A 288,358-nucleotide genomic window follows, 5' to 3' on the forward strand; every position below is an offset into this window, starting at 1 on the left:
TTAGCATTCAGAAAGGCCATTAAGACTTATCTTTTCTCGGCATCTTAGTCCTTGCCTGCTTCTTTTGCTCTGTCAGTCTTTCCTGCAATAGCGCCGGGACGCCCCTTCGCTGGGGCAGCTGTCGCGCTTTGTAAGACACGATAACATAACATAACAGTACAAACACACTAAAGTGGCAGTGTAATACCATATACATTCTTAATCCCACTCAAGCTAGTGATTTCTGATATGTGCTCTACTTGCACAAGAGAATCAATGCTTAGCGGTTCCTTGCTAATGCAATCCGGCCACCTCCCAGATACACCACAAGCAAAGGGACTGATACCCACACTCCCCAGATTAAAGCTCATCCCACCCATGCTGGGAAGTACTCCAACTCTCCTCCAAGAGAGAGCAGCAGTATAGTTCAACAACACAACATTCCCCCCCCCCGGTGGTTTACAAATATAGAGCACTTCCATCCAGGGTAAAAGGTAGTCGCAACATGACTGAAGACACAGAACAGCAAGGTCTTCTACAAGTTAGCAAAAACGGATCCTCTTCAGACAGTGAGGTGCAGACCAATGCTAAGGTGGGTTTGCATTTGGCCAGCAGTTCCCCTGAATCTGGCCAGGCAACTGGGGAGGTAGCTCCTGACGAATTATGGATCACAAGCATGTCCTCACATACACAATGTCCTTTATGAACTAATATTTTCTGCAGGCAAAATTATATGTAACCTATACTGTGCACCCTTTGAAGGACTTTTTGGGCCTCGTTTTGAGTTTGCAAAACAGTCCTACTGTATAGTGGAGCTGCACCTACCAAGAGGCTGCAGAGCCACAGATGAATATGCCTTAATACATCTTTGACGAGTACCCTGTGCAAACAGGACGACCAGTGACTGTACCTCAGGATGCCCGCCCTTAAGGGAAGGGCCACCTGACATACATTTTCCTGCTCGCAACTGCCTGGAAAAGATTTGTGGTCAAAACAGAGTCACACAAATGATCCCTATGCTCTGTAAGAAAACCCCCTCTGCATCATGGCTATTTGTTTTTCTGCATCAAGCTCCCTCGTTGGGATAATAGAAAGTATACTACTATAGGCCAAATAAACATAGTGCCCATATAGCCTACTGCTTTGCCTTCAGTACATCTGTTGCACCAGTGGACCCCTAAACCCACACGATCCTGACCAGGCAGGTGAAATCTCAAAATAGGGCAACTCAAAGTTTCTCATTGAAGTTTTGCAGAATAGTTAGGACCTGGTTTAGTTGCTGTCTCTGATGGAGGAACAGGCCATTTGTTTGTTGGGCATTAAATGTGAGCAACCAAGTCAGGTGCTGGAAGGTGTCATGTTGGGTTGAGAAAAGAAGAAACATGTTGGTTCCCAGACGACCTTCCTCATTGCTTCATTTTGTGGGAGCCACAGTTTGGTCCAAAGTATGAAAACATTTGCTGACGAGTGTAAGACTCCCTACCTTCTTTCAAGATCATCTGAGACCATTCCTTCCCTTGCAACATGTTTAGGGGATAGTCAGCTGGTGCTGTCCAGGCTGCCCATATCGTCAACAGATCAGCCTTGCTTTTTATATATACTACACACCTCCCGCTGCATAAGCATGAATACTCACTTTTCAACAGGAGCTGCCAAATGTCTCCATTTTCATGGAAGATATGTCTGGCCAATGAGTCCTTGAGATTTTGAAGCAAAAGGTTTTTGGCTCTGTCTGTGCAAGATGCCCCATTCTATTGTGAGAAAAAAGGTTTTGCAGGAGGTGGTGCAATTTGTGCTTGACAACAATGCTATCTGGATGGTTTGCAAAAGAGAAGGTGGCCACATTTGTGCCATCCCCACTTATGGCCCAGGAGCTCACTGGTCAATACAGACTTGTCATAGACCTCAAGATGGCCAACAAGCTATTGCTTTATTGCCCCTTCAAAATAATGACTTTGCTGAGCATAATGCCTTTGGTATGCTTGTGAGACAGCTGTGCCCATTGATTAGATGGATGTTTATTTTTCAGGCACACCTCACGACAGCCCCTTGTGTTGCCTGTGCTTAGTGGAGGTGCATCTGCTCTCAGGGTCTTTATGAAAGATTTTACTCCTCTGGTGACACTGTTGCAAGTTGAGCACCGATTTGTTCCCCCAACTGGCTAACTCTGGCCCCTTTTGGAAGATGCAGAGGAGGTTTACCAGCCTATGAAGGCTAACAGATTTCTCATCAACATGGAGAAGACTCAGTTGTTGCATTCTCAAAACTGACTTTCATGTGAGCTTATTGCCACACAGTTTGTTGATTTGGTGCTTTGGCTAGGTAGTAGGTTGCCAATCTCCAGTTGTAGGATCTGTATTTGGGGAATTTCAGCTGCCTCCTCCTACACTTCGACATCTTTGTCTAGCGATTTGGAAGTTGAGCAGATTGGACTCAAACATCTGGGGCGCCTAAGGGAGGTACCTAATCCCATTCATCAAGACTATCAACCTTCTACTCTTTGGGGGAGATTTACTAACATTTTGTGCAGGGTTTGCACAAAAAAGTGACACAAACCTGGACAAAACATTAACTCTGGATTTACTTTCCAGCATAAAAACTAGTTTTGTAATGTAAAGATGGCTGTAAGTAACGCAAAGCAATGCCTTTCATTACTCTGCATTAAGGGGCTGTTACAATGCAACCACACGTGGTTCTTGATGCAAAGTCTTGAGTACTAACCATGGTGAAAAGTGTCCTTACCAAAAAAATAATACCTCCTTGAGGCAGATGTTGAAAAGGAGCAATGTTTTTATTTCTCCAAACTGTCAGACTATGCATGTGTGCCTTATTGTACTGCACACATTCACAGAAGTAAAATATTTAAAGTTTGCTTAGGCATAGTATTTTGTACAGAAGGAAACCCCCCGCGAAACAACATGGTATTAACATCATTTTTCTTTTGCAAGACCCAATAGAATACAACAATACAATGTAGCGTTGCCGATCATGTCACATGGCGAGAGACAAACAGCTACCCCCATTTTTAGGTCTCACCTGAGCCAGCGCTTTAGTGCTGCTCTGGCGAGAGTTTTAGTAAGCGGGTTTTGGAAGTGCAAACTAGTGGCTTTTCAGGCCTCCAGCTACAGTGCATGGGCGCGCGCGCACCATTTGTCACCCTGCGTGATCCCTTTCGCAGCCGCTTTGATGTTCTCAGTGAGCCGCGCGGCCTCTGAGAACATCAAAGCGTCCGCGAAAGTGCACACCATTTGCCAGCCTGCGTGCGCAGCCACTGGTTTTTGCTTGTTTTTTTTTTTTTACTTTCAGCGCGAGGCGCGCGCTGGTTCTTTTTTGCTCCCCCATGTTGCTTCTCACATCCACCCCCTCACCCTTCCCTGTGTTGCTTCAGCACTCACCCTCCCCCCCCCCCCCCGCTTCCATGTTACCCTGTGTGGCTCAATTTCTCTTTCATGGCCGCGCGGCGTTACTTTCACGGCCACGCACCCAATGCTTGTTTACTAAGTTGTGCAAAGTCGGAACCGCCTCCGTATTTCGCCTAAAGGGTCCGTTTGCTGATGTTCACATGTTTGGGTGTTCTCTGCATTGCACAATACACATTCACCCTTTCATTTAAATTGTCTGTCTCATAATGTTAATTTATTCTCTAAACTGTGAAATATACGATCCACACCCCGCCTTAAGCTTGCATGACTTGTTTAATTTTTTCAGCGGTTTAGCTAAATTGTGCAAGGCGGTAAGCACCCCCATGCTTCCATTTTAACGATGTCAGGAGACCTCCATGCGTTTTCAACAAGCACTGCCATCTGTGATGTACCTTCTTTGTTCCTTTTAAAGAGTATGTCTTGAAATGTGTTTGTGTGCTTCAGCTAAACGCTGCAATAGAGACATCACTTCGGCCCCTCTCTGTCCTGTCCAGTGATGTATGTATGTTTTTTAAATGAAAGTGTGCCCTTCGTGAACCATAGTCATGCTTCCTTTTGTAGGGCCTGTTTAGGAGCCATGCATCGAGCATAGACAATCACCCCGTAAAGGGCCTTTGTCATGATGTGTAGCTCAATTATGCAATGCAGCGGCCAAGACTCGCCTTCTCTTTAAATGGAATCTCCAGTGTTGTTGAAGTTTTTATTTAAACCGTGGACTTCAGACACCACACTAGTTAAGATACTTCAAAGTCTCTCAAGTGATGTGGCAAAATGTAGCTCCCCGGCATCCAATCAAAGAGCCGTTACGTGATTTATATGTTTATCTGAGATTCAGGGACCGGCTCCAGCATTCTCTGTTAGGCATAGCCAAAAGGTCTCGCCTTTGGGACCTTATAAGTGTTTAGCCATGCAACAGTTGATGTTGCACCAAGCATATTGTGCTGCATAATTAAATACTTATAAGGTCCCAAAGGTGAAACCTATTGGCTATGCCAATGCTTGTTATGTATGGTGAACCTCCTCAGCTGTGGACAGCTGGTATGTCGTGAGAGGAGCCCAGAAATCCTTGGGGCTTGATGATGTAGGCAGTTCCTCGGCATAACACAACAACTACCAATGCTTGTTATGTATGGTGAACATCCTCAGCTGTGGACAGCAGGTATGTCGTGAGAGGAGCCCAGAAATCCCTGGGCCTTGATGATGTAGGCAGTTCCTCGGCATAACACAACAACTGGTCTCTGCAATAAACTACATCCTTCAACAATCTTTAAATTTAGGTACATTTTTGCTATCCCAGTTTTGCGCTACCTTTCTTTTGGCTGATAGCAATGCCAACAGAACTAAGCGTCTATTCTCGCATTTTAAATGCTTTGCAAGCCCCAGTAGACACACCTGTGGTGTGCATACCACTTCCTCCAGCACCATTACAGTCAGTGCCTGTGTGACAGAAACCCAGAACCCATGCACTCTGTAGCACAGCCAGGCCAAGAGGAGGAAGTCTGCCTCCTGTGCATGGCATCTTTTGCAACTGGTCGACTCTCTCAGCCCATATCTTTGTAACTGTGTGGGTGGAGTAATAGCTGTTGTATATATTTGAAGTGTATTATGCACAAGTTGCAGTTAGCCGTCAGCTGCCGTGTCACAGAACAACTGAAGTCCCAGTCCTCCTCTTTGAGCCTGATCCCCAGTGTAGTTTCCCACCGCCCCCTTGCTTTACTGGATTTGGGTGCCGTTTCTGCTTGCATAACGTTATATAATCGAGTGACTAATTTAGCCCACGAGGGGCCTGCCAATAACATTTGCAGTGGGCTCAGTGGGATAGGCTCCACAGGGTGCCTATCATTAAAGGTTCCGAGTGCTTCCCGTAGCCAGTAGTACTTCAAGACCGATATAGGTGAACTGGGTTGGCGGTCATGTATAGCAGCCATCGTGACAATGGTGCCCTCTGGGTATGCATCAGTCATTGTAACTATACCCATTCCCGCCAGTACCTCCAGAGCTCGTTTATCTTGCGCTACAGAAATACTGGGGTGATATGCTAACGGAAGAGCCGGAGCATATATAGGGGATCTGCCCACCCAGCCATTGCCCGCCATGCCTGTGCCGTGCAATCAGCAGTACACATTTCCCTATGTGGATAGATTGTGTGAGCTTTCAACAGCAGAGCCACCAGTTCATCCGGGAACACATCATCTGCCTCCACCGCTATGTGCGGGATAAAAGGGGGGAGGATAAAACTAATAATGTGCAAACTGTGCCTGTGCACATAAATAATACACACATCGGTCTGGATCTGCAAAGCCACCCTGTGAGTAAGGCCTTGTGATGGTTTCCCAGCTACACCTGAATTTCTTACCTGCCCAGATCAAACGGATTAGTGCTGCACGCAGCCCGGTGAAAAAAGAACCAGATAGCTTAATAGGTACATTAGTGAAAATATACAGAAACCTAGGAAGTATAACCATCTTGATCACTGCGATTCTGTCGGCCAGAGACAACGGCAGTTCAATCCATCTATTCACCTGCTCTTCAGCCACGGCCAATGCTCTCCCAAAGTTTTCCCTCAACACTATCTCTGGATCATTGTGTACCCACACCCCTAAGTATTTGACAGGTTCCTCTGTCCATTCCAGTGGATACTCCAGTGTGAATTGTCTCGTACTAGTGGTTAATGGTTAATGGAAAAGCAGTAGACTTTCCCCAGTTAATTCTGAGCCCGACAACCTTTGATATATAATATATTCATGAATCAATGAGTGTAGCTCCTCCTCTGGGTTGTGTATGTATAACACCATGTTATACTCGATTCGATTCATAAACTTTATTCGATTCAAAAAGAAAGAATCATAAAAGTATACAAAACACCACTAGAAAATCATTCTACAATTTGTACTTTAAAAGAATAAAAAGAAAAATGTGTACAATTTTACATCATTTGTCAGAAAGCAGTTGGAACCATAAAAGGTTTTTAGACCAAACTAGCTATACCGTTTCCTGATCTGGAGAGACAATCTTATAAAGCTTAACATAGCACAACATACTCCAGGAGATGATAATGATAACAGTAGTCATAGCCTTCTTTATAATTACATGGTTGCTGTTCTTTTGGAATAGGCTTAATACCTACTCCTTGGTTCCTTATATAAAGGACAAAAAAGAACAATATGGATAGTACTTTGACTAACTTTGTTAATACAAGGACAAGGGGGCAGCCTCTCACACCAACCCCCTTGTTTTGGAAAGGCAAAAAGAAAATGAAGTGTGTTTAGTCTAAACCTTGTCAGGTAAAAACGCCATTGCACATGAGTGGTAAATGTTAGATAAAATTGGTGCTGTTGTTTGCCCAAGCAGTTTATTGACTGGTCTAGACATGACATGCTTAAACTTTTACGATAACTTGTTAATTTTTATGTCTCCCTGTATTTTTTCGGGGATGTCATAAAAGTGGCCCAGACCTATTCTGTGCAAAGTATCGCTGACGTATGAAAGCCATGGGATCTGCATTGCATGGTCAAGATTTTTGCAGTCTTGGAGGAGAGCTGAAGGTCATATTTTACCCCATAATAATAAGGGCGAAATGCGAATGATGTCAGTCACATATTCTATTCCCATCTCAGTGTGACAGAAACTGTTAGATGATCCTGATGGGATTGACAACAAACGCTTCATAAATTTGTTTTCCATGACCTGGATCATGGCTGGGCTTTCTGTACCCCAGACCCCTGCCCCATAAGTGGCCACAGATAAGCATTTTGCTCTATACAAGTTTTTTAATTGTGCAACCGGTTTTTGCCCTAGTTTACTACAAAAGCGAAAAAGACCCTCTATGGATCGACTAGTACTTTGTACTCGCGCCTTCATCAAGGGGACCCAACTCAATTTACTGTTGAAAAGATTTCCCAAGTAATTAAAATTATCCACTTTTTCAATGGTGTTGTTGGTTACCATAAACTTACGGGTTTTTGTCCCTTTTGGACCACAGACCATTACGAAAGATTTTGCAAAGTTTAAACATGAAGTTATTAAATGCATCCAGACAAGTCTGCATGCTATTTGCTGTGAGGGTCATTAATACCGTATCATCGGCATAAGATAACATAGGTATCTTCTTGCCGTTTACCTTTGGGAAATCAGAACAATGATCCAACAAGTACTTTTCCAAGCCATTTGTATAAACTAGGAACAAAAAAGGCGCTAAAATGCAACCTTGTCGCACACCCTCAGTTGAGGGGATAGATTTAGTTTTTTCCCCCCCTGGCCCCAACCTTATTGCCACGGTTGTAGCTGCATGTAATCTGCGGAGCAGGGTAACCAAGGGTTCCTCAAAACCCATATCCTCCATCATTCGCCATAATTTGTTTCTGCAAACATACTCGTACATGGAGATTATAAGCGCCCGCGCCCTGAATTGTAACGCGGCGTCCGCATGCTTCTGTTGCACCAACGGCTCCATCACAATAGCTCTACCTGGTTCCTTTATGTATTTTTATGAGTCTAGAGTGAGAGTTATTAATCCGCATCCTTGCCGCAGGAGATGTATACAGGATCTCTATCTTGACTACTTCTCATGGACATGTTGAGTGGAGATCATCTAAGGGTACATAAGCCTCCTTGGCAGAGCTGAAGGGAGTTCGCTGGTCGTATCTGCTGCAGTGCTGCATGGGCCATCCCTGATCCTTTTGTTAGCCACTGGTGGGTGGTTCTCTTCGCATCCTTTTGAGTAAGGGGGGGGTGGGGTTAGTGCTCATTAGAGTCCAACAATGAGTATGGGCTTTTTTTTTTTAGGTCTCGGCTAGCGAAGGCTGCGCTTGCGCAGGCTAGCTTGCGAGAGATAATGACTTGGAGAAGAGGGGAATGAACCCGCCCTTCTTCTCCATTGGCTGGCCTCTTGAATGCTGGCCAGCCATTGGAGAAGAGGTTCATCACTCCGAACAGGCCCTGTCCTTTTCGGATTCGGACTCGGCTCCACCGCCCCAGGTCAGTCCGGTCTCCCGAGCTCCCCGTCCTTCGGCCACCTGTGATTAGCATCAGGGTTTGACACACCATAAAGCCTTTTCATCGCACACAAGCCTCCGGCTAATTACTTTCACACCTGATTTTTCCTGCTTTATGGCTTGTTTTATCAACAGGAGGTGCCCGTGTTTATTGGGGTCTGCTGGAATCTGAGGAGGGATCTGAATCTCGCTGGGTAAATAATTGTGGGCTGGCCGAATTGGAATGCGGGATGGCCATCACGACTCTGCCTTTTCGTTTGTAATGAATACATGTGAATGACCATATCGTAAAACGAGGAATGTATGCCTGAAGCATGATATTTTGTATATAAGGAGAAAGCCGTTTCTGTAATTTTAAGCAGTCTCCTGAGAACATACATTGTGTTGTACTTCTCGGATACCTGTAATTGGTCTGCAGCCAATAAACAAGATCTTTGACTTCACCTAGAAGACTCTGTGTTTCTGTGGGTCTGAAACAGGAAGAACTCGAAGTCTTAGGGTGTGTTCCCCTGCACCTCTGGGTTTTAAAAACCCAGTACTTCAGTTGGCGCCCAACTCGGGGCGATTTCAGCGGTACCGGTCCAAGCCAGAGGTTCATGAGGAGCTTCGTGTGGAAATTCCGGAGGAAGGCTGCCACTTCATCGATCCCTGCATGTCGACGTGGTCCGAAAGTCTTTTCTGCGAGGTTCTCCGCGTCCCAACGGCTACGAAGGACTGCTGCCCTGATTAATCGCCCTGTTTTGGACCCTTGATGATTTGGTAGAGCGAAACAATCGAGAGAGTCTTCTGGTGACTCCAAGGATCATCGCTACCCCTCAGTTAAGTATAAGTGGAGCGTCTCCCAGTTTGTTTGGTATCCTTCGGGAATTTGGTATCCTTCGGGATCGCTTTGATTTGGAACTTGCAAGTGCCAAAGCCAGAGGACTCGTGTATTCACGAGGTTATCGTATTCGATAATCCTTTGAAGTTTGAAACTAGACTAGTGAGCGAAGATGCCTGGTTCTAGTGTATTTGGAAATTTGTTTTGTTTGGGTTGTAGAAGGGATTCCCAATTAGAGGATCCGTGTCCGGTTCCTCCAATTGGAACTCCAACTTATGAGCTTTATGTAAAACATGGCGTGGGCCCCATTGCATATAATGAAGTGTGGATACGATACACCAGAAAGGACGGTGTTTTAAAATGGCCCCAAAATGGTAGTTTCGATACAGATATCTTAGATAATTTGGAAGTTAAGTTGTTTAAAAAGAAAGCCCGGCCGGCGATGTTTGATTCTTTCCGCCTATGGCAAAAGGAAGCCAAACAGAAGGAAATTAAGCTAGCGAAAAGGAATAAGAGAGAAAAAGGTATGTCAATGATGCAAGCAGCTGTGCAATTTAAAGATAATGAGGAGGAACAAATGAATGAGCAGTTACATAGACAGCGCAAACTAGGGATCGATAAATGTTACCCAGTTTTGTCACCCCTTGCACAAGATGAGACAAAAGAACAAGAAAAAGATTCCCTAATGTCTCATTTGTTAAGTTCGCCACCCCCGTATGCGCAAAATGCCACAGCGCCTCCACAGCTCGTAAATGTGCAGCCTCCAGTTAATGTGCCGCAAGCCTTCCCACAGCCGCCAGCTCCTCCTCAGCTGGCTCCTATCCCTGCTGTGCAGCCCTCTCAAGGGCCGCCAGTTTTGTTACCTGTTGCCCCTGCGCTTCCTGCGACTTTGCCTAGTACATCAGCTCCTTCCCTTGGTGCTCTTCCTAACACTGCTTCTGTACCTGGCTCTGCATCCGCTTTTCTTCCCTCTGTCTTTCCCCCCGTTTTCGCCTCAACTTCTTCTTCAGCACGACAACGACTAGCTAATGTAGTTACTAGTTTAATGTCTCCTCTCTTTGGGTCATCTAGTATGACCCCTGGTTTACAACGTAAGCAGTTGCGTAGTCAGCTGCCTGATCCTGAAGAAAAAGAGGTATTAGACCATATGGCATGTAGGTGGATTGTTTTTCCTTCACTCTATGATGTGGAGTCAGTTGTTAACGTTTTCCACCAATAGGACGCCCCAAAACAGAGGTATGTGTTTGACAAAATGTGTGAATTCCTCTGTGACGAATTGGAGGATCATGGTTCAAACTCAAACCCGCAGGAGTTGTGTCGAGTGCGATTTGATTTTGGAACAGGTACAACTGTGGGTCCCGCCGTAGATAAAGCAGGTGCGACTTTACTGTCCTTCAGGAATGATGATTGTCAACAATCATTGTTCGAACAGGAATTCCCTGTGGGGAAAAAGGGAAAAGTGCGACAATACCCTATGAGAGAAGTCCCTCCGGTATGGAAGGAGGCCGTTGCGGCAGATGCCGCTCGAGGTATTGCTGCTGCTCCAGCTCATTTTCAGCGTGTTTGGGTACATGTCCCATGGAAGCGTTCTGAAGTGTTAGCGCTTAAACAGACATTGCCTGACCCCTGTAAAAACCCTGCAGGATATTATAAGGAGTTAACACAAACTGCAGAATCGTGTGTCATGAATCTAGCTGATATAGATATGTTGTTCGGGAATGTTGTTCCACAGCCTTTATGGGGATCCATTCGCAATACAGATCATGCTGCAGAACTAGGGGGCACATGGGCTAATATCGTTGCCGCAGACACCAGACAAGATGGTGGTGCCAAGCCTGACCCTCTAGTAGCAGAACTCCCTGGTAGAATTATTACCTACATGAAAACTTTAATGCCCGCGATGCGCGTGAATTGGGATAAACTATCCGCATGCAAGCAGAAGAAAGATGAAATGGTGTCTGATTTCTTCACTAGGTTTGAAGAAACGTTTATCGACCACAGTGGTCAAGACCCGAGTACTGAAGGTGGCCAACGGTTATTTGTTGATAAATTTGTGCAGAATCTACTTCCCGAGTTGTGTAAGAAATTAAAAGATTCGAAGAGTTCTTGGGCTGTTTCCTCTTCAGCGCAAATACTGGCTACTGCACAGTATTACGAAAATAGGGATAAAGACGAGAAGGATAGAACAGACAAGAAAACGAAAGAACTGAAAACGAAGGTCCTTTTACAGCAGGCTTATCCCCCACGTGGAGGTCAGAATAATTATAGGCAAACCCAAGGTATCTATCAGCAACCCCAACAGTTTCAGAATAACCAGCAAATGAATGGGTATTATCAACCACATGTCCCTATAGGTCCCAATCAATGTTTGTATTGCAGAGAGGAAGGTCATTTTAAGTATAGTTGTCCTAAATTGTTGCAGCGTACTAATAATGTGTATGGCGCAAGAGGTAGAGGTGGTCAGCAAGCTCCCAGAGGCAGAGGGCGTGGAAATGTTCCCCAGAACGCGCGTCCTCTTCCGCCTCAAAATACGATAAATAGCTTTGATCAGCAAGGCAATGCAACTGGTAATACAGCTCAGTACTATAATAATGATTATTATGCAGAAGACGACAATGTGGAAGGTAATGATTACTAGGACAGCCATAGACAGAGAGAGGGAGTTGTTTCAGTGCCAGTGGATCAGAGTGGACCGTATGTAAAGGTGACCACAGCGGGTGTAGACCACAGCGGGTGTAACAGAGCCCTTTCTGCTGGACACTGGTGCTGCAAAGAGTTCAATTATGCATTCAAAACTCCCTGGCGCGCCTTTGTCTGGCGAAATGAATGTTTCAGTAGGTTTTTCTGGCGCCCCGGTTAGGAACCCGATTTCTAGTCCTTTGACACTTTCTGTTGGACCTTGTGAGCTAAAAGCACCCCTCATCCTAACAACAGGTTGTGGTGAAAATCTGTTAGGGTTGGATTTGTTAAAAAGATTGCATGCAATGCTGTATTGTTCTCCCTCAGGAGTACAACTTACATTGGGTAAGGAAGTGATTTCCCCGATGTACTTGTCAAAGAATGCATTGCCACCTGAATTGTCATCCCTTCCGGATGTCCTTTGGGCTACTGGTCCCAATGATGTGGGTCTCTTGGAAATACCACCATATGTAGTCACTTTAAAAGCTAATGTCAGATTGCCACGCATTCCCCAGTACAAGATCTCCAACGAAGGTCAGAAAGCGTTGTTAGCAATTATCAGTGATTTGATTAAAAAGGGTGTAATTGAAGAGACAAGAGGCAACGTTTGCAATAGTCCTGTTTTACCGGTCTTAAAACGTACGGACCCTTCACAGCCACCTGTTTACAGATTCGTGATTGATCTTAGAGAGGTAAATAAGATTGTTGTGCCACAGTTTCCAGTTGTCCCCGATATAACTGCCTTGTTAACTATGATTCCAGCCTCCGCTGCATGGTTCTCAGTGATCGATTTAAAGAATGCCTTCTTTAGCATCCCAATTGCAGAAGAGAGCAGGGGCATTTTTGGCTTCAGTTTAGGAGGTCGAAGCTTCCGTTTTAAACGCGCTCCACAGGGCTGTGAAAGTCCATCAATATACAGTCAGGCTTTAAAAGCACAGCTTGATGCACTCGTTTTACCTAGTGGTGCTACCCTCATTCAGTACGTTGACGATTTGCTAATCGCCGCGGATACTGAAAAGATTTGTAAGGAAGCTACATTATCAGTGTTGCACCATTTGTCTGCCTCTCATCATAAAGTGTCTCTCTCCAAACTGCAATATTGTCGACAAGAAGTGACCTACTTAGGTCACCTCTTATCGAAGGAGGGAAGGAAACTGACCCCAGAAAGAATTCAAGCCATTGCACAATTAAGCGTGCCAAGAACACAGAGAGAAGTGTGTGCTTTCTTGGGCATTACTTCATACTGTAGGCACTGGATCCCAAGTTTTTCCTTGCTGGCAAAACCTTTGTTGGCATTAACCTGTAAAAATACACCGAATCCTGTCCCATGGTCTGAAGAGTGTCAGAAAAGTTTTTGGGAATTGCGTAACGCATTATGTTCAGCTCCTGTGTTGGGTACCCCTGACTACAGCAAGCCTTTTACATTGTATGTTCATGAAAAGGACGGTTGCGCATTATCAGTGTTAACACAGCCTTTTGGCGACAGACCGCGTCCATGCACATATTTTTCGTCAACCTTGTGGATCTTAAAGATACTCCCCTAACTGAGTGTGATGGTACCTTATGGGTGGATGGTTCGTGCTTCAAGCTTCCGAATGGTGATACGACTGCTGCATATGCTATCACGACTTTGCATACGATTGTCGAGACTGCACGCATACCACATAATTCGGCTCAAGCAGCAGAATTAATTGCCCTTACGAGAGCATGCGTGTTGTCTGAAGGAATGAAAGTGAACATTTATACTGACAGCCAGTACGCCTTTGGCGTGGCTCATAGTTTTGGGCGATTGTGGAAAGAACGTGGGTTCCTGACTTCGCATGGAGCTAAAATTCAGAATGGCAAGTTGGTGAATGATCTCCTTGAGTCACCGACCTTACCGTTACAAGTTGCAATTATGAAATGCAGTGCGCACAAGAAAGTCACTGATGATGTTGGTCGTGGTAATGCATTTGTTGATGAAATCGCGAAAGAAACAGCAAAAGATGTGAAGACTCGAATGTATGTTGCAGGCCCTGCAAGATGGGTTGGTGATGTTGGAATGTGTGAAGACACGATAGAGAGTGTGAAGTCCCTTCAAGCTGAAGCCACGGAGAAAGAATTGAGCAAGTGGAGAGAAAGTACGGGTAAATTGGATGAGAATGGTTGTTGGGTTGATTTATCAGAACATCGGCGATGGTTGTTACCTGATGCATATGTGCTTCCAGTGGTTACTATGGCACATGGAATGGCACATATCAGTATGAAAGGAATCTGTAAGTTGTTGGCCACAGTATGGCAGAACGCTGGAATTCCCAAGTGTGCAGAGAATGTGGTCAAGAATTGTATGGTATGTTTGAAGTACAATCCTGCTAGGGGAACCCCGACTCCAGCTGGTCATTTTGCATCTCCATCATATCCATTTGAGGTTTTGCAGCTAGATTTTATCCACATGGAAAGGTGCAACAACTTGAAATATGTACTGGTTGTTGTTTGCGCTTTTTCAAAATGGATAGAAGCATATCCCCTAAAAGACAACACTGCTTTATCCACAGCCAAAGCCCTTGTGAGGGAATTTTTCCCTAGGTTTGGAATGCCAATGGTGTGGAGTGATAATGGGAGTGAATTTGTGGGTCGAGTGATGAAGAATGTGTGCGAGGGATTAGGTATAAAGCAGAAATTCCACACTGCAAATCACCCCCAATCAGCTGGATTAGTAGAGTGCTACAATGGCACTCTGAAGCTCAAACTGGCCAAAATCCAGGCGAGCTCCGGTCTTAAATGGCCTGACGCTCTGCCTTTAGCACTCCTATCAACAAGAATGACTGTGCATTCACGAGTGGGACTTAGTCCGTATGAAGTGGTTTTTGGCCGCCCGGCCAATGTATGGGGTGTGCCAAGACCGACAAAATTCAGCGAAATCGAACATCCAGTACTGCTTGACTATCTGTATGAATTGACGGCTAAATTGCGTGTTTTACACCAATAGGTGCATGATACTCTCCCCCAGACCTCTGAAGCTCCAGGACACCCTATCGACCCTGGCTCGTGGGTGCTGGTAAAGAACTTTCAGCGAAAGAACAACGATGAGCCCCGTTGGATCGGCCCTCACCTCGTACTTCTATCGACAAGATCAGCGGTTCGAGTGAAAGGGAAAAAGAATTGGATTCACGGCGCTCACTGCAAACGGATCCCTTTGCCTCTACCATATGACCGGTGGGTCCAGGAGGGTATCGCTGATTCTGAAACTGACACTGTCCCCCGTTTCGTGCCATTTAGTGATGCACGTGTAAAGGGAACGACTTCAGAACAAGAAAACGACGATATTTTGCAGGAAGCTGTGCCACCGTTAATTCGAATAAACACCACAGAGCCTGAACTCTTGTTTCAAGACCAGACAGTACCTGGCAGAAACCGATATAACTTGAGACCATGGCCTATGGACAAATAAAAATTCCCTTACCTTACTATTTTTTGATATTATAGCTCTCCCATCTGAAGGACTTTTTGATTTTTTATTTTTTGAACCACCATCCGGGTTCAGCCGCAGGGTCGCGGTGCCAAGACTTTGGGGTACAGGCCGAAGGCGTTAGGTCAACGGTTCTGGTTGTCCACTAGAAAACAGGGGTACCCCAATTTGGATAATAAGGAGAGCGAAGGGGAAAATAAGCTCATCAACAACTAAAGAAAATAAGCTCTACCTTAACATATATCAATGGATCAAGAAGATCTCTCTGATTCAACAGCTAAATTTGCCACCATAAAAAGAGGAACACACACACATAAATGGCAAAAGGGAATAGATGATGAAATTATGATATTTTTATTATTATTTTTTATTTATAATACAAAAAATTCAATAAGTGAGTTTACAGATAACTCCTAGATAGAAAATGAACAATACAGAAAGTATGATAATTGATAATGAAAAAAACACAAGGTAATCAAAAATGGGCCCCCATCAGGGATTGAAAAGAGTATATGTACAATTAAATGACAATCAAATAATCAGGCATACAAAACGGTTCTGGTTGGTCTGGGGCGTTCCCTGGACTGACAGGCGTACTCCTTAGCAGAAGATACTCACCCGCCGCGAGCGGCACGATTAGAGGATGGAGTTTTTCAAGATGGAGAGACCTTCTGAGGAAATGAACTTTAAGACAAAAATATGTAGAATTATGAAGAGCAAACGTTTTGTATTATTATGTCTGTTTATATTATTTAGTATGATGGTGTCTACTGTAGGCTATGTATTCTTCTCCTCTCAAGAGCCATTTGCACCCACTGAACAGCCTATACCTCCTCCTACTGCCTCTTTACACTCTTTCCACCCTCTGCCTGAACAAGCTAGACGATCTGAGTTCGTAAACAACTCGTTTATTCAGCTCCTGCACCAGCTAGTTATGAATACAACCAATTGCTGGGTGTGTGGTTTAATGCCACATACCATTAATAAGGGTATCCCATATCTAGTACTGCCGTTTAGCTATAATGGATCGTCATGGGCATTCCAGACCATGTTTCTCTTTGCATTAGATGTCTACTCCCCGCGACAACCGCGTTCCATCAGACCTAGCACAAACAATAAGGCCTTAATGAAAGGAGTCGCCGATATGAGCAGAGATATCGACGCATACTCATCTATTCCTAAGGATGAATTGCGAGCCTATGTAGGTTGGAACGCAACGGGGTATAGCATTAGTCTGGGTGAAAGGCAGCGAAAAATCTCATCCCCAATTTGGGTCGTACCCCACATAGGTCGGTTCTGTTTACAAGGTAATGGTCAGAATCCAAGAGCTCAACTGGGGAAAAGTGACTGTACTGAAACATACACTTTTCCATCACAGTTTTCCCCTGCGTTTTTGGCTGCCAAGGGTACATATTTTGTTTGCAATGACCGAGCATATGCATGGCTGCCCCCTGATTTCTCAGGCACATGTTATATTGCAAACTTGCTACCGCCAACATTTACTGCTGCCTCTGATTATCACAAGACCAGAGTTGTGAGAGGCGTGATTAGTCAGGAAGATACTGCCGGTCAGGAAGCAGGAGACTTCTTTTTGGGTTTCCTGCCGTTTAGGGGACCGATGGTCAATAGTAGGAACCTGAGACAACTGACTTGTGTGGTTGAATCCACTGTTAATGTAACGGCTGGTGCCCTTGGTAATTTGACAGCTGAGCTCCAAGCGGATCGCCTCATGACTTTGCAGAACCGCATGGTTCTAGACGTCATACTTGCAGACCGCGGTGGGGTATGTAAGGTCATCCAATCTAGCTGTTGCATTTTCATACCAGATAACGCTCCAACAGTCTATCAAGCTATCTCCAAACTGCATAAAATATCTGAATCTATTCACGTGGATAAAGGAGATTGGTCACTGATGGGGTGGTTCTGGGAACTGATATCTGCCTGCGGTTGGAAGATTCTGATGGTCATTGGAATGATCTTAGCCATCCTTTTCCTGTTCTGTCTGTGTGTACAGTGTGCTCCCGCGATATGTGGCCTCTGTGCTACATTATGCGTGAGGAAACCTGTATCGAGGGACGAGCTAAGTAATAGGATGATGCTACAGCAACATCTCCATGACTTCCTGAATATAGACCTGGACTCGGATTAATATGAGTATAGTTATTGCCTATGTAAGGGCAAAAGGAGGGTCTGTGGTACTTTAAAATTTGGGACCGTGTAGGACCGTGTAGGAGGCAGGGCCCTACCCTGCCTAGTCCGGTATCAGCGAACCGCGAATGGCCAATACAGTATGTACGAGTGTTTTGCATAACGTTTCATCGATAAATGCACTTTGCATACAACATTACACATTGACTTCGTGGGTTCCATTTTGGATCGGTGGCCATCTTATGGTTGCCCTCACATAGGCTACACATCAAGGACAAAAACAGGCCTTCAGATTATATGTGCCTTCCATTGACTTCTCTGTGACCTACGCGACTCGGCACCACTGCCACAGGTCAGTCCAGTCTCACGAGCTCCCCGTCCTTCGGCCACCTGTGATTAGCATCAGGGTTTGACACACCATAAAGCCTTTTCATCGCACACAAGCCTCCGGCTAATTACTTTCACACCTGACTTTTCCTGCTTTCTGGCTTGTTTTATCAACAGGAGGTGCCCGTGTTTATTGGGGTCTGCTGGAATCTGAGGAGGGATCTGAACCTCGCTGGGTAAATAATTGTGGGCTGGCCGAATTGGAATGTGGGATGGTCATCATGACTCTGCCTTTTCGTTTGTAATGAATACATGTGAATGACCATATCGCAAAACGAGGAATGTATGCCTGAAGCATGATATTTTGTATATAAGGAGAAAGCCGTTTCTGTAATTGTAAGCAGTCTCCTGAGAACATACATTGTGTTGTACTTCTCGGATACCTGTAATTGGTCTGCAGCCAATAAACAAGATCTTTGACTTCACCTAGAAGACTCTGTGTTTCTGTGGGTCTGAAACAGGAAGAACTCGAAGTCTTAGGGTGTGTTCCCCTGCACCGCTGGGTTTTAAAAACCCAGTACTTCAGTTAGTGCTCATTAGAGTCCAACAATGAGTAGGGGCTTTTTTTTTTTAGGTCTCGGCTAGCGAGGTTCGTCACTCCGAACAGGCCCCGTCCTTTTCAGATTCGGGGGCGTGTTTTTTTGCAACTTTTCTAATTATCTCCTCCAGCCAATGGCAAGAGGAGAGAAAAGAAAAACACGCCCCCGAATCCGAATCCGACGCTGCCTTTCTCCGAGGCATTTCTGCTTCGCCTCGGAGAAAGGCAGTGGTGTGCTTGTTAACCCTGCCGCCTGTGCTGCGGTCAACGGGCCCTGTGTTGAGCAGGACGTGTTTGTTGCCCACGTGTCGTTCTGCCCCCGCCCTGCGGGCTGGGAGTCGGTGGGGGTCCCCAGGGAGCATGTGTGCAGAGTTCAGCAGTTTAAAGGGGCATTGCTGTGGGGGCGGCCTGCTAGTCTGGGGCTGGAGTGGGACAGTCAGACAGGGGGTCTGTGGAAGAGAGCTGTCTGCGGCTGGGTGTTCAGCCACCACAGAGGAGGAACCCAGACAAGGTAAGTGGGGTCCACGCTGCAGCTTCAAACGCCGCACCAAAATGCCTTTCACATAGCGCCAACATGCCCTCTTTAGGCCGCTCAAGCAGTGAGCAATATGCACTCGCTTATTGCGCCTCTGTTTCCCGATCGGCGCTATAAATGATCTTGGGCAAGCTCCCCCTTTACCGATGTGCACTGTGAGTGATCTTGGGCAATCTCCCTCTTTCCCGATGTGCGCTGCGTGATCTTGGGCAATCTCCCTCTTTCCCGATGTGCGCTGAGTGATTTTGGGCAATCCCCCTCTTTCCGTATGTGCGCTGAGTGATCTTGGGCAATCCCCCTTTCTCTGCCAGGTGTGCTGGGTTGCATTCTGAGGGTCTAGGGAGAGTCGTGGAAGTTACTTCCGTGTTGGGCTGCTGGGGCTGAATTTCTCCAGAGAGGGTTCAGCGGGTAGCATGCCTCTCAGGGGTTGCATTAGAGGTGAACCAGATAGAAATTTGTAGTGCGAGCCGAGCCAGAGTTGGTTCGAAGGGCCAAAGTTCGAACCGAGTCAGAGTTCGTAAAGGGCCAAAGTTCGAGCCGAGCCAGACTTGGTTCTAAGGACCAAAGTTCGAGCCGAGCTTTCAAACGGGTAAAAATAAAAAAATACAGCAAACGAAGAGAAAGGGTCGTTCCTGTCACACAAAGACGATTTCTTGAACGCTTGTGTTTCACGATAGTGAGCTGTGTTGCCATCAGGTGAAAGGACCGTTTCCCACGTGCAATGCCCTGACAGCACTGTCACGAGTAAACCTTGAGATGTCAGTCTGTTCCATGCAGTCTATATGAAAAATAATGTTGTATGTAGATCACATGACCGTCAATTATTCCTTAAGTAAGTGTTGTTTTCATATAGCACACAATTTAAACTGGATATTTTTTAAGTGAACTCATATTTGAGTCTTAGATAAGATTAGGCGCAGAATTAAAGTGGTTTGCCTAGGATCACACAATGTTGTTAAGTGGGAAGCTGGGATCGGAACTCAAGGTTCATGAATACACATTGTATTTTCTCAGCGGATGGGACTTGCCTTCTCTATCCCAATGAAAACCTAAGGTTAATGCAATGGTCTCGGCATTGTTAAAGTTAGAGCTATTGGCATTGCTCATGACATTATTTTTGTTTTTGAAACATGTAAAGAAACGGCATTGTTATTTACAATGTCAATAGCTTAATCAGTGTGTGTGTGTAGGTGGCTCTGTGTGTGGGTGCAAATGCAATAGGTCTCGCATTTGAGAGTGATTAAGCTATTGACATTGTAAATACCAATGCCGTTTCTTTAAATGTTTTAAAAACAAAAACATAAACAAAAATAATGTCATGAGCAATGCCAATAGCTCTAACTTTACCAATGCCGAGACCATTGCATTGTAAATGCTTGTTTATTCTATTCTTGTTGATGCAGGATTTTGTAGTTCATGTGCTTTGTTCTTGTGGGGGGGGTGTACAGGTGGACTGCCAGGTAGGTATTGTTTCACGTGTAAGAACTGTAACAAGCAAGGCAGACATGAGGGTGGTGGCTTTATTACTTGTCAAAAATCTTCAATCCTGGAAATCTTGGCTCCTCCATTAAAGTACTTCCAATGGCTCTTGCATGGAACCCCTCCTGGGTGTCTCAAAGAATTAGCAGCGAGTTATTCACGGGGAAAGCACAATGAGATATATATCGTTTTTTGAAACTTGGGTAAAGTATGGCCTCTTGCAAGTAAATATTATTGCACACCTTGCCCGCCCCACGTCTGAACCTGCCTGTCCCCAAAAACTAATAGTTCGTACGGAGTTGATTATTGTAATTATGTCACACTTGCGCAATGGCATCTTACATTGGGTCACTCTATTTACACCACACATTTGTTTATTTTACTGCTCAAAGGTTTCTTGAATAGTTTTGAGAAAGCGGTGCTGCCGACATGAGACTAGATTTATAAAAAAAATAAAGCAGGAATGCCACAATTCAGAAGAATATTTCATTCATTTATTTAGAATTATTGCTCAGTAAACAAAACCTTCTTCAACAGAAAAATAAGGACACAGTAGAGCTTTGCACGAGTGGCACTGGTTTTACACTAGGCATGAAACTGTGAAAATACGGTGGTTTGGATTGAAGTTTTCCCTTTTCAGTCTTTCAAGGTAAGTATGTTCACTCTTACGGCAATGAGGGGCTGTACGGTAAGTATTGCACCTGTGCTGCGGTATTTAATCCCAGAGGGCTGAACACGCGTGTAGAACACTTCACATAAATACAAAAATAATGATGCAGCATGGTGGGAGCAGACAACGTTTCACACCACCACGGATCTAACTTCGTATTTTACAATTCATTACTTTGATATTTGGAGTGAAGAAAAAAAACATAGAATCCCCTATATCTCTACATCTCAGTTCACCTCCTGATGGTCCTGGGGGGCCGAATCCTCTGGGGTAATCCAGGTGTGCAGTATGAATATTCATGAGAAAGCCTTGCACCCAATGCTATTAAAACTCAAGTTATTTACATGTTCACTGGTTACACCTAAAACCGGACAGTGCTGCTTTCCAGTATAACATTAGGCATGAGTTAACAGGGCAAAGAAATCATTCTTGGGTCTTTAAAGCTTTTCTGTATAATATTTTGACGTCGAAATCAAGATGAGATTCACACAGGGTAAAATCTGTGCCAGGGGCGTGTCTGACATTGCTGCTCTCACAGTTGCCATAAATGGGTATGACGTATGAGGGCCTGGTCACGAATGATAGTACAGTCACAGTCAACACAGAAATCAAGGAACAGCGGCAGGGAGATACTCCTCGTGCATTAAATACGGCACATGACATGGAATGCGCACAACGTGGTGCTGGAGAGGATTCGGGGTGTTTGTTTTTAAAAGGAGTCCGAGTTAGGGCCGAGGGTCGGTTTTCATGTTGACTGTAAAGCACTCACACTCGTTCCATACATCAAACACAGAATCTTCCACAATGACATGGGTGAGGTGCGGCATGTGTCATGACGTCTAAGAGGTAGGCTTTTAAGAGCAGGTGCTTTGGGGCAGCCAGAGCATGGGTGACATGGTGAGCCTGTGTTTATATATGTATAAAGGCCTCAGACTGTGAGGTAACCAGCTCTAAGGCCCGTATATTATGACATCACAGGGATCACAATTTATTAGGTGCGATAAATAGCACCCAATTACGATTATTGACATCAATATGGATCATAATGTGGGTTTTGGTGCTCAGTGCGCTAAAACACAAAGCATTTTTCCGCTGCTGAATTTTAAAACGTTTCATCTGCTGACATTTACCTAGGTAAAATTGCAGTGGGTGCGGCAAAGGTAGAAGAAGGAGATGTTGCACTATGGCATTAAACAAACATTGGCAAATCCAATATGTCTCGGTTTTGGGACCTATTGGCTTTTCCAATGGTTTTAGCCATGCTGTACAGCGTCCCGGATGCTGTGCAGCATGGTCAAAACAGAGAGAACAGCAAGCCTATGATGAGGTCAGCCACGTCATTATGTGGGCGCGTGCAACAAGCATGTGCACCGCTACAAAATGGTGCAAATGCTTTTTCCTCTTTGTTTACTGATAGAAATTTGAAGCTGTAAATAAAAAAAAAACATGTAAAAAGTAAAGTTGTACATAAATTTACAAAAATTGCTAAAAGTAGGGTGAATGGATGGGCTGAGGCGAAGCAGGGAAGAAAGCACTACAGGGAGCGGGCAGAAGCAATACTGAGGCATGACTGGGAGGCAAGCAACATGAGGATGCAAGTGGGGGAAGCAACGCGGAGGCATTGGTGGAAGAAAGCAACATGGGCATGGTTTGGGAAAAAGCATTATGGGGTGCATGTGGGGGAAGCAAACAGAGTAACGTGAAGCAGGGGAAAGCAACATTGAGCAAGGGAGGGTAAAAACAAACCGATTAGAGATCAACTAGGAACTGGGGGGGGGGGGAAGAGGGCGAAGCATACATGCAAGAAAGCAAAGCAGGTGAGGGGGAAGTGCATTGGCAGAGAAATAGTAACACAAGTGTGGTAAAAGTACACAAGGGAGACAGCTGGAAAACACATGCACTCTGGTGGACTGCATAAACAAAAAGGAAAAAAATATAGCTCCTGAAAAAGCAGTGGAAGGACACAAGAAATGCGACAATGCCCCAGGAAATAGACAACCATAAGAAGAGAAAGTAAAGCCCATACAAGCTAATGAAAAAGAGACAACCAAACGAGAGTGACAAAGCCAACCAAAAGTAAGTATGGGGGGTGCTGTTTAGTAGGAAAAGACCTAAAAAAAACTATATCTGAAGTGTTGAAAGTCTCAAGGTGAAAAAAGACCCTAAAGCAGAATGCCTGTGTGAAGCATTAATATGGTAAACCCTTAGTTGACTAATCCAGGACGGTGGGGCATGACTACAATCACTCAACATAGATCTTAAAAGTGAAAGAGAATGCTGACCAAGTAGGAGACAGGACCTACTTCACACGCCTCGGATGATGCTTTTGTGTTCACCTTGACATTATGAATTCATTCAGTGTGTGGAACTCTAGGTACTTGAAACAAAATCTTTCCTGCCAAGTTGCATTTTGTTGATTGGGATGTAAATGCACGAGTTTGCTATGCAATTTCTAATTTTCAATAGTTGTGATGCTCGGAGAACACTAAATAACGTGTTGCTTCAAGAGTACGAGATACTTCAAAGAAACTTTGATCACGTTATTTAAAACAAAAATATCTTTTTGTCAGCAGTTCAGAATTTACAACACTGGTCAAACATGAAATGGAAGAACCTCCACCCCTTAAAAAAAAACAAAAAAACAATATATATATATACATACATACAAATCTTAATGGTATGCAAACAAAAAAAGAAATAAATACAAAATTCAACTGTAATTGCATGGAAATGTAGATTTCCCCTTGCCTGGAACGCTACAGTACTAGGTTTATGCAATAAACGAAGAACAAACAGCAAGTCTAGTAAACAATCATACCAACGTTTTCTCAATTTGTCTCCCAACTTTACAATAATGAGCACCCCAAAGCTGCCTCGAGAGCTTTTTGATGAGTGCACCAATCTATAAATAGAAAGATTAGCTCCTTCAGCCTTCGTATTCCATGAAGTCTACTGCAACTATTAAGATATTGGTGGAAAACCATCATAAAGGCCAACAGTACTTTCACCCGCGACACCTTCTACCTAAGCACCGCCATGACCATTCCCCACCATGTGATAGTCTTTCAAAATATAACAAGCCAGCTCTATGTATGCAAAAACCAAGCGAAAGAATCAGCTGCCCATCAAGCTACCAAATAGTATTATATCAGATTAGCACAGTGAATTAGGTACATTTTCCCCTTTTCCTGCATTCATGACTTCCACTTCCAACAAAATAAACCAAATCACAGAGCTCTACAATTCAACGTATGCGAACATCATCCAAAGGAACACTGGTAAACAACATCGTCCTTGCCAAAGAGATGTGCTCAACGGGAATTGGCCTTCCCTCCCAGCAGTAGGTTAATATGACCAATCGTACACGGCAGGTGAAACCTATCATTGTACAGTTCCCACACCCTTTGTAATTGAGCTCACCACCTGGGTGCCATTTTAATCAATACGGTTTTCCTACCTAATATAAATATGCGAGTGTGTGTTTTCCTAGATGTAAGGGGATATGGGTACATCATGAGAAGGAAAGTCAACAGTAAACATAAGTAAATGCAGGAGTGTAGCAGGGGAAGTGGCGGTGTTGTTTGTTCCTGGGTATGGGAATCAGCTGACTTTGTTTAGGGTGACTGATGTCTTTTCCTTCTTGAGAGACTTATCTTAACTATTTTGTCAAGGTTATTTGTGACATCATTACTATCAACACTCAATTAGGATTGGCAAACGGAGGACCCATGGGTGCTCCAGATGCCCTGGCACGCGTCAGGTCAGAGCAGTCTGGAAGGGGGCAGTGTCCTGACTTTTAAAATGAACATTCTAATGCTGGAAACTTTAAGTTTTACTCCAAGCAGACTACTGTCCGATTATGGATGGCAGGTCAATAGTTTTATATCGATGGATTGTTGTAGTTTAGTTTTTAAAAAAAAGATAATTTTCTGGTCTTCAAATGGCTTAACTTGGTTAGGGTGATTGAGCATGTCTAAACGGAACTACATTTTCTGTCTGTCCATCCAGACGGTATGCTTTCTCCATAAGCCTTGAGAATACATGCATCTGTGCCTCAGTGCATCTATTCAGAAGCGTATGCAGCTTGTTCAAGGTAGCAAAACTTCAATTGTGCTTCCCACTTTTAAGAAAGTTTGCTGTCGTGAACTTCCGCATAAGGTGTGCTGCTACTGCTCCGCTCAAAGGTAAGTGGATGGAGGCTGGTGTTCACCCTGCTGGGACCCGAACCTGTCACAACAGTTTTTAGATAGATTTCTGCAGCGAATGGATCACACTCAGCTAAACAGACTTGAGGCAAGGGCTGTTGAAACGGATGGAAAGTTCTAAATACATGTCCAAGAGTACTTCTCCAAGTCCCAATCATAGGGAACAACACGAATTTACTCAACGAATTAACACTGTGAATAAATCGGATGACATAAAAGTGGCTCCATCAACCAAACCAAAGACGTCAAGGACATTGTGCCCTTTCTACCACATTTAACGCCCGGGTTAGAGCTTTCCTATTTCTCTGCATAAGGACTGAACACAATCTTTGGCTTTCTAATTTTGCACAGTATTTAACCCACATACGTTTCTTAGCATTCTGTGAAAGACTGACAAAAATATGGAAGCTGAACGTTTTTGCAGCTATTACCCACATGGGATGATGTGTTTGTCCTTCCTGCCTTGTGGCACATATGAATTATATATGATGCAACATTTGGGGTGAAGGAGATAACGTCCCATAAGAATTTATGATGCTTTTGTGTTCAGTTGCTTTTCTGTGTTAGGAAACCATAAGACTTTGAGGTTTATTGACATTGAACAGCAACTGCTATAAACCAGTGCATTAATAGGTCACATTTTTGGCATAGAAAATTCACCAACGAGGGGTTAGCATGTACATTTTACTTTGATGCGTTTTGGTATGCGAAAAAAGGCACTTTGGTTCTTGCTACAGAATTCATCCTCCTCACAGTAAATGCACACTGCTTTTAATTTGCACTGTATACTTTGGGGGTGCAATTTACTATGACCAAGAGTAGAGTTCTGAGCTAGTGATGGAGGAGTCTTTGTAAGCTGTTGGGTATATCTTGGAGCACATAGTCTCTGGAGTACCTTGTTAGTATGGTGAATCTGGATACCCATTCCTCACCACCAATCTAATCTAGACTACGCCGCCTGGCTTTGTACTCTTTACTAATAATCTCCAGGTTCAAGCTGGGCTTTAGCACCTTCTTATTTACTGTGGTCTTATCAGCGGATTTCCAAGTGTAGAACTTGTCACCAGCATAAGGTGGAGGAGTTTTGAGTCCACACAAGGAAAAAGAATGCGGACAGTGGGTTTACCTCAGACTATGCCAGGAAAAAGAGGACATTTTCTCCTGGTCCCTTTGTACATAACACATTTCCACTTGCCACAAGCAGTATTTTTGCCTATCGCTCCTGACCACCGTATCACAATGCTCATTTGGTAGTGACAGAAAATCTATCTTTGGTGCGCCCATGGTGTCGGTGGGAAGGAAAGTCTGTGTTGCAGTCCAAACCCAAAGTTCTAACACCATTCAGAATCTTTTCACATTTGCTTCTATTACATAAATATACACAATCCTTGCGTTAATCACAGTAAATTCAGAGAAAACATAGAAATCAATGTGCCAACAGACAAAAAAGAAAGTTATGTTCAAAACACCTACATTTGTCAAATATTTTAGTTTTTTCTTTAAATAATATACTAACTCTGTGAGGTTACGAAGTTCTTCGCTTCAAACTGTTTGTACTTTAAAAGGTCTGACCAAATGACTGTAAAATTTAATAGGCTGCCATCATTTTACACAAGAGATGCATGTTGTTCCACTTTTGGCTCAAATACAGCTGGTCACTTAGTTGTTGGGAATTTTTTGCACACCAAGGTGCTCGAATATCTGCTCATGTATAGCCTGGTGCCTTAAACCCAGAGATAATTTTATTTAACGCCATGTTAAAAATACCGGATTAGTAGCATTTTACACAACCTGGCATAAACAACATATGCAGTAATAGACAGTGTAATTCCACATTATCGCAATAAACTATTCAATAAGAAATGGGGCTGTATAACTCTTGCAAATCGCTCACTAAAGAGTGAAGTACATTGGAAAATAAACTGTATCTCTATATATTCACACACACTAACCCACAACACAAGAGGGAAATATTATAGTCATTTCCCAGGTCATCAAGCTTACATCCGCTCCAGAAATGTAATTCACAATTTTGGGGAATGGATTTAATTCTATTTCTTTCTTTTAAAATAATAGCGAAAAATATATTGCAACTCAGGTCTATAAACATTTTTACAAACAGACTAATTTCTTTCAACGATAGGCAGAACAAAATGTATGCGAAAAAAATCCAGAAAAAATAAAATACAGTTCAAGGCAATGGTTATAGCAATTCAACCCAGTGTGTCCGCAGATGGAACAATACAACAGGCGGTCTACGGCTGAGTCACCTGGATCAGAAACAAGTGGTGATGCCTGCACGCTCTGCTCCCGAGTAGCAAACAATACATTTCCATCTTGGCCAGGGAAAGATCAAAACGTGATTGGTGTTTAAGCTGGAGCACAGGTTCTATTCACAGTAACATAGCCTCACCATGTTGACTACTGGCAAGATACACTTTAGACTTTCACAGCTATTGGGAACGCACTAATGAATGCATATAGTAAACTGTTTACAGTAAATCCTCTGGCTTGTTGGATCCGACTTGCTACAGAAAAGAAACCGAAGACCACAGTGCCAAGGATACAAGAATCACCAACAGCGACAAATGACAGGTCAGGAGGTAGAGCACAACTCATCACGATTTGCAATAAAATAAACACAACTGCATGTTCCTTCTCGTGTGCTTTCAAGTATTCTATCAGGAGGAGAGACCTGTATATGTCTATCGTACAGTAGGGCACAATGCGGGGCCATATGGCCTGTCCAGTCCTCTAATGCTGGCTCCCATGAGACAAAGCTAAGGAGAATCTAGGACAGGCCGGGGTGGGGTGAAGTGATTTTATCCCTATAGTCTGCACTTTGACTGTTTGATGCAAGTAAAACGAGCTCACTCACTAGCATGGTGCGTTTCTTAGGTCAGTGCGATGTGGAAATACATTCAGCAACCAACATCCGCAAAAGAGGGAAACAACTGATTTGAGTAACTAAAACAAATTGTCCAAAACATGGATTCACACAGACATAGTGAGTGGTGAACACATCCTTGCAGGAATCCTAGATTGCAGATTTCAGCAACATCCTTCCTATGAATGGCTGAAGACCGCCTAGGAAAGACAGACTGTGAACAGAAAGCAGGGTCTCAGACTCTCAGTGCATGACTACAAAGACACAGAAACAAGAGGTCAGCAGGAGGGCCTGAGATGACCATCCCACCTTACATCACATCCCCCCGCAGACCAGTGAGACATGGGGCCGTACAACAACCCGCAGGCACCGGCTCTCAAAGCTGTTTATATCCTACATCAACACGATCCAGCTGTCAGCGCTCCAAGGCAGAACCAAGGGGTTCAGTCTACCTTTCACGTATCATTATAATAATCATCCATAATTATGTCTACTGACAGCAAGAAGAATGACAGCTGAACAGCAGCAGGTTTCCTTGACAGCCGAAGTACAAAAAAATGACAGCTATCCATTAATGAGATCGTGCATTTCTCCACGCAGCGCCTCTTCTCCGGGGGATGGTGCCTGGTTTTATGGCTACAGTACATTGTAATAGTTCATTTCTTGCATGCCCTGCTCTGCAATTGTACTGTCGTCTGCACCGTTACCCGCCTCTTCATAACCAAAAGAGTTCTCCTCAAAGTCCTCTGTTTCCTGCTGACTATCCATTTCTGGGGGATCTGCTTCCGGTACCTCCATTGTTTGATCTGTAAGAGAGAGAAAAGGCAATACATGAGGTGGCCTTCGTGTGGTGCTTTACTTAAACAAGAGCCCATCTTTGCAGTGTATTGGAACATTACTGTGCATGTAGGTTTATGACATATTACCCTGTGAGTATGTGATAAGACAAGATTCATCTGTACCTGATAGGAGGGCAAGGGGAGATTCAAAAAAGAAAAGTTCAGCAAGGGATCTGTTGCAGTGCATGCGTATGACATTCTGTAGGTTTGGGCTATGCACAGAAATGCACTTCTGCCAACTCTGTGACCATATAGACGCCCTTGGTTGGCAGAATGAACATTTGAAAACTATATATCTAGAAAAGAAAGTTACTTACCTTCCGTAATGCTCTCGCTGATGGACAATCTATCGAATAAAGATTCCTCACCCACTACATTTTCTCAGGTGCCTCACTGGATCCAGAAACCTTCCCTGCAACAGCTTCGGAGCACCAGTAGGGGGTGTTATCGAGTTCTATGGCAGTCTTGTCCCATCCCCGGAAGTTACAACATGGAGCACCACCCCTGCGTGCAGATGTCAGTTTGTAAGGGCAACAATCTATGCCCATAGACACAGAGCAACTGACGGATCAGTAGTTGGACATTATGCCGAATGTATAATGGGACATTACGACTTTTCAGAAGCTCACCCCACAGAACTAGAAGGAGGATAGGTCAGAAAAGAAGCTGCGGTGAGCTAGAGTATTCATCAGAAAAATATTTACTGAGGACAAGTAACATTGTGTAGGTTTTTCTTCCTACAGATTCATCGGCTTTTGAAAAGATTCAGTGCCCACTCAGAGATGTGTATGAAGAGTGGATATAACATCAGGAAGCCCCCTCAGTGCGGACCCAAGAGTCACTACAGTATTGCCGGTGAAGGTTTGTACAGCCGTCCCATGTATCAGACTGGAATACTCATCGCGGAGGCTGCATTGGCAGCTTTGGCTGTGGAGAAAAGAGTCCAAAGGCGTTCCGGGAGCTGCTTCTCGGCGAGCCGCAGTATGTCTTGATAAAGAGGGCAATGAATCTTGAGGGTCCATTTTTGAGCTGTCGCTTCCCTTCTTCACACCAGTAAATCCCATGAAGAGTTGGTTGTCCAGCTGGTGCTCTTAAGTCCGATCAATATAGAAGCTATGGGCTATCTTGGGGTCCAACCGAAGAAGTCCTTTAGAGGGAGGTCTTGGAGATATGAAAGCGGGAAGTGTAATGGACTGACCCACAGGGAAGGGCAACACCACTTTCAGAAGAAAGGATACCCAAGTCCAAAGTGCCGACTAGTATAAGGAGACTGCACTGACGGAGTCTGTGGCTCACTGACATAACATGAGAAGTGATTGCAAGGATCAAAATGATCTTACGGGTTTACTAATCTCAATTAATAACTGTGCATGGGTTCAAAAGAAGCGTACATTAATGGCGTAAGGACAGAGTTAAGGTACCACTGCACTATAATAAAGGGTGCAGGATGAAACATGTAGGTTATCCCTTTCAAATTCGCACCACAGTAAGTATTTTGAACAAAGAGGGAAAATGCAGGACTGAGAAGTAGTCTTTAACAGTGCCCATAGCAAAACCTTGCTGGACCAAAGACAGAACAAACAGAAGTACATCAGAAAGATTAGCCCGAAGCAGACTGACCCAATGGTCCTCGCACCAGGCCACAGACTCCTCCCAGTGGCCAGAATATGTTGACTCTGTGGATGCCTGGTAAGTGGCCAAAATCACATCTATGAATTCCACTAAGCAACTCTGCTCGTTCTACTCAATCGCCATGCCCGATGGTGTATATTGTGAAGGTTAGGTACAGAAAGCTTTCTTAGTTGTTGAAACAGCAAATTCTTTCCAATGAAAGTAAAAGAAGTGGAGGACAGATGCTTAGACTCAGCAGCTTGGAGTACCAGACCCTACAAGCCCACTCTGTGGATATTAGCAACAGCTGATTCCTGTCCCTCCTGTCTTTCTTCAGAACTCAGGCGCAGCATCATGTAAAGGATACTGAAGTTCCACAAAGGAGGACTGCATCTCCCAGTATCCCTAGAAAGATCTAGCCAATGTGCCTTGGACCACCTGTGTGTGCTGACACCACTCATGGCTGGCTAAGGTCTTTGGAGTTCATCTACCCTGGATTTCAGGGAGCCTGCAACTGGTTGTTGAGCTGGTCCTACATAGGATTTCCCTGCATGTCATTCTCAGCCCCTCCTAGCACAACCCGAGGCTCCATATTGCTATGCTTCTTATAGCACCACATAGAGGTCATGTTGTTGGTCCAAACCTGAATAGGGCAGCCCCAGATGGAATGAAGGAAGGCCTTGTGGGCCAGTTGAATAGCACGCAACTCAAGCTGATTGATGTGGTGCCTCTACCCCATTGGAAGCCAGATGCCTCTGATCTCCACCATGTCTAAGTGGCCTCTCCAGCCCAGAGATGATGTATCCATCATCACCAGGAGCTTGGGAGAGTGCAGGGTGAATGGCCTGCTACAAGTTAGATTGGCATCCTTCATCCACAATGAAAGGGACCAGGCTGCCTCATCTGACACACGGATGTTGTCCAATAGACAACCCCAGTGCTGCCCATTGAGGTTGATGCAGAGCTCACATGTGCCAAAGGGCATGAGCAACCAACCGGATTCACTAGGCCAAGAGACCAAGATGTCTCACTGTCCGGGTCAGAACCAAGGAACAAGCCAGAAACACAGGGATCATAACTTGACCATCTGCAGAGATGAAAAGGATTTGAAAGTTACTGTGTCCAGAATGGCCCCTACAAAAGGAATTCTCTCCACTGCACATAGTCCGCAACTGACTCTAGCAAGCCTGCCATCAGCTAGTTGTTGAGGTAGGCAATATTTGAACCCATGTCCTGCAAAAATGAGCCACAAACTCTGCAATCGTCTTCTTGAAGACCTGCTGGCGGTGGGAAGGAGGAGGGAGGGCACCAATGTGAGACTGATGGGCAGGATGTTGAACAAGAATTATTCCTCCCCCACATTTGAGTGGAAGAAATCCACGTGGGAATGCAGTATGGGCACATGGAAATATGTTCCTGCGAGTCCAAAGACAACATCCAATGTTGAATTTATCTTTCTGAAAGAGGGTATTCAGGAAACAAAGATCTGTCATAGGTTGCAGCCCGCAGTCCATCTTGGGCACCTGAAAGCAACTAAAGTAGTATCCCTACGCCCTGTCTGTCTCTGGGAAAATATTGCCCCTTTGGCAAGCAGTGCCTGTACTTCTTATGAGAAAATGATGGCATGATCCGTCAAAACCAGAGTGAAAACAGAAGTGGGAGATGCGAGGAGCAGGGAGAGCAACATGAATGGTCGTCAATGTAGCTCAAAGATCAGGGCGGGCGCACTGGCAGTCGTCGAGGTAGCACGAAGATCCTGTTGGGCTTCGCCGACGGTTGTTGCTGGAACTTCGAGTTGGCTGTCACCACAAGCTGTCGATGCTGTAGCGCAAAGTACAGGTCTCGTGTTGCCAGGCACAGCTGACAGTCACTTTGGCGTGAAGAGTCAGATTCACAGGAGCCAAGCATTGGTAGCAGCAAGATCTTGGCACAAAGCAGCCCTTTTGTGGATGCAAAGAGCCGAAAACCTCAGGATTTCTCCTTTTCTTGGGGAAAGTGTTCCACTGATGCCACATTAAGAGTCTAGGACATGAGGGGCACCTCTTAGGAATCATGAACTCACTCCAGCAGAGGCCAGCAAGGCTCAGGCAGGTCCAGGTTCAGTTGCAGGTCCAGCTGGCAATTCAGCTGGGTAGATGAGAGAGCCTCTAGAGCTTATGTCTCTGAAGCTCAGTGCAGGAGGTCAGTCAGCTGACCCTTGGAGTCACTTCAGCCTGGGATGAGGGGTGCAGGTCCGGTGTTCCTTCTCAGCAAGCAGAGTAGCAGAGCAGAAAAGTAGCAGTTCTTCTGGCAGCATAAGCAGCACAGCAATCTTTCTTCTGTAGTATCCAAAGGTCAAGAGATGTACAGAAGAGTTAGGTCTGAGGTTCTAATATTTATACCTGGTGCCCTGGTAAAAGTTTTACAAACATTTTCTATCAGTAAGTAGTGGTTCCGTGGACCAGATTTCGGTTGCAAAACATTAATAGGTACTATAAAAAAAAAAATCAGTATTTGCAAGGATCGCCCTTAATATGAACCTCCAAAGTAGCTATCCCTAATCCTAACCTCATTTAACGATTTCAACTAAAAAAAAATAAACAAATCGTTTAATGGGTTTAGAGCATTTAAAAAAAGTTTTTTTAGCAGTTGCAAACCCTTGGATATGCTGAAGCAGTGAGTTTGCAAACACTAAAAGCCTTTGTACATGAGGCCCTATATCCGTTTAGATAGTTGCTGCGCTGTGCCTGCAAGGGCATGGAGTAAACTAGTTACCTCTTAGATTGTGCAGTCCTTCTTTACATTAAATGGTAGAATGCCTGGTTCTTTCATCTGAAGAGTAAGAAAGAGACATATCTGACTGCAAAGTTGGACTGACATGGGCAGCCTCATTTTCTATATTGTTTATCAAGAAAATCATATTTAGAACTCCTTAAACCTTAGGTTGGGTCCTGTGTCTTTGCGTTGCCCTTACCCTCTCCGTGTCATGATGCAATGTTGCAGGGGTTGTGCAGCTTCAGTCCAAATGCTCGGCTGCGACCTTGTATTGCTTTTGATGGGATTTAACCAAAAGATTGCAGCTACTCTTCCCTCCGCCACCTGTAACTATGTGTTAATGAAGGTCTACATTTTCGGTAGCTTCGAGTCTAGTCTCCGCCTTCATATTACACAATTGTACTAATGTTGTCTTACAATACCTTACTAACTTTATCAGTCAGACATTTAATGATCATCCATTGAAGGTCCGGGGTTAACGATCTTTTGTTTAATATACTTAATGGTCTGGCGACTAAGTGCTGATGTGTGCTCCTGTGATGCCCGTGTATTCTCGAATATGCAGTAAAAAAACAAACAAAAAAAATACTTTAGACACTGATGATAACGCTAGCAGGAAACGGAAATTATACTACTTTTTTATATTTTTTTATTTGTGAGGTTTTTTTTGTTGCTATTTCATAGTGTTGCACATAAGAGCTGTTATGATGATCAAACGTAATGTTATTCATTATAATCAACCTGAATCTGCCCGCCAATGTTGGAGGTAGTGCACTTCAGTGCACGCGCACACACGCACTTAATTCACTGAGCAGTCGGACAGTTCCCCCCAACAGGTGTGAAAGTGGATCTGTCAGTTCCTCATGTTTATGCCACTGTACTCTTCAGTGCTGTAAAATGGAGGATGTTGATTTCGCAATAAAAGTTTTTTTTAAACTTTAGTTGCCCGTCATCTATGAAGTGGCCACTTGACGGCACTACAGGACAGTGATGAAAAGGTGGGGCCGGCGATTAGAAGTAACCAGGCAAAGGACCAGAATAGAAGGACACTATGCTAGTTTCTTCTTCCGTGCCATTTCAGGTATGCACAATAAAACATGTTCTAAAACATCCTAAGACCATAAGGTTGTGGCTGAATACAGTATTTCTATACAAATACAAAGATATTCTATCAAAAAAGAAAATAGCCAACGAAAAATAATTGCATCGGGGAATTTGAATTTGGAACTGGACTCTTCCACGGAGTGTTCTAACACATGCCTGTGATGGCTTCTTATATTACAAGGTATTCAGAATTACCTTAGTTGACAATAACATACAAATGACCTAGATTGTACATGCTACAAGTTCACATGGTCTATAGACACACATATGCATTGATTCATTAAATCAAAGACTACATGGGGCACTTCCAGTCCGAAAAGCTGGAACATTTAAGGCCATGATAATTCTTTTACGTCCGAACTCAAGTTTATTCAGGATTCATAACCCACAGCTCAGTAACCTTCGTGTGATCAACCCTCTCTCTCCCCGTAAACTACCTGAAAAATGTTTGACAGACCAGGAACTTCCCGTCTCTGAGCTGAAGTAAGGAAGGTATCAACAAATGAACAAACACAAGCCGTGGGCTATGACGCCTTTCCAGCATCATTCAACGAACTATATAGAAATCAGCTGGCAGACTCAGGAGTCAGAGCCTGCAATTCTTTGATCACTACTGGGCAAGTGAAAAACATGGTTATAGTGTAGACTCTGACCCTACTGGCTAAATCAGGCAAGGATCCCCCATATGTGTACCTTTTAAAGGCCAATAACCCTACTGAAATATAATGTCAATATTTTCTTCACCTCTGGACAGTTGCCTGAAATATGTTCTCTCCTGAATTGATCGACATCACCACAAAGTGTTCATTAGCAATAGAAAGGTGGGGGGAAACATCAACAATAAAAGCATAGCCTATGCACAAAAGAAAAAAAAAAAGTATGTTTGTGTCTTGCCTAGGCAGTGCTTGCATGGTCTTTTCGAGACGTGTTGTATTCAGAATATAAGCTTCAAGTTCTGCCCATTTTCACACCCACTTATTTTATTGGCTCCTTTGACTGTCTTTTGGAAATGGTTTCTTTTCATTGACTAATTTGTTTAGTAGTCCCTCCTTAGTATCTCTTTTTCTGATGTTTTAACCTCCCATAAGGACTGCCCCCGTTACATGTCTTGTTACTCAGTATGTTTTATTTACAGTTTGTGAACACTATTTTCTTAAATGACATTCTCCTAGCTGCTTTTGCAGCCACAACAGGGTCTCCTGCCCTATGTTCCTGACTCAGCGAGGTGCTCGATCATGAACGACGCACTTTATCTTTGGAAGATACTCTCTCCCCTCCTGCTTCAAGGCTGATCGCCGCGCTTTATGCTTGGTAAGACTTTTAAATTAGTTAAGTTTCTCTTTAGGCGACCACGTGCCGTTCCTAAGTTTTGCATGGCAGTCCTGCAGATGCTATGCTGCTTCATGGCGGGCCGCTGCGCTTCATACTTGCTAACACTTTTAAATGAGTTGCTTTAACCGACCGTGCACCTTTGTTTTGCATGGTGTGGCACTCCTGCACGCTAGTGGCGGCTGGCAGGGGGTGGGGTGGCGGGGGGACAAAAAACATTTTAAAAATCCACTTACCTTTTGCTGCTGGCCGTCTCTCCCCTTCAGTCCCATAAGCCGCCCTCTCCTCTGCTTCCGTAGCAGAAAGAAGCAGGAAGCACACATGCTCCCTCCCATTAGGCAATCACAATGCTACAATGAGCGCTGTGAGTGGTCTGAGCCCCGTGGTTTGGTGCTCAGACAGGGACTTTGAGGCGTTGCATGTTCCTCACCAGGCTGTGTAAAGCAAGCCTGGTGGGGAAGATGCAAAGCGTGCAGGACTGTTTGCGCACTTGGAGTGGGGAAACCAGTCCTCTCCCCTAAATCTAGCCCCGCACGAAGTGAAAAATAAAATGATAATAACTATGTTATTATCATCATTTTATTTTTCTGCTGCACTGCTCTTAAAGCAGTGGGGTAATCCTCCTCTGCCTTAGCGGAGGAGCTGCCACTGCTGCACACTATGCTACTTCACAGACGCCGCCCGCTTCATACAATGGTAACACTTTTACATTAGTTGCTTTAAACGACTAAGTGCCTTTGTTTTGCATGCCACTCATGCACCCGCTATGCCCTGGTGAGCACAGCATGCCGTGCGTTATCAACAAAGCATGGCGATAGGATGATTTGGTTTTGTTTGCAGTCACTACAAGCTCTCCCGCTTACCAACCCAGCCTACTTTCCAGACTTAAGCGCGTCACCCAATAATAGATGCCTCGCTTTTGCTTTTTAAGATACTCCCTCCTTGCTTTATGGCCGGCCTCCGCGCTTCATGCTTGGTTAAAGTTTGAAATCAATTGCTTCACCTTTAAGCAACTACATGTCTTAACTTTTAATCACCAGCACGGTCCAAATGCGGGGCGCCACACTCTCTATTTTAAAAGTACTCCCTCCCCATTTAAGCATCCAGGCGCCTTAACCTTTAATTCGCAACACTGTATAAATGCACCAAACACGTTCTCCAGCTTTTCCAAGGTCCTGGGCCCTACTACTCTGCCCATTTCCCTTCATAGAAGGAGGAACCATGGTCTTCATCTATCCTGCAAAGTATTTCCTGCCTGAGGTAAGGCCAGCACCTAACACTAATCCCACAACTCTACTCTAAAGGTGAAACCATCATGATGCTGTGTATCTTTTCTGCTGATTAGGGGGCACAAGGAGTCTCTTTCTACCCCGTCCACTCCATACCATCTCACCTGCTGGGACAAAACAACACTCCTTTTAGCCCACTCGCCTACTTTACAGACCATTTTCTTTCCCTATCCGCCTTCCTAAAGAACGGATTTTGTTTTGCATATATAAACTTTTCAATACGCTGTAATGGTCTTAAGTTAAAAAACATTTACATTGCAAAGCCAATAGCTCTAACTCAAAAAAATGTGAGACCTACTGCATTGCAAATGCTTGTTTAAAGGTGAAAAAGCACTGGCAGAGTTGGTTGGGATTTAATTTTCCTACTCTTCCACACATTTGGTGTGTGTCAAATGTAATAAAATCTACTGTAGCCTATTGTAATCCTCTTAACACAAATCAAAGTTAACACAATATTTCCTGTCACCATTTCTTTGTAGATAGGCGAACAAGAGTTATCCAATACTGGGATTCCTATTTGATGTCACAATGGAACCAATTGCACAAGAAGTCAGACAAAAATACACAGATGAAACAGCTTCTCCCTATGGTTAAAACCCAGACATCTCTTTCAGAATTATCATAAACTAGCATTACAAGGTATATCCCCAATGAAAGACTTAGGGAATGTATGTTAGAAATAAATGGCGAGTAAAAAAGAATTTAGCTTTGTAGCCAGGTTAAAAATTCCATGTTTTGAACTTTGAACATTAGTAAATGTCGAGATGTGATTAGGTCACTAAGTGACACACTTGTATTGGTATCAGAAAGCAATAGAGTCAGATCTCTAGGAATCAATACAACTACAACCAATGTTGCATAACACCATGCATGTACACAGCCAAATTACTTACACTGCTACACAAGAACCCGCATTGGTGGGTAAACTCAAGGTATCATGCTTGCAGGATTATTAAGAGAGGCCCTTCTCACTAGCTCCTAATAAGTAGCGGAATTCCAACCCTTTAAATGAGCACCCTCACTATTCATCCAATAGACGTTAATATATTAAAAATACAATCCACCTTCAAACATTGGGAACGTGGAGAAAGGTTCTATGCACATACATTTTTAAAAGACAGGCTAACCATTCCCGATTCACACACACACAATATAAATGGCTAACTGAAGTCTAACCTGCATCAGTAAGAAGGGTCAAACAAAAAATCATTTAGTACTTGCTTGCACATAAATGTACCAAACCCCAGTTATCACGGATGTCCCAAAAGATAGCCTGGGACTAAACACTGCTGTTCTTCATATCGGCCATGTTATGCTACTGGGACACACAGGGGTAGTTGTGAAGGGAATGTTTTCTCACTACCCTGCACAATGATCCACAACCCTACTTTACCAAACACTTAATAGCACTACATTTTGTAACTGGGAGGTGGTTATTGCCATGCTCTTGCTTAATTTTAGGAGGAAGGAAAACCACTAAACGTCAGAATAGGGGCTTCATAGATGTACCACAGGAAAGTGATGAAGTGGTCAAACTGAGGATTGTTGTGGGTCATGGAAAGAAATCCCATTCAGTGGTACCTGTTAGATAGCGTCCCAAGGAGAATAGAAAAGTGTGCAAAACAGCTCACTTCATGACTAGCCAATAGTAAATAGGTACAGAATGTATGAATATATGTAGGACCATTTCAGCTGTCAGGCAGATAAAGGTTTTCAACACGGAACAGAAGGTTGAAAGCTAGTTGCCACCACTTTGCCATGCATTCGATGATGGAATGGTTACACTTATTTTTGTTAAGTAGTTTAATTGTAGAGCACCTGCTCACCCTAAGGATTTGTGGGTCAAAAGACTGGGATTACAGTCACACTCCCATTCAACCATGGGTAGGAAGTTCCAGAGTGTGACCACTACCACTCTTAAGGCACTGCAGCCCGTCCGAATCTTTGGAAGGGATGCATCTGTAAGGGAGCTAGGCCTGTGGAACAGAAGTTGAGAATCTGGCAACAGCGCGGAAACAGTACTTTGGCCCAGCTGCAGTTGAAAGATGGCCTGCATCTATTCACGCATTGCTTCGAAGCACATTTTCAAATAGGAGCTGTATTGGGCCTCGCATGATCTCAATATACACACAGATCAATGTAACATCTACATATGCATGGAAACTGAGCTCTAAATCAAATATTAGTTTGGCCAAGACGCCCATGTAACTGTTACGTGGTACTGGACTCAGTGCCGAGCCCTGTGGTGCTCTCCAGGCCCCCCTATGAAGGCTGGTGGAACAAAGAGCCTTATTCCGAGTTTGGAGAACGTTCCACTCTATTTAAGATGCATGGATGCCTTAGACACTCTACGGAGGGAAGCCACTATATCTGCTATCATTTGGCGGCTGTCCATCATCTGCTAAGCTCTAAATCAGGCTCTAAGGCTTTATTCAAAGACGCATTAATAAGGGAGTCGCTGCAGTACAATTACATCTTGAAAATGGCTTGGGTCAAGTGGAGAGTCTGAACCCGTTTACAGTTCACGAAGGAGAGGACATGTTTAGTCTACAAGGGGTAAAGCGAGTGAAGGAGATTTTTATCACCAATCTCATTATTTCATGTTAGTGCCTTCTTTACCCTAGAATTAACTGTGGTTTGGCGGGCGAGTTCTTTGAAAATCACAAGCATTCGCAAAGTTCTTGCATGGTTGCTTGTTTGGGAAGCTCTAGGTGAACTAGGCTCTTTCAGGACGCAGAATATTTCTTTACTGGGAATGGCAGCTTCATGCAGTCAAGATGCCTACGTGACTCTCTTTGCTTCTACAATTATAGTTTTTATGTATTTGCAGTCTTATTTTGAACAGGATTATAAAATAATGAAAGCCTCATGTCCCACTCGGAAATCCAAACATGAGAAAAGTACAAAAGATTAGAATTAGTCATAATCTATCTAGGGTGGGTTTGGACGTCAATTTAAGGCATCTGAATAGTGCTTAATTTTTGTCTGTCACAAAAACGACAAGCTGCTGTGACAGCCAGCTTTAGAGGAAGTTGTTGTACCTTGATTTAGGAAACGTTTAGAGAAGACTGGCTTCGAGTAACTCTTTAGACATGCTGTATTTCCCAGAGCACAGTCTAAATTCTTGGAATAGCCACTCAATGACAAATGAACAGACCTGTGCAAACAGTTTGCAGCATACCACAGCAGAAGGGAAGATATTCACAAGGTTCTTGGTGGGCATCAGAAGATGGATTATTGGACACATACCTTGATTATCCAAGTTGACGTCCACAACTCCATGTTTGACCTTCATGTGGCGGCTCAGGTTCCCCTTTAGATTAAATTTGCTTGAACAGTATGGACATTTATAGGGTTTGCTCCCAGCGTGCAGGTGCATGTGACCCAGCAGATTATACATGCGGTTAAAGGACTTCCCACACACCTGAAACAAAAGCCCAGCTGCAATTAACACATAATCGTCACCTTAAAAAAACTGTACAGATGGAAAACACATCTGTTTGGCTAGTGAGTAGTCAAACATTTTACATGGGTGCAGAGGCTATTAAAAAAGGTTCATTGTTTAACTTGTACAGGTCGCTTCTGGCGGAGGGGACCCAGACTTGTGTTAATATCATCAGATTTTTGACCAAGAACAACAAAGAGAAAGGAAGAAAAGAGAGAAAGGAAGAAAAAGATAGAAAAACAGTAATGAATTGAGAAAGCAGGGATGAAAAAGAAATAGAGTGTGATAATGAGGCAGGAACAGTACTGTGTTGGAAGCAAGAGGCCTCAAGTGGAAGAAAGACTCAACACCCTTTGTCATCAGGAGCCATGGCTTTCAGCAGAGCCAGCAGCAGGCTCAAAAGAAAAAAAAAAACACAAGGGGACCCAGAAAAAAAATGTGTTAACAAATTTACACGTCTGATCTCAGTTCATTAATTCGGCCTTGCAACTCAAATAATTTCCACACTAAGATGGCGGAATAACAATTTCACAGCAATTGGTCGAGACTTAATGGAATGTCATAAGAGCATTAATGTACCTTGCATTTGAAAGGCTTGACTGGAGAGTGCACTATCATATGGGTCTTGAGCGTCTGCTTTTGCACAAAGGTCTTAAAGCAGGTGGCGCACTCGTAGGGACGGACACTGGCGTGGATCAGCATATGCCGCTTCATGTTGGCATGTAGGGTGAACTCTCGCCCACACACCTCACATTTGAACTCCTTCACTCCCTAAAGAAACACATAAAACAAGGTTTTTATCAAGACATTTCACCAGCACATGTAACCAGAGACTGTTTATAATGTGTTTGTACAGACAGTAAACACTATATGGTTGGGAAATAAAGAACAGATGGCAAAGGACCGTAGGGTGGCCAGAAATGTGGAGCTTTTACCTGTTAGAATATCCAGCATGACACAATGCCAGCTCTTACAGCAGGGTTCGAGGCCTGTCTGCAAGCTAGGGCCAGAAAAGGAACAGCTCCACAACTTTTGCCCACGACTACCCTACCTAGGTTACCCTGTGGTGTCAATAGGTGACATACACGCGTGTCTACTTTTTAGAAGGGAGTACGAGATTCACAAAGGGCAATATATATATATATTTTTTTTTAATAGTGGTTTTCGTTATTCGTGTCACACTGAATTCTAAATAAACATGCCACACCTTGAGACGGGGAACGCGCAGAACTGTTTTCTGCTTTGATTTTTTCCTTCCCTCAGTTATATCCAGCTGAGGGGAACACTCCCTTGTTAGGCGGAGTAATGAAGGAAAGAGGCCTGCGGATACTCAATTCGATACAATACAGGTTGTGGCACTGACAACAAAGCATGTTAGATCTTTAAAAAAAAATAGCATCAAAGCAACTATATGTGCCCTATGTAAACTGCAGGGTAAATTGTATCGCCCAACGAGAGTACCAATTAGGAAGGTCATCACATCAAAAGTGATACCTACTGTAGGCTATGCGCAACAAGCTTTGCCAGAAAAATGCGATACACTAGAGAAAGTCCAGTGTCAAGGATATAAGAGCATCTTTGAGCTACCAAAATACACACGCAACAGCCTGATGCGACAGGGGTTTGACCTCACACAGCAGAAATATGAATGCCTGAGCACAACTGCAAATGAATATGCTACTTACCAGTATGCATCTGTTCTTGGCATGTAGGGCTGCTGACATTCATATCTGTGCATAGATCACCGCCTAGTGTTGGGTCCGGATGTTTGCACGTTGTTGTCCTGGAAGAGTCTTCGAAGTATCCTGGGATAGGTGACTCCTCCCCTGGACCACAGTGCGCATGGGCATCCTCTCCATCCTCAGATTGTTTTTCGCCATTGTGGCAGTGATGGAGTAGATACAGAAAGTGATGACCATGCTTACAGTAATTCTGAGAGCTGCAGCTGCTACAGGCGCCGGGGAGGAGGGTGGGCGATATGAATGTCAGCAGCCCTACATGCCAAGAACAGATGCATACTGGTAAGTAGCATATTCAGTTTGAGGCATGTGGGCTGCTGAATTCATATCTGTGCATAGAATATATAGTAGTACCCTCTATTAGCGGCGGCCACCAGTGCCAGCTGCAGCAGTCTGAAAAAGAGTTTTGAGAACAGCCTGTCCTACAGCTGCCTGCTGTTTTGATTGCACATCTACACAATAGTGTTTGGTAAATGTATGTGTAGTGGACCAGGTGGCTGCTCTACATATATCATGCAAGGGGATGTTTCCCAGAAAAGCTATGGAGGCCTCTAACTTACGTGTTGAGTGGGCTCGTGGGGGAATCGTTAATGTGCGTTTAGCTTTTTGATAGGAAATTTGAATACATTTAACGATCCATCTGGCTATACCTGCTTTGGAGATGGCGTTACCTTTGTGGTGTGGGGCAAAGGCAACGAAAAGTTGTTTTGTTTTCCTGAAGACTTTAGTCCTGTCTATATAGTACATGAGGGCTCTCTTTACATCCAGTGTATGGAGTGCTCTTTCTGCGACAGTTTGTGGGTTTTGAAAGAAAACAGGCAGTTCAATAGTTTGATTCATGTGGAACTGCGATATCACCTTGGGCATGAATTTGGGGTTGGTACGTAGTACGACCCTGTTGGCGTGAACCTGTATGAATGGCTCTTGAACGGTTAGTGCCTGGAGTTCACTAACTCTCCTCAAAGAGGTGATCGCTACTAGGAAAGCTACTTTCCAGGTGAGGAATTGAATCTTGCATGAGTGCAGAGGTTCGAAGGGTGGACCCATCAGTCTGGTGAGGACTAAGTTGAGGTTCCACATTGGAGCTGGTGGGTGGCTTGGAGGAATTACTCGTTTGAGTCCTTCCAAGAATGCTTTGATGGCAGGCACTCTGAATAAAGAGAGGTGCTGCCTGTTCTGGAGATAGGCTGATATTGCGGTCAAATGGACACGTATTGAGGTGTATGCCAGATTGCATCGGTATAGGTGTAAGAGGTAACAAATTATGTTTTGGATGGATGCGTCTAGCGGGTTAATGTTATTGTTAGTGCAATAAATTAAGAACCTTTTCCATTTGGCTGCATAGCAAGCTCTGGTAGTGGGTCTTCTAGCCTCCTTAATGATGTCCATACAGTCAGGTGGCAGGTTCAGGTAGCCAAACTCTAGGACTTCAGGAGCCAGATTGCCAGGTTCAGCTGTTGCGGATCTGGGTGCTGAATCTCGCCATGGTTCTGCGTCAAATGCGCGGATTTGATCCGCAGCCTTTGATGCGGCACCACGGAAAGTTCGAGAAAGGTGGTGTACCATGGTTGGCGTGCCCATGTTGGAGCAACCAGGATGAGTGTTAGTTAGTGTTGTCTGAGTTTGCGTGCCACCAGCGGTATCAATGGTGCTGGGGGAAAAGCGTACGCAAATCTGCCGGACCAGTTCATCCATATCGCATTGCCCTGCGACTGCGGATGTGGGAACCTGGCGGCAAAGCTTTGGCATTTTGCATTTTCGCTTGTTGCGAATAGGTCTATCTCTGGATGATCCCACTGCTGGAAGTACGGTTGGAGTACTGATGGGTGTAACTCCCACTCATGCATCTGATGGCTGTGTCTGCTGAGCAGATCCGCCATCTGGTTGTCCTTGCCGGGGAGGTGTTCCGCCATGAGGAACATGTTCCTCTGAATGGCCCACTTCCACATGCTCTGAGCCAGATGAGACAACTGTGGAGAGTGTGTTCCTCCCTGCTTTTGTATGTAGTACATGGCGGTTATGTTGTCCATCCGGATCATACCGATCGGGAACAGTACCAACGCGAACTACAGGCCTTTTGGCCTGAAAAAAGTTTTTCCTAACTTGAGTCAAGATAAGCACATCCGAACCCAATGGCGGAAAAAAACAATCTGAGGATGGAGAGGATGCCCATGCGCACTGTGGTCCAGGGGAGGAGTCACCTATCTCAGGATACTTCGAAGACTCTTCCAGGACAACAACGTGCAAACATCCGGACCCAACACTAGGCGGCGATCTATGCACAGATATGAATTCAGCAGCCCACATGCCTCGAACATATTTATATCGAATTTTGAAGGCTCTAGCAGGTTCTCTGAAGGATGTGTTAAAAACAATATACAGTGAGCAGCAGACACCATGGATTACTCACTTAAATAGAGCGATGGGACCTTAAAGCTGGCAATAGAGAATTGATTTATGGAAGCCATAACCTATATGATTGTGAGGAACTCCATAAACAAAACAAATTTGTAAGATATCGTAAGAATCGATACTGCCAGCATTCAGGAAAAACAGTGGCAGTCAGCCTTAATTGCATCCTACGAGTCCCACAAAATACTGCCTTATTTAAGCAAAGCACTGGAGAGGAAATGTTTGAAAGACATTCTTTGGGCCAAACTGGTGCCCCTGCAGATAGAAGAATTAAATCCCACTGGAAAGCATAATCAAATATTACAAGATGCAGATGATGCAGTTATAGAGATGAGTCCTTACTGCATCTGACATGCGTTTGCCCAGCACTGCTACAAACTCGACACAAACTACTAACAAGCATTTACAATGCAACGGTCTCGGCATTGTTAAAGTTAGAGCTATTGGCATTGCTCATGACATTATTTTTATGTTTTTGTTTTTAAAACATTTAACCCCTTCGGTGCTCATGACGGAATGGTTCCGTCATGACCCACGGTTGAGCTGTGCTCATGACGGAACCATTCCGTCATGACCACGCCCGCGCAAGATTCCGCCAGCACAGCGGCGGAATATGAGCAGCATCGAAGGGGTTAAAGAAACGGCATTGTTATTTACAATGTCAATAGCTTAATCAGTGTGTGTGTGTGTGGCTGCAAATGCAATAGGTCTCGCATTTGAGAGTGATTAAGCTATTGACATTGTAAATAACAATGCCGTTTCTTTAAATGTTTTAAAAACAAAAACATAAAAATAATGTCATGAGCAATGCCAATAGCTCTATCTTTACCAATGCCGAGACCATTGCATTGTAAATGCTTGTTTTTTTTAAGAGGTGAATGAGCAACTGAAGCCAGGCTCAGCTCGAGTTCTCTTGCCGCTTCGAGCCCATTGGGAGCCGATCTTGCATGTGGCTTCTGCCTGCCACCCGCCCTGTAACCTCACGTGCCAAGAGATAGGAATTTAGAGGCTGAGTTTCACAATGCGAAATCAGAACGACTGAGATTAATCCCAGCTTCCCCGTTTGACGCAACTGGGTGATCGTGGGTAAATATTTCTCGTCTTTTATTTAATATCTTACGATGTTGCTCGACGTATAAAAAGAGTCTAGTAGCCCACATATAGGGTCCAGATGACAACTAACTTCCCACTTAAATCACTATTGGCATTGGCGCCCGGGACATGAATGTTTTTAACTTGGGGTTTAAAGGCTGTCTCTTTTGTAACTGCCTCTCAATGCAGTGATATGATGTCTCGTACTCATGCGAACCGCGTCGTGATAACGAAATACACGTTTTCGAATTTTAATCAGGCTTTTTCATGTTTTCATGATTTGTGTAGCACGGTTTACATGTGAACGTTTCAGGTCTGGGCTCGTGTGCCGGCTCTCGGAGCCAAGTCAGACGTTTGGCTCGGCTTTGGCTCGACTCTCCCTGTTAGCTTGTTGGCTCCACTCCGCCAACCTCTGTCTTCACCTGAACGTTCCGGGACACCCCGATTTTTGATTTATGGTGAAAAGGACGCATTGTTTTCCATTGCCAAGGCCTATGGCTTCACACCTGAGCGGGAATGTGCGTATGGGAACGAAATGGCACATCTCGAATGACTGACTGGTCGTTGTGCGGGCTGGTTGGCCTACGAACGTATATATGTACGTGTGGACCCGCCCATCCAGGCCCTCGAAGCAAAGTGGGGTGAGCGTCAGATATCTCATTTAATAAGGCAAGGGATCCAGGGGCCCGCCCGGGGCTCTGTATAACTCATAACTGCAGCCAGAAAGGGACGGCGGAGGAGGAAGGAGGGAGGTCGGGGGCGAAGGAAGAGGGGCCCTGCACTATGAATAGTGCTGCAGTGTTATGGCTGTGGATTGTAATGGGATCTCTACTTCTGCTCTATGGGAAAGGAGCTAAAAATAGCGCCGGTCCGTCTCGGAGGGCCGATCAGTCTGTGACAGTAACGAAAAGTTTCTTACCTGTCGGTGTAGTTTTGCAGCTTGAAGATCTTTCTGGATTCACTATGCTGTGCATTATTCCGCGATCTTGTGGTTGGGTCCGGATTAGTAGTCTTTTCTTTGGTTTTTTTTTTTTTTTTTTTGTAGCCCAGGTGGGCGTCGACGTCCACCATTTGGTGCACCTCCCGTGACGTCGTCGTGCTTCCTGCGGAAGTCCCACCTTTGGGGCGCCATCTTCGGGTTCTTTTTTCCCTTTTTTTTTTTTTTTTTTTTAACCCTAGGCGATTGACATATTTCTGTACGTTTCCACTTCTTTGATCCTATCCATTTCACCCCCTCTTCCTCCAGCCTCATCTTCCTGGCGGAGGTGGGTGGGTTCGCTAGTGAATCCAGAAAGATCTTCAAGCTGCAAAACTACACCGACAGGTAAGAAACTTTTCGTTTTGCAGCGTGAATCTTTCTGGATTCACTATGCTGTGCATAGATTTTGTAGCGGTTTTCCTATTTTTGTGGTGGCTGGGTGGAAGATGATCGCTGGTCGTTGAAAATGTGTTGTAGCACCTTCTGTCCGACCTGTGCTTCCTTATTCATTTGAATGTCCACGCAGTAGTGCTTTGTGAACGTGTGCACAGATGCCCAAGTTGCTGCGAGACAAATGTCTTGGATGGGCGTGTTTGCCAGGAAGGCAACTGTGGCCCCCTTCTTCCTTGTGGAGTGAGCTTGGGGCCCCTCCGTTAGCTCCTGTCCAGCCTGTTTGTGACAGAATTGAATAGTGAGGGCAATCCACCTAGCGATGGTGCCCTTGGTCACTGGTCTACCCATGAAGCTAGTAGCAAAGGACACAAACAGCTGCTTCGACTTCCTGAGTTCCTTGGTTCTTTCAATGTAGTGCATCACCGCTCTTCTGGCATCGAGGGTGTGCAGGGCCTTTTCTGCGTTTGTAGTCGGGTTTTGGAAGAAACTCGGTATCTGGATACTCTGATTCATGTGGAACGCCGACACTACCTTGGGCATGAAGTGTGGGTCCGTCCTCAGGACTACCCTGTCTTTGTGAATTTGAATGTAGGGCTCCTGTAGCGTTAGTGCTTGAAGCTCGCTCACCCTGCTTAGTGAGGTTATGGCCACTAGAAAGGCAGTTTTCATCGTCAACATTTGTAGAGTGGCCTTGTGAATGGGTTCAAACGGCGCCTTCATGAGCTCCGTCAGAACCACGTTTAAATTCCATGCCGGCGGCGGCAACCTTTTCGGGGGTGCCATTCTTTTGGCTCCCTCCATGAATCTCTTCACCACCTGCGAGGTGAAGAAGCTTCCACCCTTCTCACCTCTGGTGTAGGCAACGATCGCTGCTAGGTGTACCCTTAGGGAGCTCGAGCAGAGGTTACTCTTTAGAAGGTGTGTGAGGTACCTCAGCACAGTTGAGTCTCTTGTCATTCTGTTTTGCAGGCCCTTTTTCCTGCACCACACCGTGAATCTCTTCCACTTTGCGCTGTAGCACTTTCTTGTAGTAGGTTTCCTTGCCTCCCGTAGCACTCGCATAGTGCTCTGAGGTAACCTTAGGTGTGCGAACTCTAGGTCTTCAGGAGCCATGCTGCTAGGTTGAGTGTCTCTGGCTCTGGGTGCAGGACCTCCCCGTTTTGCATTGAGAGCAGGTCTTTTCTCCTCTCGAACCTGTACGGATTGCCTTGTGCCATTTCTTGAATCTGTGAGAACCATGTCTGCCTCGCCCACTGTGGAGCCACCAGGATCAGAGTCATGTTGCTGGTTCTGCACTTGTCGAGCACTCTGTGCAACAGGGGTATCGGTGGAAAGGCGTAGGCAAATGTCCTCCACCAGCTTATCCATAGGGCATTTCCCTTGGATTGCTGATCTGGTTGCCTGGACGCGAAGCTTTGGCATTTTGCATTGTGGCGTGTTGCAAATAGGTCTATTGTGGGAGTCCCCCATCTCTGGAAGATTTTCTCCGTTTCCTGGCCATTGAGCTCCCACTCGTGTGATGCTGAGGTCTGTCTGCTCAGCCAGTCTGCCTCCACATTGTCCTTCCCTGGTAGGTGAATTGCCAGTAGATCTATCTTGAGAGGTATGGCCCATCTCCAAATCTCCTGAGCTAGGGATGAGAGGGGAAACGACTGTGTCCCCCCTTGTTTGTTGATGTAGAACATCGCCGTGGTGTTGTCTGTCTGTACCAACACCCTCTGGCCGAACAGGTGTCTCTGGAATGCCTTCAGGGCTAACAGTATCGTTTTCAACTCGAGGTAGTTGATGTGGCGGACCGCGTCTGCTGGAGCCCATAGACCCCTCACTCTGAGGTTGTCCATGTGCGCTCCCCATCCCTTCTGCGATGCGTCCGTGGTAATGGTCATTGTTGGGCTTGGTGGTGTCAGGCTTCTCCCCGTTGTTATGTTGTCTCTGTTCCACCAAGTTATCTCCTCCTGCACTGCGTACGTAACAACCACTAGATCCTCCCAACTTCCGTTTGCTTGTGACCATTGCTGTTGCAGCCATTCCTGGAATGGTCTCATGTGCAGGCGTACATTCGGCACCAGCTGGATACAGGACGCCATCATCCCCATCATCTTGCTCACCGCCCTCACTGTCAGAGCTCGCCCCTTCTGGTAGAGCTGCGTCTCCTTCAGTAGAGCATCTGTCCTCCTGTCGCTGGGCACTACTGTACTGTTGAGGGAGTTGATCTTTGCCCCCAGGAAAATCTTTACCTGTTCCGGTTCCAGCGATGATTTTCCCCAGTGGATGGAAAATCCCAGATTTGTGAGGGTGTCTGTTACGCGTTTTGCGTGCCTCTCGCACTTCTCGCGTGAGTTTGCCTTGACCAGCCAGTCGTCCAAGTAGGGGTATACGTGTATTCCCTGCTTTCGTAGGTGTGCCGCTACCGCCGACAGGCATTTCGTAAAGACCCTTGGCGCAGATTTTAATCCGAAGGCCAGGGTTGTGAACTGGTAGTGTTCCTGTTCGATGTTGAATCTTAGAAGGCCCTTGTGTCTTCTGTTTATTGGGATGTGAAGGTAGGCATCCTTGAGGTCCACGGTGACCATGAAGTCCCCTTCTCTTATCTGTGGCAGTACCTCCTGCAGTGAAGTCATTTTGAACCTTTGCGTTCTGATGAACTTGTTTAGGTAACGGAGGTCCAGTATGGGTCTGAGGTCTCCGTCTACCTTCGGCACCACGAAGTAGTTTGAGTAGACCCCTTTGTTGCGTTCCCTGAACGGCACCGTCTCTATGGCTCCCTTTTGTAGGAGTTTCCGCGTTTCTTCTCTGAGCATTGCCAGTTCTTGGGCCGATCTCTGTCTTCCCCTTGGCTTCCTGTTTGGAGGTCTTTTCTCCAAGTCTACGCAGTATCCGTACTGCACGATGTTCCGTATCCACTTGTCTGTGGTTATACGCCGCCACTCCTGAAGGTAGAACCTCAGCCTTCCGCCTACTGGTGACGTATGCTCGTAGGCTCTTGAATCTTCTCTTCCCCCTGATGACACTTTTTTGCGCCTCACCCTTGGGGACCTTACGAGGGTAGGCGTCTTCTTGCGTGCTGAGTCACTTCGAGGAGGGCTGATCGCCCCCTCTCCTCCTTTGGCCACGTCCGTTCCCTCTCCCGCGAAAGGACTGGCCCCGAGGTTGATATTGCCAGCTTTGCTTCTGCTGACTTTGTCCGTGACCTTCGCCCTGCTGACCTTGCTGGAACGCCTGGTGCGACGTCCCCTGTTGGCTTCCACCTCTACCGTAGGGTCTCCTCGAGGGATTTCCTCGTCTCATTCCCCTCAGCTGTAGGGCCCCCATGGACCTCGCTGTCTCGTTTTCCTTCTTGAGCTGGGTGAGCTTTTCGTCCACCGTTGCTCCGAACAGTGTCTCTCCGTTGAAGGGGGTGCCAAGGATGTTGTTCTGCACTTCCGGTTTGAATCCCGAGATTCTTAGCCATGCATGCCTCCTCTCTGTGACCCCTATGGCCATGAGTCTTGCTGAAGTCTCTGCCCCATCCAACGCCGTCTTTATACAGGAGTTGGCGATGTTCTTGCCTTCATCCACCAGGTGAGAGGCTCTCTGGCGGTATTCTTCGGGGAGGTGCTTTACTAGCTCCCCCATCTCATCCCAGTGTTGGTATTGGTGTCTATTGAGGAGTGCATTCGAATTCGCCATGCGCCAGTGCATTGCGGCGTTCCTCTCGACCTTTCTGCCTGTGAGGTCGATCCTCCTGCTCTCCTTATCCGGAGGTGGGCCCGAAGTTGCTGGAACGTTGGCCCTTCTCCTGGCCGTGGAGGCTATGATGGAGTCTGCGGTGACGCTACCCTTGATGTAAGGTGGGTCCAGGGAGGAGTGCTTATATTTCTTCTCTGTCCTGGGCGTGATCGACCGGCAGGTGGCAGGCTCCTTGAAGGCTTCTCTCCCCTGGTTCATCACGCTTTGTAGCATGGGGAGGAACTGACTCCTAGTCTGGATGGGGAGCAGTGTTTCGACGAGAAAATCGGCTTTCGGCCTCTCCTCGTCGAGTTTGACGCCGAAGGCCATTGCTGCGCTCTTCACCACCATATTGTATACCCCGATGTCGTCGGGTGGCGAAGGCCTCGAGGGGTACGTGTCCACGGCCTCCTCCGGGTTTTCGGTGTCGAGATCGTGCCATTCGACGTCGTTGCTGGTAGATGCCGCCGATTCGTAGAACGACTGTTGGTCTTCTTCCTCGGCTTCTTCCTCATAATAGGGCTCCTCTTCTTCCTCGAGATCCCTTGTCAGCCCTTCGGCGTCGAACTCGTCTTCGACCTCGACGACGTCCGCCGATGAAACCGTTGGAATCTTGAATTCCTTCATCCTGGCGTCGAACTCCTTCTTCCTTTGAAGGATGTTCTCCATTTCGGCCTCGAGCCGCCTCTTCTTTTTCTCCATTTCGGAGATGCTTTCGGCGTCGACCGCGGGTCTCTTCGATGAAACTTGCGTCGACGTCGAACGTTCTTTCTGCGTCGATCGACCAGTTTCATGGGATGATTTCGACGACCCTTGCCTTTCGGCGTCTTTCTGCACCAGGGAGTCCTTTTGTAAGGATCCGCTGGGCCTTTTGTCCGAAGTTCCCCCTTTGGACGTCGAAGTTTTCAGCGCCGGGGCTCCCTTCGTGGACCTTGACTCAGTTTTTCTCGAGTCACCCTCGTGTTTTCGAGGTGTTTTTTGATTTGCGCTCGACGATTCTCTTACCTCGTCTTCTTTTTTCTTGTCGGTCTCTACGACCGTGAAGTTTTCGGCTGTCTCGGCGACGTTGTCCTCGTCGTCCGTGTCGAGGCCCAGCTCGTAGAGTGTCGGGGGTTTCCCTTTGCCATCCATGTTGGCGTTGGCTCTTCTCTGCCTCTCTCTCACCCTGAGTGTCTTCGGCGCGAAGGCTGAGCAGGCGTTGCAGTCGATACTCTGGTGATCCACCGGTAGGCAGAGGTTGCAGACCGGATGCTGGTCTTTCTGCGCGAACTTGTGGTGGCAGTTTGGGCAGAACTTGAATGGCGTCTTGTCCATTTCGCTCAGGGTCTCTGAGCGTGCATTCTCCAAGGCTGTCGAAGAAAAAAGGTTCGCTGGTCCTCTTTCTTCGCGCTCCTGATGAAATCTGTTCTATTCCTGATGTCTTCTCTTGATTCTATCGATGAAACTCGCTTTTCTTCCTTCTTCCTCCGAGTGAATTTCTGGAGCTTCCCGATGACGATCCAGACCCAACGGCGGAAAAAAGAATCTGAAGATGGCGCCCCAAAGGTGGGACTTCCGCAGGAAGCACGACGACGTCACGGGAGGTGCACCAAATGGTGGACGTCGACGCCCACCTGGGCTACAAAAAAAAAAAAACAAAGAAAAGACTACTAATCCGGACCCAACCACAAGATCGCGGAATAATGCACAGCATAGTGAATCCAGAAAGATTCACGCTGCAAAACTGGAAGACACCGGAGCTCGGGCACAGCACTGCGGGGCTGCACCAGGGGAAGCACAGCCTGTAGCGCCCGGTTTTTATTCGGTTGGGTATTTTAGCGGCGATACTTTAGCCCTGCTGCAGAGACGCTGGTCTAGGCGCGCGCTTCTATAAATAACGCCGGCGCGAGGCATGCACCATCCGAGGACCTGGAGGCCGGGGATGCGAGAAGATGTAGCCGGGATGAGGTGCTGGTGCATCCCAGCGGGTAACAGAGGGCGGAGGACAGCGGCCAGAAGGTACGGATCGCCGAATCAATGAGCTATGTTAACAAGGCAGAGCAAAAGGCAAGCACACCACTGCCTTTCTCCGAGGCAGAGCAGAAATGCCTCGGAGAAACGCAGTGGCGTTTTCGGATTCGGGGGCGTGTTTTGCTTTTATCTCCTCTTGCCATTGGCTGGAGGAGATAATTAGACTTTCTGAAAAAAACACGCCCCCGATCCGAAAAGGACGGGGCCTGATCGGAATGACGGACCTCTCCTCCAATGGCTGGCCAGCATTCAAGAGGCCAGCCAATGGAGAACAGGGGAGAAGAGGGGCGGGTTCAAGCCCCTCTTCTCCAAGTCATTAAATCTCGGATCGAGACTGCGCAAGCGCAGCCTTCGAGCCGAGACCTAAAAACTATCTGTCAGACAAAGGAAACGCAAGTGTGTGGAAGCACTGGAGCGCTCTTCTTTCATACGGCTCCATCGGAACGGAGAAGATTTGGCAAATTCATGCAGGTGTCAAGAACAGCCCTAAGAAGCAAGGTGCCACTGTGTCAACACAAACTTTGCCACTTAACTTGCTCGATGTCAATGTCATCCAGCTTGTTAGTAACCATGCACATAGGCACTTTATTTGCTCTTTTGTATATCTAATGTCACTCAGTTCAGCTCCCAGAGACGCCGCCTTTGATGGAACAAAACGAAAGCTCCAATGAAATCTTACACTAGTATTGCACTTAATTCCGCTCCTTATTTCGTGGTTTTTGTTTTGCACATGTTGGTTTTACTGATGGTCCTTTAGAACAGATGTCATAATATTATTGCTAAAAAAGCCCCACTCTGCTTTGATAGGTTTAGTGCATAAGGAGATCTCTGGCAGGGTGGGATTATTCTTCCCACTCAGACATCTGTTGACCTTGCACTTACGTTTGCGATTTTTGCACATTTAGGATAGCGAGCGGAACGCTAAGGAGGAAAAGTTCGAATGGAATCCTTCGCCAGTTGAATTTGCAATTTTAAGTACAGATGCTTGCATACACATTGGATATGATCTTTTATTTCTTTTTCCATAGGTTATAGAGGATTTTATTAATATGCAACGTTATGCCTATATATTCTTTTGTAATGGAAACAGAACTTTTATGTATTTACTGCAGCACATTGCTTGCACAACTGGATTCTGTTCACTTTTTATTTAGTAACATGGTATGTATCGAGAAGGAATTGCAATGATTTTAATCAATTGCACAATAAAAATGTATGTATTAACCGGCAGTCAACCTAGGAGATTTGCCAGAGGAAGTGTTCAGAACACGAGACACCTTGAAGGTAATGTGATGGCTAATAGGGAGCTATTGTAGGGTGTTCAGGCTTGGCTTGCCTTGGTGTGGCTAAAGCGAGGAGCAATAGGCCCTAGGCCCTATCTGTGGCGCCTGATGTTGGTTGGATTGGAAGCGCTGCAGTATTGTCATTTTCATGTCCAGATAAAGACTCACAGTAATCCAGACAGATGCAAAGAAGCTCAGCAACACATGCCAGTCTACCTGCACCAGGTAGTAATCAATATTTCGGTTTTGTTTGCTGTTTAAGTTTAGCTTGTGTTGTTGCATCGAGCTCCGTACTGCAGAAAGACACCCTTGCAGTAGGAGGACTTCACTGGTGGCATTGCTGATGTTGAAAAAGATTAGGGTGTCTTCCTTGCAAGAACAGAAGTCTAACCTAAAAACCCAATTATAGTATCCAAAGGCTTCATATAGATATTAAAAAGGTACAAGACAGACTCTTGAGAAATTCCCTAGAGGCAGATGGTAGTAGGGGAAGGCAGATGTCCTAGTCTCAATTCTTGAGTTCTCCCACTTAAGAGAAGAGACACTTGGAGATAAAGGCATAAACCATAAATGCAGAGAACTTAGTATGTAAAGAGAGGGACATTTCAATGTACAGTAAAAATAAATGAATTCTGATTAAATAAAAGAACGTCTATTTCTTACTGAATGACATGGGGTGTAAATTTTATATTTACGCACAACACAATCCTTGTTACAGAACATAAACCTTCTTTCATGCTCTTTTTTTGTTGCCTCAAACGACAACCTGATCTCAGCTTGTACTTAAAAATTATTTTAAAAATTGTTTGCTCTACTTGTGGGCTGTGCTGCCAACCAGAAAATGTTGCCTAGCTGCGAGCTTGGTGACATCTTGCTGTCCTGCAGGGACTCACCCATGCTCAGACCAGCCGGCACCCTGCAGTCTGCAGCACTGAACACTGGACCGAACTCTGCGTGCATGTGTGTGGGGGGCATCTTGGATCTCTTTTCCTTCTGGGTGGAGCCACCGTCGGGTCATTTCTGAAGTGCGGTGACCATGGCTGCTCTTCCTTTTGAGGAACATGTTTGCAGGATAGCAACAGTGGCCTCACAGGGACATGGTGAGATGTGCGCTGCAATCAAGTTACGGTTTTTGCATTTGGTTTATTGATATATATATATATATATATATATATATACCCCGCCAGTAAGTGTGCCGGTATCTGCCCGAAAAAGAACCTTGTTTTGTCGAACGCGGAAAGCAGAGGGCAACGGCACTGCCGAAGCCTGGCTTCGGCATGGTTCTTCACTAGCTCTGAAAGTGGGCTGGTATTAGACGCAACGGACCTTTAATTAATTAATTGTTCAAAAATCGGAACATCATCCACTGGAGGATTGTAATTGAATTGGGACAGAGAGCAACAAGTACCAGAATGCACTTCCCAAACCATCTGGACGCCTACCAGGGGGCGATCATTATAAACAGCTGTGATTCACTTGGTGGTTTTCTCTTGTTCTTTACCGATGTCCACACCGGCTCGCCTCTGAAGAAGGTCAATGGTGACCAAAATATATAAGGACTGCCGCGTTTTAATTAAAGGATTTAAGTTGTTGGAGTGCTGCTTCTCTTTGTTGAAGGAGAGGTTTTCTGATATATATATATATATTTTTTTTTTTTAATGGAATGACCCATTTAAGATAGTGCCTCCTTTCTGTTTTTAGGTTTCCTGTTTTACACCATATAAAAAGCGGAGAAACCTGAACTCGTCGTTGTAGCACTACCCACGTAATTTTTATGGTCTATTGTCCCTAGTTTGCATTTTTGGCACATTCTTTTTTCCCCTCAGTTATTTTTTATAGGTTTGAGGGTTTTGTAGTCAGTTGGGTACCTTTCTGCTGACTAGTTTTTTACTGAAGCACAATCTTGAGTTATAAACTCAAGATCTGGGGTTTTTAGGTCTCGCCTAGTGTTGCAGCGCATGCGCTGCACGCTCAGCGAGACCTAAAGTGAGAGAGGAGATTTTAGATGGGGACTTGAAGCCCCGCCCAACATTTTCATTGGGTCCGTTAGCATTTGTGCTAAACACTGGATTCCCATTGAAAAGGATGCTTTTGGGCCACTGCCCTTTCTCCCTTTTGGACGGCCCATCCGGACTGGGGCGTCTGCCTCACGGCTGTCATGAAGCAGTTCCTTATCTGTATAGGGGGCCATCTGTTTCTAATTAGCGTCAGACAATGGAGTTGCTCGGCCTGCTCTGCTCTCTCCACCCCCCTTCCCTCTCCTCACACTGGCTCTCCTAACCCAGGCTGCTGAAGGCACAGATTTGTTAGAGCCATTCAGTTGAGAATGGATTATGATTATGTCCCTGCACCAACAACCCCGATAACCGTGCTCTTTATTTCTCAATTTTCTAGAAATGCCCTAAAGTGTCCTCTTCTTTTTCTTCAGACGGGTCTATCCCAAACGCCCTCTGTCATTAAATAAAAGTGCTTATTGTATTGTCGCCTGTTTTACCTCGCTGTATTCAAGCTTTACCAGCAACGTATTTTTCTGCTCTTTACATTACTCAGTGCCTAATTTGAAAAAGAATGACATCCGGTGCCCGAGGGTCGGCTCGGAAGACTAAATACCAAGGATGCTTGGTCTTCAGTCTTCTTCAGGTCTCTTTAATCAGTGTCTACTGCTTTTTCTGTAAGTTTGCTGCCTATTGATAACAAGTGCTACGTGATTGTAAAGCGCTTTTTTGCCCATGGTTAGGTGTAGTTCTCACTTTATACACTATAGCTAAAGACGCCGGGGACGGTGCACTGCACCCCTCCATGTATTCCAGTGATCTTCTCCCTACAAGAGAAGGGAACCTTCTCCAGCAAGGACACTCCAGGGGGACATCTTGCCCGGGTACACCCAACGCCATCCCCCACAAACTGCGTTTCTTTTCCTGTAGTTTTACCACAAGATCACCCCCCAATCAGTTTAATAGGTTTAGCCCTCTAAAGCACCGTCACCTTCTCAACCGGATCTCGGTTTCCCCACTGAGCTGTAAATGAGGGGTAGGGTGGCACCCATGACCATTGCTGCTGTGCCGCCACCAGAGGCTTACGCATTCCATTGATAGGTCCTGCAGAAGGGTAAACCTGTTTGACAGTACGTTTTGTATCTGCAAGCACACAGTGACCTTGCCCAGAGAAGTTTGCCGTGAACCGTCTGCCCCCACCCCGCTCCCGTGCTGCACCACCCCCTCTATATCTGCCTCTAAGATGGCACGGCCGGGATCGAAAGCCGTGGATCTTTGCACTATGAAGGAGCCGATTTGCCCGCGGCGGCGGGGAGGAGGAGGGCGAGGAGCCTGGAAAATATTAAGAGCAGCAGCGTGTGACCTCCCGTGAGGCTGGCTGCCATGGCCGGTTCATCCCCGGCAGCAGCTCCTACGAGGAGGGAGGCATGGAGGAAGGGTGGGAAGAGGCAGTGGGCGCCCACTCCCTTTCACCGTACTATGATGAAAGCAGGATGCGCGCATGTGTGGCACACATATCAATGGCTTTTAAGTCTGATCAGTTGTGCGCAGCGGATTTTTAGTCCAGTGCTGCTACGTGTGCACAGTCGATACGTGTGCATTCACGTGCGTGTGCATAATCTCCGATCCCCCTGCTCTCTGGCACGTATCTAGCCTATCTAAATGCTGCACATTCTTTGGATTATTCGTGTCGCTCCTTAATCGCAGCTTGCGGGCCCCTTATCGCCAATGTAGTGTGTAGAGGGCAGCAGCGTGTTCACCTGGACCACGCTAGGGTAACGACCATCACTCTCAGGTTACACTAGTTTTTGGTAACATGTGGATCTAGGTCCGGAAAGTGGTCGAATAAACTGAAGCGGTATGTGCACAATTGAGTGAAAATGGAGTTCTAGGCAAGGAATGGTTTAGACTTCCCAGGGGTGGGTGGTGTTGTGGGTGTACCTGGAATGGTTACACCAGAAGTGCAGTGACTTGCACTTCGGGAAAGGGCATACCTTAGGGCTCTGCGGCCCCATCTCTTCCTGTTAGGCCAGAGAGGTTTAATTTCAGGCGTTCTCCATCTCCTCGTTCTGTGGATGATGATGGGTGGCTGTGGCTGCTGTTGTGACTAGCTGAAAATGGCAGACGTTTGGAGGCTAAAGGCTTGGAGGCGGGTTGGAATTTGAGCTCAGTGGATAACACAGATGCGAGTGGCTCGTCCCCGGAGCTATGACCAGGGAGGATACACAAATTTCCTACCATGCACATTTTCTGGTCCGTTGTCTTCTTATTAAAAATACACAAATAACCTCTGGCCTTCTGCCTACCCAGATTTGGGTACACACTCGCCTTTTGGACACGCATGGGCTATGTACCTCCAGCGGTCTCCTTTCTCGACGCATATGAAAACTCTATGGCTCGAGATGTCTCCTGCCTAGACGCACACAAACTCTCCGTGGCCCGGGCTGCAGCTTGTCACCACAGACCTGCACTCTCGATTGCCCAAGGTGTCTCCTGCCTAGACGCATATGACCCCTCCGTGGCCTGAGATGTCTCCTGCCTATATGCATATGAACTCTCCTTGTACCGAGGTGTGTCTTGCCTAGACATTTATGAACCCTCTGTGGCCCGAGATGTCTCTTGCCTAGACGCATATGAACCCTTCATGGCCAGAGATGTGTCTTGCCTAGACGCATATGAACTCTCCGTGTACCGAGGTGTCTCTTGACTAGACGCATATGAATCCTGCGTGGCCCGAGATGTCTCCTGCCTAGACACATATGAATCCTCCGTGGCCAGAGATGGCTCTTGCCTACTAGACGAATATGAATCCTCCGTGTACCGAGGTGTCTCTTGTCTAGACGTTTATGAATGCTCGGTGGACCGAGATGGCTGCTGCCTAGATGCACATGAACTCTCCGTGTAACGAATGTCTCTTGCCTATACGCATATAAACTCTCCGTGTACCGAGGGGTCTCTTGCCTAGATGCATATGAACTCTTGCATTCAATGTGCTAATATTATGAGAATATACATTTTATTTTAAAATGTAATTTAGAACTGCTGTGAAACTATAGAATTGTTGCAAAATGTTTAAGATGCGATTGTCAATATTCCTTTTTATGACGGGCACATGCTGATGGGCTTTGCGGGGGGTCGACAGGGGGTAAAAGACATTGTCATTTACAACGCCATTACTTGATTAATGTTCACGAAGGGGAAAAAAAAACAATAACGTTTTCAATGCCAATAGCTCAAAACAATGTCATTGCGAGACCTATTGCAATGTAAATGCTTGTTCTTAATGGTGAGAGGCAATCTGAGGTGGCTCTTCTCTGCAGACACCTAGTGCTTAAATGTACATTGTATTGTGTAGGAATATTGTGGCAACCAGGAGGGGTCGCCCGCTACGGCGAGAACCCACTGCATCCAGCCATAGGCAGAAAACCATTTCCTCAACAAAACAACCTTGGCCCGCTGCTGGCCCTTCCTACTCCCCACGAGAGAAAGGGCTTGTTAGTCTTAACAAATGCGAATACACTGCGTGAGCATAGATCCACGTGTTTTAATAAGTGCTCATTTAGTGTCTATGTCTGCTTGAAGCTCACTAAAGCCATAGCAGGATTGCACATTTACATGTATTTTAATCAAACTGTCATTTTGCTATCCTGTGTGTACGTTGTACATTTTAGCCGAACTGTCCTACTAAGCACAGCCCTGTACCGAAGTTGGCACACTGAAGCTAGAATTGCAGAAAGCAGTCGAGTCAGTCTTTTATTCAAGAAATGTGTATCGTTATTCCAAGGTCTCGCATTCTTCCCACGAGAACAGCCTCGGAGCTGCTCTTTAGTGCCCGTGTATAGGTTACTGTCTGGCATGTTTTTCTGCTTCCATTCACTAGCATTCAGAAGAAGTGTATAATGCAAGACCAAAATGTATTTATTTTTACATTACATGCTTTGTTTGCCTTGTTTATTTTAAATGTTTGATGGCTAGTTGTTTGCATTAAACGTGTTCGACTTCGATTTGCTATCCGGAGTGTCAGTTTTCTTTCACAGAACCAATACATTCTCTCCAACAGGATAGGTTTTGAAACAGAGTGCAGTTTCTTCCAAATGCGCTTTGTAAACAGCACTGTGAATCCCACACAGGAACTCCTACCTTTCACTGCTAGTAATGCCCCCGTGCAGTGACTCTGCCGGGGGTCTGCAGCCCTGACACGTTCAACTAAAATTACTAAAATCGGGAGTGACATTAAAGCAAACTGTTTCACCAACATCTTGTCTGATGACATTCACGTAATGATTTCTTAATAGCAAATTTAGGTAATAATCTGTTCAAGCCCACGTAAACGGATGGTTTTCCAAGACTGATTTGTTTCGCATTTGTTTTCCGCTGTGAACTGATGTACGTGTTGACTGATGGAGTATCTTTCTATATTTAAAGGAACAATACTTTCCTAGAGCTCGCCTTCAACTGCTGTCCATAAAAACAATTAACCTTCAAAGAATTCACTTGGATTCCGCCCTGCGTACCTGGACTACAACTTGGGCTCTAGTTCACCTTGTCTGCCCACTAAGCAATGTTCAGGAAGTGGCACTGCATTGACAACAAGTACTTTCAAAATGTTTTTCAAACTTCAAAAGGGACTAAACAAGCATTTGCAATGCAATCGGTCTTGCCTTTGGGGCCTTATATGTATTTAGTCATAGCGTGTCTCTGTGCCGCAGTTCCAATGTAGATGGAGACATGCGTGCCGTTGACAAAACACGCCCCTCCAGTGTAAACAGGCACAATATTTTTTTTAAAACAAACACATAAAACGACATGTAAACACGCACACACTATATAATCATTATAAAAACAATCTTTTTTCAAACACTCAGGAAGAGTGTGTGCACACGCTTTGGAAACTTATTTGGTTCTTTTTCTAAAGCGCACACACACACTTGCCAAAGATAAACACGTCCTCACTCTACCACAGCAATAGAAACAAATCTTTTTTCCTAACGCTTTGGGAAGTGTATGCGCACTTTAAAAAATAACAAAATAAGTTCCCAATGTGAGTACGCACGCATCACGAAGTGACATTGAGTTAGTGCATGCACAGCTGTAGGCATAGCAATCTACTTAAACCATACTTCTGACCTGTGTAGTCAGCCATCTAGAACATGTGATGGCTGACCAGGAGGGACCTGAACGGGTAATGGCCAAAGAGAAGGATCGCTTAGTAAGTTCGCCATGGGAGGGAAATGAACCACACAGAGGAGGGACAATTAAACGTGAAAGGCCAATAAAGAGCAAGCATTTCAGAATGGCACAGAAAACGGCCAGTTGCAATCGATGAGCATGCCAAAAGCCCACAGAAGACATGCAACATGTCTCCCAGGCAGCGCATGCGCTGTCTAGGTTTGACCTTAAAATGTGGAATCTACAGCTTCAGTCATGTCATTGAAAGAGGAATTTTTATGGAAAAAAAAGACTTTGCAGGAGTTTCCATTCATTTTGTAACTGTTTTTTTCTAATATCCTTCCTAATTGCAGCTTTCTGACTGGGATCTGGTCAGCATGACTAGCCGAAGTTTAGTCTATTTTTTATGGGATGTTGTAGCTAAAACAAAAATGCACTTTCTATATAACCCTATCTAAATGGACTTATAGATACGAGAGGACGACATCCATAGGGTCTGCCTGCCCATGCACTGACCCTTGTACAGCCATGGCGGTGATGATGCCATGTGCACACGTTAGCCCAGACGTCTCAAACACTAAGGAGATTCCACTTGAGTGTAGGCTAAATAAGAACAGACAGTGGTTAAATGTACTTTTTTGCATATTTAGAAGAATGTAAAAGCTAATATCTCATTCCTCTTCGGAACGGTGCAGGAGACCCATCTTGGTTTAGTGAAATATCAACAACAAAAATATTACCTTTAAATGCATTATTTGGATCTAAAAGCATACCATCCCAGAGTACGACAACGCCTACACTCCACCCTCTTTTGACATCCACAATGCATTAGCCCCCACTCCATGAAGTGTTAGTTCCAATATCACAGATTAAAGCGCAACTGGGTTTTCAAGATTAGTTGAACAACCATACCTTGTGCGTGAGCAAATGCTGCTTAAGATGGTGGATCTGGCTGAACTCCATGCCACACTCAGTGCAGACAAATGGGCGTACATTCTGATGCTTCAACATGTGATTTTGCAGCTGGCTGCGGTAGTGGAATGTTTTGTTACATTCTAGGCACTCGTACAATGTAGGACCCTGGTGTGAGGATATGTGACGCTTTAGCTGTGTGAGTGTGGCAAAGTCCAGACCACACTCCACACACACATGGCAGCGCCCGTTCTCGTGTTTCACTTCATGAGCTTTCAGTTCACTGGGGTAGGCGAAGCCACGTCCACAGAAGCGGCAGCTGTATGGCTTCACATCAGTGTGCAGTAGCATATGCCTCTTCAGGTGGCTCGTCTGAGTGAACGCCTTACCACACACTTCGCACTTGTGTGGTCGTGTGCCTTGATGAGTTAAAAGATGTGTCTGCAGGTGACTTGGCTGTTTGAAGAGTTTGTTGCAATGTGGGCATGAGTGGGGTTTGATGCCACTGTGGCCAAGGATGTGTGTCACCAAGTTGTACTTTGAGGTGTAGGATTTCTCACACATGCGGCATTGCCACCGTTTCTGCCGGTCACCAGTTTCCACCAAATAGGAATCATCAATCTGGACATTGATGTCAAGACGGTCCAGTTGAGCCTTTTTGTTGCGTTGCATGCTAGAATCATTGGTGTCGAAATCAGGCTCATTTGAGGACTCTTGCCACACATAGTTCTGCCCGTTTTCTCCAGGCAATGTGGGCACATGACCGTCTGTCTCTGTTAAAGAATTTTGGTCCAGATCACACTCCCCCTTTATATTGTCCGATTCTGTGCCTTCAGGGGCTGCATCCATTGTTGACTCAGAGTAGCCATCTTGCGCAATGTCTTGGCGGTCATGAGAATAAGTCTCTGTAGCTCTATCAATTTGTTGGTGTGAGTTCCGGATACGTCGGGGTCTCCTGTGGAACGTACTCAGGTCGATCATTTTCACACTCCTGCTTTGAACAGTGTTTTGCTCCTCTTGGCCTTCCAGAGGGTTACTCTCGGGTTCATGCTTACGGGATGAAGGGGTAGTCACCGGGTACATGTGATCCATTCCATCCTCTTCTTCAACTTTCTCATATTTAATTTTAGGCACAAGCCTTACAGGGGGTCTCTTTTTCCTCCTCGTGTGTTTTTCTGCCTCCTCTTCCTGTGGTTCTGCTGCGACCCGAAAGCCAGCTTCTGAGTAAGTTCCACCCTCTGGTTGCTCTGCTTCAATAGGTCCGCTGTCTAACAGCTCATTCCCAGAGGATGGGAAAAAGCCGCTGGGGCTAATGGTGGCCCCAAGCAGCTCATTGTCCGACACCAGGCCCAGGACTGCTGCCTGGGCCAGGGACAGCACCACCACAGCATCAGTCTGCGTTCCGAAGTCGGTGAAGCGATCCATCTCTCATACCATCTGGCTAGTTTAGCATTTCTGTAAAAAGAAGAGCGAAAACTATTAGCAACTAGACTAGTAAATACTTCAAGCACTGCAATATTTTGAAGTGGGCCGCAGTAAGAAGCATCACAAGACTACCAAATATTCTTCTGACAAAGAACAGTTGTTGCGAGATCTAGCAGCTTTCCCTCGCCTCTGCTCTACCATGCCTGCTAAAGATGAAGTTTTTCATGTAGTTTTGCCTGGTTTTTCTCCCGGTGGTGCCCCAAAGCAAGGAGAAAGGAAAGGAAGAGGCAGAAAGAAAATAGACAGAAAGAAAGGGGCGAGAAAGAAAAGTAATGACACAGAGAGAGAGAGAGAAAGACTTGAGAATGCAAGGTGAGTAGGGGGAACATTACAAATAAGCATTGGTAGCGCCAATCTGTGTCACTTTGCCAGTGCTGTGTGTCTTTGCCAATGTCAGCTGCTTTTAAAATGTCTGGGCATTGCAACCTGCCACCTTTGCTTGAGGCAACGTGGCATGACCCAAAGAAGTGGTCATCATGAAAGCATAGAAAGTAATGATTCCATACTTCCAACATGGTCACCCTTATTGAGTGTGAGATTGATGCACCTTGTGGGCAAGCTTGAAAGTAAGAAAACAAGATACCTGCCACACTGCGTAATGCCACGTTGCTTCACACAACATGAGGGCCATCTTGAAAGCATAAAAAACAAACTTTCGAGATGGACGGTCGACACTGTTGGTTTCACCTAAGGCAACGCATTTTAGAAACATCAAGCACGGACAAAAGTAATAGCGGTGAGAGATGGACAGGGAGAGGAATGCGCAGGAGGAGGGTTAAGCCAATGGAGTGGAGAAAAGTTGCTGCAGACAGCGCCCAAAGGACATGTGAAAAGGCAGAAGACCTGGGATGGTAGATAAACAGAGAGGGGAAGCAGACAGAGTGAGGGAACACACTCTGGTGCAAGCTTAAAATGTGTAATAAAAAAGAAAAAAAGCAAGAGGATATGGATGGGAGAGACAAAAAGAGGTGGGGATTCAGGGGTGAGGGAAAGAGCACACGTGCACTGTAGGAGCAGAGAGCAAGGGGAAAAAAACACACACTCCCAAACCCAGCCAATCACAAGTGAGGGCAAACAAGCAATGCTCCCTGGGTGAGACAACCACAAGAATAGGGATAAAAGCCCCCAAAGATGTCTAATAAAGAGCGTGGAACTGAGCTAGACACAAGGGCCATCCAAACATGAGCAACAGGCAGTCCCATAGCCCACTCTAAGCATCATTGTACGCAATGCTATCTGCGACAGACAGACAGACAGACAGCTGAAGCGAGCTCGTACTGACAAAAGGGACCTGGGAGTGGGACAGCCTGCACATGAATGTAGGTGAAGTCGACAGGGAGAGGAGGTAGACGAGACCTCTCTTGTAAAAGGTGGTGTGATATTTGTGTGGGGTGCAAGTCAGTAAATTTAACGACAGAGGGGAAATGGAACATTCTGAAATGGGGAAGGGGAGAGGAGGTCCTGAAAAGATGAACATGGAGCTAGGGACAAACACCAAAATGTGAGGGGGTGAGGCAGGAGACAAAATTCATAAAAAGGATAAAAGTGAATGACAATGATAAAAATGGAAGAGAAAGAGCAGCCTATTGTTCATTTTTTTTATTATGGAACTCTTAATCAAATTTACAACGCCTTAAACAAAAACATTACATTCACATACTGAAAACAGTTAATGAGAGTGAGACCTGTGACTAGAAATATTGTTTTCCTAGTATTACGGAGGTAGATGGTTACTCTAACAACCCATCCAAAAGACGACACAGATCACTCAGCTCGCAGTGCCTATCGACTTTTGGCATAGCAAGCGTTTAGCGCCACTGCTCTGAATCTACTGCGTTTGCAGTCTAGTCAAGGTGGAGCCTGGGGTGGAAGTGGCAACGCTCTTCAAATAAATGTGAATGAGCGCTTCCATTGGATTTTACCAAATATTTATATTTTGGGTTTTTTATGAGATAACAAAAGGGAGTACTGGTGGGTTCCCCCATTAAACAGAAGAACGTGGCGATGGGACCACAATAGACTAAGCACTACCGTTATTAGACAACTGGCGAAGGCAAAGGAGACATTATCACGATCGCATCTGGTACAACAAAACGAAACATCACAGGATGTAAAACATAGTTAAAGACAAGGCCCCACAGCAATGTTAATAGCTTCAGACAGTCCATAGACTTCCATCCATACACCCCATATTCTTTAGAATTTGCGCGGGCTGACCCTACTGTGGTAGGTTACTCATGCATCTGCCATAAACAGATCCATATCCTTTCTCCATTCAGCCAGAGTAGGAGTTTCTGGGGCACACACGGCTTAGTACAGTCTCGTTTGGCTACTATTAACCCTAAATTATACAACAAGAGTTTCATTCGTGTAACATCAAAATCATTGGGTATCCCCAAAGGGACATATTTAGGCTCTTCTGGTACCTGCACCTCCAGGATTGCGCTAAGTTCTGAGAGCACTCTACCCCATGTGTTTATATGGCTGAGCATGACTATATGGTATGGATGAAGTCGCGCCCCCGCATAGTGAAAAAGCCACTTTTATGCATTCCGACCCTGTAATAATAAATCCTATGTAAAATTGTGTATAGGATAGGACGCAGGCGGGCTCTAATTGCAAATGCTTCTATTGTTGAGCCTTGTACCACTGTGTGAGTTGGCGTAAGCTGGGAGCGCTCATTCTCATGTCTGCAAACTGACAAACCCTCCAACACTGTATCAGTCAGAAGGAGGTAAGGTCATACCCAAGAGGTAACCAATAGACCTCTCTGATTGATTAAGCATTTAGTGGGATGATGGAATACATTGTACTGCCTGGGGTACTGCTTTTCTTATTGCATTAAGTGTATTTGTACACAGGAAAATAACGGACGGGGTCATACCATTAGGAATTTGGTAGCATGCATATGTAGGAGTAGAGTTATATATATTTTGGCATTTACACATATCAATAATATTCTCCAACAGGGTGATTTTAGATACAAGAATTATACTGGGATACTGTTACTCAGACCTTTATACAATTATAGGGGAATCCTTTTGACAATGAATTTTTTGACAAATTGCCTTGTATTATGTGGCGTGGGTTTATGTTAGGCATGGTACGGCTAGTCTGGATTTATAGGTATCGCATACAGGGGGAATACTTTTTGGATCGGGTCTCCGTGGCACTATTAAGACATGGATGGATGGGACCTTCTTGAATGAATATATTGTGGCTGACTACTTGCTTTTAACTTGCTTCAGAAATGGGACATTTTGGACGATTGGTAATTTGGGTCTCTTATGGACTTTGCAGCGTGGCTCTTTTTTGCAGGTTATTATGGATTGTCTCATAATAACTCTATTTTTTCTTTTTACACTTGGTTGTGTGACTCAGAGTTGTTGGGTGCACTTTCTTGGGAATACTACTCTCTTTCACAGTGTTTCTCCAGTTAATTGGCTATGGACTATTATTTTGTCTGATCTAATGGTCACATTATACTGCAAGGATTTTTTTCTTGGTTATGATCCTATCTCTTGGGTGATTCGATTTTTCACTTTCTGCTTGGGATGCACCATCACCTTTCGCAGGTGGTGCTGGTATATCTCTAGCACAACATTATAGTAATTCTTATACAGAGCTTCCTTGATATCTTGTTGCAGCCCTGAGGAAGTCGGCAGGCATATTCGCCATATTACGAAACACGTATTGGTTGTTTGCCCGTGGTTGCTTGTACCTTGTATCAACATAACCTGGACTATCAAATGATTATGAAATAATAATCCCTAAAGAAAAATTGATCTCAACTATGGACATTTTGGAAATTGATGATTTATTCTATTGAGTGCTCAGGACTCTCATTTTGTTTATAATTACATTTATCCAGTCTTGAAGTTGAGGTTGTACGGTAGACAACCTTTGTCCTGTAGCACCATTCTAATAACTGAGTAGCATATTACCTGGTCCCGGACATCCGGTTAGCGCCATTCGTGAGCCTGGCTACCTTTTTTCTCTGATTAATAAAATATTATGTTCCCGCTTTTGCAGAACTATGCTATTCTTCACTGATATGTGATACTGGACTCCCAAGCTCTCATTCCAGTCAAAATGAGGAACATTTTGATTGGCCAGCACTATAATGAGACAGCCAATCTTAGCCCTACTTCTGGGTGGGTGGGTGGTTGGTTCCCTTTGTCCTTCTTTCTTGTAAGCGGCAATGTAAGCTGGTAACCTCATATATCCAGTCCCCTATCCTCATCTCTCCAATGGACTGTAAGGGGTGTACTCCAAACACAGGTGCCTCTCCTAGTGAGACTTTTGTATCCAGTGTATATATGTGGCAAAATGTCAGTGTGAGCAAAAAACACAGCTGCGAGAGGCAGATGCAATATCCCTCAGCTGCATAGGTTTGTGGCTGCTCCCCTCCCTCTAGACACAGGCCTAGATTTACTGAGCATGTGGCAATGTCAACTGTGTAATCCAATTTCATAGAGTCTGCTTTTGTTTAGAACGGTGATCATCTCTATGATGTGCCAACACTACTGGGCGGTACGACGGCTCTCCTTTACACGTGTGCAGTTCATGATACGCAAGTATGTAGCCAGCGGCGGCTCCTCCGATATGGCAGAGGAGAGATGCCACCCCAAAAACGTCAGGAAAGGAAAAACCGAATGACACTTGTTTTATTGCTCATTTCCTGAGGAGTCTTGGGGGGCGGCCTGGGGGGTGACGACCCTGAGGGGAGTGTTCGTGCACTCCCTTCACTGTGTATGAGGGTTTGGCTTACTGTCTCAGGCCGGCCAAACCTTGATGCGGAGTAAAGCGCTCTGCAACCCCAGCTGCATTGCCGGGTTGGAGAGCGCAGGCACAGACTCCTAGTCTATCCATGCGTGCAAATCGAGCGCGCTCGGGCCAATCCTGAAGCAGCTCTCGTGTGAGAGCAGCTTCAGGATTGGCCGCAGGGCAGGTTGGGAGCCTGTGCCTGAAGAAGAGGCGCAGGGGAGCGCGATGCGGCCCGCCGAAGGTACGCTTTTTCATCATTAATATTTTTTATATTGCCCCCCTCCTTGACCCTTATTCCCCACCCGACTGGCCCTCGTCCTAAACACCGGCCACTCCTGTATGTATGTTAAATGAAGACAAGCTGACATCATCAACAGTACCGATTCTGTAGGTTTCAATGTATTCACGGGAGTAGAAGATGCCCGCTCCTGGAAGGCACACAGAGAGGGGGTGCCGAGGCAACCCGTCCTCCCCTCTCTGGGCCTTGAAATAAGAAGAAGGCCTAAAGAACAAAGAGTATCTCAACTATGGACATTTTGGAAATTGATGATTTATTCTATTGAGTGCTCAGTTCTCTTTTTGTTTAGAATTACATGTACCCAGTCTTGAAGTTCTTGTGTTGAGGGTGTATGGTAGACAACCTTTGTCCTGTGGCACCCTTCTAATAATGGAGTAGCATTTCACCAGGTCCCGGACATCCGGTTAGCGCCATTCATGAGCCTGGCTGCTTTTCCCAGCTACTGCCCGTGTAGCACCTCTTGTGTGTGTGTGTGTTGATGGAGCATGAGAAACCCTTTTCACTACTCAGCTGCAGAAACTACTGGCTTTGTCAACGTTTGGCAATATACAGCGATGAGCTCAGGCGCACCTGTGTACTGTCAATCTTTCAAAGCAGGCGAGGGAGCTGCTGTACCAGGCACGCCTCTGGCCCCGCCCTCACCCCACTTCCCGGAAACAGTACATTTATAAACAGCTGGCATGCATCGGCATTGGCAGAAGCGGTTGGCTTCCGTCTGGAACGTTTAAAGTGGCACTACTTTTTACCAGCACTTATGAGCATGGCTGAAAGGCTTTTAAGGTAGACCTGGTCAACAGGCTTGCACTTGCCAACAGGGCTCAAGTGTGTTTTAAACTTCTTGCAACTATAGGGGGTTGGAAACTCAAGTAGCCCGTAGCTGCGCATACGAGCCAGCTGATGAATATTCAATGAGGAGCCAGTGGGGCTGGTACCCCCACCTCCCTTCTACACATAGTTCTGAAAGTACTGTTAGGGGCGATAAGCCGCGAGGCCCCTTGACTTGTGACATGGCTCCCTGTGTCTTGTGGGGACACTCGGTAAAAGTACCTGCCTTTACAAAGATCGACACACTATACAACACACATGAAGCGATCCGATGTTGCCAACCTAGTTTTGCCAATGTTTCTTCTTGAAATATGTAGTAATTCCCACCATTCCAAAGAGATCTCTTGAGTTCAGTGGGGTTTTGTTGAACAGAAACTTGCCTTCTGTTAAAGTATGTTGCAGCCTAGTTTACATTTAGGAACTCTTAAAATATTGCGATTCAAGAGAATTCTGTGCACCTCGACCATGAATCCAAGCACAGACGGAAAGGAATGCGAGTGGTTTTCCATGTTTGTGGCCCTCATTTCGATTCAAACGAATAGAGGGCTCTTCCAGCATTCATTAGGAGAAAGTTGCCTGGCGAATGACAGCACATGTAGTACCGGCGAGGCATGCGAGACTCCGCTGTACTGCACATTTCCTGTGCCGCGTTGCTTCAATAACTGATTATAAGTAATACACTTCTCGGACGTGCCACATGGCGGATTTAGCGGCACGGTGGGTGGAAGTATTGAGCGGTCTGTGGCCTCCCATCAGCGGGCAGTGACAATGGACTCTCTGGTCGCACTAATGCTATTTTGGTGAACCACAGCACATGAAACACGCCCTATGCTGCCTGGCGCTGTCCCTCTTACAATCTGCCCCTGCACTCACCAAGGATTTAATGCAATTTGCACAACTCATTTATATATGGGGGGTAGAAAAAAAACATGAAAAGATGTCAGTGATATAACACCCAGAGTACGTCGCTATCCGCAGTATTGTAAGGTGGGCACTTATTTTCCGAGAGTGTTCAAATGTTTCAGTTCTTTATTTAGTGTTTAAGTATTTCTCTCATGCCTCGTTATTGCTGCTTTAGGGTACTGTCCTTTTGGAAGCAAAGGAGAGAAGCTAGCAGATGCAAAGGAGGGTGCATAGATTTAAGGGTTAAAGCACCTGGGAGATGTTAGCGTCCATGCATGGCCCACAAGAAGTAGATTTTAGGCCCGTTTCCCAAATTTCAGGAAGTCCCTTTCTGGTTGTAAGTGCAATCGACGGGCTGAACGCCTGAACGTCTCTCCGAACCGATCATTCATCTTTCCTTGGTTAATACACAGACGGCCGCAGGGCGCACACCGGAGGTCTGGTGGGCTGATCGGCGCGAACAGCTGCGGGGAGTTGGAAGCGTCGCCTTAGAATCCTCCGCAGTGCTTTAAAGTCGCAACACTGCTTGGCCGAGAGACATTGCAGAGCCCTGAAGGTTTGGCGCAGCCAAGGCAAGGACGTTTCTCACGATCCACATGGGTTGGCACTCTTTGTAGTGGTTGTTTAAAGAGTTTCAGAATCAGGGCCCAGGTAAAAGTGCTTACAGGCATCCACATGGAACCATGGAGCAATATGAACAGTAAAGTAACCGAAGGAACACCTCTCAAAGACGGAGCAGGTTTTATATAATGGGCACTTGAGTAGAATGTTCACAGGAGGTTCAAAGAAGAAGTGGAAAGTGCCTATAAGTTTGAAACTTTCTGGGAGTAGAGGTGGAGTGCCAACAGATGTTGACCAGGGGTAGCCACAGCAGCAGGGTACCTCGGATGAGGTTCTTGCTGCCAGTCCAGTTAGGGCACAGCCTCATGATGACGGCACAACCAGCCCTGCACCAAGTTCGCAGAGGCCAGTTCGCAGTTACAGTGAGATAGTGCGCCTCGGGCATGGTTCTTGTATAGAGTGGCAGCAACCGCTGGCAGCACTTCCCTCCTGGAACTGCTTCGTGTGGATAATCTGCCTCCACACTCCTCATGGCAGGCAGGTTCCTCTCCAAAGCCTTTCTCTGACGGGCGCACACAATACACTGGGGCAGCTGCTGCTGGTGCTCTTGGGACAGTCACATCTCCTGCAGTGCCGGCAGGCTCCTCTAAGCAGACACGGTGGCTTCTAGGTGCTTCAGTTTAGAGGAACAGCTTCTTGCATCGAGGCAAGACTTCAAGTGCTGTTCCCTCATATCTGAGAAGCTGGCTGTGCGGCAGGAACGAGCTCTGGTTGGACAGCAGTCTTCGGAATACTCTGCGGGGCACTTCCTTCCTTGGTCAAAGAGAACTTGGCACAGTGGTTCCCACTTCTATACAGTCAAAGCAGACAGATGTGGATTTCCTGACTGCCTTTTCAGAACCGGTCTGGGGTGTTTCTTCTTTTAATCACTCTTTCTAATCTGTTCCCCAGACACAGTCTTTGTGTACAGTAATGCTCATCACCGTAGGATAGTCTTTACCATGGACTACCCACAACAGAGGCACATAGAGGTGTGAGCTTTCTGTACCCGACTAGAACAGCCACACTGAGCAGAGCTCAAGGAAGAGGCAAAAGGCTGACCTCCCATAATGGGGTCCCTTTCACCTTAACATCAGAGATGCAATCCCACCCTTCACCCCCACCAGCTACCTAATGGGAGTGCTACAGAAAAACTTACCAGCAGTTCCTCTCAGCAAAAGATCTCACTAAATTTTTAAAGGAGTCTTGTTTCCTCGGTCTCCACTTCATTGTCTAGGTCTCCTCCCTCCAACTTCAGGAATGCAGCAGTATACTTACACTGTGTGAGAAAACAACCTCACCTCCATCTTGTGTAGAGGAGAGTCCTGGGCCTTCCAAAATGAAACCCACAGCCTCCATTACTCTGGCTCACCCATACACACCAAGCATGTACCACACAACAGGCTAATACACAAATATGCACACCATACACCTCGAATGTTAGTACTAGGATCGGAGTTAGTACATGGAAGTGGAACTTTACACAAGTGGCCTCCACTCCAGTGACACAGATAAAAAGGTTTGGCTGCAATCACCACTCTTTGTGCTAAACCCAGACATTGACACAACGATTACCAACTGATAAAATCACTCACTAGGACAGCACCAACAAGTAACGTAGATGAACAGCCATCAACTCCAAAGAGACCATACAGTGTACCAACACCACCACAACCATGGAACATCTCAACTTCAAACTCCACATGGACGACAAGACAACCATCAGAGGCATCCTCGCATACCAACTCCGGGCCCACGCTCCAACGTCTGCAAAACCACTGCAGACTTCCTTGCGCCCCTAGCCTTAGACACCAAGGACTACATCTTCCTCAGTGACCTAAATTTCCACATCGATGACCCAAATGACAAAAACACAGCACATTTCCTCGACCGTATAAGCAGTCTCAGATTCACCTAGATCGTCCACGACCCTACACACACCAGAGGACACACGCTGTATCAAATTTGCACCTCTAGCAACCACGTCAAATAAAGCCATGTCACAGAACTCACATTGGACCATTGTCCACTTCAGCATCTCCAGCCCCCACACTGCCATCCAAGATGACCAATGACCCCCACCGGAGGTGGAACAAAATCTCAAGAGACCAGCTGGGCGACCCCCCTCAACACCTCCAACCCTGCTATCACCACCAATGCCTGGATGCCCAATTGTGCCGACAGCATCGTCCCTATCAAGAGCAACATTCAGAGAAAATCCTCCAAAAAGGCCAGCTGGTAAACCCAAGAACTCAGAACAAGAAACAGGGACAGCAAACAATTGGAGAGGAGATGGTGCGCCAGCAAAGACACCTCCGACAGGGCAGCCTTCAAGACCTATCTCAACCTCTACTACCACCACCTGTGGGCAACAAAGAAGACAGTCCTTGCCGCACACATCAAAGCCAGTGCCAACAACACCAAGGAACTTTTCAACATCGTTAAGGAATTCTCCAACCCGGCTGCCAGCGAAAAAAACATCATATACCCTCACAGGAGCTGTGCGACAACTTCGCCCTCTTCTTCCACAACAAGATTACAACCATATACAGACACTTGGAACCGCAACTCACACCTACAGACTTCCTCGACAGATACACCTCCACCACAACCAAAACGAACCACACAATGACCACCTGGAACATAATCTCCACCCAGGACACCATGTCTACCATGAAATCGATAAACTCGGGAGCTCCTACAGACTCATGCCAGTACCACATCTTCAACCTGGGAAACCAAGGGAATGGACAGGAATTCACCACCTCTATCACTACTGCAACATTTCCCAACACCTGGAAACATGCTGAAGTCAGACGACTACTCATAAATCCCTCCACCGACCCCAGCAAACTCAAAAACTCCTGGCCAATCTTCCAGTTCCGATTCCCAGGTAGGTACTGAAAAAGATCTTTAACTATCAACTCATGACACAACTGGAGCAGACCCACCTACTCAACGTCTCCCAGTCCGGCTTCCGCAGCAATCACAGCACCGAAACAGCCCTGATCGCAGCCATAGACGACATCCAAACCCTCCTCAACAGAGGAGAAACAGCAGCTTTGACCATTCTGGACCTCTCTGCAGCCATATCCCACCACACACTGATCGAAAGACTCCACCATATCGGCATCCAAGGGGACGTGCTCAGATGGATCACCTCCTTCCTCACCGGAAGACACCAGAGGATCCACCACCCACCTTCACCTCTGAGCCGAAGATCACCCGCGGTGTCCCTTAGGGCTCATCTCTCAGCCCCATGCGCTTTAACGTATATATGACCTTGCTGGCCAACATGGTCAGATCCCACGGTCTCAACATAATTTCCTACGCAGCCGACACCCAACTCATCCTCTCACTCACCAACGACCCCACCACCACCAGAACCAACTTCAACAGATGTATGACAAACGTCACCCACTGGATGAAGAACAACTGCCTGCAGCTGAACACAGACAAGAGGGAAGTACTGATCTTTGGCAACAGTAGCAACACAGAACGACTCCTGGTGCCCATCAGACCTAGAACTCGCACCCACTCCCTCCGACCATGCCAGAAACCTCGAAATCATCATTGACATGTAGCTCACCATGAAATCACAGAATAACGCGGTCTCCTCTGCCTGCTTCCTCACTCTGCGCATGCCACATAAGATCTTCAAGTGGCTACCCCTACACACTAGATGCACCATGACACAGGCCCTCATCACCAGCCAATTGGACTACGGCAACGCCCTGTATGTAGGAATTGCTGCAACCTCCTACAGAGACTTTAGACCATACAGAACGCCACAGCCAGAATCATCCTCGGCCTTCCTTGATGAACCCACATCACACCCCACCTCAAGCAACTTCACTGGCTCCCTGTACAGAAGAGATGCCAATTCAAACTGCTGACCCACACATGCAAGGCTCTACACAACCAAGGACCTGCATATATTAACCACTACCTGAAATCTCTCTGCCTCCCTTACACTTGTCCATACTCTCTGCATCTACCGAAGCAGAGGTGGAGGACGCTCCTTCTCCCACATCGCAGCAAAGACCTGGAACAGCCTCCCCATGAACCTTCGGACGATCACCTCACTTCCGGAATTCCCGATGGCCCTCAAGACCTGGCTGTTCAAATAAGCCTCCCGGACATGTAAGAGTCTAGATACCCTATCGGGTGATTAGCCGCGCCTTATACATCTGGAATTATTGATTCGGTCCTAAATGGCAGGTGAACTTGAACAGATACGGGAATTGGTTTTAATGCACATCACAAGAAAATGAATTAATATTAAATACAATATAAAATATAATATACACATTGTAAATATGTATTGGCTTTGAAATAGTATCACCTGAATATATCATTTAAACACACAAGGATGAGAAAAAACATTTTTTAAAAGAGAGATACAAATTTAAAAAAGCATTGACAGAGTAGAGTACTGGACCACCAGCCCTGGCACCACTTCTTTTTAGGTGAATGCATGCTTTTGATCAGATCAACACCATCGCTCACAGTGCAAAAGAGCCAACTACTGACGTGGGCTGACCCATTGGCCTATGTTGTATGCTGTGGTGGGCAGAATAACAGCTTAGCAGATGAATAGATGAAGATGGCTGACCCAACATCCATCTATGTGTGCATATATGCTTGTATTTGCATTTACCCTTTTATTAAATGAGGCAGGGGAGACAGCAATCCTGCATTTAAGCACTAGGATCTGGGTTAATACATGGAAGTGGAACTTTACACACGCATCTTAGAAAATTGCATACTAGAAAACTGTGCAGGCTGTAGTGACTTCCAGACTTGACTAATGCCCTCTTTTTTGGACTCCCTGCAAAACTATTAAACAAACTCCAGGTAGCACAAAATGATGCTGCCCGGCTTACTTTTAGTACCCCCAAAAAGATAATTCTAGACCTGGGTTTAAACAGCTTCTCTGGCTACCACTGAACAAGAGGATCATTTTTTTTAAAGCTCTGCTAACCACTTTTGGAGCCATTCATAACAAAGGGAACTCCTTTTCTTCTGCAGAGATTCAGAGAGTATGTGCCGAAAAGATATAATCGCTCCTTCGATCAGGGTCTCCTTGTCATTTCAAGGATAAAGTTAGCTCGGCAAAGGGGGCGGGCCTTCTTATATGTGGTGGTGTAGGAAAGTGGGTTTTTGTTGCTGTAACCCCCCCCCCCACTTTTTGCCAGACTATTGATGCACTTTAACTTGGTGTGCCCTGGGTCCCTGCCAATCAGGTTCCCAGGGCCTGTGTTCTTTCCCCAAAACTAAACCCAATTGGCATCTCTGGCCACAGGTCAGCCTCTGGTAAATGGTACCACAAGTACCCAGGGCACTGTGACCAGAGAAGGCCTCTAAGGGCTGCGCACTTATTGTGCCACCCTTAGAGGCCCTGTACCTTTACACACACACACACAGCCTTTGCAGGCTGCGTATTTTGGTGCAGAACAAAGTGAAGAGTCGACATGGCACATGCCTACAACCCACTGCCCTGGCATAGATCAGTCACCCCTCTAGCTGGGTGCACTATACCAGTGGTGAGGGTACAGGTGCATGAGCCCTGTACCCCTACAGTGTCTAAGTCCATTCTTAGACATTGTAATTGCAGTGCAGTGCTGCCATTAAGTGTATATGGTGCTGGGAGTTTGTCATTACGAACTCCACAGCACCATAATGGCTACACTGAAAACTGAGAAGTTTGGTATCAAACTTCTCAGCACATTAAACCCACACTGATGTCAGTGAGGGATTTAATGAAAAATGCACACAGAGGGTATCTCAGAGATGCCCCCTGAAAACTAACCCACCTCTAGAGTCCCGACTGAGTGTCTGCTTCGGCCGCCATCAACAGACATGTTTCTGGACCCCTGGGTCGAGAGCCTGCTGCTCTCTGGGGCCTGAAACAATGCTTATCCTGGGACAAGGTGTCAAGTCTCCTCCCCCAGGATGGGCAGGGTTCACAAAGGGTAAGCTTCAAAGGCATGCCGCCTTTGTGAACTTCCCCAGACTACTTGCTTCTTTCAGCAACTGGTCCCCACTGGTTCTACCCTCCCACTTTGGGCGGGAGAACCAGCGTCAAAAACAAGTGAGGGAAAGAGGTCTGCCCACCTCGGCCAACTCCACCCCTCAGGTGGGGGAGGCGAGGTGAAGCAAAACTCTGAGTCACCGCCATCTTGAGGATGGAGGGACCCAACCAACCAGGGACAGGCTACTGCCTCCCTCCCACTGGAGGGTGGCACGATAGGGGGTGTACCTACCCCAGGGAAGGGACCCATTGGTCCCTGCCCTTTACCTACCTGTAAAGCCCCTCAATCTAGTATTTAGGGGCACCCTGAGCCTTGCTTCCTCAGATCCAGAAGCGACAAGAAGAAAAGAAGAAGAAGGACCGAACAGCCGTGCAGCCAGCTAACAAGTGGAAGACGCCCACTGACTTGGCCCCAGTCCTACAGGCCTGTCTCCCCTCGAACCTGCTCCTGCAAAATCCCGGTGTGTCCTGTAGCCAGCAACCTCGAAAATCCCGGAGCACCTGCCTTCACTTCCAAAGACTGCTACTCTCGTGAACACCGGATTTGTTCAACTGCAACCTCTGGCAGCAGCCGGAGACCGCAAATCCAGCCTACTCTGCACCTGCAGAACCCGGCCTGAGCTCGAGTAGAAAAAAACCACGAGGTCACCGCGGCGATCCTGACCCGAGATCCGGCGACCACTGACCTACCTCAAGCCTGCAGCCTAAACCCAGAAGGCCCCCCCAAACCGCGACCAGGAGCTGGTAAGAAGATCCGACCCCAAAAGGCACCCCTGCACCCGACGCCCCATGGCCTTGTGTGCCCAAAAAACTGTGCCTAACCAACCCTTAACCTTCCAACTTACCTGTCGAAGTGGTGATCGCACCCATAAGTCCTTAGTCTCCCTGCCTGAAGTGCTTTTGCAAACCGGAGGTTTCTCATAGAAAACAACAGTGCGCCCGACGTCGAAACAGCACTCTACACCCGGCCACCCCAGTGCCGCCGAGGGTGCATCTTTTGTGCTACTTTATTTCCCCATTTGCCCTGACCTAAACCCTAGGAGCTTTGCTCCCACAACCCAGTGGCCTGCTTGCGAGCAGCCACCAACCATAGGCCCCTTTCCCCCCTATTGGATAACATAGGGCCTCAACACAATGCACCCGGCCGCCCTAGTGTCGCTGAGGGTGCATCACTGACCTTGGGGGACCTCTGAGTCTAACCCCAGAACCTTAACTCCCACAGTTGTTAACTTACCTGTGAACCGATAACCTGTTTTTCCTCCATAGAATAACATTGACAATTTTCTTCCAAAAAGTTTCTAAGTGTGGAGTTTTGAAATCTAAAAATATTCTTTGAAAATCACACAAATAACCAAAACGTATTTACTTACCTGTTTACAGGAAATGTCCCAGTGCTGAATCCAGGTACCCAGCAGAGAAAAGTAACGTACAAAGTAACTTACCTGTAATTTACTGAGAAAGCCTATTTATTTCAATGCACTGTTTTTCTTCCAAAAAAACGACCCAAGTGTAGAGTTTTGAAACCTAAAGATATTCTTTAAAAATCATTTGAATAACCAAAACGTATTTACTTACCAGTTCTCAGGAAATGTCCCAGTGCTGAATCTAGGTATCCAGCATGGAGTTAGAAAAGTAACGAGAAAAGTATCTTACCTGCAATTTACTGAAAAAGCCTATTGATTCCAATGTACTGTATTTGCTAAGTTTTGCAACCTACTGCATCCTCTGTAAATTAAACAAAGTACACATTCTATTGCATTTTCAAACTGTTCTATGTTCAGCAACTTACTAATGAAAAGTATTTAATGCTTACCTGTTCCAGGCTCGCTTGGTTCTAAAAATTGAACAGTATCTTTTTTTATACAAAAACAATTGGCCTAGAGTTCAGTTCTTGAGTGTGTGAATTCATTTGCTGACTGAGTGTGTACATCAAATGCTTAACACTGTCCTCTGATATTGCCTTACTGCTCAACCACTCTACCACAAATAGAGAGTAAGGTTCTATCTAACTTTAACCTCTGCCTACCTCTGGGGACACTTGGACTCTACACACTCTACCTCATTTTGGTGAAGTATATAGAGAGCCAGTTTCCTACAGGTGGCCAAAATGTGGAATAGTTTGCCCCTGGAGCTGAGGAAACGTCATATTCTTCACTTCATGTTAAAAAAATATTTGAAGACATTCCTCTTTAGGAAGAACAAGGTGGTGGATAGGTGAGTCCTACTGGCGAACGCCGGGAATATTTGTGGAAGCAGCTGTTTGCACTTAAAAAGTAGTATTTCATTAATTTATTCATTCAAGCCATAACTACAAAAGGAGGATAACAGGGTGAAAAATAGGGCTGAAGGAATACTGGGGAAGGGATATTTACAAGGAAAGTAAAGTATTAGGGAGGATGTAGAGGATGGTACTGAAAAAAGCTACAAACGTGGTGCGTGGTGTAGGAGGAGCACAGCACGGAGCAGCAGAAGGTAAGTGTTGTGTGGGTGGGACACATAAAAAAAATGCAAAACAGCAAATGAAAAGAGAGGAACACAAAAGTAACTGTGCAAGAATGAGAAAGTAGTGAACAAGAGAAGAGGACAGAATAAAAGGCGTTAGTTCTGGTGGACGGGGAAAGAAGGAATGAGACAACGGATGGAACGGAGAACATAGAGAACAGCATGAAGAACAGAGTGAGACAGAATAGCAAACTTTGTGCATAGAGGGGAAAACTACAAAGCCTGTGGAACTAAGAGGCAAGTCCTGTTTATGAAGTGCAGAGAGGAAGGGAGACTTGATGGGCATAGTGCTGAGGCTGACAGAAGAGTGGGGAACATGATGGACAGGGAAAATACTTTTTGTTCAGTATTCCCAGCAGCAAACGAGGAGGAAGGCCACAGATGAGCTGTGGAAGAATGAATTGAGGAGGATGTTGCTGCTATGGCACGGACACAAAAAACTCCTGATGGAGGTAGCAAAAACGCAAGCTGGATATGGACGTGGGACTCCATGAAAAGCATCTTGGGTTGCGTCTCAGTAATTGGTAGACACCACATGAAAGATAGTTCTATTAGTCACTAGAGCCAGGAAAGATACCAGTCAGTCTGATATAAATGCTGATGAAACTCTTAAAAGACAATTAATATAACTTCATATGAGTATGTTATAAAATCACTGCAACAAACTTTCACTAGCCCCAAGTAATGGCTGACAATTTCAGTTGAAGAGAGTGGGAGAAAGAGTGTGTGTGAAAGAGCGAGAGAGAGAGCGAGAGAGAGAGAGACAGGCAGACAGTGGGAGGGGGAAGTTCAGTAATGAAAGCCTGGACACAACCCCACAAAGAACCACACAGATCGGGATGGAGGGAAAGAGGACAGAGAAGGGAATGAGGAATTGATAGTGAAAAGGTTTTAAAGAGCGTTCGGCTACTCAAGAGTGTCCCGGTGCTTACCGGTCTAGGGAAAATAGATCAAAATGACAATTACTGGGAGACAAGGCAGCTCTTGAGCTTTTTCTTAAAAGAAGCTTCAGCCTTTGTTTAATGCAAATCTAGAGGGAGCGTGTTCCACCCAACTGGGGGCCCAGTAAGAAAAGGCTCCACCGCCTGCAGTAGCCAGACAAACTCTGGAAATGTTAGCCAGATGATAATTCGATGAGCGTAGGGCTCTCGCCGGGTTGCAGAAGGCAATTCGGGCCAAAAGATAGTAAGGTCCAGACTGATGGAGAGCTCTATGCATGAAGAGAGCTGATTTTAAAAGTATATGTTTTTCAACGGAAAGCCAATGCAGATTACTCAAATGTCTGGGGATGTGTTCACGTCTTGAAAGACCAAGAACCAACCAAGCTGCCATGTTCTGAACAGTCTGGAGTCTATTCAAAAGATACTTTGGCAGGCCAGCATATAATGCGTTGGCATAGTCCAATCTGGACATCATCAGGGCCAGTGAGGGAGGGGATGCTGGCATGATAGCAGCAATTGCAAACACAAGGAGATGATGGACGAAGCACTGAGACTTTCCAGACACTCACAGTAACAGTACTGGGTTGAATCCATCACCGTTCTTTAGCTCACAGCGACACCCCAGTTCAGACCCAGCTATATGCAAATCAGTTTTGACCCTGTGCCTCATGGGAACACTCCAGCCCGAACTGCCAAGCTTCCCTGGACTGGAAACAAGCGTCCTGGGACCGGTATCGGGGTAAAATCCCTCATCAGCAAGGCTAGCTTGAATCCAGTGGCAAAGTGAGCAAGGGACCCACGTCTGGGCATACCCTGCCAATTTAGGGTGAACACAGCAAACACAAGTAGATGATGGGCAGAGTGCTGAAACTTTTCAGACACTCACCCCCAGTTACGGATCTGGGTTGAATCAACGCAAGTAATGGGCGGTCTAAAAGACCCCTTTTAGAATGTTCTTTTGTTTTTCAAATAAACAATAGATCAATCCAAGTGACAGCCATGCGCACTGTCTCCGATGAGTCCTAAAAAAGTAAAGGGACTAAAACACACATAGTTAGGAAAAAGGGGATTGGGGTCTTACTCCCCATTAAAGAAAGCAAAAAAAGTGGGTGAGCGAGTGAGAGAGTGTGTGCGAGTGTTAAAATGACAACTAGTGAATTTTTAAGTTTTTTTTATTAATGTAAAATAAGATATCATTTCAATTCCTACCAAAACCAAAGGTTAAATGGACATTATAGTTAGGTGAAAATGTCAGTTAAAACAATGTCTAAAACTAACAAAACCACTTAAATTTCCCAGTTCTAGTTATCTCAAGTAACTATAACTGTTGTCCACGCTAGGCAGTGATGCTATCAATGAGGTCGTAGATGCAATGAGTGATGTAATATGTGAGGCATGGCGAGGGCGCTTATTATAGTTACTACAGGCACCAATTACAGTTATTTGCGATAAATATAACGGGTGGGGGGCGCTAGAGGGCGCCAGGCAAGATGGCCGCACATTAGTGCAGCTCTGCCTGGCTGATCTTTCATCCGGCCAATATCCACGCCAATATAACGCATCACTTTCTAAAAAACGATCGCCCTGAATGGTACAACACCCCTACCTCCGGTGGGAGCCCAACGGACACTTGGGGGCCTCTGCAGTGGCTGTTTTCGGCAAAGACAGGATCCCTCCGGTGCCAAACAACATGGCGGCCGCCAGCATCTGGGGTTGAGCCGGAGACGAGAAGCCGCAGCTGAGTAGAGTCGCGGGGTGGGCTGCCGGATTGAGGCTGCAGCGGCCGCCCGACTGCGACAACCTGACACTGGTGAGAAGAGCGCGCGCCTGGCTGTGTGCCTCCAAAGGACCACTGCTGGTGACGGAGCCCTGATACTGCCCACACTACTCAACCAGTACCTCTGCAATGTCAGCGGGGGGCTGGCGAGCCACGTTGAGAGCTTTGGCGGCTGGAGAAGACATTGCCTGGGCTGCGCGTCGGGCCGCGAGACTCCGAATATCCGGCAGGTTGGCGTCTCATGCATAGAGGGCTCACTGGCCCTGATGCCTGGAGGGAGAACGGACGGAGCTCTGCTGCTTGATCCCCAGAGAGGCTGAATCATTGCCCTGGAGGTTGCCGGCGCTTGCAGTGGGTGGTGGTGAATGGGGTGCGGCCTTGCTCAGGCCTGCGTGGCGGGTGTGGGCCTGGGGGCTGGGCCGTGCTTTGCGAGCTGCGGCCTACCTGCGGTGTGGGTGGTGGAAAGGGTCGTGCCACATCGCAACTGAATATTGGCACAGATGCCCGCATCAGTCTCATGCCCAGTACATCACGTCACGGTCTGTAGGGCCGCGGGACCTGTGTGCAGCGATCAACCGGACAATATCTGCTGGTGTGGCTGAGCTGCTGGAGCCCCTCTCGAGGAGACCGGCCCCTCCATACTGGGCACCCTTAGGCAGTGGATTTCCGCATATAACAACTGGCAGCTGAGAGACACTGGCAATACTGAGCAACATTAATGTGGAGGTGCTCATACTACTGAAGACCGGCATGTGTGGCACTATATAGACCTAGGCACCCTGTGAGATTGCTGCATTCAACCCCACTGACACAACGCCACTTGTTTGCAGGAACCCATTAACAGCACACCTGTGCCGTGCCACATCGCAGCCTGCTGTTTGAAAACTTTCCTTGACTACTAGGCAACATGGTGAAAACGGACAGGTCACAGCCCCACCTCATGTTTGAGGCGTGCAAAACTAACAAAACGCTGCCTCTGATTCGGAAGCGGTCATTCAGGGCCATGGTCCCTCCACGTTGGAGACGACGCTGATAGCCATGCAGAAAAGACTTCAGGCTATAGAGGGGAACATGTCGGCAATTAATCACAGAGTCGACCATATGTCATCCCAGCTGGAAAAGCAAAACGCGAGAATGGGGGAGACAGAGCAGAGGGTCTCCACTAACGAGGACGGCCTCAGCGTGGTCGCGGACAAGGCAAACGACATAGAAAAAGTCCTGGCGCTTATACAAGCGAAAAATGAAGATTTAGAGGCTCGGTCCCGTCGCAACAACATTAGAATTACGGGCCTGCCAGAGTCCACCAATACTGGCAGGATGGAGACCTTCATTGAGTCTCTGATCAAGGACACCTTTGGCCCTGAGAACTTGTCCGCAATGTTTATAGTCGAGCGGGCTCACTGCTCCCTGGCGGTGAGGCCGGTACCGGGCGCTCCACCTCGCCCTAGAATTGCTCAGCTATTAAATTACCAGGGCCGGGCTGCTATACTAAGACTCGCCAGAGAAAAGGGTACCATCACCCATCAGGGGAATTTGCTGTCTTTTTTCCCTGACTTTACCGTAGCAGTGCAGGCGGCACGTTGGGAGTTTGGTGATGTGAAGAAACTCCTGAAATCCGAGGGCATTCCCTACGCCATGCTGTACCCTGCCCGGTTACGGATTGGGCAAGAGGAAAACTTCTAAATTTTCACTACCCCCAAAGCAGCGATGGGGCATGTGAAAAACGCAGAGCAGATGGCGCCGCGAGACGGACGAGGAGGAGCAGTAGCGGAACGAGTGGTGACAACTATGTTGATGTTAGCGCTCTGTATTGTGGGTCACACCTTGCCACTAAGTAGTATTATTGCTCCAAGTCACATTTGCATATCTGGCCCTGGACTCATTCTATGTGTCATATGACTTTTTCCAGAGGGTTGCCACGATGGTGTGGATTGTTTGAAGCAGATGTTTATGTTATATCATATTCCAACATGTGTCATTTTATACTTCATGCAGGTGCCTGCTAGCGCAGTGATGACGAACTGTATTTCTTGGTTTACTATCCCACACGCGGGAGAGATCCCGAACTTATGTACAGACCTTTACGACCCCCCACAAGAGATTTACTATAGTGGCGCTGGTCTTCTGGAGGCACATGATCTTGATATAATGTGTTGATTTATACGTTCCTTTATCCTGCAAAGTAATTGGACCTGATCAGCCAAGTCCCACTTAGAGGGAGGCTAGTAGCTCTCTGGCGTTCCCCATATGGGAGTACCCCACATGTTATGCAATTTTTGTTCTGGGTATTGGGAATTGTTTATTCAGGGAATGAATGGCTTTGTCATGTTGGGGCTGCTGAAGTGGTGGAGGGTGAGAAAGGGCGGGCACTGGATGGCACTTAGACCTCATGTTGACTCTAATCCCAGGCACCACACTACTGTAGACCTTCACAAAACTACTGTGCATATCTATACAACTGTTGGTGGTAATCTAAAGTTCCTTACATGGAAGGTACGGGGCCTAAACACACCCAAGAAAATCCGGTCAGTACTGGCCTACCTGGACAGGCTTGATGTACAGGTAGCACTCCTGCAGGAAACAAATCTTACCCAAATCTCTGAGAAACCTGTGGGTGCACGCTGGCTGGTGTTAGGATTGCTTCCTCATACTCCTACTCCAGTGGGGTGCTAATACCCTTCAAGAAAGGGGTTCCCTTCATGGTTCTAAGCTCAGAGACAGATGACCAGGGTAGATTAACTCTTGTGCATGGAAAGCTTGAAGGTGCGGGAGTGTTGCTGGTCAATGTGTACGGGCCGAATGTGGATGATCACTCCTTCTTCGCTGATGTGTGGCGCCGTATATCTAAGTTTCCACCTTCCAAAATTCTCGGTGGAGGGAGGGGAGACTTCAACACTTGTCTAGATGTAACTAAAGATAGATCTGGAAGCGGGGTTCCAAGGCACAGGCTGGCAACAGACGGCTTGCTTGTCCTTTTAGAGGCCGGGAACATACATGATGTCTGGTGGATGCGGAACCCCAGGGCGAGGGAAAGCACCTTTATCTCCACCGTGCATGGCACATGGTCCCGTTTGAACTACTGTCTCCTCACTGAAGTTGCGTGCCCTTGGGCGACAGACGTCTGTCATTTGGCGAAAACACTCTACGATCACTCCCCAAGTGCTGCTTGAAATGAGGGTCCCGGAGTGTGCCCATCCACCGTTCTCATGGTGACTGCAACAGACATCATTGACGGGCCAAGTCTTTAGGTGCACGGTGGGTGAGGCAACTGGGAATTTTAAAGAAAACGAGGGCACTATGGAAAGCGCAGGCGTCTTGTGGGAAGCTTTTAAGGTTATGATTCGGGGGTATGCATAGGCGCACAAGCCGGGGTCCTAAAAGATCTACAATGCAGAATTCGTAAATTGGCCACCGAAATCTCCACCTTGGAACAGGACTACGAGCGGAACCGCAATCCTGGGACACTGGCTGCGATCCCCGATTTGGTGTCCGAGCACAATGAAACTGTGAATCAGGAAATGGCCCACAGATCACACCGAAGCACGGCGCGCTATTACGGGGAGTGGGGAAGGCCCAGCCACTCTCTTGCAGAAAAGCTGGCAGCGCCCCGGAGTCAGGAGTCTATCACTGAAATGTTAGATAAGGCGGGGGAGGCGCATTGCACCACACCGGAAATAAGTAAAGTGGTACTAGAATTCTATACTGCTCTCTATGAGCAGCGGCCTTCCGCCCCGGCAGATGAAGTGGACTCCTATCTGGAGGATGTAGCGCTAGGCTGGCTATCATCAGACCAGCAAGAGTCTCTCACACCGCCATTTGACGTAGAAGACGTCAAGCTGGCCATCACGTCCCTCCCGACCTGTAAGGCGTCCGGTTCTGATTGACTCCCGAGTGAGTTCGACAAGGCCTATGCCAGAGATCTGGCCCCTAGACTCCTGGATGTTTTTGGGGAGGCGTATGACACCGGAACGCTCCCCCCACGCTTAAGGAGGCCATCATTGTCATGTTGTTGAAGCCGGACAAGGCAGCCAACAGGTGCGACTCCTGTAGGCCACTATCTATGATTAATCTTGAAGCCAATATGATTGCCAGTAGACTTCTGCCCTTGGTCCCCAACTTAGTTCTCCCTGACCAGTCGGGATTTGTGCCTGCCAGATCGCCACTCTACATTATTTTGAGGCGGATTTCCAGGCAGTGGCGGTACTGCTGGACGCCGCAAAGGCATTTGACTCCCTGCACTGGGAGTATATGTTCACAGTGCTGCTCCCCATGGGCAAGCCACCCTTTTTCTTAAAATGGATCCATCTCTTATACGAGGAGCCGGTGGCACGGATACGTGTGAAAGGCTGGATATCGGAGGCGTTTCCAGTAAATAGAGGCACGCGGGAGGGTTGCCCCCTGTCGCCAATACTTTTTGCGCTCGCATTGGAGCCTTTGGCGTGTAAATCGTGCCAGCGACATGCCAAAGCGGTGCCACAATTTCGGCAGCGGCCTCTGGTGGTTTCGCTATATGTGGACGACCTGCTGTTATATGCACGAGAGCCTGCTACGTATTTACCAGAATTACTCAGAGAGTATGTGAAGTTTGAAAGGTACTCAGGTCTAGGCATAAACTGGGAAAAGTTGACTGTGTTCCCACTAACGGCCAATCCACGCGAAGTGGAATTGGACTTCCCACTAACGTGGTCCACTGACCCGGTCCGTTATCTGGGCGTGTGGCTGCACAGGGACCCTGAAGTGGTGATATCTACGAACTATGGCCGCGTCATTACCAAGGTCACTGAACAAGCAGCAAGATGGGCCAAATTGCTGCTCTCCCTAGCGGATAGGATAGCAGTAGTCAAGATGACGATCTTGCCCAAACTCCTCTACCTCAACATCCCGATTCACTTAAATCTTGCATTATTCACCGCACTTCAGTCAGCCTTGCTGTCCTTTGTCTGGGGAGGCAAGAAGCCCCGCTGTAGCTGGGATGTGCTGGTGCAGCCATTTGAACGTGGCGGATTTGAAGCCCCTGATATGGGGTTATATACCCTATGCGCACAAGCGCAGTTTGTTCATTTTTGGTACCACCCACAGCAAATTCAGCTACATATTGCACTGGAAGCAGACTCGGTGCTACCTGTGCCACTAGTGGCGGCTGCATTACTGGGAGGACACGGCGGGTCGCAAACTGAAATCAACCCGGTCCATTGTACTGCATGGGCATGGAAATCCCTGGCAAAAAGGGCGCACCTAGATTACCTCTACGCCCCGGCACAACCACTTGTGGCACACCCTGGCATCTCCGCAACACAAGAGCGGCCCTGTTAGAAGGAGGTTCTGACACTATGGGCCGCCCGGATTTTTCGCTTTTTGAGCACCTAATTGTTGAGCTTTTACTGTGGGGGAGCCTCATAAGTTGGCACTCACCCACAGTGAACTCAGGATGTAAGTGACTGCATGGGGATTTTACCGATGTCCCCCTGGCTTGACCAGGCCACTGCGCGGCAGCTGGAGTAAGGGACACCGGGCTGGTTACATGCAGACACATGTGTACATGCGTGTGCACACGTGTACGGACTGCGCAGGGGAGATTCCTAGCGTGCGCAGTCCAGGAGCAGCTACAAAGTGAATGGTGTGGTTGGTGACATGGAATAGGCTTTATACACTGGAATGAAACATGCCAGGGAAAGTCAGTGTGTCTTACTGTTTTTTTACTTCATTATTCCCCTATGGGAATGTGGAGCCCATGGGTTAGATTAACTTCCATTAGGCCTACAGATTCCAGACACGCACTTAAGTCCACTGTAGCGGATGTGAAAAGAAGTATTCTGCAGAGTCCAAAGTCATATTTGTACTGCTTTTGGGTCATACAGAACTGTTGTATTTCTCTGAGCCAGCCAGGACCAGACCCAGGCTGAGGGCTGACCTCAGCTGGATGGATTGATAACCTTTCTTCCACAAACAAGGGCCTCCTCTCCACAAAGAGAAGATGGGTGGGGCTACAGGCTCATCCATTAGCAGCTGTCACTGGGTGCCAGGCACCAGACTGCACAAACGAGGGAAGGCAGCGTGGGGGGAAGAGGCTTCAGAGACATGTGGCCAGAGACCCTGGACGACGCCATTTTGAACAAGCCAAGAGGCTGGACAAGAAGGTGGGAGCAGGGGCAGGGAAGTGATGTGTCGCTGTTTGATAGGACCAACAGAGACTTCCTGCCAGCCCCCTACTCAACTTTTAAAAAGTGCTTGCACAGAAAGAGAAGCCCTCTCTGGGGTGTTGTCTGATGAAGCAGAAGGTGCTGGAGCCTGGCGCAATGGGCAGTTGGAAGGAAGAACCCCCTGATTGCCCCTGGGGTCCTGAAAAGCTCCAGAAGAGTCCAGGACCAGTGCGCAGGAGCAGGTGCCTCTGCGCAGGGAGAAGAGAGGCCCAGGAGAAGAGCAGGCGAAAGGCTGGCGCAGGGAGCCAGTGAAGACAGCTCCCTGCTGAATCCACCCTCTTGGAGACCCGGAGGGTGAAGGAGAGTGCTCCCAGTGACTGGGGGGACGCCGCCAGGTACAAGAAGACGCGAGAATGGAGCAGATCGGACCCCCAGGGTCTGATATGGCCCCCGGAAGGTAGGCGACCTTTGACCCCTGAGAAGACCGACGACAAAGCGCAGGGGTCTCCGTCGCAGGTCTCAGATATGCCCCCGGGGTGGGTCAGGTCCCCGGGGGCTGACCCCAGAAGAAGGGGGCCAGGAGCCCACCATGGCCCCCGCCGAAGGTGGAGGAGGGGGGAGTGCCGTCTCGCCCCCGGCGAAGAGGACCCCAGGGGCCCCATCCCACGAAGTAAAACCAGAGGTGTTGTCGCGCCCCCGTGAAGTCTGTCCCAGACGTGGTGCCAGGAGCCCACCCTGGCCCCCGCCGAAGAGGAGACCCGACGGAAAGCGCCAGTGCGCTCCCTGCGAAGAGAAGGAGGAGGGGCCCGGGACCCCATCCCCGGGACCCAAAGCAAAGCCGGGGGGAAGCGCCGTCGCGCCCCCGTGAAGATGGCCCCAGAAGGAATGGGAGGAGGCCGGCGGAGTGCCGCCACACTCCCCCACGGTCCTGCAGGACTGGCGGACGAGGCTGCGTCTGCTTGCGCTGGAGCGGGCAGACCAGAGGTTCCCAGTCAGCTCCTGCGGCAGCACACGAGAGTGCTGGCCATGCGGGGAGCCGGCAGGGGGCAGCCGGGGCTAGGCTCCCCGGGCTGGGCTCCCCAGGCTGCCCTACATCGAAAAGGCATGGGGGGGGGGGGGTCCCGGGTGGGACCGGGGCCCCAGAAAAGCGGAGGAAGCGGTAAGGGACCTGGGTGGGACCGGGCCCCCAAAAATGCCCATGAGCGGCCGGGGGTGGGCTCCCCGAGCTGTAGTACTCACCTGGGGGTCCGGGTGGGACCAGGCCCCCCACCGATGCCCACGAAGCGGCCAGAGGCGCATTGCAGCTCTCCCCGGCACAGCGGGAGAGCCACTCATCTAATATGCGTGAAAATCGGCATGAAGCGCCCCAGAATGCCTTGCAAGGCATTAGGAAATCGGCTGTTTTGGGTGCTGGTGGCCCCCAGAGGAGGGGGGGTCACCCTCATTTGTTGAAGGAGGGGTAGGGAGAGCTGCAGGAGCAACACAGCCTCCCCCAGCCCAAAGAAGAAAAGTCCCACCCTAGGTGTCCTGGGGACTAGCAAGAATAACCCCTCAAGGGCTCAGCAAGCATTTAACACCTTCTAGACTGGAACTTTTGTTCTACAGCTGAAGGTGAATGAGGAAGTGCATCAAGGAGTGAAGGGCTGAGTTAGGAATGCCTGGAGAAGGGCATCCCCTGCAGGTGGAGAGGTGTAATTGCACCAGAAATGCATTTAACCTGGTTATTTCTTTTTAGGTGGCCTGAAAGTCACATGTGTAAAGTGAAGTTACCTGTGTAAGGTGATGTTAAGCTAAATGGAGTTATGTTGCTGGACCTTCCTACTAGGGGGTCTGGCTGTATTTACTTAATCCCATGCTTTTACCTGTGATTCCTTTTAAAGTGAAGAGGCGCACTGCAGGAGAAGTGTAGTTGCCAGGAGTACTTCTTTTGAAGGGACTGTAAGTCACAGGTGTAAGGAGATGACATAAGCCAAGTGGGGTTATGTTGCCAGGGTGTCTGGCTGTATATGCGTAATCTTGTGATTTCATCTGTGATGCCTTTAGGGGCTGTAATTGCAATGCATTCAAATGATCAACCAAGGTGATGAGTATTGTCACTCCAAAGTGTGCGTAAACATGGATTCTTGCTGCTGCGCTTAGGTGAAGACCCCAAACTGCTAGCCCTTAAGATATAGAGGTGCATACTTTATGGTCAGTAGGAGATGCTCAGTCAGGGTCATGTGTCACCAAGGCAGGTTTACCCCTTTTAAAGGCTTGTTGAGGTAATGGGGTGGGTCGCCACTGGGATGGTGCCAGTGCGTAGGGCCCTCGCTCCAGATTATGTTCAACTACCTGCATTGGGGCAAGATGATGTGCATACATGGGAGTGGAGGTACTAGACCCCCCCCGCGGGAGGGGTGGAGATGTTATGCAATGTCACAAAGTAATTCCAACAGCTTATGTATATTTGTAAATTGGTGCATAGTATTGAGTAGTGTGTGTGTTTAATAAATGTACTCTTACTTTTATAAAGCAAAGTACAGACTGGACAATCAATTATTGAGTGTTATTTTTGCGCACCTGCAAATGGCGATTACTAGCCCACACCACCTCCCTTGAGTAAGCCTCAGACTGCTCTGCAACGCTACCCTCTGAGAGTCAGGCGCTACAATTGGGTGTTTGGTTCACAGTGAAGGACAAATGTAGTCATGTTATTTGTGCAGGCCTCACAGACGCTGCCTCGTTTTCCAACAGGCCTGCAATTGATTGGGAAATGCCGGAAATGCTCGGATGGGGGACCTCTACACGCAGGGCCAGTTACGACCGCTGTCAGTCATACAGGAGGGGCGGGATCGGGACATGATGCTGGGATTCACTTATGTGCGAGTGAGGCAGGCTATTTGTGCTCTATATCCCGACTATCCTGCCGAGCCGAGACCGCTATCGGCATTACAGGCAATGCTGGTTAGCAACTCACGTAGGGGATTGATAACGAAATTATATAATGCCTCCCTGAGGGAGCGGGATCACCTTGATGACCCTTCCTACAAAAAATGGGCCGTGCAATCGGAGACTGGTAGCTATCTCCACACTCTTTGCCAAGCGGGCAATTGCGCAATGCTGAGGGGCTAAAACTCTCCCCACAGTGAAAAAATGGATGCGTGAATTGGTATATTGTTGGGATCAATTGGAGATCTATGCAGAGGAACTGCCGGAGGCCTCGAGGCCCAAGGATTTTTGGGCCCCGTTGACTGGGTACTTACTCAGCAATCCAGATCTGTCACTGACGGTCGAACTGATAGACTGCCTCTTCAGAATGATGGGTTTGGGAGGCCTTTTAGTGGGCTGCTTTGGGTATACAGGTCACTTATTACGTCAGGTTCAGGAAGCTCAACAGTGCCGGGTTCTGGGGTGGGGGAGGTAGGGGGGTTGTTTCTCGGTTGGGTATTGGTTTTAATGTAAAAATACTTGCATTGCATATTTCTTGTCAAGACCTGCTAAGTCCCGTTGGGGCTTTGTATCCTGCTGTTACAAGCTGTACAATAAAAAGATATTTTTTTTTTTTTTTTTTAACTATAACGGGTGACTTTCAGTGGTTTGATGGAATTCAATTCAGTAGTTTCTGCTGTAGCTGGGTCTAATTTTCCTACTGAAAATTGCATTGGGAAAACAAGTTTTGGGGCCCTCTTCCCTTTTCTCGGTACCCTCATGCGTATCATCCCAAACCCTTCCAGGAAGAAGCTAGCGTGGATGAGACTTTTTGGGAAAGTTTCGTTAAGATTTGTCAAAACGGCTGTGGTCCTAACAGAGTGGGTGTGTCTGTTTGTCTATAGACTCATAAAGGGATTTACCCCCAATTGAAACTTATTTTATAAATAGCCACTAAAGAAAACTGTGAACTAGTACTGGCTCCAACAGATGTTATGGCAGAGGTCACGCAGGGACATTGTAATAAAGATTACAGCAAAGCCAGGGTGCTGGGAAGCAAGAAGACAAAAGAAATGCTGGAGACAAAAAAGTTAATGAATATTTCAAGGAGGTGTTTGATAATCACAAAGGAGCAACATCATAAAAACAGGAGTAAAGCTTCAGATTGTTTGGAGAGAGTGAACAGAAAGCAGGCCAGATCTGTTTTGCTTGGTTTCATTATCTGCTTCAGAGCCAGAACATAAGGTTAAAAAGGTAAAATGAGAGAAAGGGTGGGGTTGAGTAATGGGAGAGTAAAATACAGGATGGGCAGAGTCAGTGCACAAACAGAGAGGGGATTAACAGAGGAAAAACAATAAGAAAAAACGTGCGAGGGAAGAGAGGGAAGAACCAGGTCAAATGAAAGGGGAGGGAAGAAGAGTGGGAGAGAAGAGGCAGCTAGGGGAAAGAGCAGGAAAGAAGGGGGAAGGGAAGCGTGGGAGAAGAGTGGCATGTGAAGAGGAGGAGGGGCGTGCGGCAGGAGGCAATAGACTGCTGGAGAGAAGAAGAACGGCGGAGGCAGGAAAAAAAGAGGGGGGAGCGGGTGAGGAAAACAAGAGGGAGCAGAACATGAACAAAGAGCGACGCAAAGGGAAGGAACGCGAAGCCACAGAAGAATACAGTGGGGGAGGGGCGAACAGAAGACAAACTGAAAGAGGAAGAATATACAGGAGCAATCGCGGCACGGGAGGGCCAGAGAGGAGGGTTGTAGGGGGTAGAGGTGCGGCGTGGCCTCGAGTTGAAAGGCCATGAGTTCTGGACTATGTTTGACCTACCCGTAGATACACCTATTTCACTGAAACTTTTCGTCTGTACGCTTAACTGGCGCAGTGTGCCCTTTGAGCATGTTGCCAAGTACGTATATTTCGGAATTTCTAACACCACATCTTCTTAGTTTGAAATTAACATTTGCAATTCAAGAAGCTGGGAAAAATAAACAATAGAAGGATGCTACGATAAACTGGCATGGGTTATTTCAGGCTAAGAGCAAAGAAGAGTGCGAGAAGGGCTGGAAAGGACAAAAAATGTAGAATGAAAGATAAACACAAATGAAAATGAATAAAAAACAGATGGAGAAAAAGGGAAAGGGAAACAGACTTATCACGATAAACGGAGAGGGAAAGAGGGAGTTAAAGGTGAGCGACAATGAGAGGCGAGAGAGATGAAGAGGGCCGCCACAAGGAACGAAGACAGAGATGAGAGAAGCAGAAGAACGAGAAAGAAGAATGAAATTACAGAATGTGCGGGAAATCAGACGAGTACAAACTAAAGGGAGAGAGGGTGAAATGGGGAAGGAAAGTGATGCTTATGTGACCAAATATAGTGAGAGAGGCAAAGTCGAATTAGGTAAAAGGGTAAAAGGATGTGGAGGAGGTTTCGGTATGACTAGCAGTGGCAAAACCAACAGGTCTCGCCGTTTCGAAGCCAGTCCTCTTGGCTTTGCCAGTGATTGTCACTAGTGGGGAGCCTCTAGTCTTGGTGAGCCGTGGACAGTAGGCAGATTCACGGCAGAGCCGCAGGGCGCCGCCTGGCTGCAGGAGACCAGTGTCTTTGCCCGTGGAGAGGCGCTACCGTGTGAGCTCAAGAGGTGCCACCGGGAGGCCCCGTTAGTGTCAGGCTGGCATTTGAGTGCAAGCAAAATAAACTTTTATAAAACTGCGATGCAGTAAAAAAAAAAAAAAAAACATCTCTTTGTGAACATCATGAAAGCAAGACAGACAACACTGAACGCTTGATAATAGACCATACATTTCAGACGTAAAACAGTGCCTCAGCAGTACTCCAATAGATGTGGAAGGATCCACCCAAACAGCCAATAGAAAGACGGGAAGACCAAAATATTTCTATGGGTAGATCAAAGATATGACTGAACATTATTCACGCCAATGAAGGAAGGTTTCTAACCTAAAGAAGCTCATTTAAAGTACACTATATGTGAACATCAATCATATACCTAAACAAGCATTTGCAATGCAACAGGTCTCGCATCAGTTAGAGTTAGAGATTTTGGCGCTGCAAATAATAATGCAACACCAATAGCTCTAATTTTCAGTAATGCGAGACCGAACTATACCACTATGGCACAAAATGCACACACAGATGACAGAACAATGGGAGGACGTAGTTGGTAAACAAAAGATATGTGATTACGATCTAGGCCATAGAGACAGACAATACATAAAAAAAAAAAAAAACTACAACATAATAGAGGGTCGGAGTGTCCTTAATTATTAAAGAGAATTGGAATGTCAATACGCTAAGGCACCAATGATACAAAAGAAGCTGGCAATATGATGCACCATTCACCATGGTGGAGAACAAGGTCTAATTCAATGACTGAAACCTGGGGACTAGTCAAGTAAACTTGCATTAACTCCACAATTCTATGCCAACTAAAGAGGTAAACTGATAAATGTGGTTGCTTTACCCTTCAAGCAGCGGACGAACTGTATGATGGTATCTTGCTCACAAATCCAAAACCTTGCCAAATGAATGTTGAATAATTCCATTTTAGTAGGGTGATATAGGTTTGCAAAGAGGGCAAGCTTATGAAAGTGTAATAACTCGTTTACCTTGTCAGGATAGTGAATATGATTGAAAAGCGGGCAACGCCCATTTTTCTATTTCCTTATTTATTATTATTGTTAAGTGACACCCTTGACACGAGGATGAATTGACAAGCTATGTATAGCTACCACCTTATAACGGATAGCATTCATGACCGCAACTGCAGCTGTGACCCCACCCCAGAAAAATTCAAATGTAGATGTATATATACACATGCTCATAACCCCCATCTCTATGCGACCCTCTTATGCTGCGTCGCTAGGCGAGACCTAAAACGGGTGCTGAAGAGGAGAGAAATGAGGTGTAAGATATGCAGATATCTGGGATGTGGAGAAAAACAGCGTGTGTAACGAGAATAACGGGAGCAATTGAGACAATATAAAGACCGCTACCTCTTCAACAGACTTCAGTAATGTTTAATTCACAGTCTCAATGAACTTCAAATACGAAAAGCTTTCAATATTGATAACTTACAACAAAATAATTTCTACTTATTTATCTTAAACAGCTAATAACTATTGGCAAAGATAATAGCCCTGGTGGATTTAGGTGTATATAGCACACCACAAATGCTTGGCTTATTACAAAGGACACCTGATAGGGTCCTAGGCTGATTGCAGGTAATGTTATTATTGAATGCTTATATAGCGCATCCCCTACCCACCAGGGTTTCCACGCACTTCGAGTATCCAAAAGATATGGATAGCTCACATCACCCACTTAGCCTTGTGGCATGCTTCATCATCAGTCTCCTATCCACACCAAGGTAGATAGATACCTTCATGTTGCACTCAAACAATGGGCTGGAGTACAAGTAAATTCAACTGAAAAATTGCATGGATCCAGCTACATAAAAAATGTCTTTGGGTATACTCCACAGAGAATTTCCACTTTATTAATGGGGTACCACCGATATCCCCAGAAAGTTCACATATATTGCATGACGATTTCCACATTGTGAGATGATTTACCCAATAATATATTGATCATGGCAACTCATTTTGACAGAATTCTTAAGCAACTTCCATACAGTGGGTGTTGTGGGACATAGCCACTACAAGGCTATCAAGCATGATGCTCTACTATCAAGAGAGGTTCATGCATGGATATTGATAAACTAGCAACTCAAAAATCCACCGAACGAGTGGGAACAGTTAAAGAGCACATGCCAATAATTACGTATGCAAAGACCAGAATGACAGTAACATTCAACAGAATTGCCTAGCAGGATCAATTTTAAAGGCAACTCTTCATACAAGCATTTGTGTTTTTGTTCAGTTTCAATGTATTGTGTTGTCCTATTCATTTGACATATTAGCATGTCCTTTGAGCAAGTTGAATCTACTGATTATGTTGACACATATATCCTCTCCTGCAACATGGCATTTTGATTAAAAAAACATAGTCCACTAGTCATAGGGGTGTTGTTCCACACAATTGCAAGTCAATTACAAATAAGCACTTTCGTACGCATGCCTCTGCAGATTCCATAATACTGCCAAGCAGGTCAGGAAACACTATTCACAATCCTTAGTGTGATACATGGAATGAGTGAAACGTAAGCAGGGACCCCAACACCAGTAGAACCCTGACGAAGGCAGTTGACCCGTATGGGCATGATGAAAGATCAAAACATGTAGAAAAGATATAAGTTGGTGGATGGTTCATTATATCTCATTTACCATCCATACGAAACCTTTTAATCATATCTGGGGTACCCCGTTAATAAAGTGGACATTTCTCAAGGAGTATACCGCAAGATATTTTTTATGTGCCTGGATCCTTGCAATTGTCCTGTTGATTTTATCTGAACTCCCCCACATTGGTATCTACCTACCTTGGTGTGAATAGGTCGCCAATTATGAACCATGCTACAACAATAAATGGGTGAGGTGACCTAGTCATATCTTTTGGATACCTGCAGTCGACCCAGGACCTTTTTAAGAGTTCTTTCTGATGACACAAGCACCTGTGGTGTGATATGTTCTTCTAAGGGATGCTGTACTTGAGGTTTTAATCCTGCACTCTCTCCAGGTGGATATATGCTTTAGAGTGTATGGCAGTTGTTGTGTCATAAAGCGCTCTGATACTTCAAGGGTCATGTTCACACTATAAAAACTTTCTAAATAAATAAATATATCAGGATGCTAAAACAGAAATCTCAGAAAGGTACCAAAATACCAGTCAGGTGGCACACTATGGAAATCACTGAAATGTATTTAATGTGTTTAAGCTACTCCCTTTAATACATAGGCCACGCCCCTTTTAGAGACACCTATCTACTTTCTGAATTGCACTTAAAGCCCTGGCTGACAGCAAACCAGACTCGGGTAGTAAATCAGAACCCTGCTGTCAGTAAAACTGAAGACATGTTATGTTATGTTAGTTGCATTTGTAGAGCGCACGGTTACCCTGGGGTGTCCTGGCGCTAGCACGGATTGCTGGGAGGAAAAGACTGTATGCTACTACACAAACAGCCAGGTCTTTAACCCTTCCCTAAAGGAGAGGGGAGGAGATCCGGGGCACTCCTGATATGGAAGGGGAGCTCGTTCCAAGCTTTGCAGACAAATTTAATAAAACTCCTCTCTCCCCAGTTGACTCTTTTAAATGGGGGGACTTGAACATATTTAGCTCCAGAGGAGCGTAGCGTTCTTCCCGGGACATACCAGAGGAATTTACGCCTCAGGAAGTCGGGTACTGCTCCATTAATGGCCTTAAACACTGTACAGAGTGCCTTGAAGCGAACTCTTTGTTTCACCGAGAGCCAGTGAAGTTAACTTAGCTCCTTTTTCATGGAAACAAATTTAGGAGTTCCTGACAGCACTCTTGCTGCTGCATTTTGGGCTAGTTGTAGCCGATTAATGTGCTGTTTTTGAGCGTTGAGATGAAGGCCATTGCAGTAATCCAAACGCGACATTATCAGAGCCCTAATCACTGTCTTGAGGCTATTTTCGGACAGGAAGAAGTTTAATCTTCTTTATAATCCTCAAGACTAGAAAGCAGGCTGAGGTCACCATGCTTATTTGGTCACTCATGGTGAGCTTATTGTCCAGCAATACCCCCACATTTTTTGCTTTCCTTGTGGGGGGTTAGGGGGACATACACCAAGATCTTCCGGCCACCAGTCCGGTGTCCACACACTTGGATTGTTGCCAAACTTTATGACCTCGGTCTTGATGGAGTTCAGTTTTAGGCAATTAGATGCCATCCAGTGCGAGATGGCCCCCATACAGTCATGGAAACGTGCCCCAGTTTCTGTTTCCCTCCCTTCCATCAATGATAGTACTATTTGAGTGTCATCAGCGCATGAGGGGAGTTGGAAACCAAATGATCTGATGACACCAGCCAGGTGTGCCACGTAAATATTGAAAAGTGTCGGGCTTAGACACGAGCCCTGTGGAACGCCGCATGGAAGGGAGAAGGGTTTGGAGCTGTCATCATCCAGATCCACAGTTTATAACCTGTCGGTTAAAAAAGACTGCAACAGTTTCCAAGCAAGCCCTTCTACTCCTATATCTGATAAACGGTCCATCAACACTTCGTAGTGGACTGTGTCGAATGCCGCCGACAGGTCCAACAAAATCAGCACGGCATTGCCACCCCCATCCAAGGCCTCCAATTTCCTCCGTGGATTTGAGTAATGCGGACTCCGTATTATGTTCTGCTCTGAACTCGTATTGGGAAGGATCAAGAGAGTTGCTAAGCTGCAGAAACGCGCTCAGTTGGATATTCATGTTTTTTCCCAGAATTTTGGCAGGGAAAGGGAGCCGTGAGATGGGCCTGTAACTGTTAGGATCTTTTGGATCCAGGTTCAGTTTTTTCAGCAGTGGGAGAACAGAGGCCTTTTTCCAGGATTTGGGAAAGGTGCCAGACCCTAGAATAGCATTCAGCGGGGGTGTGAGTGCTGTTCCAATAATTTCAGGAATTTGCTCCAAAGTCCGTACTGGACAAGGATCTGTGGGGGCTCCAGACCGAATAGAGTTCAGGAGTTTAATCGTTTCTGGGGTTTCAAGGGATTTAAATTGTGCCAACACAAGATGAGGGCAGGGGCAATCGAGACTATCCAAGTACGGGTGATCACGTGCCCTGTTGTCTACTTGTGAAAACGAGGAAAAAATGATTTCTACTTTTTTTTGGAAGAAATCTGCTAACTCGTCGAGTTCAGAGTTGTTCTGACTCTTAGAGACATTCAGGGTGGCCAGTTTTTTAATGAGTTTTGAAAAGTTCCTTCGAGTTTGATTTGGCCAGTTCTATTTGTGTGTTGAAGAATTTTTGGGGGGTTTCTGACAATAGTTGTTTATAAATGATAATACTGAGCTTGTACTTTTCCTTGTCCGCCTCTGTGTGCTTTTTGCGCCATCCCCGTTCCAATTGCTTACAGGCCAATTGTTGGGCGCGGAGTTCCTCAGAGTACCAGGGTGCTGAATGTTGAGCCCGTTTGGGGATCCACTTTTTTTCCGGGGCTAGAAGGTTACAAGTTTTACCTAACCATTGAGTTTAAGCTAATGTGGCCTCATCCACTCCCGAAGGGAGAGGGCGCATTGAGTGCCCCAGGGTGTCTCCAAATTTCTCAATATCCACACTTCCCCAGACCCTGAATACAATCTCCTGGGTTATTTTAGAACAGGCCGGATGTCCCCCGTGTCTACTTAGTTCAAATTGTATGGCATAGTGCTCGGACCAGAAGAGAGGGAGAACTGAGGTGTAAACCAAATCATTATTGTTATAAAAGATTCCGTCCAAGGTGTGGCCTTTTTCATGGGTAGTGGCCATCACCAGTTGCTTGAGATCCCCTCCCGCCATAATTTGCTCTAGGCAAGCAGTATCTGGGTCATGAGGGGCCTCTAGATAGAAGTTAAAATCTCCCAGCGTCGTATAGGAGTCTTGGCAAAGCCCTTCCTCCAGTAGGGATCCAACTGAGTCCAAAAACCCGTTCTTAGGGCCGGGAGGACGGTAGAGCAATATACCTTTGAAAGTTCTGTAATGCACCGAATGAAAGCTGAAAGCTAAGTGTGGGAATCTGCCTCAGGTGGAAGAATGAAGCTTGACTCAGGAGGCAAGGCAGATTCAAGCAGGTTTAATCCAAGTAAAACAGGACCCATCCAATGCCACAGCCAGCTCTAGTTACAGTAACTATCTCACTCTCCGTTGGAACCCCACTTCAAATAATCACATTCTAATACTTAGGAAACACAGCTTAGAACAGTACCACCATGATCCAGATGTCACAGTCAGAGCGTTACCATGACACCCAGGATACCACACTAAGGACTCACAGGAAGAGTTGGAGGCCGTGTGAAACGTGGGCTTCAATGAGTCATGATAAATAATTGCCAACCCCCCCTCCCATCAGACACTTACAGCAAACCAGAACTCTGCTGTCTGTAAACTGCGGGCACCACACTTCGACAGCATATCAGATCTCCATTGTTAACAATGAAGGCCTGATCTTTGGACTAGGGTCGAGGGAAGACACGGGTAGACACCTTGTACCCACTATTTTCAGAGGGTAGTCTACTCTGCTGCAAAGCTGGGCACTTTCAGCGGAGTGCCATGTTCTTTTCCTACTTCTCCCGGAATTCATAGAAATATGCTAAACTTGTAATTTTCAGACACCAGGACACAACAGCGCCTGCACCATGTCTGCTTTCCTTCCGAGCATCAACGTGCAGGTGGGAAATGGACATATCAGATTCCAGTTTCCCCATAACAAAAGCCGACGTTAAGGGGCCATTAGGCCTCTTTTTGTTGGCGTATTCTGGCTGGGAGCTATCGGGAGCCTCACACCTAGATGCAATGGAGGGGAAACAAAGGCTCACATCTTATCACATGACAGGTACTTACGAGAGAAATGTTTTTGACTTTCTTCAGTGCCTGTATACAAGAGATATGCATGCAGTGCAAGTATGTCAGATGTGTTTGGCACCTCAGCATTTACACAAACAATAATTAAAATACCACTATTTTGTTTTATTTCTTTTATAGCGCTTTGGCACTACTCATCCTAATGCAGGGCGTCAGAGCGCTTAACGTAACACGTACATATACATCGACAATAAGTCAAATATGTTTACATCAATACAAATGATGTGTTACATAAGACAGTGAGGGTTACGAGGTGTAGGAGCCACATGTCCTTCATAGTTCACTGTGCTATAATAGAAGGATTACAATTTATGAACTGCAAGTAACAAAAAGATCTCTGCCTTAAAAGCAGCAACCCACTTACCCATTTACATAAAATAAAAATCTGTAAACGCGTGTTGCATAATATGCTTTGCAGAAGATATATTAACCCTTTATGTTACTTTGATTCAAAACAAGGACTAAGCAAAACACAGATTTCTTCAGCAAATAAGTTATCCTCCAGAGTTATTTCACCATTATTATTATTCCCTGAGATTTAACTGTCACACAAAGATCTCTGCAGCAGGTGACTTAACCCCACAGGATATTTTAACATGCAGACATTGCAACCAATTACGCAGAACAGATTTACTGCCATGTTTCTCTTTGTCACCAATTGCTTTGTGGCAACATTGTTTTAAAAAAATGTATAAGTTGAGGCTCAGATTTTACATCAGGGTTGCGTCAAAATTTTGGCACAATCCCAATGCGAAATTTTAGTTTGTTAAATATTGTTATGCGCTTAAATGTACTCATGATAGACCTACTAAACATATGTGAGGTTTTAAGATCCAATGCCACTTCATGTGAGGTCATGGGTTGTAATGCCACTTCCTGTGACGCCAGGTGCGATGAAACGGGCCGTGTTGTCACTTCCTGTGATGTCACTCATGGTGATGTCGCTTCCTGTGATGTCACACATGGTGATGTCACTTCCTGCAATGTCACACGTGATGCTGTCACACCCATTCTGCCTAACTAGGTGAGTCCCCCCCACTTCTTTTTTTAGGTCTTGAGCCCTGCCTGGTCGCAGCAGTAGTCAAGAAATTGACTGCCAACGGACCTGGATGGCACTTACATTAAACCAAGGGGTACGGTTAAAGCCAGAACTGCAGTGATTTAAAGTAAAGGCCACAAACACCGAAGGTAATCCTGACCCAAGGAAGCAGGCCCGGGCTCCGCTGTCAATAAAACTAGAATACAGGACACCCGATACTAGAAGCAGACAGAAATACTTCTGCCATTAAACGGAGTGCTGCTTTTTGCATATGGTCAGGACAAAACCAGAACACTGTTTTTAATATCGAGGGCTCAAAGGACTAGCATGCATCAGGTCAGCACCAAAACACCACCGTCATAAAAGCTGAGGATTCAAGACACTTGAAGAACTCTGGGGCCACACACTAGTAACAGGTGAGTATTCCATTGTCATTTAAATGGGAGTGGCCAGAAACTCACTGTCATTATAAAAGAGGCCCCACAAACTGCTGGCAGCAAACCAGGATTAGGGACGTGTGAAATGTAGATTGTGCGCGCGCGCTAATGTATTGTCCTTCCAACCTTCACTTGATGGCCCCGTTTATTTCTTTCTCTCGGTCCTGAAGTGAACACGTACTTCTTGGCTTGAGTGCTGAGCAAAACCAGAAGAAGACCAAAAGCCTATTTAAAGTACCATACCCAAAACATACTTTCATTAGCAGCACCAAAGATAAAATGTCTGACTTACTCCAGTGCGTAATTTAGTTTAAGAATCTAACTCCATTACTGAGAAAGATGCGTACTTTTAAATTCGTGGGAGATACTTTAATAATCAGATCAGTTATAGATGTTCGTTCTAGAGGGGCAACACTGATAAGATGTCTTCAGGTGACCGTTGAAACTGAAAAGCGAAAACTGTGTTATATCTATAGAGAGGTGACTAAACACAGAGTCTGCCGGTATCCCCCTGTCTTCCCCGTGCGCCTCTGAGCTCTGTGCCTGCTTTACAGCAGTTGTGAAGACTTTTCTTATCTGATTGTCACGACAGACACAAAGCAGGCCACCGAGTCCAGTTCGGAGGCGAAAGGGCGTCTACAGAAAACCCCCATTTCCAATGGCAGGCCACAGTTTACCATAAACGGTGACGCCAGCCAATGGAAACAAGGGGCGGGGGATTAAAGCCCCCTTCTGAAATCTCCTTCATCACAAGAGTCTCGCAGAGCGTTGCTGTGCAACGCTATGCGAGACCTAAAAAAAACACAGACGGTCTTGAATTGAGATCAGTCATTAGACTGGTCTTATCATAAAGTCTTTTCCATTACAACCCACAAAGCCCCCTCATGAAAGCGCAACCAAAACAACACGTTCACTACTCAACCTTCCTTTTAATAGTCTTCAACAAACCATTGCCTCCATCTCTACAGCAATCCACCCATGATTCACTCATTCCCACGTTCAACACACTTCCACAGGCCATAACAGAAACGCACGCTGGAGTCCCAAGAACAAAACAAGCATTGGCATAGCCAATAGGTCTCGCCTTTGGGACCTTATAAGTGTTTAGCCATGTAACACTCAATGTTGTTGCACCAAGGATATTGTGCTGGATAACTAAACACTTATAAGGTCCCAAAGGCGAGACCTATTGTCTATACCAATGCTGGTTTCTGTTTGGTAGGGTTTGGTTCACAATCTGGGCAGGAGGGCAGGAAACACATTTATTGGGAATGGTTCAATCCCCACGTTCCTGACCAAAATGACCAGTGGGGTCCTCACAATCTGTTGCTAATGAGGCTAGGGAGAGTTGTTTCTCTGCAAGGAGAATTTCTTTGTCTAGAGCGCCCACAGCCTTTTCTATGTACCCATCAAGAGTTCCAGACTTCTTAGCTATGACCCCCTCAGTGTTACCTAGTTTACGCTTAGTCATCTGTAGTTCAACCCCCTAGAAAGCGTTGGTACCTCTTAGCGTATATAAATCTGGTATTAAAATCCCAAAAGCGGAGCAGATGCCACAAAAATAATGGAGAGGAGGTTGAACGGGGCTGGCTTGAAGTCCCCGACTAGATCACAGGTGCCACTGGGAAAAATCCTGCACCGCTAGAGTGTAAGTGGTGCTCTGTACCCTGGGGATCGTTGGCGTCTCCTGACCCGGATAAGTCTAGGGCTGTTCACTCCCAAAATAATGCCGCGGGGAAAGTCAAGGGAAATGCAGCCAGGGGCAGGCTTGCTGATTAGATGAAGTGTAAGCATACAAACGAGGGAGAGGCAAGCTCAGAATATGAGCCAGTATCCAAAGAAATGTAAACAAGCATTGGCTCACGGAGAACATCAAAGCAGCCGTGCGGCCGCGAAAGTGAATGTGATCGCGATCAAGCGCGGCGTGCGCCTGCGCACATGCTATGAAGCTTAGGCCGGCCATGGTAGCATTTTTTGAAGCCCTCACTAAAAGTCTCGCCAGACCAGCGCATGCGCTGGGTCAGGCGAGACCTAAAAAGGCAAATCTAGATCTTCCACACAACCAGTTTACTCCTCAGCAATACACATCAACAAAATACCAGTTTTCAAGGTTGAAACTCCTGCACTCAATGTGACAACTCAACATGTAAAACCCGCAAACAGATCATCCCTGACCAAGATTGCCATTTTTGTTTTTTTATATAACACCTCACAGCGCAAGCACAATAAATAAGAGATATTACCACTTGCAAATCTAGTGGTACTCACTTCACTGACCTTGGAATGATAGAAAGTTAATTTGCCAGGGCTCAACCTAGTAACTGTCAGAACAAGTGATCTCAGTATTTAACTCATGAATTCATCGTAGAATCACCAAATGTTTCAAAGCCAACAACAAAAACAGGCAAAACCTGAAAGCTGTAATAGCCCCAGACTTAACTCAGTACAGAAATACCAAACACAAATGTCAACAACAAAATCAGTGCTAACAGGCCTAACATTAATACCATAAAGTGGAATGCCACATATCTCCAACACATCTCATTCCTTCCTGGAATTCCTCTGAACCATTAACAATTCAGTTTCTCACCACTATTATAGATTTTCTAAAACCAACTGCCTTCACCCCATCACAATTTAAATTGCTAATACTCAGGGCCTTCCCAAACCTCCACGATGTGATCATTTCCTCAGAGGCATCTTCCACACAGGTTTACAAATCCTAGCCCCTGCTCAAAGTATTATATTGTGACCAAGACAAACAGTTTAACTGCTACCCTGTTTCCCAGCTCCCATTCCTGGGAAAAATCCTTGAAAGTGGAGTCACCAACCAGTTCCAAAAACCTCTGGAACTTCGAAGGCCAGCCCAAATCTACTAGTCTAGATGTAACCACATCGTAACACAGAGATGGCAACAGTGATGAAACAAGCATTGGAATAGCCAATAGGTCTCGCTTTTGGGATCTTATAAGTATTTGGTTATGCAGCACAATGTCCTTGGTCCAACAACATTAACTGTTGCATGGTTAAACACTTATGAGGTCCCAAAGGCGAGACCTATTGGCTATGCCAATGCTTGTTTCGTCTTCCCCTCGGTCACCTGACAAGGCTGCGAGGAATGCGAGCAATGCTACCCAGACACAAATCTTTTGACATTAAAAATGGACTACATGGTAAAAAGTGGAAACTAAGGTAGGACAAGACGAGGCCCAACACATTCCAAATACATATCTAAAGCAAAATTATCGAACAGAACACTTCTCTTAATATGTTCGAAAATTCTGATGAATATAAAAAGATACGTTTGTGGGCTAGCGTAGTGAGACGTATATTAATATTTAAATCATTGTTTACTCTAGCGCTGAATCACAAAGTACGCATTTCAAAATGGCCACACAGCAGCTTCACAGCTATGGCCATTCTCAGTAAACATGAGGATGATGTTGTAATGTATAAACCCTTTCATTATTGATTGGGGTGGAAATCAAAAGTTTGAATTCGTTTGATAGGCTTTCTGAAATCTTTTCTAAACACAAATTATTCATAATTATAGTTTGCGCATTATTGTTTTTCAATTGAAAAGAGCATATTTGTATACTTTATTCGTAATAGTAGGCGAAGCGCAGGTCTCAATTATTTATGCAATTTACTGTTTCTGATGTAGATCAGGAAACGTGGTTTTTTTTAGTGAGGAGCTCTCTTAAAAAACAACCTTCTGAAAAGCAAATGTACTATTTAGCTCTAGGCGACCGTAGGTTCGTTGGATGTATTTTTAATCACCTTAAAAAAAATCTCGCGGCCATTTCAGAATGGGAACATCTTCTTTTTTCATGAAAGAATTTCCTTTTTAGCCCGAGATGAGCTTCTTTCTTGTACTGTAAAAGGCATAATTGTTATTTTTTCTCTAAAGGTAAATAAGCAAAACCAAAAACGGAATAGAGCATCCAGGGAAACATAAGAGGAACTGCACTAGGTACAGTGGAGGAGCAGAAGGGTGAAGATAAAGATCACAATGATTTTACTGGGGCACAGTAAGGAAGGACAGGGTATCGGTAATGGTGTCGCAGACGAGAGAGCTAAGATGCTCATCCCAGCAGGCGGCCAAGCGTAGTGAAAGCGACTTGGGCTGAGAGGGTGCCGTGCCTCTTGCTGCCTCACTTCAAGCATACGGAAAGGGAGGGGATGGGTGTGGGAAACACTGAGTTTGTTTTCGGATGGTAGAGGAGGGCTCCAAACGTGAAGCGGGAGGGAGATACCTAAAAATACTAATGAAGTACATGAAATTAGGTGATCTGAATTGAACTGAGATGTATATACAGCGCTGTGAATCATATCCCGCATTGCACGTTAGGCTGCACAGGATTGTGAAAGTGCAATTCAAAACACACAGTTTCACTGCAAGTTACGTAACAGAAGTTTTGTCAGCATCCAATGCAAACAAGCATGAATGGCGTGAAGCGAGTGCTGCAAGAGGCTCGGAGGTAGCAGCCGCCATTTTGCGGGAACACCAGCTGCACTGCCAGCTGCAATGAAGCAAACAAGCATTTAAAATTAATGCTGCTCTCGGAGGGAGAGGTTATGGTTCAGCGGGGAGAACTGCCGACTCGGGAGCTGAGGACCAGTGTTCGAGCCTTGTTGTCGGCTCAACATACGCAATTATTAGCAAATACTTGATATTAACAAGAAAATTTTACATGTGCGCTTGCCTTAAAGTACGGGAATTACAAATAAACGTACGCAATTATTAGCAAATAGAAAATAAATATATGTGCGCGCGCTTGCCTTGAAGTACGGGAAACACACAAAGTCTGTCAATATCAGCGCTCGAAAAAAAAAATTACGCTGACGAGGAGGGAGAAGGAGGGGATTCACAGGAGTGAGAGCAGAGAGTGAGAGGAGGGGTGGAGAAGCATTGTAAGACTTAATGAGCCATTACAAAAGCCAGATGGCTCATGTGCACGTTCACGCGCACGTTCCCGATGGCTGGAGGCCGAGAAAAGCCTTTGGTTGCACTTTTAAAAGCCAGTTACTAAATGTCTCTCAGAGCAGCGCATGCGCTGGCTCAGGCGAGACCTAAAAAGATGTTCTAAGGATCAAGAACAATAGAACCTCTGCCTCCTGTTTCTCCTCAATCTTTTCAGTGACCTTTGATACTCCTGACGATCAAGTCCTGCTATTGACCCTTGTCTCCTACATGCCTAGCACTCTAAACATATTGAAAATCTTCAACTCCTTCTCAGAAAGAAAGAAAACTATGTGGTCAAATAGACTCATTCAAATTTCCACCCCTCTTCTCACCCATGTCGACCTAGAGGGCTCAATTTTCGCCCCATGTTATTCAGTATTACCTGGGGCCATTGGGTGTTCTTGTCTGCCGACAAGATCCACCAGTACACCAACAGCAGCTATACTTCAAAGTGTGGTCAGATAGAAATATTATTAGAACATTGGAATGTTGAGCGCTCCATTGAAGACAATGGAGTGCTCCGGACTTCTAATGACTTGTAGAAGCCCGAGAACCCCCTTGGGCCAGAGATGCCTTTGTTTTTACAAATTAGAACATTCTACCCTCTAGGGGTGGAATGTTCTCTTCTCCTTAGAGCCCTCCGTAGCAGAGTCTACCGGCCATTAAAGGTCACCTTCGGCTCGGGCCTTTAACACTTAAGCGGAACTTTAATGGCCTGCAACGTCGGGCTCTAAGGCTACATTAGAACAGTAAAATTAAGAGGTCCGCTGAAGACAATGGAGTAGCTCCGGGCTTAAATGGCATGCATAACTCTAACATTCCAATGTTTGTCTTTTTGTTTCTGCGTTTTTAATTGAGAACATGCTACCCTTCGTTGGTGGAACGTTCTAATTTCCTTATAGCCCTTCTGCCTCAAACTATACCGGATGTTAAAGGCTCGCTCCCTTGTTAGCCTTTAAAAACTGGTATGGGCCTTGTCAGCAGGCTTTAGGCTATTAAAACCATTAGATAATGGCCCGATGTTATACAACCTGAATGTCTGACATTTACCTTAAACTTAACCTAATCAAGAATGCCTTTTTCCTTGTTAACGTCAGCACAATCCAAGCGCAGGTCAAGGCACTGAAAGACAGCATAACGTGGACAGCACCCCCCATTTGCTCTCAACTTATGAAAAATACCTATGCTTTACATTGAAACTACTCTGTCATTCAAATACTAGACAAAGAAAAAAGCCCAAGTGATATGGTTCCAGCTCAGCTTACTGTGCAAAACCAAAGTCCTCCTCCCCCAACAACCAACACTGAATGGTCCAGGCCTTAGTCCTCTAACATATCAACTATAGCAAGGACTTTCAGGCCTGTTAGGTGAGAAGATTACAAGCAGGAGGTGAACACATTTAAGAATGGGCATGAGGCTTTGAATGAGTGTTGGACTGTAAGGTAGGAAGAGAGGGTCCAGGACAGTGGTTCCCAAACTGCGCCGCAGCACCCCGGTGCGTCCCCAAAACCAGCCACAGGCGCCGCAGTCGCAGTTGCTGAGCAGAGTCCATTCCACGGAATTAGGAGATCAACCATCCACTGTTCAACATGGCCGGGTAAGCCTCTTGCTACACCATACAAAGCCACGTGTATTCCACAATGATTGCTGCAAAGCCTCCGTCTGCGGAGGCTAGCTCCTGGTGCTGTAGATGCAGGAAGAGGGAAGCGGAGACGTCCTTCAGAACTGCATCTGCAGACAGTGGCTGTATGGACTGGGGATTCCGTGTTTGAGACTGCCACCCACAACTTAGAGGAAAAAATAATTTTGAAGGTCATGGCTAAAAACTGATAGATTTGGCTTTAACGAGGCCCTGAGGCCTGCAGCCTTTAAATAGAAAAGTGATATTTGTTTCCTACTGTAAACCATCAATACTTACAGTTTGGTTTTTTGTAGGGGATGACCATTTGGCAGAACTGTGCAGCATAGAGTGGACTTTAACGCCACCCAGAGTTTTACCCGCTCATCACAGACTACGGGGAATCATTCCTCTTTCTATGAAGTATTTATATTCGAGTGCATGATGGGCTAGTTTACATCTGAAAAGTACCTTGAATCATCACAGTTTGACATATTCAGTTTATCTCCCATGTGTATTCTATGCAATGACAATCCATTTTGCTGCTCCTCTGCTACTATCATAGTAAATAACATGGGTGCAGACAACTCATGGGAACAGAATTTATGAAAACCTCTGGCACTTTAACACCAGGTCTGTTGGCTTTGTAATTGCTTGCGTTTTCTACTTCGGTATATTTAAGGGCGCCATGGTTTTCATATTGCATGGGGTTCTTTGTTTTGCACCTTGTATCTAAATACCCGTTATCTGGAATTTTGAAATCCCATCAGCGATACTACGTATATCCTGGCTTCCACTCGTCTAGGTAGAAATGCAAAACCTTACAAAAGAGTTGCAGAATTCTTAGAAAGTTGTTAGGTCATATCTAGCTGTTATACTAGTTCGTTGCCTAAATATGCTATCAAACTTCTATTCGGAATATTGTGGATGCTTTTTACATGTGAATTTGACTATATTAATCATCCCATGGTCCTTTAGCTTGCTGTAACGGGAGTGAAGTCCTGTATTTTTATCTCTCTGTGTCTATTAGCACTTTGGCCCTCGCATGGGACCGGATTCAATTTTACAAAACAGAGCCATGAAATCAATTTTTTCACCTGCAGTGTTGATCATTGCACATGAACTGATCGCCCATTAGTAATGTGTGGAATGAGCTCGCCGGTGGTTCCCAAACTGCGCCACGTCCGCCGGTGCCCCTGGCTGGATGTGTCCAGCTCCAGCCCGAGTGTGCACAAACAGCAAATAAATGCAGTCCCTGCATGGCCCGAGGGTGCACACATATTATGAAAAGAGAGAGTAGACATATCTTTGCATTGCACGCACTATTCTCCATACCTTCATCCCACTTATCTTCAGGGTTTAAAATGGAAGTACTACCGAGGCCGGGCTTACATTCCTCACCGCCCCCACCCGCCCAAAAAAGTAATGTAATGGGAAGCCGCGACCAGCAGTCAATTGGTCAATGGAGCCGCGGGCCAAAAAAGTTTGGGAACCACTGCTTCATATCTCACACCAACCTCTCTATAGATCTACCATGATTGCTCAAATTGTGCTATGCACAGCAGGTTATAAGAGTTGTTTCTGAATAGTCCACACCAAAAAAACGATATAATTATAATACTCAGTAACGTAGAATGAAACAAAGGACATCACAACTTTTCTTCAGCAGATCTACTGAAACTCAGCTACTCCTTTTTAAGAGGGATATCCAAGCTGAAGTGAATATCCCAATTAACTATGCATTAAATGGGATTCCAGCGGTGTTTTTTCATTCTGCACAACATGATGGAAGAATTTTTTGCACCATTTTATTTTCTTCTTCATAAATGGTGTGTTCGGTTTCAGGGTTCCTTGGTATCTCAGGGTGAGGACTTAACCTTCATGTTACACTCTTTCAAGGGGAGCATGACTGGTGACTTTAGACCGGTCGTTGAGCGCATCGAGGAACGCGTGAACATGGTCAAGTGATTGGTAGTTGGTCAAGGCTTCGTCATCATCGCTTCCATCTGTGTTGATAGAAGAAGTCCTTGAAAGTATGGTACTGTGTTTCCTGGCTCGGGTTAGCCATGGTAGATGGTTGAAGAATGAGGAGCATGGCTATCAGTCCAATTTATTCAGATTGGGAAGGGATACAGAGTAGTGAAATGGACCTGCTAATAGGGTCAAGGGTGTGTCTGTGAATGTTTACATCTTTGTATCATTTTATTTCAAGGGTACAATTAAGTCTGGGTGCTTTATCATACTAAGCAAGACAAAAAAGTATGTTTACACAGTAATCAAAAGTGTATAATATAAGATGAATGTATAATTTACAATATTCAGGGATAGCTTACATTTTGTAGATGCAAAATATAAAGCAGTACATTCCCATGGATGAGTGAAGTGGCCATAGTACTCCCGGTGCCATGCATGCATTCCACTACATAAGGAGTCATTTTTCTGCCGGGCTCGGCTGTGCATCCTTTTTCTCCTGAAGGACACTTTGGGCCTGATTTAAATATTGGTGCGGAGGGAACTCTGTCGGGGGACCTTAAGTTGGGACACGGTGGCGACTACTCCGTCTTTGGCGTGACCAAACTTTTCCGATGGACCTGTGGAGTAAGGGCCACACAAGAAATTGCTACATAACCGCCTTCCCACTTTAGATGGGCGGACATACTGCCATTTTTTACTGTTTCTTACTGCCAGGAAAAACCTGATGGTAAGGAACAGTAAAGATCTATTAATGCTCCTCAGTCATGGGAGAAGCCTCCATGGTGTGGGGGGGGGGGCATTTTTTGCTTTACAAAAAAAAACCTGAATCCTGTTTTGGGATTTTCTTTTTGTAAAGAAAAAACAACTACTGTGTGCTGCAGGGCTGCGTCCTGCTGACGCAGCCCGGTAGCACAGAGTAATGGGCATTCCCAGGAACCGCCGTGATGGCGGTTCCTGACAGCGTTTTCATAAATTACTGCCTGCTTGGTGGTCATTTATAAACGGGCCGGGCAGCCTTCACCACCAAGTAAATGACTCCGCCTTCATGGTGGATCGGCAGTCTGTGCGCTCACAAATAAACCAGGCCCTTTGTGTTCTTGAGCTGCCATTGTGTTACTATCTCACAAGCCTGTATGTCTTCAGATTTTAGTGGAAGTGGGAAGAAAGAGTGTTGTCATTAAGCAGCAGGCTTTCTAGGAGAAAACAGTTTTTGCTCAATGTTGGACAGACCATATCTGAGCAATTAAGGATGAGTACAGCAGGTCCTATAGAAATCTCTAGAACTTGTAACCCAGATATGATGTCACAAGTGCTTCCAAAAGAATGGTGGCCAAGTCCCTACTAGAGATATCCCTTACCAAGAACTGCCATCTCTATGTCAACTGTAACAAGCTCACATAACACCTGAACCAGGTTTTAAACGTGGAAGACAGAGAATACTACAATAAAAGAGCAGTACAATGAATAGTTAATGAAAGCAGTATAAGCATCGGTCTTAATAAGAATACTGGTTCCACATCCCATATCCACAGCTGAGCTCTGCGGGCTTCCAGATTACCACATTGTCATAGACCTCTTGTTATAAGTACATTCTTGGCATTTTTTTTAGCAGATTCTATTTTCCTTATCTCTGTTGATTCGTAAAATGATCACAAATTCAAAACAAACATTGGCAATGCCATTAGGTGTGGATTTGAAGAAATGTTGTATGGTAAAGTGAAGTATTAGTAGTAAAAAGCATGGGAATAAATATGTATTTGTGTGCAAAGAACAGTAGAATATTATTGGTGCAGGTTAAAAGGTCAAGCTGGACCTAAAAATCAATGTCAGTTAATGACTGCCCTCTTCTATCCGTGTCGCTGCCAGAGAAAAGACCCATACATTATCTAGTTATCGAAGACACTTTAATAGCACTACAATGTCATGTGTGTGTCCCTGAAAATTCAAGCTCAGGCAGCTGGATAAATAAACAAAATGATCACAGCTGTGTGAAGGGCAAGCACTTTTTTGTGGAAGCACGCAACATCTGCCCAATCAAAACACATACTTCTGACACCCAACAAATGGGCAGACTTAAAGCCCCTCTCCCGGGGATTCTCACCTAGTTATCATAACATTGGCAACATCTCATCAAAATAATCGCCCCAGAAAGTCAAGCTATATTGCTGAAAGGCAAACGCACGTTTGGACTTTTGTTTAAGTGAATTAGGGACTATGAATCTGAAAAGGATAGACAGGCACTGTTAAGAGTCAACAGTGGCTGCTCCTCCACTAAGGCGGAGGAGCATCGCCCCACAGCTCACTGAACAGTGGAAAATAAAAAGATAATAACAGGAATCTATTATCATTGTATTTTTCTTTGCAGCTCCAGCCAGGTGGGGCGGGGCTGGGCTCCCCGTTGTCAGAGAGCAAGAGTGGTTTGCAGTCCGTCCTTAAGTGCGCATGACGGCTTGGCCAGCCCTGTGGGGCGGGCCAAACAGTCATGTACAGTTGCCATGTTCTCCACTTAGCTGTGTTGCACAGCCCAGTGGAGCACATGGCCAGCCTCCCAGGTACTGCCAAAGTGGCTAAACAGGCCTCTAAGACCAAACACGACTCTGCTCATGCAGCGTCGTGATTGGCCGGGAGAGTCCAGGAGCCTAGGTGCTTCCAGTGCAGCAGAGAAGAAGACTGAGGAGATACATGTGGCGGCGACGAAGAGGAAAAGTTTATGTTTTTTCATCCCACCACAACCCCGGTTCCGAGGCAGCCACCACTGAGAGTCAGACAGTGCAATCCAAGATGGGAATGGGTACTCCAGTAGCCTTCTGAAGTTTAGCCAATGGTGTGACAGGCATACAGAGTGCAGCCTCAGGGGTGACCCTATAAACGGCAGCAGGGCCTACACTGATGACATGTATACACTAGCAGGCTACAGCTTCATAAAAGTAGAAGCTGTTAATCGCAGCTTGTTCTTGGTATGTCTCGCTGGGTCTGGCCTCAGGATCAAAAGGTGCAAGCAGGAAGGAAAGGGAAGCAGAGCTGTAGGAGCCCCGTTCAATGTCTGCAGAGTGCACTCGGGGGGCTTTCTCCCACCCTCCTAAGAGGAGACGGGATGCGGCGTAGGGGAGAAGAGTGGGACTCTCAAAGTGCACATTATTCCACTGAGTCCAGAAGAAGATGAGAAATAATGTGGTTTTTTTTATATATAGAACTTGAGTTTGACGATCTGTAATTTAAGGTGATTTCTGAAACTGTGTGCCAAAGTGCCTTGAAGCAATAAGTACGAGGTCATAACACAGTCAGTGAGAGACCTTTTGCTGAGATTACTAAAATTATTATAAAACGATATTCCCTACATTCCAATTTTAACTTTTGAATGTGTAGCAGAGGTGTGTCATTATCCGTTTAAAAACAATGTTTTGTTCCGATTCCATTTGTCTGAAACTATTTTATCACCTATATTTAATTGAAAAATAGTGTTTGCCCTGGAATTAAATGTTCCACATAAGGCTTATATGAAACATCTACTTGTTATGATTAAGGGTCCCACCTGTTTATCAAAAGTGCCTCAAATAGACACTGGAGCATACATATTATTTTCTTATTCAAACAGGGGTAAGCACCCCATCCCCTAGCCTCCATCCTCACAAAGCCAACTTCTTCTCCCATGTTTCATACCAGCAAACGAATGCAAAGGACAATTTAAAAACTCTGCATAAGACACATAGTTTTGACATACTAATGGGGTAAGTGAAGGGGATCTGCCAGTATAACCTTTATTAATCTCACCCACCATCACCTCAAGCCTTCATGGAGTTTCTTTAACCAACCCCGTTCAAATTGGTCTTTTTTTGTAACAATCAATCATCATGCCGAACAAACACTTAATTTACAACACAACACAACACAACTTTACAAGTTTAAGTCAAACAACACAGGTAGTGCCATACTGAATTGCCAATTGAAAGCAACATGGTCCCGCCTGCTCATAAAATTGTATACCAGCTCAGATGAACGAGGATGCAAAAGGTGCTTTGACCTGGAGTGTCAAAGTTTAACATCTAAGGTCTCTAAATCTTTAATTTCACAGCATCTCTGTCTGTCACACGAAATAATATCCTTGCACAGATGTTTAATGCAGCAGTGGAGGAGGGTATGATACCGACCTCGTGGTAGTGTGCAATTTTGGTTCGAAGTCATAAGAAACGGAGCAGGAATTGGAAACATCCATCTAATTACCGACCGATGTCTCTTTTGGACGGTGCAGGGAAAAGTCTGGGTAAGGTGCTATTAAAGCGCCTTCAGGAATGGATTGACAGTAATGCTGCAGTACTGACATTTTACTTCTGTCCCTGGCTGACCACTGCGCTGTCAGAATAGCATCGGGTTACCATTCCTTTGTTTCTCCAGGGCGATGTTTATGGTTTAGGGCACCTTACTTTATTATCTCCTCGTTTTCGTCTTCTTTATCCTGCAATGAACTACGGGCGGTTGTTTACTGCTTTCCTCGTGAAGGACTAATTGTTTCCCCCAAATATGCTCTGTATCATTGGAAGTATGACTTGTTTTTGTAAAACCCAATTCAATATGTTTTTTTTTTTTCAATAAAAGAGTACCGAATAATTAGGGGTTGTATCGGATTTTTGTTGACATGACATCGGCCTTTGACCTGGTCAGTCAGAGAAGCTATGGTGGAGGACGCCTCAGATGGGTGTAAACGGCTCCCTGCTGAGCGCCACCATGGGTTACACACCCAAAACACAGCTACTGTACCTCTAGCCCCCTCGGTGAGCGTACGTCCTCTTTCCCGACCGAGCAGGGAGTGAGACAGGGATGTGTGATGGCTCCGGTCCTTTATAGTTTGCTTCTGAATGATGTGGTCGAGCACTAGTTACTAAGATATCAGGGAGAAAAGCGCAGATTCTCCAGTCTTAGTTTTTTAAGGCTCATCCTTGCTTTTTTGTCTCGCCAGATGAAGTTATTCAGCAGCTTGTCTATTTTGTGATGGAAATCGTCTGTGAGTACTAGAGGGAGCATGTTTGCCAGGTAGTTGACCATAGGGGTGACCATCATCTTTATTGTTTCTATCCTTCCCCACCAAGTAATGAATTTGGGAGACTAGCCCTCCAGCAGCACCTTTATCTTGTCCAACATTAGTTTCTCATTTTGTTCTAGTGTGCTTTTGAGGTCATTCCCGAAGTATATACCCAAGTATTTTATGAAATCGGTTTGCCAGGCAAGGCCTGCGTCCCCCAGTGTGTCTTTTGTGGTGTGTATGTTGAGTGGTTTGCATTCTGACTTGTTTTTATTGAGTTTGTAGCCTGAGAGGACCGAATATCTGTCTATGGAGTCCATGAGGGCCGTGATAGAGGATTTAGGGCTCTCTGTGACAATGAGAATGTCATCCGCGTATGCGGCTAGTTTAATTGTGGTCTTGTTGATGGTGACCCCTTTCATCTCTTCATTGGCCTCTATATCTTTAATCAGAGGCTCAAGAGCTAGCAGGAAAAGTGAGGGTGCAGGGGGCAGCCTTGCCTTGTGCCTAGCGCACTTTAAAACCTTCCAAACAGCCTTCTTAGCAAAACAGGGAAGCTACTGGATCCTGCCCGACCAGGAGTACACTCCAGTATGGCTGAAACTGGAGAGAGCCATACTGAATAACCTCGCGCCCGTAGCTCTACTAACTACCAACAGACAGTCATTAACAACAAACCCAATACTCAAAAACACCAGGAACGCTCTACTGAAGGTGGACCAAAAAAATGGAACACATAATAAAAAACTCGAGATGGGAATCTCTGTGGGCAAACGCTAGAATAAAATAAAGGGGCAAGCCGCTCTCATCCAACTCATGGGGGAAAACAGGGATCTCCCACCCTATACAACTTGAAGAGGGAGGGAATCCCATCACTTTCAACATGTTAAAAAACAAATATAACTTACCAGACATAGAATTATATACTTTTCTAAAAATCAAAACAGCACTGACCAAAGCGAAACTTTCCACTACCAAGCCATAAATCTTTCAATACATGTCTAACCTTAATAAATTAGGTCCCCAGGTATCACATCTCTACAGACTCCTAAGGTCCAGCCCAACCAAAATCAATGAAAAAACACGCAGATACTGGGAGTCCCAGCTTGGGGACTCACTTAACGAAAATGAGATCCAGGCGCTATGGTCATCCCCCACGCAAGGCAAAATATCCCCGGTTCTAGCACAGACAAAGTTTTGGACACTACACAAAATCTACTGGACCCCATCGCGTTTGGCGTCCTTGGGACTGAACCTCAGTGACCAGTGCTGGAACTGTAACAATGGAAAAGGGGACCTGGCCCATCTCATATACTATTGCCCAAAAGTCAAGGTTTTCTGGGAAAAGATCTTTGCTTTTTTAAACAATATGCTAGGTTGTACTCTTAAAACTGAGTTCGCCACCCTAGTAACTGCTTTTATTAGGACAGATGCAGACACCCAACAAGACAGAGACCTACTCGACCTCTTTCTACCAGCAGGAATAAAAATGGTACTCAATGGTTCTGCCTACTACGCTGCTATTCTATTGTTATTTTGCACATCTTTAGGCACTCGCACCTTACTAGAAGCTTGGGGAACCTGGGGGCTTTTCCAGCTGGGGCTACGATCAGCATTGTTTTTACTGTATTTTGATGGTATTTTAAACGCTTTTAAACTGTGTTTTTATTGTGTTCTACCATCATTGCACTTACCTGTACTGCCTCTGTTGCTGGTATTGGGGCCGCCCCGTTCCGTCACGGCTGTTGTGCCGATTGAGCGGAGGGCGGACCCGGCAACACTCAGCTTCTCCGCCTCCCTCTTTCCGCTTCCGGTGGTTCGCGCTTTGGCGCTCACCGGAAGGGTTTATAGGCACCGATGGGGCGGACGCGCGCAGCGGGCGCGCCGCTGGCGCGCCGAAGGCGCGCCTAAGGCAAGCCCGTCTGCGCCCGTCCGCGCCAAGTCCGTGCCCAGGGCCCCGCATAATACATCTTCGACGTTGAATTATACCAGTAATGCTTTACATGCCCTGGGATTTCCTAAGAAGCTGACCTGCTGCACCTTATATCCCGGGGAAATGCTAACTGACTGTGCCTGCGGATTCGTTCTCCCCCTCCCTATTCCAGTGAGGGCGTTTCGCGCCTATGAGCAGCGAGAGGAGACCTTGCCACAGGTTCAATCTGTCTTCCAGATTGGTCTCATCAATGCTAGGTCCTTGGGCAAGCACAAGTACGAAATTGCTCAGATGATAGAGGACCTAGCTTTTGACATATTATTCATAACAGAGACCTGGGCAGATGCGGCATCTGACCCCGACTTCATTACGGCCACACCCACGGGATATAAAGTGATCAGGGAAGACAGGTCTGCTAAGTGTGGGGGTGGAGTCGCCATTATCCTTAGGGACCGGTTTCCGTCAGCTCATTATTCCATCTCCTCTTCCCTCTATGAAGGCCTCCACTTCTCGCTTTCACTTCATCCCAAATTAACGCTCAAGGGAATTCTTCTCTACCGCCCACCTGGCCCTCGCTCCATGTTTTTAACTAATTTGGGCTGTCTATTGGAACCAGCTATTTTAAATTCTGATTTTATCATTCTTGGGGATTTTAACTTTTATTTAGAGGATGCAGGGAACAAAGATACAGCAGAACTATTGGACAGTTTTGGTTCTTTTGGACTCTCACAATTGATGCATTCCCCCACACACGCTGCTGGGCACACACTAGATGGTGTGTTCTCCTCACTTCAGGGTCTTATGATTAAGGACACGCTTCCTCTGACGTGGTCAGACCACTCTCTAGTTAAATTCACGCTCCCCATGCCTAGTGTGCCCAAGGAGGTTGTTAGTAAACACTCTGCATCTGTCGGGCTTGCATGGAATAAAGCAGACTTAACCATCTTTTACGGCTCTGCTAGAATCCTCTTATCCCTCCATACATGACCAGGTAGACCTGGCTGTGGACAGTTATACTAATTGGATACAGGATGCAGCGAATGCTTCAATTCCTCAAAGAACACTCTCGACTAATAGGTCTACACCTTCTGCCCCCTGGTTCTCGGACGGTCTTCGTCTGGAAAAACAGCATTGTCGTCGCTTAGAAAGACGGTGGCGGACAAATTATGATGAGCCTCAGAAATTAGCGTATAAGAATGCACTTTCCAATTACAAAAAACTCCTCATATCGGAAAAAAAGATACTTCACTTCTCAGATCGAGTCCGCCGCCAACTCTTCTAAAGAACTGTTCACAGTGATCAATAAGCTCTCGACACCCACCAACTCAGGCAGGAGGGTTAACCAGGAATTCTGCAACGAGGTGGCCGAGGTTTTTAAATCTAAGGTTTTAGATATTTTTAATGCTTTTAGGGTGGCTTCTGACCCCAGCCTAGTTTTATACCCTAACAGCCCTAGCATTAACAAGCTTCCACCATTTGTGTTCTCGGCAATCTCGATAGACACAGTGAGAGACCTTATCCTTCAAGCTAAGTCGGGTTCACCTTTAGACCCCTGTCCCCCAAGGGTCTATCAAGAACTAGCACAGTCGGTGAGTTCCCCACTCACCGATATTTACAACCTGATGTTCTCTTCTGGTGTTTTCCCGACTAGCTGGAAGCAGACGTCCGTTTTACCTTTACTAAAAAAAACGACTCTTGATGCAACTAACCCTACCAACTATCGGCCCATTGCCAGACTGCCGTTGCCAGCTAAGATAGTGGACAAAATAATGAATAACCAATTGTCCCTATTTATTAATGCCAACGGCCTTTTGGACCACACTCAATTTGGCTTCCGTAAGGACCACAGCACAGAGCTGGCATTGATCAAAGCCTCCGAGGAGATTAGGGCAGTTATGGATGGTGGAGGCGCAGCAGCTTTGGTGCTCCTCGACCTCTCTGCGGCCTTCGATACGGTGGATCATGGCCTTTTGCAGAGACGCTTGGAGAAGCTAGGACCAGGAGACTCAGCACGCGCACTTATAGCCTCCTTTCTTGCCGATCGAACATCCACCGTATCCATGGATGGTTTTAATTCTGACTCTTACACACTTCCCTGCGGTGTCCCACAAGGGAGCTCTCTAAGCCCAACATTATTTAACATATATGTCTCCGAATTAGCACCCCTTATCCGGAATTTTGGTTTCAGTCTGACCACCTATGCTGATGATACTCAGATTGTGGTGGCGGCCTCCAAATCTCAACATTCTCCGGCTCCTCAGTTCAGGAACTGCATGAGTGCCATCAATAAGTGGATGACAGCACACTGCCTGAGGCTCAACTCTAGTAAGACAGAAGTCTTAATTTTCGGGAGCATTCAGCCCCCGTGGAACGACCTGTGGTGGCCCGTTGAGCTGGGTTCCCCTCCCACTCCGGTGATTAAGGCAAAGAACCTGGGTGTGCTTATGGATGCCAAGCTCACTTTCCATCATCACACAAACGCGGTAATGTCGGCATCGCATTTTCTCATCAAGAAAATCAGGAAAATCTTTCTTTATATCCCCAACCACACTAGGAGAACAGTAGTCTCTTGCCTTATTTCATCTAGGCTCGACTACTGTAATGGCCTTCTTTTGAATGCACAGAAGCAACTTTTGCACAAATTACAGATGATCCAGAATGCAGCAGCTCGCCTCATACTGGATATTCCCAAATATCACTCCGTCTCCAACGGAATCCGCCATCTCCATTGGCTTCCCATACCCCAGCGTGTTGATTTCAAAGCCCTGTGCATCGTCTTTAAGGCCTTGCATGGTATTGGTCCGAGTTTCTTACAGGATCATCTTTCTTGGTACTGTCCCACAAGACAGCTGCGGTCCGCTGGAGCTCGATTACTCGCTGTACCAAGAATTTTTAAAACTCACTGGGGTGGACGCAGTTTTTTTTACGGAGCATCTAAATTGTGGAACACCCTTCCGTTCTCCCTCAGGAATGCTAGCTCCCTGACGATTTTCAGGAAGCAACTGAAAACCTGGCTCTTCCAGCACTAGGGCCGAAGTATTCTTGTATCACTGTTATGTCCAGCGCCAAGACACCCCCGGGTATACGTGCGCTCTATAAATTACTGTAACATAACATAACATAACATAACTGGAAAGACACCTCCAAGGCAAAGTTTAAAGGATGGCTCAACTGGGTGACATACCTTAGAGGAGCGGATTCACTGGCCCTACGAGACTCGCCATGGAGACAGACCGACAGGAAAATGTGGCCAACACTGGACAAATACCTAGACCCGTATGAGCCGCCCTGAATAGGACCAGTAGAGCTAGTCAGATAGCAACTCACAATAGACAATAGCGAATATGCTACCTCTCATCCTGTGCTGTCCTCTCTCTCTCTTGCTCTGGCCTCCTGTCCCTGCCACTCCCTGTGCTTTCTATGAACCGTAAGAGTGCAATGGGTGGAAGATAGCCAAAACAGTCTAATTGTAACCAGGCTAATTGTAACCTAACCTGTACTACCAAAGCGGGCGACCCCGTTACAACATGCGATGCAGAGTGCATCCAAGTGTTATTTGTTTTATGTATGTGTTACGTTATATGTTTATATGTCATGGGTTTTTTGGGGAGAAAAAAAACAAAATCTTGATAAAAAAAAAAATCGACTGAATTTTTTTTTTAAAAGCGCCGATTCTATTTTTCGCCGATGATGCAGTCTCATCAGCAACAAAAGAAAATGCTTCACATAAGTTACTTGAAGTATACTTGGACTAGTGCACAAGGAAAGATTATCTGGTTGTCTACTTCGCAGAGAAGTTGAGGCTCGCCTCCTACACAATGCAAGGGCAGACACTCGGGCATCTGCTTGCCTCCTACACAATGCAAGGGTACACACTCATGCACCTACTTGCGTCATACACAATGCAGGGGCACACACTCAGGAACCTGATCGCCTCATACACAATGCAAGGGCACACACTCAGGCACCTACTCGCCTCCTACACAATGCAGGGGCACACACTCAGGAACCTGATCGCCTCATACACAATGCAGGGGCAATCCCCAAAGTAAAATGCAAATTGGGAGGGGGGGCAGATCACGGAGTGACATCCTGCTAATTTTCTAGCAGAAGGCAGTGGCAACAACACAGCATTGGGCATAATTATGGAGTTTTGTGAAACTAAGGAAGTTCCAACTCGAAAACAATTACGTCCTCAGGTCATTACTGGCTCGGGGCCCTGGAACTCGATTGGCTGCACTATACTTGGAGGTGTTTTTTTCTCCATTACAGCTCAAGCTGGGCCCTTATTGTATTGGATGCGTGTCCATAAATACAGAACATACAATCAAGAACTATACCCTTACTTTGGGAAAGGTGGAAGTAATTATCTACAAAATGTCAGGAGTCTATTGAAACTGCTGATTTTAGACCACTACTGGAGTGGTCCATCGTGTTTCGATCATGGCGCTAACTGCCATGTTGTGAGCAGCTGGCTGAGCAAGCTCCCTGTCAGCCTGCAAGCCCCCAGCTTCCTTTTGCCACCACACTCAGTGTCAGACACCAGCATGGGCACCGCTGGACTGCAGACACCCTGGTGGGGGCCACAGGAGAGGTGGCGGGCTCACGGGACCCGTGAGGATGCCAAGGAGATAGTGTGCGGACGGCTCCCTAGCAACAACCAAATGGCGGCCCCGCAGGTGGCCGCATCACTCATGGTTACTGTGTCGGCGGTAGGCATGGGTCGCACGCAGGATCGGCCACTATGCCACGGCACTTTTTGCCTCCTTCCAGTGGCCAGACTGTTCTGTTGCTAAGATATCAGGAATGTTGCACAACAAGCATTCCTGGAATGTTTACGTTAGATCTGTAATGTTTTAGTTAGGCAGTTGAAGGGATTACTCAAAGAGGAATGCCATTTTCAATGGTCCACTGATTGGGAGAATGAATTCAAAACTATCAAATCAGTAATAGTGAATGCTACAGCCTTAAATAGTTTTGACCCCGCTGATAATAGTATAATCACCACGGATGCTAGCAATAGAGGTCTGGGGGTGGCTTATTCCAAGTGGATAGCAAAGGAAATGAATGGATATTAGCTTATGCCCCGAGATCATTATCCCCTTGTGAAGAAACATATCCCCTTATTGAAAACAAATCATTGTCTTGTGCCGGATTCTTTGGAACACTTAAAATGTTTTATTTGGGGGCAAAGGTTGTACCTTGAAGTGTGATTACAAACCTTTAATTAAGATTTTACCATCCGAGGGGTCGGCGAATGTTTCTGCAAGGTTAGCAAGAATTTCAATGCGAATGCAGAATTTCACCTACAAGATCATTTATACCCCTGGGAAAGATAATGTTGTAGCTGACTTTCTTTCCAGAATGCCCACAATGCTAGAAGAGTGTGAAGATAACAAGTGGAATGATTTCCAAATAGCCTTGATTCATGATCGAGGGTGTTCGGCAATCAAGAAAACTGAATTGGAATTGAAATTTAAAAAGGACATTGTCTCATATATAATGAAGAATTGGCCTAAGAAGGAATTGTTCAGTGAGGTAGCCAAAGTTTTCTTGGAGGTCAGACCAGAATGGACTATGGATGAGGAATTTTTATTGAGAGGTGAGAGAATCATTCCTCCGGGCAATTTACGTGCAAGCATTATTGAATTGTGTCATAAGGGGCACCCTGGGATTAATAGAACAAAATCTATTTTGAAAAATTTGTTTTGGTGGCCTGGAATGGATATTGCTGCTGAAAGAGGGGTCAGAGTGCAGTGCTTGGTGTAAGGCGGACAAACCTTTTCATACTTTGAAACCACCAATGTGTGAAGGATTTATTACTGACGAACCATGGGTGACTGTGGCAATTGACATTATGGGGACTGTATGTGATGCTGCCAGTGGGCTTCAAAAGTATTTAATAGTGTTGATGGATTGGTTTTCACGTTGGCCTGTGGTTAAAGTGGTGAACAGAGCTGACACAGATGCAGTTTTGCAATTTTTGGATGAAACCTTTACATCAGAAGGTATCCCTGCATGCGTTGTAAGTGATAATGGGGTTCAATGTTTTATCTAACAAGGCAAGGACATATTTTGAAAGACTGGGTATTAGGCACAGAACTTCTTCCTTATATAATCCCAGTGGAAATGGAATATTGGAAAGAGTTAATCGTGTATTAAAAGGTACCATATAACTGGCTATGAATGGTGTTGAAGATTGGATCATGCAAGTAGGTAAGATGGTTTGGACTTACCGAGTCACCCGTACAGAAGCTACTGCGTTACCGCCATTTATAATAATGCGAGGACAGAAACATACAGAAGCTACTGGGTTACCGCCATTTATAATAATGCGAGGACAGAAACCATGGTCCAAATTTAATCCATCGTGGTTATGTCCGTCTGGAGTTGAAACTTGGTCAGAGGATGAAGTAAGAAGCAGATTGAAGCGACTGCATGACAAGAGTAAACAATTATATGATATGAAACATGGAGTAAGGCCCACCAAGGTTGAAGTTTGTGACTGAGTGTTCATTAAAAAAACTGGTTTAATTGGTAAAGGAGATAATTGTTTTTTGATGTAGAAGAGGTCCTATAAGTACTAAAAAATGCTGTGAGACTTAGAAATGCTAAAGTTTGGAATTTCAAGAGTAGTTGAAGGAAGGAAGTTGAATAACAAGAATGAGCAAGATGGTAAGACATATTGGGATTGGCTGATGAAGGACTGTGAATTAGATTTGGGTTCTGGTGGGAATGCATTTCTTTCACAAAATGACTGTACACCCACTGCAAATATGAATGAGGAAACAGGGTCTGCCATTTCACAGGTACAAGCTGGCGTAAATATGCCTCTTGTGTATGATGATACCAGAGCAAATTATATGGATACTTCTGGTGACAAACAAAAATTGGTAAGTGAAAGGAAGGTTCCTGTTTGGTTAAAGGACTATGTTGTTAACAGTGCATAGATTTTAATAGATGAAATAGATTGTCACATAATGATTTGATTATGCATTTTGTTTTATTATGATTTATTACGACTTGTTTTTTTTATTTTTGTGTTTCGTATTCTGTTTCTACCATCTCTTTTCCTGTGAGAAAGGGGTAAGTAGCAAGCATTCCTGGAATGTTTGCGTTCAATCTGTAATGTTTTAGTTAGGCAGTTGAAGGGAGGACACTGGTATTAACGGGCATGTCCTTCCATGCTCTTCAGACAATAAACCTTACTTTATTACATGGACTGTGCAGTGTCCTACTTAACACAGACCAGCGACGGAGATTTGGACCACCACTCCTGGCCCTTTGATTTCAGGAGCTCCTGTGGTACACTATGCCCATGGGAGACACAGGCACACCGCAGGGGCCTGGTGACTGCCGGAGCACCCCCTGAGCCTCTGGGAGGGAAGTGCAGTGGAGGTCTGGGGTGATCTCCCTGGCGAACGGTGTCCTTGCCTGCTGACTCTGGGGATATAGGAGGACCCCAAGGACTTCCGTACCGGGCCATGTGGTTGATTTACGTGCCCCTGCTGTTGGACTTTGTGGTAGCAGCCTGGACAACGAGGACTCCCCCCACAGATCACGGACTGCTTTCTTGTTTCCTATATGGATATGTGGGGCTCTTGAGGTATCTTCTCTGGGAGGGACCTCTTACGCTTTGTCCTGCCTGTGAATAGGGCTGTTGTCCTGCATCATGCCAACTTCTGCTGTGCTTAGGGACACCAGTTTGTTGCGAGCCGCTCATCTCCTGCCTTATTGGATGCTTGGCGGAGCCCAGGCTGGGACTGGCTGGGACCTGCTGGGTGAGCACTAGGAGAATGAGTGTCACTTCTGCTACATGCATGGTCCCTCCTCCCTATAGAGTTTTTATTATATGGTGCGGTGGATGGGCACCCTCTGCCCCAACCCTAGTGGTGGCACTGGATCCCGCTGGCCACACTGTCTCCCACCGCTACCCTCTGGCTGCAGCTAGCAGTGCTGCACCTTCAGGTCTTGCTGCTGATTAACTTGGTTGTTGAGCCTGGATGCGTCTTGATCTCACTTGGCTGCCTCAGTCATGGGTCGCACTCAGAGACTTGGGGACGATGCTGCAGCTGGTGCCACCCAAGAGGGGATCAAGCAGGACGCAAGGGGTGAGGATGTCTCCCACTCCGACAGCAAATTTGATACACTACTGGCCGCGATCGATGCCATCGAAGAGCGACTAAAGGGTAAGATTGACACTATAGCAGTCAAGCTGGGCCTCATTCATGAAAACTCTAAGAAAATGTCGGAGTGGGTGTCTACCTTGGAGGCCTCAGTGAAAGTCTTAGCACCCGAGGCCCTGAATATGGACCGTCATCTTACAGACTTGGAGGCCCACACCCGGCGTTTGGCTGCCAGGATTGACGATCAGGAGGGTAGGGAATGCCGCAATAACACTAGAGTCGTTGGGCTGCCGGAATGAGTGGAGTGCAGTTCCATGCTTGGTTTCCTGGAGGACTGACTTAAAGAGATTGTGGTCCTAGAGGGCCTGTCTAAGTTCTATGCCTTGGAATGTGTGCAGAGTTCCTGCCCGACCACCTAAGCCAGGGGATCCACCTGCCAGTGGGTGGCCCGTCTCCTTCATTTAAGTGACAAGGACTTCCACTGGCTTGCAATATTGGTCCCTTCACAGAGGGGACTGCTAGGGCCTCCCTTTATCCTGACTTTACCCTCCAGGTCCAATCTCAGAGGGCCTCGTTCACTGCACTGAAGAAGAAGCTTCCAGAGTTGGAGGTTGCTTTACTCTTTCCTCTTCCTGGCCCATCGGAGAATAAAAGCAGTGGACAAGTTACATTTTTTCATGAACCCTGCTGCAACATGGGATTGGGTGGAAATGAGGGGACAGTGCAACGGGAACCAGCAGAACATCTCAGCTGCAGCACCAGTGAGCGACATTGGAAAGGCACCGGAGCGGTCGAGAACGGTGGAGACTGGGGCCTCCTTGAGATCTGGTGGAAGCTCGACACATCCCACGACACTCCTCCTCAGGAGGTCCACCTTGAGCTCAATGGGCTCAATAATTCCTGGACTGCAGAATACCCTCTCGGGGGTCACCCCGGGCATGGCTGACATTATTTGAACCTCACTTGTATGGCGGCTGTGTCCTGTGAGGCGTAGGCCTGGTTTTTGGTACTGTGCTGTGGTAGCTGCATTCTATTCTAATGTGTTCCATTGTCCTTTTCTGTATGGCTCGTGGGGAGCTGGGAGAGTACGGGGTTTGCGATACATGTGACTTTTTCTTGCTTCACAGCTGGTTTGATTTCTAGACTGGATGGACTCTTTCCCCGACTGAATGTTCCGAAATGGATCTGTTTTGCCCCCCCCCCCCCCCTCCCCCCGATGGGCTCTAGTTTGTAGGCTTCTTGCCTTTCTCTGTTTGGACAGGATGTACCCATATCACAGTCAAGGATCAGGGTTGTAGGAGTTTTGTTGTTTTTTTCCTTGACTGTTTCCTTTGTTTTCTTTTTTGGTTGTATGTGTGCTGTGGGTGTGACTATCTGGTGTGTCTGGCTGCCGATGCTTAGACTGTGCATATGGCGTGGGATGCTTAGGCGCACCACATAGCACAAATGATCGCTTCGATGGCTGACTGGATCAGATTGATTACCTGGAACGTGTGAGGACTGTGCATGCCCTTAAATCATTACAATGTTCTGGCCTACTTACAACGGAGGGTGTTTCTACAGCAGACACATCTAGCGGATTCTGAGGCCAGGGCTCTCCACACGCGGTGGAGGGGGCAGCTGTTCTGTACTGCTTACTCAGTGTTTATGAGTGGGGCTCTTATTTGGATACCAGGGTGCCCTTCCATAAGGCAGTCATTGACCCTAAGGGCCTGATGCTGGGCTGGTTGGGTGGCAGGGCTGTCACTATGCTGAATGTTTACGCCCCAAACACGGATCAACCCTCCTTTCTGAATAGTGTGACACTCCTCCTGGCAGCTGCGCTGCTTTACTTGAGGATAGTTGGGTGGGCACTTCAATTGCGTGAAGGATTCACTTTGGAAAGGTCCCATCTCCTGGTACCCTCAGTACATTCCCATAAATTGGCTGAATCTTTTCGATTATGGTCTCAGCAGTGGGGCCCTACTTATTGCTGGAGGGCACGGAACCCTGGTGTCTGAGCCTACTCCTTACGATCTGGACTACAGGATTTGGAGATGCACCTGGATGGGAGACTCGGTTGCGACGTAGTGTACGAATGGGTGGTAGATGCGGAGTATCTGGCGAGAACTTATTATGATGACTGACCCTTATTATGCACTTTTCATGGTGGTCACCTTGCAGATCTTGTGTCCCTACTTGGCGGTTGGACCCGGCCCTGCTTTATGACCCAGTTTTCCGGGCCTTGCTTGGCGAGGATGTCACACATCTTTGGGGTGGACAATGCAGGGTCAGTGCAGGCAGTCTGGGTTGAATGGGAGGCCTTGAATATGGGTGTACGTTGCTACTGTATTTACGATAAGCTAGGAGTATGCAACCAACTGCAAGCAAACATTAGGCAGCTAGAGGCAGTCCTATATGGCCTGCCTCCAAAGCTGCGGGAGACATCAGAGGGCAGGAAATAGTTACTTGCTGAAAGGGAGAAAATGCGCACAGAGGTTAGTGAGGCGGATATATTATTAGCATATATTAGCAGATTTCTCTTTTTAGGTCTTAGACCCTGCTGTGACACAGTGACTGAGTGCTGCTATTACCATCCACGAGGTGCGGTGCAATTAAGGTGATGGCTTGGGGCAAGGTCCCCGGGTCAGACGAACTGCCCATTGAGTTTTCTGCTACCTATTCTACTGCCCTTACCCCTAAACTAGTGGAAGTTTGTAATGGAGCTAAGATGCAGGCACTATTATCGCCCTCTCTGCAAGCGACCACAATTGCATCTCTACCCAAGAAAGAAAAAGACCTGGTGTAGCCGATTCCTACTGCCCCCTCCCCCCCACCTCTATACTTAATAAGGATTTAAAAATCCTCAATAAGATTCTGGTGAATAGGATTTTGCTGTATGTTGGTAGACTGATACACTCTGATCAGACACAGTTCATTGCTACCCATAGCACCTTGACTAATATCTCCAAGCTGATTCACATTCTGGATATAGGGGTGAGCCTCCTGATGGATTCCCAAGCATTCATTATCCGTTCGAATTCGGAAGTCATTTGATTAGCTTTGCTGGGAGTTATAATATTGCTACTTCACTTGGGATGGGATTCGGGCTTGCTTTCATTAAATGGACCAAGTTGCTGTAAACCATGCGTGTGGGGAGGATTACAACTGGGCCGGTGATATCGGAGGTGGAGCGCAGCAACAGGCAGGGGTGCCGTTCTCCCGTCTGTTATGTGCCCTAGCTTTGGAGCCATTTACACTCTCCGTATGGCAGGGTGGGTACTACTGTGGACTGCGGATGGTTGGAGATTGCCTATACATTTGCTTATACGCAGACTACATGCTGTTGTATATGCGTGGCGAGACTTCTGACTCAGAGGGGGCAGTGGCGGCTCTTTTGGCGTTTGGAGAACTATCCTGCCTCGAGGTTAATTGGCATAAGTCCTGCGCTTACCCACTGCGGCCTGGTATTGGGGAGCCGCAGCTTCCCACAGCCGCACCGGCATTGCACTGGGAACTGGATACCATCTGCTACTTGGGAAAGGTAGCTGTCCATAGCTCTGCGGAGCTGCTCCTCGAGGGTAACTTTTTTAGAGCTATCTCTGCTTTGCAACTATTGGTAGCATTTTAGAGCACCCTTCCTATTACGGTCAGTGGCTGAGTAGTCATCTCCAAGATGGTGATTCTGCCATGGCTCCTCTATTTGTTTGCGGCCCTTACAGAAGAACTCCCTAAATCATTATATAGGGAACATCCTTCTAACTGTATATTGGGGGTCCCCGAGACCCTAGGTGACCTTGCGGAAATAGCAACAACCAGTAGATGAGGATGGATTGGCTGCTCCGGAATTTGAGCTTTACTATTCAGCTGCTCAGCTACAGTGGGTGGCTCGGTGGCGGTCGATTATCTGGCATGCTGTAGGTCACCGGGAGCGGGAGATGCCTTGAAGGGCTCTTTGGACTCCGATTCTGCTGAAACCTGTCCTTGCCATGATGGTGCGCAGCGAGAAGGTGTTGGTTAGGACGGCGAGAGATGTGTGGGCGCGGGTTGTGCCAAGGACACGCACCGGAGTTCCCTACCCTGCAAGCTCCCCTTGACTATTGCTTGGTACCAGCAGCACCCGGAATGCTGGGCTGGCCTGCAGCTGTGGATCGATGCAGGGCTTACTATACTGGGTGACTTGTTCATAGGGTGAAGCACGCTCCTTTCTGGACTTGGGGGAGACGTATAATCTCCCAGTGCGACACTTCCCATTACATGGGGCTTTGCTTGGTAAGGTCCATGCTTGGTAGAGGATGGATTTCGGGGAGCCTCCAGAACATGACTGTATTTGACATGAATGCATTTGCTATCTATTCCTCATAACAGGGAGATTGAAGGCGGTCACACTTCTGTAGAGGGCTCTGCTGAAGGGGGCACAGGTGACCCTGTCTCAATTACACCAGTGATGGGCAATGAATTTGGGACACATTTGATGACTTGGCCTGGAAGAAAGCCCTGGCCTTCGCTCCCAAGGAGTCTCAAAATGTTAGGTTTAAACTTATCTAGTTTTATTTCCTGCACTGGGCTTACCTCTCCCCTTGGCGTATCCATGCCATCTTGCAAGTGGCTTCATCGGCATGCCTCCGTTGCCGCATGAATGTTGCAGGCTTCTACCATATGGTCTGGGCATGCCCGGTGTTGGCTCTGTACTGGGAAGTTGTTTTACAAGTTAGCTGTCGGACCACAGACAGACACTTTGATTGTTCCCCACAGTTGTGCTTATTGGGCCTTCATACTTAGTGCGACCCGAAAAGTTACAGGTTTTCAGACTCATCCCTTATTCTTGCTCATAGGCAATTGACGATGAACTGGAAATCTGCTGGTGGCCCCGACATATATAGACTAGGAAAGGAGCTGTCCAAGTCGGTGGACTTTGAGAGGGAGGCAATCCGGAAGGAGGAGACCAGGGGAGTGTGTAGGGTACTGATTTTGCCTGCCTGGGACATGATCTTAGTAGCTGGTCCCAAAATAGATACCCATGGACAGATTTAGCTGAGGAGGTGGTTTCTGCAGCTCCCTCGCCAGATACTGGTGCACCACCGTTGTTGTCTGACCCCGCTTCTGTTGTCTGGTCTGGTGCTGGCCCAGTTCTGAGGGGGTCCATACCCAGTTGCTAGATGTGTGCGAGGTGAAAGTGGCGGGGCACACGGAGTTGCTATTTTTTATTGTGTCTTCAGTTCTATGCCACCCCATTGAATTAACACTGTGAGCTGCAGTGTCAGCCACGCCAAGATGTTGCGGATCCATGGATCACGTACTTCTCGGTCTGTGTTTGACTCGTATGCCAGTTGCTGTCTCCCCGGCCTCACACAACTGCCTTCCTAGGTTTAGTAATGTAGCTTTGTTTACTTGAAATCTACAATACAGAAAAATACAAAAAAGGGCACTATTGAGGTTTTTAAGCAACAGTAGTGGTCATACATTAAAGAAGAAGCGATCAAAGAAACATTACCCCCTGCTTATCAGCCAATTATTTTGTGCATAAGATTTTCGTCTTTGAGAAAAATTTGAATTGGCTTTACCCAAAATGAAAACAGTCCTTTTAAGTTTTAGATTGTGGATCTTTCCAACTAAAGCCTTATTATCCTGGTTCGAATAGAAATTAAAAGGGAGAATCGTCTGTGATTGTTCAATGGGGGACAGGAGAGGAGAAACTATTATGCACTTTACACTACTCTGCTCTAATGTGCCCAGGCACGTAGCCATTGGCTAATAGGCTAAAAGTTATTCAAACTACGGAATAAGCAATGACCCTCTCCCTAAGAACCGATGAGGAATTAATGGCACTCAGTGTCGTCTTTTTTAGGTCGAGCCTGAGCCAGCACACATGTGCTGCTCAGCGAGACTGCTGTAGTAGAGTACGGTGGAGAAACCCTGCCCACTCCCCGCCCATAGTTTTCATTGGCTTGTGTCTTTGTCCTCCGTAAAATGCTGGCTCCTGATTCAGTAAGTGGCTTGTTTGTCCCTCCTTGGTTCCGGCTCTTCATTGGTCACCTCTCATGGATACTGGCCAATTTTTCTTCAGTTGTTACATGCTACGTGTTATTTAGGCTGCAAGCGCTACTTTCTTTAATGGGTTTCTCTTACTGCAGGCACAACGTGCTCTACTTTCGAACACTGAGAGCCCGCTCTTCCCTTTTCAAACTAAACATTGACATTTCCCTAGATAGAATCCTAAATTTAGTTTTCCAAAATTGTTCTTTTTAGAGTTTCATATAGCACGAACTCGACCTGAAGATATCAGGTATCAGAGCGCTTTACATGAGCACCAGTTTACTTACAGATGAACACATTTATTTTTGTTAGGCGCGAGGAGATTAAGTGATTTGCCCAGAATCACAGGATGTTGAGGTCATTGCCAAGACGCGAACCCAGTTCCGCAGCTTCATGGTCGACCTCTCTCGCCGTAAGGCTACATCCGGATTGGTTTTACCCTGCACACGTGCATTATTTTGATCACAATCCTGCCTACTTTCTGGGTGATTTATGTGCTTTTACGCTACAAAGCCTGTCTTTAGTTTCATAGCGAATGCACATTAAACCAGACTTTTAAGAGCAATTCTGAGCTCTCTTCATTAACTAGTGCAGTCTTAAAAGCTCTTTCCATTTAGCTTTACGCTCAGCATTTGCCAGTTTACTCAAGTGGCTAGCAGTCTCTGGGTCATTAAAATATGCATCTGTTTTCCTATTCGTGGTATATGAGGATCTTTACTGAATACCGGGTGTAACTCTTAGCTACCAAAAAACAAGTTAGTAAAAAAATGAAAATAAAGGTTATTTTCTCCTGTTTTTGAGTGAACATTTACAACAAAATGTAGCGCCTTGAAATATCTTTTAAGATGTGTGTCTCCATTCCCAGCTTGGAAACTGCCATCACTTAATTTGTCTTGTGCACGTTTCACCATCTACATCTCCCGCAATATGGATTTCTGTAAATAAACGCACACGAGTTTTAGCACATATTTTGTAGTAACAGCATTTACGCAAGTTCCTCTACGTAAGGGGGACTACCGATTTTATGTAAAATTATTTTCTATTCATCATTTTTTACAACGTCACTTCTCTCACCAAATCCTAACACTTTAACCCCTTCTGTGCCCATGACGAGCTGGACTCGTCATGGGCCGCGGTTGCGCTGTGCCCATGACGAGTCCAGCTCGTCATGAACCCCGCCCGCTAATGCAATGCCCGGCACAGGGCGGGGAAAGGGCGTGGCACACAAGGGGTTAAAATATAAAACCGTAAAAGAGGTTTCATAATGTTGTTAAAGTTCGAAGTGCATCTGTATTTTTTAGGTCGAGCCTGAGTCAGCGCTCATGCGCTGCTCTGGCGATCTGCTGTAGTAGAGTATGGAAGAGAGCTTGTAGCTGCCGCACCACATATCCAAAATTTCCTGCTGCAATAAAAATGTTATGGGTAGAGCGTTTCAGTGCCTTTCAACATGGCAGTGCAAAAAGAAATTTGCAGATGTGTGTATCAACGATGCGGTTGATCAAATCCCCGTGTTGTGAGGAAGGGAGTGGGTCTTGCAGTGGGGTTAACGGAACAGGAGCAGCGGGACTCGTGGGAGTAGAAATGTTACCAGCATCTGAAAATGATTACATGTAGTGCCTTTAAGGGGAAGCTCCTGGGGTCGAGGAGCTGTATGCGTTGGTTAGGGTAGTCGTCTCGATCCATGTACTCCCTAACGCTGTTTTTCCAAACTGGGATTTCCAGTGACTCCCTGATGTAATGCATGGTTAAACATTTATAAGGTCCCAAATGCGAGACTGGTTGTATTGCAAATGCTTGTTTTTATGGGCAGTGTGGCCGAATATCAGCAACCTGGTTGTGTCTTGATGTACTGGCAAATAGCCAATGGGGCTAGCATTACTAGCTTTTGCGTTTTAAATATCTGTATAGGTTTAGTTTTATTTTGAGGCATTTACTTGATCACTAACTATATAGTGCAAGTAGTATTATCAACCTTTTTATATCTTTGTATTGTGTAGTTGTGTGTGTAGTGTTACTGAAGAGTGTCCTTTTTAATGGCTATGTTTATTGTTTTTATGAATTTGTACTTTATATGCACTGTAAGGCTTTTATGCTGACAACAATAAAAAAATGTAATTGATTGTCAAAACAAGTAGAACGTAGACCGTTTTTTGAAAACCTCAAATCATCTTAGCAGTATTGGAAACAACATCTGTATGCCAGCTGCCGGTAAAGGGTGGGAATAGTCAAAGATGCTTCTTTAAACATTTCTGTAATAATATAGAAATATCGACATTTACTTTCCTCAATGGCCTGCAACAGGAAATACTGTTTAGTGTAGAATGCAATATTTAGCATGTGACATACAGCTCTAAGTTGCAGGCCCACTGGGATTACGAGTAAGCATCCATCTGTGTTGTAAAGACAACTTATATTACCTATATATGGGGTCTTCAACCATTTCTTTAATCAGAGAAACTTATCCCGAGCTATTATTATTAATTATTATTAAATTAGATTTATATGGCGCACAGCTACCCGGAGACACTGCAGGACAGAGGCAGGGCCAAAGATGTTTAAACAGGATTACTGATTAAAAAGCCATGTCTTCAGATCCTTGGGAAATTTAAGGTACTGCTTTTCATGACGTAGGTGAGTAGGAAGAGAGCTCCAGAGCAAAGGAGCTAAGAAGGCAAAGGATCGTCCCCCCATTTTGGCTCGTTTGATTCTAGGCACCTGGAATTTTAATTGATTCGAGGATCGAAGTGAGCGTGAGGGGCGATAGTGTTGGACCAGGGCGCTAAGATAGTGGGGAGCTGAGCCCATGTTTATTCTGTGCATGTAACAGAGGGCTTTAAATTTGGTATGATTGTCGATTCTCAGCCAGTGGAGTTCTCGGAGTGCACCAGAGGTTGGGGTGGTTCTGGGAAGTTGGCAGAGCAGTCTTGCAGCGGAATTCTGGACCACCTGAAGTCTGCGGAGCACTTCCTTGCCTGCACCCAAATAGAGCACGTTTCCGTAGTCCAGTCTGGAAATTACCAGAGCCTGGACGACAGTTCTTTGGGTGGTCGATGGAAGCATCCACAGGATTTTCCGAAGCCACTTTAAAATAGCAAAGCAAGTTGAAGCTACTTTAATCACCTGCTGCTTCAAAGTCAGTTGATCGTCAATGACGAAGCCAACACAAATTATCAGTGCTACAAGAGCGGCCACTTCAGACAAGACTCCATTAGTGGTCATTGCATGCAGGGTTGCTAGCAGTGACCACATCGGTGCATCAGGAAAGATCTCCAGAAACAATGTCAAAAAAACGTTATCAATTTAGATTGTTTCTACATGTCTGAGCAGTCATGGGTGCACTGCTCACTGGCACCTAAATAAGACTCCCAAACGCAGCATGAGTTGGAATTTAAATCTCGGTCTTATATATTTTGGCTGCAAACATTAGGTTATCAGTTTTGAAAATACACCTATCTTACTTTTAAATGTGTCCTTTTCAAATTTAGAAACCCATTTAATGCAACCCAAAAAAAGGACATTCACTAGGTTGGCCTACTCATGGGGAAGCTATTCACAGGTAGCTGGAGAGCTACCAGGAGCTCCAGAGATACTCGTTGGAGAACCTTTATCTATATCCACTTGCTACACAAGTGCCAATTAACAATATCAGCAATAACTTTGGTTGGCAGCACTATAGCTGGTTCGACCTCTTGGTATAAGACAGATGAATCGGCTTCGATGAGTTGTTCAAGCCCAAGCAATCTGACGCTCCATGGTTCCACAGGAGCACCCATGTCCTTCTCTGCAGACCAAAGAATGTAGTAAGACATGAATCCACTACTTTGCCTTTCAAAAGGTAATCAAATGTGTGCGAGCAATGAGGAATTATCAAAGCTTGAAAAGGCCCTGATCACAAATACTGATAGCCTTTTAGGACTTTGGAATGACGCTCAGTTACAGGGATTCCTCTTTCGTACAAATGGTCTGCGGCATTTCAGTACAACATATTCACCCCCTGAAGATCTGGGCATCACTCTTGTATCACTTTGCATCAAGCAAACCATCCATCTATTTCCGTACAGAGCTGACTGAAGTACACATAGCATCAACTCCCAAATCAAAGATGGCATTCCGTCCAGGATTAGCAGTTGGAAACTTACTCTGCAAACCATGCACTCAACGAACATAGACAAATGCAACATAGGCCAGATATGTAGTGTATCACAAACAAATACAGTAACTATCTGTGCGTAGACTAACAAACCTGATCAAATAAAGGAGGAAACAAAGCAAAAATACTTTTGACTACCAATGGAATGACAGTGGATGATCCCTGATCTCTTTTTCTCTTGTGAGTTGAAAAAAAAAGGAATCTTCACTAAGGTACAAACAGGGTAAGGTATGACTGGGAAGCAATCAGATGATATTCTGGCTGCAAAGCCTGGAATGTAGATTAGAAGACTTAGAACAAAGTGATGGAACCAGACCGCGGAGTGGTTATGCTTTATATTTTAACATATAACATTTATATGTTTTTTTACATAAAATATTTATATGTTTAACATATAAAATGTATATGTTTTTATGTTATATGTATTTGTATAATGCACAGTTCAGGCAGGAGAGTGTCTTAGCGCTAAAGAAGGAGCTGTATGAGCTGAGACAGGTTTGGGGCTACGTGAAGAGTCAGGTATCCCATTTCTTGCAGAATTCAAGAACTGAGGAGGAGGAGGCAGTGATGTGCAGAGGCAGGTCATTACAGGCCATTGGAGTGAAGTAGGAGTAGGTGTGACCGCTGATCTGCTTGAGCTGAGTTGTTCGGTAGGTCTGTGGAAGTTGTATGCATTGTTGAGGTATGTGGGGCCTATGCTGCGTATGGTTTTGTAAGTGTGTGTGAGGTATTTTAAGAGTTTGTTTGTGGAATGGGAACTAGTGGAGCTCTTTTAGGTGTGGAGCGACGAAAGTGTAGGGTGGAAGGTTGAGCCTGGCTGCATCGTTTTGTATGCTCTAGAGTCTCCTGGTCAGTTGAGTGTTGATTCCAGCATATAGTGCATTGCCATCGTTCAGCTTCCTGATGACGGCTTAGGTAATGGTTCTGCAAATGTTTGTGGGGAGCCATTTGAAGATCTTGACCATTTTGGGTTTGTGGAAGAGAGAGAAAGAGAGAGAATATGTTCACATGGTGAGTTGGTTGTAGATTACTATTTCAAGGTTCTTTGTGTGTGCCGGGAGAGGTGTGGGTCTGAGTTCAGCAGACCACCAGGTTTAGTCCCAGACCAAAGGTGTCTTCACTGAAGTTTACTATTTCTGTGTTGAGCTTGAGGCAGTTGGTTTTCATCCATTTGGCTACTTCGGTCATGCAGGCAGGGATATTAGTATGGGGGATTGGAGTCTTGTCGGAGAGGGAGAGTATGAGTTGGGTGTTGTCAGCATAGAATATGAAGTTAATTCATGGACGTGGATGAAGCTGGCATGAGGGGTCATATAGACTTTGAACAGAGTGGGCCTGAGTGAGGATCCTTGTAGAAATTGGTAGATGAGTTTGCGGTGACCAGTTTGCGGTGACCAAGGTAAAGAGGACCAGGGTGACAGACTGCATGCGGCCTGTTAGAATGCAGCAAATCCGGCAAAGTACAGGACCTTGGATGTCGTCTTCATGCAGTCATTCAATAAGGATAAGGTGGGAGATGGTCTTGAAGGCTAGAGAAAAATCCAATAGGATGAGGGCTGCAGTGCCACCTCAGTTCATTATCAGCCAGATGTGTCTGTGGCAGCGATGAGGGAGGTCTCTCTGTGTTTGGGCCTGGATCCAGATTGACTGGGGTTGAGGAGGAGGTTGGCAATGAGGTGGGCTGCTAGGCGTTTATCATCTTTTCCATTACTTTTGGTGGGGAAGGGTAACATGGAGATAGGCTGGTAGTTAGCTTGCATCTTCAAGTCTGTTGTGGGTTTGTTGAGGAGGAGGGAATAAGGTTACTTGTTTCCAGGCACGTGGGTAGGTGGCTGTGATGACGGAGTCATTCAGGATCGGGGTGAGGGCTGTGCTGATGGGGTCTAGTCCTTTGATGAAGATGTGGTGAGAATAGGGTGTGAGGATGCTCTGGGTCTACATGGTTGTTGCGGCTTCTTGAGTGGAGTTGGTGGGCGACGTGGCCAGGGTGGTCTTCTGGGTGTTGGTAGAGACAGGCAGGAGGGCTGCAAAAATGGAAGGGTCTGGTTGAGGCTTGAAGTTGTTGTAGCTGCTAGTGATCTTGTTATGGAAGAATATGGATAGCTGGGTGCAGAGGTCCTGAGAGGGGATTGCGCTGGTGCATCTTGCTGCTGGAGAGGTGTCTTTCACTAGAGCAAATATTTCCTTGGTGCCATTTTTTATGTGGTCAGTGAGTGTGTAGCATTTGGTGGCTCTTATTTGCTGATGGTAATATCTGAGAGTGGATCATAGGGTCTCTTGTAGGAGACGTTAAGACTTTGTCTCCATCCTTGTTCAAGTTGCTTTCAGTGGCGTTAGGTGAGTCTGAGCTCTTGCTTGCTTGATGTCTTGTTTTCAAACTTTGTTGTGTTTGAGATGAGCCAGGGTATCGGCCCAGGAGGTGATCCAGGGGTTGATGTTGGAGAGGGCTTCAGGGAGGTTGTTGTCGTGTTGAGGCTGGTGGTGTATTGAAAAATCGAATTTTGTTTCAGTCCCGTTGTGAAGATGTAGTGAATGGCGTCTCTATGATGTTGTGAGATGGGTATGCTAATGTTGATGAGGGTGTGGTCGGACTAAGTGATCGGTGTCGGTTGGTCTACTGTTACGTTGCTGAAGCTGGTGAAGCTAGAGCCCAGGAGGTGTCCAGTGGTGTGTGTTGGGACTACCACTCACTGGGCGAGTTTAAAGTTTGACAGGTCATCAAGGAAGTAGGTTGTGTTGGGATTAGTGAGGTCCTCCATATGGTAGTTGAAGTCGCAGAGGAGGATGAAGTCTCTGGAGTCGAGGATCAGGGAGAGACAAAGTCCACAAGGGTGCTGTTGAAGTAGGATCATGGTCCAGGCGGGCAATAAACTGGGGTGATGCTCAGGGTGTAGTTAGCAGTGAAAGTGTTTGATGGTCAAGTTTTCCATGTTTCTGGTGGTGCTTTCCAAGATGGTGAAGCATTGGAATGGCCAAGCTGCGTCCAGACCAGCCAGAAAAAATATACACGTCATTACTGGCATCTGATGTGCATGTATTCTTCCTAGCAATGCCGGCTACAGCACCTAGGCATGTTTGTGTAAGAGTACGATAAAAAAAATGTAATCAATCAAAAAGGTGTATGTGTTTATGCACAAGAGAAAGAGTAGAAGGGAAACAGAAGGGGGGAAAACACACAAACAAAATGGACCAACAAAAGAAGATGTGTATGAAGAGAAAATGCAAAACAATAAAAGGATGGGAGATGAATGAAGACAAAACGAAAAAAAAGGTTGAAATAAAGACCAAGAAAATAAGAGCCAGGAGCATGATGAAGTGAAGGGCTAGATGGCCGGGTAGAGTACAGAGGGAACGTAGGAATTATTAACCGGCTCAGTAGTCCACACCAACAGGGAGTAGTTTAGATACAAACTGGACATACGACTGTGAAAATTGTGCTTTGAAAACAGGACGGCCACAGCCGTGGGCCACAATGCAGTAACGCAGTTAAAGTTTAACGAGAGAGGTGCACAGACACACTTTGCACCAGTGAAACTAGATACAAGATGGGAGTGAGAGGCTAGGCCGGGCGGTGCTACTCTGCACATCATGGAAAACAGTTTATCATGGCGGGGGAGGAAGAGGCAGACTGCGGGAAGAGGGCAGGGAGGGAGGCGGCAGTTGGTAAAAGATGGAGACAGAAAGAGGAGACCGTGAGAAGAAAAGGCGGGCAGAGACAGGCGAATGATGCGCGAGCGGGGACTGGCGATAGAGATCAGGGCGACAGGAGGGAGATGGCGCGAGGGAAGGGACGGGGGTCACGAGAGCTTTCTGTGCCGAGGAAGAGGAGATAAAGGGAGAGGGAGGAGATAAGGCAGAAAGCAGCAGGGGGAGGGAGGGAATGGGATGGAGAGATGTGGGAGGGAAGACAAAGAAGGAAGGACGGTGGAGGGAGGGGTAGAGAGGGAAGCAAAGAAATATTGCTGGCGAGAGGGGGGAGGGGAAAAGAGATAAGAAGGAGCTTAAGTGTGTGCTCCTGCAGAGAGGAAGGAAGGGCAGGCCGGAAAGAGGGGGAACACGGCAGAAGAAAGAGTGCTGGGGAGAGAGAGATTGATTAATCACGTTCTTCGTGCGCTCCCGCGTCCTGGACTTCCAGTTGCAGAGAGAGAGAGAGAGAGAGAGAGAGAGAGAGAGAGAGAGAGAGAGAGAGAGAGAGAGAGAAATAGCCGGGGCAGTGGAAATATCTACTATCCGACCATCGATCTGGAAATGTAGTGTCAGACCAGCCACCCCGCTCCCCGCACATACCGCCGGCCAACATACCAGCTGCAGCGCAAACATTTAATATGCCGCCTATAACGGCAAAAGTATACAAATATTATAAAATGTGTTGGCAAAGGTGGCGTCACGGGGTGTTGCATGGTATTCAAGTATTTGGGTGGTTTTCATAAGTTTGGATGGTGGAGGGTGCCTTATTGTATTTCTATTTTTCCGCAGTTCTTCCAAAGGGTGTTTTTGTGAGTTCCCGGAGGCACGTCTATCTGTGTCGGACCAGCGGGCAGCTGGCGTGGTTGTTCCAGACGCAAGCCATCATAAATGCAATCCCTTCCGTGGTATCAAGGCTGGAGAGGCCGTTTATTCCAATGGGCATTTATCCTGTGGGCTGGAGCCCTTGAAGGCCAGTTCTGAAAGCCCCGGGCCGTTCCTGGTGCCTCTGCCTCTGCCTCGCCCTCAGCTCCCCAAGGTTAATTGCAGGTGGCACGGGAGGCTTCAGGAGAGACAGAAGGAGAGAGAATAAGGGAGGGAGGGTGAAGAGAAAGCGACCAGAGAGAGAAAAGAAGAGTAAGAGAGAATGGATGGACAGAAAGATAGATTGCACTAGAAGTCCTAGAGAGCGGGCCTGGTTTGAGCATTTTTGCCAGGCCTACCTTTGGTTCTCCAGTCTGACTCTACATGAGAGGTGGTTGTTGCTTTTCAGGCGTTTCGCCAGTAGACCTTTGGCTTTTAGGTCAATCCCTACCAGACAGCAATGTCTGTCTGGTTGCAAAGGCATACTAGGGACATGCTGAAAGCTCACACAGGAATGCATTCCTCCCATTACTTACCATTGGCTTTGTGTTTTGTCACTCACTTCTGCTTGCTCTATTTTCTGGCCCGTCCAGCATACCTTGTCCCTCCTGTGGAACATAGCCTGTTTACCACCTCTCCTTTTGGCTCCTATCCATCCACGAGTGCTTACTTTTTTGTGAAGTCTTTATTCCAATTTCATAAAGCACTTCACATGAGTGCGTATGTTTTCCAGCTGTCTTCCCAGTGTGCCTCTCTGCCCACCTCTTGTGCTCCACGTTGTTCTATTGCCTGCATGCTTCTCTCCCCCCACCTAGCGCTCCAGGTTGTTCTTGTGTGCCATGTCCTCTCCCCCCACCCAGTGCTCCACGTTGTTCTCGCGTGCCATGCCCTCTCCCCCCACCCAGCGCTCCACATTGTTCTCGCGTGCCATGTACTCTTCCCCCACCCAACGATCCACATTGTTCTCGCGTGCCATGTACTCTCCCCCCACCCAGCGCTCCACATTGTTCTCGCGTGCCATGTACTCTTCCCCCACCCAACGATCCACATTGTTCTCATGTGCCTTGTCCTCTCCCCCCCACCCAGCGCTCCGTGTTGTTCTCGTGTGCCATGTCCTCTTCCACAACCAAGTGCTGCTCGTTGTCCTCTAGCCTGTGTCCTGCTCTCCATGTTCCCTCTCACTCTTGCCCTTCTCCCACCAACTCCCCTCTGTGTTGCTTTATCTCGGTCTGCTCCATCGTTCTTTTTTCTTTTAAAGTGCTTGTGCTCAAAGATAGAAAAAAAACATAACATGCTTTGCCCTATTTTGTAGACATGCACATGTATGTTGACGTGTGGCTGCCAAATGGCGACTGCATCATGGCACTTTCATTTACCAATCCATCTTGGAAAAAGAAAAAATGGCGACTTATTTTGTAGGCGTGTGCGCGCATGTTGGCAGATGCCTATAAAATTACGCAATAGCTACATCATAGGGCTTTTCTCAACCCAAAACAATTATATAAGTCATGCTGCATAGCAGCCATGCTGTTGTACAGCATGTTTAAACATCATTGTCAAAGCCAGCCAGTATATCTCATTGGCAAGTTCTATCAGCTTTGCTAGTGCTGGTTTGAATATGGAGATAATATGTGTAATCTCGGTATATTCTGGGAGTGCTCCTACTCCTCCTCTTTAGTGCTTTGCCCTAGAGTTAATAAAACCCACAAAGCACTGCGGAGTTTTGTGTCTCTTTATTGTATGCAAACATCAGCGCAAAACCTTAGTAAATAACCCCATCCGTTTATTACGTTTTCAAACAAAACAGAGTAAGCATATTTCTGTATTTTGATTTAACTCCTCTGGTTTTTCCGACTCTGGTGGCCTCGCCCTTTGCATGCAGGAACGATTTCAGATTTTGAAGCTGTTTTTGCAACTTGGTTAATTTGCGTTTTTAAGTTCAGTCAGAACTCTCAGGCCACGAGAGCAGCATCTCCATATAGATGTCTGTGATCATAATCCAGACCGATACAGCTTTCAATAGGGCAGGGAACATGATGAAAGTAATTATGGAATGATGCAGGAGTCTTCTCAAGGTAAGTAGTGGTTTATTCATAGAGCACAGGATAAGCGTACACCTCACCAGCTGACCAGAACACCAACTGACAAGTCTGGAATGCAACTTGGTTACACATAATGCAGGGAGAACGTTATAGTTCTCTTAATCGTGCCACACAATTGTTAATGGATTCTTCATGGCTTTGTTTGTGTGTGTAAAACTTGTATCTGTTCATGACCAAATTCTCTTCTTTGGAGAACCTCACTTCAAGTCTAGAAACAGCATCTTTGTATTCGGCAGGCAAAGACTGCCCACTGGCTTGCAACGCTTGAGGAAGGTATTTAAAAATACGTTGAGCTTCCTTACCCAGAGCGCTCAACAACAATGCATTTTTACTTTTGGCAGAAAAGTCTTGACCATCTAGAGCCATCAAGATCATTGTCAAACGTGACTATCCAGTCTTCCCAAGCAATCTGCGGTGTGCCAGGTTCACTTAAAAATGGGGGAGGGAGTGCTACTGTGACTTGCTGTGTCATAGTAACATTCTAATGACAAGCTAACACCGTAAAACGAAATTACAAAAGATTCTGTAAAATACCACTAAATGGAGAAAATATGTAAATGCAAGTGAATAATAAAATATCACCTTAAACTTGAATTACACACAATCATGTGGCAGCGAGTAAGAAAATGTCACCTTGTACTTGTAGCAGTGGCTGTGAAGTGGTGTGCGCATCACCGAATGACAAGCACGTGTGAAATCCAATGTAAATATTGGCAAATATGAAATACCAAATAATTCAAGATTGTTGAGCGTATCACCGTGTAGTAATAATGCTCGTTCCCATAACCTTGGCAACACAGCTAACGGTGCAATGCTTCAAAAACTCGCGTTGCACGAAATAGTCAGCGTTTCAGCTTAAATGCTTGAATTCCAAGATGGCGCCCTCACGTTGCGTGATGACGTCAGCACGTCACGTCGCACGTCACGTCGATGGATGGCTGCGTATCATAGCATAACGAGCCTGGCGATGCAGTGACGCATTAACTAAAAGAGATTCAGTTGCTAAGCAACGCGTGGCGCTTGTATAGAATCGCGCGTGCATGCACGCATGCGACAACTCACAGTTATAAATGACATCGGACCGTCAATACAACCTCGGGGCACACCGGGACCTCCAACTTCTTTGCAGTATCCGGAAAGATCGCGGTGAATGCCACAGGACGTAAACGATACTGCTGCACGCAGGGATCCGCTGTTGGGAAGGAGTCGCTATCCAGAAAATGCTTGATGGCTGCTCTGATGAAGACTCGATGCACGTAGTCCGGTCAGCTTCTAAGATCGTCGCCAAATTGATGTAAGTAATTATGTAATGATGCAGAAGTCTTCTCAAGGTAAGTAGAGGTTTATTCATAGAGCGCAGGATAAGCGTACACCTCACCAGCTGACCAGACCACCAACTGACAAGTCTGGAATGCAGCTTGGTTACACATAATGCAGTGAGAACGTTACAGGTATTCTGGAAGGACGGGGAGAAGAGGACACAAAGGAAGGGCTACAACTGGGAGACCATATTGAGATAGATACACATTTACAACAGAACACATCTGCCAAAGAGTGAAATACATGATCACTTACGAATTTTCAAACACAAGTAGCAAGAAACTCTCACTACATTAAAAAGGCCCAAACAGTACAGCACTTAGACGATGCTGAAGATGCTGTTACTGGTGGCTGCGTAGTTTTGTAAGTGGTGTCTGCCTGATAATATGTGGGCTCATGCATCACCACGCGCAAGTGTGTCACTATGGATGTACGTACCCACGAAATGATGCTGGCGTCATTTTTTTAATTTTTTTACCAAATCTGAAATGGGTCAGTAAATAAAAAGTGAAATAAGTAAAACTGAAGTAACCTCCCGAAGACATACAGACACACTACCTAGCGAGACACATATTGCCCCGATACCCCACTAAACATTAGTTCCCAGGATTCCATGAACACTCCCCCCACACCCCCCCAGTTCCGCATCCCAGTTCTCCAAAGAAATTGTTTGATGCTAGACATTAATAATGGCAGAGTACATGTCCATTTATTGTGTAATTACCAATGTATAATGCTATAAAATGCAAAGAACGCAAGTAATTCAAAGGTATCCTAATTCTCCATGTTTTTGTACATTAGAAATGCCAATAAAACATGTTTAAAAAAAGAAAAGTAAAACGGAAGTAACACGAAAGCGCAGTTTTTTGGGTGGGGGCCAGCCAGCAGCCTGGCCCTAACAAAAAACATAAAACATGCCATAAGGGGGAGAGCAACACCGATGAGGGGAGTGGTCATGGGGAGAAGCGCACAAGAGAGATAGCAACGATGAGTCTGGGGGGAGGAAGCGTACTAGGGAGAGAGCTGGGAAACACATGCACTCTCTTGGAGTGTATGATCAAAAAGAAAAACAGACGTTTCCTAAAAGTGATTAGTGGAAGTCTACAAATCAACCAGTCATAAGGATTATAAAGAGGCTATGCACCAGAGGGGGAGACAAAGGCAAGAAGCTGAAGGCACACCATCAATGAAGAAGAAAGCAAATGAGACTGACAAAACCAACCAATGATAAGCAATAGGTGGGTTGTAAGCCTACTGTAAGTTCACAATAGGTCTTCAGCATCCAGACAGCATGCACTGTCTGGTAGGCGAGACCGAAAAAGGGTACAAACACAAAGGCAACAGTGGAGGGTGAGGTTATGCATCTAGTGTCTTGCAGGAATACGATTCATATTTGATCATTATAACTCCATGCTTATACTACAAATGGTGACAGGGGACCTCTAAAATTGTGAATGCTGAGGTTCAGAAAAAAAACAGCAAGATAACATTTTGTTATCGAGATATAAAATAAAAATCTAATTTTCTTCACTCCAAAAGTAAAACCTAGAATGACAAAGCCAACAGGTCTGATCTAGTCTTAGTTTTTGTTTCTTCAATAAAAGCAACTTTCTTCATGCGCGTAGAAATCTGTAAACATTACAATTTGAATCACTTGCTAAGTGCATTCACAAAGATGTAAAGAGATGAAGGGGTGTTGTATCTGAGGACTTCTTGCTGTGTGGAACTTAATCATGGCACTGTTTGTATGAAGCGCTAAATGCAAAATGCCGGACATACATGCTGGAGAGAACGATACATCTGAGGAATACTAAACGGTAACTGACTGGACTTCCAGTCCTTTGACCTTGAAACCATCCTGAAGAACCCCTGCTTATTATTTTACCTTGCGTAATTCTAAGGGAGAAAATGTTCCCTAGGGACAGAACTAAAAAGAAGGGAACTATAGTTGAATAATTTCTGCTGGGGTAGGAGTGGAGCCGTTTGAAGCTCACTTTAACTGCAGCACCAAACCAAAGTTTTGGGCAATGGCAAATTTGCCGCCCACTACATGCCTCCCCACCACTCGGACTGTAGTACCAAACATTGCACTTCTCCCAAATTCTCCTTTCTCACAATCAGGGAATCTGTGTACTGCCTTTTTACACGGACTAATCGCATCGTTCAAATATCATGAATGAATCATCAATTAAAAGTCAAGATCAAGAAGAAACTGAAAAGCACAATTTGAAGAGTCAGAAGGACTGACTAATGGCTGCAGCTTTGGCCACGATTGTCAGGTATGCGAGACCCCTGGGCACTTGGATCTGTGCTACCGAACCCCCTCCTGCGATACTGCACCTGTTGTTTTATGGCTGCGACATGGAATGACAATGACGCCAAACCACGCGGGGATCTTATCATTATCTCCACCGTCCACCAAGGACTAGATAGAGATCAAGACTCTGTTCACTTTAATTAAAAACCCAGGTCTCCAGGTAACACACCATGCCATCTGCCGCACTCTTCTTTCCCTTAAAGAACAATGTACCTGTTACCAAGGTTTCAAAACACAAACTAACAATGGGGGCTTCCGTGGGTCTCAAACGGAAGTGGAAATTTGCACATTATTAGCATAAACAAAGTGCGTGATATGTTATATTAAAATTAGATCAAACAACAGCTTAAATGGAGCAGGTGAAAGAACTCTTTGCTATCAAGCCACACTCAAGACTGCCCTGGAAAATCAAACAGAGATATCCCGAACATAAGCTTTCCATGCACTGAGCTGCTAGTCTTCAGTCTGAACAAGTTTTGAAACAGGATTCAGAAAAATTGCAGCAGACATAGGATTATTCCGGTTTAAATTATTGAGTCGGCCCAGACACGTCTCTCGTTCTCAACAGGTTTCTCTTTCTGCAAGGGATTTAGGGTAGATGTAACAATTTTAGGGCGATTAAAGGAAAAATATTAATTTCAATGCGATTTGTAGTCAAAATCAATCAATCAATCATGGAATTTATATCGCGCACTACTCACCCGGAAGGGTCTCAAGGCGCTTGGGGGAGGGGGTCTGCTACTGCTCGAACAGCCAGGTCTTGAGCTGTTTCCTGAAGGCGAGGTGGTCCTGGGTCAGCCGCAGGTGGACGGGCAGGGAGTTCCATGTCTTAGCCACCAGGTAGGAGAAGGATCTTCCTCCGGCGGTGGCTCTCTGGATGCGAGGGACGACGGCGAGGGCGAGGTTCGCGGATCGTAGCTGTCGGGTGGGCGTGTAGAAGGTCAGGCGGTCGTTGAGGTACCTTGGGCCCAGGTCGTGGAGGGATTTGTGTGCGTGGGTGAGGAGTCTGAACGTGATCCTCTTGTTGACAGGGAGCCAGTGCAGGTCTCTCAGGTGGCTCGAGATGTGGCTGCGTCGGGGGGCGTCCAGGATGAGACGGGCGGAGGCGTTCTGGATACGCTGAAGTCTTTTCTGAAGCTTGGCTGTTGTACCGGCGTAGAGGGTGTTTCCGTAGTCTAGTCTGCTGGTGACGAGGGCCTGGGTGACAGTCTTCCTGGTCTCGGTCGGGATCCATCGGAAGATCTTGCGGAGCATGCGGAGGTTGTGGAAGCAAGATGAGGAGACGGCGTTGACTTGTCTGGTCATCGATAGGGAGGAGTCCAGGATGACGCCCAAGTTGCGTGCGTGGTCCGTTGGCTTGGGTGCGGTGCCCAGGGCCGGGGGCCACCAGGAGTCGTCCCATGCGGAGGGCGACGGTCCCAGGATGAGGACTTCTGTCTTGTCCGTGTTCAACTTCAGGTGGCTGATGTTCATCCATTCGGCGACATCTTTCATCCCTTCGTGTAGGTCGGCTTTGGCGGTGTCGGGGTCTCTGGTGAGGGAGAGAATCAGCTGGGTGTCATCGGCGTAGGAAATGATGTTGAGGTTGTGTTGGCGTGCGATGGCAGCGAGGGGTTTCATGTAGATGTTGAAGAGAGTAGGGCTGAGCGACGATCCTTGCGGGACGCCGCAGATGACTTCGGTGGCCTCAGAGCGGAACGGAGGGAGGCGTACTCTCTGTGTTCTGCCGGAGAGGTATGAGATGATCCATTCCAGAGCATTCCCCTGGATGCCGGTGTCGGTGAGGCGTTGGACTAGGGTGCGGTGGCAGACAGTGTCAAATGCTGCGGAGAGGTCAAGGAGGATGAGTGCCGCTGTTTCACCTTTGTCGAGCAGGGCTCGGATGTCGTCGGTGGCTGCGATGAGGGCGGTGTGATCTATCCTTGATCATTTCACCATCTTCCTGGTGCTGAGTTGAGGAAAACAAACATGACCTAACTTAGTACTCAGTGAGCAAGTAAGTCTTCCAGCCAAAAGTGCGAAAACTGCTGACGGGATAACACCCATACTCACTCCAAATATCTCAGCGAAAATTTAAATACCTAGGTAGGGAGTTCTTCCAGAGCAGGGCTAAAGGCAGAGCCACACTGGCAACACTCCAGTTTCCAAATTGGAAAGAAACCTTCAAAGTTCTCAAGAGCTCACCCAAGCCAGCAGAGTACCATTGAAACCTTCGTGGAACTGTGGCACATGCAACCAATAATCTGCATTGTTTTTGGTATTAGAACAGTAACCTGTAAAGATTAAGGGCCTGAATTAGATTTTGGCAGATGGGTTACTCTGTAACAAACCTGCCATTGGATATAATGCACTTGTAATACGGCAGACGGGATATCCGTCACGTTTATGACTGGATAACCCATCTGCTGAACTCTAAATCAGGCCCTATTGCTGTGCGCTGATTCGCTGCACAACTGAACCCCCATTATATTACTAACCTAACTATACAAAACCTTGTTAAGATGGATGATATTGTCAATTAGCCTAAAGTAACTGTTGAGCACTACAGTGGATGTTATTTTGGCTTTCTTACTGGTTGCTTACTAGTCACTTACACTGAGGTACACATTCAGTGTCATAAGAGATACAAATGTGTACATAAAAGGCACACAAAATAACCTATTTTGCACCACAAATAAAAAACAAGCTATGCATTTAGCGCCTTGCTCCTGCTAAATATAAATTTGGTGCAGCATTTTAAAAAATTTAAATCCAAAATAGATCGGTAAATAAAAAATAATGCAAAAAAGTGTGTGAAACTGTTTTTTAAAAACGTACCGCAAAACCGATAAAAAAATAAATAATGTAAAACAGACAAGTTGGGGAAGAGCAGCACACAGACAGGAGACAGCAACACGAGTGCAGGTTTGGGAAAGAAGCACCTGGGTGAGAGAGCAATGTAGGGATGTGGGGAGGGTGGGAACACACATCATAGAGTGCTTATGCAAAAGGAAAAAAGTAGCTCCCAAAAAGAGAGTAGAGGAAGCATATTAGCCAACCAATCAAATGGATGGTAAAAAGGCTATGCTCAATGGGTCAAACGTGAGATGGACAGGCTCAAACAATGAAAGCCATTGAATAGAGAGCAGGCAAATGAGAGTGACAGTAAAGTCGGCCAATGGTAAGCAAAAGAGGGCCGTTATATGTTGTTGGTCAGCTTGCAATAAGTCTTTTGCATCCAGACATCTTTGGTTGTCTAGTGGGCTTGACTTAAAAATGCAGGAAAGCTGCTTTTCATTACTATAGGATTGCAGCATAGCCTCTTCCATCTCTGAATGACTGATGCTACTATCATTTTACTTATGAAAGATTCCTGCATTCCTTCGACAATTAATGGAACTGGGATATCTCTGCATGTTATTGCGAATATAAATTACATGTCTTTGAAAGGCTAACTAAAACAAGCAACTCGTACAATATATTCCTGGAATAATATCCTGCAAGCAAAGCTGAAGTAAAATGTGGAAAAGTTCATTACTAAAGGCGATGTGGCTAAAACAAGTAAATTATAAAATGTGCAATGAAGGTACGATACGGGGCAACCAACTCAGTTCCAAGAGGTCCTCACGACAAAAGACAAATGCCAACCTGCCTCCAACGCCAAAAGATCTAAGCAAACCTGATCCCTTCTATAAAAGGTTTCTGCGTCCATCTCACGAAACCTGAAACATGAGTGATCACACCTCTGAATGATCCCTGCAAACTTAACCACTTTTTTAAATAATACATTTCCTAAAATATTTATTTACACCTTGTCCTCTCTCTGAAAGAGCTTTACAAGCCTACTCCAGTCTGTGAAAGTTAAATGTATGCCTGCTACCATTTCTAAGACACCTGCTACTCACAGCTTTCTTCACTGGAAGATGTTGCAGATCTGATCCATTTCTAAAAAATCCAGATTCGGATCCAGAAATCAACTCTATCCACGATTCTCGAAAGTTCTATACACGCCTGCTCCCATCACTCAAAATGGGACGCACACGTGCTCTCATCTTGGAAAAGTCTTTACACAGCTGCAATCATCAATGAAAGATATCGCCATGCTTAAAGGACCTCTTTTGACATCTCGGTATGGTCAATGTAAATCACCTCATTTCTATTGAAGACCACAATACAGCTTCCTCATCCCTCTCCTACAGAGATCGGCATGTGCAAACTCAAACACGCCTAAGAGAAGCAATTTGTGGGAGCTGGGGACAAATTCTTTGCACGAGGGTCCAGATAATGGAACGCCCCTTTACTCTCGATCTGACCCGAAATAAACTGCACAACATTTAGAAGAATCTGCATATATAATTTCAGACGAAACAAATAGTAATACTCACCATTTATTGTCAATAAGGATCAGAACCACAGAACAAGAAAAGCTCAAGGGCAAGTTCAAATTTTTGCTGCATCTTGGAAATCCTTCTGTATGCTAGCATCCATGTATAAGGGTCTGTACCATTTCTGAAAGAGGTCAGCATAATCTCTCCGTTCTATGAGATATTGCTGAAGACTCGACCTATATCACCATTAACCTTATTGAAATAGCACTATATGGTTGGGCCTGAAGAGATGGAAGAGAATAGGGAGGAAACCCGTTGAATCAGAAGCGTGGTTTGGAATGGCCAAACAAGCTATCCAATCACGAGCAAGGGGATGGCCAATGCCTGCCGTAGTGTTGTATGCAATCCTGTCTGTGACAGGCAGCTGAAACTGTCTGTAGGGAGACCAAAAAAACTAATAACAAAGATATCCATACAATGAATAGATATGACTGAATAATATGCGGATGGAAGGGGTGCATGTTTTGGAAGACCAATAGGAAAAATTTCAATAGTAAAAAATGGGATAGCAGCAGAAGTTCAGCCTAAGAAAATTGAACAACAGCTTCATTCTTTTTAATGTTTTAAGGCTGAAAGCAGTGTGGGATTTAGGGCAGTGTAACCAGTGACACTGCATCGAGTGCAAAGCATGGGGTGGGGGTGCAATTTGCACACTGAGAAGGACAGCGCAGACAGATCAGATGTGACGGGCATGATAGGAGCAGCCTGTAGAGATCTTGGTGCATCGAGTAATTTTCAGGGGATAATAATAATGGAAAGTTAACTCTAGCAGTTAATGCACTTGCTGGAGAGATCTGCGTTTCAACTAGCCACAGATTTGAGTCATCATGTAGCACACAGGGTTACTGTGCCTGCTGCAAAGTATGTGTAACATGCATATCATAGACTTGTTTTTATATAGATAGTCAAGAGGGTTACTGCTTTTGGCAAAAAAGTCCTTTTATTATTTGCAGTACAATACTCCTAGCATAGCACATTGAGCTATGAAACGGCATCAAAGCGCTGCATGCAAACTGCAAGGCACAGGTTTGGAATCTTATTGTTTTTTGCTTAATCTTTTGGTACTGTAAGGTTACTGAAAAGGGTTCATTTCGACAGTAACACATTCTTAATAATGTAGACAACCCCAACCACTGTATTAAGTTCAAATTCTGAGTTTGTGTTTCACCAGACCAAGCAATTTTATCGTATTCTGCCTACCAGTACTGATGACGTGACTCCTACCGCATGCGCCCCAATGTGTTATCCTAACATTTCTTAGATATTGGTTTACACACTTGTATGATTCATTGTCAATGTACAATAGGTGTGTGATGTAAAGTGCTATGACACCCCATATTGGGAGAAGTAGTGGTATCAATGAAATTTAAGAGGAGGAGCACCGTTGGATGGCGGCAGTGAGGGAATCCGCGGAGGAGGAGGCAATGGGGGGCAGCAAAGATGGCCACACGGGTCACCACCATCGCTATAACCGGCTCTGGCTGAATGGAACAGAGAGACTGAAGCTGGAAAGACATGCACCTCTGGTTCACACAGATGAAGACAGTAGTGTGGTCCCATATACTAGAATGGTCCCAGCACTCTAGTGACTGTAGGCAGCTTGTGCGCGTGACTGACGATCGCCAGTAACAGAAGCAAGTAACTTTACAATTCACTAAAGACCCCTCTGTGTGCTGCCCCACGCTGTGAAACGTATCCCACTTATGGAAGCCTCGTGACGATTGCTCGCGTCTTTTATTTAATTCAATAGTTCTTAAACGTGAAAAGAACACACCACAAAACGTGCTGTCTTCTATAGCACATTCATATTTTAGCCTGATAGCTGGGCAATGAAGGTTTGCTACGTCCTTCTGGGCACAGGTAAAAGTTAGTTTCTCATTTGCTACAATCATTTGTTCAGGGCAGGAGTTTTGTACCACGCTAAGCAGGTCTCCTGCGGTGACAGGGGAGCACCAGCTGGGGGGATTCAGAGCAGCCCAAGAACACACAGTACTTCTAGCAGGACAGGGGTCCTTGCGGTGGTCAGCCAGGACTCCGCGATGGGGACAGCCAAGGATGGGGCTCATGGAAAGGTCCCCTCATCCAAGGCCTGCATAGGCGTAATACCCCAGTGTTCACGGAATGAGAGGGTTTCATTCCCGTCTGCCTGTGCAGCATATCCTTTGTGACGTGGCACCTGGGCAAGGAGCGAAGGATGTTTGCATGATGTATTTATACTGCGTGTTCTCTGATACCCTTCAGATGCCCAGGGTGCCACCTCTTCTGGTGGTTCCGTATCTGTCTGCTCCATAGTGCGATTCTCTGCTCTAAAGCCTGTCGCAGGAACATCCACAGCGCAGGGACGCGCTGCCCTCCCCTGTGGCAATCTTCAACAGGCGATGGGGTAACCCAGTATCCCTCAGAACCTGGGCACGTGTACTATAACAAACAATGGTTCTGTCGGGTGTAGCTATTTCTTAGATATTAGACCTAATCATATAAAGAACACATTATATGAAGAACACATCATACAAAGAACAAATCACATGGAATGATGGCGCACAATTGTTAGACCAAAAAAAAATCAAACATTCACGAACAGAAACAGTGATTGACATGGATTTAGAAAGAATAATGATTTTTAATTTTAGGACAATGATAACTGTTTGAATCTTCAATTCCATGTGATTTGTTCTTTGTATGATGGGTTCTTCATATAATGTGTTCTTTATATGATTTGCTCTAATATTGAAGAAATAGCTACACCCGACAGAACCATTGTTTTTTATAGCCCTCCCCTGTGGGGCAGTAACAAATGCTGCTCTTCAAAACTTTGTTTCTGCCTTCAGATCCTCCTTCCCTCCATTCGGGCTTCCTTCTGCCTCTCCTGCCCCACCGCTGGCCTCCTCTGTTTCCCCCTCCATCTTTCTCTCTTTCTCTCATTCTTTCCGTTTCCCTAGCAACGCTGTCTCAGCTCTATGGACCTGTCCTGTGTGCACCCATGTCTGGAATTCATCAATGCCTTGAGTTCCACGGCTTTTGTGGGTCTATGAAGTGGTGTACGTGTGCGCGCGTGGCTGGGATATGGTGTGTGTACGGTATTCCATTATTTCGCATTTTTGGGAATTAGCGTGCGCTGGAAACAAAGCACGTGTGGATCGGTTTACTTGTGCGGGGTGTATATGTCAATTTCTTACAAATAATGTGTGCGTTTGTACATGTATGCATGTAAATATCTGGCATTTATATAGCACAAACGTAGCCAAAAAGCAGCCTCGCGCTGCACAGGGTCTGGGGAAAGATACAATCAGTGTGCTGCTGGAGAGGAAGGTGGGACAGAGAGGAAGTGACATGTCGTGATGTACTGCCGGTGCGTAAGGGACGGTTTAATGGGCTCTGAATTCGTCTGTGCGTATGGGGAATGTAGGTTTTGGGGGAATAGAGTGTGTGTTGGAAGTAGCTCACTTGCGAGTGGGTCTTCTTGTGTGTTTCTGTCCCTTAAGCACATGTTCCATTGTACGTGTGCGAGCACCTGTGGAATGCCTTGGTGTTGTACTATGTTAATGGCTTTGTAGACTGCACGTTCAGAGGAGGAACGCTGGTGCTCTGTAGTCATGGAACCACATAACACCAAACTCCAGGGCAAGCTTCGCACCCGAGAGGGGTCAGATCTGTGAAATGGGCTGAGGGAGGGTCTGGGTATTCGTGTCATTGCACTATCCACTTGTCAGACTGACTGCACGTGCCTTGGTACAGGTCCACCCTCCCTTTCCATCCCCTTTCTTCTGCTCCTCTACCCAGCTCTCGGCTTCAGTTGAAATGAAGACCCCGGAATCCTACTCCATTGCCTTCGGTTGTTTTAGCTGCTTCGCCGCCTCTGCTCCCACCTCGCACGTGTGTACATTTGACATTACTCGCTTATCAAGTTAAAGCCTACCACCTCAAGCTGTCCTCCAAAGAGCCAGTTTGGCCATCTACATAGCCTCCTGGTGTCATCGAGGATCTTTATGCTCCTTGGTACTCCTACACACATCACACCAAGACATGACACACCAGTGAAGGTGCAGCTGGCAGACAGGCACGTGCTGAGCAAGGATGGGCCACCCAGATCCTTGTCACCTCTGACAAACCACACTCTCACCAGAACTGCGCAAGAAGAGAACTGTGTACCTGCCATATGAATGTAGCGTAGCGCTAGAACTGGTGTGCCGTCGGGTGTTTCCTGCATGGCACATTGTGGTTTTCCTTGTGTGGCTCTTGCTGTGCACATTGTGGTCCTCATTTTCCTTTGTACATGTTAAAATATAAACATACTTGCCTTTGTGCCACATTGTACTTTTCACACAGAACCTGCATGTTTTTGCGTTCTGTCCTTTTCCTGGGATTTAGTCTGAACCCACCGACAAGGTCAAACAAAAATGTCCCATGTTATTCTTTCTGGCCTGGCACTAGCACCTAGACATAACACAAGAATGCAGCTGTTGTTTATGTGCACACATCTCTTGTCATATAGAGGAGTCCATGAGCCAAAAACACACACATGGAACAAGAGTATTACATCTGCCGAGATATAGAACGTCCATCTATGAATGCCAAGGTACGGGGTCTGCCAGTAATGCCAGAGATCTTTTTCATGTATAATCATTTAGCTTTAGTAGCAAGGGAAGGGGTTTAGGTTACCCTGTCTTATACGATGACAGGGCTTTTCATGGTATATGGATTACTAATCGTACGAACAGTATTTTTAGTATGCATTTTTTCTAACTGTGGCACGTATACTGCATTTCAGAGCACAAAAGTTTAAATAACCATTGTAAACTTCCTTCGTATCTCCTGGTTATCTTATTGTGGACAAGTACGAGTGAGAGAGTGAAAGGGTGTGTCCTGTTACCACGATGCCTGAGACGCTCAAGAGTGTTGTGTTCTGGGGTGCCAATTCACCAGTTTCACTGGTAAGTTTAGGAGGGCAAGTGAGGCACTATAGCTAGTCGGACTCAGACTCATAGATACGGAGGTGGTATGGTGACTCAGTCCCTACATAGTGATGTTCTATGGTTCCAAGCATAGTTCTGTTCCAGAGTAGAATCCCTGCAACAGTGCAAACCTACTAACAGTTGGGAATCCACATGTTAAAGGTGGGAATACTGGTAAATGTCATGCACATGCATCCTTATCTCTTTTAGCATCTAGTTTGGGTTTTGCCACTTTCCCAGCACTCAAACACAGAACTTATGGTTGGTTACCATACAGTGGAGTCTGAAGAGTGCAAGGGTCCAGATTTGAACACCCCCTATAACACTGCACCTTGTGCTCCGTGGCTATGGATTGGTCTCCAGTGGAACCCCACTGGGAGTGGGAGTCTTCAAACATTTAACTCGGAAGCTATGAGATCTAACTTCTTTACACACTTCATGATTTCAGTTGATCAAAGCCGCAAGATCTGCCCAGGGCTAAACGATCCTTCAATGATGTAAGAAAACAAAAGCTCTCGGGATGGGTTGGCGAAAATAATAGCTACACAGTAAAAATCTGTCTCTATACAGTGCAAGGCTGAGAATCTTAACTTTGAGAGCTCTTTTCACACATGCCAGGTGGGCTGGATCTTTCCCAAATCCACACAAATATCGTATTCTGCTTAACGGGACCTCTCTGTCAAGAAGGGGGGCAAAAGGCTCATTCTCAACCTATTGGTAATGGCTGCAAAGAAAGATACAGATATTAACTGTAGCCAATGTGCTTCAAAAATGGGCCTATTAGCAAAACAAGATGGCTGAGTACCTGGAAACCTTGGTGAATGTTAAAACTTTAATAACCTCTTGCTGTAAAAGTGGTAAAACATTTTATAGCTATCTAAGCCATGGGTATTACTATCAACTGGATGGAGATAATGTATCTCATCTTATAGATCCACAGCACATGTGCCATACAATAGATAATCAAAGCCTACATTAAACATTCCTCGATGTAAATTTTGATCTGCTTCATTTACAGGACAGTCGGTATTAGAAGAGGCCTGATTTCAAGAGATACCACGTTAAGATTAAGTTCCGCATTGACACTTACAAAACGCCAGATATGCCGCCGCTTAGCTATGGTAGCACCACAGTTTAGGTTACTCAACTACTGTTTGCCAGGGTGCCAAATTCACCCTCCCTAAACAAATCCTTGGTTTTGATTGCCATCTACCATTGAGAAGAATGCATGCTTTTTCTTGCTCTCCCATGTGTGCTGCCTTCCCCCAACACCCCTAACTTCCTGCACTCCCTGTGTTGCTAACCAAGCTCGCCTGTAAAAGCTCAGCAAGAGGACTATTTTGGCCAGGTTTCACTAAAGAGCAATGTTTTCCCCTTTTCTTCATCTCCAGTTGCACCAATGGCCAGGTTACGATATAGAACGTCATTTATGGTGCTGCGAGGTGGGTAGGGGGTGTCAGGGTGCTTCACTCACCCTGGGTACGAAGCAGAAGAATAACTATAAAAAGTTGTCCTTTCCCAGGGATCCATAAATCAGCTCCCCAAGCATCCACACAGCACCCAGTGGATCGAACATTTGTTTCATTTCGGAGTCTTATGGAAAATAAACTGCAACAATTTTCCTTTAAATGTTGAAACCTCCTCGGACCGCTATGTCCGGCACATAGTAATCTGCGTTATTTTTAATTTGGCTCACGCACCATAGGTTTTTTTTAAATTCCAGGATGAAATTTGAAAAAGGAACCATGCCCTTTATGAGAGGGAAAATATTGAACTGAATTCACCTTCAAGATACCTTAATATAAGGGTTTGCTTATCCTTAAGTACTTTTTTTTTTTTTAACAATTGTTTACAAAAAGAGGATTAATGGGAAAATAGCTTAACACTCACAGTATATCTGCCAAAGCTTGTTATGAAGATGCTTTATTTTTGTAGCCGTTTTCTTGTATAGGTTAGTCCTAAGATTAGGGGTAGATTGAGGTCTGTTTAGGATTGCATAAAATGAAGACACATTTGCAGATCACAGAGCATGAGCAACAGTCATTCCTTACACTGTCCAGAGTCCCCAACTATGCCTTTTTTGTTACTACATCTCATGATCCACACCTGTTGCTTTACCTACCCTCTGGAGGTCACTGCCAACCATATCAATTAGGGTAGTGCTTTGGGTGAGGTATAGCGCTGCCTATTGGAGACGGGACACAGCCATTACAACACAGCTGTTTCCACGCATGCCATAACAACCCATGCGTTACAATGCATGCTGCATTACAACACAATGCCCTCACTACACATTTTTTTTACTAAGCATATGTTTTTACCACACATGCCTTTAGAACGAATTTCGTTGTAACGGTATGTATGGTAAAGGCATATGTGTAGTAGTAATGGCATATGCGTGGAAACAGCCACGTTGGTAGGCACTCAATGTTGTAAGTTGAAATGGAGAGGCTCTTCCGCTTTCTCACAACGAGGTGCACTGCCCCTTAGACAAGCTGCCTGCACGAGGTAAGGGGGAGAGAGCCTGGTGCAGGGGCTACTATTTTAGGGGTTGGTTGAAGAAGGGCTGGGCGAGGGGAAGGACTGGGGACCAAAGGGAGAGTGCAGGGGTAGTGCTGTAGGGGAAGGTGTGGGGGGGGGGGGGGGAGTCTGTAACGCAGGGGTAGGTTTTTAGGGTTTAGGGCAGGGGAAGGGTAATTGTTTTAAAAATTATTATTATTTTTTTTTAGTAGAGTTTGAGGCCGGGAGGGGGAGGTACACCAGTGACCGGGATTAGTGTAGGTGTCAGGGAAACCATTGCCACGCACATGCCTTTAACATACATGCTTTTACAGCGAAATTTGTTGGAAAGACATGCGTGGCGAAGGCATATCCGTTGAAATAACATGCGTGGTAAAGGTTTGCGTTGTAATGACATTCGCGTTGTAACGCATGCGTGGTAAAAACATGTGTTACAACGGCATGATATGTAATGGCATACATTCTTCAAAACCACCAACTACTTTACAAAGGACAGCTGCCAGACAGTAGCCTCTCATCACTGTCAACTAGAGCAGTGTTTCCAGTGATGCGCTGGCGCTGAAGCAAAATAGAAAACTTCTTTTCTGGCCAAGTTGAAAATATGCATTTCATGTAGAAAAGCTGTGTATAGTTTAGTTTAGTTTGACAATTTATAAAGCGCGCAAATACCCAGGGGTGTCTCGGCGCTGCGGACTAGATAGAGGTTCGGCTGGAGGTGGGAGGTCTATTGATTAAAAAGCCAAGTCTTTATCTGCTTCCTGAATGCTGATAGTGAAGGGCATATTTTGATATGTTGGGGTAGGGTATTCCATAGTTTGGCGGTAGCAACCATGAATCTTTTGTCACCCCAGGCGACTTTCTTTGTTCGGGAGACGTGCAGGAGGTTAGCCGTAGTGGAGCGGAGGGTTCTATTGGGAATGTATCCACAGAAGGCTGTCCTGAGATATGTTGGTCCGCTGTTGTGAATGGCCTTAAAGGCGAGGCAGAGGGCCTTGAACTTGATCCGGCTAGTTATGGGTAGCCAATGAAGGTTTCGTATTATTGCTGAAATGGGATGGTACTTGGGGGTGCCTGTTATCAGTCGTGCGGCTGAGTTCTGCACCATCTGTAGTCTGTTGATTATTTTTTTCTGGGCGTTGATTAGAAGTCCGTTACAATAGTCGATTTTAGAGGTGACTAGGGTATTGATCAGGGTTTTCCCTGCGTTGAGTGGAAGGAAGGGTAGAAGTTTTTTGATCATCCTTAGGGTGTAAAAGGAGGATGAGATGATAGAGTTGACGTGTGAGCTGAAGTTCATTTTATTGTCAAAAAGTACACCCAGATTTCTAACTTTGGACACCGGGGAGGGGGGTGGGCCTAGTTCGGTGGGCCACCAGACGGGGGACCAGGCTGGATAGAGATTGCGAGAATCAGAACCTTAATTTTGTCGGAGTTTAACTTTAGGCAGTTTTCAGCCATCCAAGAGCTGATAGCGATCATGCCTGTTTGGAATTTTGCTGCGATTTCTCCTCTGTTTTTGTGGATTGCCAGCACCAGTTGAGTGTCGTCGGCATATGAGGTTAGACTCATCCCATGGGTTTTGATGACCCTGGCCAGGTCCGACAAATAGATGTTAAAAAGTGTCGGACTCAAGGAGGAGCCTTGTGGCACGCCACATGGGAGAGTGAACTGGGGGGATTTATAGTCACCTAGGCTCACCGTTTGTGTGCGGTTGGCAAGGAAGGAGGTAAGCAGTTGTTTGGCCTTGTGTTTGATGCCTATATTCGAGACACGGTCGATCAAGGTGGAATGGTCGACCGTGTCAAAGGCTGCAGATAGGTCCAATAGTACCAGTACTGCTGTTCTCCCCTGGTCCAAGATGGATCTGATCTTATCTGATGCTTTGATGAGGGCTGTTTCTGTGCCATGGCTTTTCCTGAAGCCAAATTGGGTATCATCCAGGAGGTTATTGTTTTCTATATAGTTGGCAAGCTGGGTGTTCATTAATTTTTCAAATACTTTGGCAGGGAAGGGGAGGCTTGTGATAGGTCTATAATTTTTAGTGTCAAGGGGGTCGAGATGCGATTTTTTCAGCAGTGGCTTGATGATGGAGTTTTTCCATGTGGTTGGGTAATTGCCGGTGTAGAACATGGCATTGCAGATATCCGTAAGTTTAGGAGCTAGAAGTTCAGGGAAGAGTTTTAGAACCGAGGAAGGGCAAGGATCAGTTGGGGAGCCGGACTTGATAGTTAAAATAAGGTCTTCGATCTGTTTTGGTAGCACTTGGCTGAAGGTTGGGAAGGAAGGAGAGTTTTTCTTATTGTCAGGGATGAAAGATGGGGGATCTGGTTTAGCTTGTGATGCGAAGTTGACAAATATATTGTTAACCTTGTATGAGAAAGTTGTGGCTAGTTTGTTGCAGAGCTCTTGGGTGGGTTGGATGGGGGGGGGGGTTCGTGGCGGAGCCTGATAGTTTAGTGACTACTTTGAAGAGTTGTGTGGTGGAGTTTTGAGCTGTCTCAATCTGGTTAAGGAAGTATTTGCTTTTTTCCTGAATGATGAGTTGTTTGTATTTGGACATGGCTTCCCTGTATAGGGCTTTGTCTCGGATATTTTAGTGTTTGCGCCAGTGTCTCTCTAGGTTCCTACAGCGTTGTTTTTCAAGCCTGAGGATCTCTGAGAACCAGGGAGTTGAAGGTGTGGTTCTGTTTTTGGAGACATTTTTCCATGGTACGAGAAGATGGAAGGCGTTGTTAAGCCACTTGGTATAGTTTTGAGATGCTAGTGATGGGTCTGGGCTGAAATCATAATTGGTTGATTCCAGGTGTGTTTTTAGATGTTGTTGGTCCAGACCTCCCCATGCTTTGAATTGTGGTGTTGTGATACGTGTGTTAGAGCAATTGGGGACAGATGTAGTCTGTATTTTGAATAAAATGGCATGGTGGTCAGTCCATGTGAGTGGTAAAGTTTCTGTTAGAGAGATATGTTTGTTATTGGTGAAGATTCCATCAAGCGTGTGGCCGGCTAGATGGGTAGGGCCTTTTACTATTTGGTGAAGGTTTACTGCCTCCATTTCAGTGATGAGCGCAGATGTATCGTTGTCATCACGAGAGTCTAGGTGAAAATTAAAGTCACCTAGAAAGGTGAAATTTGAGGCCCCTGCTAGAGGCTCCAGGAAGGTGGTTAGGGCTAAGAGGAAGTCTGTTCGGGGTCCTGGGGGACGGTACAGGAGTGTTCCTTTAAAGGATTGCGAATGCTTAAATGTTATGGTGAAGGTAATTGCTTCACATGTTGTAGTGGGAATTGCTTTTGTCCGTACTAGAAAGGTGTCTCGGAAGATGATGGCAAGTCCTCCTCCTTTCCTTGTGGCTCTGTCCTGTCTGAGTGTGCAGTACCCTTCGGGGGTGGCGATACCGAAATCAGGGCCAGCGGACGGGTCTACCCCGGTTTCTGTGATGAATAGAGCGTCTAGTCTTAGGTTGAATATAAGGTCTGCTATTTCGTACTTGTGTTTAGGGAGTGATCGGGCATTGATCGGGCATTTATTAGTGCTAGCTGTAAGTTGTCGTGGGTGAGCTGGATTAACAGGGCTGATTGCTTGATAGGTATGTTTAGCATGAAGGTACAGCTGTGACAGCTAAAGGAAGCGGTACTGATTAAATGGTGAGGGTCCCTACGTGGGCAGGCATGGGTCATAGTAGTAATATGGATGTTTTTGAACTGGGTGCTGGAGTAAGTGATCCGCCGGGGGTGTGTGGTGGATATGGGGGGGGGACCTGTGGTCTTGGCCCTGGGCCCTGTCTTAGCGCAGACTGGCTTGCCTTAGGCACGCCTTTGGCGCGCCCGCTGCGCGTTGAGGGGAGCATCCGTTTTATGGGGCCTGAGAAATTACTAGAATGCTGACCTGGGAGGTGCGAGATGCTAGGCAGGCACTACCCTTTCGGTCTGCGCCGAGATTTCCCTCCACTCAAACGGAAAAATCCGTGGTGGACCGGGGAAAGGCGCTGGGCGATTGGTAGCGAGAGCGGGCGCACAGGTAGGAAATGTGAATTTAAAATTGTTTAAAAACAGTGATTCAATATATGCAGCGCGCTCATCAACATGCGGCGATTTTCATTAATTAGTACAGCTTTTTACAAACAAACCAAAGTATTTGGCAAGAAGCCCTTAGCCAGGCGCTTCAATTTACCAGCAGAGGCAACAGTGACTCAACCTCTAGCGCGTCCGCTGTGCGGTGAGGGGAGCATCCGTTTTACGGGGCCTGAGAAATGACTAGTATAGTAACTAAAAGAACTTACGGTAAACTTCTGCACTTACACTTAGCCACACTCAAAAACAACTGGGATGTCCACCAAGAAAATAAATTATATTGTAGCTTGTGCTCTGGGTCCAAATAGACATTAATCATACAAACCTATTTGTTATGGTTTGCAGTGCTATAAATGAGGATGAGGTATTTTCTATAACTGGTTAAAAGGGATATCGTGGGGAGACATATCTACCTGGTGCGTAAATACCCACAGTTCACGTTTTTCGCACCAAATTCTACACTCTTTTTTTTTTTTTTTTTTTTTTTTTTGAAACCGTTTATTGCAGTTCGTAAAAGTTACAGGTATGGGCCTACAACCATCCGGCCGGCCGCTAGAATGACAAAAACATATTGCACACATACAGTAAAAGTCTCTAGGCAGTGTAGAGCAGTGAAACAGGAGTAATCAATGGTGCAGGCCACACAGCTCCAAGCCCACAGTACGGTTCCCTTTTCTTGAAACAAAACAACACCAAAAAACCACACCCGCAAGGCAACCCGCGATCCAAAATAACAGCACGTGCTCCATAAGTGGGGGATCCAAACCAGCAGCAGAACTCTGGAGAGGGGAATGGGAATAGATCAGGGACTGGGGGACCGCGCGCCCGCGGCTGAGGGAGGGGGGCCGTCTAGGGAGACGGAGCAGGCGAGGCAGCCTGTAGCAGTGGTGGCTCACAAATACCCCCGCGGTAGGCGTTCCAGGGGCCCCAGATTTTCACCCACGCCCCAGGCTTACCTCTCGCCACATACACCACCTTTTCACGAAACATACACCAATCCATATGCTCTTTCCAGGCCGACACCGCAGGGGGCCTCTGGGATCCCCACAATTGAGCAATGTCGCGCTTGGCTATCATGTATCCCAGAGTCACCCACCGCGTCTGCGGGACCGAATAGTCATTCGGTTCCCATACATTCAGCAAGCATCTCCTCGCTTCAGGCAGCAGCGCAACACGCGTCACCACACGCAGGACCTCATGCACACCACGCCAGAATCGCTCCACCTTCGGGCACTCCCACAGTATATGCATGAAAGTCGCCAACGCACCACAGCCACGCTTACACATTCCGTCACCAGCAAAACCCATACGCAGAAGCCTTGGCCCCGTCACGTAAACCCGGTGAAGGATCTTGAGCTGGACGAAACGAAGGCGAGCCGGGATGGCCACCTCTTTCGGAGAGGCCACCGCGGAAATCCAATCCTCATCGTCCAGCTCCAGCCCGTCGGCAACCCAAGCCTCGCGGAGACTAGTCAGCAGGCACGATCTATCGTTGATCAGTTTTTTGTATATGAGGGAGATCGTGCTGTCCGGGACATGGCCATCTAGGACTCTGTCCTCCAGGGGGGAAGACTCCGGAATGGATGCGACATCCGGGAAGACGGAGCCCAGCGCATGGCGGACCTGTAGGTACCGAAAGTACTCACTGCCCTGCAGCTGGAACTCCGCCTGCAGCGTCTCAAAAGTTTTGAATCCCCCCCTCGTCCAGAGATCTCCCACCGTGCTGATTCCGATCGTGTCCCACTTCTCGAAGCCCTTCGACGTCCACAGGGAGCCCAACCTCTCAGACGCATACAGCGGTGACGCCCGGGTCAAACGGTCCTTCCACCCCATAGCTGCATTAGCCGCGTGCCAGACACGCACCATGACACGCGTCGGTCCCGTCAAACGGGAGTCGGGCGCGCCAGCGTAGAGCGCTCGATTGTAATCGCCACCGGGCAGGAGCATCTTATCCATCTCGAATGCCGGGTTCAAGGCGGGCCCGTAAAGGCCATGATTAATTGCAGCTAGTTGGGAGGCCCAGTAATACCGTTTAATGTCAGGGAGGGCGACCCCCCCATCGTACCACGGGAGCGTCAATTTAGCCAGAGCAATGCGCGGCCTCCCGTCCCAGAACAGGCGCCGCTGGAGGCCCTCCACCTCACGGAAATAGCGTGCCGGGACCAAGTCCATAGTATTCTGGAGGGCGTAGAGGAAGCGTGGCAGGGACATCATTTTAAACAAGGCCGCTCGGCCGAGCGGCGAGAGCGGCAGACGCCGCCAGCGCACCACGTCCTCCCTCAAACGCAGAAGGGGGGGTAACAAATTCCGCTCGTAGCGGGCCTCCGGGTCAAGAGTGATATAGATACCCAGGTACCGAAAACCTTGGGAGGCAATCTGGATCGGACAGTCCCGTGGTAGGGCCGGAGCCTCCCCGGAAAGCACATATACACAGGATTTCGCCCAGTTGATGACCAGGCCTGAGTTGCGACCGAATGAACGCAAAACATCAACCAGGACGATCAGTGATTTACGCGGGGAGGAGAGATACAGAAGGATATCGTCAGCATAGAGGGACACACGGTCCTCATGCTCGGGGGTCCAGCGGAGACCACGGATAGAAGGGTGCCACCGCAGCCACTCCGCCAGGGGCTCCAGGGCCAGGGCAAACAGGAGAGGCGACAGGGGGCAGCCCTGTCGCGTACCCCTCCCCAGCGCGAATGGGGCCGAGACTCGCCCATTCACTACCACCTGCGCCAATGGGCCCGAATATAGCAATTTGACCCAGCTAATGAAACCCGGGCCAAACCCGAATTTTGCCAGCATCGCCCAGATGTATGGCCATTCAAGCGTATCAAACGCCATGGTGGCGTCCAAGGACGCCAAGATGGCCGGCTCCCGCACAAATGGGACACGCGCGAGCACCCTGTGCAAGCGCCGCAGATTGAGCGCCGTGTTGCGGTGCGGTATAAAGCCAGATTGGTGTTGGTGGACCAAATCGCCCACCACGCCAACCAACCTGTTGGCCAACACCTTGGCGAGGATTTTGGGCTCCGCGTTCAAAAGCGAAATCGGCCTATAGGATGTGACCCGTTCACGGGGCCTCCCCTCCTTGTGGATCACCACAATTGTGGCCAGACGCTGGTCCGGCGGGAGGGAACCCCGCGAGTGGGCCGCCAGGAACATCGCGCGCAGGTGGGGCGCCAACACATCCGGGCGTAGCTTGTAGAGCTCGATGGGAATACCATTGGGGCCCATGGCCTTGCCGGATGCAACCGAGCGAATAGCCAAGGCAATTTCGTCCGAGGTGGGAGGGGCGTCCAGCGAATCCCTGTCCTCCACCGTTAGGGAGGGCAGTGCGATGTCCCGAAGCAGGGCATGGGAGTCTGCCTCCGAGCAGGGGGAAACCGGGGAGTAGACTTCGCGGAAATAATCCGCGAAGCAGGAGACAATGGCTTCCGGCTCAGTGACACACGCACCATCAACACTCTCAATCAAAGGCACCACACGGCTCGCTCTCTCCCTCTTATCCAACCACGCAATCAATTTGCCAGCCTTATCACCCACATCATACAATCGCCCCTGCTGCTCTCTACTGAGGCCCCTGGCCGCCTCCGTGACGAGGGCCCGATAGGCCGCCTGCTTTAGGTGTAGAACATGCAACTTGTCGTCTGTTACCCCGCTTCCCAGGTCACCCTCCAGTTCTGCAATCTCGGCCTCTACCCGGGTCACCTCCTCCCGCTCGCGCCGCCGGGCATGGGAGATAAAGGAGAGGGCCTCCCCTCTAAGGACTACCTTGAAAGCCTCCCACAGGGAGATGGCCGAAGAGACCGACCCCACATTCTCATCGAAATATCGCTGTAGGGATTTGATCAAATCAGCACGAATGGTGGGGTCGCGCAAATACCATGCATTGATTGGGGCCACCCTGCCATCCCCCCTCGGGAAGACATCGAGATGCAACAACAATGGGGAGTGGTCTGAGATACCCCGCGCCAGATGGCGCACCTCCCCCACCCTCCCTGCGTGGGCCGCCGGGACAAGGATGTAATCAAGCCGCGAGAGGCTACCATGGGCACCCGAGTGGAAGGTGTACTGTCGCAATGCAGGATGCTTTAATCGCCAGCAATCCACCAGGCCCAGCGTGTCCAGAAGGCCGGGCAGCCACGCCTGTGCCCGGGGGAGGTCCCTAGGGGGATGGCGATCCATGGACCCAGAGGCTACCGCATTAAAATCCCCTCCAACCACCAGCAGGCCACTCGGAAGGTCCAGAAGGAGGCGCCCCAGGTCCGCAAATGTGGTGGCTTGTAACCCAGGCGGGACGTACACTGATATAAAGATAAACACTCTACCCTCCATTCTTCCCACCAGAACCGTGTAACGTCCCCGCTCATCATGGCGCACCTCATCAATCTCCAACGGGAGCGAGTTCTTGATCATAATACCCACCCCCCGCGAGCCCGAGGTGAAGCCAGAATGGGCCGCCAAACGATATCCCCGCCGGTTCATTGCATGAAAGGAGTTACCTATAAGGTGCGTCTCCTGCAGGAAGACAACATCTGGTGAAATACGTTTTAAGTACTGCAGGACCACACCACGCTTAATCCTATCCCCCAGGCCATTAACATTCCATGACAACACAGCCAAATCCCTACCCCCCATCATACGTCGAAACAATCGGTCGTCCCCCATCGAGCATCCTAAAAACAACAACATAGTAGCGGGTTTGCCCTGCGGTGCTAACAAACAACACACCCCCCCCACCCCCCGGTCCCAACAAAGCTCCCCCCTCCCTGCACCCCTGCATGAGCCCAGACAGCCCCCCCAAAGTGCAGTGTGCCTGTCGCCCCATAGCTAAAATACTAACTAGTCCCCCAGAGGAGGAGGGAAGCCCCCAACAGACCCCGCACGACCTCCATAGGAGGGGAAAATACGCAATCAATAAATGGTGAAGGAACAACGTCCAGAGCACGGCCTATGCAGTCACCCCTCAATTCTGCTCCGGCGGGCCCTCCTCGCCAGCCGCGCCCCCCCCGCCCCCCCGGCCCCGATCTCCAGGCAGAGTGTCCAGCCAGTCCCCAGCCGCCTCGGGCCGGTCGAAGAAGTGCGTGCGACCATCCACCTCTACCCTCAGCTTAGCTGGAAAGAGCATTGAGTACTTGAGGTTCAGGTCCCTTAGGCGACGTTTAACACCAAGAAAGCTCTGCCGCTGCTTCTGGACCGCCGGGGTAAAGTCTGGGTAGAAATGTACCTCCATGTTGTCAAGCTTGACCGGTCCCTGTTGTCTGGAGGTCTGGAGGATAGCATCTCTGTCCCGGAAATTAAAAATCCGGGCAATGAGAGGCCGCGGCGGGGCACCAGTCTTAGGTCTGCCCCCGGGGACCCGGTGAGCACGCTCCACCGCAAAAAGCTTACTCAGCCCCCGGGGCTGGAGATGGGTCAGGATCAACTCTTCCACGAAAAGATCCGCCGCCTCCGCCTCTCGTCCCTCCGGCACCCCCACAATACGGACATTATTCCTCCGGGCCCGACCCTCGGAGTCCTCCAGTCGCCGGTCCATCAGGGCGCTCGCCTGGCCAAGCCGGCGCACCTCCTTCTGGAGGGCCACCACGTCTGTCGTGAGGCTCGTTGTGGTGTGGGCCAGGGAGTCGACTCGGTCGTTTGTTTTGGACAAGTCTGCCCTCACAAGGCTCACATCCACCAGGACCGAGTCTATTTTTTGCGCTAAGGTGTCGAAACGCTGGTCCACCGAGGCCTTCATCTCTGCGATGGCGCCCATGACGTCCCGGAGGGTCAGATCCACCGGATGAGCGGATGCCTCCGTCGGGCCCACCGGGGATGCACGCGATGTCTCCGGAGAACCCTTCTGGAGCGTGTAGCGGTCCATACTGTTGGCCTGGTGTGCCGTGCCACGGCGGGTCGTCTTCACCTTCGCCCGGTCGCCATCTTGTTTGGTGGACATGCTGGCTCTTCCACCGTCGTGCCAAGCACCCCAAACGGGCCGCTATACCAAGTCACGGGTGCCAGGGGGGGGGGCAGGGGCGACCACCGAACCGCGGGTCAACCCACCGCCGGCGGGTCAGCCGGGCTCCTGGACAAGGCCACACCACCACACCCCGCTCCGCAGTCCGACCCCGCTTGAGAGCTAGGAGGGCGCAAAAGCGAAAGTGAAAGTGCGGGGTACGCCAGTCGCCCAGCCCTGTTCGCCGCTGTTATTCACTTTGTCCCCGGATCGCCCCACTACTCCAATCCGGGGGGCCGGCGAGGAGAAGGCCACAACCTTCGATCGATGCTCCCACCGGCGTCCGGGGTCCGATTCGAGCCCAAAAAACTGGTGGCGCCTCAGCTTCGGTTCCCCAACACAGTCCCCTCAACAAGGACAGGATATCGCCAGGATTAATTCAGGAGGTCGCGGAGGTCCTCGGGAGCCTCGCACCTACGCGGCCATCTTGGTTGCGCGCTAGGCTCCTCCCACCCAAATTCTACACTCTTGGTAATCAAGACATTTTCCCGCCTGATAAATTTCAACAAGTTTGACCAGCTGGAAGTTACCTGTGGAAAATTGCGCGGGTCTGACCGCAAAGCTTGGAATTCTGATCCATTCGCAAAAGGGGGGTTTGCTCAGGGATCGGAATTGAGCAGCGCCCTTATAGCCAGGGCCAATGTGTGCAGTGTCCACCAGAGCTAAGAGCGAACGCAGAGCAAGCGCATCCCGTAAATACTTGTTCTGTGATTAACATACAAGGAGCCACCCAACCAGATTAACTTGCAAGGCGATTTGTTTTTGTGGGAGCTGTCTTAGGATCTAGGAGAAGACGTGTGTAAACAACAAGAACCTCAAAGCGAACCCAGTGGAATCAGCTGGTTTCCATCCTCGGGAACTACTCTCATGGTCGCTGTCTGAATTACAAGTCAAATAAACATGGGGAGATTCAACGTTCCTTTCTGTAAAAAATAAGGGTTCAGTGGGAATGAACTATTGAAGGAAGCAGGAAAAAGGAACTGAATAGTGGAATAACGGGAAGACCCCAGAATCAGGAGACGGTGGACTAGTGCACATGAATAAAGACATTATAGTCTCCTCTGCTCTCTGATCATAGTAATGAACACCCTCCCTTTTTCTGGGTCCTACTTTATCCTGTATTTTTTCTCGAATGTGATACTATTGATATTATTGCTCCGTCATGTTCGCGCTATAAAAAAATGATCAAAATTAAAAATAAAATAAATAACAGAAACAGTAGGGAAGGCAACAAAGCAGGGAAAAGTCATGGGAAACTTAAGAATTGGTCCTTGAGATGGACTGAGACCAGAGAAGGTTAAGAAGACACCTCAAAGAAGCTCGCTTTCCCACACTGCCAGGCAACAAATGCCCTCCTCTACAGACGACACCAGATTGGCAGAAAGTTTCCATCTTTAGCTAGGACAGCTCAATAAAAAGTCTTCATCGACTGACCTCACTAACATGGCAAAGCCTTTAAATCTCAAGACAAGGCAACATCAACTGACTACCATGCAGTTGGCTAAACCAACAATGAAAATATCTTTACATCGATCTCTCCGAAATCTCAGAAACGCTGAATCCATAAACCATGCCAACATGGTACATTATTGAGTACTTGTATAGCACAGCTCTAGCTAGTAACGGCACTTCTTGGCACTTGGTGCAGATATTGGTCTATTTATAGTTGGCAGATGAGATGCAGATGAGAAGTTGCATGTTAAATGGGCGAAGCAAGTGGGTAGGGGTAAGAAGGCACAAACAAGAAGGCACAGATATGCCATAATCTCCATCAAGCTAGCACATCAATGTTGTTCATTGGCCAGGTTGTTAGTTCTGGAGCTCAAAGGAGACAGTGAAACAAGGAGGTGTGAAAACAAGAGACAGGGCTGGTGGTCTCATGGTATCTCGGACACAGTTCAGCACCAAGTCGGGAAATGCCAGTGGGAGGACAGATGGAGGATAGGGTAGAAAGCAGAGCAAAAAGTAAATATTTGGTGGGATGTTGGCTGGGACGTAAACTAACTCAGGAAAAACATCCAGACAAGTACCTGAAGAGTCACAAACATCCAATGGTGAAAGCTCCAACCTGACCCCATATAGGCTGATGGAAGTACACAAGCCGCTTCATCTCAACAGTGATCCATCAGGTCTGTCTTTAAGGTGCCAACACATGCACACACAGGCAATCACAAACACGGTTTACCACATTAAAACCGGTCCTATCAGCTCTGCCTGTGCTGGAAACATTTTTATAAAAAAGGATTGCTTTCTGTGTAGAATGCATATATGAGATAAAGACTGAATGTGACAAATAATTGAGTTAACTTTTCAGATGTAAAATAGTCCATCATGCATATGAAGGCATCACTTTCTGGAAGACAGAATAATACAACAAATAGTCAATAGCATCAGGCGAAAGAGTAATACTTCACTGGATGGAGCCAACATCTACTCTATATATTTTGAAGCATAGGTAACAACAGGTTAATTGACAGCAGGGCCGTCAAGCCAGACCTAAAAATACAGAGTAGGATTGGGCTATGGGTCATAAAACACAGCTAAATCGCAGCATGCCCTTCAGGCTGGGTCATGGGAGGTGGTCGTCTGTTTTTGGGATTATGACTGAAGATGGAATTCTTTCAATCAAAATATCTGTCCAGCCTGCCTCTGCCTCTCATTCACAAGAGGGGGAGACTATATGGCAGGTGTGGACGGGCAATGTATGCGTTAGTAGACTGGGCGTGGAAGGAGGGTAGAGCAAAATTCAAAAGCACCCAACTCACAAAGAGCTCTGTAGTTGGCAGAGATCGGCTCACACTGGAGAGAGAATTAGTAGAATTCTTGGTGGTTCAACAGCGAGCAAATGGAAGACTGTAGTCCTGAATGTACTTTTCCTAGTGTCATCTTTTAGGACACTCAGTGAAAGAAAAATGCTTCTGAATAGCCTCTGGTGTTTGGTCTCAGATCACCACCCCCTTTCTTTGATACCAGACTTCTTCAGCGTTCTGTATTTTCTGTCTCTAAAAACACTGAACTTCACGACCAAAGAACACACATCATCAAGTCATTCTCAAGCTAATAGTATTTTAAGTCAGGGTATTAGGTCACCTATCAGCCCTGTGGTGGCCAATACTCATGAAATCCTAGTCATCGTATGTGAAGACGAGGTGTGTGCGCATCTTCGAGCGGCAGGGATTCCATAGCAGATCCCGCTTTCATTTACCTACCACATCGCAACAGATTTCCAAATTAATGGACCTCATCTGTCCTGTCCTAGGGAAACACCCTTGTTATTGAAGTGCTGCTTATAAGACATTCTTTCCTTTATATAAAAGTAGCTGTTATTATGCCCCTAGGTGACCACACGAACCTTCATACTGGATCACGAGCTATGCTAATTAATGTGCACTACTTTTCGGGGCATGGCTGTGATACATTTTTATAATCATATATAGTCATTACCCTTTCGCATACGTATAGCGAAGGCACAGTTTTTATGAATCACTATGCAATATTTTGTGCTATATTATGTGTCATTTATTAATGAAGATACCTCTGACAGAATGATTTAAAATTATCTTTACCCATACTATGACACCAGTGGTACATCTGGGATATCCTTTAAAGAGATGCTTTGTAGGATATTACCAAAATGGTCATGTTATTGATTATAGGCAAATTAAATCATATAATCACTACTTTTACTCATATAAATTGTGCAGTGGTTAAAAACTGTTAACTTTGTGGCCTTTTTCCGTTTTCAAATGCACTGACTGTTGTCATTGGTTTTTGATGATTGGTTATATAAGCCTTTTTTGCTTTATTTATTACCGGTGCTATACCACACTATTAATTGTTGTACGAATGGACCAATGTAGAAACAAATGCATTATTATAACAGAAATTTAAGGCAACATAGGAGATGTAAGTGTCTTCCATAAGCAACATCCCCATACAATATTTGGTATGTATGTGACAACCTTGTAGTCATTTTGGGAGTAGCTGGTGATAACCTTCTAGTACCAGAAACGTAGGACATTCGATTTTTTATTGTGCTTTAACTTTGTACCATTCCGACTGTGTCTGATTCGTTGCACTGATGTGGGTTCCTTGTATAATATATGTACCCATTTATAGGTCACTTTTGGATACATGTTAATGTTACAGTGATTTGCTGAGTGCGATCAAATACCTGAAGGTGTCTAGATGCTGACACTGTGAAATTTGTGGGAAGCCCTCCAAAAGGGGGATTGAGAGGAGAGTGGAACGCAAGGAGAAAAATTCAAGCTAAACTTGTTAAAAATCTGGACCATTTTATCCAGGAAGAAATTGGCCAAAGTTTCACAGAAATATTGGCTATTATTAGATATAACATACCTAGGGGGAGAGAACAGACTAGACACCACCTGAAAAAGTTATTTGGTAGTATTATTGGCTGCTGCTATTTTTGCGTAAAAATGTGTTTTGTTCCCCTCGAGCAAGAAAGAGCTTTATAGTTGCTCACACAGGCCTTATATTTTTGTTTTTCTGCTATGTTATACTCCTACCTCCACAGACTCGTCTTCTGCATACTTGTTTCTGTAATCTAAGGTTTTCAGGAAACCAAGTAGCAGAGGGTTTGCCTCTCCTAGAAGTACAGGATTTCAAAGGTATACTTCCAGCTACTGCTGACTGGATCCATTTGGTATAATTTAAGGAGGAATCAGCTGTATTTATAGAGGGTTAGGCATGGTATCAGATAATATTTTATTGAGGGCATCTGCCAGTACTTTATTGCAGGTGCGGAAATTGACCATAAGGCTAAGGGGTTTGTTAGGAGTGGGTTTCTGATTTAGCTTTATGTCAAACAAGACCGCATGGTGGTCGGACCAGATTAAAGGAATTGGGGCTTTCATAACCACTGATGGGTTGTTTGAAAATACTCCATGAAGTGTATGCCCAGCTTTCAGGGCAGGATCTTTCACTAACTGAGATAGCCCGAAACCCTCAAGGGTTTCAGTAAGAGCTCATATCACGGTCTTCTACATTTTTTTTTTTTTTTAAATAACTGTTTATTAACATTAAAATCCGCAGCAGTTACAGCAGTCGTGACCATTAGGCAGTCCGTAATTTTACAGGGTTCATATAAGGGCACATAAGCGATCATCATCACAATAAGGGGAAATTCGCTCAGAGACAAACCCAACATAAAGCATCGCACAGGGCCCCCACCTACCAGCCCGAGACCCTAGGGCTCCAACCCACACAAGGTATGATTAGGGGTTTCCCAGAGCTCCGGACATTCCCCCCGTGTCCAAGTTGTCCATTAAGGCCTGTCTCTCTCGCCGTCTTCTACATTTTTTAGGTGGAAGTTAAATGTGTGGATACGGAAGATTTTATGTTTTTTTAAATTTAAATACATAAATATTGATTAAGAAAATACTCTGTTTCGGTCCCGCAGACGCGGTGGGTGACTCTGGGATACATGATAGCTAAGCGTGACATTGCTCAATTGTGGGGATCCCAGAGGCCCCCTGCGGTGTCGGCCTGGAAAGAGCATATGGATTGGTGTATGTTTCGTGAAAAGGTGGTGTATGTGGCGAGGGGTAAGCCTGGGGCGTGGGTGAAACTCTGGGGCCCCTGGAACGCCTACCGCGGGGGTATTTGTGAGCCACCACTGCTACCGGCTGCCTCGCCTGCTCCGTCTCCCTAGACGGCCCCCCTCCCTCGGCCGCGGGCGCGCGGTCCCCCAGTCCCTGGCCTACTCCCATTCCCCTCCTCAGAGTTCTGCTGCTGGTTTGGATCCCCCACTTATGGAGCACGTGCTGTCACTTTGGATCGCGGGTTGCCTTGCGGGTGTGGTTTTTTGGTGTTGTTTTGTTTCAAGTAAAGGGAACCGTACTGTGGGCTTGGAGCTGTGTGGCCTGCACCATTGATTACTCCTGTTTCACTGCTCTGCACTGCCGAGAGACTTTTACTGTATGTATGCAATATGCTTTTGTCATTCTAGCGGCCGGCCGGGTGGTTGTAGGCCCATACCTGTAACTTTTACAACCTGCAATAAACGGTTTAAAAAAAAAAAAAAAAAAAAGAAAATACTCTGTGCTACTGATGTATATATTTTGTAATATTTTTGTACATTCGTATTCAAAGAATTTCCTCCCAAAAGAGGAAGGAAACTCAGCTGATTTAACTAATACTGGACTGAAGAATACAAGAAGAGTGCAAGTTTGACTGCGAGTCTACTGGAATGTTTATGCCGCACATCGATTGTGTTCTGACTGACTTTGAGAATTGTGTTCCTGCTGTGAGGGCAGCAGTATTTGTTGCAGTTGGGTCCTGACTTGGAAGTGCACCCCATAACTTTTAAGGTCTGGCTGGGGAGTGCTGCTGAGTTTTCCATTACTGCTGTCGTACACTTGAAGATGGGTCAGGGATTTAACAACAGTCTACAAGCATGACGCCAAGAGGAGAGGTTGGAAATTAAGCAGATTACTATAGCATATTATTAAAAGAAGGCTACTTTATGAGCAGAGCAATCTACGCACTCATAATGGAAGAGGGAACAAGTCACCGGGCATGGAGAAGGTGTCACAAAAACAGAGCTATACACCTTTGTTACCTGCATTCTACTTAAAAGTTGTGGCTTAGCTCTGGACTTCAGAGACCAGCGTCTATTTGGTTTATCTATACATACACAATTTTATTGCTTTCTAAACTTAACTACACACATCCAAACATATTGCAACCAGAATATCAGGAAGCGTCACACAAGTGTCACCAGCAAGTCAAACAGCATTGACATTAGAGAGCTTGACAAAGAGGAAACCACAATGAAATGTGTGTTCCTCCAACCAAACCGTATACGTATGGGCTCTCCTGGGCAGGGAGATCTGTTGAGAAGGGGTAAGACAGACCCAGTAACACGTCCCTTTGTGTGCTGATAAATGCATACTGAGAAACTAGTCAAAAAGTATCCACACTGCTCCTGACAAAAACACCACACTATGAAATTTAGTGCAGAAACCAATATCCTAAAGAAACTTGTCAGAGGTCGGCACTGGTCCATCCCTTTATCCCAAGTATGAAACACCTGATAAGAGGCATCTTCACACTTCTTAGAAATATCATGGTTTGCCGCCATTAGTCCATCGCCAAACAGCACCAGGCCATGTGTTAGCAATGCCACAGCCCTCATATGAACCAAGAGAGACCACAATTCTGCTCCTGACAACTCTGCAAGGTCCCCCAGAAATCACTTGATTTCGCTTGGTCCCGAAGCATACCGAATACAAATGGTGATGGGAAAAGTACATGTAGTCACGGTATTAGGCGTTATATAAAATCTGCAAGCTCACATTCAAAGAGCAACACTTTCCGACGCCCTGTTTTAGAACCCCTGGCAGGATATGCCTACAGTTTAAAACTTTATCAACTGAGGAATTTGCGCCATAATCTCCTAGGATGGATCCTCCATGACGTTTAAGAGCAGGCAAGCACTGAAGGGAGTCACTGCAGCCCCCCACAGCGCACAAGGAGCTCACACCTTAGGTTTAGTTTCAGTGTAGTGAAGGCGAGCTGACTGCCAGCAGGTGCAGACCATGGGCGCTGCTGCAGACAGGATCAAAGTACTAGAAAGATTCAGGATAGCTGGCTCCTGGATGCTTACTGAGCAAAGTCCAGCTGCTTCCTAGAGCCAACACCTACTGGACTGCAAGGAACCAGCAGAGCAATAATCAAAAGCACATAGGCACGGTACATTAAATACATTTACATTAAAGCAAAACATTTTACTTACAAACTTAACTGAGGAAAAACCAATCTTCTAATTCCACAGCATTTCTCGTGCGCACGTGATTTGGGGCAGTTGTGCCTGAGGAGCACAGGGCAGGTTGCTTATTCATGCACTTGGTTAAACTCAGTTCAATGTGTATGCATGTAGGTAGGTGTACGTGGCTTGGGCTGCTCGTTTTCAGCATGCTTTGAGTGCTCATCATTAGTTCCTTTATGGGGACTTTAGTATGCAACAACTTCATGAACCACAGCACCTTTAATGGTAAATGTAACCATTTTTCACTGCCCTGTGTGTGACCGGATCAACCTCTTTCTTGCATTTTCAGCCTCTGTGAGTTTGCAAATCACTTCAAAAGTCCTTTTAATAGGGCACAGGGCCCAGTACAGTCTGGCCACATCTGAGATGATACGCAAACCCGGTATCATTTGCATTTGTCCCTCCCTGAAATTTTCTGTTGTGGGGGTCTAACCACTGATGTTCAGGGGGCATATTGGGCTTTCTCACCCACTCAAAACACATTAAACTACATCAAACAATGCACAGCTTCTTTGAACATATGTTGTATTCTGAAACGAATTTAATCTGGTGTGCAGAGCAGTAAAACAAAAAACAAAAAACTAGAATACTGTGTCTATATGAGAGTTTAAAAATAATGAATATGCTGCAGCTGCTACAGGCGCCGGGGAGGAGGGAGGGCGATATGAATGTCAGCAGCCCTACATGCCAAGAACAGATGCATACTGGTAAGTAGCATATTCAGTTCGAGGCATGTGGGCTGCTGAATTCATATCTGTGCATAGAATACATAGCAGTGCCCTCTATTAGCGGCGGCTACCAGTGCCAGCTGCAGCGGTCTGAAAAAGAGTTTTGAGAACAGCCTGTCCTACAACGGCCTGCTGTTTCGATTGTACATCTACACAATAGTGTTTGGTAAATGTATGTGTAGTGGACCAGGTGGCTGCTCTACATATATCATGCAAAGGAATGTTTCCTAGGAAAGCCATGGAGGCCCCTAACTTACGTGTTGAGTGGGCTCGTGGGGGAATCGTTAAAGTGCGTTTAGCCTTTTGATAGCAAATTTGAATACATTTAACGATCCATCTGGCTATACCTGCTTTGGAGATAGCGTTACCTTTGTGGTGTGGGGCAAAGGCAACGAAAAGTTGTTGTGTTTTCCTAAAGGATATGGTCCTGTCGATATAATACATGAGGGCCCTCTTTACATCTAGGGTATGGAGTGCCCTTTCAGCGACAGTCTGTGGGTTTTGAAAGAAAACCGGCAGTTCAATAGTCTGATTCATGTGGAACTGCGATACCACCTTGGGCATGAACTTGGGGTTGGTACGTAGTACGACCCTGTTGGCGTGAACTTGTATAAATGGCTCTTGGACGGTTAGTGCCTGGAGTTCACTAACTCTTCGTAAAGAAGTTATCGCTACTAGGAAAGCTACTTTCCAGGTAAGGAATTGAATCTCGCATGAGTGTAGAGGTTCAAAGGGTGGACCCATCAGGCGTGTGAGGACCAAGTTGAGGTTCCACATTGGGGCTGGTGGGTGGCTAGGAGGAATGACTCGTTTGAGTCCTTCCAAGAATGCTTTGATGGCAGGCACTCTGAATAGAGAGAGGTGCTGCCTGGTCTGTAGATAGGCGGATATTGCGGTCAAATGGACACGTATAGAGGTGTACGCCAGATTGCATCGGTAGAGGTGTAATAGGTAACAAACGTTTTGGATGGATGCGTCTAGCGGGTTGATGTCATTATTATTGCAATAAATGACGAACCTCTTCCATTTGGCTGCATAGCAAGCTCTGGTAGTGGGTCTCCTGGCCTCCTTAATGATGTCCATACAGTCAGGTGGCAGGTTGAGGTAGCCAAACTCTAGGACTTCAGGAGCCAGATTGCCAGGTTCAGCTGTTGCGGATCTGGGTGCTGAACCTCTCCATGGTTCTGCGTCAAATGCTCGGGTTTGACCCGCAGCCGTTGATGCGGCACCACGGAGAGTTCGAGAAAGGTGGTGTACCACGGCTGGCGTGCCCACGTTGGAGCAACCAGGATGAGTGTCAGAGAGTGTTGTCTGAGTTTGCGTGCCACCAGCGGTATTAGTGGTGCTGGGGGAAAAGCGTACGCAAATCTGCCGGACCACTTCATCCATATCGCATTGCCCTGCGACTGCGGATGTGGGAACCTGGCGGCAAAGCTTTGGCATTTTGCGTTTTCGCTTGTTGCGAATAGGTCTATCTCTGGATGACCCCACTGCTGGAAGTACGGTTGGAGAACTGATGGGTGTAACTCCCACTCGTGCATCTGGTGGCTGTGTCTGCTGAGCAGATCCGCCATCTGGTTGTCCTTGCCGGGGAGGTGTTCCGCCATGAGGAACATGTTCCTCTGAATGGCCCACTTCCACATGCTCTGAGCCAGATGAGACAACTGTGGAGAGTGTGTTCCTCCCTGCTTTTGTATGTAGTACATGGCGGTCATGTTGTCCGTCCGGATCAACACGACTTTGTTGCACAAGTGTACTTTGAATGCTTTCATTGCTAGGAAGATTGCCATCAGTTCTAGAAGGTTGATGTGCACCTTCTTTTGTTGTATTGTCCATAGTCCCTGCACTGTGTAACTGAGTACATGAGCTCCCCATCCCTGGAGAGACGCGTCCGCTGTCAGTATTATTTGTGGAACAGGCTCTTGGAACGGTTGGCCCTTGCAAAGGTTTTGTGGATTCCACCAATGCAGAGAGTTGTATGCCCAACCGCTCACCAACACTAGGTCTTTCAACTGTCCTTGAGCCTGATTCCACTGACGTGCTAAGCACTCCTGGAGCGGGCGCATATGTAGTCTCGCGTGCGGGACTATGAAAATGCAGGAGGCCATCATGCCTATCAACTGCATGAACACTCGCGCGGGCAGGGAGTGTTGTGGTTTGAACTTGGAAATCAGCATCTGTATGCTGTTGATTCTCACTAAATTTGGCTGAGCTGTGGCCGCCAGAGTGTCTATGGTCGCACCTAGGTACTGTTGTACGTGTGCGGGCTGGAGATGGGACTTTGGGTAATTTAGTGAGAACCCCAAACTGTGAAGGAGGTGAATGGTGCGGGATATGTGGCTGGCACATTGTTGGGCTGACTTTGCTTGAATGAGCCAGTCGTCCAGGTAAGGGTAGACGTGTATGTGCTGCCTCCGCAGATGTGCCGCTACAGTAGCTAGGCACTTTGTGAAAACCCTGGGTGCTGTTGTCACGCCGAAGGAAAGGACTTTGAACTGGTAGTGCTGCCCCTGAACAGTGAACCTGAGGTATTTTTTGTGTGAGGGGTGAATGGGTATGTGGAAATACGCATCTTTGAGGTCCAGTGTGGCCAGGAAGTCTCCCTGCTTGAGCAGCGGGAGGACTTGCTGTAAAGTGAGCATGTGAAAATGCTCGGAGAGAATGTACCGGTTTAGGGGTCTCAGGTCTAATATAGGTCTGAGCGACCCGTCCTTTTTTGGTATTAAGAAGTACAGGGAGTACACCCCCGTACCTTGCTCGTGGACGGGTACGACCTCTATTGCACCTTTTAGTAGCATACTTTGCACCTCCTGCTGTAAGAGCGTTAAGTGCTCTGAGGACATAGGACGGTTTTTTGGAGGTATTGTGGGCGGAGTTGAGGTTAATTCTAGGCAGTAACCGTATTTGACAATATCTTTGACCCACCTGTCCGTGGTGATGGAGTTCCACGTGGACAGGAACCTTTGTAGCCTTCCCCCGACAGGTGTTATGTGGTCGGGAGGAAGGGAGAGGGCGTCACTGCTTGTTCTTGGGGGGAGGACCTGGTGTTGCCGTAGCCGCGTCCTCTGCCCTTTGTGCTGGAGCCACGATATCCACCCCGGGTGTTTTTGTCGTAGGTGCTTTGTGTGTTGCCTTTGTTGTATGTTTGCTGTGACCCCTGTCCTCTACCTGCTCCTCTATTTCCGGGGCGACGAAAGGAGCCGCTCCGAAAGGACTGCGTTTGTAGAGCCCCCATGGACTTTGCAGTGTCCGTGTCTTTTTTTTAAATTTTCTCTAGGGTGGTGTCAACCTCCGGCCCGAATAAGTAGTCGGGGTTGACAGGTTGGTTGAGGATGTTATTTTGTACCTCAGGTTTGAATCCGGAGATTCGCAACCAGGCATGTCGTCGCAACATGATGCTAGTGTTTATGGCTCTGGCAGCTGTATCACATTTGTGAGGAGCTGTCCCTCCCTGATGAGGATCTCTGCACCTTCTTTGTATTGGTCAGGGAGATGTTGGAGTAGTTGTTCTAATGTGTCGTAGTGTGCTCGATCGTAGCGAGCGAGGAGCGTCTGAGTATTGGCAATATGCCATATGTTAGCCGCCTGTGCGGCAACCCGTTTGCCGGAGGTCTCTAGCACCTTGGACTCTTTGTCCGGGGGAGGAGCATCACCTGTTGTTTGCGAGTGTGCCCTCTTGCGAGCATTCGCAACTACAATTGAATCCAAAGGTAACTGGCCTCTAATGTAGGTGGGGTCCCCAGGCGCCGATCTGTATTTTTTGTCGATCCTGGGGTTTATTACTCTTGCCCTGGTGGGTTCCTTGAAGATGTCCTTTGCTGGTTTGAGGACACCCTTCAACATAGGTAGAGTTTTAATGTTCCTTTCTGAGGATGCGAAAGTGTCCATGAGAAAGTCGTCTTCTACGGTGTCAGAGTGAAGTTGCACCCCATGATTGGCCGCAGCACGTTCAATTAAGGCGTTGAACGCGGCAGTGTCCTCTGTGGGAGATGTTTTTGCTCCATAGAGTTGCGGGTCCTGTGCATCTATAGGTGCACCGGAGTCGACAGGGTCATCCCAAGCTTGATCAGTGTCCTGTTGGCCTTGAGGGTCCATTTCTCCGGGGTAGGGGACGTGGTCACCCATGTAGTCCTCCAAAACATCTGTGTCGGAGTGTGTGGGAGAGAAGGACAGTGGATCCTGGTAGGGGGAATGGAGAGGTTCGTAAAGAACCGGTTCCGAAACCACTGGCAGCTTTCTTTTAAGTGGGATCCGGAAGGAGTCCAAAGCTGGCTCTGAAGTTATTCTCCTTTTGTGGAGCAGCATCCTGCCGGTGTCGGCGTCGATGATATGTGACGGAGACGTCTCCGCAGGAGAACATTCGGCAGGCGTGATCGTGGTGTGGGTGACCCGTGTCCTGATTTGGAACATTTTCGGGGCCGTGGATGGCGGCAGGCCAAAAGTAATGTTGGCCGGTGCCGAAGAGGCTGTTGGAGCTTTTATTGGCTCGGAGCCCGATGTGTCCTGGAGGACTGTTTTGTGTTTGGTGCCGTGCGCAGCAATGGGCCGCACCTGGAGCGCCATCGATTTCTTTGCGCCGACCGGTTCCGTAGAAGCGGGCGTGGACTTTTTCGGCGCCGGTGAGTCATCGAGTCGAGGGGCGGTAATGGCCGTCGACGTCTTCGATGAGTGTGCCTTTGGTGGTGCTGTCGAAGCGGTGTGAGACGCAGCAGGCAGTTTGACCTTTGGGGTCGGAGTCGATTGCGTCGGTGCCGGGAGCCGAGTAGGTTTGGTGGCACCGAAGGTCTTCTTCCGTATGTCGACGCCGACGTCGGCCATTGCAAGCTCGGCACCGAAGTCTCGTTTGGTGCGCTCGGTGCCGATGGGTTTTGCTGGCGTCGAAGGTGTGGTGAGCCTCGATCCGACCAGCGTTACTTTCGGTTTCGGTTTTGGTTGAACCAATACAGCTTTCGGTTTCGGTTTCGAAGAAGGGAAACCAGCCGGTTTGGGTATTAATGGCTGCCGCTGAATGTCCGAGGCCGGGCCAGAGGGCGGGGCCGAAGAACTGCGGGATAGGTCTTGGGTAAGGCCCGAAGGCGATCCCTCGACCGGAGCCATAGACTGGCGCACTGGGATGTCCTCAGTCTGTACGGGTAGGCCTTGCTCGTCATCGGAGCTACTCTCTTCGGCCCCTAAGGCCTCATTGTAGTCTCCTACCTCGGTGTCGTCTTCGTCTCTGCGAAAGAGGCTTTCGTCAACGTCTTCCGAGCCGGAGTCGTGTTCGGAAACGGGGCTGGAGGGTAGGTTCTCCACGTCTTCGACATCTTCGGTCTCAGCGCTGAAGATGTCGGCCGGGGCCGGTGCCGCTTGCTGCGCTTCGAGTCTCGCTGCTCGTCGATTCCGGAGAGTCTTCTTGGATCGGAATCGGGCACAGGCCATACATGTAGATTCGTCGTGATCCGGTGAAAGGCATTTGTTGCACACCGGATGGACGTCGAGGTGGGGATATTTCGCATTACATACCGGACACCGCTTGAATGGTGTCCTCGATTCCATCGTCGATGACTGGTCGATGGTCGGGTAGGAAGCGAAAAAGTTGGTTCTGGAAGTTAGTAAACTAACAAGATACTATCGATACCGATCGGGAACAGTACCGACGCGAACTAAAGGCCTTTTGGCCTAGAAAAAGTTTTTCCTAACTTGAGTCAAGATAAGCACATCCGAACCCAATGGCGGAAAAAAACAATCTGAGGATGGAGAGGATGCCCATGCGCACTGTAGTCCAGGGGAGGAGTCACCTATCCCAGGATACTTCGAAGACTCTTCCAGGACAACAACGTGCAATCATCCGGACCCAACACTAGGCGGCGATCTATGCACAGATATGAATTCAGCAGCCCACATGCCTCGAACTGGATGTTCTAACAGCAGACTCTGAGAAGGCACCAACATTTCTGGGCGAAGCCTGAAATACCCAGATATTGTCATGGGCAAGCAGGGTCAAGTACGAAGGACCCGGATTAAAGTGCTTTTCAAAACCCTTTTTAAAACCCTGTAGAGTCAAGTGATAGTCGCGGGGGCAGAACTTTATCTATATTTAAAAAAAACACAATGTGCAGCTCCTGCCATTTCCCTTTCAAGTCACCTCTTCATTCTGACAATACATTTCCGCACCCCATAAAACAGTGGGTGTGACACTTGCAGGGTAACAGTAGCAACAAGCATTGGCAAAGTCAACAGGTCTAATCTGCGAGACAAGAGCTATTGGTTTTGTCAATGTTTATCCACGTTGTACAGCTGCATGGCTGCCGAACAACATGGTACAAAAAACATAATGGTAAAGCCAATAGGTATTGTCTACGGGAACTATTGTCAATGTTTTTAGTAATGTTGTACAGCAGCCTGGCTGCTGTGCATAGGTTTGGCACCTTTCCCAGAGAAAAATACAAACATTTGTGCATGTTTTAAGATTCTGCAAAGGCCCTAACAGGATATTTACATAGAACCTTATATATAATCATTTACATTTATTTTTAACATGGCCTTTCTGTCTTTGTTTACTTTAATTATCAGTCATGACTTAAGGCAGCTGTAAAAAGGCCTATAATTTATCCTATAATTTACTGATTTACGTATGCATGTCCAGGTAAGGGGAAAAAATACCTACTTCAGGTGATTTTGCAAAAAATGTATACCGGCTGGGACTTTAAAGTTCTGGTCAAGCTAGTAAAAAAAATTATTTTTTAAATATGCAGGATGGCGGAAAGTAAAAAACACAAAAGAAATGTCTATGATGCAGATAGCGATGGAGGTTAGTAGGGTAGACGTTGCATTTGTGTATGTGAGAGGGGAGTAGTTATGCCCACCTGAAGTTTATTTTGTGACTTATAACTATTTTAATTTTTTTTTAAACTAAACACATGATGAGACACAGTCTAACGAAACAGATTTGAAGTTAACACTAGGATATCTCAGTCGAAGGCAGTAATAAGAGGAAGAAAGAGAAACAATAAGACACCTCTTCTTAGACTATATGGAGTTAAGCAGGCAGTGTCCATCTCATTCTGATGAATAAGACTCCTGATTCTAGAACATAGACCGGAGTCAGAAAACGCAAAGGTTAAAACAGCAACCATTATTGCGCTAACTAATGGATGGGTGTGTTGACCAAAAAGTGTTCGCTATGGTGGATCGTCTGAGAAGATTAACTTTAAAGACCACCAAGTGGACTGAAGGAAAATCTGTAATGCAGTGCTTACAAACAAAACTAATACACAGCATGATTCACTTTATGAGAAGTCAGCATTTTTATCATAAAATATTTTCTCCGATCTTTTGAAGAGACTACAGGGTCTAAAATATTAGAAACAGATATCGCTCTGAGAGCTCAAGCAGCCAGAAGTATTGTGATTGCATTCAAATAGTACATCATACCCTGACAGGGCGCTGATGCACGTTTGATGGACAGGTAGAATGAGATAAAGGGAGCAAATCCAGTTAGCGATCCCTGGCAACTTCACTCTTGGGGAGTCATAGGAGACAAGGAGGTACAAAGAAAGTGTCTGGAGTATAAAGCTTTAAGAAGTCTTAGATCTCCGCCTCCGAGGGGGCGAAGATAAAGGGACCGCCTCAAGTTTGAACTGTAAAGCCTTAGCACTCCATGGGTGTCTCCCTCTCTGAAAGGAAGTGTGGGTAATGGCATGAGCGTGCATTCGAGAGCAGTAAGTCTTAAGCTAGAATGGAGTGGCCACAACCATTGGGAAATAAAGATAGAACCTCAAGCAGCCCCACAAGAGTGGGGTAGCATACACAGAGCGGGCGCTAGTTCCCGTAAACCCGGCTGAGTAAGAAGACACTGGTTTTAAAATAACGGGGCTACTAACCTGCATGTAGAAAGAAATGGCTTACACGAGTCTTGGGACAGTTTTGGTACCTACCGCTCATACATGCTCAAAATAATGCAAACTACATGATATGAAAAGCAAAAACAATGAAACAAAAAAATAATCAAAAAAGTAGTAAAAAAAAAAAAAAACCAGGAAGCCAGAATACAAGGAGCTTGTGAAGTGTCAATACAAGACTTCCTGGCACCTGGAATGCCAGACCAAAACATTGTACAAACTAGAGGAAGAGAGGCAGAAAGGGCAGGAAGGATATATTTAGGACAGGGAAGTGCTGCACTCTTCCTCTAGTAATTTGATCACTCCATGCCCGGTCTGCCACCGAACCCACACCACACCAAGGCGCAGCAGAACGGGCAGTACGGCATATTGCGGACACCAGAAAGGTGGCACTTGCTGGGCACACCCAAAGTTCTTGGCAGCACTAGCAATATTAACTGCATCGTTGTGACTGATGGATACAGTGCATTTTTTATGCTCAACCAACTAGCTATAACGTTCTATAGGTGGTCAGCATGTGTGTTTCGCTTTAAGCCCCCTGTATCTACATAATATGGAACTATACCGAAGAAAACACATGGGGCTAAAGTGCGCTTAGTGTACCTTATGAACTCATACCGAGGGGATGCTACCTCTTGGAGTAAGGTCAAACTAATTTGCACATGGATGGTTACCAACAGGAAAGATACAGACTAACAGCAAATAGTGGAATTGAATGCTACCCTGTGTAACCCTTCCATATAGCAGTCCGCAACACTAAAAGATGAGAATAATTATGTCTGCTTGTACGAGCATATTGGGAGGCAAATAAACAGATTCAAACGATTTGATTGTATACCAATTCGGGTCATTTTTACAGTGAAACTATATTAAATCTTTATAGAGTTAAGGGGCCCATCCACTGCTTTTCATCATATTTAGGGAGGTGCTTGGGATGTTAATGTACTAACAGGACAGACTTGCCACTGGAAATCCTTCATAATGGTGTCTGGGAGCCACTTGTGAGCAACGTCTGCACTTTATCCTTTGTTAGCTATTAGATGGGTCTTTCACCCTGTATAAAAAAAACTATGGAGCACGACTGGCTCGCGAACAAGCTGTTTGAAGGATCCCTGAGTGACGTCACACTCCTGACTAAAATTAGACACACTAATGTGTGTTTGTTTTAAATGTTCTGCGTATATGTGCTGCCAGAATTACAAAGGCAAAATTACAAAATCTGCCCAATGCATGTTTGCCTCACATTGACTTGTTGGGTAGGAGTGTAATGGGACTTTGAGATTGTTTCACAGATTTCTACGAGAAGGTGAAAAGGCACACAGTCTAAATGGAAACAGCGGATAAAGGGCAGATATTGTTCAAAACGGCACCCAGACACCATTAAGGACGATTGTCAATAGTAGTTCAGTTCTTTTAGAATGTATAAACTTGTTTACATCTCCTCCTGAATTATGAAAGACACAGAATGGTACATGATATGGTCCCTTTAATAAATTGAATATAACATTGTATTAGTCATTATAGTGTGGTGGAGTTTATTATGGCAAAGATAAGTGACAAGCACCTTTGCACAAACATTCTAAGATTTGTGTTACATTCGTAAATGATATTCTCGTTCTACAGTAAATCACCAATAGTATCATTAAACTTAAGAGAACGGTAAATTACACATTATAGAATACTAAAGAGTACAGTGCCAAGGATTCACGGTGAGAACTTTGCCATTGAGGTTTTATAATTTGGTATAGAACTATATCTAGTCAATAAATATTGTTGGCGGGAAGAACTACTAAATGTGGAGTTGCTTCTTTTCAGACAAAAATGTCAATAAGAACGTGCTAGCTAAGGGAAAGGGAAATGGTTGACAGTAAAAACCTTTCCTCGAAGTTCCACCACTTTCTGATTTAAAAAAAGTAAACGGCAGACAACAGCTTGTGATACACATTTTATTAGAAGTTGGTATTTAGGGTTAATTATTCTCACTAGTACCTATTGTTGAAAAAACCCACAAATTCCAAGCCAGGGCAAACCTGGAAGCCAAAGAGTAGTGATCACCCTCCCCAATGAAACCAAACAATGAACAGCAAACTTGTAGGTCAACCCTCTTAGCACAACTACTGAACGGAGCAAATGGCTAACAATACAACAACAACAACAAAAAAAAGAAAAATCACAGATTAAGCTGGCGAATTTGACTTTGGAGGACAGTATTTGGAACTCTATACGTTTTCCTTACATGTGAATCGTTTTCCAAGTCTACAAAAATAATTAAAGCCTCTTTACTTTCCCTGTACATAGAAAAACAGAATACTCTTCAATCACTGGCCAGAGGTGAAAAGAAATTGCGCCTAGCCTTTCCCGAGACAGCATACCCCTAAAGTACTTATAAAGTCACTGAGGAATATGCATACCATAAATAGGAACTTTAAATGACTTCTATTTCACGATATTTTAGTATTTTATGGTGTACCTGTCAGGCCGCGTGTAGGGCTTCGCAAAAGCAGTCCCGGGAACAAGAGGCATTTTGATGCCACTGATCAAATGGAGGACTTCCAGCATGCCCCCATGGCAGAGAAATACTAAGACTGAGTAGAGAGAGGGGCTCAAGCGAAGACCACTCACCCCTGGGCACTCTGGCTTCAGAAGATTTCCTCTGCAGTTCAAATAGAGATGGGCAGTCAAGCCGGAGACATAGCTCTATGTGTCTTTCCTCCTACCAATATCTCAAAGTGTTTGTCTCAACCCGCACTTCATATAGACTGCACAAATATATAATCGCCAAGGCAAATGGATGTGGGGTTATGAACAGTAAATCTATACACCCCTACATGCTTACTATGACAACATGTTTGTAGTCCATTTTCTAAAGTCGATATATGTGCAGGTCAATATTCTTGGCTTCGATATACTCATATGTAGCTAAGATTTGCTCGACATGTGCAGGTAAAGCCAACAAAAAGCGCACTTTATCAAACAGCACCAACGAGCCTGTGGAACCCAGGAGGATCATTTGACGAGGCTATAGTGGATGATGGAAAGGCTCAGGCTGCTACTCCTAAGCGTCACCCAAGTTTAACCAGGATCATACAAGGGGATCATTGCGATATCCAGGCTTCATGCAAGGCGTTGAGGACTCCCAAACACAAGTGGACTACGTGCACAGCAACAAGACAATCCACTGGCCGAACCACGTCTACAAATCGGAGGACTCTATGTTATCACCGAACTCTAAATCAGGCCTCATTTAGGTTTCCCACGGAGTCTATCTAGCTAGGTCATGTTACGGGACTATGTGTAGCATAGAGGTGGAGTTGCTTGCTGTAGACCTATAAGAGACAAATGTAATCCTAGTGTAATCACTGAATAAACTGGAAATCACGAACACATCACACTACCATCTTGTTGCCAATTAAGAGCACTTAGAAACAAACTCTGAGGGGTTAGCGCATGCACAAATAAGGGAGGGATTTGGTGGCAAGCGTTTTTAAAGGTACCGCTGTTGTGTAGGATTAAGTTGAGCAGTTTAATACAAGTCACTGTCCAGTGATGGTTTAAAGAGCTTAACTGGACAAAGAGGGTACCATGTCTAAGGGCCTGGTAGGAGTTTTGGAGGACAGACAATGGAATAAAGTGAGGACAGTCACAAAAATACTTTGATCTCCAATCCTCAGAACAGATGTACAATTGCTTGATCTTACAAATAGATGTAGTAATGTTGCAGCAAATGCAACAGGCCACAAGGCACCTAATGAACAAGACAAAGGGCCGTGCCTCGTTTCATAATAAATTCAGACCCGTTAACTAATCTTCAGAAGCCAAGTTACTATGCTTTTAGAAAAATGTGCCCGATATCTTTAGTGGCAAAGATGGTTATACTAAAAACATGTTTCTAAAAGGAAGTAGTCTGTTGCAGTACCTTTTTTAATTGCAAGCCATAGGGTGGTCTGTTCCTTATAATACACAGTATTCTGATCCGCCCAAGCTAATCATGCTAGATGCTTCTGACACTTGACCAACTTAACTCAACCCACTATACCACAGTTCAGTGACTGAGTGGCGTAGATAACATTTAATTTATCATTTTATCACTATATTGTGGTAACCACGGAGTAGATTTTGAATCCACCTTCTTATTGCTTTCTATGTAATTACATATCATTTAAAGAAGCGTAATATTCAGTATATTCTGGAAGTCTGAATTTAATTTACTTCAGTTAAAGTATTGTGGAGTACACAACAGTTTTTCTGTTTCTCAGATTACCATAAAGATGTTTGGAGCTGAAACACAACCAAAACTTACCTTGTAACATCATTTCACTTCCGGAAAGTCAATAGTGCAACTCAAATGGATGAGACCCCGTGCAGAAAGTGGCAAAGCCCACAACCCCCAAATTTCACAGATATTTAAGTACTTGGGCTTAGGCACCCCCTGCCCACCTCCCAGAAGGGTTGAGCCCCCCCCCCCCCCTTGTCCACCTGAACGGCAGGAGACTGCTTTACACCCTTGGGGCAAGTATTGGCCTCGCAATGGATTTTCAGGTCATTGTGGATCCCCCAAATAGACAAAGGCAGGAAGCACTTAGGGTGAGCTGCAATGAGGAGACTCTTCTACCACCCACGCTTCTACAGCTCATGCCACGTACACATTTTTTCATGCAGACCTGCTCAAAGCACTTAGTTCATCATTGCCTCTAAATTCCTTAAAACCTGCTTCTGCTCAAACTCAATCTTATATTTATTGTTTTTGGATAATGGATAATTCATACTATCACCACCAATTCTACACTGCCACCACCAATACCAATAATATCACCAGCACCAATACCACTAGTACCATATCTAATACCACCAATTCCATCTCCAATACAAATACCACCAACAATAACACCATTACCAATACCATCATCATAATCCAATAGCACCACCACTAGTACACTACCCCCAAGCATTGGCAAAGCCAATAGGTCTAGATTTATTCTGCTATTGTGTATACACACTTTTCTGCATTCCTGACTTTGCAGATGCTTTCACGTTATATCCATAATTCTTGTTTTTTATGTTTCCTGTCCCTTTTCCTATGCATCCTAAAATTCCTGTTGCTGTGCTTATGGCTTTGTCAAACGATTTACAACATTTTGGGGATTTGCACACAAGGATAAAAGGGTGTTGAAAATGGATATTTGTCAAACAAACAAAAAAAGTTTGAGACTTATTTTATGAACTAAAAAGAGATTTTAATTTCTTCGCATGTAACCACTAATCGACAATCAGCTGAAACTCTTTCGGAGATTTTAATTTGGCAGCAGTATCAAACCCATCATTTCATCAGTGCCACCGTACGAATTTATGTATTTGTGCAAAGAGTTAAAGCCTCTCACTGTTTGAGATGGAGTATGTAAACTCTTCTTACTCTGATTTATATGGTAAACAAGTACTGGCAAAGCTAATAAGGCGAGCTTTTGTAAACTGCAGGCACACAACGTTAATGCACAGTTTGACACAGGTCGTGCCTTCATGCACGTATGCTGACACAAGTTACACACAGCAATCACACATGCAAGGAGCCCCATATAGACCTCTAGACACGCTCCCAGACAGACCAACTGCCATAAAGACAGCTCAGCACATATATATATATATATATATTACCTACTGGCGGTCGCCAGTAGGTAGTTATAGTTAGGACCCTGTTTCCATAGGAAAACCGCAACATTCTATTTGGAATAACTTTGGCGCCGGTCGACGAATCCTCGCGAAATTTTCAAAACTAATGGGGCGCTACGCTCCGCTCCTACCCTGAAAGTCTCGGGGGGATTCGTCAAGCGGGGGCTGAGATAAAAGGGGGGTCCCAAAACGCGTTTTTCCCATGCATTTTTCCACAGGACCTTTAGACACAGCTACAGCCCGAACGGCTGAACAGAGTTCCTTGAAATTTGGCAGAGAGGTAGTCTACCGGTCAAGGAAGTGCCTTTTGTAGGTTTGGTGTAAATCTGTTCAGTAGATTCTGAGAAAATAGCCTTTAAATCAATATATATATCTGAGCCAGCTTACGGTGCGCTTACGGTGCGCTTACCGTACGCGCACGCCGCTGTGCGCGAGCGCGATTCTGATTGGCTGTTAGATCTTAGTAAACATTCGAATCGGTCGAAACCAGGAAGCGGCGGCCGCCATTTTCTCTCTCGCAGTCTGAGAGGGGGTTAAAAAACAAAGGCCAAAAACATGTAAAGGGGCTGTTTAGACAGCTCCTAAGCACCCAGCCATGTTGAGGGAGTCCTCAAAGACCCCCCAAGGCCAAAAACGGAATTTTAATTTTTTCGATAATTTCGCCGATTACGCTTACCATACGCGTACGGTAAAAATTAATAATAAAAAAAAAAATTATCCATACTCTCCCCACCCCATGTGCAAATGGTGCTCGAAGGGCACCATTTGTGCATGGCATATAACAGATGTGAAAAATTAAAATATTACCTTTCACAACGAAGCGCATCATATGTCCTCCATGTGCGCACGGTGCGCGAAGCGCATCGTGCGTACATGGCCCATCTAGCATAACGTGGGCACGCGGTGCGCGTAGCGCACCGCGTGCCCACCATGCGTGCACGGCACTAACTGCGTAAAGTGGGCGCGTGGTGCGCGAAGCGCACCGAGTGCTCACTGTGCGCGCACGGAACTAACTGCGTTAAGTGGGCGCGCACGCCACGAATGGCGTAAAGTAACTTAGCATTTAAAAAACCGTACAAATTCACTGAAAAAACCATGGGTTTCACACACGTTATAGTTAGGAATTAGCATTTAAAAAACCTTAGAAATTCAATGAAAAAACCAAAGGTTTCACACATGTTATAGTTAGCTGGACATTTCACTCGTAAAAAACCAATGAAATTCCCCCGTTATAGTTAGTGCAGGCAACTATAACTCACGCGACCGCAATCCTCTGCTGATGACATATGTGTCTTTATGAAAAAAAAATATTTGTAATATATGTATAGCTAAAATTTAATGGAAGAAGACATGGGCAAATAAGTGTCTAAATACAGTATTAGCATCAGCAGAAGATTGCGGTCGCGTGAGTTATAGCTGCCTGCACTAACTATAACGGGGGAATTTCATTGGTTTTTTACGAGTGAAATGTCCAGCTAACTATAACATGTGTGAAACCTTTGGTTTTTTCATTGAATATATATATATATATATATATATATATATATTTTTATATATATATATATATATATATATATATATATTACCTACTGGCGGTCGCCAGTAGGTAGTTATAGTTAGGACCACGTTTCCATAGGAAATCCGCAACATTCTATTTTGAATAACTTTGGCGCCGGTCGACGAATCCTCGCGAATTTCTCAAAATAGGTGGGGCGCTACGCTCCGCTCCTACCCTGAAAGTCTCGGGGGGATCCGTCAAGCGGGGGCTGAGATAAACGGGGGGTCCCAAAACGCGTTTTTCCCATGCATTTTTCCATAGGACCTTTAGAACGAGCTACAGCCCGAACGGCTGAACAGAATTACTCAAAATTTGGCAGAGAGGTAGTCCCTAGGTCAAGGAAGTGCCTTTTGTAGGTTTGGTGTAAATCTGTTCAGTAGATTCTGAGAAAATAGCCTTTAAATCAATATATATATCTGAGCCCGCTTACGGTACGCTTACCGTACGCTTACGGTAAGCGTACGGTGGCGTGCGCGAGCGCGATTCTGATTGGCTCTTAGATCTTAGTAAACATTCGAATCGGCCGAAACCAGGAAGCGGCGGCCGCCATTTTGTGTATTTCACTCTGAAAAAAAAGAGTGAAAACAAGGAAAGGGGGCAATGAGGAGAGTTACAGACCCCCTAACAATTGTAAGGGGGTCAAAGAAGGACAGAAAAGTACAAAAAAAACATTTATTGATTTTAAAAAAAATCACGGGGTACGCGTACGGTAAGCTTACGGTAAGCGTACGGTAAAAAAAATAAAAATAAATAAATGAAAAGCAGATTTAAGAGTTTAGAAATTAGGGAGCTCTAAAAAGAGCTGTTGTGTTTATGGAGTCATTTTTTTAGTGGTACCTACAAGTAAGTACCGATGCAGAGTCTAAGGTTCAAGAGGAAGACTCTGTTCCCTTCATCATTGAAGTGCACACCATCTCCTCTATAAATGTCTTGCATGTCGTAACGCAAGTTGTTGTGGTAAATGGCACCCATACCATAGTCACGGAGGAAAGCAGAAACAGATTTGTTGACGTGCTTTCTTGCTTTGTCAATCTGTGGACAGAAATGATTGGACCAGTTCCATTTTTGCCTTTGGCATATGTTGGAAAACACAAAGGCAGTTTTAGGGAAAAGTGTAAACAGTTGTGCAAAGGTGTCCTTCATAAGCATTTCCAGACCTACCCCAGTCAAAGTGCCTAGGTCATTGCCACCACAGTGCACTATTATGAGGTCAGGGTGTTGGATTTGAATGAAGGATTTCACCAATGGCATCAATTGGTGCCACTTTAACCCTCTCTGACCAATCCATTTAATGTCTACATTTGGCAAAGCAAGGTCTCTCACCATATCTGTTTTCTCTGCAAACTTTTCACTCCAGAAGACATAGCTGTGCCCTACAATCCACACTGTGAACATCTTCAAAGGAGAACTGGATGCACTCAGGAGGTGTCTTTCAGTAGAATGGCAATATGAAAAGAAAGACAGTTTGGAAATGGAGGCATACATATTTTTTACAAAACAAAAAGAACTGATTGGCTGTTTCATACCATTCTAGAAAAAAAACTAGGCTGTATGTGAAAATTAATAGAAGCATGTTTTGTATTGGTACAAAAAAATGTGTAACCAAAGAACAGTACTATGGATTTGCTGTTAGGTTTGAAAAGTCAAGCACTCTTGCTCTGTGGAATTGAAACATTGTGTGTCGAACTTCTGACCTAACTGCACACAGCAGTGTTCCATGAGCTGTTGCTATGGTAGCAGGCAGAAGTCAAGTTGGGGGAAGGGTACTAGGCAGAAGTCAAGTTGGGGGCAGGGTACTTTTGGAAAAGGGTTGGTTTTCAACCAATAGAAATGTGTCATTACATTTGAAAAAAAGGGGGAAGCACTGAGATTTGAAACTTACATGTATATGTGTGGAAAAATAGAGGGAAAGTTTGCCATTATCTGGTTCTGCTGAGAGGAGAGAGGTGAACACAACAGAGATCCTGGCTCTGATAATCTGCTGTTTGAGTGTCACATTTCTTTCACAACTAACTAATTTTAAAGGTGAGTTTACAGTTTGAGAGGGGATGTATGTGGTAACTTAAGAAATGAATAATAGAAATGGGAATTGTTTTTGTTGTAGTTACACATGGTGGTTTCATAATGTGTCAGTCTGTAAAAGTGATTTTCACTTGGCCCGAAAAAAAAAGAGCAGTAAGTGTGCTTTCAAATTGGCAAAGAAATTTCGTTTTGGCACTAATGTGAAAACATGACTCTGTGTGCATAGAAGAATTATAGGCAGAGATTTATTGCGTCTTGCTCTGGTGATTTCACAGTTGCAGTAGATGGAAAAGAGGAGCGAATTTTTGGGGGAAGAAGCAGAGGCTTAGCACACACCCATGTGCTTGCCATGTATAGTCATGCACAGTAATTAGAAGCGAGTGGGGTTTTCAGGTTTAAGTCTGTAATGCAAATACATTCAGCATCACTAAGGCTGGTTGCCCCTGCTGGAGTGTAGGCAGTCACAGAGAATACACACGGTGGTGGTCTGAAAAAAAAACAGCTTGGACATGTGCATTTAAATAAATTTAAAAAAAAGGTTTCAGAATGTGTCAGTCTGTAAAAGTGATTTCAAATTGTAAAAAGAGATTTTCACTTGGCCCGAAAAAAAAAGAGCAGTAAGTGTGCTTTCAAATTGGCAAAGAAATTTCGTTTTGGCACTAATGTGAAAACATGACTCTGTGTGCATGGAAGAATTATAGGCAGAGATTTATTGAGTCTTGCTCTGGTGATTTCACAGTTGCAGTAGATGGAAAGGGGGAGCGAATTTTTGGGGGAAGAAGCAGAGGCTTAGCACACACCCATGTGCTTGCCATGTATAGTCATGCACAGTAATTAGAAGCGAGTGGGGTTTTCAGGTTTAAGTCTGTAATGCAAATACATTCAGCATCACTAAGGCTGGTTGCCCCTGCTGGAGTGTAGGCAGTCACAGAGAATACACACGGTGGTGGTCTGAAAAAAAAACAGCTTGGACATGTGCATTTAAATAAAATTAAAAAAAAGGTTTCAGAATGTGTCAGTCTGTAAAAGTGATTTCAAATTGTAAAAAGAGATTTTCACTTGGCCCGAAAAAAAAAGAGCAGTAAGTGTGCTTTCAAATTGGCAAAGAAATTTCGTTTTGGCACTAATGTGAAAACATGACTCTGTGTGCATAGAAGAATTATAGGCAGAGATTTATTGCGTCTTGCTCTGGTGATTTCACAGTTGCAGTAGATGGAAAAGAGGAGCGAATTTTTGGGGGAAGAAGCAGAGGCTTAGCACACACCCATGTGCTTGCCATGTATAGTCATGCACAGTAATAAGAAGCGAGTGGGGTTTTCAGGTTTAAGTCTGTAATGCAAATACATTCAGCATCACTAAGGCTGGTTGCCCCTGCTGGAGTGTAGGCAGTCACAGAGAATACACACGGTGGTGGTCTGAAAAAAAAACAGCTTGGACATGTGCATTTAAATAAATTAAAAAAAAAGGTTTCAGAATGTGTCAGTCTGTAAAAGTGATTTCAAATTGTAAAAAGAGATTTTCATTTTAAAAACTATTTTTTAAAAAAACAAATGAATAAATATTTTTTGAGTGAGTATGGTAAGTCAATAATAATAATTGTAGTCTCTCAAGGACCTTCTAATGTGATAAATGATTTTTAGTGTTTTTTTAAAAAAATAAAAAAAAAGGTACGCTTACCGTACGTGTACGGTAAAAAAAAATAAAAAAAAGTTTTTAAAAACATATGTAAAAAAAAGATGAAAGATAAGGTTGGCTCTTAAAAGAACCGTTGTGTTCATGCAGGGACAGAGGAAAGAAAGATTGGGAATATTAGACGGTACGACAAGTGTGCTGATCTATTTTACTGTTCACCAGGGAAACACTGGTCTCCCTATAAGTAATTAGATCGTGACAAGTGGCGCACCGTACTTCAACCCTCGCAAACCGAGGGTTAATTTCCAGAGGGCCAGCAAAAGGAGATTCTCCCCCCACAGATGAAGGGCTCACCTGACCTGCAGAAGAAGGAGTCTGCCCTGCAGGTGATGGTCCAGGCTGAGCTGCTGTGGATGTACTGGCTCGTCTTTCTGAAGAGTTACCTCCAAAAAGATGACCATGTGTCCTTCTGTGTACATCCTGGAGGTGTCTCTTCATGGTGTGATTCCCAAAGGAATACTTCCTGTTAGGATTACCTCTAGAAAGTACACGCTTACACAGCTTGCAAGTAACTAAGGGTGCATTCACCTTTTGCTGGCCTTCTGGAAAAGTAAAATAATCCCAAACATAAGAAGGCTTTACTTTCCTCGCTCTCTGCCTCAAGACAGTGCTGCTGGTGCTAGCCTCACTCTCAGAAGAGCTCTGCTGTTCTGCCATCGTATCCCAAAGACAAACCAGCTCCTTCTCCCAAGGGATCACAAGCAGAAATGAGGGGAATGGGTGTGGTGTAGGAGAGTTCTAGAACTGAAAGTAGTTTCAACCAATCAAAAGTTGTGTTTCATGATCACATGACCAACCGTACGCTTACGGTACGCTTACGGCAAAAAGTACGCGTGCGCGTAAAAAAGACACGCGCTTGCGCGCATGCGCATAACAGTCACTCCCCGGCACTTCCGCGTAACGTGCGCGTGTTGCGTAAGCGCGCACGCGTCCCACGCGCAGTACGCGCGGCTACGCAAAGTACGTAACTATACGCAAGCAGCGTAGATAGATTACGGACGTTGCGTAAACCGTACGCTTACCGTGAGCTTACGGTACGCGTACTATAAAAAAAAAAAAAAAATCTGGAAATAAATTTTACATGTTTATTTTAAAAAATATATATAAAAAAAATATTTAAGGATTTTAAAAATTTAAGCATAGTCTTTATAAAAGATAAGAAAATTAAATTAAAAATATGTTTGAAAAAAATGAAGAATAAAAAAAAAAAATAGCATTTAAAAAACCTTGCAAATTCACTGAAAAAACCATGGGTTTCACACACGTTATAGTTAGGTATTAGCATTTAAAAAACCTTGCAAATTCACTGAAAAAACCATGGGTTTCACACACGTTATAGTTAGGAATTAGCATTTAAAAAACCTTAGAAATTCACTGAAAAAACCATAGGTTTCACACACGTTATAGTTAGGAATTAGCATTTAAAAAACCTTAGAAATTCAGTGAAAAAACCATAGGTTTCACACATGTTATAGTTAGCTGGACATTTTACTCGTAAAAAACCAATGAAATTGCCCCGTTATAGTTAGTTCAGCTAACTATAACTCGCGCGCCCGCAATGCACTGCTGATGACGTCACATATTACATCACTCATGACATGGTCAGTGACATCACTCATGACATCACTGATGACATCTCAAATGACATCACTGATGACATCACTGATGACATCATCCTTGTGATAGAGTGGCAGACCTCCTCTCACCTTAATATAAGCTTTGATACACACATTCAAAAATAGAGACTAAAAATTTCAAAACAATGGACATACCAATACCAGTTACAACAACCTCTTCAGTAATTCTAAGATCCACATACACATCCACTCATTCACCAACAGTCCTATACAGTCACTCATACATGTACTCACTCATCATATGTACTCATACATCTATACATCCTGTTACACAATGCCACTCATCCATAGAGTTACTCACACACATAGTCACTCATGCTAATAAAGAATAAAACATACATTTACTTGCATATACAGTAATACACACACCACCATACTTACTTCTACGGAAACTTACACATACTTAGTCTTTTAAACAATCACTTATAGAAACACATACTTATTCATACAGGAACTCTTTCAATCTCTCCCTCTCACATATACTCACATATATACACCAATAGTCACATATACTAGTTTAAAACATATGTAGTTACTCCTGAAGACACTATTGAGACAGTCATTCACTCACTAACACACCCATACACACACTCATCCACCCATACAGTCCTGCACACATGCTGTCTTCAACACATACAAACAGTGAGTCACTCATTCATGCATCTATGCACTACGTAATACCCCCCACCGTACCATACAGACACTCAGACTGATACTCAAAAAAACAACTAATAACCTATATAGACACCCATGTAGCTACTCACCAACCCATGCAGCCACTTATACACAAAGTGAGAGATACACTTAATCAGTCAGTTACACAATCAATTTTTCAAAAACAAATCATCCATTTAGACACTTATATACCCATTTATTCTTCCATCGACCTTGAGATATACATATATAAAACATATTTAATTTTCAGAAAAACACACATTCACTGGATGATGTCATCAGTGATGTCATCAGTGATGTCATTTGAGATGTCATCAGTGATGTCATGAGTGATGTCACTGACCATGTCATGAGTGATGTAATATGTGACGTCATCAGCAGTGCATTGCGGGCGCGCGAGTTATAGTTAGCTGAACTAACTATAACGGGGCAATTTCATTGGTTTTTTACGAGTAAAATGTCCAGCTAACTATAACATGTGTGAAACCTATGGTTTTTTCACTGAATTTCTAAGGTTTTTTAAATGCTAATTCCTAACTATAACGTGTGTGAAACCTATGGTTTTTTCAGTGAATATATATATATATATATAGGTACCCTTGTACAGAGCCCTAGAGAGCATCATGTATACTTGCCACAAGATTAAATTACACGCGCAGGCCATTGTATATACGATTACCACAGCACACAAATGTAGATACTCCTCCACACAGATCAAAACAAAGGCTCACCCACATACGCTAAGATGTAGTAAGACAGCACACCGGCCATCACACAGCCAGCTCGAATAGACAGACACAAGGACGAAAGGACAGATGCACATGAAGACGATGGATACTTTATTAACGCTGTGGAGGGTCAAGCCACACGTTCAGTTAATGTTCAGCCCTTTCGAGGAGGAAGTCATACTTGAGGTGGGTAAAGCAGTGGTGGATCGCCACCCCTCCAATCCTGGGTCTCTCCTTGGAAAAGCCACGTCTACTGGTGATGGCAGACTTCATGGTCCATGCTCATCTAATCATTGCAATTTTAAATGAACACCCATATGTAACAATGCATAACTCTTTGCATAACCATTCCATCATTGGCCTCTTGGGCATTACTATACAAATGAAGCACTGCCATGCAGTACTTCCCTCTCTCTAGGAGTGTTACATCTCACATTTAGGGCTGCCCTGTTCTATGTGCACCACTACAAAACTTATCCTGTCCTGGGCGTTAGGAAGGGGGTGCGGTGGGGGGAGAAAGATATATAGAGAGAGAAGCTGGTTGGAGCATTTGTTGACAGGGATGCATGTGGTTGCCTCGTCCGGGCCCGTTTAAAGTTTAAAAGGATTGTTATTGCAGAGCCAAGATGGCGGAGTGAGCAGTCGTCCTGCTCCAAAGCTCCCGCCGAGGTCGGATTTAGCACCGGCCACCAGGCAGTCATTAGCATCAACGGTACCTGATCTGCTTCCCTCAGATTCCCGGGACCCGAAATGCCTGCAGTGGTGAGGAGTACGGCGACCGAGGGCTGTTTCCGGCGCAAGTGAAAGGAGGCGGCGCACGGCGGCGCTGAGACCGCGCAGGAGAGGCCAGAGCCGGCAGTAGCAGCGGAGGTCTGGGGGGCCGCGGCAGACACCTCTCGCGCCTAGAGCGGAAGGCGACCGGCGGAGACCCCCAGGAGTAGTGGCTGTGAAGGAGGTGAGGGACAACAGGAGCTCGCAACGCGGTGCCGCGTCCGCGTCCAGGTCCGGCATCTTGAAAGGCCGAGAACGGCGCTGGAGCCGTGGCGGAGTAGCAGGAGGCCCGTTGCCGGCCGTGGGGCCTGGTCCTGGGCCCGACGCATTGGCGGGGGACGGCGGGGCTAGGAGTTGCGTGCCCCCCCGCGCCCGCCCGCGCCGTGGCATCGGACGAGGCGGAGAGGAGCGCGGAAGGACACGAGGACAGGCAGCGCAGGGGAGTGACTCATACCCTGTGAGAGCTGAAATGGGATGGGGACAGCGGAGTGCGGAGGCTCGTTGTGTGCTCCCCCCCACCACAGCGGCGGCGCCATTGTCCGCGGCCTGGTCGCGGCCGGTGCGGGGACTCTAGGGGTCTGGGGCTCGCAGTCCGGCGGCCCCTTGGGATTGGAGTGCAGAGTTTGGCCCTCGCCGCCGGCGTTGAGCGCGGCCTGAGGCACTGGACACGACGGAGCAGGATACAGCGGGGCGCAAAGATGAGCGGCGCTAGAGAGAGACCCACTGTTTGGGAGAACTGAGCTGGAATAGGGGTGGCGGAGGCCAGAGGCCTGTCGCGTGCTTTATCCCTCCTCCCCGGTAACGGCGTAATCACCTGGGACCTATTTGCGGCTGGTGCGGGGACTCCGGACATCTGGGGCCCACAGTCCGGCGACCCCCTGGGATTGAAGCGCCGCATTTGACCCTCACCGCACAAAGGAGAGCGTGGACTGGTGAGCCAGGGGCATGACGGGCGGGCAGCGTACCTGTCAATAATAAAAGGGCAGACACGGAATTGCTGAAAGAGACAAAGAGATTGATGCTCGAATTAGCGGCGCGGAGGCAGCCAGAGGACAGCAGGCTGATCGAGCTAGTGTAGAGGTGCACTCAAGAAATACAACACGCTTACAGGGTCCAAGGGTAGGAGCGCCACAGGTGTGCTGAGAACGCTGGAACAGCTTGGTGCGGAGGCAGAGACGTTGGGTCTTGCGCCACCTTTCTAGGAATCAGCCGGGTCCTGTCCCCCGACGGAGGACTGGTGAAAAGGGGATAGGACCTCTGCACGACACTCTTTAAGCCCCGTGGGAAGCGCTATGTCCACCTCCAGGAAGCGGCAGGACAAAACTATTAAAGATCTGTTCTCCAAGACCCCGGTCGGACAGATGGCCGCTGCTGCGGACTCCGGGGGCGCGGGACAGGGGGCGCCAGGGGCTGGGGGATCGGAGCCCATCACCAAGGCCTTTCTGGAGTCGATGTTTGTCGCATTGCGGGACGATATCCAAACTTTCAAGCAAAAGTTCACGTCTGAGCTCAAAGAGGTCTGCCGCGACATGGATGGCATCGGCGAGAGGGTCGCAGATCTGGAGGGCAAGAGCGATGGAAGGGGTGAGGAGATAGCGAACCTACAGCAGGAGATCATTCGACTGCACGATCAACAGATGGATCTTCAGGTCCACCTTGAGGACCTTGAAAATCTCTCCCGTCGCCACAACATCCGGATCAGGGGAGTGAAGGCGGATGACACCTCGAGGGATCTTTTCACTTACGCGAGGGAGCTCTTCAACCACATCCTGGAACGACCTTTGGACACGGACTTGGGTATAGATCGGGCGCATAGGGTGGGTCCCCCTAGAGCGCCGTCAGCCCCCCCCGTCGGACATTCTAGTGTGCGTGCAGGACTACCGCACTAAGGAGTTGATAATGCAAAAAGCACGTCAATTACACCCCGTGCAGTTTCGTGAACACAGACCGGTGCTGTACCAGGACTTATCCGCTCTCACGCTGCAAAAAAGGCACCTATTCAAACCCATTACAACACACCTCCAGCACAATAACATTCCTTACAGCTGGGGTCACTCCTTCCGCTTGGTGTTCCGTAAGGATGACAAGCTGTACCAGTTGCGCTCTCTGTCCGAGGCCAGCAAATTTTTAGGTGTGGACCTCCCGGAAGAGGAAGGAGGTGAGGAGGGCTCCACGACAGGAACAGAGAACACTGGGCCTCGATGGCGTCAACAGGGTTGTAAACGCCGTCTTAAGAAACCACCAGCTGCGGAGATTACGAAGGGCCGACAATCGGCGCTGGAAGCTGTGTCCACGGACTTTTCTGGTTCTAATCCTGGGTGACTCGGTTGACGCACGGTACCCAAGAGACTTCCTTCCTTCCTTACATCCAGATCTTTGGCGGGAGGGGGGCTTTCTTCTACTGTTGGTGGACACACCCCAATGACTTTTCACCAATCACAGACGAGTGATGGACTATATGTTTCCAGTTATTATGGTGGTTTGTTCTTTTTGTTTGGGTTTATTGGGGTGGGTGAGGGAGGGAAGTTAGTGCCTCGCGTCCACCTTTCCTTTAGGGTTAGTGCGACCCCCTGCGCCCCTGTGTCCCTGACTCGTTTACACATCAGATACTCCGGGGCCACACTACACGACGCCTCACAGTTGCAGTGCCTCCCATTCGACACATATCATGCTCCCCACCACACTTAAGATACTGACCCTGAACGTCCGGGGTCTTAACAATCCAGTTAAACGTACGGCTGTCCTGTCATGTTTAGAAAATTCCCACGCAGATCTTTGCCTGCTGCAGGAAACCCACCTATTATCGCGTGATTGTCATCGTCTTAAGTCCCGGAAATTCCCCACGCAGTTCTTCTCCTCCGGGCCTACTAAAACAGCAGGGGTGGCGATTCTAGTGGCACAGCGGTTTCGGGGGGGAAATTCTGCATAAGGTGGCTGAGATCAGTGGGCGCCTATTGACTTACCGCTTTGCCCTCGGAGGAGTGCTGTTCACGATTAGCTCCTTGTACGCTCCGAATGAGGGATCCGAGCGGTTCTTACATTCCGCTCTCACAGAAGCCACGGCTACACCTGATCGCAATGTCATCCTTGGTGGGGACCTCAACTTAGTCTTCGATAATGCTCAGGATAGATTCAGCCAGCGCTCTCATCAGGCCGGGGCAATTTCTGCAGAGGGGCTTGTGCGAATGCAGGACTTGGGGCTATGTGATCTCTGGCGCAGCATGCATCCTCGAGACAGACTAGACCATTTCTTAGTATCCGCTTCGGTACGGACGCTCTCGACAGCAGCCGACATAGGAGTAGCCTCTTTATCAGATCATGCTCCGGTAACTGCGACTTTCACCCTCCCGCCCACGTCGCGTCCAGCCAGGGTGTGGCGTCTTAGGGACGCTCTCCTGCATCGGGAAGAGGTGGTTAAACGCATCCAGCGCCACATTCACGACTATCTCAATCATAATGAGAACCCAGACACTACACTTGCCATGCAATGGGCAGCGCTGAAGGCGGTTCTTAGAGGGGAGTTCATCTCGATCTCGGCGGCGGACAATATGGAACGAGGGTGCAAAAGGGAAGACCTTACACAACAGGTCCGGGAGCTTGAACGGATGCATCAGCGGACGGGAGCTCCGAGAATATGGCGGCAACTTAAAGCCGTTCGCCAACAGCTAACGGCACTCGACCAAGACGGGGCAGAGTTTGCGGCACGGAAGCTACGGCACGCCTATTACACGGGTGGGGACAGGTGTGGGCGCCTCTTGGCTCATAAACTTAGAGAGGTTCGTCAGAGACAGGGAGTTAAAATGATCTCTAGGGAAGACGGCACAGAAGCAACGGAGGATAGGGATATCGCAGAGGCATTCCGAGATTTTTATGCGACTCTGTACGCGGAGGCCCCCTTGGAACGTTCTATTGGGACGGCTCTCTTAGACTCAGTCACACTGCCGGCTCTGTCCACGGCACAGGCCGAACATCTAGATAGAAGCATTCAACTGGAGGGGGTAGTGTCCGCCATTTCTCGTCTCAAACTGGGGAAGGCCCCTGGTCCAGACGGCTTTCCCGCTATTTTCTATAAGAAATTTTGTCCCTTGCTAGCTCCGATTCTTACCCGGTTGTTTAACTCCTTTGCTACTCAGGGAGCTATCCCGGGCGACCTCCTAGAGGCTTCGATAGCAGTAATTCCCAAACCCGGGAAAGATTGCTCGCAATGCGGATCTTACCGCCCAATATCCCTCCTTAACTTAGATTTTAAACTATACACAGGGATACTGGCCGCCCGCCTCAGCCCCCATATGCCATGCCTCATGGACCCGGATCAAGCGGGTTTCATCCCCGAACGACAAACGGCAGATAACAAGAAGCGGATTTTGCATCTTATTGAAAAGGCTACCCGGGTCCCGGGGGAATTTATGATGCTGGCCATCGACGCCGAAAAGGCGTATGTCCGCGCACCCTGGCCATTTTTGGAACAGGTATTGGAGAGGGCAGGAATAGGCGACCGGTTCCGCATGCATGTCCTTAATTGCTACAAATTCCCCACAGCTACAGTCAGTGTGAACGGCTACACATCCTCTTGCTTCCACATCGAGAGGGGCACGAGGCAGGGGTGTCCGCTGTCCCCCCTCCTCTTTGCCCTTTACATGGAACCCCTGGCTCAGAGGCTGCGACAAAACCCGGAGATCACGGGGATATGGTTCGGGGGCTTCGTCCACACAATCAGTCTATACGCAGATGACGTGTTACTATCGTTATCTGATCCAATGTACGCTCTTCCAGCGTGCTGGGCGGAATTGGATACTTTTGCTCGGGCTGCCGGTTTCAAGGTGAATGCAGGGAAATCCTTAGCCCTGGACTTATCGTTATCACGTCCCACCCGAGACTATTTGCAAACCCGGCTTCCCATCCGTTGGACGACAGACACAATACCGTATCTAGGGATTCAATTGGCCCCATCTCTTTCTAAAGTGGTTCACACGATTTGTACACTGCTGCGTGATAGAGTCCGCCGGGAGCTTGACAGGTGGCAGCACTATCCCATCTCCTGGTTAGGTAGGGTTGCGGCGGTCAAGATGACCATTCTCCCACAGATTCTCTACCTCTTTCGCACTATACCTCTCCATCCGCCTGTTGGATGGATTCGAACAGTGAAGTCAGACCTGGCCCGGTTTATCTGGAACGGGCGGAAGCCACGAATGCGGCGAGCGCTGGTGGTATTAGCACCGGAAGTTGGGGGACTTGGGGTTCCAGATCTAGGACTCTACTTTCAAGAAGCTCAACTGAGATATCTAGTGGAATGGAGCAGATGGGAATCGGAGAAACATTGGTTGTTTCAAGACCAAGCGGTGGCGGCGCGACCTTTGCAGGAAATTCCTTTCTTACGCAAACCCCACAGGCCTCCTAACCTGTATGCCTCTTATATTACGCGGGTCCCTCTTGAAGTTTGGGATGCCACTAACCTCACTCACGAACTCACATCTTTTCCATCTCTGCTTACCCCGTTGATAGGCAATCCCGACTTCACCCTTGGACTGGAGGATGCCGCCTTCGCAGGCTGGAGAGCTGCAGGCTGTCGGTCCCTGTATCATGTTTATGGGGAGGGGGGGGTGCACTCGTTCACCCAGATGCGGAGAGACTTTGGGCTGCCGGAGACAGAGAGGTTGCGGTATATGCAGGTGAGGCACTGGGTGCTCCAACCACAGGTTCGCTCCGGGGCGGAGAGATGCCTCTCCCCCTATGAACGATGGCTCATCACACGCACATCAGACAAACACCTCATCTCTGATCTCTATAAACAACTGCAGATTAAACACAAACACTCATATAACCCTAGCAGAGGCCGGTGGGAAAGGGAACTGGGAATAACACTGAGTCATAAAGAATGGGAGGGCATCTATTACAGAGCTCGGCATTCTGCATACCACATGGGGCTTACGGAGACTTTTACGAAGATTGTGACATACTGGTACTACACCCCCGGAGCGCTTACATGCGATGGATCGCTCTCGGGAGGTGACGTGCTGGAGGGGTTGCGGCCAAGTGGGCTGTCTAGTTCATGTACTGTGGGAATGCACACATCTCCAATCCTACTAGACGCAGGTGTTGGATGAAGTGGACAAACACTTCGAGACGGAGATACCGCGCTTCCCAGCCTATGTAATCTTAGGGCTGCCCAATCCTTTGACCTACCCATTGCGCTCGCGTAAGGGCAGGCAGATGGCCATCGCGCTAGGGTCAGCTATACAAAACATACTCACTCACAGGCGTACACCCCAATTACCGACCATCACAGGTTGGTTGCATCGTTTGTGGTATGTCTTGGGTATGGAAAAATTAGCACTAACCATGGCAGGAGAGGGGGACAGATTTGGGGAGTTGTGGCAGCCCTTCTTATGGCTCTTGGCCTCTGAATTTAGGGAAGGCACGTGCCCCCGATATCTCAGGCTGTTACGTATCGCAGAGGTTCCGGAGGGAGGTGGGCTTTAGAAGTTTGGCGGGGCTTTAGGGAAGACACGGAGCATGGGGGGGAGGGAAGGAGATGGGGGAGGAGGAGTTTTTTGGGGCCTGTGTTTTTGTTTCCTTTACATTCAAGAGTTCTGTTTGGCCAAGGTGGTTATTCAGCTATGCACACTCTGATTACATGGAACATGATAATGACCCGTTTAGCGGTTATATCATAGCAATGTATGCTAACTGCTAGGTGCACGTAATTTTGTTTGATAATCAATAAAAACATTTAAACCATAAAAGGATTGTTATCCCTCGTCCTAGTGGCTTGGCATTTTGTAGATTGCTACATACAATACAAATTATTTATTTCTTTGCCTTTTAAAGTTTATGAGTATATTTCAAGTGTGACTGGTAGGGTCCCTTTCAGTAAATAAATAGACTGGATAATTAACTGCTGCTGAATGATCAGGAAGGGATCACTTGTTAGGCCAGTAAGTAAACGAATCAAGAAATTCAAATACACATGAGCTGCATTAGATCTTGCCTGCTTCAATGCTTTATTATCGGAATGGGATTTCTTTCCAGCAACACATGTAAATACGCTTTGGCAGGGCTAATCAGTTGTGCCTTTTTACAAAAATTCAGATGTACAAACTTTGTTATTCTGCATGGGTAAAAATAAAAAGAAATGGTTCAGGAGTGGAAAAATTAAACATAAAAGTTAAATATAGCCTGATGATGTAAACCCATGCAGTGCGATAAGGGATAGGCGCCATGAATAACCATGTATGCACACACATACACAATGATATAGGATCATTTTTATTTTATTTACCGTTCCAAGATATCAGATGTCTATATTGAAGCAGTGTAGCCTGCATTAGGAATGGAACTGCCAGGGCCTCAACATATATATATTTTTTTTTAAACCAAAGAAAAACAAAGGAGACATTAAGGTGCGTGAGTACAATGGAGGAGCAGTTGAGTAGGAGTAAATCAAGCACCAGAGGAGCAATTGTGGTGGGGATAACACATTTTTTAAACAAGCATTGGTGAAGCCAATAGGTCTTGCCTGTGTGAGAGCTATTGTGTTTTAGAGATTTTGTACACCAGTGTGGCTGCTGTTCAGCATGGCTAAAAGTTAGTGGTGAGGAGTGGGGTGAGGTGGGGTAGAGTGGAATGGGGAATGAGTGGAGTGGGGTAGTTGGGTAGATTAGCGTAGTACATTATAGTGGGGTAGATTGAATTGGGGTAGATTGAGTTAGATTAGAGATAGGTAGATAGAAGTAAGGTTGATTGGAGTGGGATATATTGGGACAGATTGGAGTGTTGTGAGGTAGACAAGGGTGGAGTTGGTAGATTGGAGTGGGGTACATTGAAGTGGTGTAGATTGGAGGAATGGGATATATTGGAATGGAATGGGGTAGACTGGGGGCTGGGTAAGACTGGAGCGGAGAATATTGGGCTTTGGAGTGGGGTAGATTGAATTGGGTAGATTAGGGAGAAGTGGAGTAGATTGAGGTGGAGTGGGGTAGAGTGGAGTGGGATAGATTAGGGAAGAGGGCAGTGGGGTGGATTGGGTGGAAATTGGAGTATAGTGGGGTAGACTGGAGAGGAGTTGGGTAGACTGGAGTGGAGGGGGTACACTGGAGTGGGATACCTTGGGGGAATAGGATGAACTGAGATGGGGTGGGGTAAATTGGAGTTGGTGGGGTAGATTACAGTAGGGTAGATTGAATTCGGCATATTAGAGTGAAGTGGAGTATATTGGCATGGTGTGGGGTAGAGTGGAGAACAGAAGATTGGAGTGGGATATATTGGCATAAACTGGAGTGAGGTAGATTGGGAAAGACTGGAGTACAGTGGATTAGGGGTAGATTGAAGTGGAGTGGGGTAGAGTGCAGTGGGGTAGATTGGATCGGGATAGATTGGGTGGATTACAGTGGAGTAAACTTGATTCGGATGGAGTGGGGTACATTGGGATAGAGATTGGGTGGATTATAGAAGGATAGATTGGAGTGTAGTGGGGTAGATTGGAGTGGGGTAAATTGCAGTGGTGGCTGTTTCTGAACGAGGTGGTGAGGCGGGGGGTTGGTTGGAGGATGGAATTACTACAAAAAAAAAAAAATGAACTTACCTCATATCCCGCTGCATGTCTCTCCTCGTCTTCTTTTCTTCTTCCTGGCTGCTGCCTGCAGCCTGCACCGGAAGCACCCAGGCTCTGCCACCCAATCGCGACCCTGCAGGAGCAGCGTAGTGATTGGGCAGAGCCTGGGGAGGCTCGGCATGTTCTCCATGGGGCTGTGCAACACCGCCCAATGGAGAACATGCCTACTATGCACGACTGTTTGGAAGGCACTAGAGTGCCGGTCAAAGCGTCATGCGCATGTGGGAAGGGAGTGCAAACCACTCCTGCTCTCTCTGCGTAGGCTAGCCCACCCCACCAAGAGTTGCAAAGGAAAATAAAATGTTAACTGCTGGTTATTTTCATTTTATTTTTATTCTCCACTGCTCAACGAGCAGTGGGGCGATGCTCCTTTGCCTTAACGAAGAAAACACCATTGGTAGATTGGAGTGAGATAGATAGGAGTAGGGTCGTTTTAAGAGGGGTAGATTGGAGTTGGATAGAGTGGTGTAGGGTAGATTGTGATCATGTGGGGTGGATTGGGTTAAAGTGGGGTAGAGTGGAGTGAAGTAGATTGGGGTAGATTGGATGGGGTAGGGCAGATTAGAGTGGGATGGAGTGGGGTGTATTGGGGTGCAGTGGGTTAGATTGGACTGGAGTGGGATAGATTTGAGTGGCATGTGGTTAACTGGAGTTTAGTGAGGTAGATTGTGTAGAGTGGAATGAAGTGTATTAAATTGGGGTAGAGTGGAGTGGAGTAGATTGGGTAGGTTGGAGTGGGGTAGATTGGGATGAAGTGGAGTTGGATAGATTGGAGTGGAGTAGAGATTTGAGTGGCGGGAGATAGATTGGGAAAGAGTGGAGTGCGGTATATTAGGATTGACTGGAGTGGGGGTACATTGGGTGGATTAGAGTAGGGTAGATTGGAGGGGGGTAGACTGAAGAGGGTTGATTGGAGTGGGGTAGATTGGAGAGGTTTGGATTGGGGTAAACTGCATTGGGGTGGAGCAAAGTAGAGTAAATGGGGTAGATTGGACTGAGGTAGATTGAGTGGGTAGATTGGGGAGGGGTGAATTGAAGTAGGGTAGATTTGAGTGGAGTGTGGTAGATTGGATGAAGTGGAGTAGGGTAGATGGGTAAAGTGGAGTGAAGTGGGGTAGAGTGGAGCGGGGTACATTGCGGTAGATTGGAGTGGGGTAGGTTGTAGTGGAGTGGGGTAGATTTGAGGGGAGTGGGGTAAATTGGAATGGAGTTAGGTAAATTGGACTGGGGTAGATTGGAGTGAAGTAGAGTGGAGTCGGGTAGATTTCAGTGGAGTGCTGTAGATTGGGATGGAGTGGGGTAGTCTGGAGTGGGGTTGATTAGGCTAGATTGAGTGGACTGGGGTAGATTGCAGTGCAGTAGAGTGGAGGAGATTGTATTGGAGTGGGGTAGAGTAGATGTTAGTGGAGTTGATTTGGGTAGATTGTAGTGGGATAGAGTGGGGTGGAGTTGGGTGAGGTAGATTGCAGTGGGTAGATTGGGTGGCATGGGACAGATTATAGTGGAGTAGATTGGGGAAGAATGTAACAAAATTGAATGGGGTGGGGTAGATTGGGGTACACTGGAGTAGAGTGGAGTGATGTAAGTGGTGTGGAGCGAGTGGCGCAGATTGGAGTGGCATGGAGTTGAGTGGCTTGGCATGTCACAGAGTGTCTTAGAGTGGAGGGGCCTGTGTGAGTGGAGTGGAGTCCCATAGAATGAAGGGGCATGGCAAAGAGTGGAGTGGTGTAGTATGGAATATGCATGATGATGCATGATGTGGTAGCACACTGCCATTACGGAGAACACATTTTCAAATGAAATGACCATTACATTGGTACTGAAATATGTTTTTGCTGCACATAGACGATACTGTGTGCAAATGTCATCAGCTAATGTATTGATGTGTTTTGATCATATTCAAATATTTGTTTTCACCACACTTCAGAAGTACAAAAGAAATGTGCTTCATTTGTACTAATTCTGATATATTCTGGAACATTAGCACAGTTCTTTTTTTGTTGTGTGCTAGAAAAAAAAATCCTACACTCTCTCCTCTTACATGGATACTCAGCAGGATAGTCACATACATACTCTCACTTTGAAGTCAGAGAGAAAAAAGTAAACACCAAGCTCCCTCAGAAGAAAGCGCTTGACATTTGACCTCTGTCTTTGAATGCACAGCAAATGTGACAAGATAAGAACAAGATTTAAAAGCCTGTTTACAGAAAGTGAGTTTGTTGAAGAATACAGTAAACATGGTTTAGGCAACGGGAGGGATGAACTCAAGCTGGTCAGCCTAAGCAAATTAAGCCAGCAAATAGAAAGCCAGAAAATGTGAGTTACAAACCACAATAGCCAATAGAAGGCAACGAGCTGAATGCATTACAAGGTCAGCTTTCTGAATGTCCCCAAGATGCCTTTAGCAAACCAGTCAGCTGCTCTGTCTGGTAGGCTTCGACCTAAAAAATGAAGGGAAAGCAACACAGAGGACAAAAATACTTCCCTAAATACAATGAAAGGGCACTAGTCACATAGTTGGAGAACAGTAAAGAAGAATTGCTCCAGGGGCAAGACAGACAAAGATTAGGGAGAAAACCCATTGAATAAGATGCAGGGATAAGACACAGACAAAAAAGCCATCAAATAAAGGGCAAGAGGCTGACCTAACGCACACCCGAAGCATTTTTTGTAGTGTTTTAATGTCAGACATAAGACAGCAAATAGCTAAAGCTCTCTGTATGGGAGACAAAAACTACAGATACAAATGTGGAAAGTGCATTGGCTAAGCTGTATGCCAGAAGCATGCCACTTGCAAGCTCCCTTTGTTCAGAAATCACAAAACTTAAAATTCCAAACTTCTTTATTTCTATAGCATCTCCGAACCGACTGGCACATGGATTCAGAAGGTGTATTCAAAAGACAGACCCAATATAGAATGAGGGCTACAAAACATCCACACCTTAGAGACATGGCACCAAGTCGTCAAGGTTTACCAGTCTTATCAGAAATCTTTCAGGCTGCTGCCATGAGGCCAGAGAGCTGAAACAACACCATGTTCTCTTATCCTATATCCAAGTACAAAATACAATTACAGATTAGCATTTTTACCATTATCCACACACATTTAAGTTTACCTGAAGGGGAATTTAAGTTGAGATACAAAAACAATAAAATTGGCCAGTAACTGTTGGGGGGGCACCCCCTTCTAACTCACACCAAAAATATTCATCTTTCCATTATATTTTGCATTTGGAAGCATTATGGTGGCAATACCCATAACTGTTATTCAATCAATAAGTCATTTAAAGAGTGAGGCAAATCACCAGGGAGGGTCTCAAGGAGCTGGGGCTATTTGCTGCTGTGTGGAGGGAATTACTGACACAGGCATGTCTTTAGGACGCGTCTGGATTGTTGGAGTGATGGTGCAGCCCTAACGTGCAGGGGGGAGGAGGGTTGTTCCAGTCCTGCAGACAGTAGATGATGGGGGGGAGGGGAGAGGCTGGAGTCTCATGCTGAGTTCTCAAATTAGACTTTTGTCTCAGGACTGGTTAGGTCATTTAATCCTCGTTTTAGGTCTGGCATGACAGTGCAGCCGTCTGTAAGACATATTGTTAACAATTGTTTAAAATACACATACAGTGGGATTTGGCTCCACTCAGGAGTTTTACACTCTCACCCAATGCTACTGGCTAGTTGGTTTAGCAATCCACCTCTAATGGAGAGTCTGAATTGCAATGCACGAGTGTCATTTTGCTATCTAAAAAGCTCACTGGACTATTACACGTTCATTTCTTAATGCCATAGATGCATTCTATATAGAAAGTGTTTATTTTCACTGCAAAAGGCTTGCCTTTAATGTTTTAGTCAGGATTCAAAATGCAAGCCAGACCTATTGGCTTTGCCATTGCTTGTTTTCTTTGCATTCTGGTGCGTCTAGTCCTGGGGAGGTGAGGGAATTAGCAAAACTAAGACCAGTAGCATTCAAAGAGGAAAAAGATCCCTGTAGGAGGCCATATTCCTGCTCAGGTATATGACACAGAGCTGCTGCATTGATATTGGCGTTACAACAAACAAATGATGGACGGAATGCTGACAATGCAGACATTCTCCCCCAGTCAAGAGATCTGAGTTAAATCCATCGTTCTTTTGCCCACTACACCACCCCAGTTTAGACATGGTCATATGCAAATCAGTCTTGACCCTGTGCCTCATAGGAACAGTCCAGCCCGAACTGCCAAGCCATGTCTTCCCTGGACCGGAATCAAGCATCCTAGGACCGGTTTCTGGCTATCAGCCGTCATCAGCCAGGATAGCTTGACTCCAGTGGCGTAGTGAGCACGGGTCCCACGTCTGGGAATACCCATCCCACTTAGGGCGAAAAGCGTTACAACAAACAAATGATGGACGGAATGCTGACAATGCAGACATTCTCCCCCAGTCAAGAGATCTGAGTTAAATCCATCCATGTCTGAACTGGGGTGGTGTAGTGGGCAAAAGAACGATGGATTTAACCCAGATCTCTTGACTGGGGGAGAATGTCTGCATTGTCAGCATTCCGTCCATCATTTGTTTGTTGTAACGCTTTTCGCCCTAAGTGGGATGGGTATGCCCAGACGTGGGTCCCGTGCTCACTACGCCACTGGAGTCAAGCTATCCTGGCTGATGACGGCTGATAGCCAGAAACCGGTCCTAGGATGCTTGATTCTGGTCCAGGGAAGACATGGCTTGGCAGTTCAGGCTGGACTGTTCCCATGAGGCACAGGGTCAAGACTGATTTGCATATGGCCATGTCTAAACTGGGGTGGCGTAGTGGGCAAAAGAACGATGGATTTAACCCAGATCTCTTGACTGGGGGAGAATGTCTGCATGGTCAGCATTCCGTCCATCATTTGTTTGTTGTAACGCATTGATATTGGCAGCATTGCTTCATTTGAAAAATAGGAAGCACGGGCCCCAAGTTTTCCTTATGCGGTCGCCTCCAGTGCTACCAAATGCCAGAGTTGGCAATGCCACGGCTGACTAGTTTTATTTCTGTCTTATGCCTTTTTTCTTCCACCACCCTGTTCTTTCTGTCCCCTTATTGTGATAAGACACTCTTGCGGGTTCTTTATTCATACTCGCTGTCTTCTCGTTCTTTGTCACTGTTTACCCTATCTTTCTCTTCCACCTTGTTTCTTCCTTTGCCGTCTTTCTTTCTCTTGCTCAAAATCTGATGATGAGATATAAGTAGTGGTCTCCTTAAACGAATACAGGTGCCCACCTTCTGCAAAAAAATAACTTCTTCATGGAAGCAGTTATGGAAGGAGTTGAATAGCATCGTTGTTATAGTATTATTCAAAATTCCTCTACAACAGCAGGGGACAGAAAGAGAATTTTGAACCAAACTGTACTAAAGAGAACAGACAGGCGAGTCAAGTTAATGGGACTTAAGAACTATACTGGAGAGTGGACCTAATCTCTCATTACCAAAATAGGATATTGAAAAGGATTTCAGTGTGCACGTTGCACACTGGAGGAAATCAAATAGAGAATTTATGACGTCAAATAATTACATTTCTATAATTTCACCCACATCTCCTTCACAGGTAAAAAGGAGCAAGAAAAAGGACCAATACTAACTATCTAGACCAATCATAGGAATGGATGGGTAAATTTGTTCACGTTGTTTTTGTATCTGCAAGATGTCCCACACCTCTTGTAAAAATTGTGCAGGTGGTTTTACATACACAATATGAAACCCTGATCAAATTACGCCTTGCACGGGAATCACTGTTCCGCCCCCCTTTCAAGCACTTTTCTGGGGTCCTTGTTTGTCTTTCTTTAGGAGGAACACCCAGGAAGCCTTGTGAGTACACAGAAAATTTCAGAGGTGAACAGGAAGTTAACAAGCAGGAGAAAGGTTGTCAAGCGCCTTAGGGGATCAGATTCCCCCTTCTTTGCTTATTGGCAGATGACAAGCGGAATGCGAGGTTTGTGAAGGGATCCAGTGTCCTGCCTTAGGTCCACACCAAGAAATGCGATGAAGGCTGGTGCCTTTCCCTATGTAGAGGAGGATATATGTTTCTTGTCCACTTCCCTGCTTTGGTGGGGTGAGGGTAGTGTTTCATATGCCCATAGGATTTGAGAGAGGAGCAGAGAACCTCTGTACTTGTTAGTGTGAATGAATGCTTTTATAGGGCGGTTTGAGTTTTAAGTGAAAAGGGTTAGCCGTTTTGGCTGGTATTCACAGGGATTGAGTTTCTTATTTGTGGTCTACCCGCTGAACAGTTTGTGTCTCATTTTGAGGTGCAGCTGTTCAGAGGGATTGGAGCAGGCTTTGGTGCTACGCATAGAGTGTCCGACTAAGCAATGCATTGCTTTCATTTGCTGAGAACGTGAAACAGAAGGAACAATGTGTGCAGAGCCACGCGTGTCCCAACAACGCAAGCGCTACGACGCTTGCCTTAACCACGCATATGCGCTGTTAGGGCAGTGCGTTGCCTAGCTGCCGGAATGGGCAGAAGCAGGAAGGATAGGGAGAGGACGCGGTGAAGTAAGAGGGGTTGGGGGCAGGTTTTGGGGGTGTGGGAGTCGTTTTAAGGTCTCGCCTGGTGTAGACTGCGCAGACATGCGCAGTCTCGCTGGCGAGATTTAATGAGTTGGGGTAGATTTCTCTAGTGGGCTTTAAGCCCCGCCACACTTTTCCATTGGCTGGCGTCACCGTTTATGCTAAACAGTGGCCAGCCATTGGAAAAGAGTGTCTAGTGACGTACAGTTTTCTCTTTTAGAGCTGTCCCAGTTGGACTGGCTCGGTTGCTTTGCGTTTGTGGTAAAAGCTTTCCTTATCTTTATGGGGCCATGTGTTATAAACATATGGCCCCATAAAGACAAGAGATCGGCTGCAGCGCAGTCCTCTTTCACTTTCGGGACCGCGTTGCTCTGCCCTGTTTTTGAGAATGCAGCAAGTTAAATGACTTTCTATATAAAGAGAGATAGTTTTGGTGTGCACAGCTTTCAAAGTAATTCGCTGTCTTCTCAGATGGTCGGAATGGAAGAATGCAGAGCAAAAATAAGATTCTAATAGTTTTTTTTAAATGTATTTCCATTGTAATATATGGCTCAGTTAGAAAATAAACCAGTAAATGTAACCACAAACTACATTCTGGATTATTCGACGTGGTTGCCTCTTCAAATTGTTTCTAATTCGGTGTAGCTTCTAGCACCCCTTCTGGTGTTGGACACTAGACAATCTGATTCAGGAATGAACCTGGGCATGGGGTGTTTCCCACAGAATATTTCCAGTTAGCGATACTCACGAGAAGAAAGGGTCTTCGTCAAACTCTTGGAGAAGGCGACCGAACATTGCTGCTGGATGCCTTGCTGAGCGACAGGTAATCACGCTGCGTTTTCTTTCTCCAAGGCCTTTCGGCCCCACCTTTCAGAATTAGGCCACTGCCGGCACCTCTCTCGCGGTCTGAGCGCAATACACTGTACTTCCCCTGCGAAGCCTAGGTCCTCTTGGAGCCTTATCGCCACCAACTCACTTGAATACTGCTTAAATTACGTGACCCTGGCTGGCGCTTTCCATTGGATGACGCGGTAGCAACGCCAGAATGTTCCCGAGGGGTCGCGGCGGAGTGAGCCGTAGCCATGGCAACCCGTGTAAACACAATAATGCCCAGGCTAACCTAAGGCTGGTAACCTGAGAGCGGGCAGGCGCTGCCCCCGGCCAGCTATTATAAAGTGACGACCGGGCCACGTGCCAGGGCCGACGGCGCAGAATACCCCCGAGAACAGGGGCTCAGTCACTTATTTAGAGAGCTGTCTTAAAATGCTTTATATATAGAGCAGCTGCACCAGCGCTGCAAGCAAGACTAATACTGCCGAGTGGCAGTTTAGTTGTGATGTCACGAAAATAAAATCTGCTTACTTCGTTTAAGCACGCGTGAGAGTGTGTTTTTTTAGAAACCAGCCAGTTTTACGACATTGGAGGGAAACGAAGAGGAGAATATTGCCTTTCAACGCAGTTTAATGTCCTACTGGACACCAAAACAGTGTTCCAGACAGCGAAACTAGCCCTGATCTTAATGCTAACAAGTGTGTGTTTGGACCCTCCCTCCCCCCGTACTTCTGCTGCCATCTGCTGCAGCTGTGAATGGCTATTGAGTTACCAGCATCCCGTGGCCCCACTGTCTCGGTAACAGACCCTGATTTACACCTCCACTTCCTGGCCCTGCCTGACTTTGTGCTCTTTCCCCACCCCTTTCCTGCCCCCACGCGCCCAGGGTAAAATGCAGCAATACAGCGAAAAGAACGTCAGACATTTATGGAAAGAAGGGTCAGTACAGGTGGAGCACGCGGTAAACCACAAGGAGAAAAAAAACAAGCATTAAAAATGCAATAGGTCTCGCCTTTGATTAAGTTAAAGCCATTTGCTTTGCTATAGAATACCATTAGCAAAGCAAATGGCTTTAACTTAATCAAAGGCGAGAACTATTGCATTTTCAATGCTTGTTAAGGGTTGAGGGAAGTTTTCAGGGCAGGGGGGGGGGTAGAGGTCCGGACTTTTAAGATCCACCTGTGGTTGCTAGCACGGGCCAAGTCTTGGTGAGGTTTTTGGTGCCTTCTTTGAAAGTGGCTGGGAATATTCCTACTCTCAAGGGCTGTTATTGAAGTATAGTATGTGTGGGAAAGCAACAGCATCAATTTAATTTTCATCAGAAAGAAAAATCACAAAAAACATATAACAAAAAAACTTCTGCTCCACCTCAAATTCCCAGCATACAAAGCAAATAGCCATGGGTTCAAGCAACCAAATTATGGAATTCATTACCCTCAAACATAAGATATACAGATAGCCATCTTATTGTCAGAAGATTACTCAAAAGCTAGCTCTTCCCTACATGACCACAATATTTAAAATACAAATGTACAGCAATAGCATGCACAAGACGCCAATGGTGCACATGTGTGTTTGTAAACATGTATGCATGTACTCAGATGTGTGCAGCTATTTGTACAAATGCACATATTACTGAATACATGTATACTCATATTTATGCTTAACAAATGGATATATTACTTATGTCTAAAATATATACATTCTTCATATTTATGCTTTAAATGTAAATAGGTTGTTACATAAATACCATAAGTATTTGACTACATGCTAATAGATCTCCATTTATTATGATCATATCACAACATACAAACATGATTATGCAGAAAGTATTTGTAAATGTTAACTATTCAATTTGCTTATTACTTTAAAAAACGCATTAAAACATAAATCAAAATATTTAAATTATAAAAACAAACAATACTAATTAATTAATTAATGGGTGGGGGGAAAAAGGAACAACATGGGCATGTATCACTATATATATTTTCATACTTGCTAGAGGACTGAAAATAAATACTTTTTTTTAAAACAAATAAAAATTATATACATATATGTGTAACTTTATCATCATATCCATACATAAGTAGATCAATACATAAATAACGAATTTGGATATCCAACTATTAACCTCATGATAGAGATTTATAAGCAGTCAATTGCGGAGTACAAAAAGCGGATACTACAGGAAAAAACGAAATACTTCTCCAGCAAGATTTTACAATCTAATAACTCGGCAAAAGATCTTTTTAATACTGTGAAAAGCTTAGCAAAGATGCCTATGCCTAACAGGAATTGTTGTATTAAAAAAAAATTGTAATAACAGCCAATTTTTTTCAGTCAAAAGTAAAAGAGGTTTATGATAGGTTTGTAACTAATAATAATCAAGCATCTGCCATTGTCTCGACTGTCAAGGGAGTGCAATCTATACCTGCTGTTTTTGATAAATTCTCTACGCTAAGTACAGAACAGGTCTCTAATCTAATTAAAGTCACTGAATCCAGATCTCAATTAGATGCTTATCCTCCAAAAAACACTCATCTTGTTCCAGAAATCCTAAGCACTCAATTGACCACGATTTTTTAAACGAAATAATCAACAGTGGTAACTTCCTTCGCGAATGGAAGGCGGCTTCCATCTTACCTTTAAATTTAAAAAAACGGTATTGATCCACAAGAGCCCAGTAGTAATAGGTCCATTTCTAGGTTACCTTTTCCAGCTAAGCTACTGGAGAAAGCTTTGAACATGAAACTTATGTCATTCATTGACATGAACGGCTTGCTGGTCTCCACTAAATATTTTAGAAATGCACACAGTACGGAGACAGCATTCATAGCCGCTTCGAGGGAGCGGAGGTTTATCCTAGATGGTGGCGGCAAGGCCGCATTGATATTATTGGATCTCTAAGTGGCCTTTCATACAGTAAAACATACCATTCTGATTGACCAGCTCGCCGAGTTAGGAATAAGTGACCTTGCCCATAGCCTGATAAAAATCGGAACATGCTGCATTAGGAGACTTCATTTCCGATCAGTTTTGGTTGACATGTCGGGTGCCACAGGGCTCCTCACTAAGCCCTATTCTTTTAAATCTTTAGGTCACCCCACTGGCTAGGCTCATCAAATCAATCGGGTTCTTTGTGGTGTCATGTGTCGAGGATACCCAAATAGTGGTATTAGAATCCAGCAATCCTTAAGACACTGCCTTGAGATTCAGCTTATATGTCTCAAGTAGGCAGATGGATGAAGTTAAACTGTCTAAAGCTTAACTCTGGGAAAACTGAGGTTCTTCTACTGGGTAAAGACACCTTATTTTGGTTTAGTTTGTGGCCTCAAGAAATGTGGGCACTTCCCTTGCTAGTCCGAAATAGTGAAGAACCTAGGGATTGTCTTCTACAATAAAGTTAACTATGAAGATCAGGTTAGTGCCCTTGGGTCATCACTATTCTTCACTCTAAGAATAATCAGGAAAATGTGCCCCTTCATACCATCAGAGCTTCAGAAAACAGTGGTTACCATACTTACACTATCAAAACGGGACTACGAGAATGCCCAAGACGTTTATGAAGGAGAAAAGACTCCTTCATAAACTTTGAGTATTTCAAAATATCAGTCTCTGCACAGCTTTCAAGAAACTGCATAACATGGCCCAATCCATCTCCAGGATAAATGTATTTAGCATGTTCCATCCAGAAAACTTAGATCCTCAGAAACCAAGTATTTGGTGCTGCAAGGACCAAACGAGCATTATGGTGGTGGGGGGGGGGGGGGGGGGGGGGGGCTGCCTTTTGCTTTGGTTTCCCCACACCCGCCGAACGAAGATTACCAGTAAGTTCTATGACTTAGGGTTGATTATGGCCAAGAGGGAACTAACCATGCATTGGAAATCACGGGTGGGGCCTAGCTTTCTGAGGTGGAGGACGGCGTTTGCGAAATGGGCAGGCGCAGAGGGCACACTCCGGTTGCAACTAGCACTTAGGAGGGATGACGAAAAGGCATTAGCGACGGCCCGTGCATGGGAGGCGTTGGTGGTGGAACTTCAGGGGCTGATGTCTGACACGGGAGGAGAAGGGAGCACATCCGATCGACAGGAGGAAGCGGCAAGTGGGGAGTAGGAGGAGAGCCATGGGGAGAAGTGGACACATGAGACGTGGCTAGAAATGGGGGAAAGCCCGAGTTGCCAGGGAACGGTTTGAGTACCCGTACATGATTCATAGTAATGGGGGGGTCTCATCAGGGGGAGGACAGGCAGAGGGGGGCACACTGACAGGGATTGAGGGAGGGAGAGGGTGGTGGGAGCCCACGCGGGAAGGGTGACTTTTCTCATGCTCAACGGAGTGCAAGGTCAAGTGTAACACCCCCGGTGGAGGGCGGAGGCTGTTGTTGATTTGTATTGCGCTGTTGATATGAAAATAATAAAAAATGTTTCAAAAAAAAAAATGGTGGGGGGGGTGGGGGGGGGGGGGGGCACTCTCTCCCCATGGACCTAAAGAACTGTTGAGACCTCATGTCCTTCAGGAAATCTCTCAAGACCTGGGTATTTAGTCATTATAGTAGCATCTTTGATTAGCATCTAGGTCAGTAGCAGCGAAAAGACTCCCCTGGGCATCCGAGCGCTATATAAAATTTAAAGTCAAATAACATAGAAGATGATGATTGTATGCTTAAGGGTTTACTTTCCTAGAATAAAACCCGTCATAATTGGTAAATATGATTATAGCAATACATTTATCATTATATCTCCATCAGTAGATTATTGCATCAATAACATAAGATGAGTGAATGCTTATGAATTTACTTTCCTATAATAACATATCTGACACAATGTGTAAATATAATTATAGCAGTGATCTCTATATATGCCTCACTAATGAAATATTGGGGGACAAATATCAAATAAAAAACGTAATTGACAGCAAAAGTGGAAAGACTGAGTTTTTCTAAATATTTATGCATGCACGCACATATGGGACATATAGAGTACAATGTTATATGTCCTGATTTTTTCCCCTATGCGTATCATTTTTCCCCCCATGCGTATGTATACCTCCTATTTGCGGCCATGAATCTACATATTTATATACTTTCCTTCCACCGCAGAGAAGAAAAAAATTAACTAATCTCCCCAAACATCATCAAATTACCACTCTATGACCCATCCTAGTTCTCTTCCAAAATATCCCCTACCTCCACTCTCACTCCTCCCAAACCTCATTTTCTACTTTGAACTCTCAAATAACTCTTTCCAAACTCTACCCTCCTCTATCCCTCCTTTATCCCATTCATCCAAGTAATCGGCTTTCTGACTCATTCTAAACCTCTTTAACTACTATGAAAACCAAAATAATCCTTTAACTCGCCCCTCATCTACCTATACTCTTCATCCAAGTAACAGACTCACATGTCTACCACTCCCAATAATTGGGATTTATTCCTACTTACACACCACAAATCCACCTTCGAGCTATGGAGTAGTGTACTACTCACTCTAAAGAAAAGGGGCTTTAATGCCTCGTCAGGGGTAGTAAGCGCTATATAAATACAATTACTATTCTGTTTGCAAGGGACTCTTCTTTCTGGTGTCATAATTTAGCTACACATACAGGGCGTAGATACCCAGCCTGCTTCTTAGAAGATAAAAAAGATGAACACTAAATCCCTTTTTGGCTGTGTACATAAACAGAAATATACTTTGTGTTGTTATATTAAGTATATGCCTCCACTCTTACCCCTTCGGCATTCCACTTAAGGTAAAATAAAAAGCACTAACTGCTCTCCGTCTTTTTCTGCACATGTACACTCAACAGGTGTGTGCTGGGATTCACTGTGCAGCTTTAAAAGAAACAGTAAGTAAAGGGGTAGCTCATTTCATTATAACATAAGTGGAAAAGAGTTGGTTTGGGTAGGGGAGAGTGCTCGGCCATTAGGGTTGGAAGTGTCTGTGGTAATTCCTGTTCGTGGGAGATATGGTACCTTATTTTTGCAGAGTTTTATATAGCGCGAACTTGACCCGAAATGGGTATCAGAGTGCTTAACATAGCGCCAGTTACGTTAGGACACACATTCATTTCTGTTAGGCACTGGGAGATTAAGTGATTTGCCCAGAATCACAGGATGTTCAGCGTCATTGCCGAGACTCGAACCCAGCTCCCCAGATTCGAGGTCGACAGCCCTAGCCGTTAGGCCAACTCCTCTCCCTTAAATAGGTTTAGGAACGGTCTCTGTGAAACATGGCTGGGTGCCTTGCCACCTTCTCAAGCTTAAGCCCTCTAAACGTTAGTTTATTTCGCTTTATTTGATTCTCCCCTAACCTCTATCTACCTCCATGGGATTTCTTCTGTTGCATCCTTTACAATGTAACCTCTACCCTTTACTCCTGAATCATCACTGAATATTTGGAATCACATTAGAAAATGTGTACCTGTCTGAAATGTCTAATTGCTTCTTTTGAGGACGATTCTTGTTTCAATATTTGGATATTTATAGGTTGTAAACAAAAGAATAAAAATAATAGGTTCAGGGCCTTAAAGTATTTCGTACAAATACGCTCCCAGAGCTGGTTGCTGAATACTAAGGCTGCCTACTCTCGATTTCACCTCATTCCTCTTTCTTCCTCCGCCCTATTCTACCTTCTTGCTTATCTCGCTCTTGCAGGTTCTTTTTCATCTTTACATTCTCTCTGCAACCTCTGGCACAAAAATCAAGCACTGGCTGGAGGAGAGCCCTGCTTTGGTGTCTGGGTTACATGTTACTTTTTCATCTTTTCTAAAGTCTGTTTTTCATTCTGTGGCCTGTCTTATTTTTGGGCGCAGAGAAATGTGATCATATCATTGTTTTATTTCTAATTACACTGTTGTTCCCCGTGTTTTGGCATTCTTTTAAAGTCTAGCCTACTGGACAGGGCATGCCATGACTCAGCCTAAAGTGGGCTAAAGCCCGCCTATCGCTTATCACTGGTTGGTTTCATTGTCACACTCATTTGCTTGCTTGCTTTTTAATCCCTAGCATGGGTGGACTTTCATTCCTCTTCTTGGTTTTGTCCCACCCCTGGAGCATGGATACATTACTTCTGGAATTCCACTGTCTCCTTTTCAGGCACTACTTGTGTATGTGTGTTGTGCAGCAGCAGTCTCCATTGTGCAGTGCTTAATTTTAGCCAGTGGTTGATGGTGCTTTTCTTGTCAGCATGTACCTATGACAGTCTGCCAAATGGTGGCGTTGTTTTTTTTAAATTCAGAGACGAGCACAACTGTTGTTTATTGGTTCAGTATACATTAAGAATGACCAATACCTGTGCCAAAGCTATTCTTTTAAAGTTGGTGTCCTGAAATGGTCAGAATTGTAACACTTGCAGGAGTACAACTTATCAGTTATACTGTTACTGTAATTCACAGCAGTAGTGGGCAATGCACGCGGAAGCGGCCTGCTGACTGGAGCCCTGGCACTTTATATATATATTTTTTGTTTGTTTACAAATTTAGCACTGCCGTTGTGTACTTCTCCCCGAAGGGGCCAGTGTGCTCTAGTTACTCTTTCCCTGCCTGAGTGCATCTCCCCCTCCCTTCTCTATGATGCCCTCCTGTGCTTATCCCCTGTGTTGCTTTTTCGACTCTGTGCTGTTCCCTCCCAACTCCACGTTGAGATCTCTCTCATTTGTTCCCCCAGGTCACTCTCTCTCCATTTGCTTCATACCACCAGCGACTTCGGTTTTCCTTCTTCCCAGTCGTGCCCTCTATGTTGCTTCCCCTGCCTGCACTCCCATGTTGTCGTCTCCAGTTGCTTGCTCGGCCCTCAGTGATTCTGTCTATGCAACCCTCCTACAGTGTTGCTTACCGCCCACACGAGAAACTTTTTTTCTATTTGTTTACCAATCCAACTTGGAACGGCAAACGAAAAAGCATTCTCTGCATTTTGTAGGAGCGTGCAAGCTTTGTGCATGCACCTACACAAAATGACGTGGTCAGTCACGTCATAGGCTTTTATTTTCTTTGCTTAAAAGTCATGCAGCACAGCATCGGGGATACCGAACAGCAAGGCTAGAACTATTGGCTTTGCCAGTGCTTGTTTAAAATATACCAAAACGATTATTTTTATTTAAAAAATGTAAGCGCTGGTCTTCCATCTTCCAAAATGTCTGGCTGAGATTCCTACTGAGACATTTGGATAATAATTTAACTTTAAAATCTCAAATTGGATTGTACCAAAATTCCAGGTCAAACCTTTTCTTCAGCAGCCCATTACCTCTGGGTGCCTTTGCCCTTCTAATCTTTATTTTCGTGATGCTTTGGAGACATAAGTATTTTCAACTCAGAATGTCCAGCTGTTTGCCAACTGTTAGTGTTAGTGTTGTGAATATTAATCTTGGTTATTGTCATTTGTCTTGTTATTATTGTTTTTTGGCTTTGCCATTTACCTTTATTTCTCTTTTCTGATTAGTTATTTGTACTTGGATTTTTAAATTGCAATATTTTAAAACTTTATTCCATTTTTTAGGAAATTATTCTGCTACCCTTTGGAGTTTGATATTGCACTTTGATAAATGAAGATAAATTACTAGACTAAAATGGGTTTCCGTCCCTCGGCTAGAGGCTGTCCATGCTGGATTAGAAAAGTGGCCTATGTGGTCAACTAATTTGGTGGTAAACAGTGCCTGCTTCAGGGTAGAAGGTGCATTCAGGTTGGACCCTTGAAGCAGCAAATTTAACCTACCCTTCACCACTCAGCCAGGCTAGGCAGAAAAGGTGAGTCTAAGATTCTGATGGTCCCCGATTTATGACAGTGTAACTGCTAGGTGTCTCTGTTTAAGTCGAGCGTAGCACAGCGTGCATGCGCTGTCTAGGAGATTACCTTTAGGAATCAGTCTGCACTTTTCTGACACCAGTGTGTGTGCCTTTTTTTTAGCAGACTTGTATTGGCCTTTGCGTGGGTCTTTCATAAAAATAAGCATGCAATTGGCCAAGAGCTGGTACATGTCCCACCTTTTTGTCAAAATGTTGACTCCCACGGCATCCACCTTGCGGGAGCGAGCAGCGGCGCCATGTGGTCTGTATCATGTTTCAATTAGCGTGGTGGCTTTCAGTTTTGCGGGCACTCGTTCATGTTTTTTTCTGCAATGACTTGGCACGTAGGCAGCATACCACAACTTCAACACAACTCTACAGTTCTCAAGCCGTCTGCCACATCCAACTAACACACGAAAAAAAGCCCACCAGCACTGCAAAAAATCAATCGGACTCCATTGCTAGATCCCCTGCAATTTTCTGCTATCCCAGCTAGCACAGGGAGAACACGCCAAACCCCGACCACTGCTCCCCCATCCATCGGTCGGCCGCCCCGGAAATCACGCCACATGCCCTTCCCAGAGCAACATGCCCTCCGTTAACTCAGCCCCTTTCAATTCACAAAAAAACCCACAAAAAACAGGCTACTTCGCCAGCTCACCGATCCTTGCACAAACCATACCGTCCTTTCAATCCGAACATCAGCATGTCTCCACATTCCAGGCATCTTCACATGTGAAGAGCACTCCGCACTTTCAACTAGGTTCCCCAAGTCCAAGGCTGACTAAGTCTGTTGGTCTTCGAGAGTAGAGATATTTATATGTTTTTTCCATTTTGTTTTTAGCATATTTGCATGTTTTTTTCAGTGTCCTTCCTCCTGCGTATTCATTTGCTGCGTGGATAAACACTTAAAAGGTCTCAAAGGCGAGACCTATTGGCTATGCCAATGCTTGTTTTTTGTTGTTGCTGAGATCAGGAGTACCATCGCCTTTTCATATGGCACTTTGCGTTTGAGTTGCTCAGGCTGTTGAGGTGTTATCACTTGCGGGACAGGATGAGGACTACAGGTTTGACCTGATAGTAGAAGTGTCCTGAGTTGTCACTTGTGCGACAGGATGAAGACTACAGAGGTGACCGGAGAGTGGAAGTGTCCTGAGTTGTTGTCACTTGCAGGACAGGACGATGACTACAGGTTTGCCCTGAGAGTAGAGGTGTCCTGAGTGGCTGTCATCACTTGCGGGACAAGATGAGGACTATAGGTTTAACCTGAGAGTAGAGGTGTCCTGAGTTGTTGTCGTCACTTGTGGGACAAGATGAGGACGACAGGTTTGACCTGAGAGTAGAAGAGTCCTGAGTTGTTGTCACTTGCGGGACAGGATGAGGACTACAGGTTTGTCCTGAGAGTAGAAGCGGCCTGAGTTGTTGACACTTGCGTGACAATATGAGGACTACTGGTTTGACCTTAGAGTATAAGTGTCCTAAGCTTTTGTCACTTGCGGGACAGGATGAGAGTAGGGGGGGCGGAGGGCATGCACTTAGGGGCATATTATCAAGAAACTGCGTTAAAATTATCGCCGCTTTAGCGGCAGAAAACTGCTGCTAAAGCGGCGATAATGGGCTTGATAGTATGCCCTTGTGAATTCCCATAGAAGCCCATGTTCTGGTGTCAACATGGGCTTCTATGGGAATTCTCTGCGGCATATTATCAAGCCCATTATCACCGCTTTAGCGGCAGTTTTCTGCCGCTAAAGCGGCGATAATTTTAACGCTGTGCTTGATAATATGCCCCTTAGTTCCTCACATAAGCACAGAGGACAGAGCTCACAAGCTTCCCAGGTCTCTGTGTGGGTAGCTCACCCAGTCAAAATGTTGTGTACGCATTCTGAGGCTTGTAGTTCCGTTTATTGCATTCTCAGGCTTTTAGCTCTGCTTATCAAATTGTATATTAAGGACTACAGTTTCCAGAATGCAAAGCGAAAAACATGGACCTGGGGGCATATCAGCAAGACGAGGCGATAGAATTATCGCCGCGTTTGCGGCCGTTTTCGGCTGAAAAGCGGCGATAATTTTATCGCCTAATTAGCAAGCTCACGCTGACGCGTGAAAACTTGCGTTAGCGTAGGAATTCCTAACGCCCAGCTTTGCATCTCTAATGAGATGCAAAGTGGGCGTTCCCGACCTGACATGGCAGGAGAAATGTCACTAAGCAACATTTCTCCTATCATCAAGCCCCACGCTACGAAGCATAGCGGCAAGAAAAGTAGCGATAACACCTGTTATCGCTACTTTTCTTACGCCTGCTTCAGGACCGACTTAGCCATGATATCCTATGGAAGGTGGATTTCATGGCTAAGTTTGTGAGTCCCTATCATCAAGATAACGCCACATTGCGTGAGATTATCGCTGGGTTTCCAGCGATAATCTCACGTTAGGCAGTTAGCGTGAGGATTTTTATCGCTTTTGAGATAAGCGTTGCTAATAGCACGCTATCTCAGCTATAAAAATCCACGCTAGCCGGCGATAATTATCCTAGCACTAAGCGCGCTTAGCGATAATTATCGCCGGTTGTTGCTGATATGCCCCTATGTGAGATAGTAATGAACTGAACAGGGGAAATGGACACCTCTGCAAACAGTCACAGGCTGGATTAAATTAATTAGATGTTGGGGAAGAACAGAAAAAAATGGTAATGCAAAATAGCGCAAGACGCCCCAGCACTGAAGTGGGTTCACGTGCAAATGAGGGTGACGACGAAAGGGAAGGCCATTCTTCCGCAAAGGCGGCTTCCTTCTCTCGTCCACACCCTCCCCCACCACTGAATCTTTCTCTCCAAGAGGAGCGAATTTGAAAGTGAAAGAAAAAAAAAAGGCAGCTCGTTAGCAGCAATAGCACCCCTCCTTCGCCCCCGCCCTCAAACCCCTCTTCCCAAGGGGAGACATCAGTGAGGCAAAGTTCCACGTGCCTCAAAGTTTTGAAAGCCCTTTCATCATCACTTTGGTAGGAATAATTCTCCTATGTAGACCACGATGCACCCCGAGAATGGATTCCGAGTACATGTCTTGTAGAAAATAATTAAATTAAACCAAAATCACATTGAAATTGACAACATACAAAGACATGCATTTTGGGGTCAATGTTTAGATACGCGGAGTACTGTATGAACCGTTCCACATTACATCCGAACTAAAACGTATTTGGACTCCTGGGACCTTAATAGAACATTAGCCAAAGAGGAAGTGTACCTCGGTCCTCAAATGAAGTTAGTTCTCTTTTCCACATAGGGTCAACGCTACCCAATAAATGGCTATTTGTGAGGACAGGTGCACGGTAGACTCGCTCCGCCCCCTGTTGTAGATGAGAGCAGCGAGGTACTTTTAAAAGGAGCCAGCGGGTCAGGTTACACAGGCAGCACCGCCCCCATGAGCCTCCCTGCTAGAGGTGATGCAGACAGGTTACAGGCATCAGAGCAGTGCGCCCCCTTTCTGTACCCTGGGAAGGAACGGGCAGTACTCAGAATCCGAGAGAGTTGCAGACTCACCCTAGACAGTGCGGGCGTCGAGGTTCCGCTCTTCCTGGAGGTCAGGGTTTCTTCGATTTGGTTCCAATCCTTGGGGGGAGGTGGGGTCGTATCTTCTATCCCCAGGTAGAGAAGAGAGCAGCTCGGGTTCCAGTGACCGGTTCGGCTGCCTCCTCTGACTTGGATCGCCGTTTTGTTTTTCTTCCTCTTTTCTCTCTTCCTCTCTGTTTTATCCACTCCCCCTATCTTCTACTCCACCCCTACAAAAATACCTTCTTTTCTCTCCCCCAGCTTACTTGCTGCGCCTGATCTATCTACTCTTTCGCCTCTCCAAGTCCCTCCCGCGGTCTGCTCCTGTCTTCCTTCCTGGTCTCCCTCACGCACTCTTTTTCTTCTCCTTCTTCTGTCTCTCCCCTCCTCCTCCGTAATGTCCCTCCCCCTCTTAACCTTCCTGTTTCTTTCCCCCGCCTATCTCGCCCACTCTCCTCTTTCGCCCAGTCCCTCTTCCCTCTGTAATCTGTCTGTAATATCCGTCTTCTCCTTCCTTCCTCTGTTTCACTGCCTGTTTATCTGCACTTCTCCTCCCCTTTCTTCGCTTCCTGCTGTCATATCCCTCCCTGTCCGCCTCATCCTTTCTCCCCCTCTCCTATCGCCTTTCTACATTCTTCTCTGCAAAGTAACCTTTTTCTTTCGCCCCCTGCAACGCTCCTGCCTCTCCCCCCCCCCCTCACCCACTGTCTTGCTACTCCTCCCTCTTATCTTTCAGCCATGTCCCTCCCTCTGCCTCAACCCTCTTCTCTCCACCTATCTCTCACACTCTCCCACTCTGCAGCCCTCCCCCTCCCCTGTGATGTCCTCTCCTCGGTGTCTACCAGCCTCTCGTTTTCAGTCTCTCCCCCTCTCTTTCCCCTCCCTCTGCCCGTCTCTCCCTTCCCCCGTTCCTGCCTGCCCTTCCTTCTGTGTGTCACCGTCTCCACCTTCCCTTTGTAATGTTTCTCTCTCTACCCCTCCTCCAGCTACCCTCTCTCCCCCCACCCCCCATGTAGCAGGAAGGAAGAAGGGAAGGAGGCAGAGCTGACGTGAAGCGATGCAAAGCAGCCCCTCCCGCAGCGCACGAGAGAGGAGCACACAGAGGACAATCGCCGCCCCCGAGCAGGCTTTTATCTCTCTTTTGTTTTCTCGCTTCCCCCCCATCCTCCCCCAGCCAAAGCTCAAGTTTTCTTTTCTCTTTCTTTTAAAGGACCGGGGCTTTTTTTTTCTCTTTCTTTTGAAACTCCCACTCCGGGCTAGAACAACGCGACGGGCGTATTTATTCTTTATTTTCTTCTCGTTTTCTCTTCCCCTTTTTCACCTCACTTCCTTTATATGTTTTAAAAAAATGTTTGCTAGGAGCTCTTTCATTTGAAAACCAAGTCACGACTTTTTTCCTTCTGTCATTTTTATCAGATAAAAAGGGCGAGGCTGTTGCAGTGTTTGTGTGTTTCAGGGACGGTTCTGGGAAAACACTTTTGAGAAAGCTGTTATCATGCAGTGCAGGGCTTTTAAAGCTCTTGCTAAGAGGCCGAGGCTGCAACTTTTCGTGACTAGTTGGATCTCCCCCCCCTCCCCTCCAGCTTTAGGAATAAAAAACAATAGTTTGGTGTTGGGGAGAAGGCTGTATGAGTCCCCCCTGCCTGGCACTTCTAAGGGAAATAAAGTCACCCTTTTACAGGAATACGGCTTTTGGTTTTGATGTGGTATACAAGTAGAATTTTGAAAACTAGGCAATGGGTTTCCCTTTTGTGTCGCCAATGTACTAACGCGACCAAATATACCTTAACCTATATTCTAAACCTAAATTGTATCTTATCCGATTGGAAATCAACAAGTTAAAACGATAATTTCTTTATTGAACCTAACTCAGGAACTTGAATTTAATCATCGTAGTTGTTATACTTTTATATATAAATCGAATTTATTTTGTATGGCTATTAGCTGAAACAATTATAAATGCAATGAGAAAAACATCAGACGGTACAGTCATAGGTAGTATTTGAAACTTTGGTTAGATATTGCAGACTGTATTTGTAGTTAGTACCACTCAGTAGAAACAGCAAAGTATTTTAAGCATGACATCGATTTCTAAGTGTTCTTAATAGATGCCGTGATTTAATTCCTCCTTCACATACATTTCCAAATTATCATGACATCCAGTAGCTTGTCTCATTCCTAAGTCCTCCTCCGTTCGAAGAAACATCTTTCTTTTTGACTAAACACATTTAGGATTTGTCCACTTCCTTGCTATCTATGCTACCAGTCTACATCTTGTCACTAGGGACAGCCTTATCCTTCTTTACGTCTATTTGACTACAGTACATACTGCGTTCTGGGAGTTGTAGTCTTGATTCATTTTAGGTGACCCCATTTTACGAACACGCCTGAAAACACCGATTTATGAAAAGGAAAGCCCAGGTCTGGAACATGGTGTCTTCCATGGCTTGGAATCATCTGGTAAAGCTGTCTTTGACTTCAGTTAAAGAGAACATTCGTTGCCAAGTTGTAGTTGTCCTTTACATGGCGGCGTTGTAAATGTAGACACAGTATTTGGTGATGTTTTCTCTTCTGTATACACGCTTGTTTACATACTTAAGCATCAGTGTATATTAGAATACTGAGTAGCAAGATGGCTTCACAGCACACATGGTCAATTCTCTCGCCATTTTGCCCCCTTTACTTCATTGCCATTTTCACAACGTGAATTGACTACAATGATACTGTGATCCTTGCCTGCTATACACTCTGGCCACAACCTCTTTCTCTACACAACTAGAATTTGTTTTAAGCTGGTCCTGTGAGAATATTTTTGAATAAATTCCTCTCCAGCCCTTTACACCACTCGGTTTTGATTTACTCCCCTTAAAAACACAACCACAGCAACCAGAGCCACACAAACGCCATCAATAGATTCTTCTAGGAACCTTGATTCCATGCAAGAGGTTGCTCCACCATCCACGCCACCCAGGAGTCCTCAGAAATGTTAACATAAAGTAACATAATTCACTCTTTTCAATAAGCTCCTGTGCCACCACTCACTATCCAACATGTCTACATTCTATTTTTATGTGTCCAACTAGTAAAGCATATGGTGACCCAAGCGCATCTCAGCGCTGGATCAGAGGCGGCATCACTAAAGCAGAAAGAGCACCCGAGTACAGAATTATTTAAAAAGCCGGGTTTTCATCGCTTTCCAAAAATGTAGCTCATTCTCTGTAGCCCGAATGGCCAGTGGATGGGAGTTCCAGAGCTTTGCTACATTAAAACTAAATGATCTACCACGTCTTCTATTCCCTTCTCAATCTTATGACAATACCCTTCAGATCACTCTCATCCCTGACTCTCTCACCAGCCCTCCGCATTATATATCCCTCTTCTTTTGACCACTCTTTACCCACTAATTAGTCCACATATTTTTAGCCTCCACAATCCACCTTCAGAAGTAAAACAAAAAACCTTGTTTTAAACTGGAGTACATAAATCAAATTTGTGACAAAATTGTGCAATATTTTGACAGTACTTCTTTTCCCTGTTGCAACAGTACAGTGATGTGTGCTTCGGATTCCCACTACCCTATGCACACCTTTACTCTCCACCGCTTGCTCAGGACTTTGGATCACACTGGCCATTCATGCTCTCCAGGCACAAATATACACACATTTACAGTAGATAGCAGAAATCCTACACCATGAGAACTTTCATTAAGCTGACTTTTGCTCTCCTCTCAGTGAAACCTTGATTTACCCTAATCTCCTCCCTCAAATCACACCCCAAGAAAAAAACAGCTCTTCTCGCACAAACACCACCCAAATTTATCTCACTGCCAATTAATTTACATCATACTTTCATGTAAAATCTCGACTATTAGGAACATTTTGGAGGCCTTCTTGGGGACCTCAACATTCACTGTCAGTGTTACATCATCTAAAACTTCTAGCTAGAAACCTTTGCCTCAAGATATAAGATATAGTTCCTCTCTCTCTCCACAGCCCATTTAACTATGGATTAATGCTATCTGTACAATGTTTTAAAGCAATCCTCTATCCCATCTGTTATTGGTTCTTTTAGATGTATGCAGCATGATATCTGTCCAGTCTCTTTTCTTTTTAAAAGCCTTTGGATAGCTGGGACAATATGTAATACTGAAAGCGCTGGCACATTTGTAGCACCAGTGCTTTCTCAAGATGGCCACCAGCGGTCCTATTTTAGATGGGGTGCATTTTTCCTGTTTGCACCATGGCACACCTTTAAGCAGATGCACCAGGTGCAAACAGACAAAGTGTGCCCTATTATGTAGAATGTGCTGCCCACAGGGCAGCAGTGAGGGCAGCGCATTCAAGAAAGATACGGAGCAGCTGTTTAAGAGCTGCACCATGTTTCTCTGTGTAGACGGCAATACACCTGCACTTAAGGGATTTGAGATCCCCTTGCAGGTGGATGCAATGAGTGACTGCACCCTCCTGCAAGGGAATGTCTGGGGGTGTCCATCAGTGCGCCACTTTTTCGGTGGTGCTCTCAGTGCGTCTACTGACAGCTGCTTTACCTCTGCGCCCACGTCTATAAAATGGTGCAGGTGCAGAGGCAAAGGGATTCTCATTTGCATGGGGCCTTGTGTCCATGAAAATGAGCACCCTCTGGTGATAGTGCCTGCGCTATATGTGTGCCACCACTATCTGTATTACAGAAGGGGCTGCACAAGCGTCTGTGGCCCTTTCTCTAATACCAAAGTGCCCCAGGGGCGCGCAAAGTGGGCATACAGGCCCGTTGCGCCCCTGGGGCAAATTCTGTAACGCAGCCCTAGGTGTATAAAGACAAGAAAGCTGACAGAACAAGGCTAAAAATCATGTTTATCTGGATACAGCATTCGATGCTGTATGACTGGTTAAGCATAAACCTAGAAAAAACGATTGATTTAGTAATAAATTGGGCAACGTGTGCTAGACCTACACGGAATGTGGCTAAGACTTAGTTTGTTTAGCCATCTCAGGGTTTTCTCAATTTTTGGCAGGTCCGTCAAGGGGGGAGGAAGTTTCAAAAAGGGTTTTTAGCCTACTGTATGTTGTTTCAAGTTTTGAGCAGATCGTTTGCGGACCAAAGGTAAATGGGGGATTGATGGGGGGGGGGGGGGCAATTAGAGTTTCATTCACCAATAACTTTGCTGCTGTTCAATTAATTTGCATGGAATATCGCAGGTAGCAAATTAAGCCCAGTGCAAAGCCAGGTAAGCCCTCCTGCTGCTCAAAGCCAAAGTGGATTAGGCACTAGGTCTAGCTGAAGGATGTGCAAAGAGCAAAATGGGTATATAGCTGACCGTGTGCAATGTTGTTTTTGGAGCCACGGCTTGTCAGGCACAGGGACTGGCCCCGCAGCTAACTCCCACAGTGCATAGCAAAGACCATGTGTAGCATGAGTTGGGTGGCCATGGCTGATTAGAGGCAAGGTCTGGCCGCAGGCCTCAGTGCAAACAGCACAAGGCTTGAAGGGTTGCAAATTAACTAAATAATTAAAAAAACAATGAAATTCATAGAAAAAATATGCCATGTGTTGTGTGCATTGCTAACACCAACTGACGATTTTCATTTTCCTGTTAAATATGGTTTTCATCAACATAATGGCAAATTGCAAAATATGTGTATCTATACTACTGCATTTTGTGCAATAAAAACAGGCAAACGTGTTTTTATATACAGATAGATAAACACCAAAACTCAAGTCATCGCCTTGGTGTCTGTTTTTAGCCTTTTTTTTTTTTTTTTTTTTTTTAAATCACATGCCATCAGTAAAGTGGTGTACTGAGCATGCCAATCGGTGTGAGTTTTGGTGTGCAGTGCATACTATAATTGGCAAATTTCAGGGCTTTTAACTCTGTTTTTAATGATGTGTGCATGCATCTGCGTTTATTACTTGTCATGTAAACATTTAGATTGGTGAATGGCCTTTGGCATATTCGTAGTTGGCTGGAGGGCTTGCCTTTGGCCATCTCTGTTCACAATCCCCACAAGCAGACACCCTTGTAACAGCCAAGTAGATTCAGTATGGATGCACGACCTGGCCAAAGGCCATGTGATGTTGTGAGATGTCATTAAATAATTTCAAGTCTTTATAATAAGAGGCAGGTGCTAAAAACACAAGGGGAAGTAAGAAAGACACGAAACAGATGCCAGACAAACCAATTGGCAAATGATAGTATCCCTTGTTTCCACAGATAAAGTAGGTATTATGTGAGGACAAAAAACTACTGTTATTTTCTCCAGTAATGTTTAGTACTGTTGTACAGTCACTTTTCCCCACAGGAATACGGCCAATACTGCTCACACAAAGTTCTGCTCGGGCTCTGGTTACAGCGATAATAGGAGGTCCATTACCCATGGCTGTTCGGGTGTTGGGGAAAACATATCTGGTGGAGGAATTCCCTCTGCGATATTCCCCCATTTCCCATACAGTTCATTTGGCTTGGGGATCTCCTTCATCGGGGTAACACACTGTTCAGTTTTGCATTGAGTCCTCCTACATCATAGTCAGTAAGGTTATCACTATCAGAGGCCCACAACAGTGCGAACCAGGCTTTGCAGGAGCCATTAAGTGAAAATGGCAAGGGAATGAAAGGCATTCCTCCCTTTTTCTGGTGAGCTGGCATCATTCCGCACACCCAACAGTTGGTGGTGTTCTTAGCGTTGTGAGTATGATGCAACATCTGTAGGAAAGTGTTGTTGAGGTAGGACATGCGGTGCTTTTGTTCGTGATAGGGAAGGTGATAGTACACGTGTTCTGTGGGGACAGGAGTAGTAGCGGGCAATAGGGTTCGGGCCGGAATCACTTTCTCCATTGTCCAAAAAACTGCTGCCAAGATTATCAAGAGTATGATCAAAGTCAACATACACAGTCTTGTCTTTGTTTTGCAACTGCAACTTGGATCCCAGTCTTTGCACGTCTCCTTCTCGGTATCGATACACCACAGGTCGGAGAGAGATCCAGGCAACACTGAACACGTATCACAACCCCCTCTGAACCTAGTTCAGCCGATTCTGTGATCCCACCGTGTCACAGCCGAACCGTTCCACTAATTGAAATCGGCCCTCCGGTATCTCTATCTGCTCCTTCCCTTCCTTGGTCGTAAATCGTACCTTGATGCCGACGGCACAGTTTGATCTGGGAACAGGGTGTCTTCGTTCAGAGGAGCAACGCCTTTCTGAGTCTGCAAGATGTCCTTTAGATCACTTCTGCTTTCTGGCTGGAGAACAGTTGCTGCAATTCGTTTGCAGTGGGATCCATCTTTCCAGTGACGTCTGTTGGTGACACGGACAGCAGTTTGGGTTGCCAGCAGCACTTGCTCGATGTTCTTCCAACGATGTTCCAGATTCTTAGAACGCTGGAAGTTCTTGAGGAGCACGAAAATAACGGGTTGGAGACCATGAGCCGAACCCTCTGATTTGTCTGGAATAGCTTCAAGCACCTGCTGATGAATCAGAAACCATTTTTCAGTCAAGTTTCTAAGATAGTCACTCAAAACAGGGTACTGTATTTCTTTAATCATATTTGGTCTTGGGGGTCCCCCTACATTCATAGGTCTACCAAAGACTATCTCGTAGGGAGAAAGTCCAATCTTGCTGTGTGGGATGGAACAAACAGATAGCAAAGCGAGTGGCAAAGCATCGGGCCATTTAAGGCCCGTTGTTGCTTGAATTTTTGCCACTCTTATTTTCAGGGTGGCATTGTATCTTTCTACTAAACCTGCTGTCCGGGGATAATTGGCAGCATGAAACTTCTGTTTTACCCCCAAACCTTCATTAGGTATTTGATTATCTGGCCAGTGAAGTGGGGGCCATTGTGGCTCCATAAAACTCTACAAACCCCTAAACGGGGGGAAGAACTCTTTTAATAGAACTTTATCTGTTGTCAAGGCTGTGTTATCTTTGGTGGGACAGGCTTCCACCCACTTACTGAAGTAACAAACCACAACTAATACGTATTTTAAATTGTTGCAGCGTTCTAGTTGAATATAATCCATTTGAAGTGCTTCAAAAGGAACCTGAGGTGGAGAAAATCCACCAGTAGGGGTTGATACTCCCTTCCCAGGATTGTGCTGTAAGCAGAGTATGCAACATTTAATCAAATGCTCAGCCGTTTTCCGGATGAGTGGACTATCCCAGACTGGATTCAATTGGGAAATTATGTTTTTGGCACTAATGTGAGCAGGTCCATGAGCCATAGTCACAAAAGGCAATACATAGGCATAGGGTAATTTCCATTTTAACATGTCTGTTGACCTCCAACATCCCTCATCATCTAATTCTCTTTCCTTTTGCCATTCTGCCCTTTCCTGTTCAGTGGCTGACTGCTGTATATCTTTAATCTCTGTATACATGTTTTCCCATCTTTCAGCTTGGGATCGTAGTACATACATCTTACTTGCGAGTGCACTTGCGGTTTCTCCTGCAACTTCGTCAACAAAAGCATTTCCTTGTCCCACTCTGTCTGTAACTTTCTTGTGGGCACTACATTTGATAATGGCTATACTCTTTAGCAATGTCAAAGCAGTAAGAAGACTGTTGACCAATTCACCATGTTGTATTTTAGAGCCATGGGAGGTTCCAGAGCTTGCCAAAATTCCAGAGCTTGCCAAAATTGTGTGCCACACCAAATGCATACTGACTGTCTGTATAAATATATATCCACTCTTAATCCTTCACTAAGTTCACAAACCCTCAAAAGCGCAATGAGTTCAGCTGCTTGGGCAGATTTTAGTGGGATACGGGCTGTTTCTACCACAGTCTGTAAAGTGGTAATGGCATAGGATGCAGAGGTGGTGCCATCAGGTAATCTTAAACAAGAGCCATCCACCCATAGTTCTCCCTCAGGTTCTAACAAAGGTGTATCCTTTAGATCTATTCTTCCCTCTGTCTGTTCTTCTGTTAGGAAAATGCAATCATGCAAATCAAGCGCCTGTTCAGCTGGCAAAGGTAGCAATGTAGCTGGGTTCAATGTTAAACATCTCTTAAGTGTGATGTGAGGTGCCAAAAGTGTAAGTTCGTAGCCTGTAAGTCTAGCGCTAGTCAAATGCTGGGTTTTAGTCTGATTCAGGACTGCATCTACCGAATGGGGTACCATAACTATAAGCTTGTTGCTCAACACTATCCCCTCAGATTGGTGTATAGAAATCGCTGTGGCAGCAACCGCTCTGAAACAACCTGGGAGTCCTCTGGCCACTGGGTCTAATACAGTTGAAAAATAAGCACAGGGACGATGCTTATTGCCATATGGTTGTGCCAAAACTGACAATGCACATCCTTCTCTCTCATGTACATATAGTATGAAAGGTTTAGCATAATCTGGAGTGCCTAACACTGGAGCAGAACAAAGGGATGCACAGAGCTGCTGATATGCTTCCTGACATTCAGATGTCCATGGTAGAGGAGAGGGACTGTCGTTGGTAACAAGGGACGCATTCAGAGACCTGGTTGCTACTTTAGCTGTCTCATTACCTGTTGTGAGGGAAACATGAAGGGAACGGACCCAGCAGCCGGGTGCTTTCCGCTCTTTGCATTCGGTCCTCATTGCCGTGAGGGGAACGGTCGAGCTGCACTACCTTTCCCAGCATCCTCTGGCCATTGGCGCATGCAGTGACGACACCAGGCAGGGCCGGAACACTACTTAGGCCGCCTGGTGCCACCGCAGCGCGGGACGCATTCAGAGACCTGGTTGCTACTTTAGCTGTCTCATTACCTGTTGTGAGGGAAACGTGAAGGGAACGGACCCAGCAGCCGGGTGCTTTCCGCTCTTTGCATTCGGTCCTCATTGCCGTGAGGGGAACGGCCCAAATGCACTACCTTTCCCAGCATCCTCTGGCCATTGGCGCATGCAGTGATGACACCAGGCAGGGCCGGAACACTACTTAGGCCGCCTGGTGCCACCGCAGCGCGGGACGCATTCAGAGACCTGGTTGCTACTTTAGCTGTCTCATTACCTGTTGTGAGGGAAACGTGAAGGGAACGGACCCAGCAGCCGGGTGCTTTCCGCCCTTTGCATTCGGTCCTCATTGCCGTGAGGGGAATGGCCCAACTGCACTACCTTTCTCAGCATCCTCTGGCCATTGGCGCATGCAGTGACGACACCAGGCAGGGCCGGAACACTACTTAGGCCGCCTGATGCCACCGCAGCGCGCGGGCAGCGCCCGGGCGATGCCCGGGCCAAGGGCGGGCCCGTCCTTGCCCGTTAGTGGCTGGGCTGGGCCTACTCTTTTGGGTTTTGTTTCTGTTGTCTAGCCGGGCCATTTCAGGGTTCATCTTGGTAGCTGGCACCATCTGTGGGGTAGTTGGTTAGTGTTATAGTCACCTACACATAGCGCTGTCTTGTTGTGTAGACCCGCTCTAACATGAGTAAGAGGAAGGCCGAGGGTAGGATTGCGGGTACACTGGACGACTACCTAACAAGGGTTGAATTAGCAATTACTGATAAAATCTTAGCTGTGGAACGAAGGCTATCATTGGATCCTACTATAGCTTTGCCTTGTGTTATGTCCACAACTGCTAATGACAACCCAATGGTGATCTGCCCAGGTTCCTGTTCACCGGGGGGTCCAGCAAGTGTTCCTTCCAGCTCCGGACAGATCGACCCTCCTTTACCTTCTAGCCCTCCATCTAGCCCAGCAATGGTAACCACTCGAGCGAACAATAGAGTTGCAGGGCCTAAAGCTAGAGAACCACCTTGCAAAAAAAGGAAAGGTAGGATTCAAAACAAACCTCCCATCCCTCGAGTGGCCTCTGGCTATGTGGGTGCACAATCTCTAGTACATCCTTCTGCCCCTATATGCACAACAACCCTTAGACCAGCAGAACCCTGATACTTTAAGCTCCATACTTAGGGACCAATTATTGACCCTTATTCAACCTGTTCTGGACAAGCTTGAAACTGTGGTGATTAGCCTTAACCATATTGAAGCCAACTTGTTAAAAATTCAGCCATTAGTTGCAATATTATCTGAACAAAACATCGAGGATGCGGCTAGCCGAACTAGTGTAAGGGCTACAACTGGTCAACATGCTTTAAGAACCCATATAAGTACCCCTCCGGTCCCTATAGCACCAAGGGCCCAAGCTACCACGCCCATGATCACCCATAACGCTGTTAGAAGACCGTTGATCGAACAACAGTCTACTGAGGATTTAACAAGGCCCGCGACATATGATCCAGTGGCTTCTGAAACACTAGTGAGTTTACATCTTCCCTCAGACGCCACCCCCTACACAGTCATCCTAGCTAATATTCCTCCATTGCCGGAGGGGTCTAGTGAGCACTTGTCCAATTTTAAGAATAAAGCTCTGCATTTCCTTGGTAAGAAAATTGGAACGAGTCTACCACTATTTGAAGAATTTAAAATGGTCAGGCGGGTAACTTGGGTTGGCCATACTCAAAAGACCATGATAGGAGACTGTGTGGTGCTAAGTTTTAGGTCCCCCTTATTGGTAGAACGTATACTGGAGTTGGCTACACACCATGTTCCCTCCCAAGATGAGATTCTGATTTTTACCCTTAGGTTATTTTTATAGGCCGGTAAGGGCTTTGACTCTTATGCAACAACGTGCCCTCTATTGCGCCCCCCCAACTAGGTTCCCAGCCAGTTAGGTTAAATAACTGTTTTGCTGTTCTATCCACATTGGAGGACAATGATTGACAGGGGGATAGTTCTGTTCTCCCCTGGTCTGAACCAACAGGGAGCTCATTGCCTGCTTGTCGGTAGCCACCTGTTCATATGCAACCTATGGTACAAGTTGTGGAACCTGACATACCTACTACTACTGCACAACCAAGCCTACCTACCGTATGTACTATCATTGATCCCAATATGGGGCCCCAGTTGACGAATCAGCCAATCGCCAGTCATAACCTTTTATTTTCCTCCTGGAATATAGCTGGCCTGCAACTAAAGCTGGCTTCTCCAGATTGGGTGACGTTCGTAGACCAAGTAGATATATGGTGTTTTCAGGAGACTTGGGCGGTCGATCCCATCTTTCGAGTAGGGTACGTGAACTACTTTAAACCAGCCATTAAGGGTACTAGAGGTAGACCGGTGGGTGGTCTGACAATTTGGGTTCGTCAATGTGAGGGTATTGTAGTCATGGAAGTTCCGACAGATAGTCCCGATATAATGGCCATCCGCGTCTCCTCTACAAAGGGCCTCAACATTCTTATTATTAATACCTATCTTAGGGGAGTTCCTGGAGGCAAATGCTCCCCCACAGTCTACTTATTAGATCAACTACTTTGTAACATCTCTAGTGTAGGCCATAGGGTGGTGGCAGGTGATTTTAATACCTGTTTCGAACCCTTGGGGACAGATGATGGAAAACTATCTGAGGCTGAGGATTCTGTGTGGGGAATTCCCCAATTAGAACTAAACCCTATTAGTAAATGGACTCAAGCAGCCCTTTTTTGGCTTAGAAAAGGGGCTGAGGGCTGTTAACGGTAGAACAACATCGGATAGGCTAGGGAAGATAACCTTTTATAATGGTAGAAGTGGGAGCAGAATTGACTACATATTGGTTAACTGTGAGCTGTGGGCAGATGTCATCGATATGGTGGTGACCGACAGGTTAGAAAGTGATCATAACCCCCTGATGCTGACTTTTTCCGATAGTAGCTTCACTGGGTCCCGCAATGATGATGAACGCTTTCTGCCGGTGCAAGCCACCCTGTCTAATGATATGAGAAGGGTCCGCTGGCCTAAGATTGCTTCGGATCCATCTGCTCGGGCCGCTATTAGGAATATGGTTAATGTAGCAATGTCTAAACTGTCCAGTTGTGAGTCTAAGGAAGGGATTATAAACTCCATTCCGGATATCCACAGTGAACTATTTACAGGGCTCAAAAACTTTTTTATTAAAAGTATCCCAGCCACAGCCAAACCTATATGCCAGAGGGAAAATACGTGGTTTGATGCAGGCTGTAGAGAGTCACGCAAAGCACTGATTACAGCAATTAAATCTAGGCACCCGCCAACGATTAGGTGCTGTAGAGCAGCGTATAAATCCGCCCAAAGATTGGCAAAGTCAAACTGGGACGAATCACGCTGGCGTGAGCTACATGAGGCATGTGAGGGCAGAAACATGTGTCATTTTTGGCACCTTTTAAAATGGGGTAGGAACCCGCAGGCTATGATTCCGGCTAACCATGTCGAACCTGGTCAGTGGGTTAGTTATTTTGAAAACCAGTTTAAGTCCAGAGAGACGCCAAATAACGCCTCATGGCCATATAGTGGAGCCGGAGTTTTAGAGTTTACCTCTAGCGAGGTTGTGACAATTTTGAAATCACTCCAGAATGGTAAAGCCCCAGGACCTGACTGCATTCCAGCTGACTTATTCAAGCAGGAGCAGGATTTATGGGTCCCCTACTTAAAAACCTTAGCTAATGCTCTGGCTAGCGGAGCATCGGTTCCGGATTCTTGGTTTGGGGCAGAGATATTGCCAATCTATAAGAAAGGTGATCGCTCTGCCCCTGCCAACTACCGACCGATCAGTCTTATTGACGCGGCCCAAAAAATTACAGTACGTTTGTTGCTGGGTCGTATCACCAGCTGGATCTCTGAAAATGATATTTTAACGCCACTACAGGCAGGGTTCCGGACGCATGTTGGAACCATTGATCAAGCCTTTAGGTTTATGCTTTTATATTGGAAGGAAGTCTACTTAGGGGGGGTATGCTCTTTGCAGCCTTTGTGGATCTAAGGTCTGCATTTGATACGGTGCCAAGACCGAAATTGTGGGAAGTCCTCCGGGAGACCGGTATGCCGGTTGAACTATTGCGGTTTTTAGTTATGTTACATACACACACATATGCCCAGGTCCGATGGGGTAAACCAGGGGAGGTGACTGCGAGATTTGAAGTATCCTTGTTTTCCCTGTTTATAAATGGAGTAACTAGATACTTTTCAAATTTCCCGACAGATGCACCTTCGATAGCTGGTATGAAAGTCCCCCTGCTCATGTTCGCGGACGATACCCTCCTTATTTCAAAAACCCGACAGGGGCTCCAATTAGCCCTGTCTAGGTTTGAGCAATTCTGCCGCGAACATGAGCTTGAGGTTAATGTGGGGAAGACCAAATTTATGGTCCTTCGTGGCCCTCGCCCTGTCAAAGCCAGGGTCGTTATGGGTGGTGCAACGCTGGAACAGACCTCCACCTTTACTTACCTGGGGGTCACTTTAAGTGACAAATTAAGCTGGAGGCCCCAGATTGATTTGCTCAGCCTTAAGCATGCACAATTAGGTGGAGCTCTGCTCAAAGAACATAGACAATCCTGTACAAAACCCGTTGCACCGCTGATAAAAATCTATGGGTCTAAAATTCTCCCAGCTGTTATGTACGGTGCCGAATTATGGGGGTTTAGTAAATTAGATTGTTTGAGGATGGCCCAAAACAACTTTCTGAGGTCATTAGTAGGGCTACCCTAATCTGCCCCACGTATCCCCCTTTTATACGATCTAGGATGTCAGCCTATCGAGGATATGGTCCGGTATAGGCCTTTGGCGTTCTGGCGTCGCCTATGGACTACCCCGGAGCTATCCCTTTATGCAAAGGCACTGTTAGAGGTAAAAGACCTGGGGGGCTCCCAAAGAATTAGCTGGCTGTCAGAAATTAAATTTATTTTGACTGATATGGGCATGGGCGAATTGTGGTCTAACCCTGAGTCGGCCGTCTTTCCCTCCCAAAAATGTTTTAGGGACACTTACTGGCAATGGTCATCATGTAAACGTCATGCTTCTCTGACCGGCAGCTCCTTGACTACAACCTATTTGACCACTAAGGACCAACCCTCTCTTGAGGCATATTGGGATGTAATAACCAAGCAGCAGGACCGGAAATTATATCACCAATTTAGAATTGGCACCCTTCCATTATGTTCCTTTACCTCAAGTTGGACCACTAAAGGCAATGATAAATGTCCAATTTGTAAGAATCTGGTTGAAACACTTGATCATTTTTTATTTGTTTGTCCGAAATACCACCAACCTAGAAGAGCCTGGTTGCGGCCTGTGTGTCGTGAAATAGGTGTTAGATCAGCCCAGGTCGCTAGAAGGATTCTTAAGTCAGATATATCATCTTTTGTGGATATTGGTCTAGCCAAATATATTAGCTGGGCATGGCTTTTACGGAGTAGACGTAATAGCCTTAACTTCTTGGTCCCAACCACTGAAGTATAGTATTTCTCTTACTTTTGTGGAGTCTGTTTTAACAAATTTCAAGTCGCTGCTAACTGTATTGTTTAATATTTTTTTATCACTGTTTTTGTTATTATTAAATGGTCCTTTATGTCTATGATGAAAATTTCTTATTCTACCTTTTTAACTGTTCTGATGAAATATTAATGTCTTTTAAGATGAAATACTCGAAATAAGGACTATTTTGACTTGACTTGACTTGATAATAAGGGAGAAATTTGTAATCCACGGTCTACAGTAGGAAGTAATACCAATTAGTGCCCTGACTTCTTTTTGGGTACTTGGAATAGGAATTTTTAGGATAGTTTGAATCCGGTCTTTAGTCAGCGTGCGACCTTCCTTAGACAAGAGGTGACCTAAATAAATGACCTCAGATTGACAATATTGTAACTTATTCTTAGAGACCTTATGTCCCCTGACAGCAAGATGATGCAATAGAGAGAGCGTGGCTTCTTTACAATGCTCAACTGTGTCTGCGGCTAGCAAAATGTCATCCACATATTGCACCAGTGTTACTGCTGGTGGCAAAAGAAGTTCATCCAACTGTCGTGTAAGTGCTTGACTGTAAATGCTAGGGCTTTCTGTATAGCCTTGTGGAGCCCTACAAAATCTGAATTAGCGGCCCCTTAATGAAAATCCAAAAAGATATAGGCTCCCTTGATGTATAGGAATAGAGAAGAAGGCATTCTTAAGGTCAATGACAGAGAATACAGTAGCTGTAGATGGAATTAATGTCAAAAAAGTTGTAATATCTGAGACAACAGGATATTGAGGGTTAACTATTTTATTGACTTCTCTCAAGTCAATCACAAATCTGTAAATCTTATCCCCTGTTCCATCGCCCCGTTTTAGAATGGGGAGAATGGGGCTATTGCATACATTAGAGGAAACTTCCTCAACAACTCCTGTATGTATCATATCATCAATGATAGACATCAATGCATCTTCACCTTCTTTTGATATTTTATACTGCGGGACTCTTGGTAAGGAAGCATCCTCCCGAACCTGTATATGTACTGGGGAAATATCCATTCTTCCCACATCTGTATCAGTAGAAGCTCAAACACATGAAGGGACAGACTCAAGGTCCGGACATAAAGAAAAATTATATTGTTTAGGTAATGCCTTTTCCTCAAAATGACACGTACTCCAGATGGGAAACAATGTATAGTAGCATAGAAATATTTCAAAATATCAAGTCCCATCAGATTATCTGGAGCATGTGGAGAAGTAAAAAGAGGGCTGTAGTGATAAAATTCTGAACCTGCAAAGGTAGTTTTTGGGACACAGGGCTAGGAGTTGGTGTTCCATAAAACCCTATCGATGTGACCACTTGGGCAGACAAGGGTGTCCCATGGACCAGTGTCTGAGATATCGCACTACGTGTTGCCCCTGTATCCACTAAAAATTTCTGATCCTTCCCAAGTATGGTGGCTGTTATATAGGGCCCAGACAGATCTACAGGTATCTCAACTGGACCTCCTTGTCCTACACTGTCCTAGGCAAAATGTTTTCCCACAGTTTACTCTGATTCCCAATCCTCCATAGAATATTGATTATTTCGCTGATCAAAATAATTTCCTAACCTATTCCTCTCTGGAGCTTGAACCTGCTGTGACTGTTGTCGGGGAGCTGAAGTACCTCGATTACTAGTCACTTGTCTCCTTCCTCTCCCACCAGCAGCTAAAACAGGGCATTCAGAACGCCAATGTCCCTTCTCTTTGCAATAAGCACATTGATCCAGTCCCAGTGGAGTTTGTCTACGCGGTGGCCCTACTGGAGGCATTTGTCTATAATTCGGACCATAATTTTGGCCACAGCCTCAACCTTGGGGTCCACTGGCCTGAACCATCATCACCTTAGTTTTCAATTCTTTTAATTTTCCTTCTTTTCGTTCTTGCTCTGAGGTAACCCGATTCTGATAATACTGAGCCATATCTAATATAGCTTTTGGAGTCGCTGAAGCCCATGTGCTTTCAGAGTTCTTCAAGCATACTGATATCTCACTAAGCACATTTCCCACAAATCTATCTACAAATAAATGTGCACCTGTAGGTGTAGCTGTATCTTGTCCACTAAAATCATGGAACACTTCCTCAAAGCGAGTAAAGAAATCAGGGACGGCCTCTCCCTGTTTTTGTTTACAAGCAGTATTTTATTTATTTATTTGGAGTTTTTATATAGCGCATAGTTACCCTAGGGCATCCCAGCGGTTGTCCAGGGCGACAACCATTAGCAAAAGACAGGTTCAGCAGCGTCCGGCAGGAAAGAGATGGGTTTTAAGAAGTTTACGAAACCGAGAAGTACAAGTCTCTGAGCGCAAACTCAGAGGAAGCACGTTCCACAGGATGGCTATATTGACCGAGAATCTTCGCCCACCAGCACGAGCCCTTTTCACTCTGGGAATTTGGAGCAGATGTTTCTGGTCAGAGCGCAAAGCTCTATTAGCCTTATAGGGCACAGCTAAATTCCTCAGGATAGGAGATCCCTTCCCCTGAAGAATTTTATGCGCTGTGCATAGAGCCTTCAATTTAACCCTTTCCCGCACCGGGAGCCAGTGCAGGGCCTTCAAAGCGGGTTTAGCTGACTGCGTCCTTGGTATACTCGTAAGCAGCCTTGCAGCAGCATTTTGAACCTCCTGAAGTTTATTGAACGTAGCTTCAGGGGCACCTAGAAAAATAGTATTGCTATAATCTAGTCTCGATACAATAAGCCCCTGAATGAGCAGCTTCCTAGATATCCAAGGAAGCAGAGGCAGGACTTTACGAGCTGAACGGAGAAGGCCAAAACATACTCCTGCCGTTTTTTTCGCCTGGGTCCTGAAAGAAAGATCTTGTTCCAGCCAGATCCCCAGACTCTTAATCTCCTCTTTAGGACTCGGGAGGTCTCCCAGACAGCTAGGCCAAATAGTCGAAGGGAGAGAAGGAATTTTATGCCCTAGCAACATTATTTCGGTCTTTGAACCGTTCAACTTTAAAGCTGATTCACACATCCAGGTGTAAACTTTGGGCATACAGGAGTGCAGCGAATCTGGGTTATCCACAAGTTGGGATAAAGCGACCACCAGCTGAGTATCGTCAGCATAGCTGACGATTTTAATACCAAATGGAGCCACCACATCCTCCAGGGGGGCCATACATACATTAAACAATGTGGGGCTAAGGGAGGAGCCCTGTGGCACACCACACTGGAGGGGGATAGATGCCGACCGTTCACTGCCTTCCCAAACCTGGTACGTCCGGTCGCAGAAAAATGACATAAGCCACTTCAGAGCCACACCTGTAACCCCTATATCTGACAGCCGTTGGATCAACACTTGGTGGTTCACAGTGTCGAAGGCCGCACTAAGGTCCAGGAGGATCACTGCCACGGACCCTCCTGAATCCAAAATGCTCCTGGCTTCCTCAACGACTGCCAGAAGAGCGGTATCGGTGCCCTGACCTGGGCGAAATCCAGTTTGAGAGTCTCGCAACAGGCCATTAGACTAGAGGAAGTATGACAACTGACGGTTCACCAACCTTTCAGCGATCTTACCGAGTCCAGGAAGCAAGGAAATGGGCCTGAAATTTGCCAGATCCGATGGATCCAGATTTGGCTTTTTCAGGAGAGCCTTTACCACTGCTCTCTTCCAGCTCGGTGGCACCAAGCGCTGGACAAAGGATGCATTAATTAGGTCCGTAACCGGGACCGCAATAACGGTTGCTACCTGTTTCAGGAATCTCATAGGGACCGGATCCCTAGGGGAACCACTCTTCATAGCGCCAAGTTCCTTAAGGACTTCATCTACTGATACTGGCCCGAAGGTGTCCAAATGGACAAGAACTCCCCCTGGCTGACTTCCAGTATCTATTATCTGGACAGCCTGGGGCAAGGCATTTAGAATGTTCTCTATTTTCATATGAAAATAGTTCGCCAGCTCCTTGCATTTCTCACCTGGGCTATCATGAGTTACCAAGTGCTCGGGAACTTTAAGAAGTTCCTTTATCACTCTAAAAGTCTCTCTAGAGGAGTTAAAGGAACTTTGTATTCTCTCCTCAAAAAATTGAGCCTTAGCGCAACAAAGAGCAGATTTATACACCCTAATTGCCGCACGATACTCCTCTCGCCTGGCTTCCACCCATTCCTTTCTCCAAGCCCTCTCCAACTTCTTACATCCCTTCCCAAGGGTTCTCAACTTGGGTGTATACCATGGGGCAGAACCCATTCTCTTCTCCCTCTTTAGCACTCTCTTTTTAGGGAGAATAGCGTCAAGAGAGCTGGTCAGCCACTTATCGAGGTTCGCATCTGCGATTACCGGGTCCGAAACTGGGGAGGGACACGTACATTCAAGGTTAGTAATCCAGTTGTCCACCGATAACCTAGACCAGACTCTCTCCAAAGTATGGACCCTAGGGAGAAGGGTGGCCGTTGATTCCACTTGCCAAGTTAAAGGAACCAAGAAGTGATCTGACCACGGGAGAGGATAAGGGGGCATAGACCTAAGATGGGAAATGTTAGCAAAAATAGGGTCAAGCAGATGACCCCTATTGTGCGTAGCTCTCGCGTTGATTAAACTCAACTCATAAGCTTTCAAATCACACTGCAGGTCTACCGCCACTAAATCTGCCGGGTCATTGAAGTGGAGATTAAAATCTCCCAGCGCCATAAAGTTGGCCGTGGAAGAAGCCAAAAACGTGACTGTTTCCATCAGCGAGCTGAAGAAATTGCCCACACAACCCGGTGGGCGATATACCAATAGGCCTGACACCGACACCGTGGATGAAATCCGTAGGGAGAACTGACAGCTCTCACAATCCAACACCCCCCCAATCTGAGCCCTGCACACAAAAGTATCCCTGTATATAATGGCAATACCGCCCCCTCGTCCCACAGGCCTATCCAGATGGTATATTAGAAAGCCTGGGGGGAGGACTCGCACTATATCCACCCCAGAACAGGATGTAATCCATGTTTCCGTCAAGAACAGAATATCTAAATCATGATCTTGTATAAGAAAATTAATTTCTAATGAGTGGCTCGGAAGGGATCTACAATTCAGCAGAGCCATAGACAGGGCATTCTTTCCCTTAGCTGACTGGATCGACTGACATATCCTGCAGCCAGAGAAAAGTTTAGATCCTTTGTGGATATACTTACAAGTTATATCTTTAAGGGGGCGTAATGACATGATGTCCTCACGAGAATATGTTGTCCTTATTTCTGGCGTTTTGGCTAAGGATCTTGGCCCTAAGCCCGTCTGGGCCCGGACGGGCACAGACGGGCTGGACTCTGGCGTGACTCCGGCGGGGATCCGGCGTCTCCGCTGCGCGCATCCGCAGCGCGTCAGCATGACCATCTTAAAAAGAGGTCGAGCGTCCTTGTGACGCTAGACCGTCAAAACAGATGGCGCCGCCAGGCGTCCTTCACTCACCCAATATGGCCGCCAAAGTGCCGAGTGGCCGGGAAAAGGACCCGCAAAAGAGCGGTGGATCAAACTATTACTGTGCAAGTAAGTGGGCAACACTATAAAATCAGGGGAGAAAAACAAAAATAAAAACAAATACAAAACGGGGATTTTAAAACGCCTAGTAAACAGGCAAAACGACAGCAATAAGCGCAGCGTGCTCTAACCGCTCTTGTAAGGTCAATCAGTCGACTGGCAAGACTGAGCCTCTGATTTACCCTCCTTAAGAAGAGGTCGAGCGTCCTTGTGACGCTAGACCGTCAAAACTGATGGCGCCACCAGGCGTCCTTCACTCACCCAATATGGCCGCCAAAGTGCCGAGTGGCCGGGAAAAGGACCCGCAAAAGAGCGGTGGATCAAACTATTACTGTGCAAGTAAGTGGGCAACACTATAAAATCGGGAGAAAAACAAAAATAAAAACAAATACAAAACGGGGATTTTAAAACGCCTAGTAAACAGGCAAAACGACAGCAATAAGCGCAGCGTGCTCTAACCGCTCTTGTAAGGTCAATCAGTCGACTGGCAAGACTGAGCCTCTGATTTACCCTCCTTAAGAAGAGGTCGAGCGTCCTTGTGACGCTAGACCGTCAAAACAGATGGCGCCGCCAGGCGTCCTTCACTCACCCAATATGGCCGCCAAAGTGCCGAGTGGCCGCGAAAAAGGACCCGCAAAAGAGCGATGGATCAAACTATTACTGTGCAAGTAAGTGGGCAACACTATAAAATCAGGGGAGAAAAACAAAAATAAAAACAAATACAAAACGGGGATTTTAAAACGCCTAGTAAACAGGCAAAACGACAGCAATAAGCGCAGCGTGCTCTAACCGCTCTTGTAAGGTCAATCAGTCGACTGGCAAGACTGAGCCTCTGATTTACCCTCCTTAAGAAGAGGTCGAGCGTCCTTGTGACGCTAGACCGTCAAAACAGATGGCGCCGCCAGGCGTCCTTCACTCACCCAATATGGCCGCCAAAGTGCCGAGTGGCCGGGAAAAGGACCCGCAAAAGAGCGATGGATCAAACTATTACTGTGCAAGTAAGTGGGCAACACTATAAAATCAGGGGAGAAAAACAAAAATAAAAACAAATACAAAACGGGGATTTTAAAACGCCTAGTAAACAGGCAAAACGACAGCAATAAGCGCAGCGTGCTCTAACCGCTCTTGTAAGGTCAATCAGTCGACTGGCAAGGAGTGCCCAATCTATTTTTCTGGCTGGCACTATCATTTTTATGTAAGTAAGTATGTTACCAGGTAGATCCAGTATAAGCTGACTAGGTTTCTTATCCCTATCAGCTGCTAAGATCGCAGTCCAATCTCCTCCCAAATCAACAGCATGATCCTGTTTCCGGGTAAGTCGCCACAAACAGGTGGTAGGATCATACCAAAAAACATAGCAATATCTGCTAAGGTCATGATACAAGAATCAATGGCTGCCTGTACATCTTCATAAAATCCCCTAGGATTTTTCCGTATATCAGGTAAAGAGGCTTTTAAAGTGAGTACATCTGTCCTTTTCCAGGGCGTATATATCCAATTGTACAAAAAATGGGCTCTAGCATTAGCACTATTTGGGTCGTCATCGTCTGCATTCCCTCTTCCAGGAATGAATGGTGGCGCAGCTTCCCTCATAGGTCTTATTCGTGGAGAGGAAGAGAGCTCATTACGGTATCCAATTATCGTTGCTATGGCAGTGTTAATTCCTTTTAAAGGGAAGGCCCCTATCTAACACTGTCTATTAATTGCTCTAACATTATCTGGATCATTTCGCCCTGTAGTCATCTCCCATTGAACCATAAGTTGATGAGGAAGATTACTTATAAGACAAAGAAGCTCACCCTCAGAGAAATCCTGAATCTGATCTATCATTTCTTCTACTTCCATTTCTAGATCACTTAACCAATTTAATACCATCAACCTTATTGCATCCTGACGAAACTGAGGTACAGTAGAGCAAAGAACTCGAGGGGTCAGGACAGATGCAGGAACCACAGAATCATTAGTCATTTCAAATGCAGTGGCCTGAGGTGGAGGCGCAGAGGCTTGGGGTTGGGGTGCAGTGGCCTGGGTTGGAGGGTGTAAAGAATGTACCGATACTGGTTGGAAAATAGGGAGCTGGACAACCGCGGGCAAAGGAGGGGAGCCGGGGGTACAAGGGGAGCAATAGTTAGGGATCCAGGAGGAAGAAGTGTTAAGGGTACATGTAGGGGCGGGGGTCGTTCTATCAACAATCCATCAATATCTGAGTCCACATCTTCTTGGTGGACCTCTACTGCTACTGTTGGTCTAACTATATATTCTTTAGATATTAATAATCTATGCTCCCTATCTAAACATTGCTTTTTCTCCTGAACTTCCTTATCCTTCAATTCCTTATACTTCTGATACTCTGTCTTCCTTTCCTGTTTCCTTTGTACCTTCTCTGCTTTGAGCTGCCGCTCCCTCACTTCTTTTCTCCACATACGCAAACTATCAAACATAGCCGGCATAACTTTCTTCAAAAACAATTGATTCTCTAAATATTCGAGTTTGTGAGGGTCCATAGTTCCCTTTAATGGCCATCTCAGCTGGGGATCCCCTTTTGTGTATTTGTTCCACAATGTATACATGATGGGACAAATACCATATTTGATGTACATCTCAAAATTTGGCGTACCTTCTGGTGGCGCCGGCTGACTTGCTTCCAAAATGCTCTGCTTATCGCAGCAGCAACAACAAAACATCCAAAGGGTACTAAACACAGGCATGTTAAATAAGGAAAAAAAAAACTTATTAACAGAGAGAAATAAAAAATATTCTCACATTACCTGTAAGAAAAAACGTTAGTCAAAACAAATAGCAAGTCTCAAAACAAATCTTAGATCTCTAAATACCAAACAGAACCTAGGTTTCAAAATTCAAAACAGAGTCTGAACGGATTACCAAATTCCAAACAAATTACCAATCAAATACCAAGTCAAGACAAATACCAAGTCAAGCAAAGATCAAACAAATCCAAACCAAATGAACCGGTTCAATACAGATTTACCTCATGCGTAGTCTTTGCCTCCCACCTGTCGATCCTCCCTGATCCAAAGAAAATCACCAACCGAAGGCTCCAGTCAAGGCTAGCAGCCTCCAGGAAGATCAGAGTTGGAGAGCTGAAAAATCACCTTGGACCACGAACAATACTAATCTCATCAGGTGGGGCGCTTCCTCAGCGAAGTTCGTCTTACCGACCTGATCTCCTGCCCTGGTCCGACTGCAAGTGCTTGATGGAGACCCAAGTTTGGGCGCCAATCTGTGGGGCAGATTAATTAATAACCTGCTGGTGCAGGGATCGCCACTTCGCTACGGGTTCTTATCAAGTAAGGAGGAATCGACAGGAGAGCAAAGTCAAACCATGAATAGTTTGTTTAATCATTCATGAATGGGTTTCCATCCAACAGGTACCATCAAGATACCCAAGGATAGAACACACTGACCAATGGTTACATGGGTTTATATAGGGAAAATCGCAGACTAGGAACGCCCAGAGGTAAATAGAGCTTTGGGAAGAACACACAAATGAGACTATCGGTAAGAATCAACAACCTTGGTGCCTTGTGTCACTGTCACGTCTTGATGCTGCATAACACACTTTGTATAAGGCTTTATCATTGTTTAAAATACACACAAAACCCACAGTGTAGAAATCAGCTGTTCTTTTGTACTGACTTTGCATGTTTACGCAGCCTCCAATGTCTCAACTTAGATTCGTGACCTAATGTTTATGCAAGTGTGGTGTCGAGGATAGAGTCAGGCTGAAAACAGGTCAAAGGTGGGCATGAAAGAAGCACAGCTAAATTAGAAAACGAGAGATTCAGATTTTAAGGTTTCACAATGTGCCCAAGCCCCATGGCAGAAAATCACTGGTACACACAGCCTTCAGCTATGCACAGCTTAGTCCTTTTTGACCCTCTGCTTTAGCTTTGTCCTTCTCCATACCCTGTTTGATCTACATGAAACATAATATTACGCCCAGGGCTTAATTTGTTGTCTCCCAAAGTTGAGGCAGATTCATCAAACCGTGCCAAAGTTGTAAGTGATTGGAACTTTTATTACCTTCCATCCTTGTCAGATCTGCTCAAAACCTGACAATCCAACAGAAAGCTAAACCTGCTAAATGTCTGTCAGAATTAGTCATCAGCTTTCCTTATATATTGTGAGCGAAATGCACTTTGTTGGTTATGCGTGGTTAAGCTACGGCGAAGAGTTTAGGGCCCGGATTAGCATATTTCATGATAAGCCATGGGGTGACGACTCTGAGTTGTGGCTCCAATGGATGTCCTCAACTCACCCTCCAGCCATGACTCGTACAGCAAGTGGTTTGTTGGTTACTTAACGGCCCTTCAGCTTGTCCCGCCCAGGTTGGGGCGTGGTGGTATGAGAGAGGGAAGACACCGGTTTCAGAGCCTGCTGGAACTTTATCAGAGGATTTTGTAACAGACAGTTTTGTCGTTATAAACATGAATGCTCACAATGTGGTGGAAAACATCCACTCACCCAATGTTTTGCAGGCTCCTGATTTGGGGAGCAAAGGCGATTCCAAAGGGGGAGAGGTTCAACATTTCAATATCCACCAAAAGGCACATACCCCAATTAGAGTTGAGGATTTAGCACTCTGGTTGGAGCACTATCCAGATGCAGAGGCAGCTTCCAAACTGTACTGGGGGTTCCGGGATGGTTTTAAAATTGGTTACCAAGGGCCCAGGCAGAGGCGACGGGCAGCAACTTAAAATCTGCTAAAGAGCTACCCCAGGTAGTACAACAGAAACTAAACTCAGAATTAAGCGCAGGCAGAATAGCTGGTCCTTTCTTGCAGTGTCCTCTTGAGAACTTGATTGTTTCCGTACTGGGTGTAGTGCCGAAGAACGCGGTTGGGGAGTATCGTCTAATCCACCACTTATCATGGCCGGAGGGTCAGTCAGTCAATGACTTTATTTCCCCATCGGATTCCAGTGTGTCCTATGCTTCAGTTGATGATGCTTTGAAGTTAGTGAGGTCAGTTGGGGCTGGGGCGGAGTTGGCTAAAAATGATATGACTTTTGCCCATACATCCTACTGATTTCGAGCTGTTGGGAATGTTTTTCAATGGTGCCTTCTATGTGGAAAAGATACTCCTCATGGGTTGTTCAGTTTCTCGCGCCCTAGTCGAGACGTTTAGTACTTTTCTGCAGCACTGATCAATGTAGGGAAGCATTGCAAAGGTTTCAGGACATGGCACATGAATTGGGCGTTCCATTGGCCCCAGAAAAAATGGAAGGTCCAAGCACTCGCTTGACTTTCTAAGGGATTGAGATTGACACAGTGGACATGATTGCCAGGCTGCCTGCTGACAAAGTTCAAGAGATTAGGTCCTTTCTGTTATCCGTAATTGACCAGAAGAAATTGGAACTCAGACAGGTCCAGAGACTGTTGGGTTATTTGAATTTTGCCTGTAGAGTGGTCAGGGCTGGCAGGACTTTTTGCAGGCATCTGGGCATGTCGATGTCAGGAGCTTATTTACCTCATCACAGGATAAGGATTTCCAAGGCTGTCAGGGCAGATTTACATATTTGGCCGAAATTTCTTGAAGAATTCAATGGAGTTTCATTGTATTTAGTTGAGGACGACATGTGGCAGATATAGCTTTTTTCAGATGTGTCAGGTGCAAAAGGTTTTGTCCTGTTCTGGGAAGGTCGTTGGTGCGCTGAAAGTTGCCCAGAACAGTGGTTACAGCAAGGTCGTAGCATTGCCTTTTTGGATCTTTTTCCTTTAATTGTGGCCGTTGTTGACTTAATAAACAAACAGAAAGCAAAAGATTTGAGCATTTTACGTCTTTTACGAGCTTTTATGTTAAAGTGTTTGCAACTGAATATTGTGTTTTAAGGCTAGACACATTCCCGGTACCAATAACAACATAGCAGACGTTCTGTCTCGCTTCCATTGGCAGAAGTTTCACAAATTGGCTCCTGGGGCAGAAATCGTCAAGACCCAGATCCCACAAAGCATTTGGGAATGGGGGGATTGGGGATAGGCGAGCTTGTAGAAAAATCTGTAACTACTATCACCAGAAGAAGCTATCAGCAAGCATGGAGAGGGTTTTTAAGTTATGGTAACAGTGACCCACATTTTGGGAATGTGACAAAAAAGGAACACATCTTATTGGGTTTCGTACTGCACTTGATAAACAAGGGTTCATCAGACACCACTATTGCAGGGAAACTGGCAGGGATTTCCTTTTATGGTCAGCTATGGTGGGGTCAGGACCCAGTGGAGGGAATACCGGTGAGGAAAGTTTTAAAAGGTCTTGGCAGGGAGCAAGGTATCAAGACTCCGCTGAGAATTAGTGACTTTTGATGTATTACAGCAGCTGTTATAACAGTTGCAGTTGTGCTGAAATGATGAGTGGGAGATTTTTAGGTTTAGGTTATGCATGATTTGGTTATTTTTTGGTGCATTCAGGGTATCAGAATTGTTGGGTTTAAGGGGTCAGGCGGACATACGAAGCGATGAGATATTTTTGGAACAGCAAAGAATAAGGATTTGGTTGAGGGCATCCAAAATGGACCAATTGGGTAAAGGCAAGTGGGTACATTTAAACAGGTGTGGGGTGGAGGGCTGGTGGTCAGTAAGAGAATGGGAGAATGTTACTAGTGCAGCCTGGTTCCGGGCAGGGGAAATATTTTCTCATTAAAATGGCAATAGGATTACTAGCACACACCTGTTAGCAGTATTGAGGAAGTCTTTAGTCAGGTTGGGGAAGGATCCTAGGCTGTTAGGCACTCATTCTTTCCTTATTGGGGCAGCTACGGAGGCTGCAAGGTTGGGTTGGGCATGGTCTGACAGTCGTAGAATTGGGAGGGGGGAATCATCTTGCTGTGAAAGATAAGTTCGAAAATAGTGGTTCTTTAATTTATCTCTTTTGCTAATATTTGTTTTTCTATTTAGGTTGTGTGCATGGCCCATAATCTGGAAAAATTAATACTTGGATAGCATAAAATGGGCAGCGATCTATGCTGAACAGCAAATTTATGGCAGGTCTCTTGGACTTTCAAGTGTCGGGCAGGAAGTGGTCTGGAAGGGTAAATGTGGTATGCGTTGGGGGGGGGGCTTGTTTCCTACTTTCACTGAATGTGCTCTAATAGGTGTCGCCCTGTTATGTTAGTCATACATTTAGGGGAAAACAGTTTGGTGACGTCATCAGGCTTGTCTCTAATAAAACAAATGAAGCTGGATTTGGCGGTCATCAAGAACTGGGGCGGCACTTGTTTAGTTAGGACCGAATTTATACACCGGAAACATTGGAGGGGAGCGAGGAGTCATGCCGCAGTTGAAAAGGCCAGACGAAAACTAAACAGGGCAATGAAGGTATTTTGTATTCCAGTGCTGTCTCATGGCAACAACAGGAGCAGAGGAGCATTTATTTCGGGACGATGGAGTGCATTTATCCAAAATGGGGCAAGGTTATTATTTGATGGACCTGAGGGACTTGCTTGCAAAATTTTGGAATGCAAATTTATGGTGCAATAAAAGTTTGTAACGATGTTGATGTTTTTAGCAAGATGTGGGGTGGGGTGAGGAAAACTCTTTGGTTTTCCTGGGTGGCGGTTTTTTGGGGGGTGGATAGTCTAGAGCGGGCTTAGCCATCCTTGGAGGGTGGGGAGGAGGACAGATCACAGTGGAGGGGAAGAGAGAAGATGGGGTTTTTATAATCACATCCGGTTTGTTCTGGAAGTTATGTTTGAACTGTTTGTGTAATCTTGTGTAAGTTGATACAAGATTATTTACATAAAGTGAAGTAAATACACCTGTCTTAATAAAGAGGCCTTTTTTGTTATAACAAGAAGTAGCGGGTTGTGATTATTGCGCGATTAAGAATTGAAAAAGCAAGGTCAAAACTGCTTGAACGGAGATGACACCAGACCAAATCTCTTTCAGATAAAGAAGTTTTCAAATCAATGGTCAACAGCTACCATAAAAATATTAAATCGGCCCGCAAAAACCATGTAACTACTAACAAGCTGAAAACTCTGCGAATGAACTTTTTAAAGCTCTTAATGAGTTTATTAAAGCTTGAGCTCGCAAATACTTCTTGCCATCAGCTTGGCGGTTCATAGGATAGGATATAGTTTTATATAGCGCTCGAATGCCGGAGCGTCTTGGCGCTGGTAAGTACAGAGGGAACATGGTCCTCAGGTGCGATCTTCTTCGGAAGAGCCGGGTCTTTAACAATTTCCCAAAAGATTGGTGATTGTCTACTAGTTTTAGTGAACAGGGGAGCCTGTTCCAGAGTCCAGCATCACGGACTGAGAAGGCTCTACCTCCCCATCTAACTTTCCTAATCTTGCTGATCTTGATGAGGCTCTGGGTGCTGGACCTTAGCACACGGCCAGGAGTGTAGGGGATAAGTATTTTCATCCCAACAGCATCAATCAGCCAACTAACCCTGTCAAGAATGTTTCTTCCAGCGCTGACCATTAATCAGTGGTAAGTGAAATTGATCCTATTTTTAAATGTTTTTTTTCTTTTACTTATTTATTTATTAATTAGCTGGCATAAAACACAGTAGGTCCTCTTGCAAGAGGCAAATCCTGACATCAAAAAACAATAACAGTTACAAGCAGTTGTTAATGCCAATATAGCAGGGTAACAAGCCCCAGAACTCCAAACCACCCACCAACCCATGAACCCCAAGGCACTGAAAGGAGAAGATTATGACCCCCACGGAGCATCCCGTCACATACAGTAGTATGACAGCAAACGACAGTCCCAAGAGAAAACATAGTGAGAGCATCCGATGACATAATCTATTATACAACAGGATATGTAAGAAGGTACACAGAAAGCGGAGCCCAAAAGTCTTTAGGGTGGGAAGTGTCGGGCAATTCCCCAGCATTGGTCTCAAGTTGTTCTTTGCAGTACAGCAGGTCCCAGACCCATTTATTCAGAGTTGGGGTGAGTCTAGAGCCCCAGCACTGTGCCACCGCTCTTTTTGCCAATAAGGTTGAGACCGCTACTAGTCTGCGATTACAGGGTTTTAGATTCTTTACCCACCCCAGCAGGCACACCTCAGGGGTGCATTGCACAGCCTCCAGCACCACCTTCGTAAGCAGGCTTGTAACTTTACCCCAAAAACTCTATACACCCTTGCAGCTCCATGCGAGATGTAAGAAGTCTGCATCAGCCTGACCACAACGAACACAGCAGGAGTTCTCCCGCAGACCAAACCGCATCAACTGCATCGGGGTATAATATAGCTGGTGCAGTTATTTGAAATGGATGATGCGAAGGTCACAATTTGCTGTTAACCGGCCAGTAAGAACACAGCAGAACCGCCACATCTTCAGTGAGAATGAGGTCCTCAGTAATGCCACTCATTTATTATATGAAGGGGAGTCAAACTGTTCTCTTTCCCTGAGAGACACCGTATATAACTTCGTGATCAGGCCTGTGCGATCCGCACCCGCCAGCACCACCTGCAGTGCTAACAATGGCTGGGGTTCCACTGGGTAACCAGGATAAGTGGAGCGACTAGCCTGCCTCACGCGCACATATGTGAACCCGGGCATAAACCCACGGTCCCTACCACCTTGTATGTCAGACAGCTATTGGACCGGCCTTGTTTATAAAGATCCCCCAATTGAGTAATTCCCACCAAGCTCAACGCTCTTTTGCAGCAGAGAATTCCAGGTGCGCCGAAAGCGGTAATCTTGGGGCGTAGAGGTATTGTAATTGTGCACGCGTCACTAGCGTCTTCCACGCCCATGCGGTGCAAAGTGCGGGGTTGATTTCAGTTCTCGGTCCACCACTCCCACCGGACAAGGCGGTCGCAGCTAGGGCCAGTGGGAGGACTGCGTCAGCTTCAATAGCCACATGTGGCTGGAATTGTTGTGGGTAGAACCAGTAATGAGCAAACTGGGCCTGTGCACAGACATAATAGAGGCGCATGTCAGGGGCTTCAAAGCCTCCCCTCTCAAACGGCAGTACCAACACCTCCCAGGTGCAGTGGGCCTTCGTGCCGCCCCACATGAAGGAGAGCAGCGCTGACTGGAGTGAGTTGAACAATGCAAGATTAAGACGGATGGGAATATTAATGAACAAATAAAGACATTTAGGCAAGATAGTTATTCTGACTACTGCGATGCGATCCGCTAGAGCATGGGTACTCACAAACTTTCTCTCGGGGGGCCAAATTTACAGTGTGGTTTATGGCCGAGGGCCGCACCGGTGAGGGCAGGGGGAGGGGGACGGGGCTAGAGCAAAAAAGAACTATGCCCATGAGGTTGAACACAGGCCCCTGCAGCGGACGCCTTCGTCCACTGAGCCACCAGACCCGGCATACACACATCTTTCTCTCTATTATCTATCTCTCCTCCTCCTCCTCCTCCTCCCCTTCCTCCTCCTCCTCCTGCTCCTCCTCCTCCTCCCCCCCCCGGTCTCCTTCTCTCTCTGTCTCCCTCTCTCTCTCTCTCTGTCTCCCTCCCTCCTTCTGTCTCCCTCCCTCTGTCTGTCTTCCTTCCTCCCTCCCTCGGTCTCCCTCTCTGTCTCCCTCCCTCTCTCTGTCTCCCTCCCAAATCTGTCTCCCTCTGTCACCTCACCCACTGTTCTCACTCCCTGCTGCCCTCCGTCACCTCACCCGCTGTTCTCACACCCTGCTGTCCTCCTCACCCTCTGTCACCTCACCCCGCGTGTGTCACCCCGGGCTGAGACTGCTCAGACTGAGACTGCTTCCCAGGCACACACACGGCTGCACCCGAGTACTTCACAGGTCTTTAAAAGACCATTCACTTGTTAATGAGGCTTTGTTGTATTTCACCTCTTCTTAGCGACCCTGCATCTCCACTCAATCAGAGGGGAGATGCAGGGGCGCCAAGAAGTGGTGAAATACAACAAACCCTCATTAACAAGTGAATGGTCTTTAAAAGAATCGCCCGGCCCCCATAGCTCCGTGCTGCTGCAACCGGCGGTGTTTGTGGACACTCTTTAAAAACAAAGTACTGGTACGATGTCTGCAAGGTCCGTGGGTCACCAAGGAAGGCTTGCCGGGCCGCTGGCGGCCCGCGGGCCATACTACGAGTACCCGTACGCTAGAGAGAGCAGGAGTTTGGCCCATCGCGCTGCTCGGTCCGTGATTTGGACCAGAGCCTGGCCATAATTTTCTGAGATAACTACCTCAGGGTCTCTGTGAAGCCATTCCCCTAGATACTTAACTGGGTCAGTGGACCATGTGAGTGGGAAGTCCAGCTCCACGCACCGCGTACCAGCCATGTGGGGGAACACCGTCGACTTTGCCCAGTTTATGCCGAGCCCTGAGAAGCGTTCGAATTTATATATTCTCGTAGCAGTTCCGGGAGAAACGACGCAGGCTCTTGGATGTACAAAAGTATATCATCTGCGTACATCGAGACTACTAATGGGCGCTGATGGAAACGCAGTGCTGCTGGTGCGTGGTTTTGGCAGTGCTTGCAAGCCAGTGGCTCCAGAGCCAGCGCGAAAAGCATTGGGCAATTGATACTTGATCACATAATTGAAGTGCTCAACAAGTCCATCGCTCCTAGTGTGATGTAGTAAAGTTTTAACAGGCTTAATACCAATGCGAGTCACATAGTATTCTACCTACTAACACAACACATTCCTAGGATAACCTTCCCCCTTGATCACGGTCTTGGAACTCACTGTCAACTAAAAATGGACCTCAGGCCATTCGCATGCTTAAGTCATCATTACCATAGTGTATTTTGATAACTCATTTAATACCCCAGAAGGACCGGATATGCCAAGTGATACCCAATGCCTTGTTGGCATGGGAACTTTTCCTAGTTTGAATGGACCAGGAACCGTGACCTGAGACTTATCGCTAAGGACGCAGGCTTTATATTTGCGCAGAAAGTGCTCTATCTAGGCTAGGTGGCAGGAACATCAACACAATATTTGTGGTCGGATCAGGATAGGAGTATTTACATGGGCAATCAAGGTAGATAGACATATGCGATAGATACATTCATGGTTTCTTACATTTAGTGATGGAGACCATTATTACTCAATACTGAATGCAAATTTAAGTAGCGTTCTATATTACTAAGATGAAAGCTGTAATGGTGGGTGTCTGGTGTATCTTTCTCAACCAAGATGGTATCCACATAGCGAAGATCTCATTCCAAACTAGAACAAATGTGAACAAGAATGTGGAAGCCATCTTTGAACTCTAGTGTATTGAGGCGCTTAACCTGAAGAACCCTTCTTCCCGATGGCCATATTTTGTTTGCTCACATCTCACAGTTTGAAGACGGAATTGTCCTACAATCACCTCTGGAAATCTTGTTTGTTGTATCAACTGTGATTCTTCATTAGAACTGATTATTTGTGGAGTGCTGCCATCAATGTTCGCATGGAATTGAACATTTTCTTCTAAGGCGGTATTGTTCCCTGACTGATTTTATTGCACTAAAGTTATGTTTTCGTCGGTGGAGTGACAATCTCCCATTCATTCTAAAGACTTTGAACCTTGCATCTGATTTTCTTTTGAACTTATTGTAAACTGCATTCAATAAGGATTAGTTTCCATGTGCATATATTAACTCAGATGAGTTAGACTTTAGATTAACCTTTCACATTATATGTTGCAGGCAAGCCATTTGTATTTACAGGCACAGGTAACTGCAGTGTTACTCACCTATAAAAGTATATCATACACAGTATTTTAAATAGTTCAGTTCAGGAGATCATATAGTAATGATGTTAGTCTACTCTCTTCAGGACTCCAATGCATGAGACAAATTCATACCAATTCCAAAAAAGGGTGCTATTCGGTGATGTGTGTGTTTCACAATTCCCCTCTGCTCTCTGGAGTGGGTTTTTAGCCTCCATGAAGAGCAAGGTGGGGGAGACGGGGCAGGATCCAAGTCTAGCCATTGCCGCAGTGGAACTGCAAGTCTGATACTAGGCCGCATAAAGTCTTCTTGAATATATCTCTTCATGGCACAAATCTCTTTAAGTAATCTTTTACCTTTGCTAAAACTGCATTTTGACCCAGATGCTATTTCCACTCCTCTTTGGTCATTCAGGACACTCACAACTTAGTTTCTTCCTCAGCACCCCTTTCCTGTAGTGAGCCAGAAAATCTGAAACCAGGCATATATTTCTATCTATACTGATGCTCTTACAGTCTATATTGCCACCAGGAAATCTGCAGCGTAGCGCATATGCCACCTGTGATACTAGAAGAGGCTTATGATCTGTGCGAACTGCAAAATTACTACACAAACGTAGGTCTTGAAGTGCATTATTATTTTTCTTTGAGTAGGTCACTTGCGCACATCCCAGGGCCATTTAAGCAAATGCCAAAACGTTTGCATCCCCAACTCTCTCCTGCAAAAGCACTGCACCCAAACCATACCCACTTGCACCTGTAATTATGACACTCCTGTTAAAATCAAACCGTTTCGAGGGCTTGGCATATACAATCTTTCTTCACTATTTAAAAACACTCACGCTTCATAGGAATGTCACACTCTTTCAAAAAATCTGACAATTTAAATTTGCTTGAAGAATGGGGATTAAAACATGAATAATACTTATACTCTGAGCAATAGACTAATACTTCAGGTGGTCATTATTAACTGGGGGAGCTTCTTTAATGGCTTATGACAATTTAGCCTTCGGCTCAATACCCTTACTCAAAACACAATGACACACATAACCAACATGATCCACTGCAAACTAGTACTTATCACATCATGGGGTCAACCCATTCTCTTTCAGTATATTTAGCACCCTTGCCAATCTTTCATTATGTCATTCCTTGTCCGCTCCATAGACCAAAATACCATCCTGGAAATGCACAACTCCAAAAACATCTGTAAGCGAGATTTTTATTATCCTTTCAAACATGACAGACACTGATACCAAATAAAAAGGCATTCTGTTGTAATGATAAGCCAACTCTCGTCTGACAGAATGTCAGATACTGAGAATCCTTGTGTAATTCAATTTGATGATATGCTACTGACATGGTTGTAAACATCGTGGCCCCTATAATGTAAGGTGAATGGTCATTTTTAGGAGTGGTTGGCAATCCACCGAAATATTTTTGTTCAAGTTGCCAGTCCCACAGACATTTCAGGGTGCCTTAGAACCTTCTGTTTCTTGAATTAATCCAAAAGGGACACAATAGCTTAAGCTAGCCCTTTCTTAAATTCTTCTCTCAATCAACTAGGTGCCCGGCACATCTTATGATCACTTGATTGAGCTCCTAGACTCAAAATAAATATTTTATTTGTATTTGTATAGCATCCTATCACCCGTGAGGGTATGCTGGCACTTTTGCAAGTGTGTGAGGCTAGCCTCGTGGGAACTTGCTTGAAGTGCCCAGTCGTCAGCTTCTTGTGAAATTCTATAAGAGATAAGGAGACTCTAATGTAATTTTTTGTGGGAGGTGGTTTCATGCTTTAGGAGTGATGGATTTGAAGGCTTAACCACCTGACCTGCTTTGTGTATGTGTGGAACATGTGCTAGTAAGGGTCCAGCTGGGCAGATTGCCTGAGCGGTTGGTAGAAATGTATGCCTCTGTTCAGGTAGCTGGGCCTGTGTTGTGTAGTGCTATGTCTGGGTGAGGAACTTGAACAGTCGCGCTTGTGTATCGACAGCCTGTGGAGTTCCCTCAGGTGAGGTATGATGCGAGATCGGAGTGAAAAGTTGAGGACGAGTCTAGCAGCTGTGTTTTGGGTGGCCTGTAGTTTTTTGGTGAGTTGATTGGTGATTCTTACTTAAAGGGCATTCTCGTAGTCCTGTCTGCTGGTGATGGGGGCTTGGGTGACAGTCTTCCTGATGTTGTTTGGTAGCCATTTGTAGATCTTTTTCAACAACTTCTGGGTGTGGAAGTAGGCGGTGACAAATGTATTGAACTGGGCAAACATGTCCAGCTTGCTCTCAATGATGATACAAAGGTTTCTTGCTTGTGGGCTAAGTCTGGGAGTGATTCTGAGTTATGTAGGCCTCCAGGCAGAGACCCATGGTGAGGCCTCCTTTCTCCAGATAACCACTTTGGTCTTGTCTATTCGACTTGAGGCAGTTGAACTTAAACCAAATGGCCTTTTTGGTCATGATGATGTTGAGGTTGTTCCTTAAGCTGCATGTTTTGTCTGAGAGGGACAGTATCACATGCATGTCATTCGCAAAGTTGAGTATGTTGATGTTGTGAGCTCGGATTATGTCTGCCAGAGGAATCATATAGACCTAGAGGACTCTACAAATTAGTTTTCGGGTTTCTGAAGGCTAAGGTGGCATGTTGTCTGTTTGGGTTATTTCAACGAGGAGTGTGCAAATCAATTTTAGGGCAGGTACTTGGAAGCCAGTCTAGTGGAAGCTTCTGATGAGGATGAGATGGGAGACTGTGTCAAAGGCTAGAGAGATATCGCGTAGGATGAGGGCAGCGGTTTTTCTTCTATCAAGGATCATCCGGATGTTGTCTGTTGCTGCAAAGAGAGCTGTCTCCATACTGTGATTTGGTCTGAATCCTGATTGCATGGTGCTGAGGAGCTGTTGGTTGGCGAGGTGAGCTACTTTTTGCGAGGCATCTGCTGATGCCTTTTTCTAGGATCTTGGCTGGGTATAGTAGGAGGTAGATTGTTTGGTCGTTTGTGAACTTGGTTCGGCCTCCAGAGGGCTTCTTCAGGAGTGCGTTGACGGCTGTGTGCTTCCAAGTTTAGCGGAAGGTGACTGTGTCATTGGAGGTGTTGAGAATAAAGGTGAGAGCTTCACTATTGGGGTGGAATCCTTGTTGAAGGCATAGTGGGGGCACAGGTCTGATGGGGCCCTGGAGGGAATGATCTTCATGATTGTTTCGGTTTCCTCTGTGGTGATTGAGTTCCATGAGGTTAGGGTGTTTCCTTTGTCTGATTTTGGTAGACTTGTTCCAAGGTTGTTATGGTCCGGATGTGGGTCATAGTTGACGTATATGACTGTGATTTCATTGCTGAAAAAGTCAGAGAGATCGTTACATAATTCTTACGTTGGGGTGATGTTGCTGGTGGTAGTTGCGGTTCTGGTGAAGCCCTCAATTATTGGGAAAATGCCTTTCCTGGTGTAGGAGCTGGCACTGATACGTTGGGCTAGGGCCTTCCCCTTGATTCCCTAGATTTGCTGATGGTAGCACCTCTGGACGGCTTATAACCAGTCCATGTCCGATTCTTCCTGGCTTGCTCTCCATCTCCAGTTTAGTTGCTTGCAGTGCCGTTTGGTCCTTCTGAGTTCTTCTGTGATCCAGTCGTTAAAGTTGTTTATGTCGCTTGATAGGTGACCTTTGAGCTGTGTTTGGGTTTTGAGGTGGGCAGACGCCCAATCCACCTCCGTCATGTTTTTCCAGCGTCGGCAAACTGGACCTGTCATTGTATTTCTTCTGTGGTAAGGGCTGTTGATTGAAGCTGACAACGGCATAGTCGGTCCTAGTAATGGATGTGGGTGTGTTGGTCATGATGTCATTGAATGAGCTAAAACGGGGTTGAGGATGTGTACAGCAGGGTGAGTTGGGGCTGCAACATGTTGGGTGAGTCTAAAGTTTCGGAGGTTTTCGAGGAACGCAACTTAGTTGGGGGTCAGACTGGTCTTCTAGGTGAAAATTGAGGTTTTCTAGGAGGATGTAGGCACTAGACTACTGGAGTCTATTCGTAATGGAGAGACAAAGTCCATTATGTTGCTGGTGAAGTTGGTGTGGGTTCCTGGGGGACAATAGACTTGAGTTCCGCTCAGGGTTAAGTTGGCTGTGATTTGCAGTTTGAAATTAAGGTGTTGCATGTAGTAGTTCTGTTTTTTTAATGTAAATGTTGCAGCTGATGGTGTCTTTTTAGATGAGGGTGGTTCTGCCCACGGATTTTTGTGGTGGTTTTGCCTGACGATCTTGTATCCGGTGGGGATGGCTGTGGCAATGTTTGATGTTGATACTGCAGTCAACCATGTTTCCATAAGAAACAGGAACTCCAGGGCGGTGTCATCCAGCATGTCCCAGATCTCTGGTGTGTTTACTGAGCAAGCATGTGTTGAGGAGCACGCATATTATCGAGGAGTGAGGTGCAGATGGGTGTTGGTTTGATGGTGCTTAAGTGGATTAGGTGTTGATTGCTGTTGGTCTAGTCGTGATGGGTGTTGGAGCAGTGGGTGTGGTGCAAGTGAAGCAGCAGGAGGTACAAGTGGAGACTCCTTCCGTGTTGTGTGGTGTAGCACCGCAGCAGTGCGTAGAGCATCGATCGGAGTTCAGTGCCTGGAGGAAATCAGCGGGGTAGCAGTGGGTTGGATGGAGGACCAGGATTCCGGCGCTGGGTGTGGTCCAGGCGCAGATGAGTTTGCCTTTGGTGCACCAGTAGTGTATCCATGTTGCAGCCGTCATCAAGTAGGTCCTGGGCGGCAGAAGGAGCCCAGAGGCTGGTAGGCAGGGCTGGGATGGTTGCAGGAGGCGGCACAGCGGAAAAGAGTGGGAGGAATAATAAGCAGGCAAGGAGCGACAGAGAAGGGGTAGAAGGTGCGGGAAATGGGACAGAAAAAGCAGGCACAGCAAAAGAACAGTGGAAGCACACACAAGGAGAAAACAAACGTAAAGGAAAGAGAAAGACTTGAGGCACAAAACCGAGGCAAAACAAAGGGGTGAAAAAGAGAGAAACGTGGTGAAACAAAGGCGCAAAAGAGAGGGACATTGGCAAACAAAGTCACAAAAGAACAATAGCACTAGAAAAAGAGAGAGAGCAGTGTGACCTGAGCGAGTAAGAAAGAGCAAGATGACAAGAGGGAGACGATCACAGCAGGAACCCCCAGTCCTGGGGGAGCTAAGTTAACCACTTGCTTAATGGCAGGTACATGCTACAGCGCCATTAAGTAGGTCCTGGGAGGTAGAGCCTCCGGTCTTGTCATAAAATTAGTGATGTAGACTTTAACTGCCATAACTCCACATATGTTTCGTAATTTTTCCAACTATAAACGTCGCCACCTAAAAGGTGCACTATTCTTTTAACAATCCAAAAGTTGTTTGCAGTTGCCATCTATAGGTTTACTTCACACGGCCCATGTCAAGGTCAAACGCAAGCATACTTTCCAAGCCTCGTTAGAGGGAAACAACCTTTACAACGCAGTCAATACATCGCACTACCTTTACATAGCAGTTATTACATCGCAACATCCTTTACATCGCATGTCATTACAACGCAGCCCTTACATTGCATGTCACTACAACGCATGTCATTACAACGCATGTCATTACAACGCATGTCATTACCACGCATGTCATTACAACGCAGGCATTACATTGCAAGTCATTACAACGCATACCATTACAACGCATAGTACCCTTACACTAGCCAACACTTACCCTACTGTTGCACTCACTGGAGTTAGAATAGTAATTTTTAGCCCTACACTATCCAACACTTACCCTACTGTTGCACTCACTGGAGTTAGAATAGTAATTATTACCCCTATACTATCCAACACTTACCTTAAATGCGATGTAACGGTATGCATTGTAATAGTATCAGTTGTAAAGGATGTTGCGATGTAAAAACTGCGTTGTAAAGGCATGCATTGTAAATGTATGCGTTGTAACGTCATACATTCCTTGTTAGACATTCATAGAAATTCTATGCCAGAATCCCTGCCATAAATGAATTTGGTAAACTTAATTTGGAACACTTCTCCAGCCATCCTACTTCGTTCTTTACTTGCTTCCCTGCAAGATGTTTGACCACCCTAAACTCCTTAGTTTACGAACTCTTGTCAGAGTAGTTAGGTTCTAAGATAATGTTCAGTATCCAAACAAACATGGCCCATTGTTGGCCCTATAAACTATACACAACCCCTCATTTCCCTTGAACTATAGTAAAGCTTTAAACTCGCCTTAGCCCTCTACCCCGCCACCTAGATTCCTTCAGTTCAGAATCAGGAAATCATCTGAATTAGTGGTTCCCTAAATTATGAACTGAGCGTTACATGATCTCTAACATCTCCCCAGTAACTCCTAAATCACAGTAGGGAGACCTGAGTGATCTCCTTCCTCGAAAAACTTCCCTTCCGCTAACTACAGTCAACACATCAACTTCCTCATCATCTTTCCCTCCCACTCCACCCCACCCCCCCAGGACATAGTATTAACACCACCTTTCATTGCTAGATTGGACTTGCACTCTTATGCAAAATGGCCCTTCTTACCACACTTGAAATAGACGTGTGACTATGACAAACAAGACTAAGCATTTCTAAGATGAAACTTATTTCCATAACCTTAACATTAGAACCATCCCTCTTATCTCCCATAGCACTTTTAGGTAGCCCCATTACTTTGCTTTGACTCCCTTTTGTTATGTTCCTAATCACACCATGACTGTCCAAGCAACCCAAGTCTGCCAATTCCTTCATGTACATAGCAAAAGACAGTAGTCCTGTAACAATGTTTATTGCCTTCTCCCGGTTAGGGTCTTTCAGGACATTCTTGTTTCTCTTTTTCCCTCAGTTTGTCTCTGATATCTTCACATCATATTTCCCTGTAGTTGTAGGTGGCCACCAGAGGCATCAGCACCACCGCATAAGCATCAACAGATTTGCCTAGCAGTTGAGCCCACTGACAAACAATATTGCTTCTGTGCTTTAACAACTTGTCGAATGTTTAGATCATTGTGGCATATTGTCTTCCACCTCTGAATCTCACTCTTGTTCACTCACTCTTACGTCTTATTTAGGCATGTTCAAGATATTACTACCTTCAACACCTAGACTGTCTCGAAAGGATGTATATCCTTTTTGATGGTAAATACATTACTGCCAGACGTTCCCTTCCACTATTCCCAGTTCAGTGGTGGTGTACGGGAACAGATAAAAATGGTGCAAGTGGTACCACACCTGCCATAGCCCAACAGTAGATATACAAAACAAATTGTAACAAAAGTACTGTGCTGCATGCTATAGATGAGGTGTTGCCCACACTTGCTATACCCTCTGGTGACCAACTGTATAAATGCCGTATGGAAGTTACACATTTTATTGCCACATAATATATTTCTTGTAAATTGTGGCACACTAAGCCTACAAAGTATCTGCTAAAGAAACAATGACCTTGAAATAAACCCGGTCCTAGGATGCTTGTTTCCAGTCCAGGGAGGACCTGGCTTGACAGTTCGGGCTGGACTGTACCCATGAGGCACAGGGTCAAGACTGATTTGCATATGGCTGGGTTCAAAGTGGAATGGCATGGTGAGCAAAAAAAACAATGGATTTAGGAACAGATCTCTGTACTAGGGTGAATGTATGACATTGTTCTGCATTCTGTCCATCAACTGTTGTTTTTGCATTTGTCACCCCGAGTGGGACGGGTATGCCAAGACGTGGGTCCCGTGCTCTCCATGCCACTGGAATCAAGCTATCCTGGCTGAAGAGGGGGGGGGGAAACACCTAAACCAGTCCTAGGATGCTTGTTTCCAGTCCAGGGCTTGGCAGTTCTGGCTGGATTGTACCCATGAGGCACAAGGTCAAGACTGATTTGCATATAGCTGGGTTCAAACTGGAATGGCATGGTGAGCAAAAAAACGATGGATTTAGGCCCAGATCTCTGTACTAGGGTGAATGTATGGCATTGTTCTGAATTCTGTCCATCAACTGTTGTTTTTGCATTTGTCACCCCGAGTGGGACGGGTATGTCCAGACGTGGGTCCCGTACTCTCCATGCCACTGGAATCAAGCTATCCTGGCTGAAGAGGGGTGAAACCCCGAAACTAGTCCTGGGATGCTTGTTTTCAGTCCAGGAGGACCTGGCTTGGCAGTTCGGGCTGGACTGTACCCATGAGGCACAGGGTCAAGACTGATTTGCATATGGCTGGGTTCAAAGTGGAATGGCATGGTGAGCAAAAAAACGATGGATTTAGGCCCAGATCTCTGTACTGGGGTGAATGTATGACATTGTTCTGCATTCTATCAACTGTTGTTTTTGCATTTGTCACCCCGAGTGGGACCATATACCCAGACGTGGGTCCCGTGCTCTCCATGCCACTGGAATCAAGCTATCCTGGCTGAAGAGAGGTGAAACCCTGAAACCGGTCCTAGGATGCTTGTTTCCAGTCCAGGGAGGACCTGGCTTGGCAGTTCGGGCTGGACTGTACCCATGAGGCACAGGGTCAAGACTGATTTGCATATGGCTGGGTTCAAAGTGGAATGGCATGGTGAGCAAAAAAAACAATGGATTTAGGAACAGATCTCTGTACTAGGGTGAATGTATGACATTGTTCTGCATTCTGTCCATCAACTGTTGTTTTTGCATTTGTCACCCCGAGTGAGACGGGTATGCCAAGACGTGGGTCCCGTGCTCTCCATGCCACTGGAATCAAGCTATCCTGGCTGAAGAGGGGGGAAACCCCTAAACCAGTCCTAGGATGCTTGTTTCCAGTCCAGGGGGGACCTGGCTTGGCAGTTCGGGCTGGATTGTACCCATGAGGCACAAGGTCAAGACTGATTTGCATATAGCTGGGTTCAAACTAGAATGGCATGGTGAGCAAAAAAACGATGGATTTAGGCCCAGATCTCAGTACTGGGGTGAATGTATGGCATTGTTCTGAATTCTGTCCATCAACTGTTGTTTTTGCATTTGACACCCCGAGTGGGACGGGTATACCCAGACATGGGTCCCGTACTCTCCATGCCACTGGAATCAAGCTATCCTGGCTGAAGAGGGGTGAAACCCCGAAACTGGTCCTAGGATGCTTGTTTCCAGTCCAGGGAGGACATGGCTTGGCAGTTCGGGCTGGACTGTACCCATGAGGCACAGGGTCAAGACTGATTTGCATATGGCTGGGTTCAAACTGGAATGGCATGGTGAGCAAAAAAACGATGGATTTCGGCCCGGATCTCTGTACTGGGGTGAATGTATGACATTGTTCTGCATTCTATCAACTGTTGTTTTTGCATTTGTCACCCTGAGTGGGACCGTATGCCCAGACGTTGGTCCCGTCCTCTCCATGTCACTGGAATCAAGCTATCCTGGCTGAAGAGAAGTGAAACCCTGAAACCAGTCCTAGGATGCTTGTTTCCAGTCCAGGGAGGACCTGGCTTGGCAGTGCGGGCCGGACTGTACCCATGAGGCACAGGGTCAAGACTGATTTGCATATGGCTGGGTTCAAACTGGAATGGCATGGTGAGCAAAAAAACGATGGATTTAGGCCCAGATCTCTGTACTGGGGTGAATGTATGACATTGTTCTGCATTCTGTCCATCAACTGTTGTTTTTGCATTTGTTTGGGGAATCTCCCAGACTGAATGGTCCCTCAGGGCAGGATAATGCTAGTAAGGCAACGACAGGAAGGTAGTGGTGTTTAGCTAGGTGCCAGGGTATGCCAATGGGGGAAACTGCTCCTTGACACACAGTTTGTTCAAGGAATATGAGTTTAGTCTTGACAAGAACAATTTAGTACAAGGGGGAGAGAGCACACTGCCTCTCATCCCAGCGTAGTTGACACCATTGCGTTCTGGTAAATACAGTAAGCTTACTTCAAAGTTGCTGTAGGTTTTCACCAAAGTTGGTGCCGGTAGTGCTGTTATCTCTAGACACATGTATCTGGGTGTAGCCCTTCATCAGCATAGAGCTGCAGTAGTAGAGGACAGAGAATAGTCATCTGGGGTTGCTGAATCTTTGGCAGTCACACCGCTCTCTGGAATGGAAATCTCACTGCTTCCACTCGCTCAGAAAAACAATGACGACCCGGACACGGGACAACAAGGAGCCACTAAACTGTTGATTTGCCTCAGGTCCTACATGATGCAGTACTTACCGCTTGGCTTCTGCAGGCCCATAATGGGTGAGTTACAAGGACTCCCTATGATCTCTATCAAGCTCCCTTGTTAGTTCATGTTCTGAATCACTGCAGTAGTACCAGCAATCGCTTTGGGGGTTAAATTGTACTGCAGTGTTTTTGAATACTCAGGATTGGGCTCTACTTGTATACGGACAGGCTCAACTCCTTTATTGAGTCTGATGTCCTTCCGTGAAAAATCCCTGACGCCCATCTTCACAGAATCTCTGAGATCTTGGGGCAACTCATCAACTGTCATCATTGGGAATATTGTAAAAGCTAAATTCTTAAAAGCAATGTCCTCATCATTGGTCTGACGTTCTGTGCCCCTTGGTGTGCAGTAAATTATTAAATTCAACTTGCACAACAAGTCACGTCCCAAAGCACACACAGGACTCGAATCACACACCACAAGTTGATGATTTTCAGGAAAGGACCCTATTTTTACAGGTTCTTTTGTCAAGTGACTTGACATCTGCTTATTCGCCACTCCTACAACTTGGATTATTCTTCCAGAGTGGGGTTGGTTTGGATCCTTCACTGTTCTTACAGTAGAGAGGATAGCATCAGTGTCCATCAACAATGTGAATAGGTGTCCATCTACTTCAGCACCGACAAATGGGCAACTCTACCTCTAAGACTGTGCCTGGTGCACAATTTTCCTCCCCTCTCAGGCACCATCAGGAGGACTGATCAGAACCTTATCCTTCTGCCGTCTCAATCACAGGAGACATCTGAGCTATATTTTTGTTCTGGAAAGAATTTGGGTTCATGTTCAGAATCTGATTTGAATTAAATCTAGGGTTATTGGCATTCTGTTGTGGCATCGGGAGTTGTGGGACTTGCATCATTGGACTTTGGGTCGCATTGAAATTTTGAGATCTCTGCCTCAGTCTATTTTGCGATTGCATGGGGTTTCTATTCTGAGGATGTGCAAACGGTAAATTCTGTCCTTGATTTGCTGGATTAAGACGAAATTCTTGCTTCCAGTGCCCCAATCTATTACAGTAGAAGCATGGGTTAGATATTTCACGGTAGCCACATCAATCCCAGTACTATGGTCAATTGGAATACCTCGGTCTTTACTGTGCGACTAGAAACCTCCTTCACCTTGCATCATAAAAGCTCCCTGAAGAGCAACACCCTGCTTCATAGGAGCCACATTCCCCATAATGGGCTGATTCTGGTTACACCTTTGATCAGCCTTCATCTACACTGTCATCAGCTTCTCCTTAAGCCTCTTCTCTTTCATCTCAATATCATCATGGCAGTACTTGGCATAATGTAAAATCTCTTTTACTAACTTATTCTGCCAACATATAAAATGCTGTTGAATCATCATACTAATTTCAGAGCTCAGTCCTGTCACAAATCTGGACACAAACTGTCCCATATTCTTAGGTTCCAATGTCTCCATTCCACTATACTGTTTAAAAGTCAGTAACAATCTCTCATAGAAGGCATCAACCATCTCCTTAGGTTCTTGGGTTGTTTATCAATCTTAACCTAATGAATAACTTGTTGCAGCACCTTCGCTTTCAGCCAAGTCATCTCCCGATCATACTTTTTCTTTACAGTAGCCGATGGGCCATGTGTCACTGCATCTCTTTCCAGCTCCCTTTTAGGCCAATCCATAACTATTTTAAATCCAGATCACAAATCACTTGGAACAACAATGGCAAACAAGGTATTCAAATTGGTCCACAGTAGCTTTCACATTTTTACAAATTGATCGGCCTGTTTGTATCACTCCACAGGCTTCTTTCTCAATTGCATAAAGTCAATTGTGAATGACACAAGATCACTTCTGCTCCAAGGCACATGAACACAACCTCCACTAGGTACTGCCCGTAAGGGAAACTTGTGGTACTCGCTCTCTTTTCTCCTAAAGGAAGTGATTCCCCCATGGATCTCTTGAGACCGTTCCTCCTTGAACACTTGTCCTCCCATTCATCCAATGTATTCAAAGTCCGAATGCTCTGTATGAACTCTCGAATTTGCATTTTCAACCCATGTACTGTCATATTCTCCATATCATGATCGAAGAAAGCATGTTGGTGGCTCTTTAGTAAGGCCTTTGTGCACTCCAAATCTACTTCATACTTATTGGCTAGATCGATAAGCTTATCATGAGCTTGCCTTGCTCGTCTAATAACATCTTTGCTCATGAACAAGAGTTAATTTGGCTGTAAAACATCTCTTTGAGCCAATTCAACACTTCCACTTATTTCAGCCAGCTCCAGTTTTAGTTTGACTACATCCACCAAATTTACTTTCAGTGTTGATCTGATGATTGTTCCTTGACTCAACTCTATACTTGCACTTTCATTTGAAAGCTTCATTAAAGGTTTTCAGCCACGTATCCAATTCTTGGACACTGAGATTAGACTGCCCCCCAGGAGCTTGGGTCACCCCTCCCTCTCTTGGTGCACTACTATTGACAGTTGAAGATGGCTCTCATGTAATTGTATCAATGTCTGGTAATCCCTGAAATGTCCTTTAAGGTCCAAATTCAGTTTGATTCATTGAAGGGTCTGCGCTTGCACTGCAAGGGGAACTTGCATTTATTGGAACTAAGGGAACACATCCTCCAGCTCCTGAATAGATAGGGACATTCCATGACACTTGTAGTTTAGCTGGAAGAGCCAATTTATAGCTCACATTTCTTACTGAATTAGGATTATATATAAGAACCACTAGGCCGATAGTAACCAGAACAGTAAGGACATCTGGAGCATTGAGAGCTGTGGAAGTGCTAGGCACACACATCCCTGAACTTCCTCCCATCATATTTTGATATTCACAGTAGTAGCCCCCATCATATTAGAATTACAATTCACTACGGCGGTAGCCACTCCTGTCTGACCACTCACATTAGTCCTTCTCCCAGTCATCGTGTGAGGCTCATTGTACAGCGATAGAGGTTCTAACAATAACACATCCAAAAGACTACCGCTTGTGTAACTATTGATATCCTTTTTCCTTTCTCCTGATCCTTTTGACCTGTCTCTCTTCTCCTTCTTTCTCCCTGTCCCACTTTCTTCGCTGGTCAATGCAGGGCACAGGGTCAAGACTGATTTGCATATGGCTGGGTCCAAACTGGAATGGCATGGTGAGCAAACAAACGATGGATTTAGGCCCAGATCTCTGTACTGGGGTGAATGTATGACATTGTTCTGCATTCTGTCCATCAATAGTTCTTTTTGCAATTGTCACCCCGAGTGGGAAGGGTATGCTCAAACGTGAGTCCCGTGCTCTCCATGCCACTGGAATCAAGCTATCCTGGCTGAAGAGGGGTGAAACCCCGAAACTGGTTCTAGGATACTTGTTTCCAGTCCAGGGAGGACCTGGCCTAGCAGTTCGGGCTGGACCGTTCCCATGAGGCATAGGGTCAAGACTGATTTGTATATGGCTGGGTCCAAACTGGAATGGCATGGTGAGCAAAAAAACGATGGATTTAGGCCCAGATCTCAGTACTGGGGTTAATGTATGACATTGTTCTGCATTCTGTCCATCAATAGTTCTTTTTGCAATTATAACTTCACTCCCTCCATCATGTCTGTTCCTCACTTTTTCTGTTCTGCAACCCACCTAGCATCCAGATACATCTGCACTGCCTTTCTAGCTCTACCCTGATATCTCTCTTTCCCTTGCATGCGCCGCTCACTCCCATGTGTTGAGCACCCACACAACCAATTGTGTAGGTGTAGATAATGGTTTCATCTTATATAAAACTCTTCTCAAATTCTCAATGATTTTCACATTAAAAGTACCACAGCGTGGAAAGGCCAGTGCACCTTCTTTCTCTGTGATCTTGTGCCATTGACTAAGCCAAATACATGTGTGAAGCCCTACATTTATCGCCATATAATGACCTGCCATATCCTCAGGTGGTGCCTCTTTTCCCTCTCTGATGGGTATTGTCATATGTCCCCTCGCCAAATCATGTAATATTTGAAAACATTTCATATTTTCCTGCAAATGTATTAGCACATATAAATCAAAATAATTTTAACCCAGAAACAATGTTTTTCTCCACATTTTTTATACCGAACCACTGACCAATAACTGCGTGGCACTCAATGACGTGAATAACTAACAGCGTAGCTGTACACTGACCCACCATTTACAGGGTGGTGCACTATGATGCCCGTCACGCTTCTCGCAGTGGCTCACCCTCCTTTACAATTTCCACAAACTCTTCACCAACACACACAAACACCTGTAATAAAAATAACGATAAACCGCAATTGTCTGTTTTACTAAAGAAATCAACAGAATGCAATCACCCAAGAGATATTTACATTCTACCACACATTTAAAAATGAAACCTCGATCTGCGGGGAATCAGCCGGATCAGTACAATTCCCCCCTGTGCAAAAGGTTCACAGCACTGATCATAACTCACTGTCACACACAAAGACAAGTCCCTATCTCAGGTGGGCCATCAAAGACGTATCACGACAAGCCCTTCAAACCTTAGCAGAAAAATCACAATACAGTGTCTTCTACACTTTATAACATCATCCCGGGATCTTAGGTCACGTCGGAACCGATGACAACTTCAACTTAACTCCACACTTATACAACATCGAAACGACTTTGCCAGACATCATAACATTCTCATACAACCTGCAAGCTAAGTATAAGCCACTGCAACACACAACCCTATTAATACTCCCTCTTCCACTGCTACAACTCTCTTCTGAACTGCTGAAACTTCGCTGATCCGTCAAGTTGGGACATAGACTCTAACGACTGGGGTTTGGGTCTAACCTAGTATAGGGTAACATTTCTACTTCCCTCTACAAGAACTAACCATCTTCACTCTGCAACCATCTGAGAATGCTCTAATCTCAGATACTTTTTCTCTTCTGTCGGTGGACCTTTTATCAGTTACCTGAGAGGTAAAAGGGAGTTAGCGTCACTTATGATTACTATAAAACATAAACAAGAGCAGTCGTAATAAAACCAATACTACTGAATATAGTTAAATGGACACATGCATCAAGCATGTTTGCCCTCGCAAACAGCCCGATTTGCAGAATAGGCCCATTTGCTAACGCAAAAAGGCCTTTTCTGATGCATGACAGGCATTGCATTCGCAAAATAGGTAATCAAAATGTTTTGCGTTTACCTAAATTGTAAATGCGTTTAGGGAATCACAATTTGCGATTCCCTAATGCCGATGCATGTAGCCTTTCCTAAATGTGAACTGTGCATTTAGGAAACGTTAATTACCATCAACCTTAGGTTGATGGTAATTTGCACATGCATTGTAAAATGCACAAAAATGCATTTTCAAAGTGCCATGTGGTGCACACATACCCTTAGGGCATGTGTATGCGCCACATGTGCACACTTACCATTTTGGAGGGGTGCATCAGGGGAGCCTTAAGCCCCTGGGCACCCTTGGAATTGCATTTGCGATTTGCAATTACCAATTTGATTGTCGCAATTTGCAAATATATTGCCATTCATTCCTAAGGGCCTAAAGTCCCATAGGAATGAATAGTCACATTACCTGATAGCGATTCAAAATTTGCGAATCGCCATTAGGTAACGTTAAGGAATTCCAATGGTAATGTTAAGGAATCGCAATTTCTTTTGCAACTCCTACAGGAATAGCATTTTGCGATTCCCAAATAGCGAATCGGTAAAATTCGCTATTCGGGAATCGCAAAATGCGGGCTTGATGCATGTGCCCCCAAGTGTTTTATTACAACCTCAGAAACAGACTGCTATAGATGAGTCTCAAAAGCAAAATATAAAAGTATAATATAACAAGAATAAATCTGAATCTCCTAATGAAATGTAGTCTAAACAATAAGAAGCAAACCAGAAACTCTGTGGCTGTGTTACAAAATCTGAGGGAGAGGATCAGAAGGTTAAGCTGCAAGATTTGATCCTCACGCCGAGTCATTAGTAGTTCTAAATAAATCTAACTTATCCTACTCTATCCTAAAGTCCAAATTTATTTAAGATATGCGAAGAACAGGTGTCAGCATTTCGGAGTCTTGCATAAAGTACTCCGATAGGATGTATGGCATTAACTCACACAATGAGAGGAATAGCAAAAGGGTAATGCATCTCGTGAAATCCTAAGAGTCTCTGCTCTCTAGCTAACAATGCAATACCTATTAACATACAAAGTATTCAAGGTAACCAGCATCATCTTCTCCAGTACATCTCCATTTCCCCTGTATAATATTGGCAACACTCAGCTCTTCTCCCAGACCTTAAGTTGGGTACAGTCAGCCGACCTTTACCATCCCTTCTCCGTCATGAGAATTCATCTCCCACTTCATTGACACGTCTTCTTCCTGCCAAAAGCTCCTCCAGTACCTTACTATCACTACAGATAAACAATGCCCTTCACTGATTAATGAAACCTTGTATCTGCACCTGCGGAGGAGAAAATATGCAAGCAAACCAATTCTCACATGAAAGTTAAACATCAAATCTCAGGAACTTGAGGCCTGTAATTATGCAAACTTAGCTCAGCAGTTAAAGTGCACTTGGCATTTGAATATAAGTGCACGCACAGTCACAATTACCACATATATGGAATATCGTGTGGAAATTCTTAAACCATTCATATAGTTAAGAACGAGAACTACACATTTACTAAAATCTTCAACATCAGAATGCATTGCACACATTAAATGATACTGCTACGTTTTTATCATGGAACATTTCAGCAATACATTCGAAATCCCATTTGTTTATTAGCATGTTAGACCACACAATATAAAATAAGTGCCAATCTACACAAATCGATGTAAATAGGTGACATGTAAGGGGGGAGCCAAAATTAAGCTGCTCCAGTTGCAATGCCAAAAGTTGCAAGTACTGCTGACATTTTTCAAATAGAGGTTTTACTCACTGCAGTACAGACACTCAGTTGGTGAGTCCAGGAGTTAACTAACAAAATTAATGGATTACCTCTTGCAGTAGCTTCTACAGCTCAGATTCCATTGGACCCCTCTCTTACAGGCCTGGAGGGGAGGGGCCTAAATATATTGGTTGTCTATAACTTCTTAGGGAATTACTAAATCCTACCATTCAATTTACTTTTCACCCACACTAATTCAGTGCTAACAGTTCCAAAGTAGGATTCTTGAGCAGTAATTTGTCAGGAAATGCCTGATCCTGGGTAAGTCCTTTTGTTATCTACGTCAGCGGTATTTTGGATAATTATGCGTATTTCTTACAAATGTTCAAAGACAGGTTTCAGGGTGCTGATACATATGTAGAGCTGGAGAAGCTTTTCTTCGAATTTCATAATGGTTCTGTAGACATGCACACTTACGTCACCCGTTTTAAGTAAATGGCTTTAGAATAGGGATGGCCAAATAAAAAACGATATCCTTTATTTCATCGCTGCCTTCATAAGTTAATAAATCATGTATTAGCCAGAATTTCAAGATCAGAAGCTCTACAGAAAACCCTTTCTTAAGGCGGAAAGAAAGAGCGGGCAAGGACCATATCCATTCCATCCAAGATCTTACGGACCAAACTCTGAAGCGCTCACTACTGAGCCTACTGAAGAATCAGTGAAATTAGGGATGGTTAGGGTTCCCTTTCAGAGGAAGAACACAAAAGACAAAGAGAACATGGTATTCGCATGTATTGTATGTTTGTGTCCAATATATGCCAAGAGACAGGGAAATGACACCAACCTCTAAGATGGGAAAAGAGACGGGTGCAGCACCATCTCTGCTGTCTTCTGTCATCAATAGCACTGACCTCTGATCCTCTTTACTGTCATCTCACTTCTTGTTTCTGCTTAAAGCACATTCATCCTGGTCATCAGGCTTTGCTATTGCTAGGGTTCTAATTATATGATATGGATGTGAAAGGGTAATGGACGGAGACTGCATTCCCTACAACCTTTTGTCATTTTGAATATAGGGTAATGTCCTTTGGGGTTTGTAATGCCCCTTCCATTATCCAGAGGTTCAAGGCAGTTTTTCTGACATTCAGTTTGTCACCGTTTATTTAGATGGCATGTTGAGATTTTCACCCACTATGGAACAACATCTATGTCATTTCACAGACATATAAATGTGATTATGATCCTAGCAACTTACTTGCAAACAACCAGCAAAATGTGTCTTTGAGATTACAACAGTGGAATATCGAGGATACATTATTTTCGAAGACAGTCTTTTTGTGGATTTACATAACTCCTCGCAGTCAACAGCTGGCCAGCCCCTTCTAATGTCAAGGAAGCCCTCTGTTTTCTTGGCTTTGCCAACTAGAGTAGGAAATGTATTTATTTTTAAACGAATATGAACTTTTCCTGTCACTAGACTGGTAAAGTAGGTGGAAATCTTCGCATGTGATTCCACAACAGATCGTGCTTTTAAACAGATGAATAAGGGATTTGTGCTGCACCTGACTTCAGGGTCCTAATCCCTTTCTTTCCTTTATTGTGGAAACCAATACGGTAATTGATGCCATTCTAGTGTAAAAACAATTGGATGATAATCAGGATAATGCTGTGAAATCAACTATTCTGTATTAGGAAATGGATCATTGGTCCTGAAATAACCATGCTGTAAACTTTGTCATTTATTGATGGAAACCAGCCGTCAATAGAGATTTGGATAAATTGTGGGAATTTAAAAGTTCTTCAGAGAGCCATATTTTTTCTTCCAGTTTATATATTTATTTATTAGTGGATGCTCTTTCATGAAACTACCCAGAAATAGAAAATCAACAGGAAAATACATCTGATATTCTTCCTTTTTAGGTCTTACCTGCTCAGCGCTTGCGCTGTACTTGAAAAATCTCTTGTAAAGAAAAACAAAATCCTAAAAGTGGTTTAGAGCCTGCCCATTACTTACCTTTACTTACCTTTGGTGGTCTCCCACGTCACTCTCATTTCCTTGCTTCCTGTTGGTCAGCGCCTCCTCCTCGCCACTAACTTCCTCCTAGGTCTTCGTATGTGTTCCTGCCGTGGAGCATGGACCAAGTACAGTTTCCTGTCAGCGGCCAGTGTCCTTCCGCTGGCCCCAGGCTCCAGCAGGTACACTTTTTGACTTGCACTCTTACTTACTGCATGTCCCTGCAGTCTCTATCCTTCACCTCTGTCGTCGGTTGTGTTTCTCCCCCACGCACTCCACTGTTTTTCACTCACTCCCCGCCCTGCTCATCATTGTTTGTCACCACCGCCCACCACTGTTTGCCACCTACCCTCCTTCCTTCTCCCGCTCACCATTGTTTGTTACCCGCCATCCTCCCTCTCACCCAAACCTTCCTACCCTCCTCCTTCGTGTTGGTTGAATACCCCCCCCAACCTTCCTGTGCTCAGCACAGCTGTACAGGCTTCTGTGCAGCATGGCTTAAAGGGAAAAAAAGCTCTATGAGATGGTCAATACTGATCGCCTCCTAGTGCTTTTTCATTTTTTAAACTTTAAGCCATGTTGCACAGTCGCTAGCGTGATCATGTATAAAACATTGACAAAGCCAAAAGGGTTTGCATAGCGCAACCATTTGGCTTTTACAATGCTTGTTGTTAGTTTATGATGATTGTAGAACCTCTTTTTGACAAAATCTGCAAGACATATCTTGCCTTTCAAGAATATGTTGTTTTTGTACAACAGAATCCAACTTTGTTAGAAATATAGAATAGTTTACCAAGAGGATTTGTCTACCCTCTCCTAACTTACAATTTAAAGTCATGAAATTATATCATGATATTGACATTCCTTCTGACTGTGGAGGTAAAACGAGTGGATAATGCAATTTTTTTGGTGGCCTACTTTGAAGAAAGATGCAAAACATAGTGTCACGTCTAGTTATGCTCTTGCTAAAGCTAAGAGTTCACAACAATTACCTGCAGGTTTATTGCGGTAACTAGAAATAGTGTTAGGGCCATGGTAAAACATATTCACAGATTTCTTTGTGGCTTTACCTGTGTCTGGTGGTTGTGTTGTCATTGTTGTAACAGAAGATATCTATACAAAGATGGCCCGTTTCAGTCCATTGCTTCGATTACCCTGCGCTCCAGAGATGGCACATGAAGTTTTTGTGTGACCTTTTTCAACTTCATAGGTTGCAGACAAAAAATATTTCTAGTAAAGAGTAACAATACAAATCATTTTTGGGGAAAGTAGCCTGCAAAAGTTTGGAAATACAACAAGCTGTATCTCCAAAGTATCAACCTCCTACTAACGGGCAGACAAAATGTGTTAACCGGAATTTTGAACAGTACTTCTGCTGTATTTACAACAGAACCCAAGATAATTGGAAAACACTGCTGTTGTCTGCTGAATTTGCACATATTAATGATGTTCATTCTGCTTATGAGTTTTTCATGTTTGTGCTTTATGTGGTATGCATCCTCGTGTGTCACTTTTTGAAACTGTTGACAGTCAGCTATTCTATGCAAGAACAAATCTTCTTTCCACCTTACAACTATGTTGTCAATGTTAGAGATTGGATTTTTCGTTGACTGGGATATGAGCTCTGACCACACAGCGACCACAATCCTAGTCAGGGTAAGAGGCAGGCAAACCCTAAATTAACCAGTGCTCATCCTATGGTAGCTTGGCACAGAGCAGAAGGGCTAAGCTTAGAGAGAATGTGTAAAGTATTTGTGCAACACTTCAAACAGTAAAACAGTGAAACCATCACACAAAAAGATCCCACACCAGATTTAGAAAAAAAGAGAAGACTTTAATAAACAAAACAAGACCGAAATGTCAAATATCTAATTAGGAGAAATCGAAAATATTGATTTATACATTTTACAGTGAAAAAAAGGACCAAAAAGCACAATTAGTCATTGGGTACATCAAGTCGCGCCGGATCGGGACAAAGTCATAAGTTCACGTCTACTGCATTGGTGTCTGGGCCAGCTACAGGGACCCAGTTATGCCCGCTGAACGAGGTCCCTTAAATCCTAGTTGCGGAGCATTGCGTGGATCGGCGTCCAAGATGCGTCACACAGCTGAGGCGATGTGTCGGTTCTGGGATGTTGTAGTACAAGGTCCTGAGGCTTCAGATCAGAAGTCCAGCCAACTAGCCCTACGAGCCTCTCTGGGGTCAAGTGATGACGGTCCAGCCCTTCTCACCTAGGCAGGAGGACAGCAGGTGAGCAGGTCAGCACAGCAAAGCAGGAGTACAACAGGGTAGCAGTTCAGCAGAGTGAAAGTCCTTCAGCAGCACAGCAGTCCTTCTTCCTAGCAGGGTATCCACAGGTCCAGAAGTGTACTGAAGCGTTGGTGTCTTTCAAGCACCACCTCTCCTTCTACACTTCCACCAAACATCTCAGCTCCACCCAGCTGGCCCTGGCCACCATCCCACGGATCCGCAAGACCACAGCTGGAGGAAGATCCTTCTCCTACCTCCCTGCGAAGACCTGCAACTCCCTGCCACTGCACCTCAAGCAATCACCAACTCTGCTGCAATTCAGGAAGGACCTCAAGACCTAGCTCTTTGGCTGAACTGCAGACCCCCCCCTTTAGTGCCTTAAGACCCTCACAGGTGAGTAGTCGCACTCTAAAAGATTGGTGATTGATTGATTGATTTTCTGAGGTCCAGTCCTTATACCCTTTGAAGTGGTGGATACTTCACAGACATGCCTTTGACGTGCACAGAGATCCTCCCTTCCTGCCCTGGCTCCAGACTTGCTACAGGGGTGGTATGCAGCCTTTGTGTGTGGAAAGGACACAGCCTATTCAGATGTAAGTGAGACTATGCCCAACTCCTCCCTCCCATCATGCCAGAGATGGCCAATTGAGTCACACCTAACTCCCATTGTGAGTGTCTAGGAGGAATTCGCAAGTCCAACTGCCAACTACACCCAGTCATGTGATCAGAGACAGGCTACAGGCACCGAATGGCTAAAGCAAGTAAATGCTAACTTTCTAAAAGTGGCATTTTCCAGAATTGTAATCTACAATCCGACTTCATCATAAATTAGGATTTTAAATTAGGATTCCAGAGACACTAAACTTGAATCAGTTATGTCCTCCCATTTGGAAATTTTGCTTATACAATGTAATAAGGTAATCCCAATTTTATTGTATGAAAGATATAGGCCTTTTAGTAGTGAAAAATTAATGTAAGTGTTTTTCACTACCAGGACATGTAAAACATGCAAGTACGTGTCCTGCCTTTTGGATACATTGCACCCTGCCCACTTGGTTGTCCAGGGCCTACCATATGGGTTACTTATATGTATAAAAAGTGAAGGATTGGGCCTGGCAAAAGGTTAATTTTGACAAAAGAATATTATGAGAGGAGTCCTAGAGGCAGCATGCACAGCAACGTCCTAAGGCTTCCAAGTAAACATAAAGATAAAACATAAATTTGAGTCAAAGTTCAATAGTGAAGTAAATCTCTGCTATTCCAATCAAGCATTTTTTTTAAATTTAGTTGATTGTAGAGATCAATTCCATTCACAAATGTTAACAGCACACTTGCAAAATTTCATCAAGAAGTTGTGTTTTTACAATCAGTGTATCCACAGTAGCCTTTCAAACGACCCAATGCGTTTCGGGTATAGTACCCTTCATCAGGGGCAACTACAAGTGAAGAAAAAAAGCTTATTGAATATTACAAAATTTATCAAAATACAAGGTACAACCGTCATTCAACAGATAAGGATTTATATCACTTAGGGTCATTTCCAAATACCACCCTATGTGTGTAAAGACAAATATAATACAAATTGAGGCCTTGCCATGAATTGAGAGACTAATGAAACTTCCCCTACCATACGAAATGTGAAACTCCACCCCCTTGCTAGAAACAAAAGAACCCAGCATGCATCACATAAGACCACCAGGGGCCCTCTTTTTTTGTAAAGGGCGCCCTTTCCCTGTTTGCGCCCGGCAAACCTTAAAACAGGTGCGCCAAGTGCAAACAGGGAGAGTGCGCCCTATTACATGGAATGCGCATCCCCCAGCGCAGCTGAAAACTCACACTGGCCCCAGCGCAGCGCATTCCGGTGTAAAAACGAGTGGCTGCTTTGAAGCCACTCCGTGTTTACACAGTGCAGGCTGCAACCCGCCTGCACTTTTAAAGGGGATTAGAGATCCCCTTGCAGTGACTGTACCCGTCTGCAAGGAGATGTTTGGGGAGTCCATGGGACCATTCCCCCTCCAGATGGCTGCTATGAGGGGGCGCACTGATAGTGCGTCGCCTTTTAGATGGCGCGCTGTCAGTGTGCCTCCTGACCGCTTCTTTGCATCTGCGCCCGCGTCTGTAATATGGCGCGTGCGCAGAGGCAAAGGGATTCACTCATTTGCATGGGGCATGCTCCCATGTAAATGAGGGCATGCCCCCTGAAGGTAGCGCTGGTGCTTTACGAGCGCCAGTGCTATCGGTATTACAGAAGGGCCGCACAAGCATCTGCAGCCCCTTCTCTAATACCAAAGTTTCCCCGGGGGTGCACAAAGCGGTTGCAAATGCCCATTGCACCCTCGGGACACCTATGTAGTACGGCCCCAGAAGTAAATCTAGACCATAAACATAAGCGAATCCAGATCATGCAGTGAGTGAAAGTGTAGTACACTGAACCTCCACTAGTGACACACGACAAAGAAAAATGTTTGAGGGTGCACAAGTTCAGAAATGCAGGAGAGTGCAGCGCTTTAGCACTGGTTACCAGTGGTAAAATGCGCAGAGTCCTAATACCAGCAGAAACTAGGTCAGAAGGAGGAGGAAGGCAAACAATTGGGGGGAAGACTGCCCAAAGGCTGTTAAGTCGAACAGCCAAGATCTAGAAATTAACCTCCAGGCCGTTCAAGAACGTATGCAAACTACAGCCAATAGGAAAAGAAGGGCAGCTACAATATATCACACAGGTGAGAAAGTTCTTTTCTAGATCGATGTTCTCCACTTCCTCTACTTCTTGTGGATGTTCATGAAGAATTTGAAGCTACTGACATCTCTACGTTCTGCAGTCATTGGGGTTTCCTTTATTTTTTAGTCGATTCGGAGCTAGCCAAAAACATCCAAGCAACTCGTCTCATTCTTCTCTTCTTGGAGTCACTTCTGTGCTACATTAGCCTTTTGTTTGTGCTTTTTGCATCAAACCTAACCTTCTGCAGGGGAAGAGCATTATACTTTTAAGGACTCGATATGCAGGGATTATGCCGCTGCACAAGAAGGCAAGCAAGGTCCGCATTCCCCTAGCACGTCACTTCCTGACTCTTACTCGCACAGCGCGTGGCTACAGCAGTATGCGTCTCTGAGTCTGCTGGCCCCAGCTCTCTCGTACTGAGACTCACTTGCAGCGCTCTTGAAACACCCTCACAGAATGTAGTAACCTTGCTGGACCTTCACGCTCTAGGAAGAAAGCCACAATGCGTGTTTCAGGTTTTCCCATTGGCGACACTTTGGAGAATGCCGCTGACCGCGGCCCCCGCAGGGGGCCACTCGGCGGTCGGCGCCTTAGTGGCCCCGGGGCCCCGGTCTCCCCTCCCCACTCCCTCCTTCGGGGGGGGCGGGGGCAGGGACTTCGACTGGTGCCCCCCCTTCGTGTCAGGGCCGGAAGTGACGCGCAATGCGCGTCACTTCCGGGCCCAGGTGTGAGGGGGAGGCTATTTAGCCTTCCCCCACCCTCACTGGCGACCTCTTTGTCGCCCACCTCGCCTTTGACCTCGCCGCATCGGTCCGTCGTCATCGCCTCGCGGGTCCCGCCGTCACCATTTGCAGTACGTAGGTGAGTCTTGCTTAACCCTTCTCGCCCCGGCCCCGTCCCTGGGCAGTACCAGGTCGACTGGGCCCTGTGGCCCGGATGGCCGCGGGCGGGGAGGGCGCAAGTTGGGCCACGATGGCTCAGGGCCTTGTGTGGGATGTTGTCCGTTGCGTGCTTAAGCGTTAAGGGGCTAACCTCTACTGGGGTTTATGGCCGGGGGGGGGATTTTTCGCTCGTCCTTATGTGCGGGAGCTGTCGGCCGGTTGCGAGTATTGGGTCTACGGGTGCCCTCCCCTCCCCCTTGCCCCGGCGGGTGCTCACGGGGCATCTCGGCGCTTCGATCCGGGGATATCAGCCTGCACTTATGGCTCAGCGAGGCGCGAGTGGGCTGAGCAGGCAGGACAGCTCAGTGGGCTAATGCGCATATGGGGAAATTACGGCGATGGAAAATGTTCGAGCAGTCGAAGGCGCTTGGGAAACGTTTCTGTCTCTACGGAGACGCGGATTCGAATACCACTGCAGCTATTTAGTGTAAACCCAGCATGGTTTTGAATATTAACTGAGACCTCTTCGTGTCCGCTTGCTTGTAATCTAGAGCGTGTGCGTGTTCCGTTTTCCCGTTTGACTGTTCCGTTCCGTGTAACGAAATTATCTTCGTTTTACGCCCTGGCTGTGTGTTGCTGGAGGGAGGGCCTAATGATTAGTGCGCACGGTACCGCACCTGGAGGGACGCTGTTTTGGGGGCACAGAAGCATGCATGGTCATGGTTTCGTGTCACATTGGGACGTTAGTGGAGCCACGCGGAAAGGTTTTCGTGGCCGAGTGGTCAGAGCTGCTGCGCCCGTTGGCGCGCAGGGATAGCTTTTCCACATAGGTGGGGGGGGGCGTGTGTGTCGGCGGGCACTGGGAGCGGGGTATGTTCATGGAGCCTGCTGCCCTTCGAAGGTCCGGGTCAGGTTCGTCTTCCCCCCGGACACGGGTCAGGGGCACCAATGACTGGTGGCAGAGGCGCCGGGCTTGTGTCTCCTTTCACCCCCTGCCTACAGCGCCCCTCGATGCGGGGGCCGGCACGCGTGCGCATAACTGCGGGTCGAGCGTGCGCGATGCAGATACAACAGGCCCATTCGAATGCGGATACGATTCTTTTGAGCTCCGAGAATTTCGGGTCGAGCACGCAATATTTAAGCATGTCGGGCCTTATGAATCGAACGGGGTGGAACACTATAACGGTTCATTTAACGCGCTTGGATACCGTCGGGCCTAGCTAGCGCGCGACGCTGCACTACATAGGGGGCAATGGCTCAATGGGCTACAGTAAATTCATTGGCTTGGCACAGGCGTGCACCATGTTGTTGCTTGCCAGGTATCGGGTTTGGGGTAGGTGTAGAGGCGAGCAGGGTGTGCATTATTAATAGCGATATGTGTGAACACCAAATCATCTGCTGTCGGTACATTGTATTTCATGCAATATTGAGGCGGCAACCTAAACAAAGCCATTTGTGCGCAGAAATGCCGCGCGCGGTCGGGTCACCGGCATGGGATCTCGTGGATCTTTATCCCGGCAACCCCCCCCCCCCCCTCCTGGTTCAGCAATCCTATGCAGGGTGATGGTTTAAAGTGCACAATCTTGTTTGCGCTAGGAGGATTGATGCATGGGGGGGGGGGGGCATGCGTTGTACATGTGTGCGTCTCCATTTAACTCGCCCACCCCCCCCCCCCCTTTTTTGGGACAGCGCGGGTACTGTGCAATTTTCACTTCCGGACAGTGAGTTGGCCCCCCGTGCCTGAATACGTAATGTAAAGCGCGCCAATAATTTCCTAGTGCACGCTATATAAACGCGAATGAATGGATAATTGCCGCGTTCGCTTCCCGTGAGACAGCGACTTTGGGGCAAATGGGCACCAGGAAAGTAGTACAGGGGTGGGGCGCAAGCGAGCACCATGCTGCTTGCCAGGTTCAAGGTGGGGATAGGGGTAGACGCGAACAGGGTGTGCGTGGTTAAAAGTGATTTGTATGAACACCTGTTTTTCCCCCCCCCCCCCCCCGCGCCCACTTGACACCCCCCCCCCCCTTTTTCTGCGTTTCAGTCACGCCTTTTCGTGTATGCATATTTCTTGTGCTTATGCTGGTTTCTCTTTCAGTACATTCGTCCGCTTTCGGTGACTGGAGGATTATTAAGTGGCAACAGAGAGACGCGAGCCAAACATCCTCCGTATTCGGGGCTCGGACGGGAGTAAGTACGGGCAGGTGGGGGAAGGGGGTACCGTTCAGAGTAGCATGTGGCACTCTGGAGCAACGAATCGGCCTCAAAGGGGGCGAACAGGCGGTTAATTTTCTCTCTTTCCCAATTGCAGATAAGAGAGAGCAACTGCTAAGTGATGGACAGCCAAGGATTATCCCCCCCCCCTTT

General features: G+C 46.0%; 1 protein-coding gene across 1 annotated transcript; it reads right to left on the reverse strand.

Moving 5' to 3' along the window:
* Positions 1–20,901: 20,901 nt before the first annotated feature.
* ZNF710 (zinc finger protein 710) lies at positions 20,902–228,484 on the reverse strand. The gene is made up of 5 exons (XM_085644410.1): positions 227,809–228,484; positions 62,254–63,708; positions 41,142–41,333; positions 40,367–40,541; positions 20,902–28,997 (listed from the first exon to the last, which is right to left on the reverse strand). Exons 2-5 carry the CDS (start codon positions 63,676–63,678, stop codon positions 28,828–28,830), a joined length of 1,962 nt encoding a protein of 653 aa, XP_085500536.1. The 5' UTR covers positions 63,679–63,708; positions 227,809–228,484; the 3' UTR covers positions 20,902–28,827.
* Positions 228,485–288,358: the final 59,874 nt, after the last annotated feature.

This window comes from Triturus cristatus, chromosome 3_1, assembly GCF_964204655.1.
Source record: "Triturus cristatus chromosome 3_1, aTriCri1.1, whole genome shotgun sequence".
NCBI lineage: Eukaryota > Metazoa > Chordata > Amphibia > Caudata > Salamandridae > Triturus > Triturus cristatus.

What these genes read in the sequence shown, in the direction of transcription:
- ZNF710 (XM_085644410.1), bottom strand. Translation starts at nt 63,678, where the DNA reads ATGGATCGCTTCACCGACTTCGGAACGCAGACTGATGCTGTGGTGGTG. An exon ending in AGCATTTGCTCACGCACAAG is followed by an intron (nt 41,334 to 62,253) that starts GTATGGTTGTTC and finishes GTGTTTCTTTAG; the next exon opens with GGAGTGAAGGAGTTCAAATG. An exon ending in TCAAGCCTTTCAAATGCAAG is followed by an intron (nt 40,542 to 41,141) that starts GTACATTAATGC and finishes CTTTTGTTTCAG; the next exon opens with GTGTGTGGGAAGTCCTTTAA.